The sequence below is a fragment of the Pseudophryne corroboree genome, assembly GCF_028390025.1.
Source record: "Pseudophryne corroboree isolate aPseCor3 chromosome 3 unlocalized genomic scaffold, aPseCor3.hap2 SUPER_3_unloc_60, whole genome shotgun sequence".
In the NCBI taxonomy this organism is placed as follows: domain Eukaryota; kingdom Metazoa; phylum Chordata; class Amphibia; order Anura; family Myobatrachidae; genus Pseudophryne; species Pseudophryne corroboree.
The window spans coordinates 19,351-307,708 of NW_026967553.1; the positions used below are offsets into that span (position 1 = coordinate 19,351).

The 288,358-nt window shown below is 47.4% G+C and overlaps 4 protein-coding genes across 4 annotated transcripts; 2 read left to right on the forward strand and 2 right to left on the reverse strand.

The window, feature by feature from the left end:
• The first annotated feature begins 21,999 nt into the window (after positions 1-21,999).
• Positions 22,000-161,231, forward strand: LOC134984539 (oocyte zinc finger protein XlCOF6-like). The gene is made up of 2 exons (XM_063950100.1): positions 22,000-23,043; positions 159,073-161,231. The coding sequence occupies exons 1-2, from the start codon at positions 22,038-22,040 to the stop codon at positions 160,353-160,355; spliced, it is 2,289 nt and encodes a 762-aa protein (XP_063806170.1). The 5' UTR covers positions 22,000-22,037; the 3' UTR covers positions 160,356-161,231.
• On the reverse strand, positions 46,865-48,674 carry LOC134984537 (gastrula zinc finger protein XlCGF17.1-like). The gene has a single exon (XM_063950098.1). It carries the CDS (start codon positions 48,634-48,636, stop codon positions 47,794-47,796), a length of 843 nt encoding a protein of 280 aa, XP_063806168.1. The 5' UTR covers positions 48,637-48,674; the 3' UTR covers positions 46,865-47,793.
• Positions 161,232-199,087: 37,856 nt separating the features above from the next.
• Positions 199,088-199,685, reverse strand: LOC134984538 (gastrula zinc finger protein XlCGF17.1-like; the record flags this gene model as incomplete). Its single annotated transcript, XM_063950099.1, has 1 exon — positions 199,088-199,685. A coding segment is annotated over one exon (375 nt), but the record flags the coding sequence as incomplete, so codon positions are not given.
• Positions 199,686-281,383: 81,698 nt separating this feature from the next.
• Positions 281,384-286,048, forward strand: LOC134984541 (oocyte zinc finger protein XlCOF6.1-like; the record flags this gene model as incomplete). Its single annotated transcript, XM_063950102.1, has 2 exons — positions 281,384-281,597; positions 285,051-286,048. Coding segments are annotated over exons 1-2 (1,212 nt in total), but the record flags the coding sequence as incomplete, so codon positions are not given.
• Between the last annotated feature and the right edge of the window lie 2,310 nt (positions 286,049-288,358).

Genomic DNA, 288,358 nt, shown 5'->3' on the forward strand with positions numbered 1-288,358 from the left:
TTTCATCATAATCTTCTCCAAATTTCTGTGAATATCCTTTAGCAACTTCTTCTCGTGATGCAGGTTCTTGCATGTTAACAGCTTTTGCTTTGTAAGATAAACGTGTAGGTGCTTTTCCCTTATTTTCTCTTGAAGAGCGTCTCACACCCTCGGATGCACTCTCATGAGTGTCGCTGGTATTTGTCTTGTGTTGTACTTCAACTTCTTGAATGATCTCTACTTCATCTGTTTCTTTGAATTCGGTGCTTTCTTCTTCTTCAGTAGAGTCTACTGGAATTATGACATCATCTCGTGTTTCTTCTATGAATGTCACACTGTTGCTTATAACTACTTTTCCAGTTCTTGGATTTAAGATTCTGTAGCCTTTTGAATGTTCACTATAGCCGACTAGAACTCCCTCTTCTGCTCGGTTCTGCAACTTGCTTCGTTTTTCAGCAGGAATGTAAACGAAGGCTCTGCATCCAAAAACTCTAATGTGCTTTAAGCTGGGTTTCTTACCGTGCCACAGCTCATATGGTGTCTTCCTTACTGCTTTGGAAAGTAGTCTGTTTTGAAGATAGGTGGCTGTTGCTGCTGCTTCACCCCAATATTTATCAGGTAGTCCTGAATCTGTAAGCATGCACCTTATCATTTCTGTTAGTGATCTGTTTTTCCTCTCAGATACGCCATTTTGCTCTGGTGTATATGGTACTGTCTTCTGATGCTCAATACCGAGTCCTCTTAAGTACCGTTCTATTTTCTGTCCTGTGAACTCGCCTCCATTGTCGCTGCGAAGAGTTAGCATATTCCTCTTGAACCTGTTTCTGGTCATGTTCACATAGTCTTGCAGCTTTTCAAAGACTTCATCTTTACTTTTTATTAGATAAGTGACTGTGAACCTGGAGTAGTCATCAATGAATGTCAGCATATACCTTTTGTCTCCTACGGTTCGCGTTTTCATAGGTCCGCATACATCACTATGTACCAGGTCTAGTGGTCTGGAAGCTCTGTTTTCACTTTTCTTAGGAATTGTTGTCCTTGTCGCTTTCGCTTTTATGCAACATTGACACTTCATCATTTCTGAACAGTCTGACACTTTGAGATCCCTGGCTAGGTCTCTCTTCTGCATTTCCTTTATGCAATCTGGGTGTCTGTGTCCTAATCTTCTATGCCACTTGTGAATACAGTCAGCGTGTTTCTGTGTACTCAGCTTTGCCTGCTGTGCTGCGATATCCAGACAGTATAAATGTTCTTTTATTCTGGCTGTAGCTAGTGTTTCTCTTCCGTTTTGGATAAAACACTTATTATTCTGAAACTTTACAGTAAGTCCTTTTTCTACTAGATTCTTTACTGATAGCAGTGCTCCCTCAAGCTTGGGAACATATAGCACATCTGTTACGGGTATTTCTGCATAGCTGCCATTACCCTTGGAGCATAGGAATTGACCATTCCCTTTCCCTTCTGCAATGATATTTGTTCCATCTGCTAGGTAGATTGTTTCTTTATGGTTCAAATCAAGTTCAGTAAAGAAGTCCTTGTTATTTGTCATGTGACTAGTCGCTCCTGAGTCTACATACCACTTTTCTGATAATTGGTTTACTGTCGCTTTAAATGTTCCATTCCACTTGTGTGCTCCTGTATCTGTAAGTGTGGCTTTGGCTCTTTGTTTGTGTAATCTTTCTGGTGGTTTGTGCTGCTCTGTCTTCCATATGGTGCAATCTCTTTTCAGGTGACCCACTTTCTTGCATCTGAAACATGCTCTTGTTTCCCTGGTGTGTGGCTTAGTGTCCGCCATTTTAAGTGCTTTCTCTGTGTCACTTTCAGTATTGCACTCTGTAAGCTCCTTTCTGCGTTGATACTCCTCTATGAGCCTGTTCTTCACAAAGTCTGGTGTGATTTCTGCTTCAGGTCTCATTTCTAGTGCGTTTATTAGTGCACTGTATGTATCTGGTAAACTGCAAAGGATGATAGCTACTATGTGGTTGCTTTTGATTTCTTCTCCCATTGACCTGAGCTGTATGGTTATCTCTAGTAGTGCACTGATGTGTTCTTGCATTGTCTTGCCTTTATTAAATCTCATTTGATATAATTTTCTTAATAGGAATAGTTTGCTGTTCAAACTTGCTCCTTCATGCACTCTCTGCAAAGCACACCACATGCCTTTAGCTGTACTCTCTTGTCTTATGTGTATAAGCTGTTCATCTTCCACTAGTAAACTTATAGTGGCTCTTGCCTGTCTGTCCTTCTTAATCCACTGCTGATCCTCTCCTTCAGGTCTGTCTGCATTTATAACATCCCATAAATCATCTCTGGTTAATAGCATTTCTACTTTAAACTTCCATGTTTGATAGTTCTCATTAGAAAGCTTGCTTGCAGCTAGTCTGAGATCTGTGTAATTTGCCATAACCCTTCCTTGTATAGATCTCTCTATTCTTCTGTGGTATTAAACTTGTTTTACTCACAGTTTTCTTTCCAAGGTTCTCCTGGGTTGTTTCTTGTGCGTTACACAGTCTGCTGTCTGCGCCTGCTGGGACTTGCAGTGCGACTGGTGATCTGGATGCTGCTTGGGATGCACTCCTGAAAACTTTATCTTATACAGACTCCAGTCTGGGCCCATAACCTGTTGGTATAGTGCGATGGATCGATACCATAGGTGTGCAGTGGGGAGCCTTAGATAAAGTATTACCTCAGGAGTTACCTTGTATACAGACAGAACGAGACTTGAGATGTATATCTTGTTTATATAGTACTGAAATAGCAGGATCAATACAACAGGTTTCAGTATCATCAGCTTATGTCCTTCTCCCTCAGAGACTCTTCTAGAAAAGACACATGTGAGGTAAAACAAACAAGTACATAACATATGCAACAGACAAACACTACATCTCTGTAACTATACAGCGCCATCTGCTGCCCCTGTACGGTAACTACATGCATATAAACGAAACCATAGTCTGTTGTCCATATTTCAACAATGACAATCCTGTACCGCATTTCTGAGGTACGCCTGATGAGGTGGATAAATGGGGACAAGAAGGTATGCATCCTTTATGTCCAGAGTCACCATAAAATCTCCCCCTTTTAGGCTTACAATGACCGCTCTTAGCGATTCCAACTTGAACCTTTTCAGGTATGTGTTCAGGGATTTTAAATTCAATATGAGTGACCGAACCGTCTGGTTTCTGGACTACAACATGGTCGAATAATAACCCCCTCCTTGTTGAATGAGGGGAACCTTGACCTCCACCTGTTGAAGATACAATTTGTAAATTGCAGTTAACACTGTTTCCCTCTCGTGGGGGGAAGGCGGCACGGCCGTCTGTGAGGGGGCATCTCCTCAAAGTCCAGCTTGTATCCCTGAGACACAATATCTATTGCCCAGGGATCTAACAGGGAGTGAACCCACTTGTGGCGTGCCCCCACCGGGCCTAGCTCTGCCTGTGGAGCCCCAGCGACATGCGGTGGATTTTGTAGAGGCCGGGGAGGACTTCTGTTCCTGTGAACTAGCTGTGTTGTGCAGCTTCTTTCCTCTGCATCCGCCTCTGGCAAGAAAGGACACACCTTGGACTTTCTTGTTTCTTTGTTCGAAAGGCTGCATTTGATAATGTCGTGCTTTCCTAGGCTGTGCAGGATATAAGGCAAAAAAATCAGAATTACCAGCTATAGCTGTGGAGACCAGGTCCGAGAACCCTTCTCCACACAATCCTCAGCCTTCCATATGCCTCTTAAGTCGGCATCATCTGTCCATTGCATATTCTACAGGACACGTCAAGCAGAAATCGACATAGCTTTGACCCTAGGACCCAGTAGACTCATGTCTCTTTGGGCATGTTTCATATATATATATATATATATATATATATATATCACATACACAGTAGCTGGCACTCGCAAAATCCATATCAATGTAACGTATCCTGGTGCCCTCACGTGCTGGTTTCCCCAGCAGTATGTATACAGCAGGCAGGTGCGGCACTCAGGAAAAAATGACAAACTCAAAGAAGTTGTATATCAACGTTTCGGTGTATTACCGTCTTCAGGATATAAAATACAAACAGACAAAATCTTACCTTAAATTGCTACCTCACCCAGTGAACAGCAGGCAATGTCTGACGCGTATCCACGGCCGCCCCCGGACCGGAAGTGAGGCGCAGCCCACGTCAGAATTACCCACAACAGCATGTCCGCGCTTCAGCTGTGCGGCGCATGCTCGTGACATCACCATCACCATAACAACCAAATGTACACAACAATGCCACTGGAAAATAGAATAACATAGCGTGTGTTATAATCAAAAATGCAGAGTGTATTCGTGCATGGCTTGTGTAGATTAGATGTAACTGGTAATGATTAATCAATAATGTTACACACATTGAACATAATAACCAGGATAGGCACATTCATGAGCATTCATATGTACATAGACCATGTGATTGTTTCATTAAGTCCTCGAGGACTAACTGTACCTAATCTATGTATCCATTCTGTCTCACGTTTAAGTAGGAGTCGATTACGATCGCCACCTCTACGTAAAGGGGGGATGTGGTCGATCATTCTATACTTCAAACTTGCTATGCTGTGTTTATTAGTTAGGAAGTGTCGGGCCACAGGCTGTTCGCTCTTACCGCTGTTAATGGCCGCTCTGATAGCCGACCTATGTGCCGACATTCTCTCTTTAAACTTACATTGGGTCTTCCCAATGTAAGAAAGTCCGCAAGGGCAGACAATCTGATAGACCACATATGTGCTATTACATGTGAGATGGTGTCTGATTTGATACATCCTACCTGAATGTGGATGTGGGAATTTGTCACCCGGAATCATAAAGCTACATGTAGCACATGTACATCTAAAGCATCCCCATTTTTTATTAGCTAAAAAGTGATTTTTAAGATTTTTCTCACGTGTGTAGCATGGCATTATCGTCTGTTGTCCCAAGTGGAGGGACTTATCTGTTTGTATAATTGGCCATCTTTTCTTAGTGATTTTTTTGATCTCAGGGGATAAATCATTATATCTGCTAACAAACGGGAATTTGTCAGATGATATCCTCTTTACCTTTTTCTGCAATAAGGTGGACCTGTCAAGTTTAAGGACCTTCTCTTTAATATTGCATAAGCTCCTATAATCATAGCCACGTTCCCCAAATTTCTGTACCATTTCATCAAGTTGCCTACACGCCAGATAAGTCCCTCCACTTGGGACAACAGACGATAATGCCATGCTACACACGTGAGAAAAATCTTAGGGACTTACTTGTTCGCACTGATATCAGTGACCCCAATAAAGCTACTCACTTTTTAGCTAATAAAAAATGGGGATGCTTTAGATGTACATGTGCTACATGTAGTTTTATGATTCCGGGTGACAAATTCCCACATCCACATTCAGGTAGGATGTATCAAATCAGACACCATCTCACATGTAATAGCACATATGTGGTCTATCAGATTGTCTGCCCTTGCGGACTTTCTTACATTGGGAAGACCCAATGTAAGTTTAAAGAGAGAATGTCGGCACATAGGTCGGCTATCAGAGCGGCCATTAACAGCGGTAAGAGCGAACAGCCTGTGGCCCGACACTTCCTAACTAATAAACACAGCATAGCAAGTTTGAAGTATAGAATGATCGACCACATCCCCCCTTTACGTAGAGGTGGCGATCGTAATCGACTCCTACTTAAACGTGAGACAGAATGGATACATAGATTAGGTACAGTTAGTCCTCGAGGACTTAATGAAACAATCACATGGTCTATGTACATATGAATGCTCATGAATGTGCCTATCCTGGTTATTATGTTCAATGTGTGTAACATTATTGATTAATCATTACCAGTTACATCTAATCTACACAAGCCATGCACGAATACACTCTGCATTTTTGATTATAACACACGCTATGTTATTCTATTTTCCAGTGGCATTGTTGTGTACATTTGGTTGTTATGGTGATGGTGATGTCACGAGCATGCGCCGCACAGCTGAAGCGCGGACATGCTGTTGTGGGTAATTCTGACGTGGGCTGCGCCTCGCTTCCGGTCCGGGGGCGGCCGTGGATACGCGTCAGACATTGCCTGCTGTTCACTGGGTGAGGTAGCAATTTAAGGTAAGATTTTGTCTGTTTGTATTTTATATCCTGAAGACGGTAATACACCGAAACGTTGATATACAACTTCTTTGAGTTTGTCATTTTTTCCTGAGTGCCGCACCCGCCTGCTGTATATATATATATATATATATATATATCTCTTAAGACAGCATCTTTAATATATATATCTCTATATATATATATATCTCTATATATATATCTCTATATATATATCTCTCTCTCTATATATATATATATATATATCTCTCTCTCTCTCTCTCTCTCTCTCTCTATATATATATATATATATATATATCTATATCTATCTATATATCTATCTATCTATCTATCTATCTATCTATCTATATATATATATATATATATATATATATATATATATCCAACAAGGAACGGCACTCAGAGACAGGTCATTAGAAAAATTTGTATTCCAGATAGTCAAAGTTTCGGGGAATAAATCCCCGTCGTCAGGACAAATACACAGCAGGGTGCTGTGTATTTGTCCTGACGACGGAGATTTATTCTCCGAAACGTTGACTATCTGGAATACAAATTTTTCTAATGACCTGTCTCTGAGTGCCGTTCCTTGATGTATATATATATATGTGTGTATATATATATGTGTATATATATATATATGTGTGTGTGTATATATATATATATATATATATATATACATACATACATACATACATACATACATACATACATACATAGGTCTCAATCTCTGCTGATAAGGTACCTGTCCACGCTGCCACAGCGCTATAAACCCATGCCGACACAATCGCCGGTCTGAGTAGTATACTAGAATGTGCACGGTATCTGCAGGATCCCTGAGAATAGCTGTAACATCAGGGCTGCCTTTTGTGACACCCTAGAGGAAGATTCTCATCGTATCCTGGCCCTAGTGGGGAAAGGATATTGCCCGAGAATTCTTTGTGGGAAGCTGCAGTCTCACGTCTGGAGATTCCCGCTCTTTTTCCTCATGAGAGGAGGGAAATTTACCTCAGCTTTCTTCCCCTTAGACATGTGTACCCTCGTGTCAGGGACAGATGAGTCATCAGTGATATGCAAATCATCTTTTATTACAATAAACAAATATTGAATACTTTTCTGCCATTCTGGCTGTAACTTTGCATTATCGTAGTCGACACTGGAGTCAGACTCCGTGTCGATATCAGTGTTTATTATTTTGGATAGTGAGCATTGAGAGACTCTGAAGGTCTCTGCGACATAGGGACAGACATGGGTAGATTTCCTGTCTGTTCTCTAATCTTTTGTGCAATAAATTCACCTTAGCACTTAATTACACATATCCAAACAGGTGTCGGCGTTGTCGACGGAGACACCCTCTCACACACATATTTGCTCCATCTCCTCCTTATGGGAGCCTCTTACCTCAGACATGTCGACACACACGTATCGACACACCACACACTCAGGGAATGCTCATCTGAAGACAATTCCCCCACAAGGCCCTTTGGAGAGATAGAGAGAGAGTATGCCAGCACACACCCCAGCGCTATTAACCCAGGAATAACACAGTAACTTAATGTTAACCCAGTAGCTGCTGTTTATATTGATTTTTGCGCCTAATTATGTGCCCACCCCCCTCCTCTCTTTTTACCCTCTTCTACCGTGTAACTGCAGGGGAGAGGCTGGGGAAGTTCTTCTCAGCGGTGCTGTGGAGAAAAAACATGGCGCTGGTGAGTGCTGAGGAAGAAGCCCCACCCCCTCGATGGCGGGCTTCTGTCCCGCTTTCATGTACAATTTTTGGCGGGGGCCCATACATATATACAGTGCCCAACTGTATATATGCAAACTTTTGCCAAAGAGGTCTCTAATTGCTGCCCAGGGCGCCCCCCCCCCCCCCCGCGCCCTGCACCCTTGCAGTGACCGGAGTATGTGGGTTTAGTGTGGGAGCAATGGCGCACAGCTGTAGTGCTGTGCGCTACCTCAGTGAAGATTGGAGTCTTCTGCCGCCGATTTCTAAGTCTTCTTGCTTCTTTCACCCGGCTTCTGTCTTCCGGCTCTGCTAGAAGGACGGTGGCGCGGCTCCGGGATCGGACGACGAGGGTGAGAGCCTATGCACGATCCCTTTGGAGCTAATGGTGTCCAGTAGCCTAAGAAGCAGGACCTAGCTTCAGAGAGTAGGGCTGCTTCTCTCCCCTCAGTCCCACGATGCAGGGAGTCTGTTGCCAGCAGAAGCTCTCTGAAAATAAAAAAAAACCTAACAAAATACTTTCTTATAGCAAGCTCAGGAGAGCTCACTAAACAGCACCCAGCTCGTCCGGGCACAGATTCTAACTGAGGTCTGGAGGAGGGACATAGAGGGAGGAGCCAGAGCACACCAGAATCTAAATTATTTCTTAAAGTGCCCATGTCTCCTGCGGAGCCCGTCTATTCCCCATGGTCCTTACGGAGTCCCCAGCATACACTAGGACGTTATAGAGAAAATATGATTTTAATTACCTACCGGTAAATCCTTTACTCGTAGTCTGTAGAGGATGCTGGGATCAATTTAGTACCATGGGGATATACCAAAGCTCCCAGTACAGGAGGGAGAGTGCTGAGGTTCCTGCAGAACTGATTGACCAAACTTGAGGTCCTCAGAGGCCAAAGTATAGAACTTGTAAAACTTAGCAAACGTGACCATGTAGCTGCTCGGCAAAGCTGAATAGCCGAGACACCCTGGGCAGCTGCCCTGGAAGAACCCACTTTACGGGTAGAGTGCGCCTGAACAGATTTTGGAATTGGCAATCCTGCCAAGGAATAAGCATGCTGGATAGTAAGCCTGATCCAGCGTGAAATTGTCTGCTTAGAAGCAGGATACCCAATCTTATTGGGATCATAAAGTACAAATAGTGCGTACGACTTCCTGTGACGAGTAGTTCTCTTCACATAGATTTTCAAAAGCCCGCACGACATCCAAGGACTTTGAGGTAATTGAGGTATCAGTAGCCACTGGCACCACAATAGGTTGGTTGATATGAAAAGCTGGCACAACCTCAGGGAGAAATTGCTGACGCGTTCTGAGCTCAGCTCTATCCTCATGTGAAATCAAGTAGGGGCTCTTGTGCGACAATGCCCCCAATTCTGACACACGTCTGGTAGAAGCCAAGGCCAAGTAAGGAATCGCCTTCCAAGTAAGAAACTTTAAGTCCACCTCCTGTAAAGGTTTGAAGCAATACGATTGCAGGAACTACAGCACCACATTAAGATCCCAAGGTGCCATAGGAGGCACAAAGGGTGGTTGGATGTGCAGAACTCCTTTCAAGAAAATCTGAACCTCAGGGATAGCAGCCAATTGTTTCTGGAAGAAAATAGACAAGGCCAAAATCTGTACCTTGATGGAGCCCAAGTGTAGGCCAACACCTGCTTGCAGAAAGAGGAGAAAATGTCCCAGTTGAAACTCCACCTTAGGAAACTTTTTGGATTCACACCAAGACACTTACTTTTTCCAAATTCGATGGTAATGCTTAGACATTACCCCGTTCCTAGCTTGGATCAGAGTAGGAATAACCTTATTCGGAATGCCCTTCTGAGCTAAGATCTGGCGTTCAACCTCCATGCCGTCAAACGTAGCCGCGGTAAGTGTTGATAGGCAAACGGCCCCTGCAGTAAAAGGTCCTCGCGAAGATGAAGAGGCCTCAGATCCTCCAGCAGTAATGCCAGTAGATCCGCGTACCAAGCCCACCTTGGCCAGTCCAGAGCAATGAGGATCGCCGGAACTCTTGATCTTTTTATTAGTTTGAGAATCCTTGGGATGAGTAGAAGTGGAGGGAACACATACACTGACTGGAACACCCATGGAGTCACCAGGGTGTCCACCGCCACTGCCTGTAGGTCTCGTGAGCTGGAACAGTACCTCCGAAGCTTCTTGTTGAGGCGAGAGGCCATCATGTCTATCTGAGGTATACCCCATCGGCGTGTTACCTCTGTGAATACTTCCGGGTGGAGGCCCCATTCTCCTGGATGGAGATCATGTCTGCTGAGGAAGTCTGCTTCCCAGTTGTCCTCTCCCGGAATGAAGATCGCTGACAGTGCCAGTGTGTGTCTTTCTGCCCAGAGGAGGATTCTTGTTACCTCTGACATTGCAGCCCTGCTCTTCGCTCCACCCTGCCTGTTTATGTAGTACACCGCTGTGACGTTGTCTGACTAAACCTGAATGGCTCGATCTTGCAGAAGATGAGCCGCTTGTAGAAGGCCATTGTATATGGCCCTTAGTTACAGAATGTATATTGGAAGGACCGATTCCTGGCATGACCACTTTCCTTGGAAGTTTTCCCCTTGGGTGACTACTCCCCAACCTTTGAGGCTTGCGTCCGTGGTTAGAAGAATCCAATTCTGAATCCCGAACCTGCGGCCCTTCAGCAGGTGAGAAGTTTGCAGCCACCAGAGTAGTGAAATTCTGGCTTTCGGCAACAGGCATATCGGCTGGTGCATGTGAAGATGCGATCCCGACCACTTGTCCAGGAGATCCAGCTGGAAGAACCGTGCATGGAATCTCCGTATTGTAGAGCCTCGTAGGAGGATACCATCTTCCCCAGAAGGTGAATGCATCAATGAACCGATACCCGGGGAGGTTTCAAGACATCCCGGACCATTGATTGGATCACCAATGCTTTCTCCACCGGTAGAAACACACTCTGCATTTCTGTGTCGAGTATCATCCCCAGGAAGGGCAGTCTCCTTGTCAGTTCCAAATGTGACTTTGGAAGGTTCAGGATCCACCCATGATCCCAGAGTAGTTGAGTTGAGAGCGCAGTACTCTGCAACAGCTTCTCCTTGGAAGATGCCTCTATTAGCCTTTCATCCAGATATGGAATTATGTTCACTCCCAATTTGCATAGGAGGAGCATCATCTCCACCATGACCTTGGTGAACACCCTCACTGCTGTAGAGAGGCCAAATGGCAACGTCTGGAACTGATAGTGACAGTTCTGTAGTGCAAACTGTAGATAGGCCTGGTGAGGTGGGATCAGATCGGAATGTGAAGGTACGCATACTTGATATAAAGGGATACTAGGATTTCCCCCTCCTCCAGACCTGAGATCACCGCTCTCAGAGACTCCATCTTGATTTGGAAAACCCTCAAGTAGGGGTTCAACAACTTCAGGTTCAATATAGGCCTTACGGAACCGTCCGGTTTTGGTACCACAAACAGGTTTGAGTAATAACCATTGGTTTTTGGGTGAGGTGGAACTGGAACAATAACATTTGTTCGTACCAATTTTTGAATGGCTTCCTGTAGGATAGCACTTTCTGTCAGCGAAGCTGGTAAGCCTGATTTGAAGAATCTGTGAGGTAGGAGTTCCTGAAACTCCAGTCTGTACCCCTTGGTAACAATATCCGTCACCCTGAGGTCTAGGCATGATGACGCCCAGATGTGACTGAAATCTTTTAGTCTCGCTCCCACCTGCCTGATCTCCAGACTGAGAGGTCCACCGTCATTCTGAGTATTTGGAGGAAGCAGAACCTGGTTTCTGTTCCTGGGAACCTGTTGGTGCAGGTTTTTTGGATCTTCCCCGACCTCCTCTAAAGAAGGTGGGAGGGGGTTTGGATTTTTTAAACTTTGCGGTCTGAAAGGACTGCAGTGTGGACGAAGGATAAGATTTCCTAACTAGGGCTGCTGCGGACGGATGAAATGTCGACTTACCCGCAGTTGCAGTGGAAATCCACGCATCCAATACGTCCCCAGATAGTGCCTGACCTGTGACTGGCAGGTTCTCCACACTTTTCTTGGATTCTGCATCCGCAGTCCATTGGCGTAGCCAGAGTCCTCTGCGTGCCGAGATAGCCATGGAAGTAGCAGGCCAATGTCCTTCATGCAAAGAAAAAGGTTGCAGGTGCACAATTCAAACATTACCAATTTATTAATAATAGCAATAAAATGTTGCCTTTTAAGCGAGGTTCTTCGCATAATTATGGCCATAAGTAACGGCTTGCCCACCGCGTCCAGGTGACCTCATTAGTCGGGCAAGTCCCTAACATTTTGGGGGGTACAAATCTAGGGTGCGGGACTAGAGATGAGCGGGTTCGGTTTCTTTGAATCCGAACCCGCACGAACTTCACTTTTTTTTTCACGGGTCCGAGCGACTCGGATCTTCCCGCCTTGCTCGGTTAACCCGAGCGCGCCCGAACGTCATCATGACGCTGTCGGATTCTCGCGAGGCTCGGATTCTATCGCGAGACTCGGATTCTATATAAGGAGCCGCGCGTCGCCGCCATTTTCACTCGTGCATTGAGATTGATAGGGAGAGGACGTGTCTGGCGTCCTCTCCATTAGAATAGAGATAGATAGATTAGATAGAGAGAGATTGTGCAGAGTCGCAGACAGAGTTAGTTTACCACAGTCAGTGACCAGTGCAGTTGCTAGTTAACTTTTATTTAATATAATATATCCGTTCACTTCTCTCTGCTATATCCGTTCTCTGCCTGAAAAAAAAAACGATACACAGCACAGTCAGTCACACAGTGTGACTCAGTCTGTGTGCACTCAGCTCAGCCCAGTGTGCTGCACAGTCATCAATGTATAAATTAAAAGCTTATAATTAATTGTGGGGGAGACTGGGGAGCACTGCAGGTTGTTAGCAGGAGCCAGGAGTACAATTATATTAATTAACAGTGCACACTTTTGCTGCAGGAGTGGTGACCAGTGCCTGACCACCAGTATAGTATTGTTGTATACTACTAATATCTCTTTAAATATCAACCAGTCTATATTAGCAGCAGACACAGTACAGTGCGGTAGTTCACGGCTGTGGCTACCTCTGTGTCGGCACACGGCAGGCAGTCCGTCCGACCAGAATTGTATTATTTATTATTATATACCTACCACCTAACCGTGTTTTTTTTTTCATTCTTTATACCGTCATAGTGTCATCCTAATTGTTACGAGTATACTACTATCTCTTTATCAACCAGTGTACAGTGCGGTAGTTCACGGCTGTGGCTACCTCTGTGTCGGCACACGGCAGGCAGTCCGTCCGACCAGAATTGTATTATTTATTATTATATACCTACCACCTAACCGTGGTTTTTTTTTCATTCTTTATACCGTCATAGTGTCATCCTAATTGTTACGAGTATACTACTATCTCTTTATCAACCAGTGTACAGTGCGGTAGTTCACGGCTGTGGCTACCTCTGTGTCGGCACACGGCAGGCAGTCCGTCCGACCAGAATTGTATTATTTATTATTATATACCTACCACCTAACCGTGGTTTTTTTTTCATTCTTTATACCGTCATAGTGTCATCCTAATTGTTACGAGTATACTACTATCTCTTTATCAACCAGTGTACAGTGCGGTAGTTCACGGCTGTGGCTACCTCTGTGTCGGCACACGGCAGGCAGTCCGTCCGACCAGAATTGTATTATTTATTATTATATACCTACCACCTAACCGTGGTTTTTTTTTCATTCTTTATACCGTCATAGTGTCATCCTAATTGTTACGAGTATACTACTATCTCTTTATCAACCAGTGTACAGTGCGGTAGTTCACGGCTGTGGCTACCTCTGTGTCGGCACACGGCAGGCAGTCCGTCCGACCAGAATTGTATTATTTATTATTATATACCTACCACCTAACCGTGGTTTTTTTTTCATTCTTTATACCGTCATAGTGTCATCCTAATTGTTACGAGTATACTACTATCTCTTTATCAACCAGTGTACAGTGCGGTAGTTCACGGCTGTGGCTACCTCTGTGTCGGCACACGGCAGGCAGTCCGTCCGACCAGAATTGTATTATTTATTATTATATACCTACCACCTAACCGTGGTTTTTTTTTCATTCTTTATACCGTCATAGTGTCATCCTAATTGTTACGAGTATACTACTATCTCTTTATCAACCAGTGTACAGTGCGGTAGTTCACGGCTGTGGCTACCTCTGTGTCGGCAGTCGGCAGGCAGTCCGTCCATCCATAATTGTATTATTATTATAATATATACCACCTAACCGTGGTTTTTTTTTCATTCTTTATACCGTCATAGTGTCATACTAGTTGTTACGAGTATACTACTATCTCTTTATCAACCAGTGTACAGTGCGGTAGTTCACGGCTGTGGCTACCTCTGTGTCGGAACTCGGCAGGCAGTCCGTCCATCCATAATTGTATTACAATATATACCACCTAACCGTGGTTTTTTTTTCATTCTTTATACCGTCATAGTGTCATCCTAATTGTTACGAGTATACTACTATCTCTTTATCAACCAGTGTACAGTGCGGTAGTTCACGGCTGTGGCTACCTCTGTGTCGGCACACGGCAGGCAGTCCGTCCGACCAGAATTGTATTATTTATTATTATATACCTACCACCTAACCGTGGTTTTTTTTTCATTCTTTATACCGTCATAGTGTCATCCTAATTGTTACGAGTATACTACTATCTCTTTATCAACCAGTGTACAGTGCGGTAGTTCACGGCTGTGGCTACCTCTGTGTCGGCAGTCGGCAGGCAGTCCGTCCATCCATAATTGTATTATTATTATAATATATACCACCTAACCGTGGTTTTTTTATACCACCTAACCGTGGCAGTCCGTCCATAATTGTATACTAGTATCCAATCCATCCATCTCCATTGTTTACCTGAGGTGCCTTTTAGTTCTGCCTATAAAATATGGAGAACAAAAAAGTTGAGGTTCCAAAATTAGGGAAAGATCAAGATCCACTTCCACCTCGTGCTGAAGCTGCTGCCACTAGTCATGGCCGAGACGATGAAATGCCAGCAACGTCGTCTGCCAAGGCCGATGCCCAATGTCATAGTACAGAGCATGTCAAATCCAAAACACCAAATATCAGTAAAAAAAGGACTCCAAAACCTAAAATAAAATTGTCGGAGGAGAAGCGTAAACTTGCCAATATGCCATTTACCACACGGAGTGGCAAGGAACGGCTGAGGCCCTGGCCTATGTTCATGGCTAGTGGTTCAGCTTCACATGAGGATGGAAGCACTCAGCCTCTCGCTAGAAAACTGAAAAGACTCAAGCTGGCAAAAGCACCGCAAAGAACTGTGCGTTCTTTGAAATCCCAAATCCACAAGGAGAGTCCAATTGTGTCGTTTGCGATGCCTGACCTTCCCAACACTGGACGTGAAGAGCATGCGCCTTCCACTATTTGCATGCCCCCTGCAAGTGCTGGAAGGAGCACCCGCAGTCCAGTTCCTGATAGTCAGATTGAAGATGTCAGTGTTGAAGTACACCAGGATGAGGAGGATATGGGTGTTGCTGGCGCTGGGGAGGAAATTGACCAGGAGGATTCTGATGGTGAGGTGGTTTGTTTAAGTCAGGCACCCGGGGAGACACCTGTTGTCCGTGGGAGGAATATGGCCGTTGACATGCCAGGTGAAAATACCAGAAAAATCAGCTCTTCGGTGTGGAGGTATTTCACCAGAAATGCGGACAACAGGTGTCAAGCCGTGTGTTCCCTTTGTCAAGCTGTAATAAGTAGGGGTAAGGACGTTAACCACCTCGGAACATCCTCCCTTATACGTCACCTGCAGCGCATTCATAATAAGTCAGTGACAAGTTCAAAAACTTTGGGTGACAGCGGAAGCAGTCCACTGACCAGTAAATCCCTTCCTCTTGTAACCAAGCTCACGCAAACCACCCCACCAACTCCCTCAGTGTCAATTTCCTCCTTCCCCAGGAATGCCAATAGTCCTGCAGGCCATGTCACTGGCAAGTCTGACGAGTCCTCTCCTGCCTGGGATTCCTCCGATGCATCCTTGCGTGTAACGCCTACTGCTGCTGGCGCTGCTGTTGTTGCCGCTGGGAGTCGATGGTCATCCCAGAGGGGAAGTCGTAAGCCCACTTGTACTACTTCCAGTAAGCAATTGACTGTTCAACAGTCCTTTGCGAGGAAGATGAAATATCACAGCAGTCATCCTACTGCAAAGCGGATAACTGAGTCCTTGACAACTATGTTGGTGTTAGACGTGCGTCCGGTATCCGCCGTTAGTTCACAGGGAACTAGACAATTTATTGAGGCAGTGTGCCCCCGTTACCAAATACCATCTAGGTTCCACTTCTCTAGGCAGGCGATACCGAGAATGTACACGGACGTCAGAAAAAGACTCACCAGTGTCCTAAAAAATGCAGTTGTACCCAATGTCCACTTAACCACGGACATGTGGACAAGTGGAGCAGGGCAGGGTCAGGACTATATGACTGTGACAGCCCACTGGGTAGATGTATGGACTCCCGCCGCAAGAACAGCAGCGGCGGCACCAGTAGCAGCATCTCGCAAACGCCAACTCTTTCCTAGGCAGGCTACGCTTTGTATCACCGCTTTCCAGAATACGCACACAGCTGAAAACCTCTTACGGCAACTGAGGAAGATCATCGCGGAATGGCTTACCCCAATTGGACTCTCCTGTGGATTTGTGGCATCGGACAACGCCAGCAATATTGTGTGTGCATTAAATATGGGCAAATTCCAGCACGTCCCATGTTTTGCACATACCTTGAATTTGGTGGTGCAGAATTTTTTAAAAAACGACAGGGGCGTGCAAGAGATGCTGTCGGTGGCCAGAAAAATTGCGGGACACTTTCGGCGTACAGGCACCACGTACAGAAGACTGGAGCACCACCAAAAACTACTGAACCTGCCCTGCCATCATCTGAAGCAAGAAGTGGTAACGAGGTGGAATTCAACCCTCTATATGCTTCAGAGGTTGGAGGAGCAGCAAAAGGCCATTCAAGCCTATACAATTGAGCACGATATAGGAGATGGAATGCACCTGTCTCAAGTGCAGTGGAGAATGATTTCAACGTTGTGCAAGGTTCTGATGCCCTTTGAACTTGCCACACGTGAAGTCAGTTCAGACACTGCCAGCCTGAGTCAGGTCATTCCCCTCATCAGGCTTTTGCAGAAGAAGCTGGAGGCATTGAAGAAGGAGCTAACACGGAGCGATTCCGCTAGGCATGTGGGACTTGTGGATGCAGCCCTTAATTCGCTTAACAAGGATTCACGGGTGGTCAATCTGTTGAAATCAGAGCACTACATTTTGGCCACCGTGCTCGATCCTAGATTTAAAGCCTACCTTGGATCTCTCTTTCCGGCAGACACAGGTCTGCTGGGGTTGAAAGACCTGCTGGTGACAAAATTGTCAAGTCAAGCGGAACGCGACCTGTCAACATCTCCTCCTTCACATTCTCCCGCAACTGGGGGTGCGAGGAAAAGGCTCAGAATTCCGAGCCCACCCGCTGGCGGTGATGCAGGGCAGTCTGGAGCGACTGCTGATGCTGACATCTGGTCCGGACTGAAGGACCTGACAACGATTACGGACATGTCGTCTACTGTCACTGCATATGATTCTCTCAACATTGATAGAATGGTGGAGGATTATATGAGTGACCGCATCCATGTAGGCACGTCACACAGTCCGTACTTATACTGGCAGGAAAAAGAGGCAATTTGGAGGCCCTTGCACAAACTGGCTTTATTCTACCTAAGTTGCCCTCCCACAAGTGTGTACTCCGAAAGAGTGTTTAGTGCCGCCGCTCACCTTGTCAGCAATCGGCGTACGAGGTTACATCCAGAAAATGTGGAGAAGATGATGTTCATTAAAATGAATTATAATCAATTCCTCCGCGGAGACATTGACCAGCAGCAATTGCCTCCACAAAGTACACAGGGAGCTGAGATGGTGGATTCCAGTGGGGACGAATTGATAATCTGTGAGGAGGGGGATGTACACGGTGATATATCGGAGGGTGAAGATGAGGTGGACATCTTGCCTCTGTAGAGCCAGTTTGTGCAAGGAGAGATTAATTGCTTCTTTTTTGGGGGGGGTCCAAACCAACCCGTCATATCAGTCACAGTCGTGTGGCAGACCCTGTCACTGAAATGATGGGTTGGTTAAAGTGTGCATGTCCTGTTTTGTTTATACAACATAAGGGTGGGTGGGAGGGCCCAAGGACAATTCCATCTTGCACCTCTTTTTTCTTTTCTTTTTCTTTGCATCATGTGCTGTTTGGGGAGGGTTTTTTGGAAGGGACATCCTGCGTGACACTGCAGTGCCACTCCTAGATGTGCCCGGTGTTTGTGTCGGCCACTAGGGTCGCTAATCTTACTCACACAGTCAGCTACCTCATTGCGCCTCTTTTTTTCTTTGCGTCATGTGCTGTTTGGGGAGGGTTTTTTGGAAGGGCCATCCTGCGTGACACTGCAGTGCCACTCCTAGATGGGCCCGGTGTTTGTGTCGGCCACTAGGGTCGCTTATCTTACTCACACAGCGACCTCGGTGCAAATTTTAGGACTAAAAATAATATTGTGAGGTGTGATGTGTTCAGAATAGGCTGAAAATGAGTGTAAATTATGTTTTTTGAGGTTAATAATACTTTGGGATCAAAATTACCCCCAAATTCTATGATTTAAGCTGTTTTTTAGGGTTTTTTGAAAAAAACACCCGAATCCAAAACACACCCGAATCCGACAAAAAAAATTCGGTGAGGTTTTGCCAAAACGCGGTCGAACCCAAAACACGGCCGCGGAACCGAACCCAAAACCAAAACACAAAACCCGAAAAATTTCCGGCGCTCATCTCTATGCGGGACCCCCCAAAATGAAGCAGCTGAGTGACCCCAGGGCAACACAAAAGTGAAAAAATATATAGTGAAAAAGTGAAAATAGGTTAGTGAGAGAGGCTGCTGAAAACAGCAGGGGTAAATTAGTGAGAGGTAATGAAGGGTGAGATAAAGTAGTGAGAGGTAAAGTAGTGAAAAGTGAAGGTAGGAAATGAATTACATTGAAACAAAACACACGATAGGGATGAAAGTAAATATGAAAATAAGTGTTAGTATGTGTTGCTCCTGAGGCAAAACAGCCACAACAGTCCAGGGGGACCCACACCCCGGAAATGCACGCCCATCTGATAATCCAATATACATTTGTGCAGGACTCACCTTGCTCTGCATGCAGTCTAAGAAATGTCAGGAACCTAATTAAAACCAATATATAGGACAGGTGGGCGTGGGTGCTACCACCAGGCAGAAGGGGTCTCTGGCCTTCTATTGTGTATGTGAATACACAGCATTAGGTATACAGGGGAGGGGTCCTGGGGTGCACACCGGTAATGAGAGGTGCGACCCTGCGGAGACCTTTCAGTAGAACTGCATACAAAGAAAAAGGTTGCAGGTGCACAATTCAAACATTACCAATTTATTAATAATAATAGCAATAAAATTTTGCATTTTAAGCGAGGTTCTTCGCATAGTTATGGCCATAAGTAACGGCTTGCCCACCGCGTCCAGGTGACCTCACTAGTCGGGCAAGTCCCTAACATTTTGGGGGGTACAAATCTAGGGTGCGGGACCCCCCAAAATGAAGCAGCTGAGTGACCCCAGGGCAACACAAAAGTGAAAAAATATATAGTGAAAAAGTGAAAATAGGTTAGTGAGAGAGGCTGCTGAAAACAGCAGGGGTAAATTAGTGAGAGGTAATGAAGGGTGAGATAAAGTGAAACCTGCTGAATCTTGTATGTGGCGTAAAAACAAGTCAATGTCACTCCTATCCATAGTATCTAAGTCCTCTAGAAAGGTCTCTGACCACTTTACTATGACTTTAGAAATCCACGTACAAGCAATAGTGGACCTTAAAGCCACGCCTGTAGCAGTGTGTAGTGAGTTGAGTGTAGTCTCAATCTTGCGGTCAGCCGGCTCCTTTAAAGCGGTTGAACCAGGGACAGGTAAAACCACCTTTTTAGAAAGCCTAGATACAGAAGCGTCTACTATAGGTGGGTTTTCCCAATTCTTCCTATCCTATTCAGGGAAAGGGAAAGCAAAGAGAATTCTTTTAGGGTCTGGAATTTTTTTCTCTGGGTTTTCCCAGTATTTTTCAAACAAGTAGTTAAACTCCTTAGAAGCAGGGAAGGTAAGCGAGGATTTCTTATTTACTGTAATATAAGATTCCTCTACTTGTTCCGGAACCTTCTCAGAAATATGCAAAACATCCCTAATGGCTTCAAACATTAGCGGCACCCCTTTAGCACGGGCTACACCCCCCCCCCCCCTCCCCCTACATATCCCTATCACCGTCCCCTGTATCAGAGTCGGTATCAGTGTCAGCTTGCATTATCTGGACAAGTGTACATTTTTTGGGGGTATATAGTTGGGGATTTAGATGAAGTAGTGGGAGCTGAATACTTCAAACCCACTACAGATTGTCTCAAAACCTGCGTCTCTTTCTCAGTATGTGACATCCTTGTTGAAATCTGGGATATCATTCCCCTTAAATAATCCACCCATGGGGGTTTGGAGTCAGAAGGCTGAGACAGCACATTGCAGTCCTGAGTAGATGGAATAGACTCCTCAGGAGAAGATACACACTCTGCAGCACAGGACACAGAGTCCTTAGACATGGTAATGTGGATATACACACTTACACACACCGGAAAATGTCAGACACAGTTTCCCCCAGAGTACCTTCAGAGAGTCACAGAGTATAAGGAGCCAGCCACACAGCGCCCCTGTAGGCAGTTATTATGATAACAGCTCGGCACTGACTAACTAACCTTAATAGGTCAGTGTCCTAGTTCCTATGATCTGCAGGGAGAAAATGGTGCTGGTGAGTGCTGGATCCGCTCTGAGGAAGCCCCGCCCCTTGTAATGTCGAGCGGCTTCCCGCACTAATTGTTTATACTGGCCTGAGGATTTTAGTGATAACAGGGAGATTAGCCCCTTTTAGCTGCGTGACCAGTGTAGGGTTTATCCGTGTTGGCTCAGGACGCCCCTCAAAGCGCCTACACTGTGTGTTGCTGAGCCTTCCTGGAGCGCAGCCTGTCAGAGCTGCGCTCCCACCCTTGTGCCATCATACCCGCTGGTGACCCGCTAACTGGGCCACGGGCGCTATACTCACCACTCTTCTTTCTTCTGGCTCTGTTAGGGGGTAGCGGCCGTGCTTCGGGAGACAGCTGTCGCCTTGTGGGCTTGTGATCAGCACCCTCAGGAGCTCAGTGTCATGTCAGCGGAGTAGAGAGCCATTAACTCTTCAGGAAGTTGGTTCCTACTCCCCCCCTCCCCTACTAAGTCCCACGAAGCAGGGAGGCTGTTGCCAGCAGCCTCCCTGTACCTAACTAACAATAGAAAATAAAAAACTAAGAAAACTCCTAGGAGCTCCCCTAGCTGTGACCGGCTCCTCCGGGCACATTTTCTAAACTGAGTCTGGTAGGAGGGACATAGAGGGAGGGGCCAGCCCACACTATTAAACTCTTAAAGTGCCAGTGGCTCCCAAAGGACCCATCTATACCCCATGGTACTAAATAGACCCCAGCATCCTCTAGGACGTAAGAGAAAGTAGTTTATAACCTAGCAGATGATGATGATTACAGGGTATTATATGGTGTATTGCATGTAAAATACCTTGTTCCACACCTACTCTGCTGTAGCAATATACCTTATATAAGGGCGAGTAACACATGTACAGGCTTACCAGCGTATGAGCACACACATAAAGGAATGCTACCTTACCAATGCTTCCAGGAGTAACGTTAGGAGACATTTCTCTGATCCATCAGCTCATATGACTGATATTATTGTTCATCTAGTATCTCCAATTCATACGATATGTTCCCCATCCATTGTTTTACATTGGTGCTGACATAGGACTTGGTGAGTGACTACGTCTCCATTTATACTTCATGGTTAGTTACCAGTACAAGAGAGAGATATATCTAAGTCTTATTATAATATTACATTTGTTATTGTGAGTTCTCAGGAGGGTGGACACAATGATAGTCTGAGACACAATATTATAAAGCCTTCATTAAAAGTTATGTTTTATTATACACACACATTTACAATTAAGTGTCCCAGAGAGTCGTCTTCTATTGTTTACAAGATTAATGTTGTTACAGAAAATGTCACATTTCCATAATGTATTTTATTTCCAGCAGATGGTCACACAAGCAGGAATATCTCAGAAGGACATCTAATGTTATCCCCGGATTGTGACATAAAAGATAATGACAGTAGACAGGATTCTCCAGGAGATAACCCCATTACCCCAATTATACATCCAGCTCTATCAGCTGATCCCTCTGATCCTGGGAAATGTTCTCCTGATCACTCTGATATTGGTGCATCTGTTACAGCTCTGACAGTAGATACAGTGTTTCCCTGTTCTATAGATGCCAAATGTTTTACACAGAACACAAAGCCTATTAACCCACACACAGGTAAGGCAGGTGAGAGGCCATTTCTATGTTCTGAGTGTGGGAAATGTATAAGTAAATCACATCTTGTTTTACATCAAACAAGTAACACAGGTGAGAAGCCATTTCCATGTTCTGAGTGTGGGAAATGTTGTGTAAGTAAATCACAACTTGTTACACATCTGCGCAGTCACACAGGTGAGAAGCCTTTTCCATGTTCTCAGTGTGGGAAATGTTTTGCACAGAAATCAGATCTTGTTAAACATCAGAGAAGTCACACAGGTGAGAAGCCATTTCCATGTTCTGAGTGTGGGAAATGTTGTGTAAGTAAATCACATCTTGTTATACATCACAGAAGTCATACAGGTGAGAAGCCATTTCCATGTTCTGAGTGTGGGAAATGTTGTGTAAGTAAATCACAACTTGTTACACATCTGCGCAGTCACACAGGTGAGAAGCCTTTTCCATGTTCTCAGTGTGGGAAATGTTTTGCACAGAAATCAGATCTTGTTAAACATCAGAGAAGTCACACAGGTGAGAAGCCATTTCCATGTTCTGAGTGTGGGAAATGTTGTGTAAGTAAATCACATCTTGTTATACATCACAGAAGTCACACAGGTGAGAAGCCATTTCCATGTTCTGAGTGTGGGAAATGTTTTGCACAGAAATCAGATCTCGTTATACATCACAGAAGTCACACAGGTGAGAAGCCATTTTCTTGCTCTGAGTGCGGGAAATGTTTTACACAAAAATCACAACTTGTTACCCATCAGCAAAGTCACACAGGTGAGAAGGCATTTCAATGTTCTGAGTGTGGGAAATGTTTTGCGCACAAATCAGTTCTTGTTAGACATCAGCAAAGTCACACAGAAGCCATTTCTATACTCTGAGAAATAAATCTGCTCTTGTTGCACACAATAGACATCACTCAGGTGAGGAACTATTTTATTTTGGAGTATACTCATCATTGCCATGCGTTGTTCTTTAAGGTTCTTATCCTATCTCCTATGCTTTTTGCAATAAGGTGGTAACAGCCTTATTGGGGAGACAGGGTGGGTGGCAGTAGTGGGTGTGACTGGTTGTGGCAGTAGTGGGTGTGACCGGTTGTGGCAGTAGTGGGAGGAGATGGGACAGGTGGCAGTAGTGAGGAGACAGGGCGGGTGACAGTAATGGCGGGAGACGGGGTGGGTGCAGTAGTGGGGGGAGATGGGGCGGGTGGCAGTAGTGGGGGGAGACAGGACGAGTGGGAGGAGACAGGGCAGGTGACAGCAGTGGGGGGAGACAGGGTGGGTGGCAGTAGTGGAAGGAGACGGCGGGTGGCAGTAGTGAAAGGAGACTGGGTGGCAGTAGGGGGGGAAGACAGGGCGGGTGGCAGTGGTGGGGGGAGACAGGATGGATGGTCACAGTACAGTACCAGGGGCTGCTGGAGGCAGTAAAGAGGTGTATGTGTTCCGCACAGAATCAGTTGATAATTAGACTTAATGATGATTATGCTTCCTTATTTCTAATTAATCCCTTGTATGTGTTACTGTTATTTGCTGTGTCAGCCTTTATGTGTGTTCTGTGTAATAATCCTGAAAGTAGTGCTGCTACCGATCTCATATCATTTGTAGTAACTTGGAAAAGATGAGATATGAGGTGCACTCTGGAAGCTTATAGGGGGTTAATCAGAGATGAACACAGATGTGACATCACGCAGCCCCCCGGAAAATGGTCCCGGCCCACACGCATTTACCCCTCAGAGATGCGACCGCAATGTGTGTGTCTGCGCAGCCGCTGCGCATATGCATTTTGCCACCACCAGCAAACTGCTGTGGACCGCTATTGCGGCTGGGTCTGAATGACCCCCATAGGGTTTTGGCTCTCCTGATATGTATCTGTTTTACTTGCCTGCAATACTATAATGTAACTTGAATTGTTTCTGTGATTTAAAGGATATTTTATCCATGTTGTGCAGAGTAAAGTATTTTTCAAGTTTAAAATATAGAGAAAAATCTGTGTATTAAAGATATGAAATAAAGTTGTTTAAAAACAAAAGATTTCCGTTGGGTCTTTTTATGTGTCTGTGTATTATCTTATTTCCAGATAATTGTCGCTATGGTGACAGAAACCATTTCCTATTAATGTGTCACTTGTATTGTTACTTTTGTGTCCAGCGGGTGGGCTCGGAAATGTTATCCTTTTCCTCGTAGCCCCAGTTGCTGGAGAAAATGAAGGAGGAGCTGGTGACGGGTCACGTTCCGCTTGAGCTGACAATTTTCTCACCAGCAGGTCTTTCCACCTCTGCAGACTCGTGTCCGGAAAGAGAGATACAACGTAGGCTTTAAACCTAGGATCGAGCACGGTGGCCAAAATGTAGTGCTCTGATTTCAACAGATTGACCACCCTTGAATCCTGGCAAAGCGAATGAAGGGCTCCATCCACAAGTATTTCCGGGGAAGTCGTTAAGTCTGAGGGACTATGCACAGGCCCAAATGATAATTGTTTTATGATCCTTCTATGTATGAACCAACCGATAGAGGGAATAATTCGAAAGTGTTAATACCAAAGATTAGCTAATCTGGTTGGAGGTGCGCCATTAAGCAAATTGCAATGACTGGTTAGGGGGTTTAGAAAAAAATGCTTGTGGGCTTATATCTAAAAAAGCCTTAATATGTGGTGCACTCTTTTTTCTTTATGTTTCATGAATAAATTAAAACATAACTTTAATTATTTTTATTTAAGAAAGATTTTTCAATAGGCATGACGTAAGGCAATTGATTGTCAGCCTGGAAAGACAAAAAATGAATGAAAGATATACAATAATTTATATACCAGCACTACCTATGTATGGGTATATGTGTAGAGCAATAATTGATATAAGCAAGTAAAATATAAAAGGAATTTAAACACAGGTTTTATTTATCAAATTTATGAGATCCTTTCACAACGAGATTGTGATCTCAGAAAAAAACTGTTTTACAGCTGCTCCCTGCAGAGCGTTACTACTGCATACAACCTAATTGCTCCCTGCAGAGCATCACTACTGCATACAACCTAAGTTCTCCATGCAGAGCGTTACTACTGCATACAACCTAAGTGCTCCCTGCAGATCGTTACTACTGCATACAACCTAAGTGCTCCCTGCAGAGCGTCACTACTGCATACAACCTAAGTGCTCCCTGCAGAGCGTCACTACTGCATACAACCTAAGTGCTCCCTGCTGAGCGTCACTACTGCATACAACCTAAGTGCTCCCTGCAGAGCGTTACTACTGCATACAACCTTAGTGCTCCTGCAGAGCGTTACTCCTGCATACAACCTAAGTGCTCCCTGCAGATCGTTACTACTGCATACAACCTAAGTGCTCCCTGCAGAGCGTTACTACTGCATACAACCTAATTGCTCCCTGCAGAGCATTACTACTGCATACAACCTAAGTGCTCCATGCAGAGCGTTACTACTGCATACAACCTAATTGCTCCCTGCAGAGCGTTACTACTGCATACAACCTAAGTGGCCTTTCCTGGTAACCACTAAGTCTTACAATGACCACTTTGTTACTACCCGTAGCATATCACACGTTAAGACAGTGTTACTCCCTATACTGTATAACAGTGGGATCATACTCACAGGCACAAAGAAACATATATGTACAATTCAGCACATATGTAATAATATTGGGATTGAGAGGAAATGTTTTCCTATAACAAGTATATCATTGTAAAACCCTGTACCAGAGCAGAATCCTCAATCACATGTGTTACCCATTCAGTACATATATAAATTGATAATTGACCACATCACAAAGATATGCACATTGAATAAAACAATATTGTTGGTAATAAAAGGTGTTCTCCTGTGACTGAGCATATCATGTGTAACCCTGTAACAGAGCACAGTTCTCTAAGGCATGCATATCCAATTCTACACATTTGTATCACTTCTGTGACAATATTGTTATTGAGAAGGGATATTCCCTGTAACAAGGTATACAATATGAAACCCTGTCACAGAGCGAGGTATACATTATATTATCCCAAGGTTAGTGCATAGATAATATCCAGCTTTCTGCCTGTTTCATTCCAAAGGCCTGCTAAGTTGTCCCAACATGTATCTACACAATACTATTGCCAATCACTGAGTGACGCCTGATATAAATATAAATCAGTCAGATAACGAGTAGTAACCAGTGACTAGTAATGACGTCTGTATGTAATGAGTCCACAAATCAGGAGAACCACCATTCTGTATCTCCAGCACCCGCTACAGAAATATAACATCTGAAGAATGAATGAGGCTGGGGAGAGAGTAGCAGCCTGTAATAATGATAATATATGCTGTTATATATGATAGAGATCCTTCCTCTGATAGATATAAAGAAGCTCTGGTGTATATAGGCTGAATCCCCCTTCTACTTTTATCCCATGTGCCGTGGGGCAGTGACTGGGAACAATGAGAGCAGGGAAAGCACCAGCACCAGAGCAGAAGGAAAGATAAAGTGCAGCAGCTTCAGCTGTCCCCGGGATCAGTCGCTTCCTCCCCTGTTGCGGGTACACATTGCAGAGGAGGTGAGCGGTGTCCTGGGAATGAGAGAGCCGCTCTGAGTACCTGCCCGAAATGCTGGCTGCAGTGTCAATGCCGCTGGGAATCTGTAGCGCTGTGCAGAGAGCGGTGTCAGTACCACTAGGAGACATGTAACGCTGCGCTGGGAGCTGCTCGAGAGCACAGACGCCGGGTCGGGTTTGAAATCCACACACCCAGAGAGAGTGTACGTCTGAGCTTCCGATGACGTACGTTTCATGTTTGCTTCATCACATCGGTGCCTGGGTTTTACAATGATATACTTGTTATAGGAAAACATTTCCTCTCAATACCAATATTATTACATATGTGCTGAATTGAACATATATGTTTCTTTGTGCTTGTGAGAATGATCCCACTGTTATACATTATAGGTAGTAACACGGTCTTAATGTGTGATACACTACGGGTAGTAACAAAGTGGTCATTGTAACACATAGTGGTTACCAGAAAAGGCCACTTAGGTTGCATGCAGTAGTAACGCTCTGCAGGGAGCACTGAGGTTGTATGCAGTAGTAATGCTCTGCAGGGCGCAGCTGTAAAACAGTTTTTTTTCTGAGGTCACAATCCCGTTGTGAAAGGATCTCATAAATTTGATAAATAAAACCTGTGTTTAAATCCCTTTTCTATTTCACTTGCTTATATCAATTATTGCTCTACCCATATACCCATACATAGGTAGTGCTGGTATATAAATTATTTTATATCTTTCATTAATTTTTTGTCTTTCCAGTGTGACAATCAATTGCCTTATGTCATGCCTATTGAAAAATCTATCTTAAATAAAAATAATAAAAGTTATGTCTTCATTTATTCATGAAACAAACAAAAAAGAGTGCGCCACACATTAAGCCTTCTTTAGATATTAACTCTCCATCCACAAGTCCCACATACTTACCGGAATTGCTCTGTCTTAGATACTCCTTCAATTTTTCCAGCTGCTTCTGCAAAATCCTGATGAGGGGAATGACCTGACTCAAGCTGGCAGAGTCTGAACTGACTTCACGTGTGACAAGTTTGAAGGGTTTGAGAACTTTGCAAAACACGGGAATCATTCTCCATTGCGCTTGAGTCAGGTGTATTCTTCCTCCTTTGCCTGTATCCAGTGGCGCAACTAGGGGTCCACAGCCACTGCGATCGCTTGGAAGTGCGCAGGGCTGCTGGGCGCCCTAGCTCCCACCACTCATTTTTGCTGGGAAGGACATGGAGGGCACATCGCGTGTCTCTCCTGTGTTCCTCCTGGATCTCCGGCGGCAGCGGCGTGTATGTTTAAGGAAGTGCCCATTTGTGAGCTCTGATTGGCTTACAAACTGGCACTTCATTTGACAGACACACCGCTGCCGCCGGAAACGCAGGAAGGACTCAGGAGAGGCGCAGCTGTGCCCTCTGTGTCCTCCTTCCCAAAACTCACAGCACGGCAGCGGGGATAGGGGGGTCCATGGCACGGGGGGAGCATATTTGTCACTAGGGGGCATATTTGGCACTTGGGGGAGCATATTTGGTACTGGTGGTATATGTGTACCTAGCACTGGGGTGGGCATATTTGGCAGCGGGGGTATATGTGTACCTGGCACTGTGGGGGAATATCTGGCACTGGAGGCATATGTGGCACTGGGAGCACAGCCCTAGCAACAATCATTACCCCCTGGTTACAAGCACAACACCCAGCTCATTAAATCCCAGGCAACAAACATTACCCCCTAGCAACGAGCATGACACCCAGTGCATGAAACCCCTTGCAACAAATATTATTACCTGGCAAAAAGCTTGAAACCCAGCACATGATACATCTGGCAACAAACATAACACCTACCGCATGAAATCCCTGGCAACGAGCATGAGACCCTGAGCATTAAACCCCTGGCAATGAGCAGGTAATTTAAAAGTAATTAGAAGCCTTACTTTAGGACTTAATGTGTAATGGGCATTACGGTGTGTGGCATAATGTATCACGGACATTGCGGTGTGTGTCATAATGTGTAATGGGCATTACGGTGTGTGGCATACTATATCACGGGCACTGTGGTATAATTTCTCAGGGGCATTGCAGAGTGTGGCATAATGTATAATGGGCATTGCGGTGTGTGGCATAGGGTATAATGGGCATGCGGTATGTGTCACAGGAATTACGGTGTGTGGTATACTATATCATGGGCATTGTGGTATGTGGTATAATGTCTCGGAGTCATTGCAGTGTGTGGCATAATGTATCATGGACATTGCAGTGTGTGGCATAATGTATCAGGGGCATTGCAGTGTGTAGCATAATGTATAACGGGCATTGCGATGCCTGTCATAATGTGTCACAGGCATTACGGTGTGTGGCATAATGTGTCAGGGGCATTATGGTATGTGGCATATTGTGTCATGGGCATTATTGTGTGTGGCATAATGTCTAAGGGCCATTGCAGTATGTGGCATAATGTATCCTGGGCATTACTATATGGAGGTAAAATGGCAAATAATGTAAGGGGCATGAATCAGGAGTAATGTTTTCCTGTGGTAGTCAATGTCTGGGCGTGCAGGTTGCAAAACTGGGGTATAAGGTAGTCTTTTCCTGCAATGACACACCCCTTTATGCAAAGCCATGCCCCTTTTTGTGGTGCGCGTCTTTGCTAGAGCCAATTATGGGGGGTGGGGGGAGGGGTGCCAGAGAATATTTTGGTTTGGGGGGGGAAAAATTCTAGTTACGCCACTGCCTGTATCATAGGTGGACGTATAGGCTTTAATGGCCTTTTGTTGCTCCTCCATCCTCTGAAGCATATAGAGGGTTGAATTCCCCCTCGTTGCCACCTCTTGTTTCAGATGATGGCAGGGCAGGTTCAGGAGTGTTTGCTGGCACTCCAGTCTTTGGCACACAGTGGCTGAATGTCAAAAGTGGCATGCAATTTTGTGGGCCATCGACAACATCTCCAACACGCCCCTGTCGATTTTAAAAAAAATTCTGCACCACCAAATTAATTGTATGTGCAAAACATGGGATGTGCTGGAATTTGCCCAGATGTAATGCATGCACAAAATTGGCGGCATTGTCCGATATCACAAATCCCCAGGGGAGTCGTAGGAAAGTGGGGTAAGCCATTGTGCGATGATGTTCCTCAGTTTCCGTAAGAGGTTGTCAGAGGTGTGCCTCTAACAGAAACTGGTGATACACAGCGTAGCCTGCCTATGAATGAGTTGGCATTTGCAAGATGCTGCTACTGGTGCCGCTGCTGTTTTTGCTGTGGGAGGCAAAAAATCTACCCAGTGTACTGTCACAGTCATGTAGTCCTTAGTTTGTCCGTGGTTAAGTGGACATTGGGTACATCCGCATTTTTAAGGACACAGAGGACAACTTTTCTTAATGTCCCTGTACAGTCTGGGAATCGCTTGCCTAGTGAAGTGGAATCTAGACGGGATTTGGTACGGGGACACAGAATGTCCATCAACTGTCTGAAATCACAGTGCACTAATGGCAGATACCGGACGCACGTCTACCACCAGCATAGTTGTTATGGCCTCAGTTATCCGCTTTGCAACAGGGTGACTGCTGTCATATTTCATTTTCCTCACAAATGACTGCTGGACAGTCAATTGCTAAGTTTAAGAAGTACAAGTGGTCTTCTAACTTCGCCCCTGGGAAGACGATCGACTCCCAGCAGCAACAACAGCAGTGGAAGCAGCAGCAGTAGGCATACCACTCAAGGATCCCCCAGAGGAATCCTGGTTAGGAGAGGACTCGTCAGTCATGGCAGTGACATGGCCTGCAGGACTACTGACGTTCCTGACTGAGTAGGAAATTGACGTTGAGGGAGTTGGTGGTGTGGCTTGCAGAAGCTTGGGTACAACAGGAAGAAGGGATTTAGGTGTCAGTGGACTGCTTACGCTCTCACCCAAAGTTTCTGAACTTGACAATGACTTCTGATGAAAGAGCTGCAGGTGACATTTAAGGGAGGATGTTCCTAGGTGGTTAACATCCTTACCCCTACTTATTACAGATTGACAAAGGCAACACACGGCTTGACACCTGTTTTACAGATTTGTGGAGAAAAAATTCCAAACCGAAGAGGTGGCTTTTTTGTATTTTGCCCAGGCATGTCAATGGGCTTTCTCATCCCATGGACAACAACTGTCTCCACTGGTGCCTTATTCAAACCAACACATCATCATCAGAATCCTCATGGTCAACTTCCTCCTCAGCGCCAGCTACACCAATATCCTGCCCATCCTGGTGTACATCTTGTTAGGCGCGGCGGTCCGTGGCGCCCCTCCGACGGTTGCCGAGCGATGGTCACGGCCGCCGCACCTCCCTCTTCGCCCGACTGGCACCTAGCAATGCCAGGGCGCCGTGCGTGCTGTAGCCACCGGTTCCCTGGAAACGCTAGGACGCCAGGCGTCCACAGCCGCCGGGACCATGGCAACGGGGACGCCGCTGGCGGACCGCGTTCCCCGTTGCCAGATACTGATTGTACCTGATTAGTTGTTCGTGCAGCAGGGCAGCTGCACGACAACTATCAATTAGGGTCTGGGGGCTGGTCTTGCTGGCTCTTCTGTTATTGGTCAGCAGGGCCTTTTTATTGGAACCAGCACATTGCAGCCTCGCCGGTGATAGCTTCCTGTATGCTGTTCCTGCCCTGCAGAGTTCATTGTCCAGCGTGCTGTTATCTGGTTGATCCAGCTCCCTGTGGTCCTGAGTCCAGGAGTTCAGAAGCCGGTCGTGGGAATCTTTCCAGTTCTCTAGTTGAGTGTACCTGTAACAGTCATCGCGGGGTTCTCTCCCGGCTTCGTGAGTAGCGGCTTCTGACGCGTCTTGCGGCCTTGGTCGCTGAGTCCTTGTGTTCATTTGTTACTGGTGTTTTTGTGGAGGTTTCCGCTCTCACTTTCCTCCCGGTACATGACGGTGCCGTGTAGGGTGTGGACAGTGGAACCTTTGTTGTTCTTCTTCTTTGGTGGCGTGCTGCACATATATTTAGTTTTAGGTTTCTTAGTAGCCCCTAGGCTTCTGTTTGCTTTAGTTAGAGGTCCCCTTGTTATCATCCCGTCTCGGTTCACGACTTGTCTCACATTAAGACCTGGGGGCATCGGAGTTGGGCTGACCTAATCCGCCCTCCAAACGAGGCTGCCGTAGGCCCAAGAAACCACAGTCTCACAGGCGTAAACTGACCACGTGGGTGAAACAACGGAGGTAGGTTGCTAGGGGTTACCATCACACCTGGCCATTATTTCAGCGTCATGTTCTGGTGCTTTGGAGTTGCTACACTACACCTCTTTGTTCAGAGCACCAAGAATGTAACAGTCAGAGGTACCGGAAGGTCCCTCTGCCTTCCTGCACTCTCCCCCTGTGTCTACCATGCTGCCAATCGCTAGTGATCGGTCAGCATGGCAGGATCTCCCCCTCCAGTGGCTGCAGACAACGGCAGCCGCTGGGAGTCGAAATTACCCCTCCCCCCCCAAAACCACCCCCAGACCCACCCTGTATACCTGCAGGCTGTACCGACTTTCAAAATGAAAGCCGCAATGTTCCGATGGTCGTGATGTTCCCGATCAATGTTTCGATGTTTGAAAAAATGTAAAAATAAATAAATATTTTATTTCCTTTTTTTTTTTACTAAAATCTTTTGGAATAGGGTTAAATTCATGTTCTTCACCTAATTCACTCATAAAAAACCCGACAATTTCAGAGAGGTTTTCGGCGAAATAAATCGTCAGTTAAGTGGTTAATGAAGACAAAGATACCTTTATGCACACAGCTGGTGTGACTTATCTGTGAGCTGGGGTACGCTGTTTTTTACACACACCATCCTTCTCTTTCTGGGGATACGGTGGGCTGAGCCAAGATCATCTACTTGCAGACAATTCTACACATTGTGTGTTTCATTTTTCTCTTACATCCTAGAGGATGCTGGGGTCCAATTTAGTACCATGGGGTATAGACGGGTCCACTAGGAGCCACTGGCAGACTCAGTTTAGAAAATGTGCCTGGAGGAGCCGGTCACAGCTAGGGGAGCTCCTACGAGTGTTCTTAGTTTTATTATTTTATTAAAGTTTAGAGTTTGTTGTTTTACAGGAAGGCTGCTGGCAACAGCCTCGCTGCTTCGTGGGACCTAGTGGGGGAGTAGGAACCAACTTAATGGAGAGATAATGGTTCTCCACTCCGCTGACAGGACACTGAGCTCCTGAGGGTGCTGATCGCAAGCCCACGAGGCGACCACTTATTCCCGAAGCATGGCCGCCACCCCCTTACAGAGCCAGAAGAAAGAAGAGTGGTGATTATAGTGCCGGCATCCCGGTTACTGGGTCGCTGGCGGGTATGGCGGCACAAGGGTTGGAGCGCAGCTCTGACAAAGCTGCGCTCCTGGAAGGCTCAGCAGCATACACATGCAGCACTTAAGGGGCGCCTGAGCCAGCACATTAACCCTACACTGGTCACATAGTAACAGGGCCTAATCCCACTGTTATCACACACAAATCCTCAGGCCAGTATAAACAATAAGTGCGGGAAGCCGCGCGCCATTACAGGGGGCGGGGCTTCCTCTCAGCGGATCCAGCACTCACCAGCGCCATTTTCTCCCTACAGATCATAGGAACTAGGACACTGACAGGGAGCGCTGCCCTCCCTATTAAGGTTAGTCAGTCAGTGACGGGCTTTTATCATAATAACTGCCTACAGGGGCGCTGTGTGGCTGGCTCCTTATACTCTGTGACTCTCTGAAGGTACTCTGGGGGAAACTGTGTCTGACATTTACGTGTGTGTGTGTGTGTGTGTGTGTGTGTGTGTGTGTGTGTATATCCACATTACCAAGTCTAAGGACTCTGTGTCCTGTGCTGCAGAGTGTGTATCTTCTCCTGAGGAGTCTATTCCATGTACTCAGGACTGCAATATCCTGTCTCAGCCTTCTGAATCCGAACCCCTGGATTCCTTAAGTGGAATGATATCCCAGATTTCAACAAGGATGTCACATACAGAGAAAGAGACGCAGGTTTTGAGACAATCTGTAGTGGGTTTGAAGTATTCAGCTCCCACTACTTCATCTAAAACCCCACCTACATACCCCAAAAAACGTACAGTTGCCCAGATAATGCAAGCTGTCACTGATACCGACTCTGATACAGGGGACGGTGATGAGGATATGCAGGGGGGGGGGGGGTGTAGCCCTTGTTAAAGGGGTACAGCTAATGATTGAAGCCATTAGGGATGTTTTGCATATTTCTGAGAAGGTTCCGGAACAAGTAGAGGAATCTTATATTACAGTAAATAAGAAATCCTCACTTACCTTCCCGGCTTCTAAGGAGTTAAACTCCTTGTTTGAAAAATCTTGGGAAAACCCAGAGAAAAAATTCCAGATCCCTAAAAGAATTCTCGTTGCTTTCCCTTTCCCTGAAGAGGATAGGAAGAAGTAGGAAAACCCACCTATAGTAGACGCTTCTGTATCTAGGCTGTCTAAAAAGGTGGTTTTACCTGTCCCTGGTTCAACCGCCAGAAAGGAGCCGGCTGACCGCAATATTGAAACTACGCTCAAATCACTATACCCTGCTACAGGCGTGGCTTTAAGGCCCACTATAGCTTGTGCGTGGATTTCTAAAGCCATAGTAAAGTGGTCAGGCACCTTACTAGAGGACTTAGATACTATGACTTGTTTTTACGTCACAAACAGGATTCTGCAAATTTCATGGTAGAGGCCATGAAGGACATTGGCCTGCTTAATGCAAGGGCTACTTCCATGGCAGTGTCCGCGCGCAGTGGACTCTGGGTACGCCAATGGTCTGCGGATGCAGAATCCAAGAAAAGTGTGGAGAACCTGCCCATCACAGGTCAGGCACTATTTGGGGACGCATTGGATGTGTGGATTTCCACAGCGACTGCGGGTAAGTCGTAATTTCTTCCCTCTGCACCAACACTGGCTAGGAAATCTTATCCTACGTCTACACTGCAAAATTTAAAAAATCCAAACCGACCCCACCTTTAGAAGAGGAAATCCAGTAAACCTACACCAACAGGTTCCCAGGAACAGAAGTCAGGCTCTGCTTCCTTCAAATCTTCAGCATTACGGTGGACCTCCCAACCTGGAGATCGGGCAGGTGGGAACGAGACTAAAAGATTTCAGTCACATCTGGGCGTCATTGTGCCTGGACCCCTATGTGACAGATATTGTTGCCCAGGGGAACAGACTGGAGTTTCAGGAACTCCCACCTCACAGATGCTTCAAATCAGGCTTACCAGCTTCGCTAACAGAAAGTGCTATCCTACAGGAAGCCATTCAAAAATTGGTACGAACAAATGTCATTGTTCCAGTTCTACCTCACCAAAAAAACAAGGGTCATTACTCAAACCTGTTTGTGGTACCGAAACCGGATGGTTCGGTGAGGCCTATACTGAACCTGAAGTCATGGAACCCCTACTTAAGGGTTTCCCAATTCAAGATGGAGTCTCTGAGAGCGGTGATCTCAGGTCTGGAAGAGGGGGAATTCCTAGTATCCCTGGATATCAAGGATGCGTACCTTCACATTCCTATCTGGCCACCTCACCAGGCCTATCTGCGGTTTGCACTACAGGACTGTCACTATCAGTTCCAGACATTACCATTTGTCCTCTCAACAGCACCGAGGGTGTTCAACAAGGTCATGGCAGAGATGATGCTCCTTCTCCGCAAACAGGGAGTGAACATAATTCCATATCTGGACAATCTGCTGATAAAGGCATCTTCCAGGGCAAAGCTGTTGCAGAGTATTTCTCTCTCAACTCAACTACTCCGGGATCATGGGTGGATCCTGAACCTTCCAAAGTCACATTTGGCACCGACAAGGAGACTGCCCTTCCTGGGGATGATACTCGACACGGAAGTGCAGAGGGTGTTTCTACCGGCGGAGAAAGCATTGGTGATACAATCAATGGTCCGGGATGTCCTGAAGCCAACCTGGGTATCAGTTCATCAGTGCATTCGCCTTCTGGGAAAAATGGTGGCCTCCTACGAGGCTCTACTATACGGAAGATTCCATGCACAGTTCTTCCAGCTGGATCACCTGGACAAGTGGTCGGGATTACATCTTCACATGCGCCAGCGGATATGCCTGTCACCGAAAGCCAGGATTTCACTCCTATGGTGGCTGCAAACTTCTCACCTGCTTGACGGCTGCAAGTTCAGGTTTCAGAACTGGATTCTTCTAACCACAGATGCAAGAGGTTGGGGAGCAGTCACCCGGGGAAAAACTTCCAAGGAAGCTGGTCAATTCAGGAATATGTCCTTCCGATAAACTTTCTGGAACTAAGGGCCATATAAACAGCCTTCTACAAGCGGCACATCTTCTGCAAGATTGTGCCCTTCAGGTTCAGTCAGACAACATCACAGCGGTATCCTACATAAACAGGCAGGGTGGAACGAAGAGCAGAGCCGCAATGTCAGAGGTAACAATAATCCTCCTCTGGGCGGAAAGGCATGCGGTGGCACTGTCGGCGGTCTTCATTCCGGGAGTGGACAACTGGGAAGCATACTTCCTCGGCAGACACAATCTCCATCCAGGAGAATGGGGCCCCCACCCGGAGGTATTCGCAGAGGTAACAAGCCGGCGGGGTGTACCTCACATAGACATGATGGTCTCTCGCCTCAACAAGAAGCTTCAGAGGTACTGTGCCAGGTCAAGAGACCCACAAGCAGTGGCGGTAGACACCCTGGTAACTCCGTGCGTGTTCCAGACAGTGTATGTGTTCCCTCCACTTCCACTCATCCCAAGGATTCTCAGACTGATAAAAAGAACAAGAGTTCAGGCAATTCTCATTGCTCCGGACTGGCCAAGACGGGTTTGGTATGCAGATCTTCTGGAATTACTGCTGGAGGACCCAAGGCTTCTTCCTCTTTGCGAGGACCTTCTACAACAGGGGCTGTTCACCTATCAAGACTTACCGGTGCTACATTTGACGGCATGGAGGTTGAACGCTAGATATTAGCTTGGAAGGGCATTCCGAACAAGGTCATTCCTACTCTGATCAAAGCTAGGAAGGGGGTAACGTCTAAGCATTACCATTGGATTTGTAAAAAATATATGTGTCTTGATGTGAATCCAGGAAGTTTCCAACAGTGGAGTTTCAACTACAATGTTTTCTCCTCTTTTTGCAAGCAGGTGTGGATGTGGGCCTATGCTTGGGAACCATTAAGGTCCAGATTTTGGCCTTGTCCATTTTCTTCCAGAAACAATTGACTGCTCTTCCTGAGGTTCAGACATTCTTGAAAGGAGTTCTGCACTTTCAACCACCCTTTGTGCCTCCTACGGCACCTTGGGATCTTAATGTGGTGCTGCAGTTCCTGCATTCGGATTGGTTCGAACCTTTATAGGAAGTAGGCTTAAAGTTTCTTACTTGGAAGGCAGTCACTCTGTTGGCATTGGCATCTGCACAAGGGGTGTCAGAATCGGGGGCATTGTTGCACAAGAGCCCCTACTTGATTTTCCATGAGGATAGAGTTGAGCTCAGAACGTGTCAGCAGTTTCTTCCAAAGGTTGTGTTGGCTTTTCATATCAACCAATCTATTATGGTGCCAGTGGCTACTGACAACTTGATTACCTCAAAGTCCTTGGATGTTGTACGGGCTTTGATAATGTATGTGAAACAAACTGCTCGTCACAGGAAGTCAGACGCATTATTTGTACTTTTACGATCCCAACAAGATTGGGTGTCCTGTTTCTAAGCAGACCATTTCACGCTGGATCAGACTTACTATCCAGCATGCTTATTCTACGGCGGGATTGTCGATTCCAAAATCTGTTCAGGCCCACTCTACCCGTAAAGTGGGTTCTTCAGCTTTGCAGAGCAGCTACTTGGTCAGGGTCAAACACGTTTGCTAAGTTCTACAAGTTCAATACTTTGGCCTCTGAGGACCTCAAGTATGGTCAATCAGTTCTGCAGGAACCTCAGCACTCACTCTCCTGTACTGGGAGCTTTGGTACATCCACATGGTACTAAATTGGACCCCAGCATCGTCTAGGACGTAAGAGAAATCAAGATTTATGGTAAGAACTTACCATTATATCTCTTTCTGCGAGGTACACTGGGTTCCACAGGGAATAACATCGGGTGTAGAGTAGGATCTTGATCCGAGGCACCAACAGGCTAAAAGCTTTGACTGTTCCCAGAATGCATAGCACCGCCTCCTCTATAACCCCGCCTCCATGCACAGGAGCTCAGTTTTGTTAACCAGTACAGTGCAGTAGCAGGTAAAAGAGACAACAACCGTTAGAAGCCACATACACCACGGGGGTCATTCCGAGTTGTTCGCTCGCAAGCGGATTTTAGCAGATTTGCTCATGCTAAGCCGCCGCCTACTGGGAGTGAATCTTAGCATCTTAAAATTGCGAACGATGTATTCGCAATATTGCGATTACACACCTCGTAGCAGTTTCTGAGTAGCTCCAGACTTACTCGGCATCTGTGATCGTTTCAGTGCTTGTCGTTCCTGGTTTTGACGTCACAAACACACCCAGCATTCGGCCAGACACTCCTCCGTTTCTCCGGCCACTCCTGCATTTATTCCGGAAACGGTAGCGTTTTTTCCCACACGCCCATAAAACAGCCTGTTTCCGCCCAGTAACACCCATTTCCTGTCAATCACATTACGATCGCCAGAACGATGAAAAAGCCGTGAGTAAAATTCCTAAGTGCATAGCAAATTTACTTGGCGCAGTCGCAGTGCGGACATTGCGCATGCGCATTAAGTGGAAAATCGCTGCGAAGCGAAGATTTCTACCGAGCGAACAACTCGGAATGACCCCCCACATTCTCACGACAGGAGAAGGTGTCCGCAGCTAATGCCATACCAACCCAAAGAAGCTAAGTGCGTCAGGGTGGGTGCCCTGTGGAACCCAGTGTACCTCACAGAAAGAGATTTAACAATGGTAAGTTCTTACCATAAATCTCATTTTCTGCTGCGGGTTACACTGGGATTCACAGGGTAAAACATTGGGGATGTCCTAAAGCATGGGAGGGGACGCACTGTAGCAGGCACAAGAACCCGGCGTCCAAAGGAAGCATCCTGGGAGGTGGATGTATCAAAGGCATAGAACCTTATGAACGTGTTCACTGAGTACCACGTAGCTGCCTTGCACAATTGTTCAAAGGTGGCACCACGGCGGGCCACCCAAGAAGGTCCACCAGACCGAGTAGAATGGGAATTGATAGTTGCAGGAGCTGGACGACCAGCCTGTACATAAGCATGTGCAATCACCATTCTAATCCATCGGGCCAGGGTCTGCTTATGAGCAAGCCAGCCACGTTTGCGAAAACCAAACAGTACAAAGAGAGAATCAGTCTTCCTGATGGGAGCTGTCCTCTTCACATAGATACGGAGAGCCCGTACCACATCCAAAGACCACTCTTTGGAAAACAATTCAGGAGAGACAAAGGCAGGAGCCACAATCTCCTGATTAAGGTGGAAAGAAGACACCACCTTAGGTAGGTACCCGGGACGTGTTCTAAGACCCGCCCAGTCACGGTGAATAAGCAGATAGGGGAACCTACATGACAAGGCACCCAAATCCGACACCAGTCTAGCAGAGGCAATGGCCAGTAGAAACAACACCTTAAGAGAAAGCCACTTAAGGTCAGCAGATTCAAGAGGCTTAAATGGAGACTCCTGTAATGCCTCCAGAACCACGGATAAATCCCAAGGAGCTACAGGCGGGATGTAAGGAGGTTGAATCTGCAACACACCCTGAGTGAAGGTATGAACATCAGGTAGAGTCACCATTTTTCTCTGAAACCAAACCAAGAAGGCAGAAATTTGAACCTTGAGGGAGGCCAGATGAAAGTCCAGGTCCTGTTGCAGAAAGGCCAAAAGTTTGGCCGTACTAAACTTGTAAGTGTCATGATTGTTAGTGGCGCACCAAGCAGAGTAAGAATTCCAGACCATATGATAAATCCGAGCAGAAGCCGGTTTACGCACCTTCAACATGGTATGAATGACCGCCTCAGAAAATCCTTTGGCCCTCAGATCCGAAGCTTTAAGAGCCACGCCGTCAAAGCCAACCAGGCCAAATCCTGATACACACAGGGGCCCTGAACGAGGAGATCTGGGCACTGCGGAAGTAGAAGGGGACGCTCTATCGAGAGACCGTGAAGACCGGAGAACCAATGCCGTCTGGGCCACGCTGGAGCGATCATAAGGAGGATTCCTCCTTCTTGCTTGAACTTCCTTATTACTCTGGGCAGAAGTGACACCAGAGGGAACACGTATGGCAGCCAAAAGTTCCATGGAATTGCCAGTGCATCTACGAATGCTGCTTGAGGACCCCTCTGAATACCGGAACCTTGTGATTGTGTCAAGACGCCATCAGATCCACATCTGGTAGGCCCCACTTGTCCACTAGGAGTTGAAACACTTCTGGATGAAGGCTCTACTCTCCGGCGCATACGTCCTGACGACTGAGGAAGTCCGCTTCCCAGTTTAGGACCCCCGGAATGAACACTGCCGATATGGCTGGTAGATGGCGTTCCGCCCACTGAAGAATCCTTGATACTCCCCTCATTGCCATGCAGCTTCGAGTGCCGCCTTGATGATTTATGTACGCCACCGTGGTGGCGTTGTACAACTATACTTGAACAGGTCTGTTTTGTACTAAATGCTGGGCCAAATTCAGTGCATTGAACACCGCCCGAAGTTCCAGAATGTTTATCGGGAGGAGAGACTCCTCCCTGGTCCACCAACCCTGAAGGGAGTGTTGCTCCAACACTGCGCCCCAACCTCGCAGACTGGCATCCGTCGTCAGAAGGGCCCAGTTGGAGATCCAGAAGGGATGACCCCTGCTCAAACAATGGTCCTGCAGCCACCAACATAGTGACAGACGGACCTCCGACGACAAGATTATGTGAGACCTGATCCGGTGAGGCAGGTCATCCCATTTGGCAAGAATCAGTTTCTGCAGAGGGCGAGAATGGAATTGAATGAAAGCCGACACCATGAGACCTAGCACTTGCATTGCCGGGTGTATCGACACTTGCGGAAGAGATAGGAAGCATCGAATCCTGTCCTAAAGTTTCAGGACCTTTTCCTGAGACAAGAACAACCGCTGGTTGTGAGTGTCCAACAATGCCCCAAGATACACCATGCTCTGAGCAGGGACCAGGCTAGATTTTTTCCAGTTCATGAGACACCCGTGGGCTTACGTAAACTGGAGCGTCAAGTCCAGATGACGAAGGAGAACATCTGGGGAATTTGCCAGGATCAATAAGTCATCCAGATACGGGAGGATCCTGACCCCTTGATGGTGGAGTACAGCCGTCATTACCGCCATGACCTTTGTGAAGACTCGCGGAGCCGTGGTCAAACCAAAAGGTAAAGCCCGAAATTGATAATGGAGGTGGCCTAAAGCAAACCTCAGGTATTGTTGATGTGACATTGCAATAGTAATAAGCAGGTAACCATCCTGTATGCCCAGGGAGACCATATAATCCCCGGGATCCAAGGCCAGAACAATAGAGCGAAGAGTTTCCATACGAAACTTAGAGACTCTTACAAATTTGTTTAAGGACTTGAGGTTGAGAATGGGCTGAGAGGACCCATTCGGTTTCAGGACTAGGAACAGCGGTGAATAGTACCCCTTGCCTCTCTGAGCCAGAAGCATCTGTACCACCAGTCATGTGTCCAGGAGGGACTATACCACTGAATGCAGAGTTTTTGCCTTCACCTTATCCAAACGAACGTCTGTCAGGCAAAATCGATGAGGGGGACAATTCTTGAAGGATATGGCATAACCGTGAGTGACGACTTCCCATACCCAGGCATCGGAAGTGGTCTCCAACCATTCCTGGGTAAACCCTAGATGTCGGCCTCCTACCCTGGGATCCCCCCAGAGGGAGGCCCGTCCCGTCATGCGGCAGGCTTGTCGGTTTTGGAAGCAGGCTGACGGGCAGCCCAGGCATGTTTAGGTTTGGGCTTAGGGGTTTTGGAAGTGCGGACCTGTTTTGGGTATGCTTAACCTTTTGCTTTACCTGAAGGACGAAAGGAAGTACTCTTAACCTTCGGCACTGAAGGGGCAGTACTTGTTAGACACACTGTTTTAGCAGAAGCTAAGTCAGCCACTATCTTGTTGAGGTCCTCTCCAAAAAGAATATCTCCCTTAAAAGGGAGCTACTCCAGGGTTTTCTTTGAATCCAGATCCACAGACCAGGACTGTAACCAGAGAATCCGGCGGGCCAAAATGGACGTAGTAGAAGCCTTGGCCGCCAGAATACCGGCATCAGAAGCCGCCCACTTAATGTAATGAGAAGCTGTGACAATATACGATATACATTGTCTAGTATTATCAGAAAAGTTGGAAGGCAACTCCGCACCCACCTCCTGAGCCCACGCTTCAATAGCCTCTCCAGCCCATGTCGCTGCAAGAGTGGGCCGACACACAGCTCCTGCTAGGGTGTAAATTGCCTTTAAGCAACTCTCCACACGCTATCCATCGGCTCTTTTAGAGAAGTGACGGTAGTTACAGGCAGAACTGAGGATACCACTATCCGTGCCACCTGCGAATCCACCGGCGGGGGTGTTTCCTAATTTTTACTTCGCTCAGCAGCGAGGGGATAGCGAGCCAGCATTTTCTTGTGAGGTGTGAACTGCTTACTCAAATATTCCCTGGATTCCTGACGTATGTCAACTAAATGGTCAGAGTAAGGTAAAACTTATGTAACAACCTTCTGACGTTTAAATCTGTCCGGTTTCTTAGAGGCAGCGTCAGGCTCTGGGTCATCAGTAACTTGAAGAATTAGTCTGATAGCCTCCAATAAGTCAGGAACATCCACCTGTGAGACAGATTCCCCATCAGAATTATCTGGATCAGTGTCTGTGGGGTCAGTATACACGCCATCCTGATCCAACGAGGTGTCTGGGACCTGGGTGGATTGCGAGGAAGTAATGGCCTGCTTAGAGGACCCCTTGGTCTTAGGCAGGCAAGAGGTAGATTTTTGTTTAGTCAATGAGTGGTTCAATTGCTGTAACTAAGTAGAACCTGAACCCTCTGCTGCTATATTTTCCTCCAATGTGTCTGCAGCATCACCACCACGCAATGTGTGATCAGCCCCAGCTCCGTCACCCTGTGTAGGTGACATATCTGAAAGCTCAATTTACGGGCAACCTAGTACAATATCAGCAATCTAATACCTTAACAAGAACCCCCTGTGCAGTGTATTAACACAGAGAACTCAAGAGGTATATGGTGACTGAAAATCACTGAGAAAAAACACACAATGAGTATATTCTGTGAAACACCTATATTAAACAATAACCCTGACGCACTTAGCCCCCTCAGGACACAGAATATAGAGATAGCAGTATGAGTGAGATACACTGAGTAGATATCACACAGCAGCTATATGCACACACAGTCATATGTACAATGCAGAATTTATGACATGCAATAAAACTGCACTGGACTAGCAATACAAAGTAACACTAAGTACAGCTATACACTCAATAGATATATCAATGCACAGTAAATACTGGATGTATATAACATGGTACTTGTACTATATAACCCCGACTAACTGTTTCTTAACTAACACTGTCAGCAGACATGTAGAATACCTAAGTGTCCTGTAATATGCACAGTGCTGACATGCAGGCGGCTTTACAGAGGAGGATTTGCCCAAACAGTCCCAGGATCAGCATAGCATGTGGAAATGGCGCCCAGACGCTGACAGGGAGTGAGGGAGACAGAGAGATGCAGCTCCAGGGTGGGAACATTTAATCTAAATGGTGCCCTTGGGCTGGGGGAGGGGCTACAGGTCAAAGCCTTATCCCCCTTGCTGGACTTCACCACCGGGTACTGCAGGCCATGTAACAAATGTTATTTTGTAAAACCAACCTGTGCCCTTGCCCTGGTGGTCTAGTGGGGTCCCTGTACTACAAACAGTGCCCACGCCAACGCGTGTGGCCCACCTCCCACCGGCCGCGCCAGATCGCGGTTTCCAGCGGGTTCCGCCTGGGGGACCCTCTTACCTCCTCCCAAAGTGCGGTCACGTGATCCTGGAGAGCTGCGGTGGGGTGTGTGACTGAAGCAAACCAGAACCTTTGCTGTAAGTACCCGGCGACCAGGGCGCGGGAGTATACAGCGCCGCTGGAGGAGGTGATGGAGCTGCAGCAGCAGATGTCTAACTGACAACTAACACTCAGTGTCTCTGCTGCAGCTGTTGAAGTCTTCAAATTTCACTTAAGAAAGCTCTTCTGCGGGCTGCTGGAGCAGCCCACCTGTTGTATGCCTGCACTGCATGGCACCAACTACAAAACTGAGCTCCTGTGCACGGAGGCGGGGCTATAGAGGAAGCGGCGCTATGCATTCTGGGAACAGTCACAGCTTTAAGCCTGTTGGTGCCTCGAATCAAGATCCCACTCTACACCCAATGTTATTCCCTGTGGAACCCAGTGTACCCGCAGCAGAAAATAGGATTTTAATTACCTACCGGTAAATCCTTTTCTCGTAGTCCGTAGAGGATGCTGGGTGCCCGCCCAGTGCTTCGTATTCCTGCTTTGTTACTTGGTAATGTATTGTTGGTTGCTGATCATTTCAAGTTGGTTAGTTTGGCTTTCCTTTTATTCTGTGTGAGCTGGTGTGAATCTCACCACTATCTGTATTTCCTTCTCTCAAAGTATGTCCGTCTCCTCGGGCACAGTTTCTAGACTGAGTCTGGTAGGAGGGGCATAGAGGGAGGGGACAGCCCACACTATTAAACTCTTAAAGTGCCAGTGGCTCCTAGTGAACCCGTCTATACCCCATGGTACTAAATGGACCCCAGCATCCTCTACAGACTACCAGAAAAGGATTTACCGGTAGGTAATTAAAATCCTATTTTTTCCATACATAATGAAACTGGGAGTCCATCTCTGAAACTTTGTGTGAATACAAGGAAAGTCCGGAGATGAAGGACATTACTGCTCAATATATAAGGAATGTATATCATCTTATTTAATAAGAGCGCTTATAGGAGTGTATTTTTGTAAAAATCAGAGGGTCAGTGAGACGTTATGGAGCCAATATATTATTTACTATTTGCTTCTAATTCCCCCAATACAACTGGACCTCCCAAATGTAAGTAGAAGGGACTGCAGCAGGTATCTCCCATACCTTCATACATGGACATTTCCAGGAAAGGGTCAGGTATGTTTATTTAAAATACAACAACCCTAATTCCCCTACAGGTAAAAAAAACAAAAAAAAAACCTTTGAACAGAAATAAATAATAAAAAAATATACACACACGAATTTGGAAATGAGAGGAAATCACATGATGTAATTGCAGCTTCCTGCCAGGCCACTGCCCCCACTCCGCATAAACGCACTGATATAAAATGTCTGCCACTATTTATTTACACAGAAAGAGACCCCCCCCCCCCTGTAATGTTACCTCAATATTCACATGAGCTGTCAAATTGGACATAGCCAAAATGGCAGCGTGTGTACCCACCTTTACACACCAGACGGGATATTTATACACAGCAACACTGATATTATGTGGACACAAAAGTAACACTACAAGTGACACATTAACAGGAAATTGTTTCTATCACCATAGCGACAATTATCTGGAAATAAGATAATACACAGACACGTAAAAAGACTCAACGGGAATCTTTTGTTTTTAAACAACTTTATATCATATCTTTAATACACAGATTTTTCTCTATATTTTAAACTTAAAAAATACTTTACTCTGCACAACAGCCTATGGGGGTCATTCAGACCCAACCGCAATAGCGGCCTGCAGCAGTTTGCTGGTGTTGGAAAAATATGCATGCGCAGCGGCCACGCAGACAAACACATTGCGGTCGCATCCCTGAGGGGTGAATGCGGGAGGGCCGGAACCATTTTCCGGGGGGCTGCGTGATGTCACATCTGCGATCCTCTCTGATTAACCCCCTATAAGCTTCCAGAGTGCACCTCATATCTCATCTTTTCCAAGTTACTACAAACGATATGAGATCGGTAGCAGCACTACTTTCAGGATTATTACACAGAACACACATAAAGGCTGACACAGCAAATAACAGTAACACGTACAAGGGATTAATTAGACATAAGGAAGCATAATCATCATTAAGTCTAATTATCAACTGGTTCTGTGCAGGAATCATACACCTCTTTACTGCCTCCAGCAGCCCCTGGTACTGCACTGCGGCCATCTGCCCTGTATTCCCCACTACTGCCACCCACCCAATCTCCCCCCAATCTGTCTTTCCATCACTACTGCCACCCACACTGTCTCCCCCCCACTACTGCCACCTGCCCTTTCTCCCCCCACTACTGCCACCTGCCCTGTCTCCCCCCACTACTGCCACCGCCCTGTCTCCCCGCACTTCTGCCACCTGCCCTGTCTCCCCCCACTACTGCCACCGCCCTGATCCCCCCACAACTGCCAAAGCCCTGTCTCCCCCCACTACTGCCACCCGCCCCGTCTCCCCCCACTACTGCTACCCATCTTGTTTAACCATCTATTGCCACCCATCCTGTCTCCCCCCCCACTAATGCCATCCACCCCATGTCTCCCCCATTACTGCCACCCGCCCTATCTCCCCCCACTACTGCCACCCGCCGTCTCCCCCACTACTGCCACCCGCCCTGTCTCCCCCCACTACTGCCACCACCTTGTCTTTCCCCACTACTGCCTCTGCCCTTTCTCCCCCACTGCCACCACCTTGTCTTCCCCCACTACTGCCTCCCACCCCGTCTCCCCCCTACTGCCACCCGCCCTGTCTCTCCCACTACTGCCACCACCTTGTCTCCCTCACTACTGCCACCGCCCTGCCTCCCTCCACAAATGCCACCACCCTGCCTCCCTCCACTAATGCCATTCGCCCTGTCTCCCCCCACTACTGCTACCCACCCTGTCTTTCCCCACTACTGCCACCGCCCAGTCTCCCCCACACTACTGTTACCCACCCTGTCTCCCCCCACTACTGCTACCCACCCTGTCTCCCCCCACTACTGCTACCCACCGTCTCCCCCCACACTACTGCCACCGCCTTGTCTTCCCCACTACTGATAACCGCCATCTCCCCCCACACTATTGCCACCGCCCTGCCTCCCTCCACTAATGCCATTCGCCCTGCCTCCCTCCACTAATGTCATTCGCCCTGCCTCCCCCCCACTACTGCCACTCACCCTGTCTCCGGCCACTACTGCCACCCACTCTGTCTCCTTCCACCGCCCTGTCTCCGCTCACTACTGCCACCCGCCCTGTCTCCTTTCCACTACTTCCACCACCTTGTCTCCCCCTCTGACACCTTAACTCTGCTTGAGGACAAGATTCTCACACAGACACTGCCTCCTGCAGTCCCCACTACTGCCAGCCACCCTGAGTACCCCCTCAGCTCTGCTTGGGGATAATATTACCCAGACAGTGCCACCCACCCTGTCTCCCCTCTGACATCTAAGCACTGCTTGGGGTTTCTTGGTATTGCTGGTAACAGTCCATCTGCAGATGGAAGCACGTAGGACAGTAAGGAGTCAGAAGTTGCTTCTGGTACCTTGGACCCTGGTCATGTAGTGCTGGGAGAGTCAGTAAGATTATGTAATAGTCACCATCTTACAGGCAGCTGGTGGAGGGAACAGAGAATGGGTGTTATGTGGCGTCTGGTTGGTAGGAAAAGCTGAGCTGTAGCCCTGCCGTTTATTGGTGAGCTTCTATCATAAGGACCTGTTTCACCAGGACTGCGTCACAGCCAACTGGCATCACCCACACCTGGAGCTCAGCTAGACAACCATTTAGGATTGGTACTGGGTTCTCAGTACCTGGAGCAAAAGACAGGTCATCTGTATAGCAGTGGTAGATGAGGACATGACATCTGATTTTTTCACCCAGTGGTAACATGTATATTGCAAAAAGCATAGGAGATAGGATAAGAACCTTGAAGAACAACACATGGCAATGATGAGAATACTCCAGAAGATTAAATGGTTCCTCACCTGAGTGATGTCTATTGTGTGCAACAAGAGCGGATTTATTTCTCAGAATATAGAAATGGCCTCTCACCTGTGACTTCTCTGATATGTAACAAGTTGTGATTTCTGTGTAAAACATTTCCCGCACTGAGAGCAAGAAAATGGCTTCTCACCTGTGTGACTTCTCTCATGGTTTCTAAGATCTGAATTGTGTGCAGAACATTTCCCACACTCAGAACATGGAAATATATTCTCATCTGTGTGAGTTCTCTGATGTCTAACAAGATGTAATTTCAGTGTAAAACTTTTCCCACACTCAGAGCAAGAAAATGGCTTCTCACCTGTGTGACTTCTCTGATGTTGAACAAGATTTGATTTCTGGGAAAAACATTTCCCACACTCAGAGCAAGAAAACGGCTTCTCACCTGTGTGACTTCTCTGATGTTGAACAAGATTTGATTTCTGGGAAAAACATTTCCCACACTCAGAGCAAGAAAATGGCTTCTCACCTGTGTGACTTCTCTGATGTATAACAAGATGCGATTTCCGTGCAAAACATTTCCCACACTCAGAACATGTCAGTGGCATCTCACCAGTGTGACTTCTCTGATGTATAACAAGATGTGATTTGTATGTAAAACATTTCCCACACTCAGAACATGGAAATGGCCTCTCACCTGCCTTAGCTGGCTGATGAGTAATACGGTTTGTGTTCTGTGTAAAACATTTGGCATCTACAGAACAGGGAAACACTGTATCTACTCTCAGAGCTGTAACAGATGCACCAATATCAGAGTGATCAGGAGAACATTTCCCAGGATCAGGGGGATCAGCGGATAGAGCTGGATGTATAATTGGGGTAATGGGGTTATCTCCTGGAGAATCCGGTCTACTGTCATTATCTTTTATGTCACAATCCGGGGATAACATTAGATGTCCTTCTGAGATATTCCTGCTTGTGTGTCCATCTGCTGGAAATAAAATACATAATGGAAATGTGACATTTTCTGTAACAATATTAATCTTGTAAACAATAGGAGAAGACGACTCTCTGAGACACTTAATTGTAAATGTGTGTGTATAATAAAACATAACTTTTAATGAAGGCTTTATAATATTGTGTCTCAGACTATCATTGTGTCCACCCTCCTGAGAACACTCACAATAACAAATGTAATATTATAATAAGACTTAGATATCTCTCTCTCTTGTACTGGTAACTAACCATGAAGTATATATGGAGATGTAGTCACTCGCCAAGTCCTATGTCAGCACCAATGTAAAACAATGGATGGGGAACACATCGTTTGAATTGGAGATTCTAGATGAACAATAATATCAGTCATATGAGCTGATGGATCAGAGAAATGTCTTCTAACGTTACTCCTGGAAGCATTGGTAAGGTAGCATTCCTTTATGTGTGTGCTCATACGCTGGTAAGCCTGTACATGTGTTACCCTTATATAAGGTATATTGCTACAGCAGAGTAGGTGTGGAACAAGATACTTTACATGCAATAGACCATATGATACACTGCAATCATCATCATCATCATCTGCTAGGTTATAATCCACTGTTACATCCCTATCATCAGTGTTTTAACTCTATTCTCTCAATAGTAATAAGGATGATGTGTGTACAGTAAGTATGATATAGAGAATTACATATCAGGATCTATACAGCTGCCGCCATACTTCTGCTTCCCATACGTGTGCTACTGGCAGCAGTGAACATCTGAGTGAGAGTGCAGGGAAGACAGCAGAGTCTGATGAGAAAGAGATTGGATCTGCCTTTGCAGGGATGTACCACACCTGTCACCCCTGTTAGTATATAAAATAATAAATAATAGGGGTGTGGTCCATCCAGACGTGCTTTCTGGAGCTCTCCTCACTCCGCCGCTGGGACCAAGACCCAATCTATTAAGTCCCCCACTCCTACTGCCCTAAAGCCACTGGCTACACTTACTCCGGGCAGCGTTCACTGCCGCAGCCTAGCAATGCTGCTGAAGCCACAGGCTGTATTCTGGACATCTGACTTGGAGGTGCTTTTGGCTGCAGGGGTGGGATGGTTAGGGTTAGGCTGTGGGTAGGTAGGGGGTTAGAGTTAGGCATCCCCAGAGAGGGATAGGGTTAGGCTGCTAGGGTGGGGGGGCTAGGCTGTGGGGGAGGGAGGGTTAGGGACAGGATGTTGGGGAGGGAGGATTAGGCTGCAGGTAGGGGGTGTTAGGCTTCCCCAGGGGAGGGTTAGGCTGTGAGGGAGATAGGCTGCGGATAGGGGGGGTTAGGCACCCCCGGGGAGGGTTATGCTATGGGGGAGGGAGGGTTCGGTTGTGGGGGAGGGAGAGTTAGGGTTAGGCTTCAGGGAGAAGGGTTAGCACCGCTGGGTAGGGATAGGAACAGGCTGTGGGGGAGGAATGATTAGGCAGCATGTAGGGGGGGTTAGGCATCCCCCAGGGAGGGTTAGGCTGTGGGGGAGGGAGGGTTAGACCAGAGAGTGTTGGGAGGAGACTGGTCAGATCTCTGGGCTGGTAACACACAGTGACATGATGTGAGGGGAGAGCAGGAGTATAATAGGGGCTGATGTCTCCTGATGTATGAGATACACCAGAGAGTGTGGGGAGGAGACTGGTCAGATATCTGGGCTGGTAACACAGTGACATGATGTGAAGGAGAGAGCAGGAGTATAATAGGGGTTGAAGGCTCCTAATGTATGAGATACACCAGAGAGTGTGGGGAGGAGAATGATCAGATCTCAGGGCTGGTAACACAGTGACATGATGTGAGGGGTAGAGCAGGAGTATAATAGGGGCTGATGGCTCCTGATGTATGATACACCAGAGAGTGTGGGGAGGAGACTGGTCAGATCTCTGGGCTGGTAACACACAGTGACATGATGTGAGGAGAGCAGGAGTATAATAGGGGCTGATGTCTCCTGATGTATGAGATACACCAGAGAGTGTGGGGAGGAGACTGGTCAGATCTCTGGGCTGGTAACACACAGTGACATGATGTGAGGGTGAGAGCAGGAGTATAATAGAGGTGATGGCTCCTGACTCCATACTGGGAAAAAACAAATTCCTCATTAATTTGTACTGACAGAGGAGGGTGTAGGATAAGAGATTGCTGTAGTCACTGAGGAAGGAGAATATGTGACTCTCTTCTATAATAAGTGTTTATTACTCACCTGTGCTGATATCTGTAGGGATCTCCTCCTCCTTACACTGCTGATCACCCCTCACATACGTCTCTTCTTCTCCCTCTGTATCTTCTGTCTCTATATCAGTCACATATGTCTCTTCTACGCCCTCTATATCTTCTGCCTTTATATCAGTCACATACGTCTCTTCTTCTCCCTCTATATCTTCTGCCTTTATATCAGTCACATACGTCTCTTCTTCTCCTTCTATATCTTCTGCCTTTATATCAGTCACATACGTCTCTTCTTCTCCCTCTATATCTTCTGCCTTTATATCAGTCACATACGTCTCTTCTTCTCCCTCTATATCTTCTGCCTTTATATCAGTCACATACGTCTCTTCTTCTCCCTCTATATCTTCTGCCTTTATATCAGTCACATACGTCTCTTCTTCTCCTTCTATATCTTCTGCCTTTATATCAGTCACATACGTCTCTTCTTCTTCTATATCTTCCGCCTTTATATCAGTCACATATGTCTCTTCTTCTGCCTTTATATCAGTCACATACGTCTCTTCTTCTCCCTCTGTATCTTCTGCCTTTATATCAGTCACATACGTCTCTTCTTCTCCCTCTATATCTTCTGCCTTTATATCAGTCACATACGTCTCTTCTTCTCCCTCTATATTTTCTGCCTTTATATCAGTCACATACGTCTCTTCTTCTCCCTCTATATCTTCTGCCTTTATATCAGTCATATACGTCTCTTCTTCTCCCTCTGTATCTTCTGCCTTTATATCAGTCACATACATCTCTTCTTCTTCCTCTATATATTCTGCCTTTATATCAGTCACATACATCTCTTCTTCTTCCTCTATATTTTCTGCCTTTATATCAGTCACATACGTCTCTTCTTCTCCCTCTATATATTCTGCCTTTATATCAGTCATATACGTCTCTTCTTCTCCCTCTGTATCTTCTGCCTTTATATCAGTCACATACATCTCTTCTTCTTCCTCTATATATTCTGCCTTTATATCAGTCACATACGTCTCTTCATCTCCCTCTATATCTTCTGCCTTTATATCAGTCACATACGTCTCTTCTTCTCCCTCTATATCTTCTGCCTTTATATCAGTCACATACGTCTCTTCTTCTCCCTCTATATCTTCTCCCTTCATATCAGTCACATACGTCTCTTCTTCTCCCTCTGTATCTTTGATTTTAATATTATTTAATTGGGCTTCACCCTATGTAAACAAGACAAATATAATGACACACAGCTCCTCTACACAAATATAGTGACAGTCACTTTGGTTTATTGGGGAGACCCTATAGCCCACCTACCTGATCCTCCTGTGGGATCCTGTGATTCTCCTCTGTACAATCCTGGGAATACAGAGGATGGGGACATCTCTCTGGGGTATCTCTGTTACTGGGCCCATCTGTAGGAGACACACAGTGACTGAGTACAGTGTATATATGTGATTATCAGATGATATGTATATATAGGGGGCCCCCATACCTGCTCTCCCCTGTACAATACATGACAGTCTCCTCTTACCCAGTGATGTGAGGGGCCGGTGATTCTCCATCATCACGTCCTTGTACAGACCCCTGTGTTCCTCTATATACTCCCCCTCCTGCATGAAGACATAGACAGTGACATCCTGACACCTTATAGACACCTGACACACACAGTGATACAGTCATCACCCAGACACATCCCCTGGTGTTACTGTATAATGTCCCATTCCCAGCAGTCACCTCTCCAGTCATCACCCAGACACATCCCCTGGTGTTACTGTATAATGTCCCATTTCCAGCAGCCACCTCTCCAATCATCACCCAGACACATCCACTGGTGTTACTGTATAATGTCCCATTCCCGGCAGTCACCTCTCCAGTCATCACCCAGACACGTCCACTGGTGTTACTGTATAATGTCTCATTCCCAGCAGTCACCCCTCCAGTCATCACCCAGACACATCCCCTGGTGTTACTTTATAATGTCCCATTCCCAGCAGTCACCTCTCCAGTCATCACCCCGACACATCCCCTGGTGTTACTGTATAATGTCCCATTCCCAGCAGTCACCTCTCCAGTCATCACCCAGACACATCCCCTGGTGTTACTGTATAATGTCCCATTCCCAGCAGTCACCTCTCCAGTCATCACCAAGACACATCCCCCAGTGTTACTGTATAATGCCCCATTCCCAGCAGTCACCTCTCCAGTCATCACCCAGACACATTCCCTGGTGTTACTGTATAATGCCCCATTCCCAGCAGTCACCTATCCAGTCATCACCCAGACACATTCCCTGGTGTTACTGTATAATGCCCCATTCCCAGCAGTCACCTATCCAGTCATCATCCAGACACTTCCTCTGGTGTTACTGTATAATGCCCCATTCCCAGCAATCACCTCTCCAATCATTACCCAGACACTTCCTCTGGTGTTACTGTATAATGCCCCATTCCCAGCAATCACCTCTCCAATCATTACCCAGACACGTCCCCTGGTGTTACTGTATAATGTCCCATTCCCAGCAGTCACCTCTCCAGACATCACCCAGATACATTCCCTGGTGTTACTGTATAATGTCCCATTCCCAGCAGTCACCTCTCCAGACATCACCCAGATACATTCCCTGGTGTTACTGTATAATGCCCCATTCCCAGCAGTCACCTCCCCAGTCATCACCCAGACACGTTCCCCGGTGTTACTGTATAATGTCCCATTCCCAGCAGTCACCTCTCCAGTCATCACCCAGATACATCCCCTGGTGTTACTGTATAATGTCCCATTCCCAGCAGTCACCTCTACAGTCATCACCCAGACACATCCCCTGGTGTTACTATATAATGTCCCATTCCCAGCCGTCACCTCTCCAGTCATCACCCAGACACATCCCCTGGTGTTACTGTATAATGTCCCATTCCCAGCAGTCATGTCTCCAGTCATCACCCAGACACATCCCCTGGTGTTACTGTATAATGTCCCATTCCCAGCAGTCACCTCTCCAGTCATCACCCAGACACATCCTCTGGTGTTACTGTATAATGTCCCATTCCCAGCAGTCACCTCTCCAGTCATCACCCAGACACGTCCCCTGGTGTTACTGTATAATGTCCCATTCCCAGCAGTCATGTCTCCAGTCATCACCCAGACACATCCCCTGGTGTTACTGTATAATGTCCCATTCCCAGCAGTCACCTCTCCAGACATCACCCAGACACATCCCCTGGTGTTACTGTATAATGCCCCATTCCCAGCAGTCATCTCTCCAGTCATCACCCAGACACATCCCCTGGTGTTACTGTATAATGTCCCATTCCCAGCAGTCACCTCTCCAGTCATCGCCCAGACACATCCCCTGGTGTTACTGTATAATGTCCCATTCCCAGCAGTCACCTCTCCAGTCATCACCCGGACACGTCCCCTGGTGTTACTGTATAATGCCCCATTCCCAGAAGTCACCTCTCCAGTCAGCAGCTGAATGATCTTGGTGGTGAGTTCCAGGATCTTTTGGTCATTGGGTCTCTCATGTATTAGTGAGTCAGGTGGAGGCACTGGGATGGGGTTCTGGGTTCTACTCAGACCTCCTGACACACAGGGATGGCTGTTGAGTATCTCACACTCATTGGATGTCTTCTTCACTACTGTGTAATCCTGAGTAATGGAGGAGACATCAAATATCAATATATACACTCCCAGACCCCCCCCCCTCGCCTCCCCAGGTATGTCCCTTTATTATTACTATAGATATAAGTGACTTCACAGTGATGCTTCTAAATCATCTCACCTCCCCAGTCATGTCCCTGTATTATTTCTATAGATATGAGTGACGTCACTATGAAGCTCCAAAATCCCTTCACCTCCCCAGTCATGTCCCTGTATTATGACTATAGATATTAGTGACGTCACTGTAATGCTCTCGGATACCCTCACCTTCTCAGTCATGTCCCTGTATTACTACTATAGATAAAAGCAATGTCACTGCATAGCTCCCAGATCCGCTAACCTCCCCAGTCATGGCCCTGTATTATTACTATAGATATGTGATGTCACATTGACGCTCCCAGATCCCCTCACCTCCCCAGTCATGTCCCTGTATTATTACTATTGATATAAGTGATGTCACTGTGACACTCACAGATTCCCTCACCACCCCAGTCATATCCCTGTATTATTACTATAGATAAAAGTGACATTACTGTGACGCTCCCAGATCCCCTCACCCCACCAAGTCACATCTCTGTATTATTGCTACAGATATAAGTGAGGTCATTGTGACTCTCCCAGATCCCCTCACCTCCCCAGTCATGTCATTGTATTATTACTATAGATATGTGACTTCACAGTGACGCTTCCAGATCCCCTCACCTCCCCAGTCATGTCCCTGTATTACTATAGATATGAGTGACGTCACTGTGACGATCCCAGATCCCCTCACCTCCCCAGTCATATCTCTGTATTATTACTATAGATATAAGTGACGTCACTGTGAAACTCCCAGATTCCCTCACCTCCCCAGTCATCTCCCTGTATTATTACTATAGATATAAGTGACATCACTGTGCCACACCCAGATCACCTTACCTCCCCAGTCATGTCCTTGTATTATTACTATAGATATGTGACATCATTGCGCCTCTCCCAGATCCCCTCACCTCCCCAGTCATGTCCCTGTATTATTACTAAAGATATGTGACTTCACAGTGACGCTCCCAGATCCCCTCACCTCCCCAGTTATGTTCTCGTATTATTACAATAGATATAATTGATGTCACAGTGACAATCCCAGATCCCCTCAACTCCCCAGTCATGTCCCTGTATTATTACTATAGATGTGAGTCACAGTGATGCTCCCAGATCCCCCTCACCTCCCCAGTCATGTCCCTGTATTATTACTATAGATATAAGTGATGTCACAGTGACTCTCCCAGATCCCCTCACCTCCCCAGTCATGTCCCTGTATTACTAAAAATAAGTGATGTTAGTTATGCTACTATACTCCCTCACCTCCCCATTAATCTCACTGTATTATTACTATAGATATAAGTGACTTCACAGTGACGCTTCTAAATCATCTCACCTCCCCAGTCATGTCCCTGTATTATTTCTATAGATATGAGTGACGTCACTATGAAGCTCCAAAATCCCTTCACCTCCCCAGTCATGTCCCTGTATTATGACTATGTGTTATGATTCCTGAACTCCAGACCGGAGGAGATCTTATGACAGGGATCTGAGTTCAGGAAAATAAGCTGGTTGTGGGAGCTGGAAGGCCTAGTAACCCCTGGCGCCCTAACTCCGTTGTCTCGCCCGTGTTATCAGAAATCCCCTGCGAGACTATGGTTGCTTGAGCCCATGGCAGCCGCGTTCGAAGGGCGGATTATGTCTGCCCAACCCCGATGCCCCCGCAGGTCTTAATGGGAGACAAGGGGAAATCCGAGACAGGGTGATAACAAGGGGCCCTCTGACTAAGCAACACGGCCAGGGGTTACAAGCTGACTAACTAAATCAAAAGGTATGTGCGGACTAGCCGCCAGGGAAAAGGACAACCAAAGATCCACTGATCCGACACTCCTATCCGGCACCGCTGGACACCAGAGTGGATCTGTGGAAGCGGAATCCTCCGCAAAACTCCAGAACACAATATAAACAAAATAATAAACAGTAGTGGACAAGCCGCAACACACGGCTGCGCCGTGACTCACGAACACCACCAGATGTTAAAGGTGCTCGGTCAGACTCCAGGAACAGATGGTAACTTCCGAGTACAGGATCTCTGAGGACGGGAACAACCGAATAGACCGGGACTGGGAACTCTCTGCAGCAGACAAGGCAAACAGGAAACTATCACCGGCGTCTGTAGGAAGTCCTGAGGATGCCTTTATTCAGGCATCCTCCAATCAAGATCCAGACAGGACAATCAAAAGAAATGCCGTGCAGCTTGCATGCTGCACGGCCAGCACATAATCAGGGCAATGAGGATAGACCCAGCAACGGGGAACGCGGCTACACGTGGCGTCCCCGTTGCTAAGGCCAGAGGCGGCTCCGTGCGCCCGGCGTCTCAGCGTTGCCAGGGAGCCGGCGGCTGAACGCGCCCGGCGTCCCTGGTTGCTAGGCGCCGGGCCGCACGGCCGAGCGGACCCCGGCGCCTAACAGTACCCCCCCCTTGAGGAGGGGTCAAGGAACCCCCAAAGCCAGGTTTCCGAGGAAATTCATGAAAAAATGCCCTTTTCAGCCTCGGGGCATGAAGGTCTTCATCCAGGACCCACGACCTTTCCTCTGGCCCATAACCTCTCCAATGCACCAAAAAATAAAGCCGACCCCGGGACAACTTGGAATCGAGAACCTTCTCAACCAAGAACTCTTGCTGACCCTGTACATTAACTGGTGATCTCCCCTGAGATTTTTTACGAGGAAATCTGCTGGACGAAACATATGGTTTAAGCAATGAGCAATGGAAGGTATTTCCGATCCGTAAAGTTTTTGGTAAACGTAACCGGAAAGCAACTGGATTTACTTTTTTGATAATGAGAAATGGTCCAATAAATCTAGGACCCAATCTGGCTGAAGTTTGTCGAAGTTTGATGTTGCGAGTCGACAACCACACCCTGTCTCCTACTTTAAAAGTGCACGGCCGCCGGAGCCTGTCAGAAAATTTCTTTTCCCGGAAAGCTGCTTTTCTGAGAGCCAGGTGCACTTTTTTCCAAATAAGTTTAAGATGAGAGGTCAGGGCCAGAGAGGAGACAGAGAAATGTTGAAAAAATGAATTAGCTCTGGGGTGGAAACCAAAAACTGCTAAAAATGGAGACACATTGGTGGAGGAATGACAGGCATTATTATAAGCAAACTCCGCCAATGGAAGAAACTCAGACCAGTCATTTTGGAGTTTGGCCGAGTACAAACGCAAATATTGTTTTAGAGATTGGTTAACTCGCTCAGTCTGTCCATTGGATTGTGGATGATAGCCGGAGGTTAATGAAAATTTCATCTTTAACGAAGCACAAAAAGATTTCCAAAATTGCGCAATGAATTGTGGACCCCTGTCAGAAACAATATCGGTGGGTAACCCATGGAGTCTGAAAACATGACGGAGGAACAGGACTGCCAATCCCTGGGCAGATGGCAATCGGGGAAGAGCAATGAAATGGGCCATTTTGCTAAAACGGTCCACTACTACCCATATGACTCGGCATCCTGCTGACAGAGGGAGGTCCACCACAAAATCCATGGAGATATGCGACCATGGCCTAAGGGGAACATTCAAGGGCATAAGTTGACCAATAGGCAAAGAACGAGGAACTTTATGCTGTGCACAGACCTGACACGAAAAAACAAACTCTTTAATGTCTTTGGAAAGACCAGGCCACCATACTGAGCGGGAAACCAATTCCAAAGTCTTGGCGATTCCAGGATGCCCGGCAACTTTGCTATCATGAAACTCTGCCAAAACAGTTGCTCTCAAAAATTCAGGGACAAAAAGACGACCAGCAGGAGTATTTCCAGGAGCTTGATGTTGAAGCAGCTTTAATTGGGAAAATACATCCTGTGTGAGACCTGCCTGAATGACTGAAGACGGAAGTATGGGAGTAACAGGACTGTTGTCTTGAACCGGAAGGAAACTGCGTGACAGGGCATCTGCCTTGGTATTCTTGGAACCTGGTCTGAAGGTGATAATGAATTTGAAACGGGTAAAAAATAAAGCCCAACGAGCCTGTCGGGCATTCAGTCGTTTAGCCGATTCAATGTATTGAAGATTTTTGTGATCAGTCAAAACTGAAATGGTATGGGTCGCTCCTTCAAGCCAATGTCTCCACTCCTCGAAAGCCCATTTAATAGCCAGCAATTCCCGGTTACCAACGTCGTAGTTGGATTCTGCAGATGAGAATTTCCTGGACATAAAGGCACAAGGATGTAACTCAAGGGAATCTGGATCCTTCTGAGACAGGACAGCCCCTACTCCAACCTCCGAAGCATCAACCTCAACAATGAAAGGTAATTCTGGGTTGGGATGTCTAAGGACAGGGGCAGAGACAAAGGCTTGTTTTAAGGCCTGGAAAGATAACTCAGCTTCACATGACCAATTGGTAGGATCTGCTCCCTTCTTAGTAAGTGCCACAATAGGAGCAACTAGGTCAGAGAAAGAGTGAATAAATCTTCTATAGTAGTTTGCAAACCCTAAAAAGCGCTGAATTGCTTTTAAATTGGTGGGTTGCGCCCAACTAAGGATGGCCTGGAGCTTTTTTGGTTCCATTCGGAATCCCCGAGGGGAAATAATGTACCCTAAAAAGGATACTTCTGTGACATGAAATTCACACTTCTCCAGCTTGGCATATAAGTGATTTTCACGTAATTTCTTTAGCACCTGACGCACCTGGGTAACATGCTGTTCCACGGAGTCAGAATATATCAAAATATCGTCTAAATAGACCACGACGAATCTTCCCAGAAACTCACGGAGCACATCATTAATGAGATCCTGGAAAACTGCCGGAGCGTTAGATAGGCCGAATGGCATGACCAGATACTCATAGTGGCCTGACTGAGTACTAAATGCCGTTTTCCACTCATCCCCTGACTTGATTCTGATGAGGTTATATGCTCCTCTCAGATCAATCTTAGAGAAAATAACAGCCGAACGTAGCTGATCAAAGATGACAGAGATCAGCGGCAGAGGGTAAGTATTTTTTACTGAGATTTTATTCAGAGCTCTAAAGTCAATGCAGGGTCTGAGTGAACCGTCCTTCTTCTCTACGAAGAAGAACCCTGCACTTAAAGGGGATTTAGATGGCCTGATAAACCCTTTCCCAAGGCTTTCTTTCACATACTCATTCATGGCCACAGTTTCAGGACCAGACAATGCATATAACCTTCCTTTAGGCAACGTGGCACCAGGAATTAACTCAATGGTACAATCATAAGGCCTATGGGGAGGCAAAATATCTGCATTGCCCTTGGAAAACACATCAACAAAATCCTGGTATTCCCCAGGAATATGTGCGGAACCGGCGGCAGCTACTCGGATAGGAAGCGTAATACATTCTTTATCACAGATGGTACCCCATTGTAGGATCTCCCCGGACTGCCAATCTATGATGGGATTATGAAAGGCCAGCCAAGGGTGACCCAGAACCACAGGAACTGCTGGACAATGGGTAAGGAAAAACTCAATCTTTTCAGAATGTAAAGCTCCCACCGAGAGCAAAACTGGAGGTGTACATAGAGAAATAACCCCATTGGACAAGGGACTCCCGTCTAAACCATGCATGGTGATACACCTATTCAAGGTTAGCTGAGGAATACCTAAGGCCTTGGCCCATGTTATATCCATAAAGTTTCCTGCAGCTCCACTGTCCACAAAAGCAGAGACCGAGGAACAGAGGCTGCCATAGGAAACTTTAACAGGAACCAACAGTGAATTATTTGAGGAGATGAGCTGCAGACCAAAGTGAACCCCCTCACAACTCACTTGGTCAGGAAGTTTCCCGACTTGTTTGGACAACTACGGGCAAAATGTCCCTTACCTCCGCAGTATAAACACAGACCAGAATTTTGCCTCCTGGTTCTTTCTTCCGGAGACAATTTGGAGAGACCTATCTGCATAGGCTCCTCTATGTCTACAGGAACGGAAGGAACCCAGGAAGAGGACCCGACGGATGCCCCTTTTTCAGCCCTCCGCTCTCTGAGCCGACGATCTATCTTAATAGAGAGCTCCATGAGGTTATCGAGGGTCGCAGGAGCGGGATACTGGAGGAGACTGTCTTTTATAGATTCAGATAAGCCGAGGCGAAACGGACTGCGCAGGGCTGGGTCATTCCAGCCACAGTCGTTCGACCAACGGCGAAACTCCGTACAATAATTCTCTGCGGGATTCCTACCCTGTCTAAGAGCACGCAACTGACTTTCTGCGGATGCCTCTCTATCAGGGTCGTCATACAATAGCCCTAAAGATTTTAAAAAGGCGTCTACAGACGATAAGGCCGGATCGTCTGTCTTTAAACCAAAAGCCCAGGTCTGAGGATCCCCCTGGAGCAGAGAAATAATAATCCCAACCCGCTGAGCCTCTGTACCTGAGGTAACTGGTCTTAAACGAAAATACAGTTTGCAAGATTCTTTAAAATTAAAAAACTGCTTTCTATCTCCAGAAAAACGGTCAGGCAGATGCATTTTTGGTTCAGGGACGACCCTCGGGGAGGTCCGTAACAGATCTTCCTGTGAGCTCACCCGGAGGGACAGATCCTGAACCATCTGAGTAAGTTCCTGAATCTGACTAACTAGAAACTGGCCAGGATTTGGCCCAACACCGGTGGGATTCATGAGGCCGACAAAAATCTCCCAACTGAATAAGTGAAAAAATTAACTCTTGTTCAAATTTTTTCTTTTGTCTGGCCGGTGATAATGTTATGATTCCTGAACTCCAGACCGGAGGAGATCTTATGACAGGGATCTGAGTTCAGGAAAATAAGCTGGTTGTGGGAGCTGGAAGGCCTAGTAACCCCTGGCGCCCTAACTCCGTTGTCTCGCCCGTGTTATCAGAAATCCCCTGCGAGACTATGGTTGCTTGAGCCCATGGCAGCCGCGTTCGAAGGGCGGATTATGTCTGCCCAACTCCGATGCCCCCGCAGGTCTTAATGGGAGACAAGGGGAAATCCGAGACAGGGTGATAACAAGGGGCCCTCTGACTAAGCAACACGGCCAGGGGTTACAAGCTGACTAACTAAATCAAAAGGTATGTGCGGACTAGCCGCCAGGGAAAAGGACAACCAAAGATCCACTGATCCGACACTCCTATCCGGCACCGCTGGACACCAGAGTGGATCTGTGGAAGCGGAATCCTCCGCAAAACTCCAGAACACAATATAAACAAAATAATAAACAGTAGCGGACAAGCCGCAACACACGGCTGCGCCGTGACTCACGAACACCACCAGATGTTAAAGGTGCTCGGTCAGACTCCAGGAACAGATGGTAACTTCCGAGTACAGGATCTCTGAGGACGGGAACAACCGAATAGACCGGGACTGGAAACTCTCTGCAGCAGACAAGGCAAACAGAAAACTATCACCGGCGTCTGTAGGAAGTCCTGAGGATGCCTTTATTCAGGCATCCTCCAATCAAGATCCAGACAGGACAATCAAAAGAAATGCCGTGCAGCTTGCATGCTGCACGGCCAGCACATAATCAGGGCAATGAGGATAGACCCAGCAACGGGGAACGCGGCTGCACGTGGCGTCCCCGTTGCTAAGGCCAGAGGCGGCTCCGTGCGCTCGGCGTCTCAGCGTTGCCAGGGAGCCGGCGGCTGAACGCGCCCGGCGTCCCTGGTTGCTAGGCGCCGGGCCGCGCGGCCGAGCGGACCCCGGCGCCTAACACTATGGATATTAGTGACGTCACTGTAATGCTCTCGGATCCCCTTCTCAGTCATGTCCCTGTATTACTAATATAGATAAAAGTCATGTCACTGTATAGCTCCCAGATCTGCTAACCTCCCCAGTCATGTCCCTGTATTATTGCTATTGATATAAGTGATGTCACTGTGACACTCACAAATTCCCTCACCTCCCGTCATATCCCTGTATTATAACTATAGATAAAAGTGACATTACTGTGACACTCACAGATCCCCTCACCCCTCCCAGTCACATCTCTGTATTATTGCTACAGATATAAGTGAGGTCATTGTGACGCTCCAAGATCTCACCTCCCCAGTCATGTCCCTGTATTATTACTATAGATATGAGTGACGTCACTGTGATGCTCCCAGATCCCCTCACCTCCCCAGTCACATCTCTGTATTATTACAATAGATATAAGTGACATCACTGTGCCACTCCCAGGTCACCTTACCTCCCCAGTCATGTCCTTGTATTATTACTATAGATAAGTGACATCATTGCGCCTCTCCCAGATCCCCTCACCTCCCCAGTCATGTCCCTGTATTATTACTATAGATATGTGACTTCATAGTGACGCTCCCAGATCCTCTCACCTCCCCAGTCATGTTCTCGTATTATTACAATAGATATAAGTGATGTCACAGTGACAATCCCAGATCCCCTCAACTCCCCAGTCATGTCCCTGTATTATTACTATAGATGTGAGTCACTATGACACTCCCAGATCCCCTCACCCTCCCCAGTCATGTCCCTGTATTATTACTATAGATATAAGTGTTAGGGTCTCCTGCCCTGTGCTGCCACGTCGTCATGGCAACCGGGAGACGAGTGCTAGCGGAGTAACCTGAGCGCAGCTGATACTCCGGTTCGGGTCTTTTGCTGTGCAGTGGTTACAAGCAGGGGATCCGGTGCTGGTTTTTGTGCTCACAGTCTGTGAGGTCTGAGTGGGGCGTGGACAGCACCTGCTTTATAAGGCCTCTTCTCAGATTAAGCAGATGCTGCTGAATCTTTGTTGGTTAGTCAGTTCCTGAAAATTAGCCAGTACTGTGTAGCTTTGTATTTGTTATTGCTTACTGCAAATAGGCCTGGGGATTTGGTACTACACTCTGCCAATCCAGACCTAGCAGTAAGACTGGAGTCAGTCGTTTAGCCTGCTGAGGTGACTTTTGCTATTCTGTGAACCCAGCAGGTTTGTGGCTGTACTTTCAGACCTGCATGCTTAATCCTCTCTCACTGTGCAGGGCGTCCATGTGTCAGTTTAGTCAGTAAGCTGAACCTGGGCCCTGCAAGGAAGAATTAGGATTGTGGAGACTCTCCTTGTGTCTACTATTCCATCTCTGACCAAGGAGTTTGCTGCCACACCCGTTGGTAACCCTTTAGGGTTTTGCTGTTGCCCTTAGCAACAGCATTTCGGGTTCTCTACGTATTAAAACACAACATCTTGCTTTTTCCATCTGAGCATTTGTAATACTAGGGAGACACCCAGTTTCTTAGCCTCTGGGCTTCTCTGTTCACTTTGTGTTGGTTTTGTTACCCTATCACTTTCTGTGTACGTGATGTCATATTTCCCAGTCTGTCTGTTAGTTCATTTGTTTTGCATCCCTCTCTGTTCAGACACCAGTACATTCCTGCAGGCACTGGTGTGCATAACATATTCAGCAGCCCAATACTCCTGTTGAAATTTTGTGGGAATATGGAGCATACCCTTCAAAATACGTTGCAACAGGTGGTCGATCAGGTGCAGGTCCTGACTCGTCAATTTAGTGATTTGTCCATTAAAATGCACACCTCCCAGGCCGCTGGCGGAGCTCCCGCAGCAGCAGCACCTTCAGGGGTTAAGGAGCCGAAAGTAAATCTTCCGGATCGTTTTTCTGAAGATCGCTCGCAGTTCTTTTGTTTCAAGGAGAGCTGCAAGCTATATTTCCTGCTTAGGCCTCAGTCTTCTGGGTCAGAGATTCAGCGGGTGGGCATAGTGATTTCCTTGCTACAAGGAGACCCACAGGTCTGGGCATATGGGTTGCAGCCTGACTGTCCGTCGCTTAAAAGTGTTGATGCTTTTTTTACGGCACTGGGCATGTTGTATGATGACCCTGACAAGACGGCCTCAGCCGAGGCTCAGATTTCGATCCTTAAGCAAGGGCGAAGGCCAGTTGAGGTTTACTGTACGGAGTTTCGGAGGTTGGCCCATGATACCCAGTGGAATGACCCAGCCCTGAGACACCAGTACCAAAGAGGTCTTTCTAACCAGATAAAAGACCAACTGGTACAATATCCCTTGCCTGATAGCTTGGATCAGCTCATGCAGTTATCCATCCGGGTGGATAGACGGCTGAGAGAGCGTAGGCTTGAAAGGGAGACCGAGGTTTCCTTCTTTCCCAAGGGAACCTCAGACTCTGAGGAATTTTCCGAGGAGCCTATGCAGATTGGGGCTACCCGCCTCTCCTCGCGTGAGAAGACGCGGAGGAGACAGCAGGGGTTGTGTTTGTACTGTGGGAATAAGGGTCATGTGGTAGTATCATGCCCAGAAAAGCCGGAAAACTTTAGGGCCTGAGGGTGATGGGAAATATCCTGTCAGGCCAGAAGTCAGAATTTCCCAAGAAGACTTTTATCATTCCGGTGACCTTGAAGATCCTCGGTCAAACTGTCATGACTGAGGCCTTTGTGGACAGTGGGGCCGACGGGGTTTTTATGGACCGCCAATTCGCCCTGAAACATTCTGTTTCCTTAGTACCCTTGGCGTCGGAAATTGAAATTTGTGGGTTAAACGGGGAACCATTATCCCAGGGTAAAATTACCTCTTGCACTAGCCAGATTTCTTTGTTTATTGGAGCCACACACTCTGAAAAATTGTCCTTTTATGTGACTGTCTGTACTTTTGCCCCATTGGTGTTGGGGTTACCCTGGTTAAGGGCCCACAATCCTCAATTTGACTGGGTCTCTGGGGAGATTCTTAGTTGGGGTACTGATTGTTTCAGGAGTTGCTTGAGCCTTCCAGTCAGGCTCTCGCAGCTAAGTTTGCCAGGATTGCCAGGGTGTTATGCAGATTTTGCGGACGTGTTCTCCAAAAAAGTTGCAGAGGTACTACCTCCCCATCGCCCTTATGACTGTGCCATTAATTTGTTGCCGAATGCTAAGCTTCCCAAGAGCAGGTTGTACTCCCTGTCACGTCCTGAGACTCAGGCTATGGCAGAGTACATTCAGGAGAACTTGGCTAAAGGCTTTATCAGACCTTCACAGTCTCCAGTTGGGTCGGGGTTCTTCTTCGTGGGTAAAAAGGACGGTTCATTGCGACCCTGCATCGACTTCAGGGAATTGAACCGTATCACGATTAAAAACTCATACCCACTGCCTCTCATTTCGGTCTTGTTTGACCAGCTTCGTACTGCCACCATCTTTTCTAAGATTGACCTACGCGGTGCGTACAATCTAATCCGAATAAGAGAGGGGGATGAATGGAAGACTGCCTTTAATACCCACTCAGGGCATTATGAATATTTGGTGATGCCTTTTGGGCTCTGTAATGCCCCGGCAGTCTTCCAGGATTTCATGAACGATGTGCTCAGGGAATATTTGGATAGATTCTTAGTCGTATACTTAGATGACATCCTAATCTTCTCCCATTCCCTGGAGGAACATCGGAAGCATGTACGCTTAGTCCTCCAGAAACTCAGAGACTACCGGCTTGGGGCGAAGCTGGAGAAGTGCGAATTTGAAGTTCAGCAAATCGCATTTCTAGGATATATTATCTCCCCAGAAGGTTTCCAAATGGAGGGTTCCAAGGTACAGGCAGTCCTGGATTGGGTGCAGCCCACTAGTTTGAAGGCGCTTCAGCGTTTCCTGGGCTTTGCAAATTTTTATAGACGATTTATCGCTGGATTTTCGTCTATAGTGGCGCCCTTGGTGGCACTCACTAAGAAAGGGGCGGATGTTGCTCACTGGTCTCGTGAGGCCAAATCGGCTTTTGCCCGTCTCAAAAGGGCATTTGTCTCGGCCAAAGTGCTGCGACACCCAGATCCAGAGCGTCCTTTTGTGGTGGAGGTGGATGCCTCTGAGATGGGTATTGGGGCAGTGCTCTCTCAGATGGGAGTGTCTGATAATCGCCTTCATCCCTGTGCTTACTTTTCCCGTAAATTTTCGCCTGCAGAGATTAATTATGACGTGGGTAACCGGGAATTGTTGGCTATTAAGGATGCACTCGAGGAGTGGAGACACTGGCTTGAGGGGGCTAAGTTTGTGGTCTCAATTCTCACCGACCATAAGAATTTGGCATATTTAGAGTCAGCGAAGCGTCTCAATGCCAGGCAGGCACGATGGGCTTTGTTTTTTGCTCGCTTTAATTTTTTGATAACATATCGCCCTGGGTCAAAAAACATCAAGGCTGATGCGCTCTCGCGGAGTTTTGCTCCAATCCAAGAGACCACCGAGGAGCCGTTGCCCATTGTGTCCCCATCATGTATTAAAGTGGGCATTACCCAGGACCTCTTGTCATTAGTCCTTAGAGCACAGGAGCAGGCTCCTCCAGACCTTCCGGTAGGTCTTTTGTTTGTGCCTCCTAGGTTAAGACAGCGAGTGTTCTTGGAATTCCATGCCAAGAAGTCGGCAGGTCACCCGGGTATTGCCAGAACTCGGGAGTTGCTTTCTAGGGCGGTGTGGTGGCCCTCGGTGGCTAAGGATGTGGATCAGTGGGTTCGGGCATGTGACATCTGTGCCCGAAATAAGACTCCTAGAGGGGTTCCTGTTGGCCCATTACATCCACTCTCTATTCCATCTAAGCCATGGACCCACATTTCAATGGATTTTGTGGTGGACTTGCCCAAATCCTCGGGGATGACAGCCATCTGGGTTGTCGTTGACAGGTTTTCGAAGATGGCGCACTTCGTTCCACTGGTTGGGCTGCCATCGGCCAGACGCCTGTCTGAATTATTTATGCTGCATGTTGTGCGTCTCCACGGGTTGCCACTTGATGTGGTCTCTGACCGCGGATCCCAGTTTGTGGCCAAATTCTGGAGGGCATTTTGTTCCGATCTCCAGATTTCTGTCAGCTTGTCGTCAGGCTACCATCCGCAGTCTAATGGGCAGACTGAAAGGGTGAACCAGTCCTTGGAGCAGTTCCTCAGGTGTTATGTCTCCAAGTGTCAGACTGACTGGGTTGCTCATCTGTCCATGGCGGAGTTTGCCTATAACAACGCGGCTCACTCTGCTACAGGGATATCTCCCTTCCTTTGTGTGTATGGGCATCATCCTAAGGCCAATTCTTTTGACCCCCTGGACTCCACGCCTGGTGGTTCCTCTGTCATTTCGGTCCTTAGAGGTATTTGGAGGAAAGTGAAGAAAGCCCTTGTGTCTGTGTCATTAGTGACCAAAAGGGTTTTTGATAAGCGGAAAAGACCCTGCAGCTTCAAATTAGGAGACTTCATCTGGTTGTCTACCAAGAATTTGAAGTTGAGACAGCCATCTCATAAGTTAGGCCCCCGGTTCATCGGCCCTTATAAGATCACCAGGGTTATCAATCCAGTGGCATTTCAGTTAGATCTGCCCCGTTCTTTGGGTATCAATAAAACATTTCATTGTTCCCTTTTAAAACGGGCGATTAGTAATCCTTCTTCCAGAGGAAGACCTTCCCCTCTTCTGATACGTGGCCAGAGGGAGTTTGTTGTTGAAAGGATTCTTGACTCCAAGATGGTTCGGGGTCGGCTGTCATTTTTGGTGCACTGGAAGGGGTATGGCCCAGAGGAGCGGTCGTGGGTGCGCAGTTGTGATCTTCATGCCCCCAGACTGATACGCTCTTTCTTCTCGCAGTTCCCCGATAAACCCGGTGGTAGGGGTTCTTTGACCCCTCGTCAGAGGGGGGGTACTGTTAGGGTCTCCTGCCCTGTGCTGCCACGTCGTCATGGCAACCGGGAGACGAGTGCTAGCGGAGTAACCTGAGCGCAGCTGATACTCCGGTTCGGGTCTTTTGCTGTGCAGTGGTTACAAGCAGGGGATCCGGTGCTGGTTTTTGTGCTCACAGTCTGTGAGGTCTGAGTGGGGCGTGGACAGCACCTGCTTTATAAGGCCTCTTCTCAGATTAAGCAGATGCTGCTGAATCTTTGTTGGTTAGTCAGTTCCTGAAAATTAGCCAGTACTGTGTAGCTTTGTATTTGTTATTGCTTACTGCAAATAGGCCTGGGGATTTGGTACTACACTCTGCCAATCCAGACCTAGCAGTAAGACTGGAGTCAGTCGTTTAGCCTGCTGAGGTGACTTTTGCTATTCTGTGAACCCAGCAGGTTTGTGGCTGTACTTTCAGACCTGCATGCTTAATCCTCTCTCACTGTGCAGGGCGTCCATGTGTCAGTTTAGTCAGTAAGCTGAACCTGGGCCCTGCAAGGGAGAATTAGGATTGTGGAGACTCTCCTTGTGTCTACTATTCCATCTCTGACCAAGGAGTTTGCTGCCACACCCGTTGGTAACCCTTTAGGGTTTTGCTGTTGCCCTTAGCAACAGCATTTCGGGTTCTCTACGTATTAAAACACAACATCTTGCTTTTTCCATCTGAGCATTTGTAATACTAGGGAGACACCCAGTTTCTTAGCCTCTGGGCTTCTCTGTTCACTTTGTGTTGGTTTTGTTACCCTATCACTTTCTGTGTACGTGATGTCATATTTCCCAGTCTGTCTGTTAGTTCATTTGTTTTGCATCCCTCTCTGTTCAGACACCAGTACATTCCTGCAGGCACTGGTGTGCATAACAATAAGTTAGGTCACTGTGACACTCCCAGATTCCCTCACCTCCCAAGTCACGTCCCTCTATTATGACTACAGATATTAGTGACGTCACTGTGACGCTCCCAGATCCCCTCACCTCCCCAGTCATGTCCCAGTATTATTACCATAGATAAAAGTGATGTCACTGTAGTGCTCCCAGAACCCCTCACCTCCCCAGTCATGTCCCTGTATTAGTACGATAGATATGTGATGTCACAGTGACGCTCCCAGATCTCCTCACCTTCCCAGTCATGTCCCTGTATTATTACTATTGATATAAGTGATGTCACTGTGACACTCACAGATTCCCTCACCACCCCAGTCATATCCCTGTATTATTACTATAGATAAAAGTGACATTACTGTGACGCTCCCAGATCCCCTCACCCCACCAAGTCACATCTCTGTATTATTGCTACAGATATAAGTGAGGTCATTGTGACTCTCCCAGATCCCCTCACCTCCCCAGTCATGTCATTGTATTATCACTATAGATATGTGACTTCACAGTGACGCTTCCAGATCCCCTCATCTCCCCAGTCATGTCCCTGTATTACTATAGATATGAGTGACGTCACTGTGACGATCCCAGATCCCCTCACCTCCCCAGTCACATCTCTGTATTATTACTATAGATATAAGTGACGTCACTGTGAAACTCCCAGATTCCCTCACCTCCCGTCATCTCCCTGTATTATTACTATAGATATAAGTGACATCACTGTGCCACACCCAGATCACCTTACCTCCCCAGTCATGTCCTTGTATTATTACTATAGATATGTGACATCATTGCGCCTCTCCCAGATCCCCTCACCTCCCCAGTCATGTCCCTGTATTATTACTAAAGATATGTGACATCACAGTGACGCTCCCAGATCCCCTCACCTCCCCAGTTATGTTCTCGTATTATTACAATAGATATAATTGATGTCACAGTGACAATCCCAGATCCCCTCAACTCCCCAGTCATGTCCCTGTATTATTACTATAGATGTGAGTCACAGTGATGCTCCCAGATCCCCCTCACCTCCCCAGTCATGTCCCTGTATTATTACTATAGATATAAGTGATGTCACAGTGACTCTCCCAGATCCCCTCACCTCCCCAGTCATGTCCCTGTATTACTAAAAATAAGTGATGTTAGTTATGCTACTATACTCCCTCACCTCCCCATTAATGTCACTGTATTATTACTATAGATATAAGTGACTTCACAGTGGCGCTTCTAAATCATCTCACCTCCCTAGTCATGTCCCTGTATTATTTCTATAGATATGAGTGACGTCACTATGAAGCTCCAAAATCCCTTCACCTCCCGAGTCATGTCCCTGTATTATGACTATGGATATTAGTGACGTCACTGTAATGCTCTCGGATCCCCTTCTCAGTCATGTCCCTGTATTACTAATATAGATAAAAGTCATGTCACTGTATAGCTCCCAGATCTGCTAACCTCCCCAGTCATGTCCCTGTATTATTGCTATTGATATAAGTGATGTCACTGTGACACTCACAAATTCCCTCACCTCCCGTCATATCCCTGTATTATAACTATAGATAAAAGTGACATTACTGTGACACTCACAGATCCCCTCACCCCTCCCAGTCACATCTCTGTATTATTGCTACAGATATAAGTGAGGTCATTGTGACGCTCCAAGATCTCACCTCCCCAGTCATGTCCCTGTATTATTACTATAGATATGAGTGACGTCACTGTGATGCTCCCAGATCCCCTCACCTCCCCAGTCACATCTCTGTATTATTACAATAGATATAAGTGATATCACTGTGCCACTTCCAGGTCACCTTACCTCCCCAGTCATGTCCTTGTATTATTACTATAGATATGTGACATCATTGCGCCTCTCCCAGATCCCCTCACCTCCCCAGTCATGTCCCTGTATTATTACTATAGATATGTGACTTCATAGTGACGCTCCCAGATCCTCTCACCTCCCCAGTCATGTTCTCGTATTATTACAATAGATATAAGTGATGTCACAGTGACAATCCCAGATCCCCTCAACTCCCCAGTCATGTCCCTGTATTATTACTATAGATGTGAGTCACTATGACACTCCCAGATCCCCTCACCCTCCCCAGTCATGTCCCTGTATTATTACTATAGATATAAGTTAGGTCACTGTGACACTCCCAGATTCCCTCACCTCCCAAGTCACGTCCCTCTATTATGACTACAGATATTAGTGATGTCACTGTGACGCTCCCAGATCCCCTCACCTCCCCAGTCATGTCCCAGTATTATTACCATAGATAAAAGTGATGTCACTGTAGTGCTCCCAGAACCCCTCACCTCCCTAGTCATGTCCCTGTATTAGTACGATAGATATGTGATGCCACAGTGACGCTCCCAGATCTCCTCACCTTCCCAGTCATGTCCCTGTATTATTACTCTAGATATAAGTGATGTCACTGTGACACTCCCAGATACCCTCACTTCCCCAGCCATGTCCCTGAATTATTACTATAGATAAAAGAGACATCACTGTGATGCTCCCAGATCCACCCACCTCCCTAGCCACGTCCCTGAATTATTACTATAAATATGCTATTTCAAAGTGACGCTCCCAGATCCCTTCACCTCCCCAGTCATGTCCCTGTATTATTACTATAGATATAAGTTACATCACAGTGACGCTTCCAGATCCCCTCACCTCCCCAGTCATGTTCTCGTATTATTACAATAGATATAAATGATGTCACAGTGACAATCCCAGATACCCTCAACTCCCCAGTCATGTCCCTGTATTATTACTATAGATGTGAGTCACTGTGACACTCCCAAATCCCCTCACCCTCCCCAGTCATGTCCCTGTATTATTACTAAAAATAAGTGATGTTATAGTTACGCTACCATATTCCCTCACCTCCCCATTAATGTCCCTGTATTATTACTATAGATATAAGTTAGGTCACTGTGAAGCTCCCAGATTTCCTCACCTCCCAAGTCACGTCCCTCTATTATGACTACAGATATTAGTGATGTCACTGTGACACTCCCAGAACCCTTCACCTCCCCAGTCATGTCCCTGTATTAGTACGATAGATATGTGATGTCACAGTGACGCTCCCAGATCTCCTCACCTTCCTAGTCATGTCCCTGTATTATTGCTTTAGATATAAGTGATGTCACAGTGACACTCCCGGATACCCTCACCTCCCCAGTCATGTCCATGAATTATTACTATAGATAAAAGTGACATCACTGTGATGCTCCCAGATCCCCTCACCTCCCTAGTCACATCCCTGAATTATTACTATAAATATGCTATGTCAAAGTGACGCTCCCAGATCCCCTCACCTCCCCAGTCATGTCCCTGTATTATTACTATAGAGATAAGTTACATCACAGTGACGCTTCCAGATCCCCTCACCTCCCCAGTCATGTCCCTGTATCATCACTATAGATATATATGTGACATCACAGTGACACTTCCATATCCCCTCACCTCTCCAGTCATGTTTCTGTATTATTACTATAGATATAAGTTGTTACTGTGAAGCTCCCAGATCCCCTCACCTCCCGTCATGTCCCTGTATTATTACTATAGATATAAGCGATGTCACTGTGATGCTGTCAGATTACCTCACCTCCCCAGTAATATACCTGTATTATTACTATACATATAAGTGATGTCACAGTGAGGCTCCCAGATCCCCTCACCTCCCCAGTCAGGTCGCTGTATTATTACTATAGATATATGATGTTACTGTGACACTCCCAGATCCCCTTACCTCCCCAGTCATGTCCCTGTATTATTTTTATAGATATAAGTGATGTCACTGTGACGCTCCCAGATCACTTCAACTCCCCAGTTATATCCCTGTGTATTTCTATAGCTATATGTGACATCATTGTGACATTCCCAGATTCCCTCAACTCCCCAGTCATGTCCCTGTATTATTACTAAAAATAAGTGATGTCACAGTTACGCTACCATATTCCCTCACCTCCCCATTCATGTCCCTGTATTATTACTACAGATATAAGTGATGTCAGTGTGACACTCCCAGATCCACTCACCTCCCCAGTCATGTCCCTATAGTATTATTATTATTATTTTCTATTACGTCCTTGAGGATGTTGGGGACACCAAAAGAACCATGGGATATAGACGGATCCACAGGAGACATGGGCACTTTAAGACTTTCAAAGGGGCGCGACCTGGCTCCTCCCTCTATATCCCTCCCCAGACTCAGTTTAGAAAATGTGCCCTGCGAGATGGAGGCACTCGGGGGAGCTCTTAGAGTTTCTCTGAAAAGACTTAATGTTAGGTTTTTTATTTTGGGGAGATCTGCTGGCTACAGACTCCCTGCTTTGTGGGAAAGAGGGGAGAGCAGTCTAGACCCACTTCTAATGAGTTTCAGGGCTCTGCTGCTGCTGACAGGATGCCTTCAGCTACTGAGGGGAGATGAACGCCAGGCTCTCCTGGATGCTCCCTCCCACAGCTTGCCGTCCCCCCTCTTCAAGCCAGAAGACAGGTGAGTATGTGAGGAAAAGACATCTTCTCTTCAACAAAGACGGCATATAGAGGTATCGCGCAGCATGATTTGCTCTGTGCACGCCAGGCTCCCGGACTGTACACACCGCTGGGTGCAGAGCGCTGGGGGGGGGGGGGGGGGGGGGGACTCTGGGGAGCAAAAAATACCTCAAAAATAAGGCTGGCATATCTGTACAGTGCCCTGGCACTGCCTGCAAACCCCCACCAGGATAAACATGTAAAAATAAGCAGGAAGAAGCGCTCCATGTTGGGGGCGGGGCTTCTTCCTCCAGGCTCACTCGCCACCATTTCCTCCTCCAAGCAGCAGCGCTGGTCCTTCCTCACAGCAGACAAGTACCAGGGGCTATAAAAATGAGGGGGGGCAGATTATTTCTATACAGATATATAGCGCTGCAGCTCTGTGACACTTGAGGGTGTTTTCAGACCTGCACTTTAACGCTGGGGTGTGAGCTGGCTCCTTTCCTTTTGTTCCCTCACAGGCTTTCTTTTGGGTGCTGGTAGGGAGACAACATGTCTGAGGCAGAACTTTCCTCTCAGGGGGATAATTTATTGGGGACACCAAATGTTTTGGGGGTCCTGTCGGCACCGCCGATGGCTGATTGGTTAACTGCTTTAAATGCTAATGTTACACTGTTAAATCAAAAGTTTACTGAATCTGACTCTCAACTGCAGATTTGGAAGAGAACAGTAGATGACGCTTTATTACAAGGGTCACTGAAACGTAGTGTTGACCAATTAGATGACACAGATACCGACACGGACTCTGATACCGGTGCCGATTATGCCGATTCTAGATTAGATCCTAAATTGGCTAAGAGTATTCAATATATGATTGTGGCTGTCAAAGACATATTACGTATTGACGAGGACCCCTTTACACCAGAAACGAGGGTCCTTATTTACAAAGAAAAGAGACGCTCGGTTTCTTTTCCTCCTTGTTTTAAACTAAATGACCTTTTTGATGGCATTTGGAATACACCAGATAAGAAATTTCTCATTCCTAATAGGACCAAGGTGGCGTACCCCTTTCCCGCAGCGTTTAGGGATAAGTGGGAAACACCACCCACAGTAGACAAATCCCTAGCACGCTTGTCAAAACAGGTAGCCTTCCCTGCGGCTCAGTCGACGACTCTTAAGGAGCCGGCTGATCGTAAGCAGGAGGCTACTTTAAAAGCTATATTTACTACCACGGGGACGCAGCTTAGACCGCTTATTGCGTCAGCGTGGGTTAGTTGCGCCATTAAAAAATTGGCTGAAAGTTTATCTGCTGATTTGGATAATCTGGATAGAGATAGCATCCTAGTGATGCTTGGTTATATCAGGGACGCGGCTGCGTACTTGAAAGAGGCTGCAAGAGACGCTGGCCTCCTGGGTGCTAAGGATAATGCTATGTCGATTGCGCCTAGGCGTGCACTATGGACTCATCAATGGAATGCTGACGCGGATTCCAAGAAAAATAGGGAGTTCCTTCCCTTTAAGGGTGGGGAACTGTTTGGTGACGGCCTTACTGATTTAGTATCAGCGGCCACTGCGGGTAAGTCTACTTATTTACCTAATGCTCCTGGGCAACAGAAGAAACCGCACTATCAAATGCAATCCTTTCGGCCCAACAAATATAGAAAAGGCAGAGGTAACTTCTTCCTCGCTACCAGAGGTAGAGGAAGGAGCAAGAGAACTCCCGCTTCCTCGAGTTCACAAGAACAGAAGTCCTCCCCGGCTTCCGCCAAATCTACTGCATGACGCCGGATCTCCCCTACAGGAGACCGCACTGGTGGGGGCACGTCTAAGTCAGGTTTGGGTTCGCTCGGACCTGGACCCTTGGGTGTTACAAATTGTAACCCAAGGGTACAAACTGGAATTTCAAGACGTTCCCCCCAACCGTCGTTTTGTCAAATCACCCTTACCAGTTTCGCTTCCAGACAGAGCTCTAGTCTGTGGAGCAATACAAAAATTATGTCAAAATCAGGTTGTGATCCCGGTCCCCCGGGAGCAACAAGGGGAAGGTTTTTATTCAAGCCTATTTGTAGTGCCAAAGCCGGATGGCTCGGTACGACCAATCCTCAACCTAAAATCTCTAAAAAAATTCCTGAAGAAATTCAAATTCAAGATGGAGTCTCTCCGAGCGGTGATCTCCAGCCCGGAGGAGGGGGAATTCATGGTGTCTTTGGACATAAAGGATGCCTACCATCATGTTCCCATTTATCCCCCTCATCAGAGTTATCTCAGGTGTGCAATCCAGGATACTCATTACCAATTTCAGACGTTGCCGTTTGGCCTGGCCACGGCTCCGAGGATTTTCACAAAAGTCATGGTAGAAATGATGGTTCTCCTCAGAAAAAGAGGAGTTACAATTATCCCGTACTTGGACGATCTCCTGATAAAGGTGAGGGCCAAGGAAAAACTGGTACAGGACATTACACTGTCTCTGTCGCTTCTACAACAGCACGGCTGGCTCTTGAACCTGCCGAAATCACAATTAGTTCCAACAACCCGGTTGGCATTTTTGGGTATGTTTTTGGACACGGTCCAGGTGAGAGTGTTCCTCCCTCCGGAGAAAGCACTGGAAATTCAGAGTTTGGTAAAACTCATTCTGAAACTACCAACAGTCTCCATTCATCAATGCATTCGGTTGCTAGGAAAAATGGTGCTGGCATACGAGGCCCTCCAATTCGGGAGGTTCCATGCCAGAGTATTTCAGTGGGACCTGTTAGACAAATGGTCTGGATCCCACCTCCATATGCACCGGAGGAGAGTTCTATCCCTCAACACCAGGATCTCACTCCTGTGGTGGCTCCACAGCTCTCACCTCTTAGAAGGACGCAGATTTGGGATCCAAGACTGGATCCTAGTGACCACGGATGAAAGTGTCCGAGGTTGGGGAGAAGTCACACAAGGGGTGACCTTCCAAGGAAGATGGTCAAGTTAGAAAACTCTTCTTCACATAAACGTGCTGGAGTTGAGGGCCATTTACAACGGCCTTCTACAAGCGAAGCATCTTCTTCGAAACTGGCAGAATTGAGAACTCAGCAACAATTTCTGCCAAAGGTGGTTTCCTCTTTTCATATTAACCAACTGGCACTTTGGCTGAGGAAAAGTCTCTGGATGTCGTAAGATCTTTGAAAATTTACGTTGCCAGAACAGCTCCAGTTAGAAAAACAGAGTCTCTGTTTGTGCTATATGCTCCCAATAAACTTGGGTATCCTGCTTCCAAGCAGACTATTGCCCGCTGGATATGTCACACGATTCAGCAGGCTCATTCCACGGCAAGTTTGTCGTTACCTAAATCTGTAAAAGCCCATTCCACTAGAAAGGTGGGCTCGTCCTGGGCGGCTGCCCGGGGTGTCTCGGCATTACAACTTTGCCGAGCAGCTACTTGGTCGGGGTCAAACATGTTTGCTAAGTTTTACAAGTTTGATACCTTGGCCGATGAAGTCCTAAAGTTTGGTCAATCGGTGCTGCAGAGTTGTCCGCACTCTCCCGCCCGTTATAGAGCTTTGGTATGATCCCATGGTTCTTTTGGTGTCCCCAACATCCTCAAGGACGTAATAAAAAATGGGATTTTAATACCTACCAGTAAATCCTTTTCTATAAGTCTATAGAGGATGTTGGGCGCCCGTCCCAGTGCGTACTGTATCTGCAGTTTAGTTCTGGTTACACACATACTGTGTTATAGTTTATTCAGCTTGTTGCTGAATTTTGTTCATGTCCATTGAAATGTGTTCAGTTGAATGCCATGTTATTCGGCATGTTTATGGCGTGAGCTGGTATGATGCTCACCTTGTTTGTTAAGTAATTTCCTCAAAATGTCCATTTCTCCGGGCACAGTTCCAAACTGAGTCTGGGGAGGGATATAGAGGGAGGACCCAGGTCACGCCCCTTTAAAAGTCTTAAAGTGCCCATGTCTCCTGCGGATCCGTCTATATCCCACGTTTCTTTTGGTGTCCCCAACATCCTCTACGGACTTATAGAAAAGGATTTACCGGTAGGTATTAAAATCCTGTTATTATAGATATAAGTGAAGTCACTGTGATGCTCCCAGATCCCCTCACCTCCCCAGTCATGTCCCTGAATTATTACTATAGATAAAAGTGACATCACTGTGACGCTCCCAGATCCCCACACCTCCCCAGTCATGTCCCTGAATTATTATTAGATATATGTGACATCACAGTGACGCTTCCATATCCACTCACCTCCCCAGTCATGTCCCCTTATTATTATAGATATAAGTTAGGTTACTGTGACGCTCCCAGTTTCCATCATTCCTCGGTCACATCCCTGTATTATTACTATAGATATAAGTTAGGTCACTGTGACGCTCCCAGATTCCCTCACCTCCCATGTCATATCCCTCTATTATGACTATAGATATTAGTGATGTCACTGTGACGCTCCCAGATCCCCTCACCTCCCCAATCATGTCCCTGTATTATTACTAGAGATATATGTGATGTCACTGTGACACTTCCAGATCCCCTCATCCTCCCCAAGTCATATACCTGTATTATTACTATAGATATAAGTGATGTCACTGTGATGCTCCCAGATTCCCTCACCTCCCCAGTAATATACCTGTATTATTACTATAGATATAAGTGATGTCACAGTGAGGCTGCCAAATCCCCTCACCTCCCAAGTCAGGTCCCTGTATTATTATTATAGATATAAGTGATGTTACTGTGACACTCCCAGATCCCTTCACCTCCCCAGTCATGTCCCTGTATTAGTACGATAGATATGTGATGTCACTGTGATGCTCCCAGATCACCTCACCTCCCCAGTCATGTCCCTGTATTATTACTATAGATATAAGTGATGTCTCTGTGATGCTCCCAGATCCCCTCTCCTCCCCAGTCATGTCCCTGTATTATTACTATATATAAGTGACGTCACCGTGCCTCTCCTAGATCCCCTCACCTCCCCAGTCATGTCCTTGTATTGCTATAGATATTAGTGATGTCACTGTGACACTCCCAGATCCCCTCACCTCTCCAGTCATCTACGTATTATTAATATAGATATAAGTGATGTCACAGTGATGCTCCCAGAAGCTCTCACCTACCCAGTCATGTCCCGGTATTATTACTAGAAATATAAGGTCACAGTGATGCTCCCAGATCCTCTCACCTCCCCAGTCATGTCCCTGTATTATTACTATAGATATAAGTGATGTCCCTGTGACACTCCCAGATCCCCTCACCTCCCCAGTCATGTCCCTGTATTATTACTATAGATATAAGTGATGTAACTGCGACGCTCCCAGATCCTCTCACCTCCCCAGTCATGTCCCTGTATTATTACTATAGATATAAGTGATGTCACTGTGACACTCCCAGATCCTCTCACCTCCCCAGGCATGTCCCTGTATTATTACTATAGATATGAGTTAATTGTGATGCTCCCAGATCCACTCACCTCCCCAGTCATGTCCCTGTATTATTACTACAGATATAAGTAATGTCACTGTGACACTCCCAGATCCTCTCACCTCCCCAGTCATGTCCCTGTATTATTACTATAGATATAAGTGGTGTCACTGTGACGCTCCCAGATCCTCTCACCTCCCCAGTCATGTCCCTGTATTATAACTATCGATATGAGTTCACTGTGATGCTCCCAGATCCACTCACCTCCCCAGTCATGTCCCTGTATTATTACTACAGATATAAGTAATGTCACTGTGACACTCCCAGATCCTCTCACCTCCCCAGTCATGTCCCTGTATTATTACTATAGATATGAGTTCACTGTGACGCTTCCAGATCCACTCACCTCCCCAGTCAGCAGGTAAATGATCTCCAGGGTGATATTTATTATCTTCTCAGTCCTGTGACTCCTGTCTTTGTCCATCCTTGGTGAATCAGAGAGAATACAGAACGTGTGATGTGTAATAAAGACTCCGTTCCCCACAGCTGGAGTTCCTTGGAATAAATATAATACATAAAATAAGAATTTACTTACCGATAATTCTATTTCTCGGAGTCCGTAGTGGATGCTGGGGTTCCTGAAAGGACCATGGGGAATAGCGGCTCCGCAGGAGACAGGGCACAAAAGTAAAGCTTTTACAGGTCAGGTGGTGTGTACTGGCTCCTCCCCCTATGACCCTCCTCCAGACTCCAGTTAGGTACTGTGCCCGGACGAGCGTACACAATAAGGGAGGATTTTGAATCCCGGGTAAGACTCATACCAGCCACACCAATCACACCGTACAACTTGTGATCTAAACCCAGTTAACAGTATGATAACAGAGGAGCCTCTGAAAGATGGCTTCCTAAACAATAACCCGAATTAGTTAACAATAACTATGTACAATTATTGCAGATAATCCGCACTTGGGATGGGCGCCCAGCATCCACTACGGACTCCGAGAAATAGAATTATCGGTAAGTAAATTCTTATTTTCTCTATCGTCCTAAGTGGATGCTGGGGTTCCTGAAAGGACCATGGGGATTATACCAAAGCTCCCAAACGGGCGGGAGAGTGCGGATGACTCTGCAGCACCGAATGAGAGAACTCCAGGTCCTCTTTTGCCAGGGTATCAAATTTGTAAAATTTTACAAACGTGTTCTCCCCTGACCACGTAGCTGCTCGGCAGAGTTGTAATGCCGAGACCCCTCGGGCAGCCGCCCAAGATGAGCCCACCTTCCTTGTGGAATGGGCCTTAACAGATTTAGGCTGTGGCAGGCCTGCCACAGAATGTGCAAGTTGAATTGTGTTACAAATCCAACGAGCAATCGACTGCTTAGAAGCAGGAGCACCCAACTTGTTGGGTGCATACAGTATAAACAGCGAGTCAGATTTTCTGACTCCAGCCGTCCTTGAAATATATATTTTTAAGGCTCTGACAACGTCTAACAACTTGGAGTCCTCCAAGTCGTCTGTAGCCGCAGGCACTACAATAGGCTGGTTCAGGTGAAACTCTGATACCACCTTAGGGAGAAAATGCGGACATGACCGCAGCTCTGCCCTATCCGAATGGAAAATTAAATAAGGGCTTTTATAAGATAAAGCCGCCAATTCAGATACTCTCCTGGCCGAAGCCAGGGCCAGTAACCTAGTCACTTTCCATGTGAGATATTTCAAATCCACATTCTTTAGTGGTTCAAACCAATGGGATTTGAGGAAATCTAAAACTACATTTAGATCCCACGGTGCCACCTTAGGCACCACAGGAGGCTGTATATGCAGTACTCCTTTGATAAAAATCTGGACCTCAGGGACTGAGGCCAATTCTTTTTGGAAGAATATTGATAGGGCCGAAATTTGAACCTTAATAGATCCCAATTTGAGACCCATAGACAATCCTGATTGCAGGAAATGTAGGAAACGACCCAGTTGAAATTCCTCTATCGGAGCACTCCGCTGCTCGCACCACGCAACATATTTTCGCCAAATACGGTGATAATGCTTCGCGGTGACTTCCTTCCTTGCCTTTATCAAGGTAGGAATGACTTCTTCTGGAATGCCGTTTCCTTTTAGGATCTGGCATTCAAATGCCATGCCGTCAAACGCAGCCGCGGTAAGTCTTGAAAAAGACAAGGACCCTGCTGAAGCAGGTCCCTTCTCAGAAGTAGAGGCCACGGATCGTTCGTGACCATCTCTTGAAGTTCCGGGTACCAAGTCCTTCTTGGCCAATCCGGAGCCACTAGTCTTACTCCTCTTTGCCGTATAATCCTCAATACCTTTGGTATGAGAGGCAGAGGAGGAAACACATATACCGACTGGTACACCCAAGGTGTTACCAGCGCGTCCACAGCTATTGCCTGCGGATCTCTAGACCTGGCGCAATACCTGTCCAGTGTTTTGTTGAGGCGAGACGCCATCATGTCCACCATTGGTTTTCCCCAACGGTTTAATAGCATGTGGAAAACTTCTGGATGAAGTCCCCACTCTCCCGGGTGAAGGTCGTGTCTGCTGAGGAAGTCTGCTTCCCAGTTGTCCACGCCCGGGATGAATACTGCTGACAGTGCTATCACGTGATTCTCCGCCCAGCGAAGGATCCTGGCAGCTTCTGCCATTGCCCTCCTGCTTCTTGTGCCGCCCTGTTTTTTTACATGGGCGACTGTCGTGATGTTGTCCCACTGGATCAACACCGGTCTTCCTTGAAGCAGAGGTTCCGCCTGGCTTAGAGCATTGTAGATTGCTCTTAGTTCCAGAATGCTTATGTGAAGAGACTTTTTCAGGCTCGACCACACTCCCTGGAAATTTCTTCCCTGTGTGACTGCTCCCCAGCCTCTCAGGCTGGCATCCATGGTCACCAGGATCCAATCCTGTATGCCGAATCTGCGGCCCTCCAATAGATGAGCCTCCTGCAACCACCACAGAAGGGATACCCTTGTCCTCGGCGACAGGGTTATCCGCAGGTGCATCTGAAGATGCGACCCTGACCATTTGTCCAACAGATCCCTTTGCATGGAATCTGCCGAAAGGGATTGCTTCGTAAGAAGCTACCATTTTTTCCCAGGACTCTTGTGCATTGATGTACAGACACCTTTCCTGGTTTTAGGAGGTTCCTGACCAGGTCAGATAACTCCTTGGCTTTTTCCTCGGGAAGAAAAACCTTTTTCTGAACTGTGTCCAGAATCATCCCCAGGAACAGCAGACGAGTTGTCGGCATTAATTGGGATTTTGGAATATTCAGAATCCATCCGTGCTGCTTTAGCACCTCTTGAGATAGTGCTAAACCCATCTCTAGCTGTTCTCTGGACCTTGCCCTTATTAGGAGATCGTCCAAGTATGGGATAATTAATACGCCTTTTCTTCGAAGAAGAAATATTATCTCGGCCATTACCTTTGTAAAGACCCGAGGTGCCGTGGACAAACCAAACGGCAGCGTCTGAAACTGATAGTGACAGTTTTGTACAACGAACCTGAGGTACCCCTGGCGTGAGGGGTAAATTGGAACGTGGAGATACGCATCCTTGATGTCCAAGGATACCATAAAGTCCCCTTCTTCCAGGTTCGCTATCACTGCTCTGAGTGATTCCATCTTGAACTTGAACTTCTTTATGTACAGGTTCAAGGACTTCAGATTTAGAATAGGCCTTACCGAACCATCCGGCTTCGGTACCACAAATAGAGTGGAATAATACCCCTTCCCTTGTTGTAGAAGAGGTACCTTGACTATCACCTGCTGCGAATACAGCTTGTGAATGGCTTCCAAAACCGTCTCCCTTTCGGAGGGGGACGTTGGTAAAGCAGACTTCAGGAAACGGCGAGGTGGCTCTGTCTCTAATTCCAACCCGTACCCCTGAGATGTTATCTGCAGGATCCAGGGATTTACCTGCGAGTGAGCCCACTGCGCGCTGTAATTCTTGAGACGACCGCCTACCGCCCCCGAGTCCGCTTGCGAAGCCCCAGCGTCATGCTGAGGCTTTTGTAGAAGCCGGGGAAGGCTTTTGTTCCTGGGAAGGAGCTGCCTGTTGCTGTCTCTTCCCTCGTCCTCTGCCTCGTGGCAGATATGAATAGCCCTTTGCTCTCTTATTTTTAAAGGAACGAAAGGGCTGCGGTTGAAAAGTCGGTGCCTTTTTCTGTTGGGGAGTGACTTGAGGTAGAAAGGTGGAATTCCCGGCCGTAGCCGTGGCCACCAAATTCGATAGACCGACCCCAAATAACCCCTCTACGCATCGCCTGTCCACTGTCGTGTCCATAAAGCTCTTCTGGCCGAAATGGACATAGCACTTACCCGTGATGCCAGTGTGCAGATATCTCTCTGTGCATCACGCATATAAAGAAATGCATCCTTTATTTGTTCTAACGACAGTAAAATATTGTCCCTGTCCAGGGTATCAATATTTTCGATCAGGGACTCTGACCAAACTACCCCAGCACTGCACATCCAGGCAGTCGCAATAGCTGGTCGTGGTATAACACCTGCATGTGTGTATATACCTTTTTGGATATTTTCCATCCTCCTATCTGATGGATCTTTAAGTGCGGCCGTCTCAGGAGAGGGTAACGCCACTTGTTTTGATAAGCGTGTTAGCGCTTTGTCCACCCTAGGAGGTGTTTCCCAGCGCTCCCTAACCTCTGGCGGGAAAGGGTATAAAGCCAATAACTTCTTTGAAATTAGCAGTTTTTTATCGGGGCACCCCACGCTTCATCACACACGTCATTTAATTCTTCTGATTCGGGAAAAACTACTGGTAGTTTTTTCACACCCCACATAATACCCTGTTTAGTGGTACCTGTAGTATCAGCTAAATGTAACATCTCCTTTATTGCCAAAATCATATAACGTGTGGCCCTTCTGGAAAATACGGTTGATTCGTCACCGTCACCACCGGAATCAGTGCCTGTGTCTGTGTCGACCGACTGAGGCAAAGGGCGTTTTACAGCCCCTGACGGTGTTTGAGGCGCCTGGACAGGCACTAATTGAGTGTCCGGCCGCCTCATGTCGGCAAACGACTGCTTAAGCGAGTTGACGCTATCCCGTAATTCCACAAATAAAGGCATCCATTCTGGTGTCGACCCCCTAGGAGGTGACATCCTCATATTTGGCAATTGCTCCGCCTCCACACCAATAACGTCCTCATACATGTCGACACACACGTACCGACACACAGCAGACACACAGGGAATGCTCTATACGAAGACAGGACCTACTAGCCCTTTGGGGAGACAGAGGGAGAGTCTGCCAGCACACACCAAAAAGCGCTATATATGACAGGGATAGCCTTATGATTAAGTGCTCCCTTATAGCTGCTTTTATATTAATATATTGCCATTTATTATGCCCCCCCTCTCTGTTATACCCTGTTTCTGTAGTGCAGTGCAGGGGAGAGACCTGGGAGCCTTCCTGACCAGCGGAGCTGTGACAGAAAATGGCGCCGTGTGCTGAGGAGATAGGCCCCGCCCCTTTTTCGGCGGGCTCGTCTCCCGCTATTTAGTACATTTAGGCAGGGGTAAATATCTCCATATAGCCTCTGGGGCTATATGTGAGGTATTTTTAGCCTTTTTAAAGGTTTTCATTTGCCTCCCAGGGCGCCCCCCCCCAGCGCCCTGCACCCTCAGTGACTGCCGTGTGAAGTGTGCTGAGAGGAAAATGGCGCACAGCTGCAGTGCTGTGCGCTACCTTTAGAAGACTGCAGGAGTCTTCAGCCGCCGATTCTGGACCTCTTCTTGCTTCAGCATCTGTGAGGGGGCCGGCGGCGTGGCTCCGGTGACCATCCAGGCTGTACCTGTGATCGTCCCTCTGGAGCTTCATGTCCAGTAGCCAAGAAGCCAATCCATCCTGCACGCAGGTGAGTTCACTTCTTCTCCCCTCTGTCCCTCGTTGCAGTGATCCTGTTGCCAGCAGGAATCACTGTAAAATAAAAAACCTAAGCTAAACTCTCTAAGCAGCTCTTTATGAGAGCCACCTAGAATTGCACCCTTCTCGGCCGGGCACAAAAATCTAACTGGAGTCTGGAGGAGGTTCATAGGGGGAGGAGCCAGTACACACCACCTGACCTGTAAAAGCTTTACTTTTGTGCCCTGTCTCCTGCGGAGCCGCTATTCCCCATGGTCCTTTCAGGAACCCCAGCATCCACTTAGGACGATAGAGAAAACATATTGTACATGTAACATAGTAAATATGGAATAGAGTGGTCATTAAGTCTCCTATTTCCCCACAGCCATAGAGTCCTGGTCAGTGTCTCCGAGGTTCCTGTGACCCAGCCCCATAAGGCTGTACTGCATAGTGGGCCTGATCTAGATTGTAGCGCTATTGTGGGTGGAGTCACAATGAGCTGATGTTCAGTACACTGAGAAGGGACAGGGTCTCCTGGAAAAGCGTCAGGAGCCAGGCAGGGGAAGGTTGCAGGAGAAATGCAGGTGAAAGGTGGCAGGAGACAGGCAAGGGAATGGCGGCCGGAGACAGGCAAGGGAATGGCGGCCGGAGACAGGCAAGGGGTGGAAGTAATACACTGGGGATAAACCCCTGGTGTCCCCCAGCACACCGAGCTGTACCTGTACCAAGACATGAAAGACTATATATATATATATATACATATAATAGAAATCCAGAGGTCTTAGTTACATACAGTTTGCAAACGTATGACAAGCCACCAGGCCCCGACAAGGCTCCTCTGATGCTGGTGGTCCCTAACTCTAGGTCTGGGCCCGGGGTGCAGGACCCCACAAACCGGCAAAGGTCAGCTACCCCAGGGCAGCACAACGCGAGAAGGTAAAGTGTTAGTATGTGTTAATAAAAGGAAAACAAAATCTATATACAAAAATTAATATACTAGTGAGAGTGTAATTAAAAGACCAGAAGGATTAATAAACGTGTTAAGGGGGTGCTAAATAAGATCTCGCAGTGTGCTAACCCAGAGCAGCCCAGCCCCACCAATCCAGGGGGAACCGCACCCCAGACCCAAACTGTATGTAACTAAGACCTCTGGATTTCTATTATATGTATATATATAGTCTTTCATGTCTTGGTACAGGTACAGCTCGGTGTGCTAGGGGACACCAGGGGTTTATCCCCAATGTATTTCTAGCCAGACTACCCCTTCCCTTTCATGCACCTGAATTGTACTTCCTAATTGATTTGAGCAACTTACATTTTGTTCTGTTAGTATAAGGGGTGGCAGGAGACAGGCAGGGGGAAGGCGGCTGGAGACAGGCAGGGGGAAGGTGGCTGGAGACAGGCAGGGGGGCGGCAGGGTGGGGGTGGCAGTAAACTGGCATGAGGCTGTAGGGTAGGTGGCGGCAGGAGACATGCAGGGGAAAGGCGACAGGAGACAGGCAGGGGAAAGGCGGCAGGAGACAGGCAGGGGAAAGGCAGCAGGAGACAGGCAGGGGAAAGGCGGCAGGAGACAGGCAGGGGAAAGACAGCCGGAGACAGGCAGGGGAAAGGCAGCCGGAGACAGAAAGGGGAAAGGCGGCAGAAGACAGACAGGGGAAAGGTGGCAGGAGATAGACAGGGGAAAGGCGGCAGGAGACAGGCAGGGGAAAGGCGGCCAGAGACGGGCAGGGGAAAGGCAGCCGGAGACAGGCAGGGGAAAGGCAGTCGGAGACCGACAGGGAAAGGCGGCAGGAGACAGGCAGGGGAAAGGCGGCAGGAGACAGGCAGGGGAAAGGCGGCAAGAGACAAACAAGGAAAGGCGGCAGGAGACAGACAGGGGAAAGCGGCAGGAGACAGGCAGGGGAAAGGCGGCAGGAGACAGACAGGGGAAAGGCGGCAGGAGACAGACAGGGGAAAGGCGGCAGGAGACAGACAGGGGAAAGGCGGCAGGAGACAGACAAGGGAAAGGCGGCAAGAGACAGACAGGGGAAAGGCGGCAGGAGACAGGCAGGGGAAAGGCGACAGGAGACAGGCAGGGGAAAGGCGGCAGGAGACAGACAGGGGAAAGGCGGAAGGAGACAGACAGGGGAAAGGCGGCCGGAGACAGGCAGGGAAAAGGCGGCAAGAGACAGACAGGGGAAAGGCGGCAGGAGACAGGCAGGGGAAAGGCGGCAGGAGACAGGAAGGGGAAAGGCAGCCGGAGATCGACATGGAAAGGCGGCAGGAGACAGGCAGGGGAAAGGCGGCAAGAGACAGGCAGGGGAAAGGCGGCCAGAGACGGGCAGGGGAAAGGCGGCCAGAGACCGTCAGGGAAAGGCGGCAGGAGACAGGCAGGGGAAAGGCGGCAGGAGACAGGCAGGGGAAAGGCGACAAGAGACAAACAAGGAAAGGCGGCAGGAGACAGGCAGCAGGAGACAGGCAGGGGTAAGGCGGCAAGAGACAGACAGTGGAAAGGTGGCAGGAGCCAGGCAGGGGGAAGGCGGCAGGAGACAGGCAGGGGGAAGGCGGCAGGAGACAGACAGGGGAAGGGCGGTAGGAGCGGCAGGAGACAGGCAGGGGAAAGGCGGCAGAAGACAGACAGGGGAAAGGCGGCAGGAGACAGACAGGGGAAAGGCGGCAGGAGACAGGCAGGGGAAAGGTGGCAGGAGACAGGAAGGGGAAAGGCAGCCGGAGACAGACAAGGAAAGGCGGCAGAAGACAGACAGGTGAAAGGCGGCAAGAGACAGGAAGGGGAAAGGCGGCCAGAGACGGGCAGGGGAAAGGCAGCCGAAGACCGACATGGAAAGGCGGCAGGAGACAGGCAGGGGAAAGGCGGCAAGAGACAGGCAGGGGAAACGCGGCCAGAGACAGGCAGGGGAAAGGCAGCCCGAGACAGGCAGGGGAAAGGCAGCCGGAGACCGACAGGGAAAGGCGGCAGGAGACAGGCAGGGGAAAGGCGGCAGGAGACAGGCAGGGGAAAGGCGGCAAGAGACAAACAAGGAAAGGTGGCAGGAGACAGGCAGGGGAAAGGCAGCAGGAGACAGGCAGGGGTAAGGCGGCAAGAGACAGACAGTGGAAAGGTGGCAGGAGCCAGGCAGGGGGAAGGCGGCAGGAGACAGGCAAAGCGGCAGGAGACAGGCAGGGGAAAGGCGGCAGGAGACAGGGGAAGGGCGGTAGGAGACAGACAGGGGAAAGGCGGCAAGAGACAGACAGGGGAAAGACGGCAGGAGACAGGCAGGGGAAAGGCAGCAGGAGACAGAAAGGGGAAAGGCGGCAGGAGACAGACAGGGGAAAGGCGGCAGGAGACAGACAGGGGAAAGGCGGCAGGAGACAGACAGGGGAAAGGCGGCCGGAGACAGGCAGGGGAAAGGCGGCAAGAGACAGACAAGGGAAAGGCGGCAAGAGACAGACAAGGGAAAGGCTGCAGGAGACAGGCAGGGGAAAGGCGGCAGGAGACAGGCAGGGGAAAGGCGGCAGGAGACAGGAAGGGGAAAGGTAGCCGGAGACAGACAAGGAAAGGCGGCAGAAGACAGACAGGGGAAAGGCGGCAAGAGACAGGAAGGGAAAAGGCGGCCAGAGACGGGCAGGGGAAAGGCAGCCGGAGACAGGCAGGGGAAAGGCAGCCGGAGACAGGCAGGGGAAAGGCAGCCGGAGACCGACAGGGAAAGGCGGCAGGAGACAGGCAGGGGGAAGGCGGCAGGAGACAGGCAGGGGGAAGGCGGCAAGAGACAAACAAGGAAAGGCGGCAGGAGACAGGCAGGGGAAAGGCAGCAGGAGACAGGCAGGGGAAAGGCGGCAAGAGACAGACAGTGGAAAGGCGGCAGGAGCCAGGCAGGGGGAAGGCGGCAGGAGACAGGCAGGGGAAAGGCGGCAGGAGACAGACATGGGAAAGGCGGTAGGAGACAGACAAGGAAAGGCGGCAGAAGACAGGCAGGGGAAAGGCGGCAAGAGACAGGCAGGGGAAAGGCGGCAAGAGACAGGCAGGGGAAAGGCGGCAAGAGACAGGCAGGGGAAAGGCGGCAGGAGACAGGCAGGGAAAAGGCGGCAGGAGACAGGCAGGGGAAAGGCAGCAAGACACAGATAGGGGAAAGGCAGCTGGAGACAGACAGGGGAAAGGCGGCAGGAGACAGGCAGGGGAAAGGCAGCAGGAGACAGGCAGGGGAAAGGCGGCAGGAGACAGGCAGGGGAAAGGCGGCAGGAGACAGGACAGGTGAAAGGCAGCAGGAGACAGGATAGGGGAAAGGCAGCTGGAGACAGGCAGGGGAAAGGCAGCCGGAGACAGACAGGGAAAGGCAGCTGGAGACAGACAGGGAAAGGCAGCCGGAGACAGACAGGGGAAAGGCGGCTGGAGACAGGCAGGGAAAGGTGGCAGGAGACAGGCAGGGGAAAGGTGGCAGGGGAAGGCAGCCGGAGACAGACAGGGGAAAGGCGGCTGGAGACAGGCAGGGGGAAGGTAGCAGGAGACAGGCAGGGGAAAGGTGGCAGGGGACAGGCAGGGGAAGGCAGCCGGAGACAGACAGGGGAAAGGCGGCTGGAGACAGGCAGGGGGAAGGTAGCAGGAGACAGGCAGGGGAAAGGTGGCAGGGGACAGGCAGGGGAAGGCAGCCGGAGACAGACAGGGGAAAGGCGGCTGGAGACAGGCAGGGGGAAGGCGGCAGGGGAAAGGTGGCAGGAGACAGACAGGGGAAAGGCGGCTGGAGACAGGCAGGGGAAAGGCGGCAGGAGACAGACAAGGGAAAGGTGGCAGGAGACAGGCAGGGGGAAGGCGGCAGGAGACAGGCAGGGGGAAGGCGGCTGGAGACAGGCAGGGGGAAGGCGGCTGGAGACAGGCAGGGGGAAGGCGGCTGGAGACAGGCAGGGGGAAGGCGGCAGAAGGCGGCTGGAGACAGGCAGGGGGAAGGCGGCAGGAGACAGGCAGGGGGAAGGCGGCTGGAGACAGGCAGGGGGAAGGCGGCTGGAGACAGGCAGGGGGAAGGCGGCTGGAGACAGGCAGGGGGAAGGCGGCTGGAGACAGGCAGGGGAAAGGCGGCCGGAGACAGACAGGGGAAAGGCGGCAGGAGACAGACGGGAAAGGTGGCAGGAGACAGGCAGGGGAGCAGCTGCATGGAGTAACATGAGATGGGGCTCAGACGGGGTCACCAGCAGCAGCCACAAGCGGGGTACAGTGCCAGCTGCCTGCAGGCTATAACCCGGCCCTCCCATACCAGAGACTCCTGCCATGCTAGACCCGCAGCCCCCTGCCTCCTACCCACACCCTCTGCAGCCTAGGAAGGATGAGCTGCTGGGAGCCCCCTGAGGCGGATGAGCGAGGAAGCCTCCTGGAGGAGTAAGTGCCGCTCTCTCTGTGCCTGCTTCTAGATGCTGCCCTCCCCTACTTGCTGCATGGGTGCAGATGTTGGCAGCGCACACAGCATGAAAACATAAGGTTTGTTGGCGCTGGGCAGGTCTGTGAGGGAATACACCTTAGGATTAGCAGCCACCTGGAGAGGGGTAGCCGGCCTCCTCAAACATAGAGACAAATGTGGGGAATACCAGGGAGGCGCTCTATCCAAATGATGCAGCCAAAAAATAATTAAAACACTGTTAATTACACACAAGAAAATAAAAACAATATAAACCATAATATAGACCAAAACATATTCTAATGGGTGTTACGCTGAGGTGTATGATATCTCTGGTATAAATGATAATGAGTATAAATAAAGGTATCAGTCTCTTCTGATACTGGCATTATATAATACAGCCCGGTGTCTCTACAGCAGATGGCCGTCGTTATACGTGTGGAGCCTCCTAGCGGGCATATCACATGTTACACCATTATAGTGACGTGACTGCTGGGGGGGCGGCTCAGCCTGCAGCTGTCACACTGCCAGTGGTGTAGTAATGCTCTGCAGCTGTCACACTGCCAGTGGTGTAGTAATGCTCTGCAGCTGTCACACTGCCAGTGGTGTAGTAATGCTCTGCAGCTGTCACACTGCCAGTGGTGTAGTAATGCTCTGCAGATGTCACACTGCCAGTGGTGTAGTAATGCTCTGCAGCTGTCACACTGCCAGTGGTGTAGTAATGCTCTGCAGCTGATATAATAATAATAATAATAATAATAATAAATAATAATAACAACAACAACAACAACAGGACACCACGGGCTGCTCCCCCTGTATAATAATAACAGGACACCACAGGCTGCTCCCCCTGTATTATAATAATAATATGTATAGTAATAATAACAGGACACCACAGGCTGCTCCTCCTGTATTATAATAATAATAATATGTATAGTAATAATAACAGGACACCACAGGTTGCTCCCCCTGTATAGTAATATTAACAGGACACCACAGGCTGCTCCCCCTGTATAGTAATAATAACAGGACACCACAGGCTGCTCCCCCTGTATAATAATAATAATAACAGGACACCACAGGCTGCTCCCCCTGTATAATAATAATAACAGGACACCACAGGCTGCTCCTCCTGTATAATAATAATAATAACAGGACACCACAGGCTGCTCCCCCTGTATAATAATAATAACAGGGCACCACAGGCTGCTCCCCCTGTATAATAATAATAACAGGACACCACAGGCTGCTCCCCCTGTATAGTAATAATAACAGGACACCACAGGCTGCTCCCCCTGTATAGTAATAATAACAGGACACCACAGGCTGCTCCCCCTGTATAGTAAGACGCCATTACCTGATCTCCACGGACACTGCGAGGCTGCAGCAGTCTATGAAAACTCACTTCCTGTATGTGGAACGCACAGTCCGGAAGTAAGGTGGAACGCACAGTCCGGAAGTAAAGAGTGATTGGCACAAGCTGATTCCTAGTGACTGGTCCCTCCCCTCCTACACCCCCGCCCTCTGTAAGGACTATTAACATACATGTCCTCAGTGCAGGAGGCCGGTGGCCATTTTCTTGTAGACCAGTCCGGCAGCAGCAATAGGTTTCCTGGCCGTGTAGTGACGTCAGGAGCGGCGGCCATTTTCCCCTGGTCTGAGCTCCGCCTTCCTTCTATCATTCCCACAAGGCAGCAGGAGCAGAGAGCAGCCATTGCTGTGTCTGGCAGCAGGTAATGATATTATTATTATTATTCTATAGGCTGAGCAGCTCTGGTGTCAGGTTCTGTACTACAGGGGAAGCAGCCTCTGGTGCCTTGTTATAGTGCAGCTGGAGCAGCCTCTGGTGCTGCATTATCCCTGTACAGGTGGCTGACACTCTAGTGTCCTATTACCGTAATACAGGTGGCGCAGACCCTGCCGTTACCTTAATACAGGTGGCGCAGACCCCGCCGTTACCGTAATACATGTGGCGCAGTCCCCGCCGTTACCGTAATACAGGTGGTGCAGACCAGTGCCGTAACTAGGCATTTTAGCGCTGTGTGCAAGAAACGACAGTGGTGCCCCCCCCATGTAAGATGGGGGCAATTCACAGGGAAGGGGCGTGGCCACAAAATAATAGCAATTCTTACTACGGTGCACAGTAGTCTACATTATTCAAATGATGCTGCACAGTAGCGCCACTACACCAGGTAGAGCCCCTTTTATACATTACAGCAGACAGTCTCCCTTTTAACACATTGCGGCAGCCAGTCCCCGTTCTTACACATTGCGGCAGCCAGTCCCCCTTTTTACACATTGCTGCAGCCAGGACCCCTTTTTACACATTGCGGCAGCCAGTCCCCCTTTTTACACATTGCGGCAGCCAGTCCCCCTTTTTACACATTGCGGCAGCCAGTCCCCCTTTTTACACATTGCGGCAGCCAGTCCCCCTTTTTACACATTGCGGCAGCCAGTCCCCGTTTTTACACATTGCGGCAGCCAGGACCCCTTTTTACACATTGCGGCAGCCAGGACCCCTTTTTACACATTGCGGCAGCCAGGACCCCATATTACACATTGCGGCAGCCAGGACCCCATTTTACACATTGCGGCAGCCAGGCCCCCTTTTTACACATTGCGGCAGCCAGTCCCCCTTTTTACACATTGCGGCAGCCAGGACTCCTTTTTACACATTGCGGCAGCCAGGACCCCATTTTACACATTGCGGCAGCCAGTCCCCCTTTTTACACATTGCGGCAGCCAGTCCCCCTTTTTACACATTGCGGCAGCCAGTCCCCCTTTTTACACATTGCGGCAGCCAGTCCCCGTTTTTACACATTGCGGCAGCCAGTCCCCGTTTTTACACATTGCGGCAGCCAGGACCCCTTTTTACACATTGCTGCAGCCAGGACCCCTTTTTACACATTGCGGCAGCCAGGACCCCTTTTTATACATTGCGGCAGCCAGGACCCCTTTTTATACATTGCGGCAGCCAGGACCCCTTTTTACACATTGCGGCAGCCAGGACCCCTTTTTATACATTGCGGCAGCCAGGCCCCCTTTTTACACATTGCAGAAGCCAGGACTCCTTTTTACACATTGCAGCAGCCAGGCCCCCTTTTTACACATTGCGCAGCCATCCCCCTTTTTACACATTGCGGCAGACGGTGTCCCCCTGAGAGAGAGAGAAAGAGAGATAAAGAAAGAGAGAGAGGGATATACTTACCTTCTCCCCGCTGACAGGCTCCTCATGCTGGCATCTCCCTCTCGGTGCAGGCAGTGAGATGAGAAGGAGGAGGATGCTCGGAACCGCATCCCAGCATCCATAGCAGCGCCGGGCAGCCAATACAGAAGGAGAGGGGGATGCTGCAGCGGCGCTTACTACCAATCAAATAGCGCTGCTGCGGCTCCCTGCTCCCCCTCCCTCCTCCTCCTTGAACGCTGCCCGGCGCTGGTCTCTTCTCCCTCCAGCGCGACGCACACAGAGGCGGCATGTAATGAGTCAATTTGACTCATTACATGCCGCTGGCCATTGCGCCCTCAGGGCAACTGCGCTGTGTGCCAAGCCCACTTGGCACACACGTAGTTACGGCCCTGGCGTAGACTCCGCCGTCACCGTAGTAGAGGTAGCGCAGACCCTACCATTACCGTAATACAGGTGGTGCAAGACCCCCCCTTTACCATAATACAGGTGGCGCAGTCCCCACCGTTACCGTAATACAGAGGGCGCACACCCCGCCGTTACCGTGATACAGGTGGCGCAAACCCCTCCGTTACTGTAATTCTATAAACGGGACATTACAGGTGTTGTGTCCTGTGTCATTGTACTATACAGGTGGAGCGGCATATGTTGTATTAATATTCAGGGGAGCTGTATTAGAATACAGGGGAGTGGCATGTGTTGTCCTACTGTACAGGGGGAGTGACCTGGGGCATCCTCCTATACAGGGGTAGTGGATTATGACATCCTACTACACAGGGGGAGCAGCCTGTGTTGCCCTTTTATACAGGGGAAGTGGCCTGTGGTGTCTTGTTACTATTATTATATATGGTGAGCGACATGTATTGTCTTTCTATACAGAAGGAGTGGCCTGTGTTGTCATATTACAGGGGTAGCATCCTGTACGGTCATAGTATACAGGGGGAGCGGCCTGTGTTGTCATAATATACAGGGGCATCTTCCTGTGCTGTCATAGTATACAGGGGGAGCGGCATGTGTTGTCATAATATACAGGGGTAGCTTTCTGTGCTGTCATAGTATACAGGGGGAGCGGCCTGTGTTGTATTTATTATTTCTCTGACGTCCTAGTGGATGCTGGGAACTCCGTAAGGACCATGGGGAATAGCGGCTCCGCAGGAGACTGGGCACAAAAGAAAAGCTTTAGGACTACCTGGTGTGCACTGGCTCCTCCCCCTATGACCCTCCTCCAAGCCTCAGTTAGATTTTTGTGCCCGACCGAGCTGGGTGCAATCTAGGGGGCTCTCCTGAGCTTCTTAGGAAAAGTTAGTTTTAGGTTTTTTATTTTCAGTGAGACCTGCTGGCAACAGGCTCACTGCATCGAGGGACTAAGGGGAGAAGAAGCGAACCTGCCTGCTTGCAGCCAGCTTGGGCTTCTTGGCTACTGGACACCATTAGCTCCAGAGGGATCGAACACAGGCCCAGCCTCGGAGTCCGGTCCCAGAGCCGCGCCGCCGGCCCCCTTACAGAGCCAGAAGCAAGAAGAGGTCCGGAAAATCGGCGGCAGAAGACATCAGTCTTCACCAAGGTAGCGCACAGCACTGCAGCTGTGCGCCATTGCTCCTCATGCACACCACACGCTTCGGTCACTGATGGGTGCAGGGCGCTGGGGGGGGGCGTCCTGAGCAGCAATATAAACACCTTGGCTGGCTAAAATACATCACATATAACCCCCAGGGCTATATGGATGTATATTAACCCCTGCCAGATTCCAGAAAAAAGCGTGTGAAAAGTCAGCCGAGAAGGGGGCGGAGCCTATCTCAGCACACTGGCGCCATTTTCCCTCACAGCTCCGCTGGAAGGACGTCTCCCTGACTCTTCCCTGCAGTCCTGCACTACAGAAAAGGGTAAAACAAGAGGGGGGGGGGCACTAATTAGGCGCAGTATAATAATAAAAACAGCAGCTATAAGGGGAAAAACACTCTGTATAGTGTTATCCCAATATATATATAGCGCTCTGGTGTGTGCTGGCATACTCTCCCTCTGTCTCCCCAAAGGGCTAGTGGGGTCCTGTCCTCTATCAGAGCATTCCCTGTGTGTGTGCTGTGTGTCGGTACGACTGTGTCGACATGTATGAGGAGGAAAATTATGTGGAGGCGGAGCAATTGCCTGTAATGGAGATGTCACCTCCTAGGGAGTCGACACCTGAGTGGATGGGCTTATGGAAGGAATTACGTGAAAGTGTCAGCTCTTTACAAAAGACGGTTGATGACATGAGACAGCCGGCTACTCAGCTTGTGCCTGTCCAGGCGTCTCAAAGACCATCAGGGGCTCTAAAACGCCCGCTACCTCAGATGGCAGATACTGACGCCAACACGGATACTGACTCCAGTGTCGACGATGAAGAGACGAATGTGACTTCCAGTAGGGCCACACGTTACATGATTGAGGCAATGAAAAATGTTTTACACATTTCTGATAGTACAAGTACCTGTACCACTAAAAAGGGTATTATGTTTGGTGAGAAAAAACTACCTGTAGTTTTTCCTGCATCTGAGGAATTAAATGAAGTGTGTGATGAAGCGTGGGTTTCTCCCGATAAAAAACTAATAATTCCTAAAAGGTTATTAGCATCATACCCCTTCCCGCCAGAGGATAGGGCACATTGGGAAACACCCCCTAGGGTGGATAAAGCGCTCACATGCTTGTCTAAACGGGTGGCACTGCCGTCTCCTGATACGGCCGCCCTTAAGGAACCTGCTGACAGAAAGCAGGAGAATATCCTAAAATGTATATACACTCACACGGGTGTTATACTGCGACCAGCAATCGCCTCAGCCTGGATGTGCAGTGCTGGGGTGGCTTGGTCGGATTCCCTGACTGAAAATATTGATACCCTGGATAGGGACAGTATATTACTGACTATAGAGCATTTAAAAGATGCATTTTTATATATGCGTGATGCACAGAGGGATATTTGCCGACTGGCATCAAGAGTAAGTGCGCTGTCCATATCTGCCAGAAGAGGGTTATGGACGCGGCAGTGGTCAGGTGATGCTGATTCCAAAAGGCATATGGAAGTATTGCCTTATAAAGGGGAGGAGTTATTTGGGGTAGGTCTATCAGACCTGGTGTCCACGGCAACTGCTGGGAAATCCGCATTTTTACCCCACGTAGCCTCTCAACATAAGAAGACGCCGTATTATCAGGCGCAGTCCTTTCGGCCCCATAAGGGCAAGCGGGCAAAAGGCTCCTTATTTCTGCCCCGTGGCAGAGGGAGAGGAAAAAGGCTGCAGCAAACAGCCAGTTCCCAGGAACAGAAGCCCTCTCCCGCTTCTGCCAAGTCCTCAGCATGACGCTGGGGCTCTACAAGCGGACTCAGGCACGGTGGGGGCCCCTCTCAAGAATTTCAGCGTGCAGTGGGCTCACTCACAAGTGGACCCCTGGATCCTTCAGGTGGTATCTCAGGGGTACAAATTGGAATTTGAGACGTCTCTCCCTCGCCGTTTCCTAAAGTCTGCCTTACCGACGTCTCCCTCCGACAGGGAGGCGGTATTGGAAGCCATTCATAAGCTGTACTCTCAGCAGGTGATAATCAAGGTACCCCTCCTGCAACAGGGAAAGGGGTAATATTCCACGCTGTTTGAGGTACCGAAGCCGGACGGCTCGGTGAGACCTATTTTAAATCTAAAATCTTTGAACACTTACATACAGAGGTTCAAATTCAAGATGGAGTCACTCAGAGCAGTAATCGCGAACCTGGAAGAAGGGGATTATATGGTGTCTCTGGACATCAAGGATGCTTACCTCCATGTCCCAATTTACCCTTCTCACCAAGGGTACCTCAGGTTTGTGGTACAGAACTGCCACTATCAGTTTCAGACGCTGCCGTTTGGATTGTCCACAGCACCCCGGGTCTTTACCAAAGTAATGGCCGAAATGATGATACTCCTTCGAAGGAAAGGAGTTTTAATTATCCCTTACTTGGACGATCTCCTGATAAGGGCAAGATCCAGGGAACAGTAGTGCTGCGGCAGCACGGTTGGATTCTCAATATCCCAAAATCGCAGCTGATCCCGACGACACGTCTTCTATTTCTAGGGATGATCCTGGACACAGTCCAGAAAAAGGTGTTTCTCCCGGTAGAGAAAGCCAGGGAGTTATCGGAGCTAGTCCGAAACCTCCTAAAAACCAGGCCAAGTATCCGTGCATCAATGCACAAGGGTCCTGGGAAAAATGGTGGCTTCCTACGAAGCAATCCCATTCGGCAGATTCCACGCAAGAATATTCCAGTGGGACCTGCTGGACAAATGGTCCGGATCGCATCTTCAGATGCATCAGCGGATAACCCTGTCCCCAAGGACAAGGGTGTCTCTCCTGTGGTGGTTGCAGAGTGCTCATCTTCTAGAGGGCCGCAGATTCGGCATTCAGGACTGGGTCCTGGTGACCACAGATACCAGCCTGCGAGGCTGGGGAGCAGTCACACAGGGAAGAAATTTCCAGGGCTGGTGGTCAAGCCTGGAGACATCACTTCACATAAATATCCTGGAGTTAAGGGCCATTTACAATGCTCTAAGCCAAGCAAGACCTCTGCTTCAAGGTCAGCCGGTGCTGATCCAGTCGGACAACATCACGGCAGTCGCCCACGTAAACAGACAGGGCGGCACAAGAAGCCGGAGGACAATGGCAGAAGCTGCAAGGATTCTTCGCTGGGCGGAAAATCATGTGATAGCACTGTCAGCAGTGTTCATTCCGGGAGTGGACAACTGGGAAGCAGACTTCCTCAGCAGGCACGACCTCCACCCGGGAGAGTGGGGACTTCACCCAGAAGTCTTCCACATGATTGTAAACCGTTGGGAAAAACCAAAGGTGGACATGATGGCGTCCCGCCTCAACAAAAAACTGGACAGGTATTGCGCCAGGTCAAGGGACCCTCAAGCAATAGCTGTGGACGCTCTGGTAACACCGTGGGTGTAAAGAAACCAGAAGAAGAAAGTATTCCCTATCATGGGCACACTCGGACCTTGTGACACAAAACTCAAAGTCAAATATCAAATTGACATTTGACCACTGATATTTAAAAAATAACTTTTATTTCGTATCTTAAAACATCTGCGAAAATATTGTGCATGTGAAATTAAGTGCAAAAATAATAAACAAAATGTGAAATAGAGTTAAAAATTCAGTCACTGCTGCCTTTTCATATTTCACTCTCTCAAGTGTTTAAGATGTATCCATTTTTGTTGCTGGAGGAGCTTTTCTTTACTATCCTATTGGAAACATATTATCCTTTGAAAGTACCTCTGTGAGAGTTGTGAAGGACTAGATTGTCGTTCTAACTGACAGTCTCTCGTTTATGGTAGTGTGCGCACCACTTTAACCATAGATTGATCAAGTACTTATGCCCTATGTAATATTTATTATAATGGGTCCTTTATTGTGACTGTCTGTCTCACTGATTATACCAAATAGCCTCCTATCACCCAAATCCTAATTCCTAATGCAGTACAATATAGTAATTTGATAATTCTCTTCTACTATATTTGACTCAGCTTGAGATCATCTATTATAGATTTGTTAATATAGGTAATATAATTTGTAGTTAGACTAAAAATAGTCACAGCATGTGATACTGCTAAATCAGTGATCTCAAAGTGCTGTTTTTATATGCCTATATTAATGGTCTTAAATTGTGTCACCTGCATTTCTATCTCACCCGCTGGGAAGATATAGCGATGGTCTATTATTAATACGTTATAATGTTTATATATTATCCTTCTCTTACGTACCCCAGCTTATACCTGCTGGTTGTGGTAATGGTATGTTGTTAGTACGTTGTATCATATAATGCTTTTAGGCCAGGCTAATATTTCAACCTTCTGTAACGTACTCCAGCTTATACCTGCTGGTTATTGTTTGTATCTATGATACAACGTACTAACAACATACCATTACCACAACCAGCAGGTATAAGCTGGGGTACGTAAGAGAAGGATAATATATAAACATTATAACGTATTAATAATAGACCATCGCTATATCTTCCCAGCGGGTGAGATAGAAATGCAGGTGACACAATTTAAGACCATTAATATAGGCATATAAAAACAGCACTTTGAGATCACTGATTTAGCAGTATCACATGCTGTGACTATTTTTAGTCTAACTACAAATTATATTACCTATATTAACAAATCTATAATAGATGATCTCAAGCTGAGTCAAATATAGTAGAAGAGAATTATCAAATTACTATATTGTACTGCATTAGGAATTAGGATTTGGGTGATAGGAGGCTATTTGGTATAATCAGTGAGACAGACAGTCACAATAAAGGACCCATTATAATAAATATTACATAGGGCATAAGTACTTGATCAATCTATGGTTAAAGTGGTGCGCACACTACCATAAACGAGAGACTGTCAGTTAGAACGACAATCTAGTCCTTCACAACTCTCACAGAGGTACTTTCAAAGGATAATATGTTTCCAATAGGATAGTAAAGAAAAGATCCTCCAGCAACAAAAATGGATACATCTTAAACACTTGAGAGAGTGAAATATGAAAAGGCAGCAGTGACTGAATTTTTAACTCTATTTCACATTTCTCTAACGTCCTAAGTGGATGCTGGGACTCCGTAAGGACCATGGGGAATAGCGGCTCCGCAGGAGACAGGACACAAAATAAAAGCTTAAGGATCAGGTGGTGTGCACTGGCTCCTCCCCCTATGACCCTCCTCCAAGCCTCAGTTATATTTTTGTGCCCGGCCGAGAAGGGTGCAATCTAGGTGGCTCTCCTGAGCTGCTTAGAATAAAAGTTTATTTAGGTTTTTTTTTTAATTTTCAGTGACTCCTGCTGGCAACAGGCTCACTGCATCGTGGGACTAAGGGGAGAAGAAGCGAACTCACCTGAGTGCAGAGTGGATTGGGCTTCTTAGGCTACTGGACATTAGCTCCAGAGGGACGATCACAGGTACAGCCTGGATGGGTCGCCGGAGCCGCGCCGCCGTCCCCCTTACAGAGCCAGAAGAGATGAAGAGGTCCGGTGAAATCGGCGGCAGAAGACATCCTGTCTTCAGACTAAGGTAGGCGCACAGCACCGCAGCTGTGCGCCATTGCTCTCAGCACACTTCACACTCCGGTCACTGAGGGTGCAGAGCGCTGGGGGGGGAGCGCCCTGAGACGCAATATAACAGAAATACCTTAGGTGGCTAAAGGAATACATCACATATAGCTCCTGGGCTATATGGATGTATTTTATCCCCTGCCATTTTACACAGAAAAAGCGGGAGATAAGGACGTCGTGAAGGGGCGGAGCCTATCTCCTCAGCACACTGGCGCCATTTTCCCTCACAGCTCCGCTGGAAGGACGGCTCCCTGACTCTCCCCTGCAGTCCTGCTTCTGAATCAGGGTAAAAAAGAGAAGGGGGGGCATTTTGGCAGCAGATAAAATATAAAACAGCAGCTATAAGGGTTTAACACTTATATAAGGTTATCCCTGTATATATATAGCGCTGGGTGTGTGCTGGCAGACTCTCCCTCTGTCTCTCCAAAGGGCTAAGTGGGGTCCTGTCCTCTATCAGAGCATTCCCGGTGTGTGTGCTGTGTGTCGGTACGCGTGTGTCGACATGTATGAGGAGGAAAATGAGGTGGAGGCGGAGCAGTTGCCTGTGTTAGTGATGTCACCCCCTAGGGAGTCGACACCTGACTGGATGATTGTGTTTAAGCAATGTCAGCAATTTGCAAAAAACTGTTGACGACATGAGAAAGCCGGCAAATCAATTAGTGCCTGTTCAGGCATCTCAGACACCGTTAGGGGCCTTAAAACGGCCGTTACCTCAGTGGGTCGACACAGACCCTGACACAGATACTGAGTCTAGTGTCGATGGTGACGAGACAAACGTAATGTCCAGTAGGGCCACACGTTACATGATCACGGCAATGAAAGAGGCATTGAACCTTTCTGACACTACAAGTACCACAAAGACGGGTATTATGTGGGGTGTGAAAAAACTGCCAATAGTTTTTCCTGAGTCAGATGAAATAAATGAGGTGTGTGATAAAGCGTGGGTTTCCCCCGATAAAAAACAGCTAATTTCTAATAAATTATTAGCACTATACCCTTTCCCGCCAGAGCTTAGGGCGCGGTGGGAAACACCCCCTAGGGTAGATAAGGCGCTCACACGTTTATCTAAACAGGTAGCGTTGCCGTCTCCTGATACGGCCACCCTCAAAGAACCAGCTGATAGGAGGCTGGAAAATATTCTAAAAAGTATATACACACATACTGGTGTTATACTGCGACCAGCAATCGCCTCAGCCTGGATGTGCAGTGCTGGAGTCGCATGGACGGATTCCCTGACGGAGAATATTGATACCCTGGATAGGGACAATATTTTGTTAACTATAGAACATTTAAAGGATGCATTGCTATATATGCGTGATGCGCAGAGGGATATTTGTACCCTGGCATCAAGAGTAAGCGCAATGTCCATTTCTGCCAGAAGAGCATTATGGACGCGACAGTGGTCAGGGGATGCAGATTCCAAACGGCACATGGAAGTATTGCCGTATAAGGGGGAGGAGTTATTTGGGGCTGATCTATCGGACCTGGTGGCCACGGCAACGGCTGGAAAATCCACCTTTTTACCCCAGGTTACTTCACATCAGCAGAAAAAGACACAGTCTTTTCAAACTCAGTCCTTTCGTTCCCATAAGTACAAGCGAGCAAAAGGCCACTCTTTTCTGCCCAAGGGCAGAGGAAGAGGGAAAAGACTGCACCATGCAGCCGCTTCCCAGGAGCAGAAGCCCTCCCCTGCTTCTGCCAAGTCTTCAGCATGACGCTGGGGCTTTACAAGCAGACTCAGACATGGTGGGGGCCCGTCTCAAGAATTTCAACGCGCAGTGGGCTCACTCGCAAGTGGATCCCTGGATTCTACAGGTAGTATCACAGGGGTACAAACTGGAATTCGAGGCGTTTCCTCCTTGTCGGTTCCTGAAGTCTGCTTTACCAAAGTCTCCCTCCGACAGGGAGGCAGTTCTGGAAGCCATTCACAAGCTGTATTCCCAGCAGGTGATAATCAAGGTACCCCTCTTACAACAAGGAAAGGGGTATTATTCCACGCTGTTTGTGGTACCGAAGCCGGACGGCTCGGTGAGACCAATCTTAAATCTAAAATCTTTGAACACTTACATAAAAAGGTTCAAATTCAAGATGGAGTCACTCAGAGCAGTGATAGCGAACCTGGAAGAAGGGGACTATATGGTGTCTCTGGACATCAAGGATGCTTATCTCCACGTCCCAATATACCCTTCTCACCAAGGGTACCTCAGGTTTGTAGTACAAAACTGTCATTATCAGTTTCAGACGCTGCCGTTTGGATTGTCCACGGCGCCTCGGGTCTTTACCAAGGTAATGGCCGAAGTGATGATTCTTCTACGAAGAAAAGGCATCTTAATTATCCCTTACTTGGACGATCTCCTGATAAGGGCAAGAACCAGGGAACAGTTAGAAGTCGGAGTGGCACTATCTCAGGTAGTACTACGTCAGCACGGATGGATTCTAAATATTCCAAAATCGCAGCTGATTCCAACGACACGTCTACTGTTCCTAGGAATGATTCTGGATACAGTCCAGAAAAAGGTGTTTCTCCCGGAGGAGAAGGCCAGGGAGTTATCCGAGCTAGTCAGGAACCTCCTAAAACCAGGACAGGTCTCCGTACATCAGTGCACGAGGGTCCTGGGGAAAATGGTGGCTTCTTACGAAGCGATTCCATTTGGAAGATTCCATGCAAGAACGTTTCAATGGGATCTACTAGACAAATGGTCCGGATCGCATCTTCAGATGCATCAGCGGATAACCCTGTCGACAAGGACAAGGGTGTCTCTTCTGTGGTGGCTGCAGAGTGCTCATCTACTAGAGGGCCGCAGATTCGGCATTCAGGATTGGATCCTGGTGACCACGGATGCCAGCCTGAGAGGCTGGGGAGCAGTCACACAGGGAAGGAATTTCCAGGGCTTGTGGTCAAGCATGGAAACATCTCTTCATATAAACATTCTGGAACTAGGGGCCATTTACAATGCCTTAAGTCAAGCAAAACCTCTGCTTCAGGGTCAGGCGGTGTTGATCCAATCGGACAACATCACGTCAGTCGCCCACGTAAACAGACAGGCCGGCACGAGAAGCAGGAGGGCAATGGCAGAAGCTGCAAGGATTCTTCGCTGGGCGGAAAATCATGTGATAGCACTGTCAGCAGTGTTCATTCCGGGAGTGGACAACTGGGAAGCAGACTTCCTCAGCAGGCACGACCTCCACCCGGGAGAGTGGGGACTTCACCCAGAAGTCTTCCACCTGATTGTAAACCGTTGGGAAAAACCAAAGGTGGACATGATGGCGTCACGTCTAAACAAAAAACTGGACAGATATTGCGCCAGGTCAAGGGACCCTCAGGCAATAGCAGTGGACGCTCTGGTAACGCCGTGGGTGTACCAGTCAGTGTATGTGTTCCCTCCTCTGCCTCTCATACCAAAAGTATTGAGAATCAAAAGAAGGAGAGGAGTAAGAACTATACTCGTGGTTCCAGATTGGCCAAGAAGGACTTGGTACCCGGAACTTCAAGAGATGCTCACGGACGAACCGTGGCCTCTACCTCTAAGAAAGGACCTGCTACTACAGGGGCCTTGTCTGTTCCAAGACTTACCGCGGCTGCGTTTGACGGCATGGCGGTTGAACGCCGGATCCTAAAGGAAAAGGGCATTCCAGAAGAAGTCATCCCTACCCTGGTCAAAGCCAGGAAGGAAGTAACCGCAAAACATTATCGCCGTATTTGGCGTAAATATGTTGCGTGGTGTGAGGCCAAGAAGGCCCCTACAGAGGAATTTCAACTGGGTCGTTTCCTGCATTTCCTGCAAACAGGACTGTCTATGGGCCTAAAATTAGGTTCCATTAAGGTTCAAATTTCGGCCTTGTCGATTTTCTTCCAGAAAGAACTGGCTTCAGTACCTGAAGTTCAGACATTTGTGAAAGGGGTGCTGCACATACAGCCTCCTTTTGTGCCTCCAGTGGCACCTTGGGATCTCAATGTTGTGTTGAGTTTTCTAAAATCACATTGGTTTGAACCACTTTCCACGGTAGACTTAAAATATCTCACGTGGAAGGTGTCGATGCTGTTAGCCTTGGCTTCAGCCAGGCGTGTGTCAGAATTGGCGGCTTTATCATGTAAAAGCCCTTACTTAATTTTTCATTCTGACAGGGCGGAATTGAGGACTCGTCCTCAATTTCTACCTAAGGTGGTTTCTGCATTTCACATGAACCAACCTATTGTGGTACCTACGGCTACTAGGGACTTAGAGGACTCTAAGTTGCTTGACGTTGTCAGGGCCTTGAAAATATGTTTCCAGGACGGCTGGAGTCAGAAAATCTGACTCGCTGTTTATCCTGTATGCACCCAACAAGCTGGGTGCTCCTGCTTCAAAGCAGACGATTGCTCGTTGGATTTGTAGTACAATTCAGCTTGCACATTCCGTGGCAGGATTGCCACAGCCAAAATCTGTAAAAGCCCATTCCACAAGGAAAGTGGGCTCATCTTGGGCGGCTGCCCGAGGGGTCTCGGCTTTACAACTTTGCCGAGCAGCTACTTGGTCAGGGGCAAACACGTTTGCTAAATTCTGCAAATTTGACACCCTGGCTGAGGAGGACCTGGAGTTCTCTCATTCGGTGCTGCAGAGTCATCCGCACTCTCCCGCCCGTTTGGGAGCTTTGGTATAATCCCCATGGTCCTTACGGAGTCCCAGCATCCACTTAGGACGTTAGAGAAAATAAGATTTTACTTACCGATAAATCTATTTCTCATAGTCCGTAGTGGATGCTGGGCGCCCATCCCTAGTGTGGATTGTCTGCAATACTTGTATATAGTTATTGTTACAAAAAATTCGGGTTATTATTGTTGAGCCATCTTTTCAGAGGCTCCTTTGCATTTATCATACTGTTAACTGGGTTCAGATCACGAGTTGTACGGTGTGATTGGTGTGGCTGGTATGAGTCTTACCCGGGATTCAATATCCTTCCTTATTATGTACGCTCGTCCGGGCACAGTATCCTAACTGAGGCTTGGAGGAGGGTCATAGGGGGAGGAGCCAGTGCACACCACCTGATCCTTAAGCTTTTATTTTGTGCCCTGTCTCCTGCGGAGCCGCTATTCCCCATGGTCCTTACGGAGTCCCAGCATCCACTACGGACTATGAGAAATAGATTTATCGGTAAGTAAAATCTTATTTTTGTTTATTATTTTTGCACTTAATTTCACATGCACAATATTTTCGCAGATGTTTTAAGATACGAAATAAAAGTTATTTTTTAAATATCAGTGGTCAAATGTCAATTTGATATTTGACTTTGAGTTTTGTGTCACAAGGTCCGAGTGTGCCCATGATAGGGAATACTTTCTTCTTCTGGTTTCTTTATGTGTATAACTTATTCCCAGGAGCACCTCCCATAGAATTTGATTAATAGACGTACAACAAGATTTAAATATATGGGAAAGGACTTTGTGTGACTTATTGATAATCATTGATTAATATTTACACAGGTCTGTGCGACCCCTCCCCCCCCCCCCCTCCCGTAACGCCGTGGGTGTACCAGTCAGTGTATGTGTTTCCTCCTCTGCCTCTCATACCCAAGGTACTGAGAATTATACGGCGGGGAGGAGTAAGAACTATTCTCGTGGCTCCGGATTGGCCAAGAAGGACTTGGTACCCGGAACTTCAAGAAATGCTCACAGAGGACTCGTGGCCTCTACCTCTGAGAAGGGACCTGCTCCAGCAGGGACCCTGTCGGTTCCAAGACTTACCGCGGCTGCGTTTGACGGCATGGCGGTTGAACGCCGGATCCTAAAGAAAAAGGCATTCCAGACGAAGTCATCCCTACCTTGATAAAAGCTAGAAAGGATGTAACCGCAAAGCATTATCACCGCATCTGGCGAAAATATGTTGCGTGGTGCGAGGCCAAAAAGGCCCCGACGGAGGAATTTCAACTGGGTCGATTCCTGAATTTCCTGCAAACAGGAGTGTCTATGGGCCTAAAATTAGGATCCATTAATGTCCAGATTTCGGCCCTGTCGATTTTCTTTCAGAGAGAACTGGCTTCAGTGCCTGAAGTCCAGACATTTGTTAAGGGAGTGCTACATATACAGCCTCCTTTTGTGCCTCCAGTGGCACCCTGGGATCTGAATGTTGTTTTGGGTTTCCTAAAATCACATTGGTTTGAACCACTCAACGCTGTGGACTTAAAATATCTCACATGGAAAGTGGTCATGCTGTTGGCCCTGGCTTCAGCCAGGCGTGTGTCAGAATTGGCGGCTTTATTCTGTAAAAGCCCTTACCTGATTTTTCATACGGACAGGGCAGAACTGAGGACTCGTCCTCAATTTCTCCCTAAGGTGGTTTCAGCGTTTCACCTGAACCAGCCTATTGTGGTACCTGCGGCTACTAGGGACTTGGAGGACACCAAGTTGCTGGACGTTGTCAGGGCCCTGAAAATATATGTTTCCAGGACGGCTGGAATCAGAAAATCTGACTCGCTATTTATCCTGTACGCACCCAACAAGCTGGGTGCTCCTGCTTCTAAGCAGACTATTGCTCGCTGGATTTGTAGTACAATTCAGCTTGCACATTCTGTGGCAGGCCTGCCACAGCCAAAATCTGTAAAAGCCCACTCCACAAGGAAGGTGGGCTCATCTTGGGCGGCTGCCCGAGGGGTCTCGGCTTTACAACTTTGCCGAGCTGCTACTTGGTCAGGGTCAAATACTTTTGTGAAATTTTACAAATTTGACACTCTGGCTGAGGAGGACCTGGAGTTTTCTCACTCGGTGCTGCAGAGTCATCCGCACTCTCCCGCCCGTTTGGGAGCTTTGGTATAATCCCCATGGTCCTTACGGAGTTCCCAGCATCCACTAGGACGTCAGAGAAAATAAGAATTTACTTACCGATAATTCTAATTCTCGTAGTCCGTAGTGGATGCTGGGCGCCCATCCCAAGTGCGGATTATCTGCAATACTTGTACATAGTTATTGTTAACAAATCGGGTTATTGTTGTTGTGAGCCATCTATCCAGAGGCTCCTCTGTTATCATGCTGTTAACTGGGTTCAGATCACAAGTTGTACGGTGTGATTGGTGTGGCTGGTATGAGTCTTACCCTGGATTCATAAATCCTTCCTTATTGTGTACGCTCGTCGGGGCACATAATCCTAACTGAGGCTTGGAGGAGGTTCATAGGGGGAGGAGCCAGTGCACACCAGGTAGTCCTAAAGCTTTTCTTTTGTGCCCAGTCTCCTGCGGAGCCGCTATTCCCCATGGTCCTTACGGAGTTCCCAGCATCCACTACGGACTACGAGAAATAGAATTATCGGTAAGTAAATTCTTATTTTATTAGCAGTTTCTTATATAGCGCAGCATATTCTGTTGCGCTTTACAAAAGGAACAGCAGTAATAGAACGAAACTGGGTAAAAATAGACAGACATAGAGGTAGGAGGGCCCTGCTCGCAAACTTACAATCTATGGGGGAATAGGCATTGATACACAAGGATAGATGCTACCTGTTGCATAATGGTCCACTAGATTGCTAGGTTCTTAATGGGTTGCATGATATGATCACCCAGCAATGAGATGAGGTACAGACTGAGAACAACAGAGGACCCAAGACTGAGCCTTGCGGTACTCCAACTGATAGAGGTAGATAAGAAGAGGTAGAATCAGAGAAGTGACCACTGAAAGAGCAATTAGATAGGTAGGATGAGAACCAGGAGAGGGCCGTGTCCTGAAGACCTAAAGCTTGTAGTATTTGAGAAGAGAGTGGTCAACAGTGTCATAAGCAGCAGAGAGATCTAGAAGAATGAGTAGTGTGTAATGGCCTTTAGATCTAGCAGTGACTAGATCATTCACTACTTTGGTCAGTGCAGTCTCTGTGGAGTGTTGGGCATGAAAGCCTGACTGAAGTGGGTCCAATAAATTGTGGGAGTTAAGAAAGTGTGTGAGGCGAGTGTAGGCAAGTCTCTCAAGTAGCTTGAAGGGACATGGTAGCTGAGAAATGGGACGGTAGTTAGAGAGTGTGTTTGGGTCATAGTTGTGTTTTTTTAGACTGGGTGTAATCACTGCATGCTTAAACAGAGAAGGAAAGATACCAGTAGAGAGAGAGAGATTACATATTTTAGTTAAGGTTGGGATAAGCACAGGAGACAAAGTTTTACTGACCTGTGAGGGTATAGGATCAAGAGAAGAATGTTGATACTTCATCTTCACTTGTGGGATCAAATGAAGAGAAAGTGCCAGAGGGTTCAGGTAGGGAATTGAGCAGGTCACTGGCTGAGGAAGAGCATACCTTTTCATCTCAGATTTTATCAATGTTATCCTTGAAGTATGAAGCAAGTTCTTGTGCACTGATAGTAGCTAGTGGGGGAGGTGAGGGAGGGTAAATAAGTGATTTAATTGTTTTAAAAAGTCGCTTGGGGTTGGTGACATGAGAAGAGATGAGAGATTGGAAATATATTTGTTTGGCAGTGTCCAGGGTCTGATGATAGGAGTGGTAGGTGGTCTTATATGTGAGGAAGTCACTTGGATTCTGAGATTTACGCCACTGACGTTCTACTTTACATGACAGTTTTTGTAGGTGTCTTGTTGATTTAGAGTGCCATGGTTGACATCTAAGCCTACGTGGGGTGTGATGGGTAGCTGGAGCCACTTCATCAAGGGCACTCTCTAGGGTTTTGTGCAGGTGGGATACAGCAGTGTCAGGTGTGGTAAATGTAGAGATTGGTGAGAGCAGTTGTTGCAGAGAAGTGGAAAGTTGTTGAAAATGTATATTGTTAGTATTTCTGTGGGTTAGAGGAGGCTTGCTAGGTTTTAGTGTCATAGAATTTAGAGTAATAGAAGAGATTGTGAAGGTGATCAAGTTGTGATCAGAGAGAGGGAAAGGAGTCTTAATGAATTCAGAAACTGAGCAGAGCCTGGTGAACACAAGATCAAGGCAGTGGCCTTCCTGGTGAGTAGAGGAGTCAGACCATTGGGTGGGGCCAAGAGAGGAGGTTAGAGAGAGGAGTTTTGAGGCATGAACAGATTGTGGACTGTCAAGAGCTATATTGATATCGACCCATAATGATGGTGGAGATGTCAGAGAATAAGATGTGTGGGAGCCAGGCAGACAAATCTTCTAGAAATTGTTGTTTGGGTTGCCCAGGAGGGTGATAGATAGCTGCAACACACAGAGAGAAGGGGGTGAAAATCCTGATAGAGTGAACTTCAAATGATGTGAATGCAAGAGATGGAACCTGAGGTAGAACAGTGTATGTGAAAAATTGGGACAGTAAGATTCCAACCCCACCACCTTTACTATTACCAGGCCTGGGGGCGGGGTGAAGTGGAAACCACCGTGTGACAGTGCTGCAGGGGAGGCCGTGTCTGATTGTGTGAGCCAGGTTTCTGTTATAGTCAGCAGATTAAAGTTGTGAGATATGAAGAGGTCATGGATGGATGGTAATTTGTTACAAACAGAGCGTGCATTCCATAAGCCACATTTTAGTGACTTGGAGGGGGATGGGAGACACGTGATATTTATGAGGTTAGATGGATTTCTATGTAGTTTTGAGATAGCTTAGTGTGAGAGGGACAGGTGGTTGCGGCCTGGATTTTTGATATGGCACCAGCTAATAAAAGCAGAAGAGTGAGATAAATATTGGATGTCTGCGAGTGTTTATTCTGGTGGCCAATTGTGGTTGTCAAAGTACTAGCAGAGAAGTAAGTACAAAGCTCATGAGTGGTTAGAAGAGGGGAGTGGAGAATAGAAGCTGTAATGTGCACAGAGGGGTGAGTTTTAGGGTGAGTGTAGAATGTGTTACATTTGGTGAGAATTCCATGAATTGAAATAAGAAACAGTAGTTTGATGAACATGCTGTGGTCGTTTGTGAGATAATTTTGGGTTAACTGGTGTAGGAATAAGTTGTTTAAGTAAGTTACCTTTCCTTGATGGCGCTCAATGTATGTTCAGCTGTTTTTTTAAACTGTTCGGATAACACACTTCTGAATTCCACACTTATTGAATTCCACGCAAGCTACCCCCAGCAAGCTGACCCCTTGACATTATACAGTAACACCAGGGGATGTGTCTGAGTGATGAATGGAGAGGTGACTGCTGGGAATGGGACATTATACAGTAACACCAGGGGATGTGTCTGAGTGATGACTGGAGAGGTGACTGCAGAGAATGGGACATTATACAGTTACACCAGGGGACGTGTCTGGGTGATGACTGGAGAGGTGACTGCTGGGAATTGGGAGTGGGGCATTATACAGTAACACCAGGGGTTGTGTCTGGGTGATGACTGGAGAGGTGACTGCTGGGAATGGGACATTATACAGTAACACCGGGGGATGTGTCTGGATGATGACTGGAGAGGTGACTGCTGGGAATGGGGCATTATACAGTAATACCAGGGGATGTGTCTGGGTGATGACTGGAGAGGTGACTGCTGGGAATTGGACATTATACAGTAACACCAGGGGACATGTCTGGGTGATGACTGGAGAGGTGACTGCTGGGAATGGGACATTATACAGTAACACCAGGGGATGTGTCTGGGTGATGACTGGAGAGGTGACTGCTGGGAATTGGACATTATACAGTAACACCAGGGGACATGTCTTTGTGATGACTGGAGAGGTGACTGCCGGGAATGGGGCATTATACAGTAACACCAGGGGATGTGTCTGGGTGATGACTTGAGAGGTGACAGCTGGGAATGGGTCATTATACAGTAACACCGGGGGATGTGTCTGGGTGATGACTGGAGAGGTGACTGCTGGGAATGGGACATTATACAGTAACACCAGGGGATGTGTCTGGGTGATGACTGGAGAGGTGACTGCTGGGAATGGGACATTATACAGTAACACCAGGGGATGTGTCTGGGTGATGACTGGAGAGGTGGCTGCTGGAAATGGGACATTGTACAGTAACACCAGGGGACGTGTCTGGGTGATGTCTGGAGAGGTGACTGCTGGGAATGGGGCATTATACAGTAACACCAGGGGACGTGTCTGGGTGATGTCTGGAGAGGTGACTGCTGGGAATAGGGCATTATACAGTAACACCAGGGGACGTGTCTGGGTGATGACTGTATCACTGTGTGTGTCTGGTTCCCATAATATGTCTAGATGTCACTGACTATGTCTCCATGCAGGAGGGGGAGTATATAGAGGAACACACGGTTCTGTACAAGGACGTGATGATGGAGAATCACCGGCCCCTCACATCACTGGGTAAGAGGAGACTGTCATGTATTGTACAGGGGAGAGCAGGTATGGGGGCCCCTATATACACACATCATCTGATAATCACATATATACACTGTACTCAGTCACTGTGTGTCTCCTACAGATGGGCCCAGTAACAGAGATACCCCAGAGAGATGTCCCCGTCCTCTGTATTCCCAGGATTGTACAGAGGAGAATCACAGGATCCCACAGGAGGATCAGGTAGGTGGGATTTAGGGTCTCACCAATATACCAAAGTGACTGTCACTATATGATCTGTAGAGAAGCTGTGTGTGTCTTATACACTGATATTATACTGTTTCACCTCAGTTTAGTCTAACAATATGCAAATGCCATTGTATTATTTTTTGTTTTTTTAGGAAGAACGTCTGTCTGATATTAAAATAGAAGATACAGGGGGAGAAGAAGAGACGTATGTGACTGATATAAAGGCAGAAGATATAGAGGGAGAAGAAGAGACGTATGTGACTGATGTAAAGGCAGAAGATATAGAGGGAGAAGAAGGAACGTATGTGACTGATATAAAGGCAGAAGATACAGAGGGAGAAGAAGAGACGTATGTGACTGATATAAAGACAGAAGATACAGAGGGAGAAGAAGAGACGTATGTGACTGATATGAAGACAGAAGATATAGAGGGAGAAGAAGAGACGTATGTGACTGATATGAAGACAGAAGATATAGAGGGAGAAGAAGAGACGTATGTGACTGATATAAAGACAGAAGATATAGAGGGAGAAGAAGAGACGTATGTGACTGATATGAAGACAGAAGATATAGAGGGAGAAGAAGAGACGTCTGTGACTGATATGAAGGCAGACGATACAGAGGGAGAAGAAGAGACGTATGTGACTGATATAAAGGCAGAAGATATAGAGGGAGAAGAAGAGACGTATGTGACTGATATAAAGGCAGAAGATATAGATGGAGAAGAAGAGACGTATGTGAGGGGTGATCAGCAGTGTAAGGAGGAAGAGATCCCTACAGATATCAGCACAGGTGAGTAATAAACACTTAATGCAGAAGTCACATATTCTCATTGCTCAGTCACTACAGCAATCTCTTATCCTACACCCTCCTCTGCCATCAGCCCTGTTCTCAGTAGGGTGTTTCTCTGACATCCTAGTGGATGCTGGGGACTCCGTAAGGACCATGGGGAATAGACGGGCTCCGCAGGAGACTGGGCACTCTAAGAAAGATTTAGGACTACCTGGTGTGCACTGGCTCCTCCCCCTATGACCCTCCTCCAAGCCTCAGTTAGATTTCTGTGCCCGGCCGAGCTGGATGCACACTAGGGGCTCTCCTGAGCTTCTAGAAAGAAAGTATAGTTTAGGTTTTTTATTTTCAGTGAGACCTGCTGGCAACAGGCTCACTGCATTGAGGGACTAAGGGGAGAAGAAGCGAACCTACCTAAGTGGTGGTAGCTTGGGCTTCTTAGGCTACTGGACGCCATTAGCTCCAGAGGGATCGAACACAGGACCCGACCTCGTCGTCTGTTCCCGGAGCCGCGCCGCCGTGCCTCTTACAGAGCCAGAAGCAAGAAGGTGGTCCGGAAAATCGGCGGCTGAAGACTTCTGTCTTCTCCAAGGTAGCGCACAGCACTGCAGCTGTGCGCCATTGCTCCTCATGCACACCACACACTGCGGTCACTGATGGGTTTAGGGCGCTGGGGGGGGGGCGCCCTGAGCAGCAATACTAACACCTTGGCTGGCAAACTGGCACCATATATAGCCCTAGGGGCTATATAGGTGCTTATTAACCCCTGCCAGAACTTTTACAATAGCGGGAGAAAGCCAGCTGAAAAAGGGGCGGGGCTATCTCCCTCAGCACACTGGCGCCATTTTTCCCTCACAGCTCCGCTGGAAGGAAGCTCCCTGGCTCTCCCCTGCGGTCCTGCACTACAGAAAAGGGTAAAAAAGAGAGGGGGGGGCACTAATTAGGCGCAGTATAACTATATTTATGCAGCTATAAGGGGAAAACACGTTTCTATAGGTGATATCCCTGTGATATATAGCGCTCTGGTGTGTGCTGGCATACTCTCCCTCTGTCTCCCCAAAGGGCTTTGTGGGGTCCTGTCCTCTGTAAGAGCATTCCCTGTGTGTCTGCTGGGTGTCGGTACTGCTGTGTCGACATGTATGAGGAGGAAAATTATGTGGAGGCGGAGCAAATGCCTGTGAATGTGATGTCACCCCCTGAGGGATCGACACCTGTGTGGTTGGACTTATGGAAGGAATTGCGTGAAAGTGTCAACTCCTTGCACAAAAGGTTTGACGACATAGGACAGCCGGCTACACAGCTTGTGCCTGTTCCAGCGTCTCAAATGTCATCAGGGGCTTTAAAACGCCCGCTACCTCAGGTGACAGATACAGACGTCGACACGGATACCGACTCCAGTGTCGACGATGATGAGACTAGTGTACCCTCCAATAGGTCCACCCGTTACATGATTGAGGCAATGAAAAATGTTTTACACATTTCTGATAATACCCCAGGTACCACAAAAAAGGGTATTATGTTTGGTGAGAAAAAACTACCTGTAGTTTTTCCTGCATCTGAAGAATTAAATGAGGTGTGTGAGGAAGCGTGGACTTCCCCCGATAAGAAATTGATAATTTCAAAACGGTTATTGGCAGCGTACCCTTTCCCGCTAGAGGATAGGTCACGTTGGGAAACACCCCCTAGGGTAGATAAAGCGCTGACACGCTTATCAAAGAAGGTGGCACTACCGTCTCCGGATACGGCCACCCTGAATGAACCTGCTGATAGAAAGCAGGAAGCTACCCTAAAAGCTATTTACACACACACGGGCATTATATTGCGACCAGCGATTGCATCAGCTTGGATGTGCAGTGCTGCTGCTGCGTGGTCAGATTCCCTGTCGGATAATATTGATACCATGGATAGGGACAATATTTTGCTGACGATTGAGCATATAAAAGATGCAGTCTTATACATGCGTGATGCACAGAGGGATATTTGCCGGCTGGCATCAAGAATAAGCGCTATGTCCATTGTCGCCAGAAGAGGGTTATGGACTCGGCAATGGTCTGGCGATGCCGACTCAAAGCGGCACATGGATGTTTTACCCTATAAGGGGGTGGAACTGTTTGGGGATGGTCTTTCGGACCTCGTGTCCACAGCTACTCCTGGGAAATCGACCTTTTTGCCACAGGCTGCCCCACAGCAAAAGAAAGCACCGGTATCAGGTACAGTCCTTTCGGCCCCAGAAAAGCAAGAGGGCTAGAGGCTCATCCTTTCTGCCGAGAGGCAGAGGTAGAGGAAAAAAGCTGCAACACACAGCTAGTTCCCAAGAGCAGAAGTCCTCTCCTGCGTCCGGTAAGTCCACAGCATGACGCTGGGGCTGCTCAGGCGGACCCGGGTACGGTGGGGGCCCGTCTCAGAAATTTCAGCGCACAGTGGGCTCTCTCACAGGTGGATCCCTGGGTCCTTCAGGTAGTACTTCAGGGGTACAGGCTGGAATTCGAGACGTCTCCCCCCGCCGTTTCCTAAAATCTGCCTTACCGGCAACTCCCTCTGCCAGGGAGGCAGTGTTGGTGGCTATTCAAAAACTGTATTCACAGCAAGTGATTGTCAAGGTACCCCTCCTTCAGCAAGGAAAGGGTTACTATTCCACAATGTTTGTGGTACCGAAACCGGACGTTTCGGTGAGACCCATCTTAAATTTAAAATCCTTGAACACTTATATCAAAAGGTTCAAGTTCAAGATGGAATCGCTCAGGGCGGTTATTGCGAGCCTGGACGAGGGGGATTACATGGTCTCCCTGGACATCAAGGATGCGTACCTACATGTCCCCATTTACCCTCCTCACCAGGAGTACCTCAGATTTGTGGTACAGGACTGTCACTATCCGTTCCAGACGCTGCCGTTTGGGTTGTCCACGGCACCGAGGGTCTTTACCAAGGTAATGGCCGAAATGATGATTCTCCTTCGCAAGAAAGGTGTTTCAATTATCCCGTACTTAGACGATCTCCTGATAAAGGCGAGGTCCAGGGAACAGTTGGTACTGGGGGTAGCACTTTCTCGGGAAGTACTACAACAGCACGGCTGGATTCTCAACATTCCAAAGTCACAGCTGGTCCCGACGACACGTCTTCTGTTCCTGGGAATGATTCTGGACACAGACCAGAAAAGACTGTTTCTTCCAGTGGAAAAAGCCGAGGAGTTGTCATCTCTAGTCAGAAACATCCTAAAACCGGGTCAGGTGTCGGTACATCAATGCACACGAGTACTGGGAAAAATGGTAGCTTCGTACGAGGCAATTCCATTCGGAAGGTTCCACGCAAGGACTTTCCAGTGGGACCTGTTGGACAAATGGTCCGGGTCCCATCTCCAGATGCAACAGCGGATAACCCTGTCGGCAAGAACAAGGGTGTCGCTGCTGTGGTGGCTGCAGAGGGCTCATCTACTAGAGGGCCGCAGATTCGGAATACAGGACTGGGTCCTGGCGACCACGGATGCCAGCCTTCAGGGCTGGGGGGCAGTCACACAGGAAGAAATTTCCAAGGACTGTGGTCAAATCAGGAGATTTCGCTTCACATAAATATTCTGGAGCTAAGGGCCATTTACAATGCCTTAAGTCAGGCAAGACCCCTGCTTCAGAACCGGCCGGTGCTGATCCAGTCAGACAACATCACGGCGGTCGCCATGTAAACAGACAGGGCGGCACAAGAAGCAGGAGGGCAATGGCAGAAGCCACAAGGATTCTCCGATGGGCAGAGAATCATGTGTTAGCACTGACAGCAGTATTCATTCCGGGAGTGGACAACTGGGAAGCAGACTTCCTCAGCAGGCACGACCTCCACCCGGGAGAATGGGGACTTCATCCAGAAGTTTTCTGAATGCTGGTAAACCGTTGGGAAAAACCACAGGTGGACATGATGGCGTCCCACCTCAACAAAAAGCTAAAACGGTATTGCGCCAGGTCAAGGGACCCTCAGGCGATCGCTGTGGACGCTCTAGTGACACCGTGGGTGTACCAGTCGGTTTATGTGTTTCCTCCTCGGCCTCTCATACCCAAGGTACTGAGAATAATAAGAAGGCGAGGAGTGAGAACTATTCTCGTGGCTCCGGATTGGCCAAGAAGAGCTTGGTACCCGGAACTTCAAGAGATGCTTGCAGAGGACCCTTGGCCTCTGCCGCTCAGACAAGACCTGCTGCAGCAGGGACCCTGTCTGTTCCAAGACTTACCGCGGCTGCGTTTGACGGCATGGCGGTTGAACGCCGGATCCTAAAGGAAAAAGGCATTCCGGAAGAAGTCATCCCTACCCTGATCAAGGCCAGGAAGGATGTCACCGCAAAACATTATCACCGCATTTGGCGGAAATATGTTGCTTGGTGTGAGGCCAAGAAGGCCCCAGCGGAGGAATTTCAACTGGGTCGATTCCTACATTTCCTGCAAGCAGGTGTGACTTTGGGCCTCAAATTGGGGTCCATTAAAGTCCAGATCTCGGCCCTGTTGATTTTCTTCCAGAAAGAACTTGCTTCACTGCCTGAAGTTCAGACCTTTGTCAAGGGAGTTCTGCATATTCAGCCTCCTTTTGTGCCCCCAGTGAGGGATCTCAATGTGGTTTTGGAGTTCCTAAAATCGCATTGGTTTGAGCCACTTAAGACTATGGATTTGAAATATCTCACTTGGAAAGTGGTTATGCTGTTGGCTCTGGCTTCGGCCAGGCGTGTGTCAGAATTGGCGGCTTTGTCCTGTAAAAGCCATTATCTGATTTCTCTGACGTCCTAAGTGGATGCTGGGGACTCCGTCAGGACCATGGGGAATAGCGGCTCCGCAGGAGACAGGGCACAAAAGTAAAAGCTTTAGGATCAGGTGGTGTGCACTGGCTCCTCCCCCTATGACCCTCCTCCAAGCCTCAGTTAGGTTTTTGTGCCCGGCCGAGAAGGGTGCAATCTAGGTGGCTCTCCTAAAGAGCTGCTTAGAGTAAAAGTTTTTGTTAGGTTTTTTTAATTTTCAGTGAGTCCTGCTGGCAACAGGCTCACTGCAACGAGGGACTTAGGGGAGAAGAAGTGAACTCACCTGCGTGCAGGATGGATTGGCTTCTTAGGCTACTGGACACTAGCTCCAGAGGGACGATCACAGGTACAGCCTGGATGGGTCACCGGAGCCGCGCCGCCGACCCCCTTGCAGATGCTGAAGAGAGAAGAGGTCCAGAAATCGGCGGCTGAAGACTTCTCAGTCTTCATGAGGTAGCGCACAGCACTGCAGCTGTGCGCCATTGCTCTCAGCACACTTCACACCAATGGTCACTGAGGGTGCAGGGCGCTGGGGGGGGCGCCCTGGGCAGCAATGAAAGTACCTATGCTGGCTAAAAATACATCACATATAGCCTCTGGGGCTATATGGATGTATTTAACCCCTGCCAGGTTGTCAGAAAAACGGGAGAAGAAGCCCACCCAAAAGGGGGCGGGGCCTATTCTCCTCAGCACACAGCGCCATTTTCCCTCACAGAACTGCTGGTGGGAAGGCTCCCAGGCCTGCACTACAGAAACAGGGTTAAAACAGAGAGGGGGGGGCACTTATTTGGCGATATTATTATATATTAAGATGCTATAAGGGAAAACACTTATATAAGGTTGTCCCTGTATAATTATAGCGTTTTGGTGTGTGCTGGCAAACTCTCCCTCTGTCTCCCCAAAGGGCTAGTGGGGTCCTGTCCTCTATCAGAGCATTCCCTGTGTGTGTGCTGTGTGTCGGTACGTGTGTGTCGACATGTATGAGGACGATGTTGGTGAGGAGGCGGAGCAATTGCCTGTAATGGTGATGTCACTCTCTAGGGAGTCGACACCGGAATGGATGGCTTATTCAGGGAATTACGTGATAATTTCAACACGCTGCAAGGTCGGTTGACGACATGAGACGGCCGGCAAACCAATTAGTACCTGTCCAGGCGTCTCAAACACCGTCAGGGGCTTTAAAACGCCCATTTACCTCAGTCGGTCGACACAGACACGGACACTGACTCCAGTGTCGACGGTGAAGAAACAAACTTATTTTCCATTAGGGCCACACGTTACATGTTAAGGGCAATGAAGGAGGTGTTACATATTTCTGATACTACAAGTACCACAAAAAAGGGTATTATGTGGGGTGTGAAAAAAACTACCTGTAGTTTTTCCTGAATCAGATAAATTAAATGAAGTGTGTGATGATGCGTGGGTTTCCCCCGATAGAAACACCCCTTAGGGTGGATAAGGCGCTCACACGCTTATCAAAACAAATGGCGTTACCGTCTCCAGATACGGCCGCCCTCAAGGAGCCAGCTGATAGGAGGCTGAAAAATATCCTAAAAAGTATATACACACATACTGGTGTTATACTGCGACCAGCGATCGCCTCAGCCTGGATGTGCAGCGCTGGGGTGGCTTGGTCGGATTCCCTGACTGAAAATATTGATACCCTTGACAGGGACAGTATTTTATTGACTATAGAGCATTTAAAGGATGCATTTCTATATATGCGAGATGCACAGAGGGATATTTGCACTCTGGCATCAAGAGTAAGTGCGATGTCCATATCTGCCAGAAGATGTTTATGGACACGACAGTGGTCAGGTGATGCAGATTCCAAACGGCACATGGAAGTATTGCCGTATAAAGGGGAGGAGTTATTTGGGGTCGATCCATCGGACCTGGTGGCCACGGCAACAGCTGGAAAATCCACCTTTTTTACCCCAAGTCACATCTCAGCAGAAAAAGACACCGTCTTTTCAGCCTCTGTCCTTTCGTCCCCATAAGGGCAAGCGGACAAAAGGCCAGTCATATCTGCCCAGGGATAGAGGAAAGGGAAGAAGACTGCAGCAGGCAGCACATTCCCAGGAACAGAAGCCCTCCACCGCTTCTGCCAAGTCCTCAGCATGACGCTGGCGCCGTACAAGCGGACTCAGGTGCGGTGGGTGGTCGTCTCAAGAGTTTCAGCGCGTAGTGGGCTCACTCGCAAGTGGACCCCTGGATCCTACAGGTAGTATCCCAGGGGTACAAATTGGAATTCGAGACGTCTCCCCCTCGCAGGTTCCTGAAGTCTGCTTTACCAACGTCTCCCTCCGACAGGGAGGCAGTATTGGAAACAATTCACAAGCTGTATTCCCAGCAGGTGATAATCAAAGTACCCCTCCTACAACAAGGAAAGGGGTATTATTCCACACTATATTGTGGTACTGAAGCCAGACGACTCGGTGAGACCTATTCTAAATCTGAAATCTTTGAACACTTACATACAAAGGTTCAAATCAAGATGGAGTCACTCAGAGCAGTGATAGCGAACCAGGAAGAAGGGGACTATATGGTGTCCCTGGACATCAAGGATGCTTACCTCCATGTCCCAAATTGCCCTTCTCACCAAGGGTTCCTCAGGTTCGTGGTACAGAACTGTCACTATCAGTTTCAGACGCTGCCGTTTGGATTGTCCACGGCACCCCGGGTCTTTACCAAAGTAATGGCCGAAATTATGATTCTTCTTCAAAGAAAAGGCGTCTTAATTATCCCTTACTCTGACGATCTCCTGATAAGGGCAAGGTCCAGAGAACAGTTGGAGGTCGGAGTAGCACTATCTCAAGTAGTTCTACGACAGCACGGGTGGATTCTAAATATTCCAAAATCGCAGCCGTTTCCGACGACACGTCTGCTGTTCCTAGGGATGATTCTGGACACAGTCCAGAAAAAGGTGTTTCTCCCGGAGGAGAAAACCAGGGAGTTATCCGAGCTAGTCAGGAACCTCCTAAAACCAGGAAAAGTGTCAGTGCATCGAGTCCTGGGAAAAATGGTGGCTTCTTACGAAGCGATTCCATTCGGCAGATTCCACGCAAGAACTTTTCAGTGGGATCTGCTGGACAAATGGTCCGGATCGCATCTTCAGATGCATCAGCGGATAACCCTATCTCCAAGGACAAGGGTGTCTCTCCTGTGGTGGTTACAGAGTGCTCATCTTCTAGAGGGCCGCAGATTCGGCATTCAGGATTGGATGCTGGTGACCACGGATGCCAGCCTGAGAGACTGGGGAGCAGTCACACAGGGAAAAAATTTCCAGGGAGTGTGATCAAGTCTGGAGCCTTTTCTCCACATAAATATACTGGAGCTAAGGGCAATTTACAATGCTCTAAGCTTAGCAAGACCTCTGCTTCAAGGTCAGCCGGTATTGATCCAGTGGGACAACATCACGGCAGTCGCCCATGTAAACAGACAGGGCGGCACAAGAAGCAGGAGGGCAATGGCAGAAACTGCAAGGATTCTTCGCTGGGCGGAAAATCATGTGATAGCACTGTCAGCAGTGTTCATTCCGGGAGTGGACAACTGGGAAGCAGACTTCCTCAGCAGGCACGACCTCCACCCGGGAGAGTGGGGACTTCATCGGGAAGTCTTCCACATGATTGTGAACCGTTGGGAAAGACCAAAGGTGGACATGATGGCGTCCCGCCTGAACAAAAAACTGGACAGGTATTGCGCCAGGTCAAGAGACCCTCAGGCAATAGCTGTGGACGTTCTGGTAACACCGTGGGTGTACCAGTCGGTGTATGTGTTCCCTCCTCTGCTTCTCGTACCCAAGGTATTGAGAATTATAAGACGTAGAGGAGTAAGAACTATACTCGTGGCTCCGGATTGGCCAAGAAGGACTTGGTACCCGGAACTTCAAGAGATGCTCACAGAGGACTCATGGCCTCTGCCGCTAAGAAGGGACTTGCTTCAGCAAGTACCATGTCTGTTCCAAGACTTACCGCGGCTGCGTTTGACGGCATGGCGGTTGAACGCCGGATCCTAAGGGAAAAAGGCATTCCGGAAGAGGTCATTCCTACCCTGGTCAAAGCCAGGAAGGAGGTGACTGCACAACATTATCACCACATGTGGCGAAAATATGTTGCGTGGTGTGAGGCCAGGAAGGCCCCACGAAGAAATTTCAACTCGGTCGATTCCTGCATTTCCTGCAAACAGGAGTGTCTATGGGCCTCAAATTGGGGTCCATTAAGGTTCAAATTTCGGCCCTGTCGATTTTCTTCCAGAAAGAATTGGCTTCAGTTCCTGAAGTCCAGAAGTTTGTTAAGGGAGTACTGCATATACAACCCCCTTTTGTGCCTCCAGTGGCACTGTGGGATCTCAACGTAGTTCTGGGATTCCTCAAATCACATTGGTTTAAACCGCTCAAATCTGTGGATTTGAAATATCTCACATGGAAAGTGACCATGCTGTTGGCCCTGGCCTCGGCCAGGCGAGTGTCAGAATTGGCGGCTTTGTCTCACAAAAGCCCATATCTGATTGTCCATTCGGACAGGGCAGAGCTGCGGACTCGTCCCCAGTTTCTCCCTAAGGTGGTGTCAGTGTTTCACCTGAACCAGTTTATTGTGGTACCTGCGGCTACTAGGGACTTGGAGGACTCCAAGTTGCTAGATGTTGTCAGGGCCCTGAAAATATAGGTTTCCAGGACGGCTGGAGTCAGGAAAACTGACTTGCTGTTATCCTGTATGCACCCAACAAACTGGGTGCTCTTGCTTCTAAGCAGACGATTGCTAGTTGGATGTGTAGTACAATTCAGCTTGCACATTCTGTGGCAGGCCTGCCACAGCCAAAATATGTAAATGCCCATTCCACAAGGAAGGTGGGCTCATCTTGGGCGGCTGCCCGAGGGGTCTCGGCTTTACAACTTTGCCGAGCTGCTACTTGGTCAGGGGCACACCCTGACTGAGGAGGACCTGGAGTTCTCTCATTCGGTGCTGCAGAGTCATCCGCACTCTCCCGCCCGTTTGGGAGCTTTGGTATAATCCCCATGGTCCTGACGGAGTCCCCAGCATCCACTTAGGACGTCAGAGAAAATAAGAATTTACTTACCGATAATTCTATTTCTCGTAGTCCGTAGTGGATGCTGGGCGCCCATCCCAAGTGCGGATTGTCTGCAATACTTGTACATAGTTATTGTTACAAAAATCGGGTTATTATTGTTGTGAGCCATCTTTTCAGAGGCTCCGCTGTTATCATGCTGTTAACTGGGTTCAGATCACAGGTTGTACAGTGTGATTGGTGTGGCTGGTATGAGTCTTACCCGGGATTCAAAATCCTTCCTTATTGTGTACGCTCGTCCGGGCACAGTATCCTAACTGAGGCTTGGAGGAGGGTCATAGGGGGAGGAGCCAGTGCACACCACCTGATCCTAAAGCTTTTACTTTTGTGCCCTGTCTCCTGCGGAGCCGCTATTCCCCATGGTCCTGACGGAGTCCCCAGCATCCACTACGGACTACGAGAAATAGAATTATCGGTAAGTAAATTCTTATTTTTCCATATGGATAGGGCAGAATTGAGGACTTGTCCTCAGTTCCTCCCGAAGGTGGTATCAGCTTTTCACTTGAACCAACCTATTGTGGTGCCTGCGGCTACTAGGGACTTGGAGGGTTCCAAGTTAGTGGACGTAGTCGGGGCCCTGAAAATATATGTTTCCAGGACGGCTGGAGTCAGGAAAACTGACTCGCTGTTTATTCTATATGCACCCAACAAGCTGGGTGCACCTGCCTCTAAGCAAACTATCGCGCGCTGGATTTGTAGCACTATTCAGCTGGCGCATTCTGCGGTGGGACTACCGCAGCCTAAATCTGTAAAAGTCCATTCCACAAGGAAGGTGGGCTCATCTTGGGCGGCTGCCCGAGAGGTCTCGGCTTTACAACTTTGCCGAGCTGCTACTTGGTCAGGGGCAAACACGTTTGCAAAATTCTATAAATTTGATACCCTGGCTGAGGAGGACCTGCAGTTCTCTCATTCGATGCTGCAGAGTCATCCGCACTCTCCCGCCCGTTTGGGAGCTTTGGTATAATCCCCATGGTCCTTACGGAGTCCCCAGCATCCACTAGGACGTCAGAGAAAATAAGAATTTACTCACCGGTAATTCTATTTCTCGTAGTCCGTAGTGGATGCTGGGCGCCCATCCCAAGTGCGGATTGTATGCAATACTTGTAAATAGTTATTGTTACACAAATCGGGTTGTTATTGCGAGCCATCTGTTCAGAGGCTCCATTGTTATCATACTGTTAACCGGGGTTCCTATCACAAATTATATGGTGTGATTGGTGTGGCTGGTATGAGTCTTACCCGGGATTCAAAATCCTTCCTTAATGTGTCAGCTCTTCCGGGCACAGTGTCCTAACTGAGGCTTGGAGGAGGGTCATAGGGGGAGGAGCCAGTGCACACCAGGTAGTCCTAAATCTTTCTTAGAGTGCCCAGTCTCCTGCGGAGCCCGTCTATTCCCCATGGTCCTTACGGAGTCCCCAGCATCCACTACGGACTACGAGAAATAGAATTACCGGTGAGTAAATTCTTATTTTCTAACACAAGGCTATCCATGACAAATATCACATGTACAGAGTTATTACACACAACACTATAATGTTATTAAAAGTAACAAGCAGAAGTTAATTATTAGTAATTATATATAAATGTGTATATATGTATGTATATAATATAATTTGTATTGTTTTTTGTGGAGTGCCTAATTTATATGCATTTTGTTAGATGATGCAGGTATGAAATATTTCCTGCTATACAGTAGACCTGAGCTCACCAAATACAATTCGTATAAGATTCAGAAATACAATGACATTTGAATCTAGAACTACAAGTAAAACAGATTAAAATCTTATCACAAGTACATATCTGTATAATCATAAGACAAGCGTTTTGCACTTGTTGTCACCCTTGCATGGGCGGGCTTGTTCTTATCCACTCCACTCTAAATCCAAATTGCGTGTCAATAAACGCGTTTCATCAATAGTGACTTCTTCAGGGGTGTTTTCTGTTAAAGGCTTTATCCTGAAATATCAATTGTGTAGACTTGAAATAATTGTGTAACCTTCAGACGGTAATTGTGGACTTGTTCATGAGGAACACATTCCTAATTACTTGTGAATAATAGTTCCTGCTCTGTGCAGTTCTGAGGTTATGACTTTAGGGAATGTAATGGACAGATCCAATATTGCTCAATCTAAGGTCTCCCAGTAGCCTTACTACATACATAAATGTGTCTTGCACTCACTATATTAACTAACAATAATAAACAATGGAGTTTTAGTTAATGTATTGCTCAGTACATTTAAGCCTGCAGCCCCCGACAAGGGACCCCACTATACTGCAGGTCCTACTCTATTGCTCAAAATAATGACCATAAAAACAGCTAGTGTTAAACTTTAGGTATGCTCTCAGTGGCGGAATAGTTGATGAAAGGCTTGGATTGGTTTTCAGAGCACCAGTCTGATGTGCCACATATCACGTGGCCTTCCAATTTCCCCAGATCTGGGACTGCTTGGCTGGCTCTGGCATTGTACTGTTGGTGCAGTTCCTGATGCGTTTGGAACGATTGGTGGTTGCTAGGCGCCCTAAATGCCTGTGATCCCGATTTGTCATGATCTACTTTCGCCCACTGTTCCCCCGCTGAGATTCTTGGTGTCCATGCTTCTTCCACTGTAGATGGACACTACTCACTGTCTACAAGGGATCACCAACAAACAAATGCCGGTCTCGGCCACAACCAATGGCTCCCTTTTGCCAGTTGCATCACGTGCACGACCCATGGTTCCATCTGAAAAAGAAACAATATCTCAACAAATTTGCATTGTATCATACCTCAGACATCCACAATGATCATCCAGTAGTTTTAGTGTCACCAACTACACGCATGTACACGTCCCATGTCGTTAATATACCTGGTGGAACCGCTATGTCGCCAGCCGTCACGCGCTCCAGCGCATCAAAGTGACGTCATCTGACACATGCTATGTCCGGGGATATGGAGAGAACCTCGTCCACGTGATCTGTAGTAACCAATGAGGACAAAAGTATTAAGTAACCTACCGATCAAATTCTATCCTCTTAGATATATATATATATATCTTTCTCCGGCAGGGTCCACAGGTTATCCTTAGGATAACATTGGGATATGATGACGTGACAGCGGATTTGCACCAAAAGGTCAAAGCTTTCGGCCTCCCAGCATGCAACGGGCCTGTCCATATATTCCTGGCTCAGGCAAATCAGTTTTTTGTTTGGTGCGGCAGGAGCCGGACCATGGTCAGAGGGCTGCTGTTTTTTAGCAGCCATAAGTTTTCTTATTTTATTTTTATAGTATTACTATTTTTTTGAGTGATCTTTGTAAAAAGCATCTTATACGCACCTTACAGTCGCTCCAACAAATCCCCGCTGGGTCGAGACAACGCTTACCCACGTGTACAGTGAGGCAGGCACAGGTTCTGGTAAACCTTCATGGGCTACTTTGCACAGACATTATCCAATGTAGCTGAGCAATTTGTACCAGCTCCTATACCAGTGATAGGTTTCCCTATTAACCCTTACATGCAACATTCATTCTGAGGTTTATACACCTAGGAAATTGTCAGCCTCTCAAAAAATCAGGCTGAAAGGCTGATGGTAAGTAAATCACATAGACATGATACAACATCTTCACAGTCTACACATGTTTTAGATGAGGATTCGTTGGAGGATGAGGACTCATTGCACTTTGAAAGGTCTCAGCTCAGTGGACATATTATCATCTGAGCTAATTAGTGCTATGTAAGCCATTCAATCCTTAGAAGAGGCAGCAGAGCCTGTATTAAAAACTAAGACAACGGTGTTTAAACATCCCAAAACAGCTGATGGAAATTTTGGGTTATGCCCAGTAGGAAGTTAGAATTCCAAGAAATGGAATTCCAATTTCTCATACGTCCTAGAGGATGCTGGGGTCCACTTCAGTACCACGGGGTATAGACGGTTCCACAGGAGCCATGGGCACTTTAAGACTTTCAGAGTGTGAACTGGCTTCTCCCTCTATGCCCCTCCTCCAAACCTCAGTTTAGAAAATGTGCCCAGGCAGACTGGTCGCACTCTAGTGGAGCTCTACTGAGTTTCACTAAAAAGACTTTATGTTAGGTTTTTTATTTTCATGGAGGCTGCTGGCAACAGTCTCGCTGCTTCGTGGGACTTAGGGGGAAAAAGTAGGAACCAGCTTCCTAAAGAGTTTCATGGCTTTGCTTCTTGCTGACAGGACACCATTAGCTCCGGAAGGGTACTGAACACTAGCTGCGGCTATGCGCTCACTCCCGCAGCACGCCATCACCCCCCTTACAGAGCCAGAAGTCAGAAGACAGGTGAGTGTACAGAAGAAAGAATCTGCAGTCATCGTGACGGCTAAAAGGTACCGCGCAGCGGGCGGGAACGCTGCGCGCCAAGCTACCCATTACACAGGCACAGCAGGGTGCACGACGCGGGGGGGTGGCACTCTGGGCAGCATGAATCCTACTCAAAACTGGCTAAAAGGGGACATAAGATGCCGAGGCACATTCCTAGCCCTCGCCAGTATTAAAAATAGTGTTGAAATTTCTGAGGAGAAACGCACCATTACGGGGCGGGGCTTCCTCCTCAGTCAACCAGCACACTGCTCAGCGCCATTTTCTCCACACAGGCTGCAGGAGAAGAAACGCTGGTCCTTCACTACTGAACCAAGTATCAGGGTGTAAATAAGGGGGGGGGCACAGTGTATTTGTATTGTATAATTTGACATTATAAAAGCGCTACAAGTCTCTGTGGACATTTTAGATTACACAGGGATTTAATATTGGCGCTGAGTTTTGATCTGGCTAATCCTTTCTGTGTCCTTCTGACAGATTTTACTGTGGGTCTGTCCCCTATAAGCCCCGGAGTGTCTGTGGTGTGGTTGTACACGAGTGTGAAATGTCTGAGGTAGGGAGCTCTCCCCTGAGGGAGCCATTTTAGGGACACAGAGTTGTAATGTGGTGGCGCTGCCGGCACACCACAAGCCTGAATGGGTGAAAGAATTACGTGATAGTGTGAATCATATCAGTAAGAGATTGGATAAGTCTGAGTCTCGTGCAGAAAACTGGAGAAAATCAGTCGAAGATGTGATTTTTAATAGTTCTGCTTATTCATCCACAGGGGACCCCTCTGGGTCACATAAAAGACCATTTGCACAAATAGTACATACTGATACCGACACGGACTCTGATTCCTGTGTCGACACTAGTGATTCCAGAGGAATAGATCCAAAATTAGCGAAGAACATTCAGTATATGATTGTTGCTATAAAGGAGGTCTTACAAGTTACAGAAGCCCCTCCTTTACCTCAGGAGAAGGCTTACTTTTATAAAGCATGAGCTGAACACTTTGAGGGAGTCTGGGTGAACCCTGAAAATAAATTTGATTCCCAAAAGAATTCAGGTTGCTTATCCTTTCCCGGCAGAGGACAGGAAAAAGTGTGAGTCACCCCCCGATTTAGACCGTGCCCTGTCACGTTTAACAAAAAAGGTGATTCTCCCTGCGCCTGGGATGGCTTCCCTAAAGGAGCCGGCAGACCGCAAGTTAGAGACTACGTTAAAATCTGTTTATGTGGCCAATGGGACATTACTCAGACCTACCATTGCCTGTGCGTGGGTGAGTAGTGCTATTGAAAAATGGTCAGAAAACTTGTCATCAGAGATTGACACAATAGATAAAGACGAGATTCTCCTAACGTTGGGTCATATCAAAGACACTGCTGCATATATGCTTGAGGCCATGAAAGATATTGGGCTTTTGGGATCAAAAGCCGCTACCATAGCTATTTCAGCAAGGAGGGCATTGTGGATTCGCCAATGGAATGCTGATGCAGATTCCAAAAGAAATATGGAGGCTCTCCCATATAAAGGTGAGGCCTTGTTTGGAGATGAGCTGGATGCTTTAGTCTCTGCGGCTACCGCAGGTAAGTCGACATTCTTGACTTATGCTCCTGTGCCGGCGAAAAAGGCACACTCTCAGATGCAGTCCTTTCGGCCCAATAAATACAAAAAGGATAAAGGTTTCCCTTTCTTTGCATGTAGAGGGAGGGGAAGAGGAGAGGAAAAAAATTCAGCAGCGTCTCTGGGATCACAGGAGCAGAAATCAACCCCTGCTTCTGCCAAATCTTCAGCATGACGCTGGGGCTCCATTGCGGGAGTCTGCTCAGGTGGGGGCACGTCTGAAACTTTTCGGTCAGTTCTGGGTTCAATCTGGCCTGGACCCTTGGATTTTACAAATTGTGTCCTACGGGTACAAACTGGAGTTTCAAGACATTCCCCCAGGACGATTTTTCAAATTGGCCATACCAGCTTCGCTTCCAGACAGGGAAGTAGTAGCAACAGCAATACAAAAACTGTGTCCGGATCAAGTCATTGTCCTGGTTCCCTTGTCACAACAAGGAGAAGGGTTTTATTCAAGCCTATTTGTAGTTCCGAAGCCAGACGGCTCGGTCAAACCAATCCTAAACCAGTTCAAGATGGAATCTCTGAGGGCAGTGATTTCCAGTCTGGAGGAGGGGGAATTCATGGTGTCAGTGGACATAAAAGATACCCACTTGCATGTTCCCATTTATCCTCCACATCAAGCTTATCTGAGATTCGCATGCAGGATTGTCATTACCAATTTCAGACGTTGCCGTTCGGACTTTCCACGGCTCCGAGGGTGTTCACCAAGGTAATGGCGGAGATGATGGTCCTCCTTCGACAGCAAGGAGTCAATATAATTCCTTACCTGGACGATCTGATAAAAGCGAGGTCCAGAGAAAAGCTGGTGCAAAATATTGCACTCTCCCTGACAATACTTCAACATCACGGTTGGATCATAAATTTTCCAAAGTCATAGTTGAAACCGAGGACAAGATTGTCCTTTCTGGTGATGATACTGGACACAGAAGTACAGAGGGTATTTCTTCCAGTAGAAAAGGCTCTGGAAATCCAGGGAATGGTCAAACAAGTCCTGAAACCAACAAGAGTGTCGATTCATCAATGCATTCGGTTGTTGGGAAAGATGGTAGTATTCCAGTGGGACCTGTTGGACAAGTGGTCCGGATCCCATCTAAACATGCATCAGAGGATAATCCTGTCATCCAAAGCCATAATTTCGCTCCTGTGGTGGCTACACAGTTCTCACCTACTAGAGGGACGCAGATTCGGGATTCAGGACTGGATCCTGGTGACCACAGATGCAAGTCTCCGAGGCTGGGGAGCTGTCACACAAGGGGAAAGCTTCCAAGGAAGATGGTCAAGTCAAGGAATTTGTCTTCACATAAATGTTCTGGAGTTGAGAGCCATTTACAATGGCCTTCTACATGCGGTGCATCTTCTTCAAGATCAACCCCTACAGATCCAGTCAGACAGTGTAACAGCAGTAGCGTACATAAACCATCAGGGCGGAACGGAAAGCAAAGCGGCAATGGCAGAGGTGTCAAAGATCCTCCGCTGGGCAGAAAGACGTGCAAGAGCTCTGTCGGCAATTTTCATTCCGGGAGTGGACAACTGGGAAGCAGACACGATCTCCATCCAGGAGAATAGGACCTCCACCAAGAAGTCTTCGCAGAGTTGACAGGTCTTTGGGGAATTCCTCAAATAGACATGATGGCGTCTCGTCACAACAAGAAGCTTCAGGGATATTGTTCCAGGTCAACCTCAAGCAATAGCAGTGGATGCACTGGTCGCCCAGTGGGTGTTTCGGTCGGTGTATGTCTTCCCTCCACTTCCACTGATACCAAAAGTTCTCAAAATAATAAGAACAGGAGTTCGTGCAATCCTCATTGTCCCAGACTGGCCAAGGAGTGCTTGGTACCCAGATCTTCAGGAGTTGCTCATGGAAGATCCTCAGCCCCTTCCTCTCCGTGAGGACCTGCTGCAGCAGGGGCCGTGCGTGTATCAAGACTTAACGTGGCTACGTTTGATGGCATGGCTGTTGAGTGCCGAATCCTAGCCCGAAAGGGTATTCCCAAAGAAGTAATTCCCACTCTTATTCAGGCCAAGAAAGGAGTAACGTCTAAACCAGTGATTTTCAACCATTTTTTAAATCGCGGTACACCAAACAATATATTAAAATTGCCAAGGAACACCATCAGTTCCCCACAGAAAAAAAAACAACAAACACACATTGGCCCTCATAGTAAAAAAAAAATTCCACACATACATTGGCCTACACAGAAAAAACAATCACATTACTTCCCACATAAATCATATTGCTCCCTATATAAATCCTATTGCTCCCCACATGAATTATTCACATTGCCCCCCCCCCCCCCATAAATCCTTATTCTCCCCACATAAATCCTATTGTTCCCCACAGGAGAAAAAACAAACAAATATTAGCCCCTACTGGTCAGATGTCCTCCTCCATGTCCCTCAGTGGCGAGGGTTGTTCATAGTGGAGTGCTGCGAATACTGAGCAGCGGGCGGGCGGGCAGGTGTGGATGTGGGTGGGCAACTAAAGCTGTGTATGCAGGCAGGAAGTGGAAGATGTGTATGCAGGTGGGTGGGCTGGCTGGTCGGTGAGACGCGGCGGCCGTGACCTATGATATCACACCACCGTGTCTTCAAGGCATACGACATGGCCGGAGCACGACTGATCCTCTAAGAAGAGCCTGGGCCAACAGTTCACTTTGAAGGTACAGGAAGCTGCTCTGGCTCCGCGGCACACCTTGCAGCTGGTCGCGGCACACTAGTGTGCCATGGCACACTGGTTTAAAAAGCCTGGTCTAAACATTACCACTGTATTTTGAGAAAATATGTGTCTTGGTGTGAAACCAAGAAGGCTCCAACGGAAGAGTTTCAGTTACGACGTTTTCTCCATTTTCTCCAGGCTGGTGTGGATGCAGGCCTACGATTGGGTTCACTCAAGGTCCAGATTTCGGCTTTGTCCATTTTCTTTCAGAAACAATTGGCCTCCCTACCAGAAGTTCAGACATTCGTGAAAGGGGTGCTACACATCCAATGTCCGTTTGTGCCTCCTGTGGCACCATGGGATCTTAACGTGATGTTACGATTACTTCAATCAAATTGGTTTGAACCTCTCCAGGAGATAGAGTTATAATTTCTCACTTGGAAAGTGGCCAAGCTGTTGGCCTTGGCATCCGCAAGATGGAGGTCTGAGTTATGGGCCTTGTCTCACAAGAGCCCTTACTTGGTTTTCCATGAAGATAGGGCTGAGTTACGAACTCATCAGCAATTTCTTCCAAAGGTGGTTTCTTTTTTCCATATAAACCAGCCTATTGTGGTGCCAGTGGCTACTGACACCTTCACTGCTTCAAAGTCTCTGGATGTGGTCAGGGCTTTTAAAATCTATGTCGTCAGAATGGCTCGGATCAGAAAAACAGAGGCGGTGTTTGTCCTGTATGCTTCCAACAAGATTAGGTGTCCTGCTTCAAAGCAGATGATTGCGCACTGGGTCAGAGGTACGATTCAGCACGCTCATTCCACGGCAGGATTGCCGGTACCGAATTCAGTGACAGCCCATTCTACTAGAAAGGTGGGCTCGTCCTGGGCAGCTGCCCGTGGGGGTCTCTGCATTACAACTTTGCCGAGCAGCTACTTGGTCATGGGCAAACAAGTTTGATACCTTGGCCGATGAGGACCTACAGTTTGGTCAATCGGTGCTGCAGGGTCATCCACACTCTCCCGCCGGTACTGGAGCTTTGGTATAACCCCATGGTACTGAAGTGGACCCCAGCATCCTCTAGGACGTATGAGAAAACAGGATTTTAATACCTACCGGTATATCCTTTTCTACTAGTCCGTAGAGGCTGCTGGGTACCCATCCCAGTGCGTATTTTTCCTGCAGTTGTTAATTAGTTAAAAATGCTTTCAGCACGGTTGCTGTAATGTTCATGCCCGTTGGCATGTATTTTGTTGAATGCCATGTGTGCAGATGGTTGAAGTGTGAGCTGTTATGAATCTCACCATTAACTAAAAAAGTAAATCCTTTCCTCAAAATGTCCTGGGCACAGTTCCTATACTGAGGTCTGGAGGAGGGGCATAGAGGGAGGAGCCAGTTCACACTCTGAAAAAGTCTTAAAGTGCCCATGGCTCCTGCGGGACCGTCTATACCCCATGGTACTGAAGTGGACCCCAGCATCCTCTACGGACTAGGAGAAAAGGATTTACCGGTAGGTATTAAATCCCATTTATCCTCGTCCAGCTGGGGACTGTTTAAAAAAACAAAAAGGGAGGTGGCTCCCAAAGTAGATTCGCAGGTCTTAGATTGGTGTGAAAATCTACATTACTTTTGTTTCACCGAGGGCTGTGCGCCCTGTCCACTCTTGTGCCTAGCCGTGCTGTTGGAGTCGTGTGGAGAGGCTGACTGGGGATCAGCGGTGACCGCGGCGGGAGACACAGAGCGGAGCTGCTCTCCCGGCATCTGATACGGTGCATACTACAGGGATTGGTGGCCTCAGCAGGGACGCGTCAGGTTAGTCAGCTCACCCACCTGCAGCCTACCTTCTCCTACTGTCCGGCCGTTGAAGCCCTGAGTCGTGGCAGCGGGGAATACACGGAGCGCTTGCCTGTCATCCTTCCAGCAGTGTCCCGGCATCTCCCCCTCTCCTCCTAATTTATGGTGCTACGGGGGAATCTGGTGGAGCTGTGAATTATAGAGGACATACACGTGGGGTTCCTATGCAGCCAGATAAGCTACCCTGTGCCACTGCATCCTAGTACCCTCTCCTCTCCTGCCTTATTACTGACCTGGTTCATCCACCATAGTCGTCCAGTTTCTTCTGATTTGGGCTTCCCTGACAGAAGTGGCCATCTTGAAAACTGGCTATATAGCCACATGCCCTCCTGAAACCAGCCGCTTCTCTGGGAGCTACAGACACTGACAGCCCATGATCAGTGCCCTTCACTACAGCCTCAGTGATTTCCGGCAGGGACTTCTGCCGCTGCAGCCCTACCTGGGCAGTAAGTGGTCGCCTGAACTGCTTTTATTATTATTATTGCCTGGCCTCCACTCCTGCTCTGTCGACTCCCTCTGGTGGCAGACTGTGCTGACTACATCCTCCATACTGTTTGACTGCTGCTGGGTTTTTTTCCCTCCTGCTCCCTTCAATCCCCATAAGATCCAATTAGAGCTCTTGAGGCATCAGTATAGCTATGACGTAACAGTCCATGTGTCCAGGACAGTAGCAGGCTCCAGTTGCTGGCTCCTATAAATTACTTTACTGCTCAAGGATGGCATCTTCTTGCTATTACCCATAAACAACTGGCCTCACAATGTTTCTGTAACCGATGGCCACTGGGGGTCTATGCTCACTGATGTCTCCCTATTTCCACACTTCAATACTTCTGCTATGTCGCTACTGGCCTCCTGACCTTGTTCTCTAATCTCCGTAATGTTATGCTGAAGAATGGGCAGAGCTGGAAAATCATCTCATAAGAAAGGTAAACCTCGTCCTCAACAGGAAACCTCTCAAACTGACTTGAGACCTTTTCTTCCTAATCAACTAACATTGAGCCCCAGTCCTGATCATTCAGAATCTTCTCCCATCCTGTCTTCTCCAAGTCCTTCCATGATGGCTTAAACCCATGGCAAGCCAAGTGGGCTCTCCTCTTCTCTCGGTTCTCCTTCAAACTCTTTAACCGCCCAGGAACCTTAAATCGAAGAGCAGATGCACTTTCTCGTTCTTTTCAAACGGATGATTCACTCAACTCCCCTGAGAAACAATTTATTCTGAATCCGGCTTCATTTGCTTCAACTCGTACTGTTCCTCTACCTCCTCCGGGGAGAACTTCTGTAGCACCAAAATTTTGCATGAAATTACTTACGTGGGCTCATTCTTCATATTTCATGGGTCATGCCGGTGGTCTTAAGACTCTCAAATTCATTCAGCGATTCTACTGGTGGCCTCATATTAAAATGGATGTCTTTGAATTTGTAGCAGCCTGTTCCAAGTGTGTTCAACATAAAAGTCCACAAACATCTCCTTTGGGTCTTTTTCATACACTTCCAACACCTCAAAAGCCTTGGACTCACATCTCTATGGATTTCATAACCGATTTGCCAGTCTCCAGAGGGCACAACACCATTTGGGTCATTGTGGAATGATTTTTGAAGATGGCTCACTTCATACCCCTCACCGGTCTTCCCTCTGTTCCTCAGCTATCCATATTGTTTTTCTCATAGATTTTTCATTTGCATGGCCTTCCACAGGAAATAGTTTCTGATCAGGGTCCTCAATTCATTGCCAAGTTCTGGAAAGCTCTCTGCTCTGTCCTAGGAATCAAGTTGAACTTCTCTTCAGCCTACCATCCCCAGACTGACGGACAGACTGAAAGAGTCGACCAAGATCTGTAAACTTTCTTACGGATGTTCATGTCCCCTGCTCAGGAAGACTGGAAGAATTACTTCCCATTTGCTGAGTTTACATACAGTAACCTATATCATTCTTCTACCAATTCCACTCCTTTCTTCATTAACTATAGATTTCATCCATGAGTTCCTTCCTTATAATCTCTCCCACCTCTTGAGGTTCCTGCTGCTGAATCTGCTCTTCGAAAGTTCACTAAGATTTGGAGACAAATTCATAAGGCGCTACTTAAGACTTCCCAGAAATAAAAGACCCACGCTGATTGGAGACATAGGGCTGTTCCTCGTCTCAAAGTGGGAGATCTTGTTTGGATTGCCACCAGAAACCTCAGACTCAAAGTTCCTACCAAAAAGTTTTCTCCAAGATTCATCGGTCCGTATCCTATTAAAAGAGTGTTGAATCCTGTTTCTTACAAGGTGACACTGCCTCCCTATTTGAAAATTCCCAATGCCTTTCACATTTCTCTGCTAAAGCCTCTTGTACTAAATCATTTTCGGGCAGCTTTCCCTTAACCTCCCAAGGTTCAAGCTGCTCAAAAGGAGGAATTTGAGGTTCATAAGTTTCTTGACTTCCGCAAGAGGTATGGTCGTCTCCAGTATCTCATGGATTGGAGAGGATATGGTCCGGAGGAAAGATCTTGGGTGGATGCAGAGGATGTTCATGCTCCAAGACTGAGTTGTGCCTTTCATGCCAAGAATCCCACTAAGCAGTGTGGGTGTTCGGAGACCACCATAAAAAGGGGGGTACTGTCAGCATCCGTAGTCTTACCTCCGGCTCTGGTCCCTGTGGCCTTCCTCTTAGCTGGCTGATGACGCTGCGATGGATAGGAGCTACAGCAGCATGGTCCTCCGGTGCGGCTGCCGGGCATCTGGAGGCTCGGGTCCGGGTCCTGGGGAGCGAAGCATGGCAGTCGGAGGTGTCTGTTTCCAAGTGTCCTGTTGCTGGAGTGTGGCATCTGGGAGGCTGAGGCCAGAAGTAGTGGCTTTGTGCTTGTTCCATATGTGTCCTCTGTGCAGGAAGCCACCATGTTGGAGACCAATCCAAGTCAATAGGTATCCCAGTTCACTTCCAGCCAATCCGGTACAGGCTTCCCTTATAAAAAGGGGTTGATGCTTAGCTATGTTGCCAGTACTTCAAGTTACTTGCTGCTGTAAAGTGCCCTGCGCTCCGCACTCCCAGGTTAACCCCTGGTGTCCTGGTTCTGTGGTGTCCGCCTGGTGGTCAGTTCTGTTATTGCAGTCCTTTGCTCCCAGTCCACCTGCTCTTGTGGTTTAACCACTGGGCCCTCTATCTGGTAGAGGGTCTCCGTTTGCTGATGGTGCTCACAGCGATCCTCTCTTCAGCATTGTTTACAAATCACAAGTCACTTCTTCATTCAGTATTCTTCAGCATCGTTTACAAGTCACTAACCTTTTGTCTTTCAGAATTCACTCAGACTTCTCTCCTAGTCGTTGTGTATGATTGAGGTCTCATTAAAACTGAATTCCTCTTCAGTGTATCATTCCGGGTCATTGTCCTCATTGCCTACCCCTCTACATCTTCGGGCCTAAGTCTTCAATCCATGAGTAAGAACTACATTCAGCCACCTCGTTTCCTTCCTTTGCCGATAGCTGCTCCCTCAGTCAATTATCAGTCGTCAGATCCCCAACTCAAGCCAAGCGTGACATGGAAGAAGGGGAATTCCTGGTTTCTCTGGATATTAGGGATGCGTATCTTCACATCCCAATATGGCCGCCTCTTAAGGCTTACCTCATGTTTGCACTGCAGCACAGTCACTACCAGGTCCAGGCCTTGCCTTTCGATCTATCAACAGCACTGATGGTGTTATCAGGGGTGATGGCAGAGATGTTGCTACAACTCCACAAGCAGGAAGTGAACATTGGGGGTAATTCCAAGTTGATCGCAGCAAGATTTTTTTTAGTAGTTGGGCAAAACCATGTGCCCTGCAGGGGAGGCAGATATAACATTTGCAGAGAGAGTTAGATTTGGGTGGGTTATTTTGTTTCTGTGCAGGGTAAATACTGACTGCTTTATTTTTACACTGCAATTTAGATTGCAGATTGAACTCACCACACCCAAATCTATCTCTCTCTGCACATGTTATATCTACCTCCCCTGCAGTGCACATGGTTTTGCCCAATTGCTAACAAAAATCCTGCTGCGATCAACTTGGAATTACCCCCATTGTTTACAGAGCACAGTTGATGGAAAAGATCAGCCTTCAAACACGACTACTCACTGGTCATGGGTTTGATTCTCAATCTGCAGAAATCCCACCTAGAACCTATGCAGAGGCTTCAGTTCCTGGTAATGATATTGGACATGGTATCTCAGAAGGTGTTCCTTCCTATGGACAAGGCAAAGATAATTCAAACGATGGTATGTTCCATTTTGAAGCTGAACAAAATCTCTGTACATCTTTGCATACGCTTACTGGGAAAGATAATGGCCTCCTACGACGCAGTTCGGTATGGAAGATTCCATGCATGACCATTCCAGCTGGATCTGCTGGACAAATGGTCTGGGTCACATCTGCACATGCGCCAGATGATATGCCTTTCACCAAACGCCAGGATTTCCCTCTTATGGTGGTTGCTGATCTCCCTCCTGGAGGGTCGACACTTCAGAATTCAGGATTGGATTCTGTTGACAACGGATGCAAGCCTCCATGGTTGGAGTGCAGTGACCCAAAACATATGGAAGAAATGTGTCTCTTGGTGTGAGGGTCAATAGTATTCTGCTGTGGATTTTCATCTGGGACATTTATTGCACTTCCTGCAGGCTGTTGTGGATGTGGGCCTACATTTAGGCTCCATAAAAGTTCAAATCTCAGCCTTGTCTTTTTCTTCCAGGGAACAATTGGCTGTTCTCCCAGTGGTCCAGATGTTCTTGACAGTTGTCCTTCATATTAGACCACCCTTTGTGCTTTCCACAGTGCCATGAGTTCTCAATTTGGTTCTGGCCTTTCTCCAGTCGGTTTGATTGAACCTTTCCACAAGGTGGACATGGAGTATTTGACAGGCTATCATGTTGTTGGCCTTGGAATTAGGGGCCTTATCCTGTAAGTGTCCTTCTCTGGTGTTTCATGAGGATAGAGCGGTGCTTAAAACTCGCTGGACATTCTTGCCTAAGGTGGTGTTAGCATTTCATATCAATTGGCCGATGGTGGTTCTGGTTGTCACTGGCACGTCAATGGACGTGATTCGGGCTTTGGAGATTTATGTCAAGAGGCCAGCTCGTCTCAGAAAATCAGACTCGCTTTTTGTTCTCTATGATGCTTCAAAGTTTGGTTGTCCTGTTTCGAAGTAGTCTATTGTGTGTTGGATCAGGCTTACGATCCAACAGGCTCACTCTTCGGCGGCTTTGCCGCTGCCGAGGTCTGTTCTGGCCCACTCCACACGGTCAGTGGGTTCTTCCTAGGTGGCTGCCCGGGGTGTCTTGGCTTTGCAGTTATGCTGGGCAGCTACTTGGTTGGGTTCGAACACGCTGTTAAGTTTTAAAGGTTCAACACCTTGGCTACTGAGGACCTTCAGTTTGGTCAATCAGTTTTGATGGGGTCTCAGCACTCTTCCACCCGGTTTGGAGTTTTGGAATTTCCCCATGGTACTAAGACCATCCCAGTATCCCCTTGGACATTAGAGAAAATAGGATTTTAATACCTACCGGTAAATCTTTTTCTCGTAGTCCATAGGGGATACTGGGCGCCCGCCTCTGTGCTTTGATATTTTCCAGCACGAGTTGTTCTTGTGTGTTGTAGTTTGGGTCTGCTTTTGCTGTCCCTATTTTCAAGTTGTGGTTAGTGTTGCTATCCTCTTGTTATGTTGTGTGCTGGTTCGTTCTCTCACAACTTTCTTGTCTCTTTTCTGCCTTTCAAAGTATGTCTGTCTCCTCGGGCACAGTTTTCCTAGACTGAGTCTACAGGAGGGGCATAGAGGGGAGGAGCCAGCACACTCTGAAGAAGTTTTAAAGTGCCAGTGTCACAACTGAGGGCCTGAGCTGACAGGAGGAAGCCTCAGTTGTAGGGGCTGAGGTGAAGCTAAACTTTGGAGGTTTAATCAGACCCCTGGACATACGAGTAAGCTGTAGAAAGGTTGCCCGAAGGCGTGACCATGACAACCAGGATTAAAAGTCAATAAAAGTTTATTAACAGAACTCCATGTATTCACAGCAGTGATAAATGAATGAAAATATACAGCAGATATGATAAAACAGTTCCTGGATAACTATGGGTTTGGCAATGGCCACAGGGTACTAGTAGCAGTAGGTACATTTCTTAAGATGGAACGTCCTTACCAGACCCGTCCGTAGTATTAAGTGTAGCCAAGGAACACACCAGCAGATGTATCACTGGAAGCCGGTAACACTGTAGCTGAGGTAGCTGCTGTGGACACTGGATGGAACCAGCAGGTGTTAGCACATGGACTGGATGCTGGATGGAACCAGCCAAATAGTAGAATGAAGCTAGGGAGTGAGGATATAGGAACCGATGGTGTGCGGGTACCGATGGTTTGCGGGTACCGATGGTATGCAGGTAGCCGCTGGAGAAGCACCGGCTCTTTAAGGAAGTTGATCACTGCTGGAAGCAGATGAAACTGTAGCTGGAAGCTGGAGCAAACACAGAAGACTGCAGAGTCAGGCTGCACCGCAAGGTGGTAGGCTGGTGCGGGTCTCTTAGTGGTAACTGAACACAGGAGCTGAAAACCTGGAATGACAACAACCACAGGAGAGAGAGACTGGAAACAAGGTTTGACAACCAAAACACTGACGATTTCCTGGTGCAGGCTCAATCCCTTTATACCCTTAGGTATGCAGGGATTGGATGAACAATTAGGCAGACTTCAGCGGAGCTATGGATTGGAGGTCAGGATCATGTGACTGAAACTAAGATGGCTGCGCCCATACCGGCCAGTGGAGGGAAACCTTGTTTGTAACACCACATGGAGATTCCTCTGTAATGGCGGCGGTGAACACAGAGAACGCCGACTTGCGTCTCAAACCTCCAGCATGGATGGCCGCGGCCGCAGTAGGTCAAGAGTGCCACATACCCTGTAGTACGTTGAGAATAGGAGACGATGCCCAAGGCCCCGCCGGCAGGTGACGCCATGCCAGTCGCCCGGCATTGGAAAGACAATATCCATGGATCAGCAGGATGAGACATGACATATGAATGCTAGCAACATAGCTGGAAACCGGGCCTAGGACGCTGAGCCAGCCTTAGGAGACACCTGAAAGGTAAATAATGGCGTCCAGATACCCGGATCGTGACAGCACCCCCCCCCCCTTTAGGAGTGGAATCTGGAGTGGAAATTCCGGACCAAGGTAGGAGCATGGACATCTGAAGCATTGGTCCAAGAGCGTTCCTCAGGGCCATAGCCCTTCCAATCAATAAGATATTGTAACTGACCATAACGGAAACGTGAATCCAGAATCTTGGCAACTTCATACTCAACTCCCCGTTGAGTCTGGACTTTAGGGGCCGAAGGTAGAGCAGAATGGAATCGATTCAGGATCAGCGGTTTCAGAAGGGAAACATGGAATGTCCCAGGAATTTTCAAGAATGGGGGTAACTGGAGTTTGTAAGCAACAGGATTGATAACTTGTTCAATTTGAAAAGGACCGATGTAATGGGGCGCAAACTTCATGCTTGGAACTCTCAATCTCAAATTCTTTGTAGACAACCACACACGATCACCCACTTTGAGGGCAGGAACTGCCCCACGCTTCTTATCTGCAAACTTCTTGTATCTAAATGATGTTTTGAGCAGGGCCGCTCGAACATTTTTCCAGTTGTCTGAAAACTGGCGCAAGGTGATAACAACTGCTGGTACAGAAGTCGCTGGAAGCGGTTGGAATTCTGGAACTTTAGGGTGAAATCCGTAGTTGATGAAGAATTGTGTTGAAGAAGATGAGGAATGATATTGGTTATTATGGCTGAACTCGGACCAGGGAAGAAGTTGAACCCAGCCATCTTGAGAGGAAGACACATAGATGCGGAGGAGGCCTCCAAGTCCTGATTCACCCTCTCAGTTTGACCATTGGTCTGAGGATGGTAAGCTGTAGAGAACTTTAATTTGACTTGGAGGGCTTGACACAAACTTCGCTAGAATTTGGCTACGAATTGTACTCCTCTATCAGAGATGATCTCCTCGGGAAGACCGTGTAATCGGAAGATTTCCTGAATGAATACTTGAGCCAACTTGGAAGCTGACGGAAGACCGGTGAGGGGAATGAAATGTGCCATCTTGGTAAACCGGTCAACCACTAGCCAGATGGTATTAAACTTGTTGCACATAGGCAGGTCTGTGACGAAGTCCATCGACAAATGGATCCATGGTCGACTGGGAACAGATAATGGAACCAGTTGCCCTGCAGGCGACTGGCGGGATACTTTGTGTTGGGCACACTTTGGGCAAGAAGCAATAAACTCCATGACGTCCTTCTTCAGAGTTGGCCACCAATAAGACCTAGAGATGAACTCAAGGGTTTTCTGAATGCCTGTATGTCCGGCAAAACGGGAAGCATGGGCCCAATGCATGAGCTTCTTCCTTAACACCGACTTCACAAAACTTTTCCCTGGTGGGGGCGTAGAGTCCATCCTTACCGTGGAAAATGCCAACGGATTGATAATAGGATGCTTGTCAGAAGACTCCGACTCATTTTCTTGCTCCCAATAGCGGGAAAGGGCATCGGCCATGCGATTCTGAGAGCCCGGACAAAACTGGAGTTTAAAGTCGAACCTAGAAAAGTGCCCATCTGGCCTGATGAGGATTAAGACATTGTGCGCCTTTCAAATACAAAAGATTCTTGTGATCGGTAAGTATGGTAACAGAATGAGAAGCTCCCTCCAGCAGGTATCTTCGCTCCTCCAGAGCGAGTTTGATTGCCAGCAACTCCTGATCGCCAATGGCATAGTTGCGCTCAGCTGGAGAAAACTTCCGGGAGATGAAGCTGCAAGGATGTAGATGACCATCTTTAGCTCTCTGGGATAGCACCGCCCCTACTCCAACGGAAGAGGCTTCCACCTCAAGGATGAAAGGTGAGTTGATGTCGGGCTGTTTCAAAACCGGAGCAGAGATGAATCGTTGCTTTAATAGATGAAAGGCTTGCATAGCTTCTTCAGACCACTTGGACGGGTTAGCACCCTTGATAGGTGCCACAATGGTGGAAAAGTCTCGTATAAACTTTCTGTAATAATTGGCGAATCCTAAAAACCTCTAGACCCCTTTAAGTGTTAAAGGTATCGGCCAATTCTGGATTGCTTGTAGTTTCTCAGGATCTATCTCTAGTCCGGAACTGGACACAATGTAGCCTAGAAACGGAATGGATTTAACTTCAAAAACACACTTCTCCAATTTGCAATAGAGATGATTGACACGGAGACGGGACAGAACTTCCTTTATCCAGAAACGATGTTCTTCCAGATTTTTGGCAAAGATAAGTATATCATCTAGATAAACCACGACATGGCGATATAAAATGTCTCTGAAGATCTCGTTCACGAAATCCTGGAAGACAGCTGGAGCATTACTTAATCCGAAAGGCATGACGAGGTACTCATAATGTCCATCAAGGGTGTTAAATGCGGTCTTCCACTCGTCACCCTCTCGGATCCGGATGAGGTTGTAGGCACCCCTCAAATCTAATTTCTTGAAGATGGTTGCTCCGCTAACTCGATCGAAGAGTTCTGTAATCAAGGGTAAAGGATATCGGTTCTTGACAGTGATGTCATTCAAGCCTCTGTAATCGATGCATGGCCGCAGTCCACCATCTTTCTTCTTAACAAAGAAAAAACCTGCGCCAGCTGGGGAGGAAGAAGGTCGAATGAAACCCTTCGCCAGATTCTCCTTAATATATTCTTCCATAGAATGCGTTTCTGGTAAAGACAACGAATAGGTTCGGCCTCGAGGTGGAACCTTCCCCGGAATGAGATCGATTGGACAGTCCCATTCCCTATGAGGAGGAAGAATATCTGCAGAAGCTTTACTGAACATGTCCGTGTAATCTTGATACGGAGGAGGTGGAACATCAAACGACTTGGAGGAGGAAGAACATACAGGAAGCACTTTGGACAAACAGGTCTCAGTACAGGAAGGACCCCATGCCAGGATTTGAGTAGTCGTCCAGTCAATCGATGGGTTATGGAGACGAAGTCATGGAAGGCCCAAAACCGCTGGATGTATGGCTCTTGGAATAACTAGAAAATAAATTAATTCTGAATAATGAACTCCTACTCTCAGACGAACTGGTAGAGTTCTTAAAGAAATAACTGCATCAAAAATCTTACTGCCATCCATGGCAGTCAAAGATATGGACGAAGAAAGTCTCTCAGTGGGTAGGGACCACCGTTTAACATATGCTTCAGTTATGAAATTCCCAGCTGCTCCGGAATCTAGGAGGGCAATGACGTTCCTATAACGTTGAGCAATTTGAAGCGAGACTGGGAGATTACAATCTTGAGGAGATGGAGAGGAGAGCATTACTCCTAGCCGGCCCTCTCCTTGGCGGGCTAGGACTTGAAGTTTCCTGGACGTTTGGGACAGGCATTGATTACATGAGACGGAGCTGCCCAATAAAGACAGAGGGACTCAGAAAGACGTCTTCGACGCTCAGCTGGAGATAGACGGGAATGACCAATTTGCATGGGCTCATCTTTGGATGGAGACGGTTGACGAGGAGGAGGAGCAGAAGATTTTGGGATAGATGACCTTCCTCGCTCGGTTGCTCTCTCTCTGAACCATAGATCAACTTTTGTACATAGAGATATTAGCTCATCCAACTTAGAGGGCAAGTCTCTGGTAGCTAATTCGTCCTTGATGCGTTCAGATAAGCCATGCCAGAATGCAGCATACAGGGCCTCGTCGTTCCATGCCAGTTCGGATGCCAGGATCTTGAACTGTATTAGGTACAGTACGCGTTCCTTGGCGTAAACAAAGAATCTCAGAAGAGGCTGAAGTTACATGGCCTGGCTCGTCGAAGATGCGCCTGAATGTCGTTACAAAGTCAGTATATGAGGACAACAGGGTGTCGGATTTCTCCCATAAAGGTGATGCCCAATCAAGGGCTGAGCCACTGAGAAGGGAAATAATATAGACAATTTTAGTGCGTTCACTGGGGAAACTGCCAGGTTGTAGCTCGAAATGTATTTCACATTGATTGAGAAATCCCCTGCAAGATCTTGGAGATCCATCAAATTTTGCTAGCCTTGGAAGATGAAGACGTGGATCAGAAATGGGCAAGGTGGGTGGGGTCACAACTGGTGTCACTGTGGTGGACGCACCGGACGCCCCTGATCCACAAGCATCATTTGGATCCCATCCAGCCGAGTAGAGAGATCCTGGAGACAGCGGATGATATTCGAGTCTGGCTGCCAGTTCTTGCATTGGCCTGGTCGCTTGATCCTGATCTCCGGCTGGATTCATATGGTCAGTGCTTACTGTCACAACTGAGGGCCTGAGCTGACAGGAGGAAGCCTCAGTTGTAGGGGCTGAGGTGAAGCTAAACTTTGGAGGTTTAATCAGACCCCTGGACATACGAGTAACCTGTAGAAAGGTTGCCCGAAGGCGTGACCACGACAACCAGGATTAAAAGTCAATAAAAGTTTATTAACAGAACTCCATGTATTCACAGCAGTGATAAATGAATGAAGATATACAGCAGATATGATAAAACAGTTCCTGGATAACTATAGGTTTGGCAATGGCCACAGGGTACTGGTAGCAGTAGGTACAGTTCTTAAGATGGAACGTCCTTACCAGACCCGTCCGTAGTATTAAGTGTAGCCAAGGAACACACCAGCAGATGTATCACTGGATGCCGGTAACACTGTAGCTGAGGTAGCTGCTGTGGACACTGGATGGAACCAGCAGGTGTTAGCACATGGATTGGATGCTGGTTGGAACCAGCCAAATAGTAGAATGAAGCTAGGGAGTGAGGATATAGCAACCGGTGGTGTGCGGGTACCGATGGTTTGCGGGTACCGATGGTATGCAGGTAGCCGCTGGAGAAGCACCGGCTCTTTAAGGAAGTTGATCACTGCTGGAAGCTGACCGCTGGAAGCAGATGAAACTGTAGCTGGAAGCTGGAGCAAACACAGAAGACTGCAGAGTCAGGCTGCACCGCAAGGTGGTAAGCTGGTGCGGGTCTCTTAGTGGTAACTGGAAACAGGAGCTGGAAACCTGGAATGAAAACAACCACAGGAGAGAGAGACTGGAAACAAGGTTTGACAACCAAAGCACTGACTATTTCCTGGTGCAGGCTCAATCCCTTTATACCCTTAGGTATGCAGGGATTGGATGAACAATTAGGCAGACTTCAGCGGAGCTATGGATTGGAGGTCAGGATCATGTGACTGAAACTAAGATGGCTGCGCCCATACCGGCCAGTGGAGGGAAACCTTGTTTGTAACACCACATGGAGATTCCTCTGTAATGGCGGCGGTGAACACAGAGAACGCCGACTTGCGTCTCAAACCTCCAGCATGGATGGCCGCGGCCGCAGTAGGTCAAGAGTGCCACATACCCTGTAGTACGTTGAGAATAGGAGACGATGCCCGAAGCCCCGCCGGCAGGTGACGCCATGCCAGTCGCCCGGGCATTGGAAGTACAATATCCATGGATCAGCAGGATGAGACATGACATATGAATGCTAGCAACATAGCTGGAAACCGGGCCTAGGACGCTGAGCCAGCCTTAGGAGACACCTGAAAGGTAAATAATGGCTCCAATGGACCCCATCTATACCCCATGGTGCTAAGACTATCCCAGTATCCCCTACGGACTAAAAGAAAAGGATATACCGATAGGTATTAAAATCCTATTTTTTCAGAATAGCAGGGCCATCCTCGGTTGAAGGTATCACTGCAAAGGTGCCGTTTTGCATTACAATAACCTTAGTAGGAAATACCCATTTGTATTGTACATTTCCTTGGGTGGAATAGACGCCTTTTGGCCAGTGTCACAGGAGAAATATCTGCAGATTATCCAATCACTCAGCTGTGGATGAGGAAGGCAAAGCAGCCTGTAAAATGTGTTCTTTAATATGATAAAAGTGGACCCTGAGCAGAGTGTCCCTCGGTGCTTGGATAGGGGCCTGTTTGGACTTTGGGAGTCTATGGATCCTATCAATAAGAAGGTCCGCGGCAGAAGCCTTCGGTGAAAGTTTCTGAAAAGAGAACCGTGGCATAATCATAAAGCTCAGCATTTGTAGCAGAATCCGGAGCGCCCATTATTCTGATATTATTTCTCCGAGACCTGTCTTCTAAATCAATGACTTTATCACGAATAGAGACCATGGGGTAAATTCACTAAGATGGGAGTTCTATTTAAGATGGGATGTTGCCCATAGCAACTAATCAGCTTTTACGTCTCATTAATCTAGCACCTTCTAGAAGATAATACCTGAAACCTGATTGGTTGCTATGGGCAATATCCTATCTTAAATAGAATTCCTATCTTAGTAAATTTAGCCCCATGTCTTCCTGAAGGATGTCATGTGCTGAAATCAGATCTTTGTGAGACGCAACAATCTCTTTCATCTTAGTCTGTACGAGTGCCAATCTCACTGATATCTGACCTCAAAGCTTGAATATTAGAATTCAATTCTGAGATTATTTCAGTCCTTAAATGCAGATAACATAATGTATAGAGCACAGGTTCTCAAACTCGGTCCTCCGGACACCACAGGGTGCATGTTTTGCAGATCTCCTCACAGAATCACAAGTGAAATAATTAGCTCCACCTGCGAACCTTTAAAAATGTGTCAGTGAGTAATTAATACACCTGTGCACCTGCTGGGTTACCTGCAAAACATGCACTGTGTGGGGTCCTGAGGACCGAGTTTGAGAACCACTGGTATAGAGCGTAGAGTAACAGGACCATCTAGGATGTCTTAAGATGTCTTCAGCCATTACAGCTGGGCTGTGCGTCTGACAAGAAGAAGCAGATGATGTAGCGGTCTCAGAAGGACCTCCTGAATTCGAAGTACCAAAGAGATGGACAGGTTGGGCCAATTTGGTACCTTTTAACCTTTTTTGGAGGCATGGTATACCGGCTACAAAGAGACCGACCTCTCAGAGATAGGAAAATACAAACGGTCTATAAATAAAAGGAGCAGTAGTACGCTGTCAGGAGGTTACATCAAGATGACTCAGTTCAAAATGACATTCTTAGTCGGTGTGACGGGGGTATCCGAGCCAAAATTTCAAGTAAACATGATGTAATGCAAGTCAAATAACACAGTAATGACCGAGAAATTCCACTAGAGGTCAGCGTGATCACAGATGTGAAGTACTCAGCACAGCGAGACACAAATGGCAAAATATATTCAGTGAATAAATTCACAAAATAATATACTGTGAGGTTGTAATCAGAGTGTAATGAGCTGTACTCAGACGATACTTGATAGTGGGCTCTGCATGTAGACTGAGAGGAAGTAGATTATAGTGGTACCATATAAATAGAAGGTAGTTTCACCTCCAGGCAAATGCTTCAATTTAGTGTAGTGACCCCGGTCCAGCCGTCAGGACACTTATTTATATTAAACCTTATTGAAGGCAGAAGACAAAGCATGCGATGGCCGGGCACCAGGATACAAAATGGCAGCCACCTTACTTCCCAATTTCACCACTTGGCTCCGGTGACTGTGGGCAGCCCGTTCTGTCCCTAGCAGTAGCGGAAGCTGCGCACCCGTGTTATCTGAAGAGCAAGTGCTCCTGCCTGAGACAAAAGCGCCTTCAAGTCAGGTGTCTGGAGCGTGCAGGAAAGACTGGGCACACTTAGCCCCAGAATACAGCCCGTGGCTTCATAGGCGTCATTAGGCTGCGGCAGTGAACAGTGCCCGGAGTGAGCGGAGCGAGCGGCTTTAGTGCAGTAGGAGTGGGGGACTTAATAGATTGGGCCTTGGTCACAGCGACGGCTGAGAGCTATCAGGTAGGGTAGATAAGAAACCACTTAGTGAGGAGAACTCCAGAAACCACGTCTGGATGGACCACACCCCTCTTATTTATTATTTTATATACTAACAGAGGTGACAGGTGTGGTACATCCCTGCAAAGGCAGATCCAATCTCTTTCTCATCAGACTCTGCTGTCTTCCCTGCACTCTCACTCAGATGTTCACTGCTGCCAGTAGCACACGTATGAGAAGCAGAAGTATGGCGGCAGCTGTATAGATTCTGATATGTAATTCTCTGTTATAGCAAAAAAAGAAGGGTTTGTTAATCGCACAGTCTGAGAAACCAATACAAAGATATGTTTTTTGATATTATGTCTTGATCAAAGGACAATTTCTAAATTATGTGACACTATAACCCCAGATTCACTTGTTTTTTGCACTTTCGTGCCTGTTTGTCTAAGTGAGAGTGATGGGGGGTGCTCCCTGAGAGTTGGGACTACATTTTTGAAAAGGGCTTTACCAATAGGTAAAAAAGAACTCTCCTATATTGGGGCACTCGGATAGTGTCTCACATGTATATGTGACACTTCAAGATCCATAATAGGGAATTTATGAAAAAAAGAAAAAAGAAAAAGGTGGAATTATAGATAGAGAAAAAGTCTCTTAATATTTAACTTTTATTTGATTTTAATTAAAATATATGAGAAAGACACTCACTTATTATTAAAAAGGCGAAATATGGACACACTACATGTAAGACAACATATACCAAAAATACATATATGATAAAAGGTACAGTCAGTATTGTGAACTCTAATTAGCCTTAGCCTTCTCTATTATTACTGATTGATTGTCTGATTAACTCGTGCAGAATTAAAGTCGAGACCTTATGGCATTTTTCTTAGTTCTGCTGCCTCGTATGTGCCTTTGCATTGCATACGTAGTTGAGAGACCAATACTCGTGCCAGTCTCTAGAATAACAGACAGTGCCAGAGCATGGGTGGGGAGTGTTTTATTCACTTCTGCTTTTGGTTGATGAGCTTAAGTCAGTGCAACCAATGAGAGGGCTACTGACACTTCCCCTATTCTGGTGTTGAAAAAAAGAGTATAGAGTAAGAAAGGCAGGACTATATGTCAAACTTCGTGGTTCTACTGCCACGCATGTGCTTTAGCATTATATGCGTGGTGAGAGACCAGTACTGATGCTAGTCAATAGAAGCATAGGTTTAGACCAGTCAACATGTATTGTGTCTCATTCGCCTAAGAATTTGGCTGATAATCCTAAAATCATTGCAACCAATTCAGAGGTTACTGACACTATGCTGTTTTGGTCTTGAAAATATAGAATACTGCAGAGTTGATTTGGTCTATTGCATACCTTTATAAATGAAAAACCATAGGAAAGGAAGAGTTATTTTAATCCTTAAGATATATGCAAACGGAAAATTTAAGCAGTATACAGTTTTTGTTAGACCATTTATTTTATATAAAAAAATCACAAATTCTAGTATTCAGTTATGCCTTTCATTTGCCAGTACTCTTTTTAATGGCACAAAAATAATCAAAGAGAGAAATATCTAGTGTGCCTCTTAAATATAGGGCACAATAGTTGGAAGCCGCAATGTATCCAAAGAAGCTAATGCCTCTGACAAATAGTGCTTGATTTTATTAGTACCTCATAATTCAAGCACAAGACACTCTTCAATTTTATGCCGAGATATTTCCCAGTTTAGTGGAGACAATCAATCAATATAGAGACACCTCTTTCCTATACAAAAAATCTAGGATTGGTGCCTTTTAACCCTAAGGGTCATTTACAGAGCTTGAGTACACATACTTAAGTTTAACATTATGCATTTGTGAAGCGCATGTGCAATTCTATAATACTCCTGGTGAGAGGCTGTTATGGTCATAAACAGAAAAAATCTTTTTACCAATCAAATGTGGATCATACAATTTTACAGCATGCTAAGTCCCAGGTAGTTCAAAACAGATTATTATTCATAACCAATACGGCTTCACATCTGCCGTTTGTTTCATACGACCTGTACCGTGGGCATCCCGCCGTGCGCACCGGCAGGGCGCCCGCTCGCTCCTTCCTTCAACGTACGTTTCGCCCGTGGCTTGTTCACAAAGGGTGGAACAGCTGTTCCACCCTTTGTGAACAAGCCACGGGCGAAACGTACGTTGAAGGAAGGAGCGAGCGGGCGCCCTGCCGGTGCGCACGGCGGGATGCCCACGGTACAGGTCGTATGAAACAAACGGCAGATGTGAAGCCGTATTGGTTATGAATAATAATCTGTTTTGAACTACCTGGGACTTAGCATGCTGTAAAATTGTATGATCCACATTTGATTGGTAAAAAGATTTTTTCTGTTTATGACCATAACAGCCTCTCACCAGGAGTATTATAGAATTGCACATGCGCTTCACAAATGCATAATGTTAAACTTAAGTATGTGTACTCAAGCTCTGTAAATGACCCTTAGGGTTAAAAGGCACCAATCCTAGATTTTTTGTATAGGAAAGAGGTGTCTCTATATTGATTGATTGTCTCCACTAAACTGGGAAATATCTCGGCATAAAATTGAAGAGTGTCTTGTGCTTGAATTATGAGGTACTAATAAAATCAAGCACTATTTGTCAGAGGCATTAGCTTCTTTGGATACATTGCGGCTTCCAACTATTGTGCCCTATATTTAAGAGGCACACTAGATATTTCTCTCTTTGATTATTTTTGTGCCATTAAAAAGAGTACTGGCAAATGAAAGGCATAACTGAATACTAGAATTTGTGATTTTTTTATATAAAATAAATGGTCTAACAAAAACTGTATACTGCTTAAATTTTCCGTTTGCATATATCTTAAGGATTAAAATAACTCTTCCTTTCCTATGGTTTTTCATTTATAAAGGTATGCAATAGACCAAATCAACTCTGCAGTATTCTATATTTTCAAGACCAAAACAGCATAGTGTCAGTAACCTCTGAATTGGTTGCAATGATTTTAGGATTATCAGCCAAATTCTTAGGCGAATGAGACACAATACATGTTGACTGGTCTAAACCTATGCTTCTATTGACTAGCATCAGTACTGGTCTCTCACCACGCATATAATGCTAAAGCACATGCGTGGCAGTAGAACCACGAAGTTTGACATATAGTCCTGCCTTTCTTACTCTATACTCTTTTTTTCAACACCAGAATAGGGGAAGTGTCAGTAGCCCTCTCATTGGTTGCACTGACTTAAGCTCATCAACCAAAAGCAGAAGTGAATAAAACACTCCCCACCCATGCTCTGGCACGGTCTGTTATTCTAGAGACTGGCACGAGTATTGGTCTCTCAACTACGTATGCAATGCAAAGGCACATACGAGGCAGCAGAACTAAGAAAAATGCCATAAGGTCTCGACTTTAATTCTGCACGAGTTAATCAGACAATCAATCAGTAATAATAGAGAAGGCTAAGGCTAATTAGAGTTCACAATACTGACTGTACCTTTTATCATATATGTATTTTTGGTATATGTTGTCTTACATGTAGTGTGTCCATATTTCGCCTTTTTAATAATAAGTGAGTGTCTTTCTCATATATTTTAATTAAAATCAAATAAAAGTTAAATATTAAGAGACTTTTTCTCTATCTATAATTCCACCTTTTTCTTTTTTCTTTTTTTCATAAATTCCCTATTATGGATCTTGAAGTGTCACATATACATGTGAGACACTATCCGAGTGCCCCAATATAGGAGAGTTCTTTTTTACCTATTGGTAAAGCCCTTTTCAAAAATGTAATTCTCTGTATCATACTTACCGTACACACATCATCCTTATTACTATTGAAACTATAAAGGTAAGACACTGATGATGGGGATGTAAAAATAGGATTTTAATTACCTACCGGTAAGCCTGTAAATGTGTTATTCACCCTTATTTAAGGTATATTGCTACAGCAGAGTAGGTGTGGAACAAGGTACTTTACATGCAATACACCATATGATACCCTGTAATCATCATCATCATCTGCTAGGTTATAATCTACTATCTCTTACGTCCTAGAGGAAGCTGGGGTCCATTTAGTACCATCGGCTAAAAATGGGTCCTTTGGTAGCCACTGGCACTTTAAGAGTTTAATAGTGTGGGCTAGTTTCCCTCTATGCCCCTCCTACCAGACTCAGTCTAGAAACTGTGCCCTAGGAAACGGACATACTTCGAGAGAAGAAAATACACAGATAGTGGTGAGAGTCACACCAGCTCACACATAACAAAAAGGAAAGCCAAACTAACCAACTTGGAACAATTCAGCAACGACTGAACCAACAATACTGACTCAAGTAACAATGCAGGAATACGAAGCACAGGGCGGGCGCTCAGCATCCGCTATGGACTACAAGAAAAGGATTTACCGGTAGGTAATTAAAATCCTATTTTCTCTTAAGTCCTAGAGGATGTTGGGGTCCATTTAGTACCATGGGGATGTACCAAAGCTCCCAGTACAGGAGGGAGAGTGCTGAGGTTCCTGCAGAACTGATTGACCAAACTGGAGGTCCTCAGAGGCCAAAGTATAGAACTTGTAAAACTTAGCAAACGTGTTCGACCCTGACAAAGTAGCTGCTCGGCAAAGGTGAATAGCCGAGACACCCTGGGCAGCTGCCCAGGAAGAACCCACTTTAGGGTAGAGTGGGCCTAAACACATTTTGGAATTGGCAATCCTGCCATGGAATAAGCATGCTGGATAGTAAGCCTGATCTAGCATGACATTGGCACCACAATAGGTTGGTTGATATGAAAAGCCGACACAACCTTAGGTAGAAATTGCTGACGCGTTCTGAGCTCAGCTCTGTCCTCGTGGAAAATCAAGTAGGGGCTCTTGTGCGACAATGCCCCCAATTCTGATACGCGTCTGGCAGAAGCTAAGGCCAACAACGTGACCGCCTTCCAAGTAAGAAACTTTACGTCCACCTCCTGTAAAGGTTTGAAGCAATCCGATTGCAGGAACTGCAGCACCACTTTAAGATCTCAAGGTGCCATAGGAGGCACAAAGGGTGGTTGGATGTGCAGAACTCTTTTCAAGAAAGTCTGAACCTCAGGGATAGCAGCCAATTGTTTCTGGAAGAAAATAGACAAGGCCGAAATCTGGACCTTGATGGAGCCCAAGCGTAGGCCAACATCCACACCAGCTTGCAGAAAGAAGAGAAAATGTCCCAGTTGAAACTCCACCGTAGGAAACTTCTTGGATTCACACCAAGACACGTACTTTTTCCAAATCCGATGGTTATGATTAGATGTTACTCCCTTCTTAGCTTGGATTAGAGTATGAATAACCGTATTCGGAATGCCCTTCCGAGTTAAGATCTGGCGTTCAACCTCCATGCCGTCAAACATAGCCGCAGTGAGTCTTGATAGGCAAACAGCCCCTGCAGTAGACGGTCCTCGCAAAGAGGAAGAGGCCTCGGATCCTCCAGCAGTAATGCCAGAAGATCCGCATACCAAGCCCGCCTTGGCCAGTCCAGAGCAATGAGGATCGACAGAACTTTTGATCTTTTTATTAGTTTGAGAATCCTTGGGATGAGTGGAAGTGAAGGGAACTTATACACTGACTGGAACACCCACGGAGTCACCAAGGCGTCTACCGCCACTGACTGTGGGTCTCGTGACCTGGAACAGTACCTCTGAAGCTCCTTGTTGAGACGAGAGGCCATCATGTCTATCTGAGGTACACCCCATCGGCGTGTTACCTCTGTGAATACCTCAGGGTGGAGGCCCCATTCTCCTGGATGGAGATTGTGTCTGCTGACGATGTCTGCTTCGCAGTTGTCCACACCCGGAATGAAGATTCAGACAGCGCCAGCACCTGTCTTTCTGCCCAGAGGAGGATTCTTTTTACCTCTGACATTGCAGCCCTGCTCTTCGTTCCACCCTGACTGTTTATGTAGGACACCGCTGTGACGTTGTCCGACTAAACCTGAATGGCTCGATCTTGCAGAAGATGTGCCACTTGTAGAAGGCCATTGTATATGGCCCTTAGATCCAGAATGTTTATTGGAAGGACCGATTCCTGGCTTGACCACATTCCTTGGAAGTTTTCCCCCTGGGTGACTACTCCCCAACCTTTGAGGCTTGCGTCCATGGTTAGAAGTATCCAATTCTGAATCCTGAACCTGTGGCCCTCGAGCAGGTGCGAAGTTTGCAGCCACCAGAGTAGTGAAATTCTGGCTTTCGGCAACAGGCATATTCGCTGGTGCATGTGAAGATGCGATCCCGACCACTTGTCCAGAAGATCCAGCTGGAAGAACCGTGCATAGAATCTTCAGTACTGTAGAGCCTCGTAGGAGGCTACCATCTTCCACAGAAGGCTAATGCACTGATTAACCGATACCCGGGGAGGTTTCACGACATCCCGGACCATTGATTGGATCACCAAAGCTTTCTCCACCGGTAGAAACACCCTCTGCACTTCCGTGTTGAGTATCATCTCCAGGAAGTGCAGTCTTCTTGTCGGTTCCAAATGTGACTTTGGAAGGTTCAGGATCCACCCATGATCCCAGAGTAGTTGAGTTGAGAGCGCAATACTCTGCACCAGCTTCTCCTTGGAAGATTCTTTTATCAGCAGATCATCCAGATATAGAATTATGTTCACTTCCTGTTTGCGTAGGAGGAGCATCATCTCCGCCATGACCTTGGTGAACATCCTTGGTGCTGTGGAGAGGCCAAATGGCAATGTCTGGAACTGATAGTGACAGTCCTGTAGTGCAAACCGTAGATAGGCCTGGTGAGGTGGACAGATCAGAATGTGAAGGTACGCATCCTTGATATCCAGGGATACTAGGAATTCCCCCTCCTCCAGACCTGAGATCACTGCTCTCTGATACTCAATCTTGAATTGGAAAACCCTCAAGTTAGGGGTTCAACGACTTCAGGTTCAACATAGATCTTACCGAAACACCCGGTTTTGGTACCACAAACAGGTTTGAGTAATAACCTTTGGTTTTTGGGAGAGGTGGAACTGGAACAATGACATTTGTTTGTACCAATTTTTGAATGGCTTCCTGTAGGATAGCACTTTCTGTCAGCGAAGCTGATAAGCCTGATTTGAAGAATCTGTGAGGTGGGAGTTTCTGAAACTCCAGTCTGTACCCCTGGGTAACAATATCAGTCACGCAGGGCTCTAGGCATGATGATGTCCAGAAGTGACTGGAATCTTTTAGTCTCGCTCCCACCTGCCTGATCGCCAGGCTAAGAGATCCACCATCATTCTGAGTATTTGGAGGAAGGAGAACCTGGTTTCTGTTCCTGGGAACCTGTTGGTGGGGTTTTTTGGATCTTCCCCGACCTCCTCTAAAGAAGTTGGGAGGGGGTTTGGATTTTTTAAATTTTGCGGTCCAAAAGGACTGCAGTGTAGGTGTAGGATAAGATTTCCTAGCTGAGGCTGCTGCGGAGGGAAGAAATGTTGACTTACCCGCAGTCACCATAGATATCCACGCATCCAATGCATCCCCAAATAGTGCCTGACCTGTGAATGGCAGGTTCTCCACACTTTTCTTGGATATTGCATCCGGAGTCCATTGGCGTAGCCAGAGTCCTCTGCGTGCCAAGACAGCCATGGAAGTGGCAGGCCAATGTCCTTCATGGCCTCCACCATGAAACCTGCAGAATCCTGTATGTGACGTAAAAACAAGTCAATGTCACCCCTATCCATAGTATCTAAGTCCTCTAGTAATGTTCCTGACCACTTTACTATGGCTTTAGAAATCAATGCACAAACAATAGTGGGCCTTAAAGCCACGCCTGTAGCAGTGTATAGGGATTTGAGCATAGTCTTAATCTTGCGGTCAGCCGGCTCCTTTAAGACGGTTGAACCAGGGTCAGGTAAAACCACCTTTTTAGACAGCCTAGATACAGAAGCGTCTACTACAGGTGGGTTTTCCCACTTCTTTCTATCCTCTTCAGGGAAAGGGAAAGCAATGAGAATTCTTTTAGGGAACTGGAATTTTTTCTCTGGGTTTTCCCAGGATTTTTCAAACAAGGAGTTTAACTCCTTAGAAGCAGGGAAGGTAAACGAGGATTTCTTATTTACTGTAAAATAAGATTCCTCTACTTGTTCCAGAAACTTCTCAGAAATATGCAAAACATCCCTAATGGCTTCAATCATTAGCTGCACCCCTTTAGCAAGGGATGTATCCCCCCTGCATATCCCCATCACCGTCCCCTGTATCAGAGTCGGTATCAGTGTCAGCTTGCATTATCTGGGCAAGTGTATGTTTTTTGGGGTATGTAGGTGGGGTTTTAGATGAAGTAGTGGGAGCTGAATACTTCAAATCCACTACAGATTGTCTCAAAAACTGTGTCTCTTTCTCAGTATGTGACATCCTTGTTGAAATCTGGTATATCATTCCCCTTAAAGAATCCACCCATGGGGGTTCAGATTCAGAAGGCTGAGACAGCACATTGCAGTCCTGAGTACATGGAATAGACTCCTCAGGAGAAGATACACACTCTGCAGCGCAGGATACAGAGTCCTTAGACATGGTAATGTGGATATACACTTACACACACACACACACACACACAGGAAAATGTCGGACACAGTTTCCCCCAGAGTACCTTCAGAGAGTCACAGAGTATAAGGAGCCAGCCACACAGCGCCCCTGTAGGCAGTTATTATGATAAAAGCCCGGCGCTGACTAACCTTAATAGGGAGGGCAGCGCTCCCTGTCAGTGTCCTAGTTCCTATGATCTGCAGGGAGAAAATGGCGCTGGTGAGTGCTGGATCCGCTCTGAGTGGAAGCCCCGCCCCTTGTAATGGCGCGCGGCTTCCCGTACTAATTGTTTATACTGGCCTGAGGATTTTAGTGATAACAGGAGGATTAGCCCCTGTTATCTGCGTGACCAGTGTAGGGTTTATCCGCGCTGGCTCAGGACGCCCCTCGAAGCGCCTACACTGTGTTTTGCTGAGCCTTCCTGGAGTGCAGCCTGTCAGAGCTGCGCTCCCACCCTTGTGCCACCATACCCGCCGGCGACACGCTAACCGGAACGCCGGTGCTGTACTCACCACTTTCTTCTGGCTCTGTTAGGGGGTGGTGGCCGTGCTGCGGGAGTGAGCAGTTGCCTCGTGGACTTGCGATCAGCAACCTCAGGAGCTCAGTGTCCTGTCAGTGGAGTAGAGAACCATTAACTCTTCAGGAAGTTGGTTTCTATCCTCCCCTCCCCCTAAGTCCCACGAAGCAGGGAGTCTGTTGCCAGCAGCCTTCCTGTAACCTAATTCTAGAAAATTAAAAACTAAGAAAACTCCTAGGAGCTCCCCTAGCTGTGACCGGCTCCTCCGGGCACATTTTCTAAACTGAGTCTGGTAGGAGGGGCATAGAGGGAGGAGCCAGCCCACACTATTAAACTCTTAAAGTGCCAGTGGCTCCCAAAGGACCAGTCTATACCCCATGGTACTAAATGGACCCCAGCATCCTCGGTATCCGGACTCCAGGTCGACAACAAAAAGGTCGCCACACCTTAGGTCAACGCCAATTGGTTAACACACCTTAAGTCAACATGGACAAAAGGTCGATGTTGACAAAAGGTCGACAGGAACAAGGTCGACATGGGTTTTTCACAATTCTTTTCTTTTTTGGAACCTTTTCATACATAACGATCCACGTGGACTATGATTGGAACGGTAATCTGTGCCAAACGGAGCGGAGCGATGGCACCATGCCCAAAGCATGGCGAGCGAAGCCAGGTGTGGGGGCACTAATTGGGGTTCCCGGTCACTCTACGAAGAAAATTACACAAAAAAAAAACATAAAAATTCATGTCGACTTTGTTCCTGACGACCTTTTTGTCCATGTCGACCTAAGGTGTGTCGACCAATTGGCGTCAACCTAAGGTGTGTCGACCTTTTTGCTGTCGACCTGGAGTCCCAGACCCGTATCCTCTAGGACGTAACGGAATGTAGATTATAACCTAGCAGATGATGATGACGATTGCAGTGTATTATAAGGTGTATTGCATGTAAAGTACCTTGTTCCACACCTACTCTGCTGTAGCAATATACCTTATATAAGGGTGAGTAACACATTTACAGGCTTACCAGCGTATGAGCACACACATAAAGGAATGCTACCTTACCAATGCTTCCAGGAGTAACGTTAGGAGACATTTCTCTGATCCATCAGCTCATATGACTGATATTATTGTTCATCTAGAATCTCCAATTCATACGATATGTTCCCCATCCATTGTTTTACATTGGTGCTGACATAGAACTTGGCGAGTGACTACATCTCCATTTATACTTCATGGTTAGATACCAGTACAAGAGAGAGATATATCTAAGTCTTATAATATTACATTTGTTATTGTGAGTGTTCTCAGGAGGATGGACACAATGATAGTCTGAGACACAATATTATAAAGCATTCATTAAAAGTTATGTTTTATTATACACACACATTTACAATTAAGTGTCCCAGAAAGTCGTCTTCTCCTATTGTTTACAATATTAATATTGGCCCTCATTCCGAGTTGATCAGTCGCAATGCGAATGTAGCAGAGTTACACACGCTAAGCCTACGCCTACTGAGAGTGAATCTTAGCTTCTTAAAATTGCGACCGAAGTATGCGCAATATTGCGATCACAAACGACTTAGCAGTTTTAGAGTAGCTTCAGACTTACTCTGCCTGTGCGATCAGTTCAGTGCTTTTCGTTCCTGGCTGACGTCACAAACACACCCAGCGTTCGCCCAGGCACTCCCACCGTTTCTCCGGCCACTCCTGCGTTTTTTTCCGGAAACGGTAGCGTTTTCAGCCACACGCCCCTAAAACGCCGTGTTTCCGCCCAGTAACACCCATTTCCTGTCAATCACAATGCGATCGCCAGAGCGATGAAAAAGCCGTGAGTAAAATTACTTTCTTCATAGTAAAGTTACTTGGCGCAGTCGCAGTGCGGACATTGCGCATGCGCACTAAGCGGATTCTCACTGCGATGCGATGAAAAACACAGAGCGAACAACTCGGAATGAGGGCCATTGTTACAGAAAATGTCACATTTTCCATAATGTATTTTATTTCCAGCAGATGGACACACAAGCAGGAATATCTCAGAAGGACATCTAATGTTATCCCCGGATTGTGACATAAAAGATAATGACAGTATACAGGATTCTCCAGGAGATAATCCCATTACCCCAATTATACATCCAGCTCTATCAGCTGATCCCCCTGATCCTGGGGAATGTTCTCCTGATCACTCTGATATTGGTGCATCTGTTACAGCTCTGAGAGTAGATACAGTGTTTCCCTGTTCTATAGATGCCAAATGTTTTACACAGAACGCAAAGCCTATTAACCCACACACAGGTAAGGTAGGTGAAAGGCCACTGATATGTTCTGAGTGTGGGAAATGTTTTACATACAAATCAGATCTTGTTAAACATCAGAGAAGTCACACAGGTGAGAAGCCATTTCCATGTTCTGAGTGTGGGAAATGTTTTACACTGAAATCACATCTTGTTACACATCATAGAAGTCACACAGGTGAGAAGCCATTTCTATGCTCTGATTGTGGGAAACGTTTTACCTGCAAATCACATCTTGTTACACATCAGCGAAGTCACACAGGTGAGAAGCCATTTCCATGTTCTGAGTGTGGGAAATGTTTTACACTGAATTCATATCTTGTTATACATAACAGAAGTCACACAGGTGAGAAACCATTTTCTTGCTCTGAGTGTGGGAAATGTTTTACACTGAAATCACATCTTGTTATACATAACAGAAGTCACACAGGTGAGAAACCATTTTCTTGCTCTGAGTGTGGGAAATGTTTTACCTGCAAATCACATCTTGTTTCACATCAGCACAGTCACACAGGTGAGAAGCCATTTCCATGTTCTGAGTGTGGGAAATGTTTTGCACACAAATCAGCTCTTGTTATACACCAGAGAAGTCACACCGGTGAGAAGTGGTTTTCTTGCTCTGAGTGCAGGAAATGTTTTACACAGAAATCACAACTTGTTACACATCAGCAAAGTCACACAGGTGAAAGGCCATTTCCATGTTCTGAGTGTGGGAAATGTTTTACACGGAAATTACAACTTGTTAGACATCAGAAAAGTCACATAGATGAGAAGCCATTTTCTTGCTCTGAGTGTGGGAAATGTTTTACATGGAAATCAGAACTTGTTCCACATCAGCGAAGTCACATAGGTGAGAAGCCATTTTCTTGCTCTGTGTGCGGGAAATGTTTTACACAAAAATCACATCTTGTTATACATCAGCGCAGTCACACAGGTGAGAGGCCATTTACATGTTCTGAGTGTGGGAAATGTTTTGCACACAAATCAGCTCTTGTTAGACATAACAGAAGTCACACAGGTGAGAAGCCATTTTCTTGCTCTGAGTGCAGGAAATGTTTTACACAGAAATCACAACTTGTTACACATCAGCAAAGTCACACAGGTGAGAGGCCATTTCCATGTTTTGAGTGTGGGAAATGTTTTACACGAAAATCACAACTTGTTACACATCAGCGAAGTCACACAGGTGAGAGGCCATTTCCATGTTCTGAGTGTGGGAAATGTTTTACACGGAAATCACAACTTGTAACACATCAGAGAAGTCACACAGGTGAGAAGCCATTTTCTTGCTCTGTGTGCGGGAAATGTTATACACAAAAATCAAATCTTGTTAGACATCAGCAAAGTCACACAGGTGAGGTCATTTTCATACTCTGATAAATAAATCAGCTCTTGTTGCATACAGTAGACATCACTCAGGTGAGGAACAATTTTAATCTTCTGAAGTATACTCATTGCCATGCGTTGTTCTTCAAGTTTATTATCCTCCTATGTTTTTTGCAATATACATACTACCACTGGGTGAAATAATCAGATGTCATGCCCTCATCTACCACTGCTATGCGGATGACATGTCTTTTTCTCCAGGTACTGAGAACCCAGTCCCAATCCTAAATGGTTGTCTAGCTGAACTCCAGGTGTTTGTGATGCCAGTTGGCTGTGATTCAGTCCTGGTGAAACAGGTCTTTATGGTCGAAGCTCACCAACAAAGGGCAGGGCTACAGCTCAACTTTGCAAACCAACCAGGCTTGGGGGTTCAGAGTTACATAATGCTGATCATGTGTGGAATCTTGGTGTCCTGGATGGTGGAATGACACTTAGACATCAGTATCTGCCACAATAAGATCCTCATCTGAGGAACATAGCCAGACTCCAGCACGTAATTCCCTCAGAAGATCTACCTACAGTCATACATGTACTTGTATCATCACGCATAGACTACTGCAATGTCCTCTACCTGGGTCTCCCAGCAAAAGAGTTGCACCGGTTGTAGCTTGTACAGAATGCAGCAGTCAGACTGTTACCTAACCAGCCCGTTCCTGCCACATAACACCCATTCTCTGCTCCCTCCACCGGCTGCCTGTAAGATGGTGACTCTATTACATAATCTTACTGACTCTCCCATCCCTACATGACCATGGTCCATGGCACCAGAAGCAGCTTCTGCCTCCTTACTGCCCTGCTTTCTAACTTCCACCTGCAGATGAAGGACTGTTACCAGCAGTACCAAGAATCCCCAAGCAGTGCTGAGATGTCAGAGGGGGAGACAAGGTGGTGGCAGAAGTGGGGTGGGTGACAGTTGGAGGGGTATGGGGCGGTGGCAGTAGTGGGGGTGATAGGGTGGTGACAGTAGTGGGGGGAGACAAGGCGGGTGGCAGTAATGGGGAAGACAGCGCGGTGACAGATGTTTGGGGGAGACGTGGCAGTATTGGGGGAGACAGAAAGTTGGCAGTAGTGGGGGGAGACGGGGCGGGTAGCAGTAGTGGGGGAAGGCGGGGTGGGTGGCAGTTGTGGGGGTAGACGGGCGGTGGCAGTAGTTGGGGGAGATAAGGTGGTGGCAGTAGTGGTGGAGATGGCGTTGGCAGTTGGGGGGAGACCGGGTGAGTGGCAGTAGTGGTGGAGATGGTGGTGGCAGTTGTGGGGGGGAGACAGGGTGGGTGGCAGTAGTGGAAGGAGACTTGGTGGTGGCAGCAGTGGGGGGAGGCAGGGCGGGTGGCAGTAGTGGGGTTGGAACGGGTGGTGTCAGTAGTTGGGAGAGATAAGGCGGTGGCAGTAGTGGTGGAGATGGTGACAGTTGTGGGGGGGAGACAGGGTGGGTGGCAGTAGTTGAAGGAGACATGGTGGTGGCAGTAGTGGGGGAAAACAGGGTGGTGGAAGGAGACAGGCCGGGTGGCAGTAGTGGGGGAGACAGGGTGGGTGGCAGTAGTGGGAGGAGACAGGGTGGGTGAAGACTAGGCGGATGGCCGCAGTACAGTACCAGGGGCTGCTAGAGGCAGTAAAGAGGTGTATGGGTCCCACACAGAACCAGTTGATAATTAGACTTAATGATGATTATGCTTCCTTATTTTTAATGAATCCCTTGTATGTGTTACTGGTATTTGCTGTGTCAGCCTTTATGTGTGTTCTGTGTAATAATCCTGAAAGTAGTGCTGCTAACGATCTCATCATTTGTAGTAACTTGGAAAAGATGAGATATGAGGTGCACTCTGGAAGCTTATAGGGGGTTAATCAGAGATGAACGCAGATGTGACATCACACAGCCCCTTGAAAATGGTCCCGGCCCTCCCGCATTCACCCCTCAGGGATGCGACCACAATGTGTGTGTCCGTGCAGCCGCTGCGCATGTGCATTTTGTCACCACCAGTAAACTGCTGCGGGCCGCTATTGCGGCTGGGTCTGAATGACCCCCATAGGGTTTTGGCTCTCCTGATATGTATCTGTTTTACTTACCTGCAATACTATAATGTAACTTGAATTGTTTCTGTGCTTTAATGGATATTTTATCCATGTTGTGCAGAGTAAAGTATTTTTTAAGTTTAAAATATAGAGAAAAATCTGTGTATTAAAGATATGAAATAAAGTTGTTTAAAAACAAAAGATTTCCGTTGAGTCTTTTTATGTGTCTGTGTATTATCTTATTTCCAGATAATTGTCGCTATGGTGACAGAAACAATTTCCTGTTAATGTGTCACTTGTATTGTTACTTTTGTGTCCAGCGAGTGGGCTCGGAAATGTTATCCTTTTCCTCGCAGCCCCAGTTGCTGGAGAAAATGAAGGAGGAGCTGTTGACGGGTCACGTTCTGCTTGAGTAGACAATTTTCTCACCAGCAGGTCTTTCCACCTCTGCAGACTGTCTGGAAAGAGAGATACAACGTAGGCTTTAAACCTAGGATCGAGCACGGTGGCCAAAATGTAGTGCTCTGATTTCAACAGATTGACCACCCTTGAATCCTGGCAAAGCGGATGAAGGGCTCCATCCACCAGTATTTCCAGGGAAGACGTTAAGTCTGAGGGACTATGCACAGGCCCAAATGATAATTGTTTTATGATCCTTCTATGTATGAACCAACCAACCGATAGAGGGAATAATCCGAAAGTCTTAATACCAAAGATTAGCTAATCTGGTTGGAGGTGCGCCATTAAGCAAATTGCAATGACTGGTTAGGGGATTTAGAAAAAACACTAGTGGGCTTATATCTAAAGAAGTCTTAATGTGTGGCGCACTCTTTTTTCTTTACGTTTCATGAATAAATGAAAGCATAACTTTTATTATTTTTATTTAAGAATGATTTTTCAATAGACATGACATAAGGCAATTGATTGTCAGCCTGGAAAGACAAGAAATAAATGAAAAATATAAAATAATTTATATACCAGCACTACCTATGTATGGGTATATGGGTAGAGCAATAACTGATATTAGCAAGTGAAATATAAAAGGAATTTAAACAGGTTTTATTTATCAAATTTATGAGATCCTTTCACAACGGGATTGTGATCTAAAAAAAAAAACCTGTTTTACAGCTGCGCCCTGCAGAGCGTTACTACTGCATACAACATTAGTGCTCCCTGCAGAGCGTTACTACTGCATACAATATAAGTGCTCCCTGCAGAGCGTTACTACTTCATACAGCCTAAGTGCTCCCTGCAGAGCGTTACTACTGCATACAACCTAAGTTCTCCCTGCAGAGCATTATTACTGCATACAAGCTAAGTGCTCCCTGCAGAGCGTTACTACTGCATACAACCTAAGTGCTCCCTGCAGAGCGTTACTACTGCATACAACCTAAGTGCTCCATGCAGAGCATTACTACTGCATACAACCTAAGTTCTCCCTGCAGAGCATTATTACTGCATACAAGCTAAGTGCTCCCTGCAGAGCGTTACTACTGCATACAACCTAAGTGCTCCCTGCAGAGCGTTACTACTGCATACAACCTAAGTGCTCCCTGCAGAGCGTTACTACTGCATACAACCTAAGTGCTCCCTGCAGAGCATTACTACTGCATACAACCTAAGTGCTCACTGCAGAGCATTACTTCTGCATACAATCTAAGTGCTCCCTGCAGAGCGTTACTGCTGCATACAACCTAAGTGGCCTTTTCTGGTAACCACTACGTCTTACAATGACCACTTTGTTACTACCTGTAGCGTATCACACGATAAGACAGTGTTACTACCTATAATGTATAACAGTGGGATCGTTCTCACAGGCACAAAGAAACATATATGTACAATTCAGCACATATGTAATAATATTGGTATTGAGAGGAAATGTTTTCCTATAACAAGTATATCATTGTAAAACCCTGTACCAGATCAGAATCCTCAATCACATGTGTTACCCATTCAGTACATATATAAATTGATAACTGATCACATCACAAAGATATGCACATTGAATAAAACAATATTGTTGGTAATAGAAGGTGTTCTCCTGTGACTGAGCATATCATGTGTAACCCTGTAACACAGCACAGTTCTCTAAGGCATGCATATCCAATTCTACACATTTGTATCACTTCTGTGACAATATTGTTATTGAGAAGGGATATTCCCTGTAACAAGGTATACAATATGAAACCCTGTCACAGAGCGAGGTATACATTATATTATCCCAAGGTTAGTACATAGATAATATCCAGCTTTCTGTCTGTTTCATTCCAAAGGCCTGCTAAGTTGTCCCAACATGCATCTACACAATACTATTGCCAATCACTGAGTGACGACTGATATAAATATAAATCAGATAACGAGTAGTAACCAGTGACTAGTAATTACGTCTGTATGCAATGAATCCACAAATCAGGAGAACCACCTTTCTGTATCTCCAGCACCCGCTACAGAAATATAACATCTGAAGAATGAATGAGGCTGGGGAGAGAGTAGCAGCCTGTAATAATGATAATATATGCTGTTATATAAACAGTGCTATAACCATTCTTCTGATAGAGACCCTTCCTCTGATAGATATAAAGAAGCTCTGGTGTATATAGGCTGAATCCCCCTTCTACTTTTATCCCATGTGCCGTGGGGCAGTGACTGGGAACAATGAGAGCAGGGAAAGCACCAGAGCAGAAGGAAAGATAAAGTGCGAGCAGCTTCTGCTGTCCCCGGGATCAGTCGCTCCCTCCCCTGTTGCGGGTACACATTGCAGAGGAGGTGAGCGGTGTCCCAGGAATGAGAGAGCCGCTCTGAGTACCTGCCCGAAATGGTGGCTGCAGTGTCAATGCCGCTGGGAATCTGTAGCGCTGTGCAGAGAGCGGTGTCAGTACCACTAGGAGACCTGTAACGCTGCGCTGGGAGCCGCTCGAGAGCACAGACGCCGGGTCAGGTATGACATCCACACACCCGGAGACAGTGTACGTCTGAGCTTCCGATGACGAACGTTTCATGTTTGCTTCATCACATCGGTGCCTGGGTTTTACAATGATATACTTGGTTATAGGAAAACATTTCCTCTCAATACCAATATTATTACATATGTGCTGAATTGTACATATAGGTTTCTTTGTGCCCCTGAGAATGATCCCACTGTTATACAATATAGGTAGTAACACGGTCTTAACGTGTGATACACTACGGGTAGTAACAAAGTGGTCATTGTAAGACATAGTGGTTACCAGAAAAGGCCACTTACGTTGTATGCCGTAGTAATGCTCTGCAGGGAGCACTAAGGTTGTATGCAGTAGTAACGCTCTGCAGGGAGCACTTAGGTTGTATGCAGTAGTAACACTCTGCAGGGAGCACTTAGGTTGTATGCAGTAGTAACGCTCTGCAGGGAGCACTTAGGTTGTATGCAGTAGTAATGCTCTGCAGGGAGCACTTAGGTTGTATGCAGTAGTAACGCTCTGCAGGGAGCACTTAGGTTGTATGCAGTAGTAACGCTTTGCAGGGAGCACTGAGGTTGTATGCAGTAGTAACGCTCTGCAGGGAGCACTTAGGTTGCATGCAGTAGTAACGCTCTGCAGGGTGCAGCTTTAAAAGAGGTTTTTTCTGAGATCACAATCCCGTTGTGAAAGGATCTCATAAATTTGATAAATAAAACTTGTGTTTTATCCCTTTTATATTTCACTTGCTTATATCAATTATTGCTCTACCTATACATAGGTAGTGCTGTTATATAAATTATTTGATATCTTTCATTAATTCTTTGTCTTTCCTAGGCTGACAATCAATTGCCTTATGTCATGCCTATTGAAAAATCTATCTTAAATAAAAATAATAAAAGTTATGTTTTAATTTATTCATGAAACAAGAGTGTGCCACACATTAAGGCTTCTTTAGATATAAACCCTCAAACTACAATTCCCACATACTTAATGTAATTGCTCAGTCTTAGCTCCTACTTCAATTTCTCCAGCTGCTTCTGCAAAAGCCTGATTAGAGGAATGACATGAATCAAGCTGGCAGGGTCTGAACTGACTTCACGTGTGGCAAGTTTGAAGGGTTTGAGAACCTTGCAAAACACGGAAATCATTCTCCATTGCACTTGAGTCAGGTGCATTCCCTCTCCTTTGCCTATATTGTAGGTGGATGTTTAGGCTTGAATGGCCTTTTGTTGCTCCTCCATCCTTGGAAGCATTTAGAGTGTTGAATTTCCCCTCGTTACCACCTCTTGCTTCAGGTGATGGCAGGGCAGGTTCAGGAGTGTTTGCTGGTGCTCCAGTCTTTGGCACACAGTGGCTGAATGTCGAAAGTGGCCTGCAATTTTTCGGGCCACTGACAGCATCTCCTGAACGATCCTGTCATTTTTTTAAAAATTGCCCAGATGTAATGCACGCACAATGTTGGCTGCATTGTCCGATATCACAAATCCCCAGGAGAGTCTAAGTAGGGTAAGCCATTGTACGATGATGTCCCTCAGTTTCCGTAAGAGGTTGTCAGCTGTGTGCCTCTTACCGAAACTGGTGATACACAGCGTAACCTGCCTAGGTACGAGTTGGCATTTGTGAGAAGCTGCTACTGGTGCCGCTGCTGTTGCTGCGGGAGGCGATACATGTACCCAGTGTACTGTCACAGTCATATAGTCCTTAGTCTGCCCTGTTCCACTTGTCCACATGTCCATGGTTAAGTGTACACTGGGTACATCCGCATTTTTCAGGACACTGAGGACACTTCTTAATGTCCCTGTACAGTCCGGGAATCGCTTTCCTAGTGAAGTGGAATCTAGATGGGATTTGGTACCGGGGACACAGAATTTCTATCAACTGTCTAAATACCACTGCACTAATGGAGGATACCGGACGCACGTCTACCACCAGCGTAGTTGTTATGGCCTCAGTTATCCGCTTTGCAGCAGGGTGACTGCTGTCATATTTCATCTTCCTCACAAAGGACTGTTGGACAGTCAATTGCTTAGTTGAAGCAGTACAAGTGGTCTTCTGACTTCCCCTCTGGGATGATGATCGACTCCAGCAGCAACAACAGCAGTGGCAGCAGCAGCAGCATTAGGCGCACCACTGAAGAATCCTCCAGAGGAATCCTGGTTTGGAGAGGACTCGTCAGTCATGCCAGTGACATAGCCTGCAGGACTACTGATGTTCCTGAATGAGGAGGACGTTGCCATTGAGGGAGTTGGTGGTGTGGCTTGCAGGAGCTTGGGTATAACAGGAAGAAGGGATTTAGGTGTCAGTGGACTGCTTACGCTCTCACCCAAAGTTTCTGAACTTGACAATGACTTCTGATGAATGTGCTGCAGGTGACGTATAAGGGAGGATGTTCCTAGGTGGTTAACGTCCTTATTCCCACTTATTACAGATTGACAAAGGCAACACACAGCTTTCTTGTATTTTTCCCAGGCATGTCAATGTGCTTTCTCATCCCATGGACAACAACTGTCTCCACTGGTGCCTTATTCAAACCAACCACATCTCCATCAGAATCCTCATCATAAACTTCCTCCTCAGTGCCAGCTACACCAATATCCTGCCCATCCTGGTGTACGTGTACAGTGACATCCTCAATCTCAATATCAGCAACTGGACTGGTGGTGCTCCTCCCAGCACTTACAGGGGGCGTGCAAATGGTAGTAGGAGCCTCCTCTTTCCATACAGTCTTGGGAAGGTCAGGCCTAGACATCACAACCGCGGACACACTACGACTCTCCTTGGGGATTTGCGATATCTCTGTACGCACAGATGTTTTTTCCTGTGCTTTAACAAGCTTAATTTTATTCGAGAGGCTGGAGGGCTTTCATCCTCATGAGAAGCTGAGCTACCAGTCATGAACCTAGGCCAAGGCTTTAGCCTTCCCTTGCCCCTTCGTGTCGTGAATGGCATATTGCCAAGTTTGCCAGGACAGCAACACCCATGTACAGCTGCAGCACATGAAACACCAGTGACAGGACAGCACTCCTAGCACCGCACAGGTACACCACAGTGACGGCAGCAGCACCCCTACAGAGCACACACTAACCCCACCCAATGCCACCACCCACAGAGGGAGACAGAGGTCTGTCTCCCTCACTCTCCAAGTCTGGAGTGAAAATGGCGGACATGTGGCTGTTTATATGGAATCCAAATCCCGCGGGAATCTGACAGCGGGATGATGATGTTTTGCCTCATTCTGGAGTCTGGCTGGAAGTCCCGAGCCAGATTCGGATCCAGGCTCAGAGTGTGAAGTTCTGGGGGTTCAGTTCTCAGGGAACCCAACCCGCTCATATCTAATAATAATGTGTAATGGGCATTGCGGTGTGTAATAATGTGTAATGGGCATTACGTGTGTAATAATGTGTAATGGGCATTACGGTGTGTAATAATGTGTAATGGGGGTTACGGTGTGTAATAATGTGTAATGGGGGTTACGGTGTGTAATAATGTGTAATGGGCATTACGGTGTGTAATAATGTGTAATGGGCATTACGGATGTGTAATAATGTGTAATGGTCATTACGGTGTGTAATAATGTGTAATGGAAATTACGGTGTGTAATAATGTGTAATGTGCATTACTGTGTGTAATAATGTGTAATGGGCATTACGCTGTGTAATAATGTGTATTGGCCATTACGGTGTGTAATAATGTGGAATGGGCATTACGGTGTGTAATAATGTGTAATGGGCATTACGGTGTGTAATAATGTGTAATGGGCATTACGGTGTGTAATAATGTGTAATGGGCATTATGGTGTGTAATAATGTGTAATGTGCATTATGGTGTGTAATAATGTGTAATGGGCATTATGGTGTGTAATGTGCATTACAGTGTGTAATAATGTGTAATGGGCATTACACTGTGTAATAATGTGTAATGTGCATTACTGTTTGTAATAATGTGTAATGGGCATTACGGTGTGTAATAATGTGTAATGTGCATTACAGTGTGTAATAATGTGTAATGGGCATTACACTGTGTAATAATGTGTAATGTGCATTACAGTGTGTAATAATGTGTAATGGGCATTACGCTGTGTAATAATGTGTAATGGGTATAACACTGTGTAATAATGTGTAATGGGCATTACAGTGTGTAATAATGTGTAATGGGCATTACGGTGTGTAATAATGTGTAATGGGCATTACACTGTGTAATAATGTGTAATGTGCATTACAGTGTGTAATAATGTGTAATGGGCATTACGCTGTGTAATAATGTGTAATGGGTATAACACTGTGTAATAATGTGTAATGGGCATTACGTGTGTAATAATGTGTAATGGGCATTACGGTGTGTAATAATGTGTAATGGGGGTTACGGTGTGTAATAATGTGTAATGGGGGTTACGGTGTGTAATAATGTGTAATGGGGGTTACGGTGTGTAATAATGTGTAATGGGCATTACGGTGTGTAATAATGTGTAATGGGCATTATGGTGTGTAATAATGTGTAATGTGCATTACAGTGTGTAATAATGTGTAATGGGCATTACACTGTGTAATAATGTGTAATGTGCATTACAGTTTGTAATAATGTGTAATGGGCATTACGGTGTGTAATAATGTGTAATGTGCATTACAGTGTGTAATAATGTGTAATGGGCATTACACTGTGTAATAATGTGTAATGTGCATTACAGTGTGTAATAATGTGTAATGGGCATTACGCTGTGTAATAATGTGTAATGGGTATAACACTGTGTAATAATGTGTAATGGGCATTACAGTGTGTAATAATGTGTAATGGGCATTATGGTGTGTAATAATGTGTATTGGGCATTACGCTGTGTAATAATGTGGAATGGGCATTACAGTGTGTAATAATGTGTAATGGGCATTACGCTGTGTAATAATGTGTATTGGCCATTACGGTGTGTAATAATGTGGAATGGGCATTACGGTGTGTAATAATGTGTAATGTGCATTACGGTGTGTAATAATGTGTAATGGGCATTACGGTGTGTAATAATGTGTAATGTGCATTACAGTGTGTAATAATGTGTAATGGGCATTACACTGTGTAATAATGTGTAATGTGCATTACAGTGTGTAATAATGTGTAATGGGCATTACGCTGTGTAATAATGTGTAATGGGTATAACACTGTGTAATAATGTGTAATGGGCATTACAGTGTGTAATAATGTGTAATGGGCATTACAGTGTGTAATAATGTGTAATGGGCATTACGCTGTGTAATAATGTGTAATGGGTATAACAATGTGTAATAATGTGTAATGGGCATACGGTGTGTAATAATGTGTAATGAGCATTACTGTGTGTAATAATGTGTAACGGGTATTACGGATGTGTAATGATGTGTAATGGGCCTTACGGTGTGTAATAATGCGTAATGGGCATACGATGTGTAATAATGTATAATGGGCATTAGAGTGTATAATAATGTGTAATGGGTATTACGGTGTGTAATAATGTATAATGGGCATTATGGTGTGTAATAATGTGTAATGGGCATACGGTGTGTAATAATGTGTAATGGGCATTAGAGTGTATGATAATGTGTAATGGGCATTACGTTGTGTAATACTGTATAATGGGCATTATGGTGTGTAATAATGTGTAATGGGCATACAGTGTGTAATAATGTGTAATGGGCATTACGGTGTGTAATAATGTGTAATGGGCATTATAGTGTGTAATAATGTGTAATGGGGGTTACGGTGTGTAATAATGTGTAATGGGCATTACGGTGTGTAATAATGTGTAATGGGCATTACGGATGTGTAATAATGTGTAATGGTCATTACGGTGTGTAATAATGTGTAATGGACATTACGGTGTGTAATAATGTGTAATGTGCATTACTGTGTGTAATAATGTGTAATGGGCATTACGCTGTGTAATAATGTGTATTGGCCATTATGGTGTGTAATAATGTGTAATGGGCATTACAGTGTGTAATAATGTGTAATAGGCATTACAGTGTGTAATAATGTGTAATGGGCATTACAGTGTGTAATAATGTGTAATGGGCATTACGGTGTGTAATAATGTGTAATGGGTATAACACTGTGTAATAATGTGTAATGGGCATACGGTGTGTAATAATGTGTAATGAGCATTACTGTGTGTAATAATATGTAAAGGGTATTACGGATGTGTAATAATGTGTAATGGGCATTACGGTGTGTAATAATGTGTAATGTGCATTATAGTGTGTAATAATGTGTAATGGGCATAACGGTGTGTAATAATGTGTAATGGGCATTATAGTGTGTAATAATGTGTAATGGGCATTATGGTGTGTAATAATGTGTAATGGGCATTACAGTGTGTAATAATGTGTAATGGGCATTACAGTGTGTAATAATGTGTAATGGGCATTACGCTGTGTAATAATGTGTAATGGGCATTACGGTGTGTAATAATGGCCCTCATTCCGAGTTGTTCGCTCGCAAGGCGAATGTAGCAGAGTTACACACGCTAAGCCGCCGCCTACTGGGAGTGAATGTTAGCTTCTTAAAATTGCGACCGACGTACGCGCAATATTGCGATTACAAACGAGTTAGCAGTTTCAGAGTAGCTCCAGACTTACTCTGCCTGTGCGATCATTTCAGTGCTTGTCGTTCCTGGTTGACGTCACAAACACACCCAGCGTTCGCCCAGGCACTCCCACCGTTTCCCCGGCCACTCCTGCGTTTTTTCCGGAAACGGTAGCGTTTTCAGCCACACGCCCCTGAAACGCCGTGTATCCGCCCAGTAACACCCATTTCCTGTCAATCACATTACGATCGCCGGAGCGAAGAAAAAGCCGTGAGTAAAAATACTTTCTTCATAGTAAAGTTACTTGGCGCAGTCGCAGTGCGAACATTGCGCATGCGTACTAAGCGGATTTTCACTGCGATGCGATGAAAAATACCGAGCGAACAACTCGGAATGAGGGCCAATGTGTAATGGGTATAACACTGTGTAATAATGTGTAATGGGCATACGGTGTGTAATAATGTGTAATGAGCATTACTGTGTGTAATAATGTGTAACGGGTATTACGGATGTGTAATAATGTGTAATGGGCATTACGGTGTGTAATAATGTGTAATGGGCATTACGGTGTGTAATAATGTGTAATGGGCATACGATGTGTAATAATGTGTAATGGGCATTAGAGTGTATAATAATGTGTAATGGGTATTACGGTGTGTAATAATGTATAATGGGCATTATGGTGTGTAATAATGTGTAATGGGCATTATGGTGTGTAATAATGTGTAATGGGCATTACGGTGTGTAATAATGTGTAATGGGCATGACGGTGTGTAATAATGTGTAATGGGCATTACGGATGTGTAATAATGTGTAACGGGCATTATGGTGTGTAATTATGTGTAATGTGCATAATGGTGTGTAATAATGTGCATTGGGCATACAGTGTGTAATAATGTGTAATGGGCATTCCGGTGTGTAATAATGTGGAATGGGCATTACGGTGTGTAATAATGTGTAATGGGCATTCCGGTGTGTAATAATGTGGAATGGGCATTATGGTGTGTAATAATGTGTAATGGGAATTACAGTGTGTATTAATGTATAATGGGCATTATGGTGTGTAATAATGTGTAATGGGCATACAGTGTGTAATAATGTGTAATGGGCATTACGTTGTGTAATAATGTATAATGGGTATTATGGTGTGTAATAATGTGTAATGGGCATACAGTGTGTAATAATGTGTAATGGGCATTACGGTGTGTAATAATGTGTAATGGGCATAACGGTGTGCAATAATGTGTAATGGGCATTACGGATATGTAATAATGTGGAATGGGCATTAGACTGTATGATAATGTGTAATGGGCATTATGGTGTGTAATAATGTGTAATGGGAATTATAGTGTGTAATAATGTATAATGGGCACTACGGTGTGTAATAATGTGTAATGGGCATAACGGTGTGTAATAATGTGTAATGGGCATTTTGGTGTGTAATAATGTGTAATGGGAATTACAGTGTGTAATAATGTATAATGGGCATTATGGTGTGTAATAATGTGTAATGGGCATACAGTGTGTAATAATGTGTAATGGGCATTCCGGTGTGTAATAATGTGGAATGGGCATTATGGTGTGTAATAATGTGTAATGGGCATTACAGTGTATAATAATGTGTAATGTGCATTACAGTGTGTAATAATGTGTAATGAGCATTACACTGTGTAATAATGTGTAATGTGCATTACAGTGTGTAATAATGTGTAATGGGCATAACGGTGTGTAATAATGTGTAATGGGCATTATAGTGTGTAATAATGTGTAATGGGCATTATGGTGTGTAATAATGTGTAATGGGCATTACAGTGTGTAATAATGTGTAATGGGCATTACAGTGTGCAATAATGTGTAATGGGCATTACGCTGTGTAATAATGTGTAATGGGCATTACGGTGTGTAATAATGTGTAATGGGTATAACACTGTGTAATAATGTGTAATGGGCATACGGTGTGTAATAATGTGTAATGAGCATTACTGTGTGTAATAATGTGTAATGGGCATTCCGGTGTGTAATAATGTGGAATGGGCATTATGGTGTGTAATAATGTGTAATGGGCATTCCGGTGTGTAATAATGTGGAATGGGCATTACAGTGTGTAATAATGTGTAATGGGCATTACGGTGTGTAATAATGTGTAATGGACATTACGGTGTGTAATAATGTGTAATGGACATTGCGGTGTGTAATAATGTATAATGGGCATTATGGTGTGTAATAATGTGTAATGGGCATTATGGTGTGTAATAATGTGTAATGGGCATTATGCTGTGTAATAATGTGTAATGGGCATTACGGTGTGTAATAATGTGTAATGGGCATTACGGTGTGTAATAATGTGTAATGGGCATTACAGTGTGTAATAATGTGTAATGGGCATTACGTTGTGTAATAATGTAAAATGGGCATTATGGTGTGTAATAATGTGTAATGGGCATACAGTGTGTAATAATGAGTAATGGGCATTACGGTGTGTAATAATGTGTAATGGGCATTACGTTGTGTATTAATGTAAAATGGGCATTATGGTGTGTAATAATGTGTAATGGGCATACAGTGTGTAATAATGAGTAATGGGCATTATGGTGTGTAATAATGTGTAATGGGCATTACAGTGTGTAATAATGTATAATGGGCATTACGGTGTGTAATAATGTGTAATGGGAATTATGGTGTGTAATAATGTGTAATGGGCATTCCGGATGTGTAATAATGTATAAGGGCATTATGGTGTGTAATTATGTGTAATGTGCACAACGGTGTGTAATAATGTGTAACGGTGCTGGATAGGAGTCAGCTGGGTGCTCATAATTCAAGTTGCTGTTTGTGTGTTACTATACAGGTTGTATGACACAGGTGTGTACATTACACTTGTACTTTGTAGTTAAATTGTGTTGAATATTTTTCCCACAGATATGTCAGCAGAGGAAAATCACAAATTTTGGTCTGGATTCATTGAATTGTATCACGAGAATGAGTGTCTGTGGTGTGTAATAAGCGTGGACTATGCCAACAGGACACAGAGTAATCGGGCATAAGGACAGATTATCAGATACAGTAGAGCCAGGAACAGTGAACAGCGTTTTTATAGGAGCAGAATAAGTACATGGAATCACAACATTCTGGAGCTGGGACAGATGAGGGTTACAAGCCAACGCTGTGGTATTATGACCTCATGAAAATCACTTTGGAGCAAGAGACAAGGATAAGGCAGACTTGCCTACTCTCCCGGAATGGCCAGGAGGCTCCCGAAAATCGGGTGACCCTCCCGCCCCCCCGGAAGAACAGGCAAGTCTCCCGATTCCAGTTGTTCCTCACTGCCCGGCCGCCCACTTAGCGAGTAAAGTGGCAGTCCGGGCAGGCGATGATGCGATTCTTGTTGAATCGCGTCATCATAGCCACGCCCCCTGCTGTACAATGCCGGTAATAGCGGCATTACACAGTGGGGGCGTGGCTTACGCGACACGATCCCGCAACCATGCCCCGGTGTAATCTGGATCCGGATTCTCCCACTCTTGTGGAAGAGGAGGCATTGGAGTCTGGATCTGGTAAGTACACACACATTTGTATTGTACACACACATTTTTACATGGAGTTCATTTTTGTTTTATATTGCAGGATATTACACCGGAGCTGGAAGTGGAGCCTTCAATGAGTGAGGTAACTGAAGTGGACGACCCAACCCCACAGCCACGACCCCCGACACAGCAGAGGTCATCCGGAAACCCACTTCTGCCCCGCCCAGCTCACAACAGTTTTTTACTCTCGCCGAGGAGGTTCTTAATAGGCCCCCGGACTTGGAGCAATCGTTTGGCAATTACATTGTAGTGGAAATGCAAGTAATGAAGGAGGATCAAAAGATCTACAAGCGTCTGGTTCTTGATGCTACCTCATGCACATGACGACTCTCTTGTTGAGGCGTGTGAGATAACACTTGTGGTAAGGTTGGTTTATCCTCCCTGCGCTATCGCCCCTCGGTGTCTGATGCCGGTACTCTGGCTTGTTAAAGCCTTTGTTGTGTAATGATTGACATCTGCCAATGAAATGCAATAACCTGAACCGGTTCTGGAACCTTTACTTATGATGATATGAAATGGAGTAGGCATACATATACAGTGCATTAATGCAGAAATCAATATTGTATGAATCAAATATATAGGGGTATATGCAATCACGGACGAATTGCGCCTTTTTTTCGTGCACTCGACAGCCGCAGCCCTGCCGCCGGGAACATGAATTCACCATATGCAATGCAAAACGGATTCGACGCACCCCCTGGCGGATAACGGCCAATCGGCGAGTAGTGGGCGTCCCGAATTCGACTTCCCGCCGTTGCAGCCCTTTATTAGGGCTTGTTTGCTGCGTGCTCTGCAGCCATTTTGTGAACCTGCAGAGAGGTGTGAGGCGTGCAGAGCTAGCAATTTGGTTGTTTGCTGTGGGTATCGTTTGGACACCCCAGCAGGCTTTATTCCAGGACAGTCAGGAGGATTCCTGTTACCCCGGAGGAGAGACATTTTAGGAGCTTTTACTACATTTGTAGGTAAGTACCACATGTGGGTCTGGTGTTGCATGTATGTGTTTGTGTAGTGGGGGTTGCCATGAGGTGTACATGGGGTGTTTGGGTATGTGTGCAGGTATGTGTATAGCTCCTGCTTGTTTTGCTGAGTTTTGTGTTTTGGGGTAGTTTTTCACATTTTTTTTATCTTCTTAAAATTACTTTTTGGGTCATGCTTTTGCATTGGTGTGCCTCCAGAGTGTGCAGGAATGATTTTTGGCTAGTTTGGGCTGATTTTAGTGTGTGTCGGTATCAATGCGGTCGACATGTGGTGTCGGTTGTTTGCCAAACATGTTTTTTCCCTCCTATTTTAGCACTGGTGTGCCTCTAGAGTGTGCAGGGATGCTTTTTGGCTAGTTTGGGGTGTTTTGGAGCAAGTTTGTGTCTTACATGTGGTCGACATGTGGTGTCGGTTGTTTGCCAAACATGTTTTTTCCCTCCTATTTTAGCACTGGTGTACCTCTAGAGTGTGCAGGGATGCTTTTTGGCTAGTTTGGGGTGTTTTGGAGCAAGTTTGTGTGTTACATGTGGTCGACATGTGGTGTCGGTTGTTTGCCAAACATGTTTTTTCCCTCCTATTTTAGCACTGGTGTACCTCTAGAGTGTGCAGGGATGCTTTTTGGCTAGTTTGGGGTGTTTTGGATCAAGTTTGTGTCTTACATGTGGTCGACATGTGGTGTCGGTTGTTTGCCAAACATGTTTTTTCCCTCCTATTTTAGCACTGGTGTGCCTCCAGAGTGTGCAGGGATGCTTTTTGGCTAGTTTGGGGTGATTTTCAGCCAGTTTGTGTGTGTCAGCCATATTGTGTGTCAGCCATTTTGTGTGTGTCAGCCATTTTGTGTGTGTCAGCCATGGTTAATTTCCAGTATGTGCAGGGATGCTTGAACTGGTTTTTTTTTAAATTTATTTTTTGTTTGTTTTTTTTTTGTTTTGTGTTTGGTCCTGCTTGAGAACTGGGGTCCCAGCAGCATGACATGTGATTGCATGTAATTATGTAATGTGTGTTAAATTTGTAAATATATATTTATATTTTTTTTTGTTCTTTTTAAACAGAGATGTCCAGGGACAAGCGGACCCAATCCCCCCCTTCCCCCACCCACTCAGAACTATCCCTGCGTAACAACGAGGAGTGGGAGCCGACCCAGGAGGAGGATACGACCGACCAGGCATGCAGTGACCAGCCGCGGTCGTCAAGGGCCCATGAGAAGTCTAAGAAAAAGCCTAGTAGAAAGGTACTGACAACACCTGCAGACACAAATAGCATCCAACTTGACACACCCTAGTTTGCGCACTGCCATGCACACCTACAGGTATATGTGCGCAATGCCAGGAATACTGACACTCACAGGTACATACCGATCTTATTAAATGCATGGTTTTTTTTAAATCCCTAAAGGCAAGAAGCCAGCCAGAGGAGCAGTCGGAGGAGGAAGCCTCTGGTGAAGATGCAGGACCGAAAAAGCTGCGTGGACCCAGATACACTGAAGCGGAAAACTGTACCCTAGCCTAGTGGATGGCGTCGACAGGTCCTACGACATTCTGTATGGACCAAGGGCACAGACCACAGCAGCTAAAACAAAGCGAAGCATCTGGGATGCCATCGCGAGCCAAGTCACTGCAGTATCTGGAAACCGCCGGAGCACCAGAAACTACATGAAGCGGTACAGTGATTGCCGCAGACAGACCAAAAAGAAGATGGGGATTCAGCGCCGACATGAGACAGCTACAGGAGGTGGCCCGGCTCTCAATCTGAAGTGTCTACCCTGGGAGAACGTTATTAGAAGGCGCATGAACCCTGCCATGGTCGAAGGAGTTCGCAGAGGTGTGGACTCCAGCCATCCGATGGCTTTCCCGAGGAGGAAGAACCGCCCAGAAGACGGAAGAAGGCGGGAGACAAGCAGTCCAAAAGGAGGCCTGATGGTAAGAATACATTCAGATGAGCTGTACTAACGAAAACATTTTTTTGTATTTGCTAATGTGATTTTTTTTTTCAGACAGGCCTGCCCAGAAGACATCACCTGTGCGCAGGACATCGCCAGCGTGCGGACCAACACCTGTGCAGCAGGCATCGACAGAAACGCGCGGACTGTCACCTGCGCAGCAAGCATCAGGAGCACGCAGATCGTCACCTGTGCGCCACAGATCGTCATCGCGCAGTTTGTCACCTGTGCACCAGACGACATCAGCGCGCAGACTATCACCTGTGCGCTAGACATCAGCGCACAGAACTTCACCTGTGTACCAGACACCGTCGGCGACCACACCACAAGATTGGCGCCAAACTACAGCTCCTGCGCGCAGGCCATCACCAGATCATCGTCTCTCCAGGAGCTCTGGGACTGTGACTGAAGAGCCACAAGACACTACCCTTGTGGACCCATCACCCGATCTGTTTGAGTCTACAGGGTTAATGGACAAGACTTTTCTTGGGCAGTTTTGTATAGTTTATTAACTTAATTTTTTTTTCTTTTGCAAACAGTGGTGCCACAGACCAGCAGCGGACTAGCTTCGGGGATTGGTTCCTACTACAGGCCGGATCTCCTCCTACAGGAGTCGTCAGAGGATGACGAGGTGCAAGTGCAGCAGCCTGCAGTTGCTACATCCCTGTGTGAGTAAATAGAATTGTGAGCCTTCAAACAAATGTATGATGAATGTGTATAATATTTTCTAATTTTCTTTTCAGCTGCCCAAATGCAAGTGGTGGCAGACGTCCAGGAAGGGCAGAATCCCTCAAATGTTCAGAGGGTTCACACCCTGGCATCCGAGATTACTTCCCGCCAGGATACTTACACAAATGTCGTTGGAAGCAGACTGGACGCCATTGAGAGGACAATGGATAAGATGTTAAACAGTCTGCTTGAAATGCAGAAGGCTCATGCCGACAGCACGGCCACAATACTACAGGCCAGAATAGACAATCATAGGGAGACGATGGACATCCTTCACATTCTGGCCCAATCTATGAACCGGCTCGTGGAGAACACATCATGCAGCATCATACAGCAATAACAACATGTCTGAGAGCCATCGACAATCCTCATCCAGCCAACAGCTCATCGCAACAACACTGCAGATGATCTATGATAAGCTCCCAGAACCAGCTCATCAACACGCTGGTGATCCACTATTTCCGCCATCACAAGCCACAAGGACGCCTCATTCCCTTCCTCCACTACCATCCCAGTATAGACAGTCACAGATGTACCAGGGATATACAGGGATGTACCCCACCCACCAGATGCCTCCACCACCGGCCGCAACATCTACAGCCGCACGGGCACAGAGGCCCAGTCAACACACTACCCAGCCTCCCAGGACATCGACGTCCCATCAGGAGGAAGCAGAGGATCCGGACAGACTTCCACCATAAGCCAGGTCGTATTGTTTTATTTACTATATATGTTTTTCATGTATCCCTTTCTTCCCCTCCCATTCGTTTTTTTTCTTCTTACTATTGTTTTATCTGTGTTGGGCTTCCCCACCCGTGACCGGGTACTACCAAGAAGCTTTGTGTAGGCATACATGTGCGGGCATGTATGCGGGCGCGTGTGGTAACGGATGAAAGCTCCTTGTGGCTACATGTGTGATGGGCCAAAGAGCTATTCTGATACCACTTTTTTACCCAAAAAATCCTTTTTGTAATGGTGTACAATAAGCTTTCACTGTTGTGTGAATTTACTATTCACTAGTGTGTGTTTTTGGCTTATTCATAGGATTGGGTGGAAAATTGAAGTGGACGGCATAAGTTCGTGTTGTGCATACCAAGGTGAGTAGAGCCATGTTTCAATGTATATATTCAAGAAACTTTGGACCGCCAGCCTTTGTGGAACCACACAGCCCAGCAATGGGTCATGCTGGGCTGTGTGGTTCCACAAATGTTAGCGTGCCAAAGTGCTGACCACTGACACCACTATTGCACTTTGGACCGCCAGCCTTTGTGGAACCACACAGTCCAGCAATGGGTCATGCTGGGCTGTGTGGTTCCACAAATGTTAGTGTGTCAAAGTGCTGACCACTGACACCACTATTCCACTTTGGACCGCCAGCCTTTGTGGAACCGCACAGCCCAGCAATGGGTCATGCTGGGCTGTGTGGTTCCACAAATGTTCTTGGGAAAGAAATTAACATGACTTTAGTGTCTTTACTTAATATAGTTTTCTTTTCCCCACAGATATCTATCTACACAAGAAAAGAATGTAAAGAAGAACAAACTACTTTTTTGTTTTATTAACTTTCAATTTTTATTTCAAAAATAAAATACAAATTTTCTTCAATAAATTTTTAAAAATAGAAGTTTTTTATTAAAATTATTTGATATGCAGTTGAATTTTACACAAGTAGGTCGCCCATGGAACATCAGGAGAAATGGCGTGTCTCTTCACATCCACGCCACTTGGGAAGGATACACCGCAAGACTCGTGGAAGAGAACAGTATGAGGTTCCAGCTATTGGTAAAGTGTCACCCTGGTACTGAAAAGAAGAGGTACAATCAACACGACACAAGCAGGTTACAGTGGGCCCAAATGCAACCCTCCGGCACTTGCGTCACTACACATCCAAACATTCCCTGACAAGCATTGGTGTATCAGGGAATGATTGGATGTGCAGTTTTGCAAATGCCGGAGGGCTGCACTTTGGGCATGCCGGGGTGACTTGGACAAAAGGGAGTTTTGGGCAATACATCTCACCTGAGGGGGGTTGTCTGCTACATGGCGGAGGGTCAGGTCCACATTACAGGTAGGTCGCCCATGGTAGAGTTGGATAAAAGGGTCCAATATTTGCGGAAACCCAACAGGAGAAAACGGGGTAACGAGTCGTCAACTGGACTAAACTTTAAAAACAGGCCTGGGAAGGTACATCAACAGGACGTAAAACTGTGAAATACATGAAAAAGATTTTTTTTTTTGAATATAACAATGTCTGTTTACACGATAATACAAATGTTATAAGTATACTCACTGGCAACAGAAAAAAAGTTTTGGATCACTGTCCGCCGGGAATCATCTCCTTCGTCTATACCCACTGGTAGAGCAGAAGAACAGTTCCCGCATCGGAAAGCACTGCAACAAAGAGTCACCGGCAAATGGTTTGCGATACATATGTTGTGTAAAATACAACATGCATTTACCATGCCGCAAACCTTCGCCGGGTGACCTCACCGCTAACCGCAAAGTTCCCACCATTGAATATAATGGAGAGGCTTTGTGATGCGCTGTCTGACAGCTCAGAAGCGCAGCAAATCAGCAGGACATTGTGCTCGCTGATTGGCTTAAGAGACCTTTCAGTGACAGCAGTCACGAAGGGGTCTCTCTGCATTCGGGGAAAGGGGTCCCATGTGTAAACATGGGTCCCCTTTCAGTCTGCTGGTCCGGGTTTGTCGTGTTATTTTTTTGCCAAGTACGTGGATTTATCTCTGGACACTGGATCAGGTGAGTGTAATTTTTTTCACAGGTACCCTGGATCGACGGCGGGTCAACATAGGTAAGTATGTGTGTGTTGGCAGTTGTGCAATAAAGTTTTACTATCAAGGTGTGTGTCGCCTGTTTTTATTTGGGTATTTTTTTCCCAGTAGAACTACAGGTACCAGCAGGCCCGTTTTTCTCCCACATGCTGGTACTTGTGGTTCTCCAAGTACCAGCTTGCGGGGGATGCTTGCTGGGACTTGTAGTACTACTGGAAAAAACAATATTCTTTCACATTTCTCAAGGCTATCAGCCTCCCATCTGCAGCCCTTGGATGGGGGGGACAGCATCGGGCTTCACCCCTGGCCCTTGGGTGGCTGGGGGGGGACCCCTTGATTGAAGGGGTCCCCACTCCCCCAGGGTACCCCGGCCAGGGGTGACTAGTTGGATATTTAATGCCACGGCCGCAGGGCACTGTATAAAAGTGACCCCCGGCTGTGGCATTATCTGTTCAGCTAGTGGAGCCCGATGCTGGTGTTAAAAAGACGGGGGACCCCTACTCTTTTTGTCCCCGTATTTTGTGCACCAGCACCAGGCGCAGAGCCCGGTGCAGGTTTTAAAAATACGGGGGATCCCCTGTCCAATTTTTCCCCGGATTTTTAGAACCAGGACCAGCTCGAAGAGCCCGTTGCTGGTTATGCTTTGGAGGGGGGACCCCACGCCATTTTTTTTTTCATTTTACCATTCCATCTAAAAATATATAAATAAATATTATTTTAAAAAATATATAAATAATACTTGTGCCTCCAAAACAGACAAACCAAGTACCTAATCCCTTCTAATATAAATAGATATGCTATTACCAAAAAAAAAAAAACACCAAAAAAAACATGTTTTAATTTTTTTTTATTAGTTTCACCCACAAAAGTGTGGCGGATTGAAAATGACGAATTTACTGTCTAAAATCACTGTTGTCGAATTTCCAAACTTGAATTGAATATACTTTTGTCAAATTGCAGCATTTGTACCATTGCAGAAAAGTCGAATTTGACAAAAGTCAAATTTCAAAAAGTCGAATTTTGAATGTCCGTTTTTTTGACGGAAAGTACTGTATTGCATTGTCGATTTTTTTTTTGGGGGGGGGAGAAAAAGTCCCAAAATTTGACAATTTTGGGAATTCAACCGCAATTGCACATACCCCATAAAGTACCGTGGTGCAAAAATCATTCAGTTCTTGTGAAAGTTCTGTGCACTCAACATCTAATGCGGAGATGAATGAGATATCCAATGATCACTATCGGTGGTAGAGACTGGCGTCCCGTATCTCTACAGTGGCTACAAGTCTGTGTAGTTTTGAGCGCTACCGTTGCGGCCATTCATCTCAGACGGTGAGACTCGGGCATTGTTCAGGATGAACACAGGGGCTCCGGGCTGACTCCGCTCTGGCTGCCGTGCCTGCATCCTTGGTTGGTCTTGTTCCAGACTTCCCTGGGAGCTTGTGTCCTACACCTGGCTCGTCATTGCCTGGGGAGGGAATGTCCTGGCTCAGGCTCTGCAGAACCTTTTGCCGGACCCCCCCCCCCCCCTCACTTGCAGAGATTCACCTTTTGTTCTCCTTTGGATGCCACCCATCTGTCCTTTCCGCTTGCGATGTTCCTTGCTGTCCTGGTACCATTTTTATGCACCTGGCACCAGGGCTTCTTGGGCGTATCAGTGTCCTTAATATCTGTTCTTCTGGGTGACTTTGTGTCTGTATCCCCAACGTGTTTCAGCTTGCTGGCCTTCCTCTGGGAGTCTGTGTGATTCACTGTTCTCTGGCATAAGTGAGGTTAAGTAGCCATCTTGTGTGTGGGAGCATTTACTGTCGGTAGTTCATTCTTAGATTGTGATTGGTTTTTCTAGGTGTCAATCAATGGTTCAAACTGTTTGCTACTAGATGTCACATGTTATACATAAATCCCTGGTGTTCTTGCAGTCTGGGTTGAACATTGCATGTGACTATGTAACAGAAGACTATATTATGTTCCTCCAATAAATGTGAATTGAATAAAATAGTCTCATCTTGTGCCTGTATTCTGTATAAATGTATTATTCCTATCAGAAAGGTGTTACCTGGTTGTTATAAATATATTTACCTGCATACTTGTGGGCTTAGAGAGAGTGTTTGATCCCAGGATGTAAATATATTATCTTCATATACAAATTATGGATCGTACTTCATTGTCCTGGTTGAGGCCTTTGGGTGTTCGGGTCACCATGTGGATTATCATAAGCAGTTCCTCCCTGTTGATGGTGTATATGTAGTCACCCTCTACAGTGGCAAACGCAGGATTTGCAAGGGGGGGTTTCCAGAACTGGGCGGAGCCACTCACGGGGTTGGGGACTGAGGTGACCCAGCATATGCTGGGTCCGTAAAACTAGTGTGTCTGTGTGTGTGTGTGTATGTGTATATATATATATATATATATATCTACACATATATATATATATATACATACACACACACTGTCACGATCCGGGTATCTGGACGCCATTACTTACCCTTCAGATGCCTCCTAAGGCTGGCTCAGCGTTCCAGGACCGGATCCTGCTGTTCCTGAGTTTCCACATGCAGAATGTCAGAGTGGTGATTTCATCAGCCGCGGCCTCCGCTGTGCCCGCGTGGTTAAATGTGCGCTTGTCAGTCTGGCGTCTCCTGTCTCCTGTCTCCTGTGGCCGGCGTCGCCATTACTGTTTCAATTCTCACATGAATTACAAACCAAACTTCCCTCCAAGTGTCTGCATGGGCGCAGCCATCTTGGATTTTGTCATCTGATCATTTCCACCAATCTGCTGTCTGTATTGTTGATTTGCATAATTGCCTAGCCAACCCCTTCCTTGCTGCAGGTATAAGTAAGCTGTGCCTGAGCAAGGAAGGCGTCAGTGCTTTGGTTGTCTAACCTTGTTCCAGTTTGTCTCTCTCCTGTGGTTGTCTTCCAGGTTCCAGCTCCTGTCTCCAGACTTCTGCTATAGAGACCCGCACCAGCATTCCATCTGCGGTGTAGCCTGACTCTCCGATCCATTCTGGACTCACCTGTTTCCAGTTACAACAATCACCTGCTTCCAGCCCAGCTTCCAGCAGTGTACAGCTTCTCTTAAAGGGCCGGTGTCCTTTCTGCAGTTTACCACTCTCCACCGGTATTATCATTTCTCCGTTCTCAAATTCTACATCACCTGCTTCCAGCCCAGCTTCCAGCAGAGTACAGCTTCTCTTAAAGGGCCGGTGTCCTTTCTGCAGTTTACCACTCTCCACCGGTATTATTATTATTTCACCGCTCTCAAACTCCAAACTTCATTATTATTTCATCGCTCTCAAGTTCATTTATTATTTAACTGGTTCCAGCCAGTATCCACTCCGTACCAACAACAGTCTGGTTCCGGCCAGTATCCACAGCAGCCGTTTTATCTTCAGCAGCCCAGCCTTTCCTGGAACACCAGCTGGTACGATCCTGGGTTCTCTCCATTGCTACAGTCAGGCCTGGTAAGGACTTTTCAACTAGAAGATTATAAGAACTGTCTCACACTACAAGTGCCTGTGGCCCTTGCCACCCTGTAGTACCCAGGAATTGTATTTATCCTCTGTTGACTTTTATGTTTCCTTTACTGCTGCTGTGTTACGGAGTTTGTCATAATAAACATCATTGACTTTTATCCTGGTTGTCGTGGTCACGCCTTCGGGCAGTTATTCTACATGTTACTTACATGTCTAGGGGTCTGATACAACCTCCCAGGTTCTGTTACATCTCAGCCCCTACAACTGAGGCTGCCTCCCGTCAGCTCAGGCCCTCAGTTGTGACACACACATACATATACATGGGTGGTCTTCAGTATGCCGGTGGTCGGGCTCCCGGCGACCAGCATACCGGCGCCGGGAGCCCGACCGCCGGCATACCGACACTTATTCTCCCTCGTGGGGGTCCACGACCCCCTTGGAGGGAGAATAGAATAGTGTAGCGCGTAGTGCGCCACCGTGCCCGTAGCGTGGCGAGCGCAGCGAGCCCGCAAGGGGCTCATTTGCGCTCGTCACACTGTCGGTAAGCCGGCGGCCGGCCTCCCGGCGCAGGTATGCTGGTCGCCGGGAGATCGTAGTGAACCCATATACACATATACATAGCATATTAAACATGCATACATATATATATATATATATATATATACACACATACAGTACACATATATACACATGTATATATATATATATATATATGTATATCATGTGTGTTTATATGTATGTATGTATGTATGTATGTGTATATATGTATGCACATGGATATATATGTACTATAATTAAAATAAAGTAAACTTTTATTGCACTTGCAAGTGCCACCAGGAAGACAGCAGGCTGCAGAGGACGCTAGACAGTCATTAATAATACTCATGCAGGGGGTTTCTGGGTACTCGGAACCCCCCCCTGGGTGCGCCACTGCTCTCTCAAGTTTTTCTTAACCTTCTTCAGCCCTGTGACCTTGAGTAGTGTGGGATCTGATTCATGATGTTCTTTGTAATGTAAGGAGAGTGGATGTTCTTCTGAACCTTTTTTTTATATTCCGTATGTGTTCATTTATTCTCATTTTGAGTGGTCGTATAGTCCTTCCTATGTATTGTTGCGGGCAGGGACATTCTAACATATATATGATGCCCTTGCTGTGGCATGGTAAGTTGTCCTGTGTGTTACATTTTGTGGAATGTGAAACAGACATTACTGTTTGGGTAGGTGTGGTGCTTCTAGCTTTTGTTGTGTGGCAGCCCATGCAGGTCCCATAGTGGTAGAAGTCCCCTTCTTATGTGTTCCATCTATAGTAGTTTGTTTTGGTGGTACGTGGCTGTGTACCGGCTTCTTCTTAATGTCTGGTGCGTTCAGGAACACTACTTTTGGTTTTGGAGGTATGATATCTGCTAGTGTGTCATCTTGAAGTATCGGCCAATGTTTGTTTATGATCTTTTTAATCTGATTTGCTTGTTTTGTGTATTGTTATGAAAAGGATCTCTTCTTTGTCTGTTTTCTGTTCTGGTCTCTTTTTGTATTGTAGGAGGGGAGGCCTATCATTTTCCTTACCCATGGTATATGCTGTCTGTACCTTTTCTGTATCGTACTGTTTCTCTCTAAATTTTAAACTTAGTTCTTGTCCTTGTGTCTCATAATCGCTGACTCGGGAGCAATTCCTTCTGAGTCTTTTGAATTGGCCTACTGGGACACTGTTCAACCAGTTTGGGTGGTGGCAGATGGAGGTTAGCATGAAGGTATTGACGTCCACTGGTTTGTTGAACGTGTTAGTATGTATTTCGTTATCTGTGATGAATATGTAAATATGTCATTAGTACCACAGCGTTGGTTTCTTGACCTCATTGTCCCGGACTTCTGATCATTGTGATCTATGCACTTCTTGTGTTCCTTCTAAAAGCACTGTTCAGAAATCTGCACTTTATCTGCTAAAAAGGCTCTTGTTCTCGTGATAGAGTCAATGAGTCCAGACCTGAATTGATGATTTTCTTCTATTTTTTTTATATATGTTTTTTGTAAAAAAAATTCTTGTTTAATTAATGGTTGTTAATGCAAAAGTCATTTTGTGTAACATGTTTGTAAAAATCAGAGGGTCAGCGAGATGCTATGGAGCCAATGTATCATTTACTATTTGCTGCTAATTCCCCCAAAACAACCGGACCTCCCAAATGTAAGTAGAAGGGACTGCAGCAGGTATCTCCCATACCTTCATACATGGACGTTTCCAGGCAAAGGTCAGGCAAGTTTATTTATTTTTTTCAAATACAACAACCCTAATTCACCTACAAGTGAAAACAACATTTGAACAGACATCATTTATTTAAAACCAACAAATAATAACACAGAAAGAGACCCTGCCCCAGTAATATCATACCACCATTCAAATGCGCTGTCAAAATCAGACATAGCCAAAATCACACCAGAAATCTTTTGCTTTTAAACAGCTTTATTTCATATCTTTAATACACATATTTTATCTATATTTTAAACTTAAAAAATACTCTACTCTGCACAACAGCCTATGGGGTTCATTCAGACCCAGCCGCAATAGCGGCTTGCAGCAGTTTGCTGGTGGTGACAAAATGCACATGCGCAGCGGCAGCGTGGACACACATTTCGGCGGCATCCCTGAGGGAGATCGCGGGCGGGCCGGGACCATTTTCCAGGGGCTGTGTGATGTAACATCTGCCTTTTTCTGATTAACCCCCTATAAGCTTCATATCTCATCTTTTCCAAGTTACCACAAATGATGAGATCGGTAGCAGCACTACTTTCAGGATTATTACACAGAACACACATAAAGGCTGACACAGCAAATATCAGTAACACATACAAGGGATTAATTAGAAATAAGGAAGCAGGGGGACTTCCGGTGGGCGGGCCATCCAGCATGGCTGCTTTTTAGCTGGGCTCCGGCTTGCAGGTTGGAAATCTACCAACATCCCCTGCTATCTGCCCTCTATTCTCCTGAGGGACGATCTATAACATTTCCCACATCATAGGGAACCTGGAGATACCCTGCAAGAGTAGGAACATGATATATACCCCCGAAGTCTGGCCTTCAAAGAGACGGCCTGCATGACCGCCGGCGTGGCGCGAAAAAAACAAATGGAGGCCTGGTAATACCCATTTTCCGCCGTTTACGAGGATATCTCCCATTACCTGCGGCCCTTTGGTGATAACTCGTCCGCTTGGTGAAGGTGCGGAGGCTCCGTGTCCTGCTGGCGACCCGGCGACTACTGCTCCCTGGGACTCGACTGCCCCTGCTGCCCCGGGACGCTTGTGCAAACTCCCGCGGCTGGCTGCAGTGTAAAGTTACACCGGCGGTGATCGCTGAAGAGGTGGAACTGGCCCGGCTCCCCCCTGCTTCTGATTCCAAGGCTGGGCGACAGTGCCTGGGGACGGGACCGAACGGACGAGCTTTGGCCGACGATGGTGAGGCGCTGAAACGGAGACAGCCCCTGGAGCGGAAGACGCGGACCTGACTCCCCCTCCTGCGTCTACATCTGTGCTGCAGTGCCTGGAGGAGAGACGGGGAGAAGCGGCGGTGATCGGCTGCCGAGACGGGAGCTGACGGAGCAGAGACAGAAGACCCCAGGACCGGCGGGGAGACGTGAAGGAGCGGCGGGTCAAGATTGAACGGGAGGCGCTGATCCGTGGACGACCCCTAACGCGGAGGACACTAACCGAGCTCCCTCTCTGCGGTGAGATCGACGCTGAGGTGTCCGAAGACGGAGCTGGGCGAAGCTGCTGTCGGGCGCTGACGGAGAATCCCAAGAGGCACCTATCAGAAGGGGCTGAGTGAAGGCTTGCTGCGCGGTGGTCGATTGGACTCCCTATCCTGCCCTACCCCCAGACTGCATTGTTACAGTTAAGGTTTATACAGCCCCCCTTTACAAAAAGAGTTACATGAGCCAAAAATACACCCCTTTCTAACCTCCCCTGTGCCTAACTCCAGTGGATTACACAATCTCTCCCTCCCTCATAGGCTTGCCTGTCTGGGGGTACGAGAATCCAGACCTCTCTTTTATTCTCCCTCCTATTCTCTGCTAAACTCTCCCCTTTATTGCTCTCCTTCTTTCTTTCCCTATTTACCCACCATCAACACTGTACACACTAAGTAGATAATAACTGCCTTAAGTGACACTGATAGAGCGGATCAGTGAAGCCTCTGCTCTCCCTGTGCAAGACCTCCTGAGGTTAGATCGCCACCTGGTGGCTACCTAAGGTTCGGGCGCCTCCTGGTTAAATTGATCTACTGTTACCCTGTACAAAACCCCTTATTTGGGGAAATTTGAAATATTTCTCATATTATTTGTTTTATTACTGTTTTCACCTGTCATCTGCCTTAATCTAGTGGTTTCAGGGTTTATATAGCTTATCGACTTGATGTCCATTACCCACATCGGTACTATGTGTATAGGAATGTTTGCTTAAATTTTGCAGTTGTTTTTTTTTTGCTGAGTAGCTCTGACATAGCATCTGACTCGACCATTTACGCGAGGTGTCTTATTATCATATATTGTAGGGTGTTGATATAGGAGTCACTAGCTCATTACAATTAACGGTCTACGGACCGGGGGATGGACAAATTCGTCCATAAAACTCCAGCGGTTAGATCCTCCCAGCCCTCAGTCACTACAAGAATGAGTAAGACCAAAAACACGGCGGTGAAACCTAACCCCCCTTCGCCCCCGGAGACGGGGAACTCCCGTGACCAAATCCTGGAAGTGGAGACGCCTTCTGATCAACCCTCGTTGATGCATATGGCCCAGGAGCTCTCTCGGCTCCTCATGCCCCAAATTGATAAGAAACTTGAGAATATCCCTTTAATAGATAAAAGGCTTGAACAGATACAGACGTTGCTCGATTCGACACTTGCGAAAATTGACCACAACACCTCACGGATCACCGCACTAGAACAGCGGGTTAGCGATGGGGAGGATCAGATACATACACTCCAGCGCTCCACTGACACCCAGGATTCCTCTCTTAAAACCCTACAGGCGAAAATAGATGAGCTTGAGAACAGGGACAGAAGATCAAATCTACGATTTGTGGGCATCCCCGAATCAGTTAGGGACAGACAACTGTCGGATTTTGTAACGACTGATATATTTCAGGCCTTGGGAATCACAGATGCCCCATTTTTACCACACATTGAGAGGGTGCATAGAATTGGTCCTGTCCGACCTGATGTTGAAAATAAGCCTAGGCCCGTCATTGCGAAATTCATGGACTTTCGTATGAAGGAACATGTGCTGCGCTCATATCGCAAGCTCCCGCAAATGGTAGTGCAGGGAAAACGCACTTTAATTTTTCAAGATTTCTCGGCCTCGGTTGCACAGAAGAGAAGGGAGTTCTCGGATGTTTGTAAAATACTACATGAGAGTAATACCAGATTCGCACTGATGTATCCCGCCAAATTACGTATCCATGACAATGGTCGCACATTGATTTTTGTTGATCCCGCCACTGCACACTCCCATGTTACACACATGTTGAACCCTGTGAATCCACCACACCAAGACTAAATATTATATGGTTAAGTACTTGGTATCAGAGTCGGTATAAATCCTATTCGAGAGAGACATTGGGTCTCTTTACATGCTACTCAGCTTAAAATTATAATGTTATATATATTTCTGTTAGATTTCTCGCCAGTGCTACCGGAGGGTTTAGCACTTGCGTGGTCTTTAGTTTGGTTTGGAAAAAATGGAAAATGTTATGTGAAGCAATGTGTGTTTTTTGTTTTGTTTTTTTTGTTGTTGTTTTTGTTCTGCCCGTGCCGTGCCTTCCTCGCCCGATCTGCTCCTGGGCTCAATGACATTGTCTGGTCTCGTTCGTTCCTCTCCGCTCGCTGGGAAGGAGGGGGACGACGATGTGACATGATATTCGCGTTGGAGTGTCACCCTAGGGTGGGTGTGGGTTGATAGACAATGACGGATCCTAGAGTAGGGACCTCTAACGCGGATTCTTGTTTTAAAATTTTATCCTGGAACGTGGGCGGCCTTAACTCCCCGATAAAACGTAAGAGGGTTGTCACACACCTGAAGCGGTTTAGACCTCAAATTATATTTCTCCAAGAGACCCATTGGTTGGTGGGCGCCTCCTCTGCTCTTCGGGCACCGTGGTTGGATAGATGTGTTTCGGCAGATAACGTGAGGAAGACTAGGGGGGTGGCGATTCTATTTAGCAAACACATACACTATACGGTTTTAAACTCTGTAGTTGATCCGGGGGGACGTTATCTAATCTTGGACGTAGAAATTTGGGGTAACAAATACACACTGGTAAACATATACGCACCGAATGGCGAGACAGCTGCTTTTTTCCAAGAAATTAGCTCTCAACTGCTTCAACGCGATAATTCTCAGCTTATCCTGGCAGGTGACTGGAACACAGTTGATGACCCCACTATTGACAAGCGCCCTATCCCGCGCACTTCCGGCTCTCCTTCTTGGACACATCTCCAAACACTGAAAACCTCCCTTCAGCTTACTGATATTTGGCGTCTCCTCAATCCCTCTGACAGATCATTTACTTTCTTTTCCGGGGTTCATAGCTCCTGGTCCAGGATTGACTCCATATTGGTTGCAGATTCTCTAGTGACTCAAGTCATGAAAGCTGATATACACAACATTCTGATATCAGACCATGCTCCTGTGACATTGACGCTGCAAAGAACTCTTCAGTCAGGAGGCTCTAGGATTTGGAGATTTCCAAGCTATCTCTATAACTGTGATGATTTTAGAAAATTTTTGATAACAAGCTGGGCCAATTATTTAGACGATAATTTAGAACATTGGGACCGCCCAAACATTCTTTGGGGGGCGGCAAAAGCAGTCTTAAGGGGTCAAATTATTGGGTATGTTCATAGATTAAAAAAGAAAAACTTAGCGATTTATACCACCTTACACTCAGATTTAACTGATGCAATGCACCGCCATCTTACCCTACAGACTGAGGAGTCCTTGCGGCTTTATCTACAGGCTAAACAGCTCTTAAACGACCACTTACTAGCGCAAGCAAAACGTGATGTGGTATTCTCTTCCCACAAATACTACAGATGGGGTAATAAATCCGGTAGACTACTGGCAACCATGGCTAGGAAAATAACAACACGCAAATTCATAACATCTGTTAGACACCGCACCTCGGGACAACTCCTTACCAATTCCCCAGACATATTAGATCATTTTGAATCTTACTTTGCGGACCTATACTCGGATCTCCCCTTCAACGAATCCACCCACACCACACTCCTACCGGACACCCTACTACCGCCAATCACGACCGCACAGTCGGATCTACTAGTGAGAGCTATTACAGAAGAAGAATTGATTTTGGCAATGTCCAAACTCAAATTACACAAATCTCCGGGCCCTGACGGCCTCTCTAATGAATTTTACAAAATCCTACAGCCCCAGGTGGTTCCGACTCTGCTGGAAGTGTTCAACAATCTTTTACAACATCGTTCCCCCTTTCACCATTTCACGACAGCTCATACTATTTTAATCCCTAAACCTGCGCATGACCCACAATTGGTGTCCTCTTATAGGCCTATTACGTTGCTAAACACCGACATAAAACTATTCACTAAGATTCTAGCAGATCGGCTGCAAACTATTCTCCCCCACACTTTAACTAACCACCAACTTGGCTTTGTCCGTAATACTCATTCGGTTAAAGGAATTAGGGCGGCGATCGCGGCAGTTGTAGCTTCTGCTCAATCGCCCCAATCCAGAAATATACTCCTCAGTTTAGACACCACTAAGGCCTTCGACACAGTACTCTGGCCCCACCTATTTAAGGTCCTGGAACGTAGACTGTTTCATCAAGACTTCATTGAAACTATTCGATACCTATATGACTCTCCCTCGACTTCCCTTTTGCTTAATGGCTTTATGAGCAACCCGGTGGTGATGCATCGTGGCACGCGGCAGGGTTGCCCCTTATCTCCCCTGCTGTTCAACCTGGCCATAGATCCTTTACATCGCTTATTGTTAAATGACAACCAGTTTCAAGGAATCCAGATTGGTCGCAGAAACCTGAAACTTACTGCTTTTGCCGATGATCTGCTGCTATATATCTCTGATCCGGAGGCTTCATTGACACATATATTTAATCTACTACAGGCTTATGGTAAAGTTTCAGGCTTTAACGTTAACTGGGCAAAATCAGTAGCACTCAGACTGGGAAATGGTCAATTTTTGAGGCAGGGGGCGATGAATCTACCATTACAATGGAGTTCGGATCATATAACATATTTAGGGATTCGAATATCGAGAAAGCCTGAACGATTATATGCCCTAAATTTTACCTCGGCCATCCGAACAATTGAAACTGAATTTGAGACTTGGAAATCTATGCCTTTATCATACTTGGGGAGGGCTAGCTTGATCAAAATGATATCATTCCCCCGTCTCATGTACTTAATTCAAGCCATGCCACACACACTTCTACCTAAAGACGTTCAACGTCTCAATTTTCTCTTTAGGAGATTCATCTGGCAGGGAGGGAGACCGCGTATAGCGCTAATCAAACTGCAACAGACTGTAGGGAATGGGGGAATTAACTTCCCTAATATCTTCTGGTACTCACAGGCGGCCCAACTACGTTACCTACATGACTGGATGCAAAACGATAACACATACACAAATACAGACATAGATAGAGAATTTATACAGGAAGGGGATCTCATCACATTTCTACATCTGCATGATCGAGAGGTGTCCGAGGAGCTGAGGGATAACCCCTTACTGTGGAACGTAAAAAAACTATGGAAGGAAATGCGATATAAACTAAATCTAAATGCCCACAAATCATTGCACCTTCCGTTCGTGGCTAATCCTGACTTCCAAGAAGGTCAGGCACATTACCCGTTTAATATATGGAGGCTGGGGGGGTTGTCCAGGATCGGTGATTTAGTGGACGTGCGGGGCTCGAGGCCGCTCACGTTCCAGGAAGCCACTACTAAATACCCAACTCTGAGGGCCTTTCCCGTGGCCTTTCTTTTGGCTCAACACTATATTTCATCCACTATCAGATGTTTTTCATCTGGGGATTGGGATAATCCGATGGATAGAATGTTGAAACAAACCCCTAGGGTTAATAAAGCAATCTCGATTGCGTATGGGTACTTTCGGAACGTCCTAGACTACTCGAGGGGTTCGGGAGGGATTATGTCTTGGAGAGAATGTCTCCCAAACGTTGAAATTACAGACCTACTGGCGACACACGTTAAAACCTGCAAATTATTTCCCTCTTCTAGATATAAAGAAATGTCTCTCAATATTTTGCATAGGACTTATCTGTCGCCCCATAGACGACACCTGATAGGACTTGCTGACACACATACATGTTGGAAATGTGGCACTCCTCAGGCAGATATGTTTCACTGCCTGTGGACATGTCCTTTAATCAGACAGTTTTGGATTCAGATACGAAACTACTTGACGGCCAATCTGGTAAATTATTGGAGGTTGTCTCCGGAGTGGGCGCTCTTTGGTATTATACCACCGAATCAGCGCCTCTCTTTGGGCAGTAAAAAACTGTTGTTGGGAGTTAGTTTGGCGGCTAGAAAAGCCATCCTGCAGGTGTGGATAGTGAAGGATCCACCAACTCTATCATTATTTAAAGCCAAATTATTCTACCTCTTTAGGATGGAATGGATAAGTGTACTGCTGGAAAGAGACACCAAGATACACAATTTCTTTGAGGTTTGGGAGAGCTATATAATGACCCTGTCACCAACGATTAGGAAACAGCTCCACGACTCGTTGTCCAACACAGAATGGTTTCTAACTAGAATGGCTGCGGGGGACCCGCCAATTGTGCTTTAGAAGTTAATTGACTAACAAGGCATGGTGGGCGGGTTGGGGGGGGGTTATCGGGTACGGCACGGGTATTGCACATATGTGTATATATATATAAGTGTGTGTATATTTTCTTTATTTTTTCTTATTGTAATTTTCTTCTTTTATTATGTTCGAAAGTACAAATATGGGTCAGTCGACTGAGTTGAATTTCAGATCTGTAAGACAGATGATTTTCAGAGGTCCTGTTACTTACAATTGTGATGCTGTTGATTGCTTAAAACAGATTTATCCCTTGTTTAAGGACTCAAATGTAATCCTCTTGTTCTGTTTTCTTACAATACACTTCTTTCAAAGACTTGAAACATATTGAACAGCTATGGATGTATAACATGTATTGCTTCAATAAAAAAATGTATGATAAAAAAAAAGAAATAAGGAAGCAGAATCATCATTAAGTCTAATTAGCAACTGGTTCTGTGCGGGACCCATACAATTTTTTACTGTCTCCAGCATTCCCTGGTACTGCACTGCGGCCATCCACCCTGTCTCCCCCCACTACTGCCATCTGCCCTGTCTTCCCCCACTACTGCCACCCACCCTGTCCCCCCAACCTCTTTCCCCCACTACTTCCACCGCCCTGTCTCCTTCCACTACTGCCACCACCGTCTCCCCCCACTGCCTCCTTCCACTACTGCCACCCACCCTGTCTCCCCGCACTACTGCCACCGCCCTGACTCTCCCCACTGCCACCCACCTGTCTCCCGACATCCAAGCACTAGTTGGGGATTTATGGTACTATGAACAGTCCTTCATCTGCAGATGGAAGTAACCAGAGCAGTAAGGAGGCAGAAGCTACTTCTGGTACATGGACCCTGGTCATGTAGGGCTGGGAGAGTTGGTAAGATTCTGTAATAGGGGCCTACAGTAGTCAGTAAGGAGGCAAAATCTGCTTCTGGTACATGGACCCTGGTCATGTAGGGCTGGGAGAGTCAGTAAGATTATGTAATAGGGAACTACAGTAAGTCAGTAAGGAGGCAGAAGCTGCTTCTGGTACATGGACCCTGGTCATGTGGGGCTGGGAAAGTCAGTAAGATCATGTAATAGGGGCCTACAGTAAGTCAGTAAGGAGGAAGAAGCTGCTTCTGGTACATGGACCCTGGTCATGTAGGGCTGGGAGAGTCAGTAAGATTATGTAATAGGGGCCTACAGTAGTCAGTAAGGAGGAAGAAGCTGCTTCTGGTACATGGACCCTGGTCATGTAGGGCTGGGAGAGTCAGTAAGATTATGTAATAGGGGCCTACAGTAAGTCAGTAAGGAGGCAGAAGCTGCTTCTGGTACATGGACCCTGGTCATGTAGGGGTGGGAGAGTCAGTAAGATTATGTAATAGGGGCCTACAGTAGTCAGTAAGGAGGCAAAAGCTGCTTCTGGTACATGGACCCTGGTCATGTAGGGCTGGGAGAGTCAGTAAGATTATGTAATAGGGGCCTACAGTAAGTCAGTAAGGAGGCAGAAGCTGCTTCTGGTACATGGACCCTGGTCATGTAGGGCTGGGAGAGTCAGTAAGATTCTGTAATAGGTGACTACAGTAAGTCAGTAAGGAGGCAGAAGCTGCTTCTGGTACATGGACCCTGGTCATGTAGGGCTGGGAGAGTCAGTAAGATTATGTAATAGGTACCTACAGTAAGTCAGTAAGGAGGCAGAAGCTGCTTCTGGTACATGGACCCTGGTCATGTAGGGCTGGGAGAGTCAGTAAGATTGTGTAATAGGGGCCTACAGTAAGTCAGTAAGGAGGCAGAAGCTGCTTCTGGTACATGGACCCTGGTCATGTAGGGCTGGGAGAGTCAGTAAGATTGTGTAATAGGATGCCTACAGTAAGTCAGTAAGGAGGCAGAAGCTGCTTCTGGTACATGGATCCTGGTCATGTAGGGCTGGGAGAGTCAGTAAGATTCTGTAATAGGGGCCTACAGTAAGTCAGTAAGGAGGCAGAAGCTGCTTCTGGTACATGGACCCTGGTCATGTAGGGCTGGGAGAGTCAGTAAGATTCTGTAATAGGGGCCTACAGTAAGTCAGTAAGGAGGCAGAAGCTGCTTCTGGTACATGGACCCTGGTCATGTAGTGCTGGGAGAGTCAGTAAGATTCTGTAATAGGGGCCTACAGTAAGTCAGTAAGGAGGCAGAAGCTGCTTCTGGTACATGGACCCTGGTCATGTAGGGCTGGGAGAGTCAGTAAGATTATGTAATAGGGGCCTACAGTAAGTCAGTAAGGAGGCAGAAGCTGCTTCTGGTACATGGACCCTGGTCATGTAGGGCTGGGAGAGTCAGTAAGATTGTGTAATAGGGGCCTACAGTAAGTCAGTAAGGAGGCAGAAGCTGCTTCTGGTACATGGACCCTGGTCATGTAGGGCTGGGAGAGTCAGTAAGATTGTGTAATAGGGGCCTACAGTAAGTCAGTAAGGAGGCAGAAGCTAATTCTGGTACATGGACCCTGGTCATGTAGGGCTGGGAGAGTCAGTAAGATTATGTAATAGGGGCCTACAGTAAGTCAGTAAGGAGGCAGAAGCTGCTTCTGGTACATGGACCCAGGTCATGTAGGGCTGTGAGAGTCAGTAAGATTGTGTAATAGGGGCCTACAGTAAGTCAGTAAGGAGGAAGAAGCTGCTTCTGGTACATGGACCCTGGTCATGTAGGGCTAGGAGTGTCAGTAAGATTCTATAATAGAGTCAGTAAGGAGGCAGAAGCTAATTCTGGTACATGGACCCTGGTCATGTAGGGCTGGGAGAGTCAGTAAGATTATGTAATAGGTGCCTACAGTAAGTCAGTAAGGAGGCAGAAGCTAATTCTGGTACATGGACCTTGGTCATGTAGGGCTGGGAGAGTCAGTAAGATTCTGTAATAGGGGCCTACAGTAAGTCAGAAAGGATAGCAGATGCTGCTAATTAGCAATCCTTTCTTCTATCGTGCAGGGAGCCGCCCATCACAGGGCGAGGCCGCCTAACATGCTGACTGACGCCTCCACCCTTGAAGCAGAAATTGCGATCGCTTCACAATTTCTGCTTCATCTTAGAAATTAGTGAAGCATCCTGCCAGCTTAGCTGTACCTGCAGGATACCTACCGCATTCTTCTCGATTGCGATGGCTGCTTGTGATGCCACCGTGATCACGTCTGCTTATCCGCTTCCCTTTCTCGCCGCACCACACTTGCAATGCTCTTATCTTCTCTGGAAATGGTGCATTGCCCACACCCCGTGACCGCCTCTGCCTGATGAACAAGTAATCGCATTGTCTGCAGCCCCCACGTAGAGAATGCAGGCGCATGCGCAAGATGGGTGCTGTGCATGCGTCCGCAACTTTTTCTCAATAATTCCTTTTGGATCACACACTGCAATCCAACCTGAGTAAGGCCCAGAGTCACCATCTTACAGGCAGCCAGTGAAGGGAGCAAAGAATGGGTGTTATGTGGCAGGAACGGGCTGGTTAGGTAACAGCCTGGCTGCTGCATTCTGTACAAGAAACAAGCAGTACAATTCTTTTGCTGGGAGACCCAGGTAGAGGACATTGCAGTAGTTTATGCGTGATGCTACAAGTACATGTATGACTGTAGGTAGATCTTCTAAGGGAATTAAGTGCTGGAGTCTGGCTATGTTCCTCAGATGAGGCTCTGATTGTGGCTGATACCTGATGTCTAAGTGTCACTCCACCATCCAGGACACCAAGATTCTGCACAGGATCAGCATTTTGTAACTCCGAACCCACAAGTGTAAGTCTGGTTGGTAACAAAGCTGAGCTGTAGCCCTGCCCTTTGTTGGTGAGCTTCTACTATATGGACCTGTTTCACAAGGACTGAGTCACAGCAAACTGGCATCACCCACACCTGGAGCTCAGCTAGACAACAATTTAGGATTGGTACTGGGTTCTCAGTACCCGGAGCAAGAGACAGGTCATCTGTATAGCAGTGGTAGATGAGGACATGACGTCTGATTATTATACCCAGTGGTAGCATGTATATTGCAAAAATCATAGGAGATAGGATAAGAACCTTAAAGAACAACGCATGGCAATTAGTATAATCCAGAAGACTAAAATGGTTCCTCACCTGAGTGATGTCCATTGCGTGCAACAAGAGCGGATTTATTTCTCAGACCATGGAAGTGGCTTCTCACTTGTGTGACTTCGCTGATGTGTAACAAGATGTGATTTGTGGGCAAAGGTTTTCCCGCACTCAGAGCAAGAAAATGGCCTCTCACCTGTGTGACTTCTGTGATGTCTAGCAAGTTGTGATTTCTGTGCAAAACATTTCCCGCATTCAGAGCAAGAAAATGGCTTCTCACCTGTGTGACTTCTCTTATGTATAACAAGATCTGATTTGTGTGCAAAATATTTCCCACACTCAGAACATGGAAATGGCCTCTCACCTGTGTGACTTCTCTGATGTATAACAAGTTGTGATTTCCGGATAAAACATTTCCCGCACTCAGAGCAAGAAAATGGCTTCTCACCTGTGTGACTTCTGTGATACATAACAAGATCTGATTTGCGTGCAAAACATTTCTCACACTCAGAACATGGAAATGGCTTCTCACCTGTGTGACTTCTCTGATGTATATCAAGTTGTGATTTCCAGGTAAAACATTTTCCACACTCAGAACATGGAAATGACCTCTCCCCTGTCCTACCTGTCTGATGGGTAATAAGCTTTGTGTTCTGTGTAAAACATTTGGCATCTATAAAACAGAGAAACACTGTATCGACTGTCAGAGCTGTAACAGATGCCCCAATATCAGAGTGATCAGGAGAACATTCCCCAGGATCATAGGGACCAGCTGATAGAGCTGGATGTATAATTGGGGTAATGGGATTATCTCCTGGAGAATCCTGTATAATGTCATTATCTTTTATGTCACAATCCGGGGATAACATTAGATGTCCTTCTGAGATGTTCCTGCTTGTGTGTCCATCTGCTGGAAATAAAATACATTATGGAAATGTGACATTTTCTGTGACAATATTAATCTTGTAAACAATAGGAGAAGACGACTCTCTGGGACACTTAATTCTAAATGTGTGTGTATAATAAAACATAACTTTTAATGAAGGCTTTATAATATTGTGTCTCAGATAATCACCGAGTCCACCCTCCTGAGAACACTCACAATAACAAATGTAATATTATAATAAGACTTAGATATATCTCTCTCTTGTACTGGTAACTAACCATGAAGTATAAATGGAGATGTAGTCACTCGCCAAGTCCTATGTCAGCACCAATGTAAAACAATGGATGGGGAACATATCGTATGAATTGGAGATTCTAGATGAACAATAACATCAGTCATATGAGCTGATGGATCAGAGAAATGTCTCCTAACGTTACTCCTGGAAGCATTGGTAAGGTAGCATTCCTTTATGTGTGCGCTTATACGCTGGTAAGCCTGTATTTTACATGCAATACACCATATAATACACTGCAATCATCATCATCATCTGCTAGATTATAATCCACTGTTACACCCCCATCATCAGTGTCTTACCTCTATTCTCTCAATAGTAAAAAGGATGATGTGTGTACAGTAAGTATGATATAGAGAATTACATATCAGGATCTATACAGCTGCCGCCATACTTCTGCTTCTCATACGTGTGCTACTGGCAGCAGTGAACATCTGAGTGAGAGTGCAGGGAAGACAGCAGAGTCTGATGAGAAAGAGATTGGATCTGCCTTTGCAGGGATGTACCACATCTGTCACCCCTGTTAGTATATAAAATAATACATAAGAGGGGCGAGGTCCATCCAGACGTGCTTTCTGGAGCTCTACTCACTAAGTGGCTTTTTATCTACCCTACATGATAACTCTCAGCCGCTGCTGGGAACAAGACCCAATCTATTAAGTCCCCCGCACCTACTGCCCTAAAGCCGCGCGCTCTGCTCACTTTGGACACTGTTCATATTCTGGGGCTAAGTTTGCCCAGTCTTTCCTGTACGCTCCGGCCACCTGACTTGGAGGCGCTTTTGCCTCAGGTGGGAGCAAATGCTCTCTCGCAACTGCTGGGGACAGAACGGGCTGCCCACAGTCACCGGAGCCTAGCGGTGATATTAGGAAGTGACATGGATGCCATTTTGGATCCTGGTGCCCGGCCATCGCATGCCTTGCCTTCAATAAGGTTTAAAATTGATATAAGCTGCTACCTGATGGCTGGACTGGGGTCACTACACTAAATTGAGGCATTTGCCTGGAGGTGAAAATACCTTCTATTTATATGGTACCACTATCATCTACTTCCTCTCAGTCTACATGCAGAGCCCAGTATCAAGTATCGTCTGAGTACAGCTCCTTACACTCTGATTACAACCTCACAGTATATTATTTTGTGGATTTATTCACTGAATATATTTTGCCATTTATGTCTCTCTGTGCTGAGTACTTCACGTCTGTGATCACGCTGACCTCTAGTGGAATTTATCAGTCATTACTGTGTTATTTGAGTTGTATTACATCATGTTTATGTGAAATTTTGGCTCGGATACCCCCGTCACCCCGACTAAGAATGTCATTTTGAACTGACTCATCTTGATGTAACCTCCTGACAGCGTACTACTGCTCCTTATATTTATAGATAATTTGCATTTTCCTATCTCTGAGAGGTCAGTCTCTTTGTAGCCGGCTTACCATGCCTCCAAAAAAGGTTAAAAGGTACCAATTTGGCCCCGCCTGCCTATCTCCTTGGTACCTCGAATTCAGGTGGTCCTTCTGAGACCACTACATCATCATCTGCTTCTTCTTGCACAACCCAGCTGTAATGGTTGAAGATGTCTTAAGACACTCTAGATCAGAGATGGGCAATTATTTCAGCTGGGGGGCCGCTTAACACTTCCAGCGAATATTCGAGGGCCACACACAAAATACACAAAAAGAGTCCCCTTTTTTTTTTACACATTACAGCAGACAGCCTTTTTACACATTACGGCAGATGGGATCCGTATTGAAAGTCGACAGTAACTAGGTCGACAATGTCTAGGTCGACCACTATTGGTCGACAGTAACTAGGTCGACAGGGTCAAAAGGTCGACAGGGTCAAAAGGTCGACATGTTCTATGTCGACAGCTCAAAAGGTCGACATGAGTTTTTCACAATTTTTTCTTTTTTGGAACCTTTTCATACTTAACGATCCACGTGGACTACGATTGGAACGGTAATCTGTGCCGAGCGAAGCGGTAGCGGAGCAAAGGCACCATGCCCGAAGCATGGCGAGCGAAGCGACGCGGTGCCCTAATTGGTGTTCCCAGTCACTCTACAAAGAAAACGACATCAAAATAACATTAAAAACTCATGTCGACCTTTTGACCTGTCGACCTAGAACATGTTGACCTTTTGACCCTGTCGACCTTGTTACTGTCGACCAATAGTGGTCGACCTAGACACTGTCGACTTTCAATACCACACCCACGGCAGACAGTGTGCCCTTTTTACACATTACGGCAGACAGAAGAGAAATAAAGAGAATTATATTTACTGTCTCCGCTGGCTCAGGCTCTTCAGTGCAGCTTCTGCAGAGATCCCGGGCAGGGGAGAACAAGGAGGAGGGAGGTGGAGGAGGGAGCCGCAGCAGCGCTGTGTAATTGGTGGAGGCGCTGCTGCTGCTGTCCCTCTGCTTCACCATAGGCTGTTCTCCGCCGCTGTGAATGCTGGGATGCGCTTTCCAGCATTCACAGCGGCAGAGGGCAGCCTATAGTGAAGCAGAGGGACAGCAGCAGCAGCGCCTCTACCAATTACACAGCACTGCTGCGGCTCCCTCCACCACCTCCCTCCTCCTTCTCCCCCATTCCGCTGCACTCCTCTCCTCTCTTCGGCGGGCGATTTGACTCATTACATGCTTAGGGCCCCTGGACAGTGACGGGCCCCAGTGTAAGGCACTGGCGGTAGTTCCGCCCCGTAACAGTCCCTACCCCCCTTTTCCCCCCTCCCCAAAACCTATATAGCAGTCCCTGCCCCCCTCCCCTAAACCTATATTGCAGAACCTATATGTCAGCTTAAGCACTGATCCGTTTCAGTGGCTGGCTGGACAGGGGGTTTACCTGTTTTTCACACTGGCAGACGATCCCCGCTGTCCGATGATCCACGCTGCTGCTGCTGGCCGGAGTCACTGCTGCTGTGGCCTCTGCCCGCTCCTGCTCGCTGGCTGCCGCTCCTAATCACTGGCCACCGCTCCTGTTCACTGCCCGCCCCCCATGCCACCCAGCGCATAACAGAGGAAAACCCGGTCAGTTGACCCTGTGACGTGACCGGAATTTCCTCAGCGGCGCCACGTTTGGGAGCAGTGTAGTGCAATGACAAGCGGCTCAGCCTGTCGGGCCGCTTGTCATTGCACTCTGATGGGGCACAGCGGGCCAGGCAGGATCGGTCCGTGGGCCGCATGTTGCCTACCCCTACTCTAGATGGTCCTCTTACTCTTCGCTCTATACAGTCTATGTTATCTACATTTAAGGACTGAAATAACCTCAGAACTTAACTGCAATATTCAAGCTATGAGGTCTGATATCAGTGAGATTGGCACTCGTACAGAGTAAGATGAAAGAGATTGTTGTGTCTCACAAAGATCTGATTTCAGCACATGACACCCTTCAGGAAGACATGGGCCAATATTTACTAAGAATTCGAGTTTGTCCGATTTTTTTTTTTTTCCTAAGTCCCAATCCGGGAATTCACTAAGCACCAATCTCGGCAGTGTTTGGACTATTCGTAATGGTTTGATTTGCAAAGTTCCGAAATACGAATGAATAGACCATCGGTCAAACACGGCTGATATTTCATACAATACGGGCATTCACTATTCATTCGTATTTGGGTGTTAGTTTCCGAGTGCTCAAGTGCGGGTCTATTTTTTTTCCGATTCGTTAAAATAAGCAGTAAAAAAAATAGACCTGCTTTTTCCAGTCGAGTTTGGATAACCATGCACGGATCAGTGAGATCTATGGGAAAGGGTCTGTTTAGTGTAAAAACTGAAAAAAAAAAAAATTGCGTGGGGTCCCCCCTCCTAAGCATAACCAGCCTCGGGCTCTTTGAGCCGGTCCTGGTTGAAAAAATATGGGGGGAAAAAAAGCGTAGGGGTCCCCCGTATTTTTGAAACCAGCATCGGGCTCCACTAGCCAGGTACATAATGCCACAGCCGGGGGACACTTTTATACTGGTCCCTGCGGCCCTGGCATTACATACCCAACTAATCACCAATGGCCCCGGTACCCTGGAGGAGTGGGAACCCCTTAAATCAAGGGGTTTCCCCCCTCCAGCCACCCAAGGGCCAGGGGTGAAGCCCGAGGCTGTCCCCCCCCATCCAAGGGCGGCGGATGGGGGGCTGATAGCCTTTTGAAAAAATGTGAATATTGTTTTTAGTAGCAGTACTACAAGTCCCAGCAAGCCTCCCCCGCAAGATGGTACTTGGAGAACCACAAGTACCAGCATGCGGTGGAAAACCGGGCCCGCTGGTACCTGTAGTACTACTACTAAAAAAATACCCCCAAAAAAACAGGACACACACATCGTGATAGTATAAGTTTATTACATACATGCACACCTCCATACATACATACTTACCTATGTTCCCACAAGGCTCGGTCCTCTTCTCCATGTAGAATCCTTGGGGTACCTGTGAAAAAAATTATACTCACATAATCCAGTGTAGAATCAGACCTTTGTATAATCCACGTACTTGGCAAAATAATCAAACGGAAACCCGACCACGCACTGAAAAGGGTCCCATGTTTACACATGGGACCCCTTTCCCCGACTGCCAGGACCCCCCCTGACTCCTGTCAAAGGGGGTCCCTTCAGCCAATCAGGGAGCGCCACGTCGTGACACTCTCCTGATTGGCTGTGTGCTCCTGTAGTTCTGTCAGGCTGCAAATGGCAGAGATACAATGTAGCGCCTATGCGCTCCATTGTAGCCAATGGTGGGAACTTTGCGGTCAGCGGTGAGGTTACTTTCGGTCAGCGGTGAGGTTACTTTCGGTCTAATTGAACGTAATGGCGCCGGAGCTACTGAATATATTTATACTAGCCACGTCTCCAAAATATGCTGTAACCTTATATGAATGCTTAGTTCAGCCCATCGCTAGCCAGTTTTACACAGGGGCTATAGCTTGTCCCCCCAGGAGGGACCCGTATGCCTCACCCATGTGACAGCCGCACCATGAACCGGGGGACCGCCCTAGCAGAGCCAGCACACCCAGTTGAAGAAATTTAAAGTGCACTGGCTCCTTTGGACCCAGTCTATACCCAGAGAAATAGGGGCTGATGGCTCCTGATGTATGAGATACACCAGAGAGTGTGGGGAGGAGACTGGTCAGATTTCTGGGCTGGTAACGCACAGTGACATGATGTGAGGGGGAGAGCAGGAGTACAATAGGGGCTGATGTCTTCTGATGTATGAGATACACCAGAGAGTGTGGGGAGGAGACTGGTCAGATCTCTGGGCTGGTGACACAGTGACATGATGTGAGGGGGGAGAGCAGGAGCGTAATAGGGGCTGATGGCTCCTGATGTATGAGATACATCAGAGAGTGTGGGGAGGAGACTGGTCAGATCTCTGGGCTGGTAACACACAGTGACATGATGTGAGGGGGAGAGCAGGAGTATAATAGGGGCTGATGGCTCTTGATGTATGAGATACACCAGAGAGGAGAGTGTGAGGAGGAGACTGGTCAGATCTCTGGGCTGGTAACACACAGTGACATGATGTGAGGGGGAGAGCAGGAGTATAATAGGGACTGATGGCTCCTGATGTATGAGATACACCAGAGAGTGTGGGGAGGAGACTGGTCAGATCTCTGGGCTGGTGACACAGTGACATGATGTGAGGGGGGAGAGCAGGAGCGTAATAGGGGCTGATGGCTCCTGATGTATGAGATACATCAGAGAGTGTGGGGAGGAGACTGGTCAGATCTCTGGGCTGGTAACACACAGTGACATGATGTGAGGGGAGAGCAGGAGTATAATAGGGGCTGATGGCTCCTGATGTATGAGATACACCAGAGAGTGTGGGGAGGAGACTGGTCAGATCTCTGGGCTGGTAACACAGTGACATGATGTGAGGGGGAGAGCAGGAATATAATAGGGGCTGATGTCTCCCGATGTATGAGATACACCAGAGAGTGTGGGGAGGAGACTGGTTAGATCTCTGGGCTGGTAACACACAGTGACATGATGTGAGGGGGAGAGCAGGAGTATAATAGAGGCTGATGGCTCCTGATGTATGAGATACACCAGAGAGTGTGGGGAGGAGACTGGTTAGATTTCTGGGCTGGTAACACAAAGTGACATGATGTGAGAAGGAGAACAGGAGTATAATAGGGGCTGATGGCTCATGATGTACGAGATACACCAGAGAGTGTGGGGAGGAGACTGGTCAGATCTCTGGGCTGCTAACACACAGTGACATGATGTGAGGAGGAAAGCAGGAGTATAATAGGGGCTGATGTCTCCTGATGTATGAGATACACCAGAGAGTGTGGGGAGGAGACTGGTCAGATCTCTGGGCTGGTAACACACAGTGACATGATGTGAGGGGAGAGCAGGAGTATAATAGGGGCTGATAGCTCCTGATGTATGAGATACACCAGAGAGTGTGGGGAGGAGACTGGTCAGATCTCTGGGCTGGTAACACAGTGACATGATGTGAGGGGGAGAGCAGGAGTATAATAGAGGCTGATGGCTCCAGATGTATGAGATACACCAGAGAGTGTGGGGAGGAGACTGGTTAGATCTCTGGGCTGGTAACACAGTGACATGATGTGAGGAGAGCAGGAGTATAATAGGGGCTGATGGCTCCTGATGTATGAGATACACCAGAGAGTGTGGAGAGGAGACTGGTCAGATCTCTGGGCTGGTAACACACAGCGACATGATGTGAGGGGGAGAGCAGGAGTATAATAGGGGCTGATGTCTCCTGATGTATGAGCTACACCAGAGAGTGTGGGGAGGAGACTGGTCAGATCTCTGGGTTGGTAACACAGTGACATGATGTGAGGGGAGAGCAGTAGTATAATAGGGGCTGATGGCTCCTGATGTATGAGATACACCAGAGTGTGGGGAGGAGACTGGTCAGATCTCTGGGCTGGTAACACACAGAGACATGATGTGAGGGGGACAGCAGGAGTATAATAGGGGCTGATGGCTCCTGATGTATGAGATACACCAGAGAGTGTGGGGAGGAGACTGGTCAGATCTCTGGGTTGGTAACACAGTGACATGATGTGAGGGGAGAGCAGGAGTATAATAGGGGCTGATGGCTCCTGATCTATGAGATACACCAGAGAGTGTGGGGAGGAGACTGGTCAGATCTCTGGGCTGGTAACACACAGTGACATGATGTGAGGGGGACAGCAGGAGTATAATAGGGGCTGACGGCTCCTGATGTATGAGATACACCAGAGAGTGTGGGGAGGAGACTGGTCAGATATCTGGGCTGGTAACACACAGTGACATGATGTGAGGAGGAGAGCAGGAGTATTATAGAGGTGATGGCTCCTAACGCCACACTGGGAAAATACATATTGCTCATTAGTTTGTACTGACAGAGGAGGGTGTAGTATAAGAGATTGCTGTAGTGACTGAAGGAGAATATGTGACTCTATTCTGTAATAAATGTTTATTACTCACCTGTGCTGATATCTGTAGGGATTTCCTCCTCCTTACACTGCTGATCACCCCTCACATACGTCTCTTCTTCCTCTATATCTTCTGCTTCTATATCAGTCACATACGTCTCTTCTTCTCCCTCTATATCGTCTGCCTTCATATCAGTCACATACGTCTCTTCTTCTCCCTCTATATCTTCTGCCTTTATACCAGTCACATACGTCTCTTCTTCTCCCTCTGTATCTTCTGCCTTCATATCAGTCACATCCGTCTCTTCTTCTCCTTCTACGTCTTCTGCCTTTATATAAGTCACATACGTCTCTTCTTCTCCCTCTATATCTTCTGCCTTTATATCAGTCACATACATCTCTTCTTCTCCCTCTATATCTTCTGCCTTTATATCAGTCACATACGTCTCTTCTTCTCCCTTTATATCTTCTGCCTTTATATCAGTCACATACATCTCTTCTTCTCCCTCTATATCTTCTGCCTTCATATCAGTCACATACGTGTCTTCTTCTCCCTCTATATCTTCTGCCTTCATATCAGTCACATACGTCTCTTCTTCTCCCTCTATATCTTCTGCCTTCATATCAGTCACATACGTCTCTTCTTCTCCCTCTGTATCTTCTACCTTCATATCAGTCACATACGTCTCTTCTTCTCCCTCTATATCTTCTACCTTCATATCAGTCACATACGTCTCTTCTTCTCCCTCTATATCTTCTGTTTTAATATCAGACAGACGTTCTTTCTAACAACAAAACAAAACAAAACACTATAATGACATTTGCATACAGTCTAATTAAACTGAGGTGAAACAGTATAATATCAGTGTATAAGACACACAGCTCCTCTACAGATCATATAGTGACAGACACTTTGGTATATTGGCGAGACCCTAAATCCCACCTACCTGATTCTCCTGTGGGGTCCTGTGATTCTCCTCTGTACAATCCTGGGAATACAGAGGACGGGGACATCTCTCTGGGGTATCTCCGTTACTGGGCCCATCTGTAGGAGACACACAGTGACTGAGTACAGTGTATATATGTGATTATCAGATGATGTGTGTATATAGGGGGCCCCCATACCTGCTCTCCCCTGTACAATACATGACAGTCTCCTCTTACCCAGTGATGTGAGGGGCCGGTGATTCTCCATCATCACGACCTTGTACAGACCCCTGTGTTCCTCTATATACTCCCCCTCCTGCATGGAGACATAGACAGTGACATCCTGACACCTTATAGGAACCTGACACACACAGTGATACAGTCATCACCCAGACACGTTCCCTGGTGTTACTGTATAATGCCCCTTTCCCAGCAGTCACCTCTCCAGTCATCACCCAGACACGTCCCATGGTGTTACTGTATAATGTCCCATTCCCAGCAGTCACCTCTCCAGTCATCACCCAGACATATCCCCTTGTATTACTGTATAATGCCCCTTTCCCAGCAGTCACCTCTCCAGTCATCACCCAGACACGTCCCCTGGTGTTACTGTATAATGTCCCATTCCCAGCAGTCACCTATCCAGTCATCACCCAGACACATCCCACAGTGTTACTGTATAATGTCAGATTCCCAGCAGTCACCTCTTCAGTCATCACACAGACACGTCCCCTAGTTTTACTGTATAATGTCCCATTCCCAGCAGCCACCTCTCCAGTCATCACCCAGACAGGTCCCCTAGTGTTACTGTATAATGTCCCATTCCTAGCAGTCACCTCTCCAGTCATCACCCAGACACATCTCCCAGTGTTACTGTATAATGTCAGATTCCCAGCAGTCACCTCTTCAGTCATCACACAGACACGTCCCCTAGTTTTACTGTATAATGTCCAATACCCAGCAGTCACCTCTCCAGTCATCACCCGGACACGTCCCCTGGTGTTACTGTATAATGCCCCTTTCCCAGCAGTCACCTCTCCAGTCATCACCCAGACACATCCCCCTGTGTTACTGTATAATGTCCCATTCCCAGCAGTCACCTCTTCAGTCATCACACAGACACGTCCCCTAGTTTTACTGTATAATGTCCCATTCCCAGCAGCCACCTCTCCAGTCATCACCCAGACACGTCCCCTAGTGTTACTGTATAATGTCCCATTCCCAGCAGTCACCTCTCCAGTCACCACCCAGACACATCCCCCGGTGTTACTTTATAATGCCCCATTCCCAGCAGTCACCTCCCCAGTTATGTCCCTGTTTTAATACTGAAGATAAAAGTGATGTCACTGTGACATTTCCCAGATCCCCTCACCTCCCCAGTCATGTTCCTGTATTATTACTATAGATATAAGTGATGTCACTGTGACATTCCCAGATCTCCTCACCTCCCCAGTCATGTCCCTGTATTATTACTATAGATATAAGTGATGTCACTGTGACATTCCCAGATCCCCCTCACCGCCCCAGTCATGTCCCTGTATTATTACTATAGATATAAGTGATGTCACTGTGACATTCCCAGATCCCCCTCACCTCCCCAGTCATGTCCCTGTATTATTACTAGATATAAGTGATGTCACTGTGACATTCCCAGATCCTCCTCACCTCCCCAGTCATGTCCCTGTATTATTACTATAGATATGTGATATCACTGTAACAGTCCCAGATCCCCTCACCTCCCCAGTGATGTCCCTGTATTATTACTATAGATATAAGTGATGTCACTGTGATGCTCCCAGATCCCTTCACCTCCCCAGTCATGTCCCTGTATCATTACTATAGATATAAGTGATGTCACAGTGATACTCCCAGATCCCCTCACCTCCCCAGTTATGTCATTGTAATGATACGATCATACTGTAAATCTTGGACACTAATGTTTCAACAATAAATGTATATAAAGTATTTATAAGAAACAATAATGGTGAATTGTATCTGTTAAAAAAACAATTTAGTAGTATTCTTTATTTATGTGGTGCCATAAGGGATCCGCAGCGCCCCTTACACAGTACATAAACAAATGAGCAAAAAAAACAAACCACTTACAGTGTGAGACAATATAGGACAAATACAAGGTATATACAGAAATCCCGGGGTTAGGCGCCATCAAAGGGAGTATGGAGTATAAGATAGTGTAAGTAAGAGAAGGCAAGGCACATGATGGAGAAGGCCCTGCTCTTGTGAGCTTACAATCTAAAAGGTGAAGGGCTAACAGACCATGGTGACATAGAAGGGGTAGACTGTGAGCGTGGACAAGAGGGTTTGGAGGACAGTTGGCTGGAGTTGGTGAAGAAGTGGGTTTTGAGAGCCCAATTTAAGTTTTGTAGAGAGGTGGAGAGTCAGATGGGGAGATGTAGAGAATTCCAGAGAAAGAGAGCAGCACGTGAGAAATCTTGTAGGTAGGAGTGGGAGGAGGTAATCAGTTGGCAGGAGAGGCCTCTGTATAAAAATTTTGGTACCTACCGGTAGATCCTTTTCTACCACATTAGTACCATGGGGTATAGACGGGTCCACCATGAGCCATTGGTACTTTAAGAGTTTGAGAGTGTGGGCTGGCTCCTCCCTCTATGCTCATCCTACCAGACTCAGTGTAGAAACTGTTCCCAAGGAGACGACATACTTCGAGAGAAGGATATTACACAGATAGTGGTGAGCTTTATACCAGCTCACACATACAAGGCACGACAAGTCAACTAGCTTGAACTACTCAGCAACAGCTGAAACATTACTTACCAAGTAACAATGCAGTACTCAACTAAAATTAAGTTGTACTGAACCAAATAACATTTGCAGGAAAACGAAGCGCTGGGCGGGCGGACGCCCAGCATCCTCTACGGACTACGAGAAAAGGATTTACTGTTAGGTACCAAAATCCTATTTTCTCTTACATCCCAGAGGATGCTGGGGTCCACATTAGTACCATGGGGATGTACCAAAAGCTCCCAGAACGGGAGGGAGAGTGCGGAGACTCCTGCAGAACTGATTGACTGAACTTCAGATCATCAGCGGCCAAAGTATCGAACTTGTAAAACTTTGCAAACATGTTCGACCCTGACCAAGTTGCTGCTCGGCAAAGTTGTACTGCGGAGACACCCCGGGCAGCCGCCCAGGAAGACCCCACCTTACGAATAGAGTGGGCCTTAACAGATTTTGGACATGGCAGTCCTGCCGTAGAATAAGCGTGCTGGATAGTGAACCTGATCCAGCGAGAAATCGTCTGCTTAGAAGCAGGACACCCAATCTTCTTGGGATCATATAGGACAAACAGAGAGTCCGACTTTCTGTGATGAGACGTTCTCTTCACATAAATCTTCACAGCCCTTATGACATCCAAAGACTTTGAAGTAATTGAGGAGTCCGTAGCCACTGGCACCACACTAGGTTGGTTGATATGAAATGCCGACACAACCTTTGGAAGAAACTGCCAACGAGTCCGGAGCTCAGCTCGATCTTCGTGGAAGATCAAGTAAGGGCTTTTACAGGACAAAGCCCCCTTCTCGGACACACGTCTAGCAGAAGCTGAGGCCAACAAAGTGACTGCCTTCCATGTAAGAAATTTGACCTCTACCTCCTGTAGAGGTTCGAACCAATCCGACTGGAGGAGCTGCAACACCACGTTAAGGTCCCAAGGCGCCGTAGGCAGTACAAAGGGAGGTTGGATATGCAGAACTCCCTTCAAAAAGGTCTGAACCTCAGGGAGGGCAGCCAATTGTTTCTGAAAGAAAATGGATAGGGCTGAAATCTGGACCTTCACAGATCCCAACCTCAGACCCATATCCACTCCTGCTTGCAGGAAGAGTAGGAAACGTCCCAGTTGAAACTCCACCGTAGGAAACTTCTTGGACTCACACCAAGAGACATATTTCTTCCAAATACGATGGTAATGTTTAGACGTTACTCCTTTCCTAGCCTGTATGAGGGTAGGAATAACCTTCTTCGGAATGCCCTTCCGAGCAAGAATCAGGTGCTCAACTTCCATGCCGTCAAACGTAGCTGCGGTAAGTCTTGATAGGCGAACGGCCCCTGCTGCAGCAGGTCCTCCCGAAGAGGAAGAGGCCTCGGCTCTTCTTGCAGTAGATTCAGCAGGGCTGCGTACCAAGCCCTTCTTGGCCAGTCTGGGGCAATGAGGATCGCTTGAACCCTTGTTCTCCTTATGAGCTTTAGGATTCTTGGGATGAGTGGGAGTGGTGGAAACACGTACACTGACTGGAACACCCACGGAGATACCAGGGCGTCCACTGCCACTGCCTGTGTGTCCCTCGACCTGGAACAATAACAAAGAAGCTTCTTGTTGAGACGAGAGGCCATCATGTCTATTTGGGGTAAACCCCAAAGATCTGTTATTTCCTTGGACACCTCCGGATGGAGTCCCCACTCTCCTGGATGGAGATCGTGTCTGCTCAGGAAGTCTGCTTCCCAGTTGTCTACCCCCAGAATGAAGATGGCTGACAGCGCTAACGCATGTTTTTCTGTCCAGATAAGTATTTTTGACACCTCTGACATTGACGCTCTGCTCTTCGTTCCGCCTTGTCGGTTTCTGTAAGCCACTGTTACGTTGTCCGACTGCACTTGAATGGCGTGATTTCTTAGAAGAGGGGCCGCCTGAAAAAGACCTTGTAGACGGGTCTGAGTTCCAGGATGTTGATGGGCGGGCCGGCTTCCAGACTTGACCACCGTCCTTGGAAGGTTACTCATTGAGTGACTGCTCCCCAGCTCCGAAGGCTCGCATCCGTGGTTAGAAGGACCCAGTCCTCAATCCCGAACCTGCGGCCCTCTAGAAGGTGAGGCAAGTGGAGCCACCATAGGAGTGAAATCCTTGCCTTTGGTGACAGACGAATTCTCTGGTGTATGTGGAGATGAGATCCCGACCATTTGTCTAGGAGATCCAGTTGGAAGGTCCGAGCGTGGAACCTCCCGAACTGGAGAGCCTCGTAAGAGGCCACCATCTTTCCCAATAGGCAAATGCACTGATGAACCGACACCCAGGATGGCTTCAGGACCTCCCGGACCATAGTTTGTATCACCAATGCCTTTTCCTGTGGCAGAAACACCTTTTGCACTTCCATGTCCAGGATCATTCCCAGAAATGATAACCTCTGAGTTGGTTCCAAATGTGACTTTGGAATGGTTCAGGATCCAACCATGACTCTCGAGGAGGCATGTTGTAAGAACAATGGATTGCAGCAGCTTCTCCTTGGACAATGCCTTTATCAGCAGATCGTCCAGATATGGAATGATGTTCACACCCCGTTTGCGGAGGAGAATCATAATTTCTGCCATCACCGTGGTAAACACCCTTGGTGCCGTGGGGAGGCCGAATGGCAGGGCCTGGAAGTGGAAATGACAGTCCAGCAATTATATCCAGAGATACCAGGAACTCCCCCTCTTCCAGACCTGATATCACCGCCCTGAGAGACTCCATCTTGAACTCCTTTAGAAAGGGGTTTAATGATTTTAGGTTCAGAATGGGCCTGACCGAACCATCCGGTTTTGGTACCATGAAAAGGTTCAAATAGTAACCTTTGTTCTGCATGTGAGGTGGTACTGGTACAATGACCTGTGCCTCCACCAGTTTTTGGACAGCGTTCTGTAGTACAGTGCTGTCTGCCAACACAGTTGGCATACCTTATTTGAAAAAATGATGAGGAGGGAGACTTTGAAATTCCAGCCTGTATCCCTGGGATACAATATCTATCACCCAGGGATCCAGGCCGGACGATACCCAGACGTGACTGAAGTGTCTGAGTTTGGCTCCCACTGGCCCCATATCCAGGCCGCGCGATCCACCGTCATGCAGAAAACTTTGGCGTACCTGAAGCAGGCTTTTGCTCCTGGGAACCTGTAGCTGCAGGTTTCCTGGACTTAACTCGACCTCCCCTAAAGAAGGAATTGGACGTTCTGTTAGGCCGAAAGGACTGCGTTGCAGGTGAAGAGAAGGACTTCTACGGAGCAGGTGCTGCTGAGGGAAGAAACGGAGACTTACCCGCTGTAGCAGTGGATTTCCACGCATCTAGCGCTTCCCCAAAGAAAGCCTGACCTGTATAGGGTAGGGACTCCACACTTTTCCTGGATTCCGCGTCGGCCGACCACTGGTACAGCCACAGTCCCGACGAGCTGAAACAGACATCGAACCCAGGTCTTTCATGGATTCTACCATAAAACCTGCTGAATCATGTATGTTGCGTAAAATAAGATTTTAAACCTACAGATAAATCTATTTCTCCTAGTCCGTAGAGGATGCTGGGGACTCCGTAAGGACCATGGGGTATAGATGGGCTCCGCAGGAGATAGGGCACCTAAAAAGAACTTTTACTATGGGTGTGCACTGGCTCCTCCCTCTATGCCCCTCCTCCAGACCTCAGTTAGAGAACTGTGCCCAGAGGAGATGGACAATACAAGGCAGGATTTAGAAATCCAAGGGCAAGATTCATACCAGCCCACACCAATCATACCATGTAACCTGGATCATACATAACCAACCGTATGAACAATAACAGCAACGGTCCAAGACCGATTCCAACTGTAACAGAACCCTTATGTAAGCAACAACTATATACAAGTCTTGCAGAGTTTCCGCACTGGGACGGGCGCCCAGCATCCTCTACTGACTAGGAGAAATAGATTTACCGGTAGGTTTAAAATCTTATTTTCTCTTACGTCCTAGAGGATGTTGGGGACTCCGTAAGGACCATGGGGTTTATACCAAAGCATCCAATCGGGCGGGAAAGTGCGTATGACTCTGCAGGACCGACTGAGCAAACGCTAGGTCTTCATCAGCCAGGGTATCAAACTTGTAGAATTTAGCAAAAGTGTTTGACCCCGACCAAGTCGCCGCTCGGCAAAGCTGTAATGCCGAGACGCCTCGGGCAGCCGCCCAAGAAGAACCCACCTTCCTAGTGGAATGGGCCTTAACCGAATTTGGTACCGGCAATCCAGCCATAGAATGAGCCTGCTGAATCGTATTACAGATCCAGCGAGCAATAGTCTGCTTCGAAGCAGGTGCGCCAATCTTATTAGCAGCATACAGGACAAACAGAGCCTCTGTTTTCCTAATTGTAGCCGTCCTGGCTACATAAATCTTTAAGGCCCTGACTACGTCCAGGGATCTGGAATCCTCCAGGTCACTTGTAGCCACAGGCACCACAATAGGTTGATTCATATGGAATGAAGAAACCACTTTAGGCAAAAATTGCGGACGTGTCCTCAATTCAGCTCAATCCACATGAAATATCAAGTATGGGCTCTTGTGTGACAAAGCCGCCAATTCTGACACTCGCCTTGCTGATGCTAAGGCCAACAACATGACCACCTTCCAGGTAAGAAATTTTAACTCAACCTTGTTAAGCGGTTCAAACCAGTGTGATTTTAGGAACTGCAACACCACGTTCAGGTCCCATGGTGCCACTGGAGGCACAAAAGGGGGCTGGATGTGCAGCACTCCCTTTACAAACGTCTGGACTTCTGGAAGAGAAGCCAATTCCTTCTGAAAGAAAATCGAGAGGGCCGAAATCTGTACCTTAACAGAGCCTAATTTCAGGCCCATATCCACTCCTGTCTGTAGGAAGTGGAGAAAACGACCCAGATGAAAATCTTCCATAGGTGCATTCTTGGTCTCACACCAAGACACATACTTTCGCCAGATATGGTGATAATGTTTTCCCGTCACCTCCTTCCTAGCCTTTATTAAAGTAGGGATGACCTCTTCCGGAATCCCCTTTTTCGCTAGGATTCAGTGTTCAACCGCCATGCCGTCAAACGTAACCGCGGTAAGTCTTGAAAAACACAGGGCCCCTGTTGCAACAGGTCTTCCCTCAGAGGAAGATGCCAGGGATCTCCTGTGTCTCTTGTAGTTCCGAGTACCAGGCCCTTCGAGGCCAGTCTGGGACAACGAGTATCGTCTGTACTATTCTTCGTCTTATGATCCTCAACACTTTTGTGATGAGAGGAAGAGGAGGAAACACGTAGACCGATTTGAACACCCACGGTGTTACCAGAGCATCTACTGCTACTGCCTGAGGGTCCCGAGACCAGGCACAATACCTCTGAAGCTTTTTGTTGAGGCGTGATGCTATCATGTCTATTTGAGGAGTTCCCCAAAGACGCGTTACGTCTGCAAAGACTTCTTGATGAAGTCCCCACTCTCCTGGATGGAGATCGTGTCTGCTGAGGAAGTCTGCTTCCCAGTTGTCCACTCCCGGAATGAAGACAGCCGACAGAGCACTTACGTGATTTTCCGCCCAGCAAAGAATCCTGGTGGCATCCGCCATCGCGACTCTGCTTCTTGTCCCGCCTTGGCGGTTCACATGAGCCACTGCTGTGACATTGTCTGATGGAATCAGAACCGGTAGGTTTCGAAGAACTCTCCGCTTGTCGAAGGCCGTTGTAAATGGCCCTGAGTTCCAACACATTGATGTGTAGACAGGACTCCTGGTCTGACCACAGTTCCTGAAAATGTCTTCCTTGTGTGACTGCTCCCCATCCTCGGAGGCTCACGTCCGTGGTAACCAAGATCCAATCCTGAATTCCGAACCTGCGACCCTCCAGCAGGTGAGTACTTTGCAACCACCACAGGAGAGACACCCTGGCCCCTGGGGACAGAGTTTTCTTCCGATGCAAGTGCAGATGGGACCCGGACCACTTGTCCAGAAGGTCCTATTGAAAAGTCCTTGCATGGAACCTTCTGAAGGGAATGGCCTCGTAGGCCGCCACCATTTTTCCCAGAACTTGAGTGCATTGGTGAACTGACACCCTTTTCGTTTGTAGCAGGTCTCTGACCATGTTCTGGATGTCCTGGGCTTTCTCCAGTGGGAGAAAGACCTTAATTTGTTCCGTATCCAGTATCATACCTAGGAACGTTAGCCGAGTTGTCGGAATCAACTGTGACTTCGGTAGATTTAGAATCCAACCGTGTTGCTGGAGCACTCTCAGAGAGAGCGCCACGCTGCTCAGCAATTTCTCTCTGGATCTCGCTTTTATTAGGAGATCGTCCAAGTATGGGATAATTGTGACTCCATGCTTGCGCAGGACCACCATCATTTTCGCCATTATCTTGGTGAAAATCCTCGGGGCCGTGGAAAGACCAAACGGCAACATCTGAAATTGGTAATGACAATATTGTACAGCGAATCTCAGGAATTCTTGATGGAGGGGATATATGGGGACATGAAGGTACGCATCCTTTATGTCCAGAGACACCATAAACTCCCCCTCCTCCATGTTGGCTATTATCGCTCTGAGTGATTCCATTTTGAATTTGAATCTTTGTATGTACAGGTTTAGGGACTTCAGATTCAAAATAGGTCTGACCGAACCGTCCGGTTTCGGGACCACAAATAGGGTTGAGTAGTAACCTCTTCCCTGCTGGTTCAGGGGAACCCTGATTATTACTTGCTGTAGACACAGCGTTTGAATTGCAGCTAACACTACATCCCGTTCCGATGTGGAAGCTGGTAGGGCCGATTTGAAAAATCGGCGCGGGGGCACCTCCTCGAATTCCAGTTTGTAACCCTGGGAAACTATTTCCAACACCCAAGGATTCAGGCCTGAGCTGACCCAAGCCTGGCTGAAAAGTCGAAGATGTGCCCCCACCGGTGCGGACTCCCTCAGGGGAGCCCCAGCGTCATGCTGTGGGCTTTGGAGTAGCCGGGGAGGACTTTTGTTCCTGGGCACCTGCCGAAACAGATGCTCTTCTGCCTCTGCCCTTACCTCTGGCGAGGAAGGAGGATCCCCGACCTCTTCTGGACTTGTGCGACCGAAAGGACTGCATCTGATAGGGTGGTACTTTCTTTTGCTGTTGGGGAATAAATGGTAAAAAGTTTGATTTACCTGCTGTAGCTGTGGAAACCAGGTCCGTCAGCCCATCCCCAAACAATACATCTCCCTTATAGGGTAGAACTTCCATATGTTTTTTGGAATCTGCATCACCCGTCCATTGGCGAGTCCATAAGGATCTTCTCGCAGAGATAGACATGGCATTGGCCCTAGAAGTCAGCAGTTCAATGTCCCTTTGAGCATCCCTCATAAATAAGACTGCGTCTTTAATATGGGCTAGAGTTAAGAATATAGTATCCTTATCCATCTTATCAAAATCAGCTGTCAGCTCATCTGTCCAAGCTGAAATCGCGCTACACACCGATGCCGACGCAATTGACGGTCTAAGGACTGCTCCAGTATGAGAATAAATACACTTTAAGGTAGTCTCTTGCCTGCGATCTGCAGTGTCCCCAAGGGCAGCTGTGTCAGGAGACGGTAGCGCCACTTTCTTGGACAAGCACGTCAGGGCCTTGTCCACAGTGGGAGGTGATTCCCAACGCTCCCTGTCCTGTTTAGGGAAGGGGTATGCCATATAAATTCTTTTGGGTATCTGCGGTCTCTTTTACGGAATCTCCCAAGCCTTTTCAAAGAAATCATTTAGTTCATGAGATGCGGGAAAATTAATAATCTGTTTCTTTCCCTTAAACATGTGTACCCTTGTGTCGGGGACCGAGGGTTCATCCGTAATATGCAACACATCCCTTATTGCCACAATCATACACTGAATGCTTTTTGTCACCCTAGGGTGCAATTTCACTTCGTCATAGTCGACACTGGAATCAGAACCCGTGTCGGTAGTAGTGTCTTGTGTTAAGGGACGCTTTTGAGACCCCGACGGGTCCTGTGAGTCGGTCCAATCCGAGGATTGACCCCGATGTCCCCCCTAATTCAGCCTTATCAAGCCTTTTATGTATAGATGCCACACTTGCATTCAACATATGCCACATGTCCATCCATTCCTGAGTCGGCACAACCGACTGGGACACACCACTCATTTGCTCCACCTCCTCCTTGGAAAAGCCTTCCGCTTCAGACATGTCGACACCACGTACCGACACCCCCCACACACAGGGATTAACCTATAAGGGTACAAAACCACAACCAGGCCCTTAGGAGAGAGAGAGAGTTTGCCAGCACACACCCAGCGCTTAATAACCATGGAAAGATATGACCAGATAGCGTTTTTATATATAAAATGACCAGATTCCCACTCACTGCGCTCAAAATGCCCCCCTCCTCTTTTTTTCAGCCTGACTGTTCAGCAGGGGAGAGACCAGGGAGCCAGTGTTTTCCTCATGCAGCTTCTGTGGAGAAAATGGCGCTGGTTAGTGCTGAGGATCAAGCTCCGCCCACCCGACGGCGGGCTTCGGTCCCGGTGATTTTTTTATAGAAAATGGCGGGGGATCGTAGAATTACTGCCCAGCAGCCTAATCTACCTTGTCAGTGCCCAAATGTGAGGATTATTGCTGCCCAGGGTGCCCCCCCCCCCCCCTGCGCCATGCACCCTTCAGTGCTGCTCTGTGTGAATGGGAGCAATGGCGCACAGCGGTACCTCATGAAGATCTGATGTCTTCTGCCGACTATGATGTCTTCTGCCTTCTCATACACACCCGGCTTCTATCTTCCAGCATCTGTGAGGAGGACGGCGGCGCGGCTCCGGGACGAACCCCAGTTGAGACCTGTGTTCCGACTCCATCTGGAGCTAATGGTGTCCAGTAGCCTTAGAAACAGAGCCCAACCATTAAGCCAGCTCTGCTTCTCTCCCCTCAGTCCCACGATGCAGGGAGCCTGTTGCCAACAGGACTCCCTGAAAATAAAAAAACTAAAATATTCTTTTTCAACAGAAAACTCTGGAGAGCTCTCTGCAGTGCACCCTTCTCCTCTGGGCACAGAATCTAACTGGGGTCTGGAGGAGGGGCATAGAGGGAGGAGCCAGTGCACATCCAAAGTCAAAGTTCTTTTTAGGTGCCCTATCTCCTGCGGAGCCCATCTATGCCCCATGGTCCTTACGGAGTCCCCAGCATCCTCTAGGACTTAAGAGAAATATAAAGCAACGTCATCCCTTTCCATCGTATCCAAATCCTCAAGTAAGGTAGCCGACCACTTCACTATAGCCTTTGCAATCCATGCACTAGCAATAGTGGGACATAATATGGTCCCTGAAGCAGTGTACATTGATTTAAGCGTGTTATCAATCTTCCTATCTGCCGGCTCCTTCAAGGCGGTAGATCCCGGAACAGGTAAAACCACCTTCTTTGAGAGTCTAGACACAGATGCTTCAATAATTGGCGGCTTTTCCCATTTTTTTCCTATCCTCCTCAGGGAAAGGAAACGCCACCTGTACCCTCTTAGGGACCTGGAATTTTTTCTCAGGGTTTTCCCATGTTTTTTTAAATATAGCATTCAGCTCCTTTGATGCAGGGAAGGTTAGCAAGGCTTTTTTATTGTCAGTGAAAAAAGCCTCCTCAACCTGCCCAAGTGTGGTATCATTAACAGTCAACACATCCCTGACAGCCTCTATCAACAATTGTGGACCCCTGCAACACATCCCCATCACAGTCTGTGGTGTCAGAATCGGTATCCGTGTCGTCTTGTGTGACATGCACAAGCGCACGCTTATGGGGGTGTATAGCGGGGCGTCCTGAGGTACCAGAACAGGGCCATACTGCCATAGAGCTCTGTAATACCTGGGTTGCAGATTCAGTACTTGATTGAAGGGGTCCCCACTCCCCCAGGGTACCTCGGCCAGGGGTGACTAGTTGGATATTTAATGCCACGGCCGCAGGGCACTGTATAAAAGTGACCCCCGGCTGTGGCATTATCTGTCCAGCTAGTGGAGCCCGATGCTGGTGTAAAAAATACGGGGGATCCCCTTTCCAATTTTCCCTCGCATTTTTAGAACCAAGACCGGCTCGAAGAGCCAGAGGCTGGTTATGCTTTGGAGGGGGGACCCCACTAGAGATGTGCACCGGAAATTTTTCGGGTTTTGTGTTTTGGGTTCGGTTCCGCGGCCGTGTTTTGGGTTCGAACCCGAATTCGAACCCAATTTTTTTTTGTCGGATTCGGGTGTGTTTTGGATTCGGGTGTTTTTTTTCAAAAAACCCTAAAAAACAGCTTAAATCATATAATTTGGGGTCATTTTGATCCCATAGTATTATTAACCTCAATAACCATAATTTACACTCATTTTCAGTCTATTCTGAATACCTCACACCTCACAATATTATTTTTAGTCCTAAAATTTGCACCGAGGTCGCTGGATGACTAAGCTCAGCGACCCAAGTGGCCGACACAAACACCTGGCCCATCTAGGAGTGGCACTGCAGTGTCACGCAGGATGGCCCTTCCAAAAAACACTCCCCAAACAGCACATGACGCAAAGAAAAAAAGAGGCGCAATGAGGTAGCTGTGTGACTAAGCTCAGCGACCCAAGTGGCCGACACAAACACCGGGCCCATCTAGGAGTGGCACTGCAGTGTCACGCAGGATGGCCCTTCCAAAAAACACTCCGCAAACAGCACATGACGCAAAGAAAAAAAGAGGCGCAATGAGGTAGCTGTGTGACTAAGCTCAGCGACCCAAGTGGCCGACACAAACACCTGGCCCATCTAGGAGTGGCACTGCAGTGTCACGCAGGATGGCCCTTCCAAAAAACACTCCCCAAACAGCACATGACGCAAATAAAAAAAGAGGCGCAATGAGGTAGCTGTGTGACTAAGCTCAGCGACCCAAGTGGCCGACACAAACACCTGGCCCATCTAGGAGTGGCACTGCAGTGTCACGCAGGATGGCCCTTCCAAAAAATACTCCCCAAACAGCACATGACGCAAAGAAAAATTATAGAAAAAAGAGGTGCAAGATGGAATTGTCCTTGGGCCCTCCCACCCACCCTTATGTTGTATAAACATGACATGCACACTTTAACCAACCCATCATTTCAGTGACTGGGTCTGCCACACGACTGTGACTGAAATGACGGGTTGGTTTGGACCCCCACCAAAAAAGAAGCAATTAATCTCTCCTTGCACAAACTGGCTCTACAGAGGCAAGATGTCCACCTCATCATCATCCTCCGATTCATCACCGTGTACATCCCCCTCCTCACAGATTATCAATTCGTCCCCACTGGAATCCACCATCACAGCTCCCTGTGTACTTTCTGGAGGCAATTGCTGCTGGTGAATGTCTCTACGGAGGAATTGATTATAATTCATTTTAATGAACATCATCTTCTCCACATTTTCTGGAAGTAACCTCGTACGCCGATTGCTGACAAGGTGAGCGGCGGCACTAAACACTCTTTCGGAGTACACACTTGTGGGAGGGCAACTTAGATAGAATAAAGCCAGTTTGTGCAAGGGCCTCCAAATTGCCTCTTTTTCCTGCCAGTATACGTACGGACTGTCTGACGTGCCTACTTGGATGCGGTCACTCATATAATCCTCCACCATTCTTTCAATGGTGAGAGAATCATATGCAGTGACAGTAGACGACATGTCAGTAATCGTTGGCAGGTCCTTCAGTCCGGACCAGATGTCAGCATCAGCAGTCGCTTCAGACTGCCCTGCATCACCGCCAGCGGGTGGGCTCGGAATTCGTAGCCTTTTCCTCGCACCCCCAGTTGCGGGAGAAAGTGAAGGAGGAGATGTTGACAGGTCGCGTTCCGCTTGACTTGACAATTTTCTCACCAGCAGTTCTTTGAACCCCTGCAGACTTGTGTCTGCCGGAAAGATAGATCCAACATAGGTTTTAAATCTAGGATCGAGCACGGTGGCCAAAATGTAGTGATCTGATTTCAACAGATTGACCACCCGTGAATCCTGGTTAAGCGAATGAAGGGCTCCATCCACAAGTCCCACATGCCTAGCGGAATCGCTCTGTCTTAGCTCCTCCTTCAATGTCTCCAGCTTCTTCTGCAAAAGCCGGATGAGGGAAATGACCTGACTCAGGCTGGCAGTGTCTGAACTGACTTCACGTGTGGCAAGTTCAAAAGGTTGCAGAACCTTGCACAACGTTGAAATCATTCTCCACTGCGCTTGAGACAGGTGCATTCCACCTCCTATATCGTGGTCAGATGTATAGGCTTGAATGGCCTTTTGCTGCTCCTCCATCCTCTGAAGCATATAGAGGGTTGAATTCCACCTCGTTACAACTTCTTGCTTCAGATGATGGCAGGGCAGGTTCAGGCGTTTTTGGTGTTGCTCCAGTCTTCTGTACGTGGTGCCTGTACGCCGAAAGTGTCCCGCAATTCTTCTGGCCACCGACAGCATCTCTTGCACGCCCCTGTCGTTTTTTAAATAATTCTGCACCACCAAATTCAAGGTATGTGCAAAACATGGGACGTGCTGGAATTTGCCCAGATATAATGCACGCACAATATTGCTGGCGTTGTCCGATGCCACAAATCCACAGGAGAGTCCAATTGGGGTAAGCCATTCTGCGATGATCTTCCTCAGTTGCCGTAAGAGGTTTTCAGCTGTGTGCGTATTCTGGAAAGCGGTGATACAAAGCGTAGCCTGCCTAGGAAAGAGTTGGTGTTTGCGAGATGCTGCTACTGGTGCCGCCGCTGCTGTTCTTGCGGCGGGAGTCAATACATCTACCCAGTGGGCTGTCACAGTCATATAGTCCTGAGTCTGCCCTGCTCCACTTGTCCACATGTCCGTGGTTAAGTGGACATTGGGTACAACTGCATTTTTTAGGACACTGGTGAGTCTTTTTCTGAGGTCTGTGTACATTTTCGGTATCGCCTGCCTAGAGAAATGGAACCTAGGTGGTATTTGGTACCGGGGACACAGTACCTCAATCAAGTCTATAGTTGGCTCTGAAGTAACTATGGATACCGGAACCACGTTTCTCACCGCCCAGGATGCCAAGGCCTCAGTTATCTGCTTTGCAGCAGGATGACTGCTGTGATATTTCATCTTCCTCGCAAAGGACTGTTGGACAGTCAATTGCTTAGTGGAAGTAGTAAAAGTGGTCTTACGACTTCCCCTCTGGGATGACCATCGACTCCCAGCAGCAACAACAGCAGCGCCAGCAGCAGTAGGCGTTACACGCAAGGATGCATCGGAGGAATCCCAGGCAGGAGAGGACTCGTCAGAATTGCCAGTGACATGACCTGCAGGACTATTGGCATTCCTGGGGAAGGAGGAAATTGACACTGAGGGAGTTGGTGGGGTGGTTTGCGTGAGCTTGGTTACAAGAGGAAGGGATTTACTGGTCAGTGGACTGCTTCCGCTGTCGCCCAAAGTTTTTGAACTTGTCACTGACTTATGATGAATGCGCTGCAGGTGACGTATAAGGGAGGATGTTCCGAGGTGGTTAATGTCCTTACCCCTACTTATTACAGCTTGACAAAGGCAACACACGGCTTGACACCTGTTGTCCGCATTTCTGTTGAAATACTTACACACCGAAGAGCTGATTTTTTGGGGTATTTTCACCAGGCATGTCAATGGCCATATTCCTCCCACGGACAACAGGTGTCTCCCCGGGTGCCTGACTTAAACAAACCACCTCACCATCAGAATCCTCCTTGTCAATTTCCTCCCCAGCGCCAGCAACACCCATATCCTCCTCATCCTGGTGTACTTCAACACTGACATCTTCAATCTGACTATCAGGAACTGGACTGCGGGTGCTCCTTCCAGCACTTGCAGGGGGCGTGCAAATGGTGGAAGGTGCATGCTCTTCATGTCCAGTGTTGGGAAGGTCAGGCATCGCAACCGACACAATTGGACTCTCCTTGTGAATTTGTGATTTCGAAGAGCGCACAGTTCTTTGCTGTGCTTTTGCCAGCTTAAGTCTTTTCATTTTTCTAGCGAGAGGCTGAGTGCTTCCATCCTCATGTGAAGCTGAACCACTAGCCATGAACATAGGCCAGGGCCTCAGCCGTTCCTTGCCACTCCGTGTGGTAAATGGCATATTGGCAAGTTTACGCTTCTCCTCCGACGATTTTTGAGTCCTTTTTTTACTGATCTTTTGTGTTTTGGATTTTACATGCTCTGTACTATGACATTGGGCATCGGCCTTGGCAGACGACGTTGATGGAATTTCATCGTCTCGGCCATGACTAGTGGCAGCAGCTTCAGCACGAGGTGGAAGTGGATTTTGATCTTTCCCTATTTTTGGAACCTCAACATTTTTGTTCTCCATATTTTAATAGGCACAACTAAAAGGCACCTCAGGTAAACAATGGAGATGGATGGATACTAGTATACTTATGGATGACGAGTGACTGACGACACAGAGGTAGCTACAGCCGTGGACTACCGTACTGCGTCTGCTAGTATAGAGATGTTAATTAATGATATAAAAAAAATATATATATAACTACTGTAGGTATATATAATATAATGACGGACCTGGTGGACACTGTCAGCAGACTCCTAAACTACTAGTATGAAGAAGATAGAAAAAAAAAAACCCACCACAGGTAGGTATACAATTATGGACGAGTGACGACACAGAGGTAGGTACAGCCGTGGCCTACCGTACTGCGTCTGCTAGTATAGATAATATACTAAATATATTACTACTGTAGGTATATAATATAATGACAGACCTGGTGGACACTGTCAGCAGACTCCTAAACTACTAGTATGAAGAAGATAGAAAAAAAAACCCCACCACAGGTAGGTATACAATTATGGACGAGTGACGACACAGAGGTAGGTACAGCCGTGGCCTACCGTACTGTGTCTGCTAGTATAGATAATATACTAAATATATTACTACTGTAGGTATATAATATAATGACGGACCTGGTGGACACTGTCAGCAGACTCCTAAACTACTAGTATGAAGAAGATAGAAAAAAAAAAACCACCACAGGTAGGTAGGTATACAATTATGGACGAGCACTGACGACACAGAGGTAGGTACAGCCGTGGCCTACCGTACTGCGTCTGCTAGTATAGATAATATACTAAATATATTACTACTGTAGGTATATAATATAATGACGGACCTGGTGGACACTGTCAGCAGACTCCTAAACTACTAGTATGAAGAAGATAGAAAAAAACCCCCACCACAGGTAGGTAGGTATACAATTATGGACGAGCACTGACGACACAGAGATAGCCACAGCCGTGGACTACCGTACTGCGTCAGCTAGTATAGATAATATACTAAATATATTACTACTGTAGGTATATAATATAATGACGGACCTGGTGGACACTGTCAGCAGACTCCTAAACTACTAGTATGAAGAAGATAGAAAAAAAAACCCCACCACAGGTAGGTAGGTATACAATTATGGACGAGCACTGACGACACAGAGGTAGGTACAGCCGTGGCCTACCGTACTGCGTCTGCTAGTATAGATAATATACTAAATATATTACTACTGTAGGTATATAATATAATGACGGACCTGGTGGACACTGTCAGCAGACTCCTAAACTACTAGTATGAAGAAGATAGAAAAAAAACCCCACCACGGGTAGGTAGGTATACAATTATGGACGAGCACTGACGACACAGAGATAGCCACAGCCGTGGACTACCGTACTGCGTCTGCTAATATAGAGAAGATAAAGATGATAGAGATGAAAAAAAATATATAACACTACTGTAGGTAAATATTTATATAATATAATGAATGACGGACCTGCTGGACACTGTCAGCAGAATGCGTTTATAGAATAAAAAAAAAAAACACCACAGGAGTGTTTAACTTTTTCAGGCAGACAATATACTGGTGGTCACTGGCAGCAAAAGTGTGCACTGTACTCCTGCTATAACTGCTCCCCAGTCTCCCCCACAATTAAGCTGTGTGAGCAGTGAGCACTCAGCACAGTCAGATATACATAGATGATATATCATGCAGCACACTGAGGCTGAGCACAGATGTCAGGTCTCTGGGTTTGTCTGTCCCCGGCGGGGGCGCTAGTGGGTCAGTGTTGGTGCGATGTACAAAGCGGGGAGGCAATATGACAGTCCGGTGCATAAGCGCTGATGTTTATTACACAGGGATCACAGAGTAGATGGCATAGCAGTGAATGACAAACTGAACCCAGGAAATAAAGTAACAGTGATTGGTAATTGAATCCAAAACAACTGAAAAGTCTCTTGCAACAGAAATATATAGTGACTTGATGCTGAATGTGAATGAAATAAACAGAACTCCGGTAAAACTTGTAAAACACACAGTTACTGTATAACAAAGTCCTTATGGCCACACTAGGCCCAAGCAGGAGACAGTCTCTATGCAATGAGGTGATATAACTTGCAGAGATGCACAGATGGTATGCAATTAGCAGTGCACAGGTAGTAATGAATGTAACACCTGAGGAGAGTCTCTTACTGCTTGATGAGCTGGTAACTGGCTGTGGATGAAGTCTGAAGAAAACAGGAGAGCTGTAGCAAGATGAGATGACAGGAGGTAACCACGGGGAATCGCTGGAAACAGGAACACAGGAGTCCGGAGAACAAGGCACACCGTATGTGACTCGTTGTCTGAGGCAATGTGAGTGAGCCACGGACTGGAGTTATACCCATGGCTCTGCAGTGATTGGTCACTGAACTCTGGGTGGAGACACAGTGCTGGATTGCACACCCGGATCAGCTGAGTGCAGGAGTCATGGCAACGACCTCACAGGCAGGACGCCGGCACACAGCAGAATGCACATAGGACCAGACTCAGGGGTACTCAGCAGGGCGGAAGATGACGCTTGCGGTCCATACACACATGCAGCCGCAACTGGGGCCATGACCTCCGGAGGCCCGCACACCAGCGCGCTTATAGGTGAGACGTAGCAGAGCGCCGATTCCTGACAACAGATATGGTATGTATCGTTTTTTTCAGGCAGAGAACGGATTATAATAAAACTGGTGGTCACTATCAGCAAAACTCTGCACTGTACTGAGTACTCCTAACAACTGCTCCCCAAAATTAGTAGTAAATCAAATGTCACTCGTCTCTATCTTCTAATCTAAACGGAGAGGACGCCAGCCACGTCCTCTCGCTATCAATCTCAATGCATGTGTGAAAATGGCGGCGACGCGCGGCTCCTTATATAGAATCCGAGTCTCGCAAGAATCCGACAGCGGGATGATGACGTTCGGGCGCGCTCGGGTTAACCGAGCAAGGCGGGAGGATCCAAGTCTGCTCGGACCCGTGCAAAAAAGGCTGAAGTTCGGGCGGGTTCGGATTCCGAGGAACTGAACCTGCTCATCTCTAGACCCCACGCCATTTTTTTTTCGGGTTTTTACTGTTTTTCCCCGTTTTTTTTAAAATAGCGGCAAAATCCGACAAATCAGCCGTTTTTCGCACGCGGGACTGTCGAATCCGTTTTCCATTGAATATGGCGAATTTCGGCAACCACTTGCCGAAATTGGACGGTCGAATTGTGTCGAATTTAAAAACGGTGATAATTTGCTGCGATTCGCTGCTAATTGCATATACCCCTATGTGTGTATACCGGCCCCTACATGTGTGTATAGCGCCCCCTATGTGTGTATAGCGCCCCCTATGTGTCTATAGCGCCCCCCTGTGTGTGTATACCGCCCCCTATGTGTGTATACCGCCCCCTATGTGTGTATACCGCCCCCCCCCCCTTGTGTGTATAACGCCCCCCTTATGTGTGTATACCACCCCTTGCATGTGTGTATAGCGCCACCCATGTGTGTATACTGCCCCGTGTGTGTATACCGCCCCCTATGTGTGTTTAGCGTCCCCTATGTGTATATACTGACCCCTATGTGTATAGCGCCCCCTATGTGTGTATACCGCCCACCCCTGTGTGTATAGCATCCCCTATGTGTGTATACCACCCCCATATGTGTGTATACCACCCCCCTATGTGTGTATACCGCCCCCTATGTGTGTATACCGCCCCACTATGTGTGTATACCACCCCCTATGTGTGTATAGCGTCCCCTATGTGTGTATACCGCCCCCCCTATGTGTGTATACTGCCCCCTGTGTGTATACCGCCCCCTATGTATGTTTAGCGTCCCCTATGTGTGTATACCACCCCCTATGTGTGTATATACTGTCCCCTATGTGTATAGCGCCCCCTATGTGTGTATACCACCCCCCTATGTGTGTATACCACCCCCCTGTGTGTATACCGCCCCACTGTGTGTAACCCGCCCCCAATGTGTGTATACCACCCCCTACATGTGTGTATAGCGCCCCCTTTTTGTGTATACCGCACCCTACATGTGTGTATACCGCACCCTATGTGTCTATAGCGCCCCCCTGTGTGTGTATACCACCCCCTATGTGTGTATACCGCCCCCTATGTGTGTATACCGTCCCCCTATGTGTGTATACCACCCCCCTGTGTGTATACCACCCCCCTATGTGTGTATACCACCCCCTATGTGTGTATACCACCCCCCCTATGTGTGTATAGCGCCCCCTTATGTGTGTATACCACCCCCTACATGTGTGTATAGCGCCCCCATGTGTGTATACTGCACCCTGTATGTATACCGCCCCGTATGTGTGTTTAGCGTCCCCTAAGTGTGTATACCGCCCCTATGTGTGTATATACTGTCCCCTATGTGTATAGCGCCCCCAATGTGTGTATACCGCCCCCCTCTGTGTATAGCATCCCCTATGTGTGTATACCACCCCCTGTGTGTATACCGCCCCCTATGTGTGTATACAGCCCCACTATGTACTATGTGTGTAAACCGCCCCCTATGTGTGTATAGCACCCACTATGTGTGTATACTGCCCCGTGTGTATACCGCCCCCTATGTGTGTATAACGCCCCCTATCTGTGTATAGTGCTCCCTATGTGTGTGTACCGCCCCCTATGTGTGTGTACCGCCCCCTATGTGTGTATAGCGCTCCCTATGTGTCTATAGCGCCCCCCTGTGTGTGTATACCGCCCCCTATGTGTGTATACCGCCCCCTATGTGTGTATACCGCCCCCCTATGTGTGTATACCGCCCCCCCTATGTGTGTATACCGCGCCCCCCTATTTGTGTATAACGCACCACTTATGAGTGTATACCACCCCCTACATGTGTGTATAGCGCCCCACATGTGTGTATACTGCCCCATGTATGTGTATACCGCCCCTATGTGTGTTTAGCGTCCCCTATGTGTGAATACCGCCCCCTATGTGTGTATATACTGACCCCTATATGTATAGCGCACCCTATGTGTGTATAGCGCACCCTATGTGTGTATACCGCCCCCCCTATGTGTGTATACCGCCCCCCCTATGTGTATAGCAACCCCCTATGTGTGTATACCACCCCGCTGTGTGTATACCGCCCCACTATGTGTGTATACCGCCCCCTATGTGTGTATACCGCCCCCTATGTGTGTATACCGCCCCCCCATGTGAGTATACTGCCCCATGTGTGTATACCACCCCCTATGTATGTTTAGTGTCCCCTATGTGTGTATACCACCCCCTATGTGTGTATATGCTGTCCCCTATGTGTATAGCGCCCCCTATGTGTGTATACCACCCCCTATGTGTGTATACCGCCCCCTATGTCTGTATACCGCCCCCTATGTGTGTATACCACCCCCTACATGTGTGTATACCACCCCCTACATGTGTGTATAGCGCCCCCTTTTTGTGTATACTGCCCCCTACATGTGTCTATAGCGCCCCCCTGTGTGTATAGCGCCCCCTATGTGTGTATACCGCCCCCTGTGTGTATACCGTCCCCCCTATGTGTGTATACCGTCCCCCCTATGTGTGTATACCACCCCCCTATGTGTGTATAGCGCCCCCCTTATGTGTGTATAGCGCCCCCTACATGTGTGTATAGCGCCCCCATGTGTGTATACTGCCCCCTGTATGTATACCGCCCCGTATGTGTGTTTAGCGTCCCCTATGTGTGTATACCGCCCCTATGTGTGTATATACTGTCCCCTATGTCTATAGCGCCCCCTTTGTGTGTATACCGCCCCCCCGTGTGTATAGCATCCCCTATGTGTGTATACCACCCCTCTGTGTGTATACCGCCCCCTATGTGTGTATACAGCCCCACTATGTGTGTAAACCGCCCCCTATGTGTGTATAGCGCCCACTATGTGTGTATACTGCCCCCTGTGTGCATAGCGCCCCCTATGTGTGTATACCGCCCCTATGTGTGTATACCGCCCCCTATGTGTGTATAGCGCTCCCTATGTGTGTGTACCGCCCCCTATGTGTGTGTACCACCCCCTATGTGTGTATAGCGCTCCCTATGTCTATAGCGTCCCCCTGTGTGTGTATACCGCCCCCTATGTGTGTATACCCCCCCATTAGTGTATACCGTCCCCCCCATGTGTGTATAACGCCCCCTTATGTGTGTATACCACCCCCTACATGTGTGTATAGTGCCCCCCATGTGTGTATACTGCCCCCTGTGTGTGTATACCGCGCCCTATGTGTGTTTAGCGTCCCCTATGTGTGTATACCGCCCCCTATGTGTGTATATACTGACCCCTATGTGTATAGCGCCCCCTATGTGTGTATACCGCCCCCTATGTGTGTATACCGCCCCCCTATGTGTGTATAGCACCCCCCTATGTGTGTATACCACCCCCCTGTGTGTATACCGCCCCCTATGTGTGTATACCACCCCCTATGTGTGTATAGCGTCCCCTATGTGTGTATACCGCCCCCCTATGTGTGTATACCACCCCCCCTATGTGTGTATAGCGCCCCCCTTATGTGTGTATAGCGCCCCCTACATGTGTGTATAGCGCCCCCATGTGTGTATACTGCCCCCTGTATGTATACCGCCCCGTATGTGTGTTTAGCGTCCCCTATGTGTGTATACCGCCCCTATGTGTGTATATACTGTCCCCTATGTGTATAGCGCCCCCTTTGTGTGTATACCGCCCCCCCTGTGTGTATAGCATCCCCTATGTGTGTATACCACCCCTCTGTGTGTATACCGCCCCCTATGTGTGTATACAGCCCCACTATGTGTGTAAACCGCCCCCTATGTGTGTATAGCGCCCACTATGTGTGTATACTGCCCCCTGTGTGCATAGCGCCCCCTATGTGTGTATACCGCCCCTATGTGTGTATACCGCCCCCTATGTGTGTATAGCGCTCCCTATGTGTGTGTACCGCCCCCTATGTGTGTGTACCACCCTCTATGTGTGTATAGCGCTCCCTATGTGTCTATAGCGTCCCCCTGTGTGTGTATACCGCCCCCTATGTGTGTATACCCCCCCATTAGTGTATACCGTCCCCCCATGTGTGTATAACGCCCCCTTATGTGTGTATACCACCCCCTACATGTGTGTATAGTGCCCCCCATGTGTGTATACTGCCCCCTGTGTGTGTATACCGCGCCCTATGTGTGTTTAGCGTCCCCTATGTGTGTATACCGCCCCCTATGTGTGTATATACTGACCCCTATGTGTATAGCGCCCCCTATGTGTGTATACCGCCCCCTATGTGTGTATACCGCCCCCCTATGTGTGTATAGCACCCCCCTATGTGTGTATACCACCCCCCTGTGTGTATACCGCCCCCTATGTGTGTATACCACCCCCTATGTGTGTATAGCGTCCCCTATGTGTGTATACCGCCCCCCATGTGTGTATACTGCCCCCTGTGTGTATACTGCCCCCTATGTATATTTAGCGTCCCCTATGTGTGTACACCACCCCCTATGTGTATATATACTGTCCCCTATGTTTATAGCGCCCCCTATGTGTGTATGCCACCCCCCTATGTGTGTATACCACCCCCGTGTGTATACCGCCCCCTGTGTATGTATACCGCCCCACTATGTGTGTATACCGCCCCGTATGTGTGTATACCACCCCCTACATGTGTGTATAGCGCCCCCTTTTTGTGTATACTGCCCCCTACATGTGTGTATAGCGCCCCCTATGTGTCTATAGCGCCCCCTGTGTGTGTATACCGCCCCCCATGTGTGTATACCGCCCCCTATGTGTGTATACCGTCCCCCTATGTGTGTATACCGCCCCCCATATGTGTGTATACCGCCCCCTGTGTGTGTATACAGCCCCACTATGTGTGTATACCGCCCCCTATGTGTGTATACCACCCCCTACATGTGTGTATAGCGCCCCCTTTTTGTGTATACTGCCCCCTACATGTGTGTATAGCGCCCCATATGTGTCTATAGCGCCCCCCTATGTGTGTATACCGCCCCCTATGTGTGTATACCGCCCCCTATGTGTGTATACCGTCCCCCTATGTGTGTATACCGCCCCCCTATGTGTGTATACCGCCCCCCTATGTGTGTATAGCGCCCCCCTTATGTGTGTATACCACCCCCTACATGTGTGTATAGCGCCCCCATGTGTGTATACTGCCCCCTGTATGTATACCGCCCCCTATGTGTGTTTAGCGTCCCCTATGTGTGTATACCGCCCCTATGTGTGTATATACTGTCCCCTATGTGTATAGCGCCCCCTATGTGTATACCGCCCCCCCTGTGTGTATAGCATCCTCTATGTGTGTATACCACCCCCCTGTGTTTATACCGCCCCCTATGTGTGTATACAGCCCCACTATGTGTGTAAACCGCCCCCTATGTGTGTATAGCGCCCCCCATATGTGTGTATACCGCCCCCCCCTATGTGTGTATAACGCCCCCCTTATGTGTGTATACCACCCCCTACATGTGTGCATAGCACCCCCCATGTGTGTATACTGCCCCCTGTGTGTGTATACCGCGCCCTATGTGTGTTTAGCGTCCCCTATGTGTGTATACCGCCCCCCCATGTGTGTATACCGCCCCCCTATGTGTGTATAGCACCCCCCTGTGTGTATACCACCCCCTGTGTGTATACCGCACCCTATGTGTGTATACCGCCCCACTATGCGTGTATACCGCCCCCTATGTGTGTATAGCGTCCCCTATGTGTGTATACCGCCCCCCCTATGTGTGTATACTGCCCCCTGTGTGTATACCGCCCCCTATGTATGTTTAGCATCCCCTATGTGTGTATACCACCCCCTATGTGTGTATATACTGTCCCCTATGTGTATAGCGCCCCCTGTGTGTATACCACCCCCCTATGTGTATACTACCCCCCTGTGTGTATACCGCCCCACTATGTGTGTATACCGCCCCCTATGTGTGTATACCACCCCTACATGTGTGTATGGCGCCCCCTTTTTGTGTATACTGCCCCCTACATGTGTGTATAGCGCCCCCTACATGTGTGTATAGCGCCCCCTATGTGTCTATAGCGCCCCCCTGTGTGTGTATACCGCCCCCTATGTGTGTATACCGCCCCCCCATGTGTGTATACCGCCCCCCTTATGTGTGTATACCACCCCCTACATGTGTGTATAGCGCCCCCCATGTGTGTATACTGCCCCCTGTGTGTGTATACCGCGCCCTATGTGTGTTTAGCGTCCCCTATGTGTGTATACCGCCCCCTATGTGTGTATATACTGACCCCTATGTGTATAGCGCCCCCTGTGTGTGTATACCGCCCCCCTATGTGTGTATAGCACCCCCCTGTGTGTGTATACCACCCCCCTGTGTGTATACCGCCCCCTATGTGTGTATACCGCCCCCTATGTGTGTATACCACCCCCTATGTGTGTATACCACCCCCATGTGTGTATAGCGCCCCCTTTTTGTGTATACTGCCCCCTACATGTGTGTATAGCGCCCCCTATGTGTCTATAGCGCCCCCCTGTGTGTGTATACCACCCCCTATGTGTTTATACCGTCCCCTATGTGTGTATACCGCCCCCCTATGTGTGTATACCGCCCCCTGTGTGTGTATACAGCTCCACTATGTGTGTATACCGCCCCCTATATGTGTATACCACCCCCTACATGTGTGTATAGCACCCCCTTTTTGTGTATACTGCCCCCTACATGTGTGTATAGCGCCCCCTATGTGTCTATAGCGCCCCCCTGTGTGTGTATACCGCCCCCTATGTGTGTATACCGCCCCCCTATGTGTGTATACCGCCCCCTATGTGCGTATACCACCCCCCTATGTGTGTATAGCACCCCCCCACTATGTGTGTTTAGCGTCCCCTATGTGTGTATACCGCCCCTATGTGTGTATATACTGTCCCCTATGTGTATAGCGCCCCCTATGTGTGTATACCGCCCCCCCCTGTGTGTATAGCATCCCCCATGTGTGTATACCACCCCCCTGTGTGTATACCGCCCCCTATGTGTGTATACAGCCCCACTATGTGAGTAAACCGCCCCCTATGTGTGTATAGCGCCCCCCCATGTGTGTATAACGCCCCCCTTATGTGTGTATACCACCCCCTACATGTGTGTATACCGCCCCCCCCCATGTGTGTATACTGCCCCCTGTGTGTATACTGCCCCCTATGTATATTTAGCGTCCCCTATGTGTGTATACCACCCCCTATGTGTGTATATACTGTCCCCTATGTGTATACCACCCCCCTATGTGTGTATACCACCCCCCTGTGTGTATACCGCCCCCTGTGTGTGTATACCGCCCCACTATGTGTGTATACCGCCCCCTATGTGTGTATACCACCCCCTACATGTGTGTATAGCGCCCCCTTTTTGTGTATACTGCCCCCTACATGTGTGTATAGCGCCCCCTATGTGTCTATAGCCCCCTCCTGTGTGTGTATACCACCCCCTATGTGTTTATACCGTCCCCTATGTGTGTATACCGCCCCCTGTGTGTGTATACAGCCCCACTATGTGTGTATACCCCCCCCTATATGTGTATACCACCCCCTACATGTCTGTATAGCACCCCCTTTTTGTGTATACTGCCCCCTACATGTGTGTATAGCGCCCCCTATGTGTCTATAGCGCCCCCCTGTGTGTGTGTATACCGCCCCCTATGTGTGTATACCGCCCCCTATGTGTGTATACCGCCCCCCCTATGTGTGTATACCGCCCCCTATGTGTGTATACCACCCCCCTATGTGTGTATAGCACCCCCCCATATGTGTGTATACCACCCCCTACATGTGTGTATACTGCCCCCTGTATGTATACCGCCCCCTATGTGTGTTTAGCGTCCCCTATGTGTGTATACCGCCCCTATGTGTGTATATACTGTCCCCTATGTGTATAGCGCCCCCTGTGTGTGTATACCGCCCCCCCCCTGTGTGTATAGCATCCCCCCTGTGTGTATACCGCCCCCTATGTGTGTATACAGCCCCACTATGTGTGTAAACCGCCCCCTATGTGTGTATAGCGCCCCCCCTATGTGTGTATAACGCCCCCCTTATGTGTGTATACCACCCCCTTCATGTGTGTATAGCGCCCCCCCATGTGTGTATACTGCCCCCTGTATGTGTATACCGCGCCCTATGTGTGTTTAGCGTCCCCTATGTGTGTATACCGCCCCCTATGTGTGTATATACTGACCCCTATGTGTATAGCGCCCCCTATGTGTGTATACCGCCCCCCATGTGTGTATACCGCCCCCTATGTGTGTATAGCACCCCCCTATGTGTGTATACCACCCCCCTGTGTGTATACCGCCCCTATGTGTGTATACCGCCCCCTATGTGTGTATAGCATCCCCTATGTGTGTATAGCGTCCCCTATGTGTGTATACCACCCCCCTATGTGTGTATACTGCCCCCTGTGTGTATACCGCCCCCTATGTATGTATACCACCCCCTATGTGTGTGTATATACTGTCCCCTATGTGTATAGCGTCCCCTATGTGTGTATACCACCCCCTATGTGTGTATACCGCCTCCTGTGTGTATACCGCCCCCTGTGTGTATACCGCCCACTATGTGTGTATACCGCCCCCTATGTGTGTATACCACCCCCTACGTGTATAGCGCCCACTTTTTGTGTATACTGCCCCTACATGTGTGTATAGAGCCCCCTATGTGTCTATAGCGCCCCCTGTGTGTGTATACCGCCCCCTATGTGTGTATACCGCCCCCTATGTGTGTATACCGTCCCCCTATGTGTGTATACCGCCCACCTATGTGTGTATACCGCCCCCTGTGTGTGTATACAGCCCCACTATGTGTGTATACCGCCCCCTATGTGTGTATACCACCCCCTACATGTGTGTATAGCACCCCTTTTTGTGTATACTGCCCCCTACATGTGTGTATAGCGCCCCCTATGTGTCTATAGCGCCCCCCTGTGTGTGTATACCGCCCCCTATGTGTGTATACCGCCCCCTATGTGTGTATACCACCCCCCCTATGTGTGTATAGCACCCCCCTTATGTGTGTATACCACCCCCTACATGTGTGTATAGCGCCCCCATGTGTGTATACTGCCCCCTGTATGTATACCGCCCCCTATGTATGTTTAGCGTCCCCTATGTGTGTATACCGCCCCTATGTGTATATATACTGTCCCCTATGTGTATATCGCTCCCTATGTGTGTATACCGCCCCCCCCCTGTGTGTATAGCATCCCCTATGTGTGTATACCGCCCCCCCTGTGTGTATAGCATCCCCTATGTGTGTATACCACCCCCCTGTGTGTATACCGCCCCCTATGTGTGTATACAGCCCCACTATGTGTGTAAACCGCCCCCTATGTGTGTATAGTGCCCACCCTATGTGTGTATACCGCCCCCCCTATGTGTGTATAACGCCCCCCTTATGTGTGTATACCACCCCCTACATGTGTGTATACTGCCCCCTGTATGTGCATACCGCGCCCTATGTGTGTTTAGCATCCCCTATTTGTGTATACCGCCCCCTATGTGTGTATACCGCCCCCCCTATGTGTGTATAGCACCCCCTGTGTGTATACCGCCCCCTATGTGTGTATACCGCCCCACTATGTGTGTATACCGCCCCACTATGTGTGTATACCGCCCCACTGTGTGTATACCGCCCCCTATGTGTGTATAGCGTCCCCTATGTGTGTATACCGCCCCCTATGTATGTTTAGCATCCCCTATGTGTGTATACCACCCCCTATGTGTGTATATACTGTCACCTATGTGTATAGCGCCCCCTATGTGTGTATACCACCCCCCTATGTGTGTATACCACCCCCGTGTGTATACAGCCCCACTATGTGTGTATACCGCCCCCTAAGTGTAACAACCTTGTATGAGCAGTGAGATCAGTGTGAGCAGCGCTGTGTGTGTATAACACGGGTAATATACTCTCCATGCAACACACACTGCAGCACATACACCCTGCCCGGCAGGAGAGGGGGCGGCAGCAGAGGAGACCGGGGGCGGAGCTTTGTGTACAGGAAGGGGCGGGGCACAGTTTCCGGGTCACCTGCTGCATAGTGCATGGGATTATGGGTAGGGACAGCGGCAGTCAGTCAGCACCGCCCACCCTCCCGCTCATATGCCGTAGCCACCCGTCACTCGTCACCCAGCCCCGCCCACTATACCCGCCATTGGTCGGCACATCCCGTCATTCATCGTGACGTCATTAGAAGGGAGTGGGGGCGGGGCAGCGAACCATGAGCGGGAGAAAGGTGACTGAGTGATTGGACGCTGCGACCAATAGCTAGAGACAGGGGCGGGGCTGGCTGAGTGATGGGTTGCTGCAGCCTATGAGAGAGTGGGCGGGGCTGGTGGAAGATCCCGTGCGATGAGTTAAACGCTGACCCCGGAATATTGTCCCTGGTAACATCTCCTGTCTCTTCCCCCTGCCTCCCATACCCCCCTCCCCTGCTACCCCCTGCCTGCCTCCCATACCCCCCTCCCCTGCTACCCCCTGCCTGCCTCCCATACCCCCCTCCCCTGCTACCCCCTGCCTGCCTCCCATACCCCCCTCCCCTGCTACCCCCTGCCTGCCTCCCATACCCCCCTCCCCTGCTACCCACTGCCTGCCTCCCATATGCCCCTGCCTCCCATACCCCCCTCTCCTGCTGCCCCCTGCCTGCCTCCCATACCCCCCTCCCCTGCTACCCCCTGCCTGCCTCCCATACCCCCCTCCCCTGCTACCCCCTGCCTGCCTCCCATATGCCCCTGCCTTCCATACCCCCCTCCCCTGTTGCCCCCTGCCTGCCTCCCATACCCCCCTCCCCTGCTACCCCCTGCCTGCCTCCCATACCCCCCTCCGCTGCTGCCCCACATACCCCCCTCCCCTGCTGCCCCCTGCCCCCCATACCCCCCTCCCCTGCTGCCCCCTGCCTCCCATATCCCCCTGCCTGCCTCCCATACCCCCCTCCCCTGCTGCCCCCTGCCTCCCATACCCACCTCCCCTGATGCTCCGGCCTCCCATACCACCCTCTCCTGCTACCCCGGCTTCCCATACCCCCCTTTCCTTCTGCCCCCTGCCTCCCATACCCCCCTCCCCTGCTGCCTCCCATACCCCCCTCCCCTGCCTACCATACCCCCCTGCCCTGCTGCCCCCTGCCTCCCATACCCCCCTCTCCTGCTGCCCCCTGCTTCCCATACCCCCCTCCCCTGCTGCCCCCTGCTTCCCATACCCCCCTCCCCTGCTGCCCCCTGCCTCCCATACCCCCCTCCCCTGCTGCTCCCTGCCTGCCATACCCCCCTCCCCTGCTGCTCCGGCCACCCATACCCCCCCTCTCCTGCTACCCCGGCCTCACATACCCCCCTTTCCTTCTGCCCCCTGCCTCCCATACCCCCTTCCCCTGCTGCTCCGGCATCCCATACCCCACTCCCCTGCTGCCCCCTGCCTGCCTCCCATGCCTCCCCTCCTGCTGCTCCCTGCCTCCCATACCCCCCTCTCCTTCTGCTCCCTGCCTCCCATACCCCCCTCCCCTGCTACCCCGTCTGCCCCCCATACCCCCCTCTCCTGCTGCCCCCCATACCCCCCTCTCCTGCTGGCTCCCATACCCCCCTCCCCTGCTGCCCCCTGCCTCCCGTACCCCCCTCCCCTGCTGCCCCCTGCCTGCCTCCCATACCCCCCTCCCCTGCTGCTCCGGCCTCCCATACCGTCCTGCGCTACTGCTCCCTGTTGTCCCAGCCTCCCATACCCCCTCCCTTGCTGCCCCCAACCTGCCATTCCCCTCTCCCCTGCTGCCCCCTGCCTCCCATACCCCCCTCCTGCTCCTGCCTGCCTCCCATACTTCCCTCCCCTGCTGCTGCCCCCTGCCTCCCATACCACCCTCTCCTGCTGCCCCGGCCTCCCATATCCCCCTTTCCTGCTGCTCCCTACCTCCCATACCCCCCTCTCCTGCTGCCCCCTGCCTGCCTCCCATACCCCCCTCTCCTGCTGCCCCCTGCCTGCCTCCCATACCCCCCTCTCCTGCTGCCCCCTGCCTCCTATACCCCCTCTACTGCTGCTCCCTGCCTCCCATACCCCCTCCCCTGCTGCTCCCTGCCTCCTATACCCCCTCTACTGCTGCTCCCTGCCTCCCATACCCCCCTCCCCTGCTGCCCCCTGCCTGCCTCCCATACCCGCCTCCTCTGCTGCTCCAGCCTCCCATACCGCCCTGCCGCTCCCTGTTGCCCCAGCCTCCCATACTTCCCTCCCCTGCTGCTGCCCCCTGCCACCCATACCACCCTCTCCTGCTGCCCCGGCCTCTCATACCCCCCTCCCCTGCAGCTCCCTATACCCCCCTGCCCTGCTGCCCCCTATACTGCCTCTTGCCTTCCATACCCCTTTCTCCTGCTGCCCCTGCCTGCCTCCCATACCCACCTCCCCTGCTGCCCCCTATACCCCCTGCCCTGCTGCTTCAAGCCTGCCATACCCCCCTCCCCTGCTGCCCTCTGCCTCCCATACCACCCAATCCTGCTGCCCCGGCCTCTCATACCTCCCTCCCCTGCTGCTCCCTATACCCTGCTGCCCCCTATACCGCACTGCCCCTTGCCTCCCATACCCCTTTCTCCTGCTGCCCCTGCCTGCCTCCCATACCCTGCTGCCCCCTGACTGCCTCCCATACCCACCTCTCCTGCTGCCCCCTGCCTGCTTCCCATACCCTTATCTCCTGCTGATCCCTACCTCCCATACCCCCCGCCCCTGCTGCCCCCTATACCCCCCTGCCCTGCTGCTTCCTGCCTCCCATACCCCCCTCCCCTGCTGCCCTCTGCCTCCCATACCACCCTCTCCTGCTGCCACGGCCTCCCATACCCCCCTCCCCTGCTGCCCCATGCCTTCCTGTTTGTCACCTTCTGGGGTAAGAGGGGCGTATCCATGTCTGTGTGTGTAATTACAAAAGATATAAGTGATGTCACTGTGACTGCTGGGAATGGGGCATTATACAGTAACACCAGGGAACGTGTCTGGGTGATGACTGGAGAGGTGACTGCTGGGAATGGGGCATTATACAGTAACACCAGGGGATGTGTCTGGGTGATGACTGGAGAGGTGACTGCTGGGAATGGGACATTATACAATAACACCAGGGGATGTGTCTGGGTGATGACTGCTGGGAATGGGACATTATACAGTAACACCAGGAGACGTGTCTGGGTGATGACTGGAGAGGTGACTGCTGGGTGTGGGACATTATAGAGTAACACCAGGGGACGTGTCTGGGTGATGACTGGAGAGGTGACTGCTGGGAATGGGGCATTATTCAGTAACACCAGGGGATGTGTCTGGGTGATGACTGGAGAGGTGACTTCTTGGAATGGGACATTATACAGTAACACCAGGGGAAGTGTCTGGGGAATGACTGGAGACGTGACTGCTGGGAATTAGGCATTATACAGTAACACCAGGGGACGTGTCTGGGTGATGACTGGAGACGTGACTGCTGGGAATGGGGCATTATACAGTAACACGGGGGGATGTGTCTGGGTGATGACTGGAGAGGTGACTGCTGGGAATGGGGCAATATACAGTAATACCGGGGGATGTGTCTGGGTGATGACTGGAGAGGTGACTGCTGGGAATGGGACATTTTACAGTAATACCGGGGGATGTGTCTGGGTGATGACTGGAGAGGTGACTGCTGGGAATGGGACATTTTACAGTAATACCGGGGGATGTGTCTGGGTGATGACTGGAGAGGTGACTGCTGGGAATGGGACATTTCTCTGACGTCCTAAGTGGATGCTGGGACTCCGTCAGGACCAGGGGGATTAGCGGCTCCGCAGGAGACGGGGCACAAAAGTAAAGCTTTAGGATCAGGTGGTGTGTACTGGCTCCTCCCCCTATGACCCTCCTCCAAGCCTCAGTTAGGTTTTTGTGACCGTCCGAGCAGGGTGCAATCTAGGTGGCTCTCTTAAAGAGCTGCTTAGAAAAAGTTATTAGGTTTTTTATTTTCAGTGAGTCCTGCTGGCAACAGGCTCACTGCAACGAGGGACTTAGGGGAGAAGAAGTGAACTCACCTGCGTGCAGGATGGATTGGCTTCTTAGGCTACTGGACACCATTAGCTCCAGAGGGATCGAACACAGGCCCAGCCATGGAGTCCGGTCCCGGAGCCGCGCCGCCGACCCCCTTGCAGATGCCGAAGAGTGAAGAGGTCCAGAAACCGGCGGCAGAAGACTTCTCAGTCTTCATGAGGTAGCGCACAGCACTGCAGCTGTGCGCCATTGTTGTCAGCACACTTCACACCAGCGGTCACTGAGGGTGCAGGGCGCTGGGGGGGGGGGGGGGCGCCCTGGGCAGCAATGAAAATACCTTTGTTCTGGCTAAAAATACATCACATATAGCCCTTGGGGCTATATGGATGTATTTAACCCATGCCAGGTCTCACAAACTCCGGGATAAGAGCCCGCCGAAATAGGGGGCGGGGCCTATTCTCCTCAGCACACAGCACCATTTTCCTGCTCAGCTCCGCTGTGAGGAAGGCTCCCAGGACTCTCCCCTGCACTGCACTACAGAAACAGGGTAAAACAGAGAGGGGGGGGGCACTTTTTTGGCGATATTAATATATTTAAGCTGCTATAAGGGATACAACACTTCTGTAGGGATGTTCCTATATATTTATAGCGCTTGGGTGTGTGCTGGCAAACTCTCCCTCTGTCTCCCCAAAGGGCTAGTGGGGTCCTGTCTTCGATAGAGCATTCCCTGTGTGTCTGCTGTGTGTCGGTACGTGTGTGTCGACATGTATGAGGACGATGTTGGTGTGGAGGCAGAGCAATTGCCGGTAATGGTGATGTCACCCCCCAGGGAGTCGACACCGGAATGGATGGCTTTGTTTATGGAATTACGTGATAATGTCAGCACGTTACAAAAATCAGTTGACGACATGAGACGGCCGGCAAACCAGTTAGTACCTGTACAGGCGTCTCAGACACCGTCAGGGGCTGTAAAACGCCCTTTACCTCAGTCGATCGACACAGACCCAGACACGGACACTGAATCTAGTGTCGACGGTGAAGAAACAAACGTATTTTCCAGTAGGGCCACACGTTATATGATCACGGCAATGAAGGAGGCTTTACATATCTCTGATACTGCAAGTACCACAAAAAAAAGGGGTATTATGTGGGGTGTGAAAAAACTACCTGTAGTTTTTCCTGAATCAGAGTAATTGAATGATGTATGTGATGAAGCGTGGATTAACCCAGATAGAAAATTGCTAATTTCAAAAAAGTTATTGGCATTATACCCTTTCCCGCCAGAGGTTAGGGCGCGCTGGGAAACACCCCCTAGGGTGGATAAGGCGCTCACACGCTTATCAAAACAAGTGGCGTTACCGTCTCCTGAAACGGCCGCCCTCAAGGATCCAGCTGATAGGAGGCTGGAAACTACCCTAAAAAGTATATACACACATACTGGTGTTATACTGCGACCAGCCATCGCCTCAGCATGGATGTGCAGTGCTGGGGTGGTCTGGTCGGATTCCCTGACTGAAAATATTGATACCCTGGATAGGGACAGTATTTTATTGACTATAGAGCAATTAAAGGATGCTTTTCTTTATATGCGAGATGCTCAGAGGGATATTTGCACTCTGGCATCGAGAGTAAGTGCGATGTCCATATCTGCCAGAAGAAGTTTATGGACGCGACAGTGGTCAGGTGATGCGGATTCCAAACGGCATATGGAAGTATTGCCGTATAAAGGGGAGGAATTATTTGGGGTCGGTCTATCGGATTTGGTGGCCACGGCAACAGCCGGGAAATCCACCTTTTTACCTCAGGTCTCCTCCCAACAGAAAAAGACACCGTCTTTTCAGCCGCAGTCCTTTCGGTCCTATAAGAACAAGCGGGCAAAAGGACAGTCATATCTGCCCCGAGGCAAAGGAAAGGGTAAGAGAGTGTAGCAAGCAGCTCCTTCCCAGGAACAGAAGCCCTCCCCGGGTTCTGCAAAGCCCTCAGCATGACGCTGGGGCTTTACAAGCGGACTCAGGCACGGTGGGGGGTCGACTCAAGAATTTCAGCGCGCAGTGGGCTTACTCACAGGTGGACCCCTGTATCCTGCAGGTAGTATCTCAGGGTTACAGGTTGGAATTCGAGAAGTCTCCCCCTCGCCGGTTCCTAAAGTCTGCTTTGCCAACGTCTCCCTCAGACAGGGCGACGGTATTGGAAGCCATTCACAAGCTGTATTCTCAGCAGGTGATAGTCAAGGTACCCCTCCTACAACAGGGAAAGGGGTATTATTCCTCACTATTTGTGGTACCGAAGCCGGACGGCTCGGTAAGACCTATTCTAAATCTGAAATCTTTGAACCTGTACATACAAAAATTCAAGTTCAAGATGGAGTCACTCAGAGCAGTGATAGCGAATCTGGAAGAAGGGGACTTTATGGTGTCCCTGGACATAAAGGATGCTTACCTGCATGTCCCAATTTGCCCTTCACATCAAGGGTACCTCAGGTTCGTGGTGCAAAACTGTCATTATCAGTTTCAGACGCTGCCGTTTGGATTGTCCACGGCACCTCAGGTCTTTACCAAGGTAATGGCCGAAATGATGATTCTTCTGCGAAGAAGAGGCGTATTAATTATCCCTTACTTGGACGATCTCCTGATAAGGGCAAGGTCCAGAGAACAGCTGGAGGACGGTGTAGCACTAACCCAAGTAGTGCTGCAACAGCACGGGTGGATTCTGAATTTTCCAAAATCTCAATTAACCCCGACGACAAAAAAAGAAAAAGGTGTTTCTTCCGGAGGAGAAAGCCAGGGAGTTATCCGAACTTGTGAAAGAATCGATATACCCGAAGGTACTTGGGCGCTTTGGGTGTGAGATGCTTCGTCGAGCTACAGTCACAGGAAAAAGGGAGAGTCACTCCCGTTATATTACACAACAGAAAAAAGGGGGATATTGTGACTGCGCTAGGTTTGATGAATACAACACTAATGGTATAATTAATAAAACAAATTTATTCCTAAAATTGCACAATAGATATATAAAAATAATGGTATTAAAATATGCACATGTATAAAGTATTAAGTAATACAATTGCTAGAATGTAAAAAACATCTTAAGGGACTTCCCAATTTGCCAGGTGTTGAAATAGGACTTTGTGGAGATATAAGCAGTGACCGTTCCTGATGTATTTCCCCTATATCATTATAGTCCAGCTTATGCAATAGTCTCAGAATTTAGGCAGGGTCCAATGAATGGACTAGTTACCGTTAGAGGGTATTGTGCTCCGGAATCTGTAGTGGAGAGCTCCTCATGCGTTACGGTTAGTGCGGTCCTTTATGCGATGTTTGCCATATGGAGTCTGAGGATTGAACGAATCGTCTGGACGGAACTTTGGGGAATGGTTCGGTCCTCCTTAAAGTCACTTCCTGGCAGGGGTCCCTGGTTCACCTGACGCGTTTCGCTGCAACCAACTGGCAGCTTTCTCAAAGGTATGTGCAGTCTAAGACATGTGGGGTTTATATACCACCTCTAATATGGTGGCTAATTGGCCCCTTGGAACACCTGAGTGCAATTGCATGATCACTTTTTAGGGCTAAATGCATAAAATCAAAATAAACTTATGAGCTGAGACAGACCTACTTCAAATTGCATGTAATAAGTAGCAAATATGTACATTCTTTACAAAAACGAGTTGTTTGAAAGGTTTTTATTAATATATAAATAAATGGATATGAGCAAACAGGAAGTATGTAAACGAGCATTAGCCAATGGCTGAGTTTGTTATGGAACCTGTTGTCATGGAAATGATGTTATTGACTTCCATTATAGGTAGGGGGAATATATGGAGAGCGGGACTGAAGTTGCGTAATTCCATTTTACTCCGATCACGTGACTAGTGTCACGTGATCGGAGTTTCCTATTCTATGTCCACAGCGTACGGGAGAGCGTGGAGACGGTTGCTAAGCAACCAGATGGTGTCTTTGTTTATACAGGCCAGGGCTCGTAGTGACTTACCCTCCAGCGGTCGCGTATCTGACCCTGATCTGTGCATAGCGGAGGACGTAATTACGTCATTGTCTGTGGGTCATTGCAGGCGTTACTTCCGCCCTCCAATGCGTTGGAGGCATAGTACTTCCGCCATCCAAGGAACCAGGGGAAGGGATTGTATTTAGATTTTAGTTTTTTTATCAGACTAAAGCTCATATCTTTTAAATAGGCTTAAAAATCTGACCCAACAGGGCTGGTATTTAGACTATGGATAAGGGAATGAGTTTTGGTAGCAGGTAAAATATTATGTTATCACATCCATTGGATAAAGAATCAGAATATTGGTTTCCTAAATAAATTAATAGACTATGATGTTTCATAGCTAGTTAATACTCCGTATATTAATTTTATCAAAGTACTATAATAAATAAATAGGAAGGTATAGGGACCATATAAATGTCCCCTCTATTAGTATATATGTATTAATTGTTTTATTATTTATTATATTTCTGATTCAGAGGTTTCAGCAAGATGAACAGATTCCCAGAGAGGCGAGACCCTAATTTATGAGCAGATTTATATATTCTAGAAGAAAGCCATATATATTCCATGTAGGGAGAAACTTAGTTTATTAGCAATAATTCATATTATAGTATTTAATTCTACGGCATCGTTAAGACCGCCGGGGTAAATGGAGCCCATTTTGAACATCCAATAGGTTTCTTGTTGGCATAATTTTTTATAACGGTCCCCACCCCTATTAGTTATTGGGATGTGCTCCACTCCAATTAGTTTAAGGCTGTTGGGGTTGCCTTGATGGAATTCGTGGAAGTGTTGAGAAACACTGTGAGATGACAATCTTTTAATAATATTTCTACGATGTTCAAGAAACCTAATTTTGAGTTTTCTGGTGGTACGCCCTACGTATTTGAGTCCACATTCACATATAAGTATATATATAACATATGATGAATTACAATTAATGAAATGTTTAATTTCATATAATGCCCCATTATCTTCAGTTTTGATGGTCTTAGTTCTATTATCTATATGATTACAAGTAATGCACCTGGTTGCTCCACATTTGAAAAACCCTTTTGTATTAGATGGAAGCCAGGAATCTGGTTGGGCTGTGGTTTTTGGATCAATTTTCAAAAAACTGGGTGCTAATGAATTTCTAAGGGATCTATTTTTCTTAAAGATAAAAATAGGGTCGTTTGGCAGAAGGGGGGCTATTAGGTAATCCTGTTTAAGGATATTATGGTTTCTCTTTATAATTTGTTTGATTTGGGAACAATGACTGTTATAGGTAGAAATGAATGCTATTGGTTTCTCATGTTCTATTGAGTTAGTTTTATCCTTTTTCTTATTGGTAAGTAGTGTATTTCTATCTAGTTTTCTAACTTCTTCGAATGCTTTATTTAGAAGAACTATAGGGTACCCTCTCTGTTCAAACGATTTTAGCATCTCAGATGCCTGGGCCTCAAAGGATATTATATCGGAGCAATTGCGTCTGAGGCGTATAAGTTGTCCCCTGGGGATGTTCCTCTTCCAGGGGGGGTAGTGGGCACTAGAATAATGTAGATATGCATTAGTGCCCACTTCCTTAGCATAATTAGTAGTGTAAATTGTGTCGTTTTTGGCTTCAAGTGACACATCCAAAAAGTTAATACGTTGGGAGTGGTATTGGTGAGTGAAAGATAAACCATACTCGTTTTTGTAAAGAATGTACATATTTGCTACTTATTACATGCAATTTGAAGTAGGTCTGTCTCAGCTCATAAGTTTATTTTGATTTTATGCATTTAGCCCTAAAAAGTGATCATGCAATTGCACTCAGGTGTTCCAAGGGGCCAATTAGCCACCATATTAGAGGTGGTATATAAACCCCACATGTCTTAGACTGCACATACCTTTGAGAAAGCTGCCAGTTGGTTGCAGCGAAACGCGTCAGGTGAACCAGGGACCCCTGCCAGGAAGTGACTTTAAGGAGGACCGAACCATTCCCCAAAGTTCCGTCCAGACGATTCGTTCAATCCTCAGACTCCATATGGCAAACATCGCATAAAGGACCGCACTAACCGTAACGCATGAGGAGCTCTCCACTACAGATTCCGGAGCACAATACCCTCTAACGGTAACTAGTCCATTCATTGGACCCTGCCTAAATTCTGAGACTATTGCATAAGCTGGACTATAATGATATAGGGGAAATACATCAGGAACGGTCACTGCTTATATCTCCACAAAGTCCTATTTCAACACCTGGCAAATTGGGAAGTCCCTTAAGATGTTTTTTACATTCTAGCAATTGTATTACTTAATACTTTATACATGTGCATATTTTAATACCATTATTTTTATATATCAGTTATCCGAACTTGTCAGGAACCTCCTAAAACCAGGAAAAGTGTCTGTGCATCAATGCACAAGAGTCCTGGGAAAGATGGTGGCTTCTTACGAAGCGATTCCATTCGGCAGATTCCACGCACAAACTTTTCAGTGGGATCTGCTGGACAAATGGTCCGGATCGCATCTGCAGATGCATCAGCGGATAACCCTGTCGCCACGGACAAGGGTGTCTCTTCTGTGGTGGTTGCAGAGTGCTCATCTGTTAGAGGGGCGCAGATTCGGCATACAGGATTGGGTCCTGGTGACAACGGATGCCAGTCTGAGAGGCTGGGGAGCAGTCACACAGGGAAGAAACTTCCAGGGTGTGTGGTCAACCCTGGAGATGTCTCTTCACATAAATATACTGGAGCTAAGAGCGATTTACAATGCTCTAAGCCTGGCAAAACCCCTGCTTCAGGGTCAGCCGGTGTTGATCCAGTCGGACAACATCACGGCAGTCGCCCACGTAAACAGACAGGGCGGCACAAGAAGCAGGAGGGCAATGGCAGAAGCTGCAAGGATTCTTCGCTGGGCGGAAGATCATGTAATAGCACTGTCAGCAGTGTTCATTCCGGGAGTGGACAACTGGGAAGCAGACTTCCTCAGCAGACATGATCTACACCCGGGAGAGTGGGGACTTCATCCAGAAGTCTTCCACACGATTGTGAACCGTTGGGAAAAACCAAAGGTGGATATGATGGCGTCCCGCCTCAACAAAAAACTGGACAGGTATTGCGCCAGGTCAAGAGACCCTCAGGCAATAGCTGTGGACGCTCTGGTGACACCGTGGGTGTACCAGTCAGTGTATGTGTTTCCGCCTCTGCCTCTCATACCAAAGGTACTGAGAATTATACGGCAAAGGGGAGTAAGAACAATACTAGTGGCTCCGGATTGGCCAAGAAGGACTTGGTATCCGGAGCTTCAAGAGATGCTCACGGAAGATCCGTGGCCTCTACCTCTAAGAAGGGATCTGCTTCAGCAGGGACCCTGTCTATTCCAAGACTTACAGCGGTTGCGTTTGACGGCATGGCGGTTGAACGCCGGATCCTAAGGGAAAAAGGCATTCCAGAGGAAGTCATTCCTACTCTAATTAAGGCCAGGAAGGAAGTGACCGCACAACATTATCACTGCATTTGGAGGAAATATGTTGCGTGGTGTGAGGCCAGAAAGGCCCGGACGGAGGAATTTCAACTGGGTCGATTCCTGAATTTCCTGCAAACAGGATTGTCTATGGGCCTCAAATTGGGGTCCATTAAGGTTCAAATTTCGGCCCTGTCGATTTTCTTCCAGAAAGAATTGGCTTCAGTTCCTGAAGTCCAGACGTTTGTCAAAGGAGTACTACATATACAGCCCCCGGTGGTACCTCCAGTGGCACCGTGGGATCTCAATGTAGTTTTGGATTTTCTCAAATCCCAAGCTTCAGCCAGGAGAGTATCAGAATTGGCGGCTTTGTCGTACAAAAGCCCATATCTGATTTTCCATTCGGACAGGGCAGAACTGCGGACGCGTCCTCAATTTCTCCCTAAGGTGGTTTCAGCATTTCATTTGAACCAGCCTATTGTGGTGCCTGCGGCTACTAGCGATTTGGAGGACTCCAAGTTGCTAGACGTTGTCAGAGCCCTAAAAATATATATTTCAAGGACGGTTGGAGTCAGAAAATCTGACTCGCTGTTTATACTGTATGCACCCAACAAGCTGGGTGCTCCTGCTTCTAAGCAGACGATTGCTCGTTGGATTTGTAGCACTATTCAACTTGCACATTCTGTGGCAGGCCTGCCACAGCCTAAATCTGTAAATGCCCACTCCACCAGGAAGGTGGGCTCATCTTGGGCGGCTGCCCGAGGGGTCTCGGCGTTACAACTTTGCCGAGCAGCTACGCGGTCAGGGGAGAACACGTTTGTAAAATTCTACAAATTTGATACCCTGGCTAAGGAGGACCTGGAGTTCTCTCATTCGGTGCTGCAGAGTCATCCGCACTCTCCCGCCCGTTTGGGAGCTTTGGTATAATCCCCATGGTCCTTACGGAGTTCCCAGCATCCACTAGGACGTCAGAGAAAATAAGAATTTACTCACCGGTAATTCTATTTCTCGTAGTCCGTAGTGGATGCTGGGCGCCCATCCCAAGTGCGGATTGTCTGCAATACTTGTACATAGTTATTGTTACAAAAATCGGGTTGTTATTGTTGGAAGCCGTCTTTCAGAGGCTCCTCTGTTATCATACTGTTAACTGGGTTCAGATCACAGGTTGTACAGTGTGATTGGTGTGGCTGGTATGAGTCTTACCCGGGATTCAAAATCCTTCCTTATTGTGTACGCTCGTCCGGGCACAGTATCCTAACTGAGGCTTGGAGGAGGGTCATAGGGGGAGGAGCCAGTACACACCACCTGATCCTAAAGCTTTACTTTTGTGCCCTGTCTCCTGCGGAGCCGCTAATCCCCCTGGTCCTGACGGAGTCCCAGCATCCACTACGGACTACGAGAAATAGAATTACCGGTGAGTAAATTCTTATTTTTACAGTAACACCAGTGGATATGTCTGGGTGGTGACTGGAGAGCTGACTGCTGGGAATGGGACATTATACAGTAACACCAGGGGATGTGTCTGGGTGATGACTGGAGAGGTGACTGCTGGGAATGGGGCATTATACAGTAACACCAGTGGATATGTCTGGGTGATGACTGGAGAGGTGACTGCTGGGAATGGGGCATTATACAGTAATACCGGGGGATGTATCTGGGTGATGACTGGAAAGCTGACTGCTGGGAATGGGACATTATACAGTAACACCAGCGGATATGTCTGGGTGGTGACTGGAGAGGTGACTGCTGGGAATGGGACATTATACAGTAACACCAGGGGATGTGTCTGGGTGATGACTGGAGAGGTGACTGCTGGGAATGGGGCATTATACAGTAACACCAGTGGATATGTCTGGGTGATGACTGGAGAGGCGACTGCTGGGAATGGGGCATTATACAGTAATACCGGGGGATGTGTCTGGGTGATGACTGGAAAGGTGACTGCTGGGAATGGGACATTATACAGTAACACCAGGGGTCGTGTCTGGGTGATGACTGGAGAGGTGACTGCTGGGAATGGGGCATTATACAGTAATACCGGGGGATGTGTCTGGGTGATGACTGGAGAGGTGACTGCTGGGAATGGGACATTATACAGTAACACCAGGGGACGTGTCTGGGTGATGACTGAAGAGGTGACTGCTGGGAATGGGACATTATACAGTAACACCAGGGGATGTGTCCGGGTGATGACTGGAGAGGTGACTGCTGGGAATGGGACATTGTACAGTAACACCAGGAGATGTGTCTGGGTGATTACTATATCACTGTGTGTGTCAGGTTCCTATAAGGTGTCAGGATGTCACTGTCTATATCTCCATGCAGGACGGGGAGTATATAGAGGAACACAGGGGTCTGTACAAGGACGTAATGATGGAGAATCACCGGCCCCTCACATCACTGGGTAAGAGGAGACTCTCATGTATTGTACAGGGGAGAGCAGGTATGGGGGCCCCTATATACACACATCATCTGATAATCACATATATACACTGTACTCAGTCACTGTGTGTCTCCTACAGATGGGCCCAGTAACAGAGATACCCCAGAGAGATGTCTCCGTCCTCTGTATTCCCAGGATTGTACAGAGGAGAATCACAGGATCCCACAGGAGGATCAGGTAGGTGGGATTTAGGGTCTCACCAATATACCAAAGTGACTGTCACTATATGATCTGTAGAGGAGCTGTGTGTCTTATACACTGATATTATACTGTTTCACCTCAGTTTAATCTGACTGTATGCAAATGTCATTATAGTGTTTTTTTTTCTTTTTAGGTAGAACGTCTGTCTGATATAAAGGCAGAAGATATAGAGGGAGAAGAAGAGACGTATGTGACTGATATAAAGACAGCAGATATAGAGGGAGAAGAAGAGACGTATGTGACTGATATAAAGGCAGAAGATATAGAGGGAGAAGAAGAGACGTATGTGACTGATATGAAGGCAGAAGATATAGAGGGAGAAGAAGAGACGTATGTGACTGATAGAAAGGCAGAAGATATAGAGGGAGAAGAAGAGACGCATGTGACGGGTGATCAGCAATGTAAGGAGGAGGAAATCAGCACAGGTGAGTAATAACCACTTTTCTCTGACGTCCTAGTGGATGCTGGGTACTCCGTAAAGACCATGGGGAATAGACGGGCTCTGCAGGAGACTGGGCACTCTTAAAAGAAAGATTAGGTACTATATCTGGTGTGCACTGGCTCCTCCCTCTATGCCCCTCCTCCAGACCTCAGTTAGAATCTGTGCCCGGCCAGAGCTGGATGCAACCTAGGGGCTCTCCTGAGCTTCCTAGAAAAGAAAGTTTCTCTAATGTCCCAGTGGATGCTGGGGACTCCGTAAGGACCATGGGGAATAGCGGCTCCGCAGGAGACTGGGCACATCTAAAGAAAGATTTAGGACTATCTGGTGTGCACTGGCTCCTCCCCCTATGACCCTCCTCCAGACCTCAGTTAGATTTCTGTGCCCGGCCGAGCTGGATGCACACTAGGGGCTCTCCTGAGCTCCTAGAAAGAAAGTATAGTTTAGGTTTTTTATTTTACAGTGAGACCTGCTGGCAACAGGCTCACTGCAACGAGGGACTAAGGGGAGAAGAAGCGAACCTACCTAACTGGTGGTAGCTTGGGCTTCTTAGGCTACTGGACACCATTGGCTCCAGATGGAAAGCACACAGGACCCTACCTCGTCGTCCGGTCCCGGAGCCGCGCCGTCGTCCCCCCTTACAGAGCCAGAAGCAAGAAGTGTCCGGAAAATCGGCGGCTGAAGACTTCTGTCTTCTCCAAGGTAGCGCACAGCACTGCAGCTGTGCGCTATTGCTCCTCATGCACACCACACACTCCGGTCACTGATGGGTGCAGGGCGCTGGGTGGGGGGGCGCCCTGAGCAGCAATATTAACACCTTGGCTGGCAAAACTGACACCATATATAGCCCCAGAGGCTATATAGGTGTAAATTACCCCTGCCAGAGTTACACAAACAGCGGGAGAAAGCCCGCCGAAAATAGGGCAGAGCCATCTCCCTCAGCACACTGGCGCCATTTTCCCTCACAGCTCCGCTGGAAGGATCGCTCCCTGGCTCTCCCCTGCAGTCCTGCACTACAGAAAGGGTAAAAAAGAGAGGGGGGGCCAATACATTTATTTGCAGTAATGCAAGCAGCTATAAGGGAAAACACTCTGTATAGGGATATCCCTCTGTTATATAGCGCTCTGGTGTGTGCTGGCATACTCTCCCTCTGTCTCCCCAAAGGGCTTTGTGGGGTCCTGTCCTCTGTCAGAGCATTCCCTGTGTGTGTGCTGTGTGTCGGTACTGCTGTGTCGACATGTATGATGAGGAAAATGATGTGGAGGCAGAGCAAATGCCTGTGAATGTGATGTCACCCCCTGCGGGGTCGACACCTGTGTGGATGGACTTATGGAAGGAATTACGTGACAGTGTCAGCTCCTTACATAAAAGGTTTGACGACATAGGACAGCCGGCTACTCAGCTTGTGCCTGTCCAAGCGTCTCAAATGTCATCAGGGGCTCTAAAACGCCCGCTACCTCAGATGGCAGACACAGATGTTGACACGGATACAGAGTGTCGACGACTATGAGACTAGTGTACCTTCCAATAGGACCACCCGTTACATGATTGAGGCAATGAAGAATGTATTGCACATTTCTGATAATACCCCAGGTACCACAAAAAAGGTATTATGCTTGGTGAGAAAAAACTACCTGTAGTTTTTCCTGCATCTGAGGAATTAAATGAAGTGTGTGAGGAAACGTGGACTTCCCCCGATAAGAAATTGATAATTTCTAAACCGTTATTGGCAGCGTACCCTTTCCCGCCAGAGGATAGGTCACGTTGGGAAATACCCCCTAGGGTAGATAAAGCGCTTACACGTTTATCAAAAAAGGTGGCACTACCGTCTCCGGATACGGCCGCCCTGAAGGAACCTGCTGATAGAAAGCAGGAGGCTACCCTAAAGGCTATATATACACACACGGGCATTATATTGCGACCAGCGATTGCATCGGCATGGATGTGCAGTGCTGCAGCTACGTGGTCAGATTCCCTGTCGGATAATATTGATACTATGGATAGGGACAATATTTTGCTGACGATAGAGCATATAAAAGACGCCGTCTTATACATGCGCGATGCACAGAGGGATATTTGCCGGCTGGCATCAAAAATAAGCGCAATGTCCATCGCCGCCAGAAGGGGGTTATGGACTCGGCAGTGGTCAGGTGATGCCGATTCAAAAAGACACATGCCTTATAGAGGGGTACAGGCTGGAATTCGAGACGTCTCCCCTCCGCCGTTTCCTAAAATCTGCCTTACCAGCAACTCCCTCTGCCAGGGAGACAGTGTTGGTGGCTATCCAAAAACTATATTCACAACAAGTGATTGTCAAGGTACCCCTCCTTCAACAAGGAAAGGGTTACTATTCCACAATGTTTGTGGTACCGAAACCGGACGGTTCGGTGAGACCCATCTTAAATTTAAAATCCTTGAACACATATATCAAAAGATTCAAGTTCAAGATGGAATCGCTCAGGGCGGTTATTGCAAGCCTGGACAAGGGGGATTACATGGTCTCCCTGGACATCAAGGATGCCTACCTGCATGTCCCCATTTACCCTCCTCACCAGGAGTACCTCAGGTTTGTGGTACAGGACTGTCACTATCAGTTCCAGACGCTGCCTTTTGGGTTATCCACGGCACCGAGGGTCTTTACCAAGGTAATGGCCGAAATGATGATACTCCTTCGGAAGAAGGGGGTTATAATTATCCCGTACTTGGACGATCTCCTGATAAAGGCGAGGTCCAAGGAGCAGTTGTTAGTGGGTGTAGCACTTTCTCGGGAAGTGCTGCAGCAGCACGGCTGGATTCTCAATATCCCAAAGTCACAGCTGGTCCCGACGACACGTTTTCTGTTCCTGGGAATGATTCTGGACACAGACCAGAAAAAAGTGTTTCTTCCAGTGGAAAAAGCAGAGGAGTTGTCATCTCCAGTCAGAAACCTCCTAAAACTGGGACAGGTGTCGGTACATCAATGCACGCGAGTCCTGGGAAAAATTCGGAAGGTTCCATGTAAGAATTTTCCAGTGGGACCTGTTGGACAAATGGTCCGGGTCGCATCTCCAGATGCAGCAGCGGATAACCCTGTCAGCAAGGACCAGGGTGTCACTACTGTGGTGGCTGCAGAGGGCTCATCTCCTAGAGGGCCGCAGATTCGGAATACAGGACTGGGTCCTGGTGACCACGGATGCCAGCCTTCGGGGCTGGGGAGCGGTCACACGAGGAAGAAATTTCCAGGGACTGTGGTCAAATCAGGAGATTTCACTTCACATAAATATTCTGGAGCTAAGAGCCATTTACAATGCCCTAAGCCAAGCAAGACCCCTGCTTCAAAGCCAGCCGGTACTGATCCAATCAGACAACATCACGGCGGTCGCCCATGTAAATGGACAGGGCGGCACAAGAAGCAGGAGGGCAATGGCAGAAGCCACAAGGATTCTCCGATGGGCGGAAAATCACGTGTTGGCACTGGCAGCAGTGTTCATTCCGGGAGTGGTGATAATGTCGATTTGATTACCTTATAATATTCACTATATATGGGTAAGAGACTAAGTACGCAATTGGCGTATGAGGTACCGTAAGGGTACGCACTTAGCGTAGCAGACGCTTAGCCGTTGTCGAGACGCACGAGCGGCACGTTCGCTCACGGCTTAATGCGTAGAGTCAAGCACGCTATAGGCTGCAGACTAACGTAATGATACGTTACCAGCGTAGCGGACGCTCGAGACCACGAGGAGATCACGAGCGGCGCAGACGGTCACAAGATGACAATCAGTAAACCTTGAATGTAACACACAGAAAAGATACTCTTATGCTGTAAACCTTGTACTGAAACACTGTAGCAATATAACGCTGCTTAACTTTAATAATACCAAAGCTGTTTGAGCGATCGGGACGCTCCTATTACCCTCTGCAAATGTAATGAACACATGAAACCTTGCTAAGGTTCCAACACCTTTACTAACAAGCTTTTAGTTATATCGAAAAGAGAAACGGTTAACAAGTCATACACTACAAACTAACATATAATTCTAACAGGATATCTAGACAGAAATATACGCAATAGTAAACAATCGCAAATACAAATATTTAGACTAAGTATGAATGGCTAACATTACACGGGTAACAAAGTGGCCACAGAGAAACATACCATACGGGGAACACTCGCAGGCGCAACCGGAATCCAGTCCTCCAATTATCAGCGATAACTGTTGAAGAGAGAGTACTGGCCGGTCTGGGGACAGTGACCCTTATATACACAACATACAGTGTACTTCAAAGGGCCCTACAACCTTATTGTTCATTGGACACAGGAATGTCTCTCTGCACTATAACAAAAGGTCATAGGTGGATTTGAACAGGTGGGCTGTGACTATTTCAAACAGCTCAGGTGGGAGGGAATCTCCGGATTCCCGCCGCATGGATAATGAACTGCAAATATAGGAAATGTCCAGAAACTACTAATGGCCATAACTATACGCAGGAGCGTTTAATCTATACCTAACCAACACCGGATTGTTGCTATTAAAATACTCTTTGGTTAGGTACCAGACACCACTGTTCAACCTTAGACAGACCCTTTGTATCACGAAAAGAGGGATTCCCATGTCCATGAGCAAGTCACTTTAACCAAACTTACAGTTATTACTAAGGGGAACATTACCTATAAAACCTGCTATATGGATTTATTAAGGAGCGATTGAGTCGCTCGCTAGACGCACACAAACTCTACCGTAAGTGCACATACCATGCGCTCAAGCGCACGCCCGTAGAGGCGCCGTCACGCATTTGCGAGTATGTGCACACACGCCAGTGAAAGTGCATGTGCAGCGGGCAAGCGCATGAGGTGAATATATGGCAACGTGCAGCGTGATATTTTTCTGACTTTGACAGTCCACCCTTTGGCAGTCACCAATAGCTGCCACTTCCTAAAACAGTTCAAAAGGAGAAAAATATGTCATATGTAATACATTTCTATAATTGGGTAAGGGAGAAGAGAAGAAGGTGGGAAAAAGGTATGACCTAGTGAGATAGTAGAAGCATGTGTGTATGAGTCCATGTTTGAGGGGTCATGTATCCTCGTGCCGTACGTGTTTTAAATCAAGCTTCGAGGTATTGTGAAGTATACATTTGAATTCCTTCTTATCCCGTATTAAGGGTCTGTGGATGGGCTGTCAAACTTTACCGAGCTCTCTTCGGCTTTTGGTTGTAACAAAATGGGGGAGCACATTTTAGTTGATACATGAATGGGGGGGGATATGTGAGTGCTGATATCTGTGCCTATATTCCCTATCGACTATGTGTGTCATTAACTGAAGGTTGTAGAAATGAAGATAAGAAGCAATTATGGTAAATGCAGTCATAAACTATGTGAGTTTAATATACATTTGCCGATTGAGGTCTTGTCTTGTGTCTTGTCTCGATGTACATGTTGACTGTAGTCTCCCGATGCTTTTGCTATAATTGCTTGAGCAAAAAGCTTTCTCAATGTTCATAGACTTACAATCTTTGAAGTGTTGGGCTATCGTAAAATTTAAAGTCACTAGGGATATTGGGGGTCTATGGCATTGTCCATCAGTGGTCTGTATAAAAGGTTGTCAAATTCCTCTTCCAAGCGGATGTCTTTGTACCTTGGAGGAAAACAAAGGAGAAACGGGTGAAAGAAACGGACCGTGGAATCACATTTTCATCACAACATTGTCTCTATCGTTGGGTCATAAATCAAATTAGTCGTTGTTATTACACTGTATCTTCACTTCTTAAACTCATCACTCGGGCACTACGTTTACACTTTGTTAAAACCCGAACGCATCTAAATATCAGACCGACCAATATGATGACACCCAGAATACACAAAAGAAATTTCCCTACATCCATGATAATACCTTGGGCCCATTCTCCTAAACCAGAGAACCAATTTCGTGGGTTCAACCATGACACCCAACTGGTCAGCTCATTACCCACAGCAGCAAGGGTGAGATTGTGTTTCCTTCGGAACTCCCATTTTAATTGCAAGATGTCATCCATCTTTTGGTCTATGACCTCGACCGGGTCCTCAGTGCTGTTTGTAATATACGTGCAACACTTTATTCCATATTGAGTTGCTAGGGTAACACAATACGCGCCTGTCACAGCTGTGAGATAATTGAGAATCATCCTATGCTGAACCAGTTCTGTTTTGTAGGCTTGTAACTCTCTCCCAGTATACCTGAATGTGTCATCATACATTTCGGTGATATTGTCTGATAAATTTGCAAGCGCAGATATATATCTATAATTCAACACTCCTCTGGCGGTACGAGTGATATCTAACGCGAGTAGGACTTGAATCCCGGTGGTTTCATGGATCAGGTCAGAGGCCGGATGCTCTGTTCTTTCTATCAGGTGCCGTTTAACGATGTGCTCGTAATGAGTGTGAGTATAAGGAGCTTGGGCACCACGGTGAATATCTTTCATTTTAGTGTGGGATACAGTCATTACCTCAGGCAGTACTTTTCCAATATAACATAACCCTTCTGAGTTTGGGGCAAGCCACTTATACGCCTTCCTCCCGCATATGAAATATGCATCATCGGGGAGAACATATGGGACGGAGTGTGACATAACCATGTTACAAATTTTTCAAGTGAAATCTCCTAACCCTAATTCTCCCATCTGTTTTAGTACACGTATCTGTTTGTACGACATGTGCACAGTATCCTGGTGATACTTCTCCAACTCGCATGGTTCTACTTCCTAAAGTGTACCTATACCGGAAGAATCTTCCATGGTCGGCTATCTGGCGTATAAGCTCTGTGTCTATGGGCAATCTGTCGGCTCTATGTGAGAATGTCATGGTTTGATTACTCCATGACACTTCCCAATTTCCCGGCTTTCGGGGATTGGAAATGTTAAAGCACACTAAGGACCTATCCACATGATATTGGTGGAGCTTCAAACTAGGAGGACTAGAGATATTAAACCTCTTGTCCACCGGCCTCCCACCACTTAGCTCAAGTACCTCTCCTACCGTTAAAGGGAATGGTACTAGTCCTGATTTGCTATGGCCTTGAGGTACTTGAGAGCATACCCAACAATCTGTCTGATTTAATACTTTACCCACTAAGGAGTGATAGTCACTCAATGGATGCCGGTCCATGTGGATATTAAAACTGGACTGACATTTCTTGATGCACCCATCCTCAACTACGTTATCACAATGCCTACAGATGCAGTTTTCTTCAGCTAACAATACTTCACAATTCCTTTTATTGTCAATGCTATCACATCGTTTTCTGATACTCGCCTTTACTCAGTGATTATGTTGTTCTTGGAAAACTACGCCTCCATCCTGGTTATCAGAACCCATTCCAGATCCTTTCTCGACTTCCATGGCACTCTCACCGAAACAGACTGCTCTGGTCAACATCATGGTTAACAGGAAAATCCGTGTCACAGTCTCTTGGGGCAAGTCCATCTTAGAGGAGTAAAAGGAGAAAATAAGAAGGGGGAAGGGAAATATGAGGGAGGTGGAAACTGGAGAAAATAACAAATGGGAAAAAGAAATCTGGCTCGACAAGCTTCTGGTCTTATTATCCTCAACGCTCAGGTGTCATCTCAATCTTCCCTGAACAGACACTCTAGTGATACAACCTCTACCGTCTGTTCTTTGTCACGGGACCTCTCTGGATCCGCAACCTTTTTACAATGAGACGTATGGACCCAAGTCTCTCTCTCGGCAACCTTCAAAGCAGTTGTGCTGGTCAATAAGACTTGATATGGTCCTTCCCATCTGTCAATAAGGCAACCTGAGCGTAGAAAATTCCGTATCATTACATAATCCCCAGGTTCAATGTCATGACAATTACTGTCCGGCAAATCGGGAATCACCAACTTTAGATTATCATTCTGATTCCTCAATTGCTTACTCATTTTAACCAAGTACTTTACGGTTACTTCATTGTTACATTTCAAATCATCCTGGGGGTTAATCATAACATGGGGTTGTCGACCAAACAGAATTTCAAACGGAGACAGATTAAGAAAGGACCTGGGAGTGGTTCTGATGCTGTATAATACAATTGGCAAAGCTTCAGGCCACAGCAGTCCTGTTTCAGTCATTACCTTGCTCAATTTATTTTTAATAGTGCTGTTAACTCTTTCCACCTTTGCGCTCGCCTGGGGGCGATACGGAGTATGCAGCTTACTATTAATTCCCATCAACTTACACATTGTTTGAAAGACTTCACCTGTAAAGTGGGAACCCCTATCACTTTCAATTATTCTAGGGATACCGTACCTACACACAAATTCCTGCACAATTTTCTTTGCAGTAAATACAGCGGTATTTGTGGCCGCGGGAAATGCTTCGACGCAATTTGAGAACACATCAATACAGACCAAAACATACTTTAAATTTCTACAAGGTGGCAATTGTATGAAATCAATTTGTATTACCTGGAAAGGGCCATCTGTTGGTGGGATATGGGATGGCTCTGTCGGTATTGCCTTTCCGATATTCTTCCTCAAGCAGGTAAAGCATGTCATCGCTCTTTTACCCGCATGGGAAGAAAATCTTGGGGCGCACCAATAAGCTCTTACTAGCTTACACATCTCTTCTTTGCCCAGATGAGTCAGCCCGTGTGCTGCTTCCGCTAGAATTGGAAGGTATGCTCTGGGTGCCACTGGTTTACCTTGTCCATCTGTCCAGAGTCCTGAGGACTCCAGGCCATATCCTTTTGACCTCCAAACTGCCTTTTCCTGTAGGGAACACAAATTTTGCATTTCACACAATTTCTGTGTGTTTACAGTATTAAATACCATCAGTTGTGTGATGTCTGTCTGGGGGTACCGGCTGCTAATTTAGCAGCTTCGTCTGCTCGGCTGTTACCAAGTGATACCGGGTCTTGGCTATACGTGTGAGCTTTACACTTGATAACAGCCACTCTGTTGGGTTCCTGTATCGCTGTTAGAAGTCTTCTGATGTGGGTTGCATGCGCTACGGGTGTGCCAGCTGCCGTCATGAAATTTCTGAGGCGCCATATGGCTCCGAAATCATGGACTACTCCGAAAGCGTACCTAGAATCTGTGTAAATATTGGCTGACTTGCCCTTAGCCAATTCACATGCTCTGGTTAGGGCAACCAGTTCAGCAACTTGTGCTGAGTGAGGTGGGCCTAGCGGTTCTGCTTCTATGGTACCTTGGTCATCTACGACTGCGTATCCAGTACACAAGTCTCCCGAGTCCGTCTGTCTGTGACAACTACCGTCGGTGTAGAAGGTAAAATCTACATTTTCCAGTGGGTTGTCACTGATGTCAGGCCTTGCCGTGAAATTTTGGGTCAAATATTCCATACAATCATGCATGTCATCCCCTGTATTAAATCCTCCTTCACCATCACTCTCATCCTCCACCCTTTGTGCCTGTCCAGGCACACCTGGGAGATACGTTGCAGGATTTAATGCGCTGCATCTCTTTATGGTAATGTTTACGGGGCCATCAATGCCAATTCCCATCTTGTAAACCGCGCTGATGAGACGTGTCTGGTTTAGGCAGAATTCAGCAAAGCTGACACTGCATGGGGCGTATGGATTGTGAGGTTGTGTCCTAGCACTACATCTTCGCTTTTCGTAACTAGCAATGCTATCGCTGCAACACTTCGCAAGCATGTGGGGAGGGATCGCGCTACCGTATCTACCTGAGCACTGTAGTAAGCTACCGGCCTGCTGGCATCACCATGCTTTTGGGTTAGGACACCTGCTGCGCACCCAGCACTCTCTGTTCCGTACAGCTCAAAGGGTTTCCCATAGTCTAGCATACCCAATGCCGGTGCCTGCGTTAGGCACTGTTTAAGTCTCTCAAATGCCATCTCAGATTCGTCTGTGTGCAAAATCCGATCAGGTTTATTTGATGAAACCATCTCCTGCAATGGCAAAGCCAGTATGGAAAAACCTGGGATCCAGTTACGGCAATACCCACACATTCCTAAAAACGTTCTAATCTGTTGCTGGGTTTGTGGCAGGGTCATGTCACGAATTGCTTGAATTCTATCAGCGGTGAGGTGTCTCAGTCCTTGTGTCAGACAGTGTCCCAAATACTTCACCCGGGCCTGGCATAGTTGTAATTTGTCCTTGGAAACCTTGTGTCCTGTGTCTGAAAGATGAAACAGGAGCTGTTTCGTATCTCTCAGGGATGCTTCCAGTGAATCTGAACACAGTAGTAAATCGTCCACATACTGTATCAATATTGATCCACTCTCTGGTTGGAAAGACTGTAAACAATCATGCAAAGCCTGTGAGAAGATACTTGGACTGTCTATGAAACCTTGTGGTAATCGAGTCCATGTATATTGAACTCCTCTGTATGTAAATGCAAATAAGTATTGACTGTCAGGGTGCAGAGGTACCGAGAAGAAAGCGGAGCAGAGGTCAATCACAGTGAAAAATTTGGCAGTGGGAGGGATTTGCATTAGGATAACAGCTGGATTTGGCACTACGGGGAATTGACTCTCAACTATTTTGTTGACCCCTCTTAGATCCTGTACTAATCTGTAACCCCTCCCCCCACTCTTTTTTTAACAGGGAAGATGGGGCTATTGGCAGTGCTGGAAGTCCTTACCAGAATGCCCTGTTGTAGCAAGCGCTCTATTACAGGGTAAACTCCTAGCTCCACCTCTGGCTTCAGAGGGTACTGTGGGATTTTTGGAGCTATCCTACCATCTTTTACTTGCACAACTTCTGGGGCTACATTTGCCATCAATCCAGTGTCTTGTCCGTCCTTGGTCCAAAGTGACTCCGGTATCTGGGACGTCATTTCTTCTATCTTGGATGGACACCTATTTACAATAACAGTGTGTGACATTAATCTTGTTGGGGAGTCTAACATATCTTGCGCTTCCTGAGCGTGGTTTTCGGGTATGTCCAAGAACACACCTTCAGGAGTACAATATATGACGCATCCCATTTTGCACAGTAAATCTCTCCCTAAGAGATTAGTCGGAGCCGATGCAGCCAGCAGAAAAGAATGCTTGGTATGCAAAGGCCCTATCGTAACCTCTGTTGGTTTGCTTAAAGGGTATTGTCGCACTACTCCTGTTACTCCCATGGCTGGAATTGTTTTACCAGTGGTTCTCATGCCCACGGTCGAATTTATCACTGACTTGGCCGCCCCCGTATCTACAAGGAAATTTAGAGATTAACCAGCTACATCAATTGTAACCTCGGGTTCACTTCCAAGGCTCGCAATCAATTTCACTGGCTGCAGATTACAGGTGTGACCACACCCCTATGGTGCGTGGTGACCTCCCTGCATTGCAGCGGCAGCTATTACCTGTGACGGGGGTAAATGGGTATTATCAGAGACTTGCCAGTCTCTTTTTGGGGGATACCTTCTGGTTTCCCCTGCGCGTGGCTCATAACTCCGTCTCTGCGGTCCTTGATCCCAATTTCGTATGTCATGTCGTTGTCTAGGGTTTTTTATGTGCATTATGTGAGTTATTTGTACAGTTACGTGCAAAATGTCCTTCCCTGTAACAATTGTAACATTTTACCACATGCGGCTTACCACCAGGGGTCTGTGATCGGGACTGAGGCGGCCTTGTTGTAAGGGCCTGGATACTTATTGCCATCAGTCTATCACTCTGTGACTCCCTGCGTCTTGTGATGTTCCTGTCGTGCCCAACAGCAGTCTCTCTTAAGGCGGCCACCGACATACCTCTCCAGTTAGGTTGAGTAGTTTGTACTCTACTCCTTAATACCTCCTTTAAACCGTCCATCAAGACGGACACCGCTACCTCTCTATGGTGTATATTTGCCTCAATGTCCACGATCCCAGTATATTTAGCCATTTCCTCTAATGCCCTGTGGAAATAGTCAGGGGCAGTTTCCCCTTCCATTTGTTTAATGGAGATAATTTTGTTCCATTTTACTACAGCTGGGAAGTATATTCCCAACTGCAGATTGATTCTGGTTACATTATCTTGATTATATTCGTCCGTAAGGGGTACCTCCTCATCTAATTTACAGTCGGCTATAAACTTTACAGGGTCAATACTAGAGGGCAGACATGCCCGCAGTAGTGTCCGCCAATCTTTGTTGTTGGGTTCAGTGGAGTTACCTAGGTCCTTAATGAACCTCTGACATGCGGCTAAATCTTTTCTGGGATCAGGAAATTCAGACAAAATTGTTCTTAATTCTGCTCGGGACCAGGGACAGTGCATAGCAATATTCCTAATGGGTGTGGCTCCATTTGTGTCAGTCTTACCATTGGGGACCGCTATTACTCTAACAGGGTTAAGATTAATTACTTCACTCTGGTTTGATTCTACAGCGTGTGGTGCAATAGTTTCAGCATATTGTACAGTTCCGTACTTACCTGTAGACACAACCTCACCTGTCCCTGAGCTATGGGCTTTTGATGCCACTCTTACTGGTTGGGCGGTGCCCACTGGAGTATCGCTTATGGTGGCCGCTAGAGAGAGAGCTGAAATCGTAGTGGGCTCATCTTCTTGGTCGTATTCCTGGGGGAAGTTTAACATAGGATACAACTTGCATGGGTTAGCGTTAGTATCAACATTTGCATTAACTTTTATCTTAATCTTATCACTAATACATTGATTAAGTGCACCCTTATCGTACACCCGCATGTCATTCTCTGTAGCCACTTTGTCCCCTACTATATATGGTGGTGGTGCCGTTGCTATTAGATTTCTACCAGGATTTGGAATTGCTTTCTGAGCTAATTCCTGTTGTATTTCACTTTCCTGTTGCCATATCTGTAAACAATCATAATGTCTAATTCTCTGCTTTGCAGATTTTATAAGACCTATCCTTTTTCTTAGATTCTGCAATACATCAGGGTTCAGACTGCCTACCCGGGGAAACTGTTCCCCATCATCCTCTGTCATTCGTTCCCATTCTTTGCATAATACCTGTGTGTGTGATCCGTATTTTTCACACATTATATACCGTGCGGACCCTTTGGGCCAGCAACTACCAATGTGAACCCTTGTTGGACGTCCCTTCTTTGAACAACTGGCCCCCATCGTTTGCAGGTATTGCTGTCTTAGCTAATTCTTACAAACAGACCAACTTGCCCTCGGTAAGGCGACGGTGAAAGTTCAACTAGTGCCTTCACTCGCTTCCGTCCTGTAACCTCTATTTACTGGGGCGCGTGGGAGTATGCTACCCTCCCCAGTAAGTATTGGTTGTTAGAGATTTCCTGAGTGAACAGCGAAACTCCCTTAAAATAACAAACACCTACACAAATCACGTTAGAATGTACAAATAGCGTTTATGATCCCACAGTAAATTGTTAATGGGTATCAAGGTAACAAACTAATGCACACAATTACGTGCGGTACAGTCGCACTGCGTATAAGTAGCTTAATATTTATACGCTTTATGACCAACGGAATCGGTTGTTTAGGCTGCGAAACCTTCAGCCGGAGCTTTAACTTGACTATATGGGTGCTACGCCAAACCCCCGGGGCTGCGCTTAAATACCTTGCAGTCCTTTTGTCTGCGGAAACTACTTGCTCCTTTACCTTATACAATGTTAACGCGGGCGAGCCAGTCCCATGCCACCAAGTGTCCACTCACCTGATGTGGTTACCGACGGGATCCCGATTTGTGGGTTCACAAAAATAATACCTTAAGTTCCACACTCACTCCTACTCACTCATATACACACTGATTTTTCTGTACAGAAATTCCTTTCATACAGGTAGGGGTCTAATCCCTGGGTTTTGCAGTAGAAAAAGGTTTTCTTTTAACTAATACTTTTTGGAAAAACTGAACAAACGTGTGCTATTATCAGGTGGCTGTACTATACCGCCCACCCTAAACAAGGTTATTGTGTAATTTGAGTCTCAGTGGGCGTATCCGTACGCTCCGTTGCGTAAAACACGCCGCGTGCGTATGCCTTTGCGTCACGTACGTGATTTCGCACGTTGTCCGAGACACGTATGCCCAAAGTGCAGATATGCCCACAGCGACACAATTAACACGCTTCTATCAATGTAAACGATATTCAGCTATAATCGCTTACCGTACACCACACAGTATTTGCTATGCTGTGTGCGTGTCCTTTACAATTATTCCCTTAAAAATTATCCTATTTAATCTCAACTAAATAGCACCAGATTTCCTCAGCACGTGTCTAATAATCAGTTCTAATGGCAACAAGAAAGTGAGCTGCACCAATGTAGATGTGTGCGTGCATACGTGTGTGCGTATGCAAAAACAGAGATAAACAGTTTTAAAAGATAATAGCGTATTGTTCTTACCTCCGGTTCCGGATTCCACCCCAGCACTCCTACAGCGTAGCGTAACAGACGCTTATCTAGTCAGCACCACTGTATCCCTCACCACCAATACGGATACGAAAGGATACTGCGTTCCCGCCATTTGCTGACAGATAAAGTCTGGTTACAGTAGTGCGGATATGTGGAGGACAGACGAGGCCCCAATTGATAATGTCGATTTGATTACCTTATAATATTCACTATATATGGGTAAGAGACTAAGTACGCAATTGGCGTATGAGGTACCGTAAGGGTACGCACTTAGCGTAGCAGACGCTTAGCCGTGGTCGAGACGCACGAGCGGCACATTCACTCACGGCTTAATGCGTAGAGTCAAGCACGCTATAGGCTGCCCGATAACGTAATGATACGCTACCAGCGTAGCGGACGCTCGAGACCACGAGGAGATCACGAGCGGCGCAGACGCTCACAAGATGACAATCAGTAAACCTTGAATGTAACACACAGGATACTCTTATGCTGTAAACCTTGTACTGAAACACTGTAACGATATAACGCTGCTTAACCTTAATAATACCAAAGCTGTTTGAGCGATCGAGACGCTCCTATTACCCTCTGCAAATGTAATGAACACACGAAACCTTGCTAAGGTTCCAACACCTTTACTAACAAGCTTTTAGTTATATCGAAAAGAGAAACAGTTAACAAGTCATACACTACAAACTAACGTATAATTCTAACAGGATATCTAAACAGAAATATACGCAATAGTAAACAATCGCAAATACAAATACTTAGACTAAGTATGAATGGCTAACATTGGCCCTCATTCCGAGTCGTTCGCTCGGTATTTTTCATCGCATCGCAGTGAATTTCCGCTTATTACGCATGCGCAATATTCGCACTGCGACTGCGCCAAGTAATTTAACAATGAAGATAGTTTTTTTACTCACGGCTTTTTCATCGCTCCGGTGATCGTAGTGTGATTGACAGGAAATGGGTGTTACTGGGCGGAAACACGACGTTTTAGGGGCATGTGGATGAAAATGCTACCGTTTCCGGAAAAAACGCAGGAGTGGCCGGAGAAACGGGGGAGTGTCTGGGCGAACGCTGGGTGTGTTTGTGACGTCAAACCAGGAACGACAAGCACTGAACTGATCGCAGATGCCGAGTAAGTGTGGAGCAACTCTGAAACTGCAAAGAAGTTTGTAATCGCAATATTGCGATTTACATCGGTCGCAATTTTAAGATGCTAAGATTCACTCCCAGTAGGCGGCGGCTTAGCGTGTGCAACTCTGCTAAATTCGCCTTGCGACCGATCAACTCGGAATGAGGGCCATTACACGGGTAACAAAGTGGCCACAGAGAAACATACCATACGGGGAACACTCGCAGGCGCAACCGGAATCCAGTCCTTTAATTATCAGAGATAAATGTTGAAGAGAGAGTACTGGCCGGTCTGGGGACAGTGACCCTTATATACACAACATACAGTACACTACAAAGGGCCCTACTATCTTATTGTTCATTGGACACAGGAATGTCTCTCTGCACTATAACAAAAGGTCATAGGTGGATTTGAACAGGTGGGCTGTGACTATTTCAAACAGCTCAGGTGGGAGGGAATCTCCGGATTCCCGCCGCATGGATAATGAACTGCAAATATAGGAAATGTCCAGAAACTACTAATGGCCATAACTATACGCAGGAGCGTTTAATCTATACCTAACCAACACCGGATTGTTGCTATTAAAATACTCTTCGGTTAGGTACCAGACACCACTGTTCAACCTTAGACAGACCCTTTGTATCACGAAAAGAGGGATTCCCATGTCCATGAGCAAGTCACTTTAACCAAACTTACAGTTATTACTAAGGGGAACATTACCTATAAAACCTGCTATATGGATTTATTAAGGAGCGATTGAGTCGCTCGCTAGACGCACACAAACTCTACCGTAAGTGCACATACCATGCGCTCAAGCGCACGCCTGTAGAGGCGCCGTCACGCATTTGCGAGTATGTGCACACACGCCAGTGAAAGTGCATGTGCAGCGGGCAAGCGCATGAGGTGAATATATGGCAACGTGCAGCGTGATATTTTTCTGACTTTGACAGTGGACAACTGGGAAGCAGACTTCCTCAGCAGGCACGACCTCCACCCGGGAGAATGGGGACTTCATCCAGAAGTCTTCCAAATGCTGGTAAACCGTTGGGAAAGACCACAGGTGGACATGATGGCGTCCCGCCTCAACAAAAAGCTAAAAAGATATTGCGCCAGGTCAAGGGACCCTCGGCGATCGCTGTGGACGCTCTAGTAAACCGTGGGTGTACCAGTCGGTTAATGTGTTTCCTCCTCTGCCTCTCATTCCCAAGGTACTGAGAATAATAAGAAGGGGAGGAGTGAAAACTATACTTGTGGTTCCGGATTGGCCAAGAAGGGCTTGGTACCCGGAACTTTAAGAGATGCTTTCAGAGGACCCTTGGCCTCTACCGCTAAGGCGGGACCTGCTGCAGCAGGGGCCCTGCCTGTTCCAAGACTTACCGCGGCTGCGTTTGACGGCATGGCGGTTGAACACCGGATCCTGAAGGAAAAAGGCATTCCGGAGGAAGTCATTCCTACCCTGATCAAAGCCAGGAAGGATGTCACTGCAAAACATTATCACTGCATTTGGCGGAAATATGTTGCTTGGTGTGAGGCCAGGAAGGCCCCAACGGAGGAATTTCAACTGGGTCGATTCCTGCATTTCCTGCAAGCAGGGGTGACGTTGGGCCTCAAATTGGGGTCCATTAAGGTCCAGATTTCGGCTCTGTCGATTTTCTTCCAAAAAGAACTGGCTTCACTGCCTGAAGTTCAGACATTTGTCAAGGGAGTTCTGCATATTCAGCCTCCTTTTGTGCCCCAGTGGCACCTTGGGATCTCAATGTGGTTTTGGAGTTCCTGAAATCACATTGGTTTGAGCCACTTAAAACTGTGGATTTGAAATATCTCACGTGGAAAGTGGTCATGCTGTTGGCCCTGGCTTCGGTCAGGCGTGTGTCAGAATTGGCGGCTTTGGCTTGTAAAAGCCCTTATCTGATTTTCCATATGGACAGGGCAGAGTTGAGGACTCGTCCTCAGTTTCTCCCGAAGGTGGTATCAGCTTTTCACTTGAACCAACCTATTGTGGTGCCTGCGGCTACTAGGGACTTGGATGATTCCAAGTTACTGGACGTAGTCAGGGCCCTGAAAATGTATATTTCCAGGACTAGTGTCAGGAAAACTGACTCGCTGTTTATCCTGTATGCACCTAACAAGCTGGGTGCTCCTGCTTCTAAGCAGACTATTGCGCGCTGGATTTGTAGCACTATTCAGCTTGCGCATTCTGCAGTGGGACTACCGCAACCTAAATCTGTAAAAGCCCATTCCACAAGGAAGGTGGGCTCATCTTGGGCGGCTGCCCGAGGGGTCTCGGCTTTACAACTTTGCCGAGCAACTACTTGGTCAGGGGCAAACACGTTTGCTAAATTCTACAAATTTGATACCCTGGCTGAGGAGGACCTGGAGTTCTCTCATTCGGTGCTGCAGAGTCATCCGCACTCTCCCGCCCGTTTGGGAGCTTTGGTATAATCCCCATGGTCCTTACGGAGTCCCAGCATCCACTTAGGACGTTAGAGAAAATAAGATTTTACTTACCGATAAATCTATTTCTCATAGTCCGTAGTGGATGCTGGGCGCCCATCCCTAGTGCGGATTGTCTGCAATACTTGTATATAGTTATTGTTACAAAAAAATTCGGGTTATTATTGTTGAGCCATCTTTTCAGAGGCTCCTTTGCATTTATCATACTGTTAACTGGGTTCAGATCACAAGTTGTACGGTGTGATTGGTGTGGCTGGTATGAGTCTTACCCGGGATTCAATATCCTTCCTTATTATGTACGCTCGTCCGGGCACAGTATCCTAACTGAGGCTTGGAGGAGGGTCATAGGGGGAGGAGCCAGTGCACACCACCTGATCCTTAAGCTTTTATTTTGTGCCCTGTCTCCTGCGGAGCCGCTATTCCCCATGGTCCTTACGGAGTCCCAGCATCCACTACGGACTATGAGAAATAGATTTATCGGTAAGTAAAATCTTATTATAAATCAGCGTAGTGAGGGTGTTTCACACATTTCTAATTTACCGCTGAGTGTGAGTTGGCAAATCCCCTTGTGTTCCTCTACTGGGCCTTACTGTGGGTCTGTCCCCCTTAGCTCCTGTGTGTAAGGGGGCTGTGTGTGTGTGACTGTACACACGTGTGTCATGTCTAACAGGGGAAGGGGGGGGGGGGGGGGAGAGTCCTCTCCGGAGGAACCCATTATGGATGCACAAGTGGGTACTGTAATGGCTCTTCCATCCCTGAAGGAGCCAGAGTGGGTGAAAAGATTGCAGAGTAATATTTCTATGTTGGCACAAAACTTTTCTGACTCTGAACAGCAGACTATTTATTGGAGACAGTCTGTAGAGGATGCCCTGTTTAATGATCCTTCAGGGTCATATACAAAAGTCCCCCCAGGCTCCCAGAAACGGTCCCTTGCACAGATTATGAAGGGAGACACTGACACGGATTCCGACACGGATGCTGACACAGGGGATTTAAGGGGGGTAGATCACAAGATGGCTAAAAGCATACAATGTATGATTGTTGCTATTAAAGAGGTGTTAGAGTTTCGTGATAGTACGCCTACACCTATGGAAAAGGATATAAAAACAAAAGAATCAGCAGCGCAAAATATCAGGGGAAAAAACAATGAAGAAATAGGAGAGCCGATGTATATAGAGTAGATTTATTAACCATGGATAAAGATAGCTAAGTTGTGACCATAAAACATTAAAAATATTTAAAAAAGCACACCTTAACTCAGTATATCCAATTCAATAGACACCAGCTGTGTCAGTTCTCTAAATAAAGGTCCACATGAAATATGGAGTCCAGCTGATATTTAGAGCAATAAGTGGTGATAGCCGCAAAGCTGGATGCTGGAAGCACAGTGAATAATCAGTTGGATGAATGTCTCATATCATCAAATTGCGGCCTGCCCAATGCTCATTTTTTTCCTGCTGATTACGTTTATCTTTTTGCACATGTGTCAGATTTTGACAGCTGTTGCTGTTACGTTATACATGCTGGTTGGCATGAGTTATGTTAAAGGCCATGTTAGCCGTCAGTTTTTTTGTGTATGGTGTGAGCTGGTGTGAATCCCGCCACAAGTTTAATAGTAATTCTTCGCTCGAAAATGTCCGTCTCCTCGGGCACAGTTCCTATACTAAGGTCTGGAGGAGGGGCATAGAGGGAGGAGCCAGTTCACACTGTTAAAATGTCTTGAAGTGCCGAAGGCTCCTGCGGAACAGTCTATACCCCATGGTACTAAAATGGACCCCAGCATCCTCTACGGACTACGAGAAAAGGATTTCCCGGTAGGTAATTAAAATCCTATTTTCTCTTATGTCCTAGAGGATGCTGGGGTCCATATTAGTACCATGGGGCATAGACGGGCCCACCAGGAGCCACCAGCACCCCAAGAGTCCAACAGTGTGGGCTGGCTTCTCCCTCCACTCCCCCCACACCAGGCCCAGTTTAGACAATGTTCCCGGAGGAGCCGGTCACAGCTAGGGAAGCTCTACTGAGCTTCTTTAGTAAAAGTTTTTTTAGAGGTTTTTTTTTTTTTTTCTTTTACAGGGATGATGCTGGCAACAGCCTCCCTGCATCGAGGGACTAAGGGGGGAGTAGTGTCCGCCCTGCGGGGTCTGAGCCACTATCTCCTCTGACTATACACTGAGCTCCAGGTGGGTTTGATCGCTCCCCGCCACTGGGGAACGTTCACCCCGGCAGCATGCCGCCACCCCCTTGCAGAGCTGAAGAGTGGCGAGTGAGTCATCGGCCCCTGGCAAGCGGGGAGCTGATGTGAAGATGGCGGCAACAGGGTAGGAGCGCAGTACTAACTGTGCTCCGTGGCTCAGCATCCCTGTGAGGGGCGACCTGAGCCAGCGCGTACACCCTATATTGACCACACAGCCTGTCGGGGTCCCTGGATCTCAGCCAGCACCAAAAATCCTCAGGCCAGTATAATCTTCAAGAGCGGGAAGACAGCGCCATTACGGGGGCGGAGCTTCTCCTCAGAGCGGACCCAGCAGCCTTCAGCGCCATTTTCCTGTCTGCATCCATGCTGCCTGTGAAGAGCAACTCCAGCTATCTGTACGGTAGAAGGGAGGCTGTATATAGGCAGGGTCACATATTAAGGGACACAGTGGTTTGGGGTCTCCTTATACCTGTGAAGTGCTGTGTGTGGTTGGGCTCCAATCTCTGTGTATCTGCCGTCTCTGCCATTCTTGGTGGGGGGACGGGACTCTGTCTACCTTTTTACTCTGTGTGTATGTGGGGTGTGCAAGCAAACATGTCCAGAGACTCTGGGGTAAATTTACTAAGGTGGGAGTTTTTTGAACTGGTGATGTTGCCCATGGCAACCAATCAGATTCTACTTATCATTTATCTAGCTGCTTCTAGCAGATAATAGATATAATCTGATTGGTTGCTATGGGACACATCACCAGTTCTAAAAATCTCCCACCTTAGTAAATTTACCCCTCTGTCTCCTATGTTGCAGAGGATATATCTTCTCAAGAAAATCCCATCCCATGTAATCAGGATTGCACTGTTGTAGCGCAGATCTAGGGAGTCTGAGTGGTAACCTCTCTTAGGGGGACTATTTCTCAGATTTCTGAAAGGGTTGCTAGGACTGAAACTGCAACTCAGGTATTACAGTCCTCGATGGCTGTATGGCTCGGTCCTGTTCCCTCAGGGTCCCCTGCGGTACATTCTCACAAACGTGATCTTGCCCACATTACGCAGGGTGACACGGATACCGACTCTGACATGGCAGACGGTGATGGGGATGTGTCAAGGGGGGCGGCATCACTTGCTAAGGGGGTGCAGTTGATGATTGAGGCCATGCAGGATGTGTTGAATATTGCTGGCACAACCCCTGAGCAAGCTGAGGAGGCCTTTTTCACAGATAGTAAGAAAGCCCCGCTCACTTTTCCTGCATCTAAGGAATTTAATGCTATATTTGAAAAATCCTGGGAAAACCCGTAGAAAAAAATCCAGATCCCTAAAAGGGTCCTGGTTGCTTTTCCCTTCCTGGAGGATCATAGAAAAAAATGGGAGACCCCGCCTATAGCAGACCCTCCAACATGACCCGCCCCACTAGGTACAAAATGCTCTGTTTCTGGACTTCCCTCTTAATTTATGATTTCCATCACCTGTGTTGAACTAGGTAAATGATAAGAAAGCTGTTTCTTCACAGGTGATGACAATAATAAATTAAGAGGGAAGTCCAGAAACAGAGCATTTTGTACCTAGTGGGGCGGGTCATGTTGGAGGGTATGCTATAGTGGACGCGTCTGTCTCCAGGCTGTCAAAGCAGGTGGTCTTACCTGTCCCGGGATCCACCGCGTTGAAAGACCTGGCAGATCGCAAGGTAGATGCTGCACTCAAATTCATTTACACGGCTACGGGGGTGATCCTGCGGCCCACTATTGCCTGTGCATGGATTTCAAAAGCAATAGCAAAGTGGTCAATCACTCTGCAGGAGGACTTGACTACGATGGATAAAGGTGACGTTGATTTGTTTTTACTTAACATACAGGTGTCAGAGACGGTTTTGTTTGTGTTCCCGGAGGGGGCGCTAGTGGGTCAGTGGAGGTAGGTGGAATGAAGTGAGGAGGCAGTACTAGGTTTCTGCGCATGTGCACAATGTAGATTTATTAATAACAGAAAAGTCCAGATAATAATGCAGCAGAAAGTAAACAAACGAATGCAATGGAAATGACAATGGTAACGGCAATGGTAATGGCAATGGAATAGTATGGTTTGAAACTGAAAGTCTATGGCAGAGTTTGTAATGCAGAAATGGAACCAGAGTAATTAAAACGTGGAGCCAGCAGAGGTGGAATGATGGTAGCAAACCTGGTAGAAATGCAGGAGACTGGATGGTAATGTTCACTGTGCTGTTGGAAAGCACAATCAGCTTGCAGGCTGAATCACAGGTGAGAGTGTTATAATGCACCTGGATAGGGAGTCTCTACTGCTGATGGCTGGAGCACACTGCAGGTGTGGAAGGTGTGAAGCCAGAAAGGTATTGCTGTGGTGCTGGTACTTGTAGTTCCACGGAGTAGCAGATACAGGAGAATATCCAGGAACACGGAGACACAGGAGAATATCCAGGAACACGGAGGATCAGGTGAATATCCAGGAACACGGAGGAACAGGATAACAGGTCCAAACACACGAGTCGCAGGAGTGACACAAAGTTCAGGACAACCTCTGACTCACCCAGCAGCTCCTGATATACCCCCTGACCGGCAGGCATTGGCTGGAGTGAGACAAGGGGGTGCGGCCAAGCTCCGGATTGGCCGCCGCACTTAAATTGGGAAATACTATCATGGCGGCGCCCATGCCGCGGCCCGGCAGGAACGCGGTGCGCTCACACGCCCGTTGACTCCAGGGGCGCTTCCAGGCCTGAGGGTGCATCCACGAGCAGGGCGACAGGTGACAGCAACATGCAGTGACCCCGGACGGAGTCCGCTCCGGCGGACCGACATGACAGCGGTGAGTCGATTCCTGACAACAGGATTCTGCAGGGTTCCTGGTAGAATCCAAGAAGGATCTGGGTTCCATGGCTGTGGGTATCTCTGCCATGTCTATCTCTGCTCGCAGGGGTCTCTGGCTGCGCCAATGGTCTGCGGACGCAGAATCCAGGAAAAGTGTGGAGAGTCTACCCTATACAGGACAGGCTCTTTGTGGGGAGGCGCTGGATGAGTGGATTGCCACAGCTACCGCGGGTAAGTCTCCTTTTCTTCCCTCAGCTACACCGGCTACGAAAAATCCTTTTACTCCCAACACGTCACAGTCCTTTTGGCCCGCTAGGACTAGAAAGAACAAACCCACTCACACCTTCTTTAGAGGTGGTCGAGCCAAATCCAAGAAACCTGCACCCGCAGGTTCCCAGGACCAGAAGCCTGCTTCTGGTGCCTCAAAATCTGCAGCATGACAGTGGACCGCTCAGCCTGGAGGTCGGTCAGGTGGGAGCGAGACTCAGCCACGTCTGGATGTCGTCCAGCCTTGATCCCTGGGTCCTGGATATTGTGTCCTGGGTGTACAGGCTAGAGTTTCCAACTCTTCCACCTCACCGATTCTTCAAGTCAGGCTTGCCGGCTTTGCCGGCAGACAGGGAAATCCTTCTGGAAGCCATAAAAAAATTGGTAATGCCAGAAGTCATTGTTCCAGTTCCACCTCATCAGCTGGACAAGGGTTACTATTCAAACCTTTTTGTGGTACCGAAACCGGAGGGTTCGATCAGGCCAATCTTGAACTTGAAATCATTAAACCCTTATCTAAGAGAGTTCAAGTTCAAAATGGAGCCTCTTAGAGCTGTGATCTCAGGTCTGGCGGAAGGGGAGTTCCTGGTGTCCCTGGACATCAAGGATGCGTACCTCCACATTCCGATTTGGTCGCCGCATCAGGCTTATCTCAGGTTTGCACTGTTAGACGATCACTATCAGTTTCAAGCACTGCCATTCGGTCTCCACGGCACCGAGGGTCTTCACCAAGGTGAAGGCAAAGATGATGGTTCTCCGCAAGCAGGGGGTGAACATAATTCCATATATGGATGACCTGCTGATCAAGGCATCGTCCAGAGAGAAGTTGTTAAGGTCCATTGCTCTCACAAAGCACCTGATCAGGGAGCACGGTTGGATCCTGAACCTTCCAAAGTCTCATCTGGAGCTGACAAGGAGGCTGTCTTTCCTGGGGATGATCCTCGACACGGAGGTGCATAGGATGTCTGTCCCAGTGGAGAAAGCGTTGGTGATACAGTCAATGGTCCGGGATGTCTTGAAGCCTACCCGGGTATCGGGTCATCAGTGCATCCGCCTTCTGGGGAAGATGGTTGCCTCCTACGAGGCTCTGCAGTACGGAAGGTTTTTTGCTTGGTCCTTTTAACTGGATCTCCTGGACCAGTAGTCAGGATCTCACCTACTCATGCACCAGAGGATACGTCTGTCGCAGAAAGCAAGGATTTAACTCCTCTGGTGGCTGCAACTGCCTCAACGTCTGGAGGGCCGAAGGTTCGGGGTTCAGGACTGGATCCATCTAACCACGGATGCAAGTCTCAGAGGCTGGGGAGCAGTCGCTCAAGGGGAAACCTTCCAAGGAAGGTGGTCAAGACAGGAATCCCTTCTTCCAATAAACATCCTGGAGCTAAGAGCCGTGTACAACGGCCTTCTTCAAGCAGCACACCTTCTACAGGATCGGGCTGTTCAGGTGTAGTCGGACAACGTGATCACCGTGGCCTACATAATCCGACAAGGCAAAACGAAGAGCAAGGCTGCAATGTCAGAGGTGACAAGAATCCTCCTCTTGGCAGAAAGACGCGGTGGCGATGTTGGCAATCTTCATTCCTAGGAGTGGACAACTGGGACGCAGACTTCCTCAGCAGACACAATCTCCATCCAGGGTAATGGGGCCTCCACCCGGAGATGTTCGAGGAGGTAACCGGTTGGTGGGGGGTTCCCCACATAGACATGATGGCCTCCCACCTCAACAAGAAGCTGCGGAGGTAGTGTTCCAGGTCGAGAGACGCACAAGCAGTGTCGGTGGAGGCACTAATAACACCGTGGGTGTTCCCGTCAGTGTGTGTGTTCCCTCCACTTCCTCTCATTCCAAGAGTTCTACAGCTTGTAAGAAGAACAAAGGTTCTGGCAATCCTCATTGCTCCAGTCTGGCCAAGGAGAGCTTGGTACGCAGATCTGCTGGATCTACTGCTGGAAGATCCAAGGCCTCTGCCTCTTCGGGAGGATCTTCTAATACAGGGGCCGTTTGCTTATCAGGACTTACCATGGCTACGTTTGATGGCATGGCGGTTGAGCGCTAGATCTTAGCTCGGAAGGGTATTCTAAGCGCAGCTATTCCTACCCTGATACAGGCTAGGAAAGGGATAACGTCTAAACATTACCATCACATTTGAAAAAAATGTGTCTTGGTGTGAATCCATGAAGTTTCCTGCGGTGGAGTTTCAACTTGGACGGTTTCTCTTATTCCTGCAAGCAGGACTGGATATGGGCCTGAGATTGGGATCCCTCAAGGTCCAGATTTCGGCTTTATCAATTTTCTTCCAGAAACAATTGGCGCCCCTCCCTGGGGTTCAGACCTTTTTGAAAGGGGTTCTGCACATCCAGCCTCCCTTTGTGGCGCCGATGGCACCCTGGGATTTGGACGTGGTGTTGCATTTCCTGCAGTCAGAATGGTTTGAGCCTCTACAGGAGGATGAGGTCAAGTTTCTCACGTGGAAGGCTGTCACTTTGTTGGCCTTAGCTTCTGCGCGGCGTGTGTCGGAATTGGGGGCTTTGTCCTGTAAAAGTCCCTATTTGGTCTTCCATGAAGATAGGGCGGAACTCAGGACATGTCAACAGTTCCTTCCTAAGGTTTTGTCGGGTTTTCATATCAACCAACCTATTTTGGTGCCAGTGGCTACTGTCTTCTCAATTGCTTCAAAGGCCTTGGATGTTGTGAGGGCTTTGAAGATCTATGTGAAGAGGACTGCTCGACACAGAAAATCGGACTCTGTTTGTCCTGTATAATCCCAATAAAATTGGGTGTCCTGCTTCTAAGCAGACGTTTCTCGCTGGATCAGGTTCACTATCCAGCATGCATATTCTACAGCAAGATTGCCGTGTCCAAAATCTGTTAAGGCCCACTCTACTCGTAAGGTTGGTTCTTCCTGGGCAACTATCCGGAGTGTCTCAGCTTTGCAGCTTTGCCGAGCAGCTACTTGGTCTGGGTCGAACACGTTTCCTAAGTTTTACAAGTTCGATACTTTGGCCTCTGATGACCTCAAGTTTGGTCAAGCAGTTCTCCCGCCTGTTCTGGGAGCTTTGGTACATCCCCATGGTACTAATATGGACCCCAGCATCCTCTAGGACGTAAGAGAAAATAGGATTTTAATTACCTGAACGATAAAACCTTTTCTCGTAGTCCATAGAGTATGCTGGGCGCCCGCCCTGTGCTCATTTTCCTGCATTGGTTTTATAGTTCAGTACTGCCTGGTTCTGTGTTCTTTACTGTTGTGTGAGCTGGTATAAATCTCGCCACTATCTGTGTATTTCCTTCTCTCGAAGTATGTCGTCTCCTCGGGCACAGTTTCTAGACTGAGTCTGGTAGGAGGGGCATAGAGGGTGGAGCCAGCCCACACAATTAAACTCTTAAAGTGCCAATGGCCCTGGTGAACCCGTCTATACCCCATGGTTCTAATATGGACCCCAGCATCCTCTACGGCCTACGAGAAAAAAAATTACCAGTAGGTAACAAAAATCCTATTTCTCTAAATTACAACAATGAAAACCTGCAAATAACAAGTTGTACTCAGTTACAGTAATAGCAAGAATAAATTGGAATACTCGGCTCTTATCTCAGATGTTTCATGATCTGTCCTAGATGATGGTCATCGATTAAGTAGTTTAAATAATATAGTTCAGTTGCCCTCAAGGTCCCTTTTTAATAACTCTGTCTGAATGTATTAAACTGAGGTGGGTTTATAGAAGTCTATATCCGCTGCAGACAGACCTAGCATCAATCAGAACTAGCCTGCTATGTGTAAGTCTCTAGGCTTTATACCCTACAAGGATACGCTAAGATTGTCTTTCCAGATATTACATTCAGGGTGTGTGATGCTGGGTGCAGTAGTCCTTCAGTAGAACATCATTTATCTTATCCTGGACAACTGTCTACTTTCACCTACTTATGAATACAATAACTCAAACATCTTACTAGACAGTTTCCATCTGAGATGCTGATAATAGGAAGATATATTTATTATAATCAGCCAGCCTAAAACCTGTGTATATTTTTCCCACTCACTATGTCATTCACACTCGGTCAAAGGTCAAATTCAGCTAATAAAGGGAGCATGAGGAAGCTGAGGAACGGGCGACATTACTGGTCTGTTCATCAGTAGTGGAAGATCTATCAAGATGAGGGTCTGGAGAAGAGTAACATCTCCCATAAGGAGAAGTGCAATTTCTTGTAGCTTTTAAAAAAAAAAAATTTAAGAAATCGGGGCTGTCTGGCATGAGGGGCATAGAGAGAAGTGAGGGTGACATATTTATTATGAATCTTCCCAACTAGAATCCAATATCCACCAGTGCAATCCACCCACTTGCTGTCCAGGTGAAAGGGGCAGGATCTATTAGAAAGGATGGCTACACCACAGGAGATATAGCATGTTGGGTAGTTATTGGTAAACTGAGGGGGAGAGTGCAATGGAACATGTGAGTCCTGAATGGCTACCACCGCCGCCTTCTGGTCAGCTAAATATTTTATTGCAAGACGTCTCTTATGAGGAGAATTGAGACCTTTTAAATTAAGTCTTAAAAATGTCACCGTGATAGAGAGAGATCAGATCATGGTATGAAACATCTAGGATTATCTGTGTAAAGTCCAATAGTGTTATGATTCTAATACTCAGGTCTGGGGTGATCTTATATGAAGGGACCTGAATACCAGAACGTAATGCTGGGAATGGGGAAAGGAATGGGAATAGCCCCTGGCACCCTATCTCTGTTGTCTCGCCCGTGCTGTCAGTATACTCTTGTGAGACTATGGTTGCTTCGGCCCATGGCAGCCGAGTTTGAAGGGCAGATTACATCTGCCCAACTCCGATGCCCCCTCAGGTCTTAATGAGAGACAAAGAGTGAACCGATACAGGGTGATAACAAGGGGCCCTCTAACTAAACAACAAGGCCAGGGGCTACTAACAAACCTAAAACTAAAGTATGCGCGGATTACTGCCAGGGAAAAGAACAACCAAAATACTCCACTTGTCCACTCTCCTACACGGCACCGCCGAGTACCGGAGAGGACTGTGGAAACGGATACCTCCGCAAATGTTCCAAAACCAGAAAACAATATGAAGCGGCCAAGGCCGCAGCACGCGGCAGAGCCGCCACTCACGAAACCAAACGAGATCCTCTATAGACTGTCACAGGTAACTGAGGACCAGGATGAGATGACAAACACCAAGACTCAGGAACTCAGAGGACTGGAACGACCGGGCACAGCAGACCAGGAACAGACGTTCACCAAACATGAGCAGCATGCAGGACACTATCACCGGCGTCTGTGTGAGATCCTGAGAAGGCATTTAGCAGGGAATACTCCAATCAGAGTACGGAACCGGATTACAATAAATGTCGTGCAGCTGCCTTGCTGCACGACCAGAGAAACATGTGTGCACACTAATTAATTAACCCAGCAACGGGGAACGCAATCCCCCTGTGGCGTCCCCGTTGCTAAGGTCCCGGTGGCTCTGGCGCGCACGGCGTCCCAGCGTTGCTAGGGTCCCGGCGGATCAGCACGCACGGCGTCCCTAGTTGCTAGGTGCCGGGCAACGCGGCGCCTAACAAATAGAGTCTGTAGGGCATGTGCATACTTCAAACTATCAAATAACAGAAACAATAAAATAGGGAACAAAAATGGGAGATGAACAGAAATAGCATCCATAAAGGAGCTAGAGATTCCGTCACTAGGGTACCTTGACAGAAAGGTAGAAAAAGGTGGGGTCGGGCCTAAAAGGGAAACCCACCGACTACCCCAAGTAGCCATACGAGAGTGCAAAATATAGTCATCGTAGCAACAATTGTAGAAAGAAGTATCAAATATACTGTAGCATAACATAGTACTATTCTTAATCTCAATATAACCAAAGGAGGTAAAGTTCAGGAACCCCTTCTGTTATCCAATTTTGTTACTACCAACACAGTTATAAGTGCAACAGGATGTTAGACGAATCAGTCATGCTTTGCCTAAACACCCAAACATTCTAGAAAGGTATAACGAAACGTAACACTGGAAAGAATATCAGTCCATATACCATATAGCAATTAAATAGCACAGGAAATAAAGAGAAACAGACACATTTTAAACCCATAACAAGAACAAATAAATCTGGCCCAAAAATAGATCCATGCCCAGTAACTTAGTCCCAGTTGCCACATGTTACATTAGGAAACAAACTCTGAGTGTCTGCAACAGTCTTACTCCTTTATCATATCACTTCAAGATGTAAAAAACTCCTCCGGGATTGGTTTAGGTAAAGTGTCATGAAGGACTGCCAACAGGAATGATCCACTTTTTCAGAATAGCAGGGCCATTCTCGGGTGAAGGTATCACTGTGAAGGCGCCGTTTCGCATTACAATAAGCTTAGTAGTAAGGCCCCATTTGTATTGTACATTTCCTTGGGTGGAATAGACGCCTTTTGGCCAGCGTTGCAGGAGAAATATCCAGAAATATCTGCAGATTATCCAGGCACTCACCGGTGAATGAGGAAGGCAAAGCAGCCTGTAGAATGCGTTCTTTAATATGAAAAAAAGTGTACCCTGAGCAGAGTGTCCCTCGGTGCTTGGATAGGGGCCTGTTTGGACTTTGGGAGTCTATGGATCCTATCAATAAGAAGGTCCGCGGCAGAAGCCTTCGGTGGAAGTTTCTGAAAAGAGTACCGTGGCATAATCATAAAGCTCAGCATTTGTAGCAGAATCCGGAACGCCCATTATTCTGATATTATTTCTCCTAGACCTGTCTTCTAAATCAATGACTTTATCACAAATAGACCGGGTTTTCCTGAAGGGTGTCGTGCTGAAATCAGATCTTTGTGCGACGCATCAATCTCTTTTATCTTAGTCTGTACGAGTGCCAATCTCGGACCTCTGATATCGGACCTCAAAGCTTGAATTAGAGTTAAGTTCTGAGGTTATTTCAGTCCTTAAATGTAGATAACAGAATGTATAGAACATAGAGTAACAGGACCATCTTAAGTGTCTTAAGACGTCTTCAGCCATTACAGCTGGTCTGTGCGTCTGACAACAAGAAGCAGATGATATAGCGATCTCAGAAATACCACCTGAATTTGAGGTACCAAAGGGATGGACAGGGGAGGCCGATTTTGGTACCTTTTAACCTTTTTAGAGGCATGGTAAGCCGGCTCCAAAAAGACTGACCTCTCAGAGATAGGAAAATACAAACCATGTAGAATTAAAAGGAGCAGTAGTAAGCTGTCAGGAGGTTACATCAAGATGACTCCGTTCAAAATGACATTCTTAGTCGGGGTGACGGGGGTATCCGAGCCAAAATTTCAAGTAACAACATGATGTAATACAACTCAAATAACACCGTAATGAGCGAGAAATTCCACTAGAGGTCAGCGTGATCACAGACGTGAAGTACTCAGCACAGTGAGACACAAATGGCAAAATATATTCAGTGAATAAATCCACAAAATAATACACTCTGAAGTTGTAATCGGAGTGTAATGAGCTGTACTCAGACGATACTTGATACTGGGCTCTGCATGTAGACTGAGAGGAAGTAGATGATAGTGGTGCCATATAAATAGAAGGTAGTTTCACCTCCAGGCAAATGCTTCAATTTAGTGTAGTGACCCCGGTCCAGCCGTCAGGACACTTATTTAGCAGCTTATATCAATTTTAAACCTTACTGAAGGCAAAGCATGCAATGGCTGGGTACCAAGATCCAAAATGGCAGCCACCTCCCTTCCCAATAACACCACCGGGCTCCGGTGACTGTGGGCAGCCAGTTCTGTCCCCAGCAGTAGCGGGAGCTGCGCACCCGTGCTATCTGGAGAGCAAGTACTCCCGCCTGAGGCAAAAGCTCCTCCAAGTCAGGTGGCTGGAGCATGCAGGAAAGACTGGACACACTTAGCCTTTGAATACAGCCCGTGACTTCAGCTGTGTCACTAGGCTGCGGCAGTGAACGGTGCCCGGAGTGAGCGGCTTTAGGGCAGGAGGAGTGGTGGACTTAATAGATTGGGTCTTGGTCCCAGCGGCCTCTGAGTTATCAGGTAGGGTAGATAAGAAGCCACTTAGTGAGATCTCCAGAAAGCATGTCTGGATGGACCACACCCCTCTTATTTATTATTTTATATACTAACAGGAGTGACAGGTGTGGTACATCCCCTCAAAGGCAGATCCAATCTCTTTCTCATCAGACTCTGCTGTCTTCCCTGCACTCTCACTCAGATGTTCACTGCTGCCAGTAGCACACGTATGAGAAGCAGAAGTATGGCAGCAGCTGTATAGATTCTGAAATGTAATTCTCTGTATCATACTTACCGTACAAACATCATCCTTATTACTTAGTTCTCAGGAAGGTGGACACAATGATAGTCTGAGACACAATATTATAAAGCCTTCATTCAAAGTTTTGATTTAATATTTACACACATTTACAATTAAGTATCCAGGAGAGTTGTCTTCTTCTATTGTTTACAATATTAATATTGTTACAGAAAATGTCACATTTCCATAATGTATTTTATTTCCAGCAGATGGACACACAAGCAGGAATAGCTCAGAAAGACATCTAATGTTCTCTCCGGATTGTGAAATAAAAGATAATGACAGTAGACAGGATTCTCCAGGAGATAATCCCATTACCCCAGTTATACATCCAGCTCTACCAGCTGATCCCTCTGATCCTGGGAAATGTTCTCCTGATCACTCTGATATTGGTGCATCTGGTACAACTCTGAGAGTAGATACAGTGTTTCCCTGCTCTACAGATGCCAAATGTTTTACACAGAATACAAAGCTTATTACCCATCAGACAAGTAAGGCAGGGGAGAGACCACTGACATGTTCTGAGTGTGGGAAATGTTTTGCACACACATCAGATCTTGTTAGACATAACAGAAGTCACACAGGTGAGAAGCAATTTTCTTGCTCTGAGTGTGGGAAATATTTTACACGGAAATCACAACTTGTTACACATCAGCGAAGTCACACAGGTGAGAAGCCATTTCCATGTTCTGAGTGTGGGAAATGTTATACCTACAAATGGCATCTTGTTAGACATCAGAGAAGTCACACAGGTGAGAGGCCATTTCCATGTTCTGAGTGTGGGAAATGTTTTGCATGGAAATCACAACTTGTTACCCATCAACAAATTCACACAGGTGAGAATCTGTTTTCTTGCTCTGAGTGTATAAAATGTTTTACTCGGAAATCAGATCTTATTACACATCAGCGAAGTCACACTGGTGAGAAGCCATTTCCATGTTCTGAGTGTAGGAAATGTTTTACACGGAAATCAGATCTTGTTAAACATCAGAGAAGTCACACAGGTGAGAAGCCATTTTCTTGTTCAGAATGTGGGAAATGTTTTGCACAGAAATCACATCTTGTTAAACATCAGAGAAGTCACACAGGTGAGAAGCCATTTCCATGTTCTGAATGTGGGAAATGTTTTGCACAGAAATCACATCTTGTTAAACATCAGAGAAGTCACACAGGTGAGAAGCCATTTCCATGTTCTGAGTGTGGGAAATGTTTTGGAGAGAAATCAGATCTTGTTATACATCAGAGAATTCACACCGGTGAGAATCTATTTTCTTGCTCTGAGTGTGGGAAATGTTTTACATGGAAATCAGATCTTATTACACATCAGCGAAGTCACACAGGTGAGAGGCCATTTCCATGTTCTGAGTGTGGCAAATGTTTTGCACACAAATCAGTTCTTGTTATACATCACAGAAGTCACACAGGTGAGAAGCCATTTCTATGTTCTGAGTGTGGGAAATGTTTTGCACAGAAATCAGATCTTATTACACATCAGAGAAGTCACACAGGTGAGAAGCCATTTCCATGTTTGGAGTGTGGTAAATGTTTTGCACACAAATCAGATCTCGTTAGACATCAGCGAAGTCACACAGGTGAGAGGCCATTCCCATACTCTGAGAAATAAGCTCTTGTACACAATAGACATCACTAAGGTGAGAACCCATTTTAATCTTCTGGAGTCTACATGTCATTGCCATGTTTTGTTCCTCAAGATTCTGTATAATTTTGCAATATACATGCTACAGCAGGGTGAAATAATCAGATGTTGTGCCCTCATCTACCACTGCTATGCCGATGACCTGTCTTTTGCTTTGGGTATTGAGTACCAATCCTAAATGTCTAGCTGAGCTCCAGGTCTGGGTGATGCCAGTTGGCTGTGACTCGGTCCTACTGAAACAGGTCCTTCTGATAGAAGCTCACCAACAAAGGGCAAGTCCACAGCTCAGCTTTGCAAATCAACCAGTTGTACGCTTGGGGGTTCAGAGTAACAAAATGCTGATCCTGTGCAGAATCTTGGTATCCTGGATGGCGGAGTGACACTTAGGGGGTATTCAGTTGTTTGAAAAGTCAGGTGTCTGTTTTTTCCTATCTAATAGACAGGAAAAAACAGAGCCCTCCCAACCGACTTTCCACCCTTAGACATCAAATATCAGCCACAATCAGATCCTTCTCTGAGGAACATAGCCAGATTCCAGCACTTATTTCCCTCAGAAGATCTACCTACAGTCATACATGTACTTGTAGGATCATGCATAGACTACTGCAATGTCCTCTACCTGGGTCTCCCAGCAAAAGAATTGCACAACTTGTACAGAATGCAGCAGCCAGTCTGTTACCTAACTAGCCCATTCCTGCCACATAACACCCATTATCTGCTTCCTGCACCATCTGCCTGTAAGATGGTGACTATTACATAATCTGCTTACTGGCTCTCCCAGGCCTACATGATCAGGGTCCAAGGTACCAGAAGCGGCGCCCTGTTTGGTTCCATCTGCAGATGAAGGACTGTTACCAGCAGTATCATAATTCCCCAAGCAGTGCTGAGATGTCGGGCGAGACAGGGTAGGTGGCACCTCTGCAGTTGTGAGGGCTGCCGGAGCAGTGTCTACATAGGTAATATTGTCTCCAATCAGCGCTGAGGTGTCAGGGGAGACAGGGCAGGTGGCAGTAGTGGGGGGAGACAGGACGGGTGGCCGCAGTACAGTACCAGGGGCTGCTGGAGACAGTAAAGAGGTGTATGGGTTCCGTACAGAATCAGTTGATAATTGGACTTAATGATTATGCTTCCTTATTTCTAATTAATCCCTTGTATGTGTTACTGTTATTTGCTGTGACAGCCTTTATGTGTGTTCTGTGTAATAATCCTGAAAGTAGTGCTGCTACCGATGTCATATAATTTGTAGTAACTTGGAAAAGATGAGATATGAGGTGCACCCTGGAAGCTTATATGGGGTTAATCAGATATGAACGCAGATGTGACGTCACGCAACCCCCCAGAAAATGGTCCTGGCCAGCCTCATTTACCCCTCAGGGATGTGGCCACAATGTGTGTGTCTGCTTGGCTGCTGCGCATGTGCATTTTGCCACCACCAGCAAACTGCTGCGGGCCGCTATTGCGGCTGGGTCTGAATGACCCCCATAGGCTTGTAGCTCCTGAGATGTATGTTTTACTTACCTGCATAACTGAAACATAACCTGAATTATTTCTCTGCTTTAAAGGATATTTCTCTTGCGTCCTAGAGGATGCTGGGGTTCCTTTTAGTACCATGGGTTATAGATGGGTCCACTAGGAGCCATGGTCACTTTAAGCATTTAATAGTGTGGGCTGGTTCCTCCCTCTATGCCCCTCCTACCAGACTCAGTTTAGTTAATGTGCCCGGAGGAGCCGGTCACAGCTAGGGGAGCTCCTAGGAGTTTTCTTAGTTTTATTGTTTTCTAGAGAGTTATTTTACAGGAGGCTGTTTGGCACCAGTCTGCCGGCTTCCTGGGACTTAGGGGGGAGAATGGACCAACTTAATACAGAGGTACTGGCTCCATTACTCCGCTGACAGGACACTGAGCTCCTGAGGGAAATGTCCGCAAGCCCCACTATGGCGACCGCAGCACGCCGCCACCCTTAACAGAGCCAGAAGACATGAAGAGTGGTGAGTACAGCATCGGCGTCCCGGTTAGCAGGTCTCTGGCGGGTATGGCGGCACAAGGGTGGGAGCACAGCTCTGGTTGCAGGCTGCGCTCCAGGAAGGCTCAGCAA

Coding starts and splice junctions, on each gene's coding strand:
- LOC134984539 (XM_063950100.1), top strand. CDS start 22,038: ATGTTATCCCCGGATTGTGACATAAAAGATAATGACAGTAGACAGGAT. Junction 23,044..159,072: donor CCATCAGCAAAGTCACACAG/GTGAGAAGGCAT, acceptor GAAGTCACACAG/GTGAGAAGCCATTTCCATGT.
- LOC134984537 (XM_063950098.1), bottom strand. CDS start 48,636: ATGTTATCCCCGGATTGTGACATAAAAGATAATGACAGTAGACCGGAT.